Genomic DNA, 203,540 nt, shown 5'->3' on the forward strand with positions numbered 1-203,540 from the left:
ACTCATAATACTTACTATCTTACAGCCCATATAAGATTACTTCTTTTTAACTCTTTTAGATTACTTATGTGAGATGGTCTTACCATAGATGAACAATTGGACGATAAATTGATAAAATAAAATTGGCTTACAGTCTCAGAAATGATGCTTAGCATTGTAAAAACTGGTCAAGTGTGAATAAGAATCGATCACCAAGCGTTCCGTACCAATTTTAGTATTACTAATAGATAGTAGAACTTATAAAAGGTGAGTGGAAGTCAATCGTGGCGCGGGAGTACAAACGTATGTGATAACCATTTTTCAAGGCCATTCTTGACAGATGGATTACATAGTGATATTCTAAGGGTACCGTTTTTCCTTTTGAGGTACGGAATCCTAAAAATAGCATTATACCTATTTGATAATTAAAAGTTTCACATTTCATTATTATCAATATATTGCTTAACTTTCGATAAAGCGATATGAATTTATTAAATATTAGCAGCATATCACATGATGATTGTCAGTTGTGTTAACATAGTTTATCGTAATGGAAGTAACTAGGTATTTATTGGTAGTGTTTTCATTATTGTTAGCGGTGACAAGAATAGAAAATGCAAGGATATTAGCATATTTTCCTACACCGTCTGTAAGTCATCAAGTTGTGTTTCGTCCACTCACACAAGCTTTAGCCAAACGTGGACATGAGGTCATCTCCGTCACCACAGATCCATTTTTTCCACCAGGAAAAGCACCTGCTAATCTCACAGAAATTGATGTTCATGATATTTCCTATAATATGTGGGGAGATTTATTAAAGTTTTATAAAAACGGAGATCGAGAAGATGTTATAATTCAAATAACGTCAACTCTCAAGACTTTGGCAAACATTTTTGATCAACAAATTGAATCACCTCAGGTGAAAAATATATTGAAAAATAAAGATAAAAAATATTTTGATCTATTAATTCTTGAGGCGTGGAGTCGTCCCCTTATAGGACTAGGTAATATATTTGATGCTCCTGTCATACTAATCAGTTCATTTGGGGCAGTTCCAATGCAATATAATTTATTTGGAGCACCTATGCATCCGTTGCTATATCCTACTCCTGGAAGACAAAGATCATATAATTTAACTTTAGTCGAGAAGGGAATTGAATTTTTTAAACATATGGCATTCGAATATTTAGTGAGCACAATAGAGGACCATGATTTAAATATTGTTAATAAACATTTCGGTGTCTCAAATTTCAAAAGTCTAAATAGCAGAATTAAAATGATGTTTTTAAATGAGCATCCTATGTGGGCTGATAATCATCCAGTTCCACCAAGTATTATTTACATTGGTGGTATTCATCAAACGGAAAGCAAGCAGCTCCCACAGGTATGAAATGTTATACCATTAATAGAACAAGAGTACATACAGGTGAGCCAAATACTAAGCATTTCTCTTACCAATTTTACTTATGCTTGTTGCTTTTGAACTAGGAAAACAAAAAACGATTGACCAACAAGTCATTGATGCACGTACTTTTAATTTCCTTGTTATTTTTTTTAAATGTAAAATAGATTTTTTTATTAATATAAACATATTTTTGATTATTCTCTGTAATATAGAACATCAAATAAACAATAACTTATTAGACTATGATTTGTTCGTTGTAGGTTTTATGGATACAATTTTTTTACTATATAATGAATACATTTCATTTAAGGACCTCAAGGCTTATTTGGATTCTTCAATACATGGTGTTATATACGTAAGTTTTGGTACAAATGTGTTACCTTCTCTCCTACCTCCGGAAAAGATTGAAATGATGGCAAGTGTATTTTCTAAACTGCCTTATAACATTTTGTGGAAATGGGACCAAGATGTGCTTCCAGGACAATCAGATAATATCAAAATATCAAAATGGTTCCCACAACCTGATCTTCTTAGTAAGTATAAGCAAGTCTTTTGATATAAACAAATTCTGTTGCTTAATTTCAATGATTAAGAAAATTTCTTAGTTCTAGTTAGCTCATAAATCTTAGAAGGTGGCTTATTTACTATCTATATAAAAATCCTATGTGGTAAAATGAACGGATTTTATTCGGGGCTACCCCCAGGAAATGAAAGATAAGAAGCATACTTTGAACTCTACGATTAATTTTGATTATCTCTGTAGATTAAAATAAGCTTATTGATTGTGTCTGGAAAAAGTATTATTTGGGTATGTATGTATATACAATTAAACGGAATTTAGGTCTATAGCTAGCATAGGTAAGTTAAAGTAAAAAGCAAACATAGTAAAAAATTGAGTTTATTCATTTAAAATACTAGTGATATTTGTCTTTTTTCTCAATCTCTAAATGATAATAACTAAAAATTCTTTTGGCCCCAAACATTAGCATTAGAAGTATTAGCTTCTGTTCTGCTTCACAAACAAAAAAATAATTATAATAATGATTATATTTTACTTTTAGAACACCCAAATATAAAATTATTCATAACCCAGGGCGGTCTTCAATCAACTGATGAAACTATAGATGCTGCGGTACCTGTCATAGGTATACCGATGATAGCAGACCAATGGTACAATGTTGAAAAATATGTTATTTATAAAATTGGACACCTGCATGATATTACTACTTTGACAGCTGATAAATTGGAAGAATCTATCAAAACAGTAATTGGAGATAAAAGGTAATTATCTATTAGCTTATTATTTAGATAAAAAGATCCTTTAAAAAAATCGAAAATGCACTCCTCCTTTCTTTCCTCCTCCCACTCCATCCTTTTTTTATTTTTTTCAAATTTGAAGTGTTATTCCACACTTAGGAATGAAAAATACTTTTCAGAAAACATAAAAAATAATTAATTTAACTAAGACATACGTACGTATGGCTTAGTTGGTCAGAGCGCTTGGATGGCTTCCAACGAGGCACAGGTTCAAATCCTGCTACGTTCAAATATTGTGTTCATGTTTTCTAAAAAGTAATACTCCAATTTTCTTGTCTTATGAATAATCTATTTAAAGACGTACTGATATTATATTTTGTATTTACTCTACGTTTCGTTTATATTTACAGCTACAAGGAAAACATTTTAAAGCTAAGAACTCTTATGAGAGAGTATCCAATTAAACCTCTTGACAACGCCGTCTGGTGGACGGAACACGTAATAAAGTATGGGGGAAGTCATCTCCAATCACCCGCAGCCGATATGCCCTGGACGGAATACTATGAAGTCAAACTTATAACAATTGTTTTGACTATCTTAACGGGCATTTTAGCTGCTTTATTAATAATTGTTAAAAAGATAATTTCTATAATATCTAAGCGTTTTATAATAAGTGCTAAATTAAAAATTTATTAAGATATTTAAGGCTTATTAACTTAGCTTCACGTTGTCTCCATAGCCAGAGTCAACCAGAGATAAAGGATCACAAAGCGCCACGGACTCTGTGAACTTCTTCCGCCTCGTCCACTGTCATAAACATCTTCATAACTGCCTTCCAGGGGATCATGGTCTTTTAGGTGACCATGATTCTGGATACTATGTTTTTGAAGGTTAACCGAGGTCTGCCCATGACTCTCTTACCGCTCATTTTTCCTTTATAAATCTTTTTAGCAATGCTGCAGTCACTCATTCATTCAGCTTGCTCAAACCAACTGACCACGTTCTTCTTCATTCTCACTATGACATCCTAGCTAGTACCTGTCATTCTGTGTGAATATCCTCATAGATTTAACGAAAAAACAACAAGGTTTTAATTGTTTTTACTTTAGATTTAAAATAATAATATATAATAATTTTAAGTGCGTTGACAAAAATTATATATTAAAACACGAAAGTAATTTAGTGTATTAAAATAAATAATTCAGTAGTATAAGCGGGCGAAGCCGCGGGTCGCTAGTATTATTATTTAATAATGATATTATATAACAATACTGCATTTTATATTATCAAATCAAATATTTGCAAGACTGTAGCTATAGTAACATATTTAAAAGATAAGTACTCCAAATATAATTGGCGCATTATCGCCTGATGCAATTAAATCAAAATTATCATGATGATATGATGAAAAGTTAATTATATATTATCAGCTTTAGAATTATGACGTTGAAATTGTAAACATATTTTTTTATATCTATACTAATATAGTAAAGCGGAAGAGTTGTTTGTTTGTTCGGAATTACCCTGTGAATTTTGATTCTCTTTATGGTGTCGAAACACACGTTTTTTGTGATGTATAGAATAGAAGATGCAGAAAAGAGAGTTTTGGCAATACATTTTATTATATACATTTTTTTTTACAAAAAAAGATCTAAAATAATAAAATCAAAAATATTATATAATATCTATAAGTACATAGATTATTATTATTATACAAATTATTTTTATAGATCTCAGTACAATATTAGCTATGATTATTTCATCTCATTACTCAAATTTCTGTTCTTTCACAGAAGTTCTACAAGTACATTAAGGTTACTTGATTATATAAGAAGACTAGCGGCCCGCTCGCGGTTTCACCCGCGTGAACTATGTTATTATTAATTTCTGTCTCCATGGCTACGTCCTAGTGACATCTATGCAAGATTTGAGTCTCCTATCATTTGTAGTAACGAAGTTTCTTACAAACTTTCGACCCCAAAAACAACCCCTTAGAAGTCGAATATTGCAAATTCCCGTCTTAGCGAGCACCTATGTCCTATAAATAACTCCTATGCAAAATTTGAGATTTCTAGCACATGTAGATTCTGAGATTTCGTGATGAGTGAGTGACCTTTCGATTTTATATATATAGATAATGATGTGGGTATGTGCGTAGGTGTCTTTTCAATAATAATGATTATCGGAAACATATTTTCCATTAGGGCGGAATTGTTTAATTTTTGTGGTCTACATAAGACACATTGTGGCGTAGTGGTTATCGCGTCTGCAAATTTGTTGTGAATTCGATTCCCATTCAGATTTTTTTTCTCGAATCAAAGGATAGGTCGAGTAAGTATTAAACAGATTAGTTCGAATAAAAATATACGTTCTAAATCTTAATAGCCAAAATGTGTTGATTGTGTAACAGTTTCTCATTTTCTACGTAATTTACCATTATATTTACTGAGGTACTATCTATTAGGTGACAGAACTCATCGTCACATTAATAGGATCTGGAGTGGGTATCGAATCCACAACCAATCAGGCGCTGCAAAAAAATGTAAAAATTCAAATAAACGTAAATTCGATACAATATTACGGTACAATACTATGGCACCGATGTCATTGCCTAAACGACAATAAGTCATATTGAATAGACGATTTCTGTAAATGGCTTTGTAAAGGCTTCGAAGGGAAAGTGGAGAAATTGGGTCTTCTATTTATATTTTCATTTAGGAAAGGCCATTTGGACGCAGTGAGAATACATTTTTATTTATATTTTAATAATAGTGTATATCATGTTCTTTTTATGTAAAACTAGCGGCCCGCCCGCGGCTTCGCCTGCGTGAACTACATTATTAATTTCTGTTTCCATGAGTACATACGTCCTATAAGTGACGTCCATGCAAAATTTGAGACTCCTAGCATTTGTAGTAACGAAGTTTCATACAAACTTTCCACCCCAAAAACAACCCCTTAGAAGTCGAATATTGCAAATTCCCGTCTTAGCGAGCACCTACGGCCTATAAATAACTCCTATGCAAAATTTGAGATTCGTTGCACATGTAGTTTCTGAGATTTCGTGATGAGTGAGTGACCTTTCGATTTTATATATATAGATAGATAAGATAAACGAGCGTACTCATCCGTACGGTAAATGGTACCCCTCATGGTAAATAATCACCGCCAACAACCTCGTGTAACACTAGACGAGCTACAGGTTCGTTTAAAATGGGGATAGATTTTTTGAAGGTATTCAGGTCGTACCGACCCGGAAACACTACCGCAGGTAGTACAATTCCACAGTTGAATTTTTTTTATTGATAATGAATAAATAAAAAATAAAGCATTATAATTCATTCTACTTTTTGCCTCGATAGAGTAATTGTGTATTAAATGTCTAAATTAAATATCACAGTGCAGCCATATTTAACAATTCACTATTAACATAAATAAAACGAAGAAAGAAACAAAATGGTACTGGGATTAAACAGATGTTGTTAGATTTATTTAAATAGACTGCATTGGCGTAATTACGAACGGATTATTCAAGGGGTCGTATCGTGTTTATAATGTTATGAAAAACAAACAACACCGCGCTTTGCCTCGTTACCAGAGCAAAGAAATAAAAACTCAACACCAGAGCGAAGAAACTATAATAGCCTAAAATTTACTAATAAATATAGTATTATTAATTAATTAATTAATATATATTAGTGATGTTGTATTTGTACATACAAAATCACGCCAAAAATATGAGGTATCAAGCTGAAATTAAGCTTGAATTTGTCCGTCTGTCTTCGTTACGGACTTGTTTCACGAATAATATTCAATTCACAAGAACCAAACCATAGCGCGATTCAGAACTGTACAACGCCATCTAGTTTTGTAGACGGAAACTTTGTATTATGTGTCAAAAGCGAATACTTTTCATAACTTAATTGTTTTGCAGCATTTTTGTCAATAAACACACATATTACTAGCTTATGGATATTTTATATTAATTAAATTTCAAACTGCACCTGGTTAAATCTCAAGAATTACAAACAATTTTCTAAAATTAGTAATAATTAACTAGAAGGGCTAAACTCGGGAGAATGAAGTCTTATTTTTGAAATATTATTATATTCTAACTTTCTTGCCTGGTAACGAGGCAAAGCGCGGCGTTGAGCTCCGCCATTCATCATGCTATGATATATTATGCAAATTTGTAATTATTTGTTTCTATGATATACCTATAGTTTTCCATTTTATTGAACTTTCCAAATTTCATGACTGTAGGTCAATAGAAAATACATTTTCTTCATCAATTAAAGCTTAAGATTATTAATACAATTATACTTAAGATTGTACGAAGAAAACAACTATTGTATTGCGGTATGCTTATTACCGACGTCAGTATTCTCAAAGTAGCTAAGGCAATTGTGCATACGGCGTTTTTTTCATGATTTACTTATTTACATTATTTACGTTGTTGGAAATGTATTTTATTGTATACGTGATGGTTATGAGTTCGATTCTCATTCAGAGAAATGTTTATTTAAATTATTTCCGCTTTTTTAATGAGCCTGCTTTGTTAATGAGCGTTCTGTTTTAGCAATTTATAAGCGTAAGTTTTCATTTACGCTTAAACATACTTGTTTTTTTTATAATTAAGGATTAAGGAAGATTTTGTAAAAAAACCCAAACCTTATAGAATCACTTTATTGTCTGTCTGTATCGAGTAAAAATCCAGGTGTACGTCACGTTCTTTGAAGCACAAAAAACAGAAGATTTTTCTATCTACCATACTATATGTGAAAAAATTGTATCGCCATGCATTTTAAAGAAGCTCTGTGTAAAAAGAGCCTAACACTCAAGTCGGTTTTCATTTTAACCCAATTACGAATGTCCGTCTTCATTTCTACGAATAAGCCAAGCACAATTGGATTGAGGGCAATATGCCTTTAGGTACTTACAATTGAACAAAAAAGATATATTAATTTCTTTTCTTTCTGTAATATTTTTGATTGATAAAATGCCTTTTTTTTTTTTTTTTTTCAAACAGTTCAAGACGTCCCATTGCGCCATAAGGACCACAATAAATATGATTATTGTATATCATAATTACATTGTTTTCTACTTAAAAAACAAATAATTGTTGGAATTATTAATAATTCATTATAATTAGAAGAGTTAACAAATGAGGTCAACCGTGCCACTAAAATAAAAACCATATTAGAGTGCCATTATAAACTAACAATGTGGTTTTTTGCAAATACTGTAATATATCCCTTTAAATGAGTATTAAATAAGTAAATCTCCTCGCAGAATTAAATAATACAATGAAAAAAAAATACAAACCAAAAAATTTTTTCTTTTATCGCCTTTGTGAAGATAAAGAAAAGATTTCTTTTACACTTGCTCTCATTCACTGGTAAAGCTCTAAATTTAAACATTTTCAAGGATTTAACTGAAGTTGAATTTAAATGAATGTAACACTTTAATTACCCAAAATGTATATATTATAGTGTTTTTCATCTATTTTATTTTTGCAAACCTTTTTAAGTTTTTGCATTCTACATATAAAATAAACTATTTAAGTAGAACATTTTATTTAAAAAATAACAAAGGGAACCTAGCGTTAAGAAGGCTCATGCAGAAAAAACCTTGAACCTGTATTTTTTACTATGCTTTACACTAGTATATATAGAATATTAATTCTGATGATTAAGGAATATAATATGTAAAATAAATCTCTTTAGTTAGACATTGCCTCTGCCTATACAGCTATTACCTAAGGTAATTTTGCGGACATTTATCGATATTTTTGGGTCAATGGCAGTTATGTAATTAAAAGAGGTATCACGTTTCTAGTTTGGGTCCATACGTATCCAAAAGTTTGATTTAATTATATTATTAAGATTTTGCGATTTTGTCCCTAATTGTATTCACTTACAAATTATTTTACCTTGTACTTTGATATAAATTTTAAAGTAATTTAATTTGATTTTATTACAATGCGGAAAAGGACTATATATGTTTTGTTTTTATTAGGATAATGACTTTCACAGGCTTGGTGCCTTATAATGTATTTGCGTGTGTCAGCCTATCGAGCAAAGCCTTCATGGTAGTACTACGTTCGGAGATCACAGCTTTTAGGCTATGTTCATATTTTTCCTATGGCGATAGCATCACATTTGTCGTCGAAATAGTAGAGACAGGTGTTAATGGGTCTGGTTACTGCTTCGGCGACTGAGGCACAATCCTCGTGAACACAGATCCTCTGGTACGGACAATGATGACGTCTAAATAAGATTGCCTTTGCTCCTTATGGATGATCATGGTACGCGCCCGCTATTCTTTGACATCCATCAGGAGTCTTTGTTTCTCTTGTGTATGGACCAAGTATAGGGTAGCTCTTCGTCTTTCGGTATTTGCGGGCCAGTGAGTGACTGGTCGAGCCATCGTGAAGTAAAAAAAAAAAACGTCTAAACTGTTGATGTGTCTTAATTTTTTTTTATTTTTTTTAGATTTTACCAAAAAAAATGTTTTTTACAAACAAAATAAATAACCAAATTATAGACACGCATACAGACATTAATCTATGTGACAACATCGCACACGCCTCATTCACGAAATCGAGTCGTAGGTAATTCCGGTGAAATTAAACGTTGCTTAGGTTTTTTATAGAGATTTGCTAATTGGGTAAAATAGAACGAGAGATATCTGTTTCTCGTTCTGGTATGTTTTTTGAGAATGAAAGTAGCAGATCGGCAACGTTTAGAAGAAAATCATCAAATGAAAATAATAACTCCTACTTCTAAGCAACTGAACTGTAACTCTTGATTATTTTTTTAGTTTTAAAACATTTAACCCTATTGCTGGTTCCGTGAAACGAGCGCAGTCGCGTCCACCCTGTATTTCATATATATTAATATAGTATGTCAGCAGCTGTTGTGATGCCCGAAATGAAGCGTCGCAATAAACACGACATTTTAAAGGTTCTAGAAGGATAAGCATGGATAAGCTGCAATGGCGTTTAATAAATGTTATTAATGTGAATATCGCTTTTTATCTGAAATAGTTAACCAATTTTTTTGGAAACGTATTTTTTTATAAATATTATATATTTATTACTATTATATTTTTTTATTGAGATATTTTTGACATATTATAAACTTAAAAACATTTGAACTATATTTTTCGAAGCCGCTTTTATATACCACCCCGATATCAATCAAATCAGCTTTTTCGGGTCCACTGCTGAACATAGGCCTCTCCCAAGGTGCGCCAAAGCTCCCGATCCTCCGCTTTCCGCATCCAGTCGAAGCCAGCAACCTTCTTCAGGTCGTCACCCCGATATAAAATACCAAAATTACCATACATATAATATACCAAAATTATATATGTTAAGTACGGATTTGTACGATAGGAATAAACACGACAAAAAAAAATCACATGCATCTTAATAAATAACAAATGAAGAAGATTTTCCTTTCAACAGAATGATGTACGAAAGAGATTTGCTAACTCAAAGTGACTGTCAAAGTGTATTACCTCCCTATTCGTGTCTTCTTCGCAAAGGTAGAACTTTCCTATACGAAGCACTGTAAATAGAAACAATTTGAACAACTACGGTTTTCTGAATTAATATTTAGTTGAGATTTTCAATAAAAGTAGTTTGTTTTGTGTTAGAGCTAATGGGGTATTTCAAACAAGGCTATAATAAAATAGTTTACTAAACATATATTTTATAAAATAGTTTATAAAATAAAATAGTTTAGTAACTAAACTATTTTATTATAGCCTTGTTTGAAAAGCCTTGCGTGTTAAATGTTATATTAATTTAGTAAATACTAAAATAATATAAATGTATTCTGTACATTAATAAATACGTAAAATAAAAAACTTTTTACCCCTTTTTACGAAAATTGTAATGCACTATGGAGTTTCGCACAGTTTTAGTTTAGTTAGAGTGTCAATATTATTTGGCTATAATATAAAAAAAACTGTGTCTCTAGTATTTATGTATAAATAAATAATAAAAAACGTCGAGAACACAATGTAAGACATTAGGTTCCCTCTGCCTTCCCAGTGATGTAAAAAAAAAAAATTCATCATTTGCCTCCATCCAAACATAATATCGATTGTATATTACTTGTTACATAGGAAACTGGTTAAAAGTTTAATTTCCACCGGGATCCCAGTATCACGCTGAGTGAAGGATGACAGCTCTGCGATGAGTAATACAACTTTGCAATTAGTTTTATACTGACGTTATTGACAAATATCGCAACAGTTCATTAGACATGTTTGCTTACAAAATGGTTTATTTATCGATAAAATTAATTTGAATATAATGTCTTAAATAAATATTATCTATATATATAAAAGGACTTGTCCTCACTGACTGAGGTAAGACGCACGCACAGCCGTAACCGCTGTTGGTAGAAACGTGGAATTTGGACAGATGTTTACTTTCGTAATCTGGACATCCACTAAGAAGGGATTTCGAAAAATTTTAACCCTAAAGGGGTGAAATAGGGGTTGAAAGTTTGTATGGAAAAAAAATTAAATCGGCACCGATTTTCATAAAATTTTAAATTTAGATTTTTAAAAGTATTTAATTGAACACGTGTTTCATCGTTTTCTAGAACTCTCCCCCTAAGGGTGCATATAAGGGGTTGAAAGTTTGTATAGATTTTTTTTTAAATCAGCACCAATTTTTATAAAATTTGAAATTCAGACTCTTAAAAGTATTTAATTGAACATGTGTTTCATGGTTTTCTAGAATTCACCCCCTAAGGGTGCAAATAAGAGGTTGAAAGTTTGTATGAAAAATCTTTAAATCTCCACCGATTTTTATAAAATTAGAAATTTAGACTCTTAAAAATATTTAATTGAATATGTGTTTCATGGTTTTCTAGAATTCACCCCCTAAGGATGCAAATAAGGGGTTGAAAGTTTGTATGGAAAAATCTTCAAATCGCCACCGATTTTTATAAAATTAGAAATTTACACTCTTAAAAATATTTCATTGAATACATGTTTCATGGTTTATTAGAATTCACCCCTAAATAAGCTAGCGAAGCTGCGCGCGTCCGCTAGTTTAGTATATAATGTCAGATATTAAATGAACCAAGACACTGTTTTCCAATCATTATTTACCTCAGTAAATCCCAGTTAATTTAGGTTTCATATTGAAGTCACTATAGCTAGACGTCTAAACAATTCGCTAATGATATCATTATAGCACTAAACGTGAGTTTTGTAATTATTCAGGCTTATCATGTCGACGATGCATGAAATCCGCATTAGGTCCAGTTTTAAAGCATTGTTGTGTTTCGAATAATTCATACAGTAAGCATGTTTGTATTTAAGTGAATGTTTTAACTATTTTGTTTGTGTTATGGGGTAATCATTTTTATAATTTCTACCCACCAGGGAACGGGGACGGTCTCTGCTTTTGGGGATGAGACGATGTTCCTTTATTTGTATTTGTGGAAACTAATGTTACCATTTATCTCTAAAAACACTTTTTATTTGGAATCGAGGGCTGCCATCAATATTTAAGATTTCAACATAAATAATAAATAAATAAGGCATGAGGAGAAACTGTAAAACCGACTGGTTGTGGGTTCAATACCCACACGAGGAGATGAAATATTTATTTTAATTTATATTTATATTTCTTCGCTCTGGTGTCGAGGCAAAGCGTGGTGTTGAGTTCTGCGACTCAACACGCATTGCCTCAAGAAATTGGCAGAAAGTAAGGAGTAGAGTGTCATAACACTAGGCTTACCCTTCTGTGTAGGGGATACAGCGTGAAGCTGATAATCATAGCATTAAAATATTTCCAAATTGTACACGTTACTGTGAATCTACAAAACTAGTTCATTTAATGGCAGTCCCGGACGAGTTTTCTTGCGTTTCTTATTAAGTTCATTGGAAGTTGAATAAAGAGTTGAATATATTTTCGAGAATCAAATAGACAGTCAGACGCTGGCCCACTGCGCCACAACGCCGCTATCTTTTTTCGGTAAAAAATCTTATAATTCACAATCAGTCGATTATTTTACAGATATTTTAACACAGTCAATTCACCTTAAAAAATTGTAAAAGACCGAAGAAGCACAAGAGAAAAAGAAATTAAAATAATCCTTATATTCTTGCTGGTAGGGTGAAATTCCCTAACATTACTTACCTGTATTTATTACGGTCGCCCTTTGAGGGTCAGACGGTGATTTTATACAAAAATAGTAAATAACGACCCCTTGTTCCGGCCGTTTGAACAAGATTGTGGCAATTTGTTTTATAACAAAGAACTAAAGTTACGATTTAAATGCCTTAAATGTTTATACACTGTATATTTCTTTGTGGATACTCTATTCCTTTTCCCGACTGCTAAGAGAATGAGAATGAGAATGTATAGTAATTCTTCGGACCTATAAGTAATTCTTCAACCAATAATTTGTTTTAACAGAAACCCCGCATAATTTAAAGGAGTCCTGAGTGTTAACCCTAATAAACTATTGGGCTTGTTTTTTTCTTTTTACTTTCATTCAGTTGGGGTTTTTTTTAAATATTTTTTATTGTTTGCGATGTATTACTATTTTTTTATTTCTTCACTTTTATATATCGGTATCTCGTTTGCTAGTATTGTCCTTTGGTTTCTTTCTGTTAAGATGGTTTTTTTTAACTGTTTATTTGTATAAAATTTCTCCAATTTCCAGTTCTTTAAATAGCTTAATAGCTTTTTCCAGTAGACAGAGGAAATCAAATGTTAAGACACTCCGTTCCCCACTTCCCGTCGAACTTTCAAGACAAGCCTATTAAGTGGTAGAACTCAAGGCCACACTTCATGTACCAGAGCGTGGAAATGAAAATAAATTGAAATAATCATCTCCCCAAGAAGGGAAGCAACTCACAACTGTCGCGTTTATTTCGCACTGCGCCACTATAGCTAATTAGAGCAATCATTATAACAAAATTTAATGTATAATGTAACATGAAGCTGCTATTAGTCACAGAAAAATAATTTTGGATTTGAGCTCTGAAATATAATTACCATTCACATAATATGTATTTATATTGTTAAATTTTATTTGTAACAAAATTGCCTTAAACAATTTGGATGTTTACATAGGCCCAAATTAAACAGCTCTGGAATGATGTATAATTACTTATTTGAGTAATATTTATAGTCGAGGATTCACCTCCCTAACATTTATTTATATAAATCATTAAAGCTATAGAAACGTAAAATAGAACATAATTTTTCAGTTTTAAGTAAAAAGGAAAGAGAAGGAAAAGTAAAACTTTTAATAAAACAAAATTGTGAATGAGATATACGTTTATTATTAACAATTTCACTCTTATTTTCTCATATCATACATAATATGTATTAAGAACTTGACAAAGGTATAAGTAAATATTATACAAGTGATACGCGTTACAACGAACAAAATGCTTAAGACGTAAATTAATAATATGAGGAAATTAATTTTTGTTCTTAACTTTGTATTATCTTTTTAAGGTAATTAATTTCGGTTATAATTATTTTTGGTTTTAATTAATAAAAAATATATTGATGTGATATAAAAGACCAAGTACGAGTGCCTTACATTCTCGTATTAAAATTTTAATACGAGATAATAACATACAAAAAAAAATTATTTTAGAAATTTATCTTTTTGTATCTTTGTCTTTTCCTTTTGTGTTTGTTTGAAACAAGACCAGAAATAATTCTATATTAATACTTTTAAATCATGATTATCATGAGCCTAAGAAAGAGAAATTTATGAAATTAATTAACTTTTTTTGAATAATTCATAATGGATTTAAAAAAATTTACTAATTTCATTGTAATTTCTTAATAACCTAGACTCAAAAAATGAAGTACTTGTTAATTTAATGTTCATGCTGTTAAAAATTTCATCAAGCAGAAAGTAAACTCAAAACCAGCTAATACAACTAAGTATGAAGTATGAAATTAGTAAGAAACATTATAATGTGAAAACCTTTTATTTTAAACCTGTCATCGCTACTTGGCCTTTTAAGAAATAGTGCGGTGTTAAACTCTGCAAATCAACAAGCTTAATCTATTAATAGAAAAAAAATTATGGAAAACGTATTGGTATTTTACTATATTCTCTCTGCTTATTTTTCCAGACATGGAGAGATGTATTTAATGAATATAGATCTCAATACAACAATGTCAGAGGATAATTATTATCTAATGATAGTCTTTACGGTGTCATAATGATTATATACAACATTTCATCATTAGTAAAAGTTAAAACATTACGTGTTATATTATATAATACAAGTTATTTATATTTAACGCTATTTACAATACGTAGACTATAAGTTACAGATTTATTATTTATACAATCATAATATTTTAGGTACTAAAAACAGAACGACTAAAGAATAAAATAACATATATATTAAATTGATATTCAGCATTAAAATTTTCACATACATAATTTTTATTTCACAAGTCCAGGACTTGCACTATCGAATTAAGGTATTTATTATATAATCAACAAACGATGTCAACGCGACGGCATGCTAAGGGGATTTAATTATTTGTATTTGCCTGATCTAGCAAAACAAAGGACGATATTAGGTTTCGTCAATCAACACGTATAGTTTCCAATTCAAATTTGAAGGAGTGTCTAAACACTTGCGTCTGCCTGCCTATCTTGTTATAGAAGGGATACAGCGTGACCTGAAAAAGAAATTTATCTAATCTTTCTTGCCTTTTCACTCACAATCATACAAGTCTGACAAAACTTAATAATGGTTTATTAAAAATTGTAGTCTCTATTTGTTAACATTATCATCCAAAGCTTATTTCACCAGTTTGTGCTCGAAAAAATTAGGTCGTGAAACTTCCTTTTGGAACATTTTATATTTTTATGAAAATAAAATTATACTTTTGGAAAATTGTAAAGCGCCTTTATAAGCTTCAGAAGCTTTGAGAATCAAATTTGACACCGTTACTCAAAGAACTCAATTTAGTTGTACTGAAGTTAAGGCTAAGCTAGATATAAAATATTTTTAGTTATGAGAATGTAATAATAGTGTAATAAATGCAATGTAAAAAATAATGAGGTCGTCGTGATGAAGAAGCACAAGGGTGTGACTGTAACGTGACAGTTGCGGGTTCGATCCCCACTCAATGGGATTCAACACACAATGCCTCAATGCCACAGAAAGTGGAAATATGGTATCTCTAAATTCTGAAATTACGCAATTAAGCAATAAAACAGACAAAAAAATTAACTTAATAACTAATTAATGAAAAATATTTTTAATATATGAAAAAATATATCTTTCTAAATTAAATTTACACAAAAAATATCTGTATAATATACATCTACTGCTTTTAAACTGTTATACCTGTGATGATTATTAAATAAATTTGATAAATGTATGTGATGCTAATAAAATAAAACGTTAACTATACTAATTTAAAAAAAAACGCCATTTTTATAAATCTTCTAATAAATATATAAATACTTTAGTATACCAAGTCCAAAAAAAAGCTATAGTTCTGTAGGCAAGAAACAGAACTCATCAAGACGACAGCGCACGTACCTTTTAAATTGTAATACAGATACATTCGTGTCAAGCATAGCAATTTAGATAAAATGAAGGATTTTGCGTGTTTTGTTTAAACTTTGCAAAAAAACTTTAAATTTGGCAACAATATTTATTTATTTATATACTAGACAAAAAAATTAAAATCCCGTTTTCTGTTGGAATTTGAAAAATTTTTTCTTCATCCCCTACATTCTCACATGTTCATATTTTTACGCCCAGCAGTTTCTAAGTCAGTCTCTAACAGGGTAGTTTTATAAATTATATAGGTGTCGATAATAAATTTACAATTTGTTAATTCTTTAATGTTTAATTTTTTTTTTATTGAAAATAGTTTCCTAAAAAAATATATTATAATTAAGGTAAGAGAAAAACTTTATTTGACAAGTGGAGGGCTGAATATATTTTATTTAATCGTCAATTATTATGATTAGTAACCAAAGCTTGAAATATATAAAAAACAATATTATACTACTTTAGTATACACTACTGAAAAAAAAATTCCAACATAATTTTGAATTTTTCTGTATGCTCATCAAAAGCTTTTAAAAGCTTAATTAGTTGTTTTATATGATTTTACAACTGCATTTGATTTTTGGACTTCAAAAAGCAATAAATGTTCATGACACACAACTTTTGATAGCGCTTACATGAGAAATATTCTCATTTTAGGGTTGTCACTTTGTTTTTTTTAACATGTACTACAATTATTTTTTAACTAAATAAATATTCACCACCTAAATATTATGATCATATAATTATGTATGTACAAATTACAATATTACTATTTTACAAGATATATTCAGAATTGCAAACAGTAAACTCATTTAGAGTTTGGCAACCCTAGCTGATCCTAGAAGATCCCTTCTAAACGATATTTAGTTTTCTTTGAAAAGTAGAGTTTGGAAAAACAAAAAGAAATAACAACGAACTTTATCTTAGTTGCTAAGTTTAGATTACAGAGCTTACACATACTCTTTTGTTAGTGGAAATTTTGTAGATATTTATTTAGGTCGACGTATATATAATGTATTATGTTAGTCATTGCTATTTTATAACAAAATTGAAACTAAAATTAAAATTTCACCACTCGAACTCATAAGTTTATGTTGAAGAAAGAGTAACGAATCACTATGTTCTCTTTTGTAAGCATTAATTATTAATTTACCATAATAATTGACAACCCTACTATCCTATTATTCATGTAAAACTTCTCTGAGCGATATTTAGTTTTCAATGAAAAGTAGGCTTGAAAACTGAATTAATGTGAACATCCGCATCCAACTTTATCTTTGCTTAGTATGAATTTACTGACATTAAAGCCGATATTGTGTTTTTCATCGGTGCTCTATTTAGTATTGTAGGTTAAGAGAACAGTAGAGTTAAAACACTCCATTCTCCACTTTTTATCTTTTTAGGAGGCATTGTGTGTTAAATTATGAAACTCGACACCTTTAAACGCTCTGCCATTAGCAATATTTTGAAATTAATAGTTATTGCTAATAGTAGGGTCGTACCCAAAACTATTATATATGTTAATATTGATATTTATTCATTAATCTTGATATATAAATATAAAAGACTCCATTAAAATTTCAATATCTTTTACAATATTAAATAGTAACGAAACTTCAGAAATTGCCTCTGGAATTCATTAAATAGTTCTCGGGTGCTTATTAGAATTATCTTTCAGCTTTTCAAAGCTACCTCGAAAGCTTATCCTAAAACTTGCCCGAACTTTAGACTTTGATGATGATATTTGATATCTCAGTTGAACTCAGATAGTATGATTTTAAATATTCATAATATTATTACGTATATATTAGTTAGAGGCTACCGTGACTGTAAGCACGACGTTATGTTTCGTAGGTGGTGTAGAAAACGGAGTGTCTTAACACTAGGTTCCCTTTGTCTACTGTAAATTATATATGTGGGTATACCGTAAAGCTTAATTGTTTGTTTATATTCATATCAAGCTATAAAAATAATATTATTATTTTAACCGACTTCAAAAAAGGTGGTTTTCAATTAAACATATTTCGTCTAAAACGTTCAGTGATTTTTGAAATATGATTATATACACATTTCTAGAAGGGGCTTATTTTATTATATAAATACGTAGTAAAATCATATTTCATGGTTATTTTTTCCTATTTATTTACATCTCTTATGTTACGTCAAATGCATCAATTTCTTAGTACAAGCTCGATGGTAGTCGTAGAAATTCAAAGTTAATCTGGAGTAGAGTGAGTTCGCTCGTAAACAGCTGAAGTCGGACAGCCGGGTTGGCTCTACAAATTTCTATGTCTCTTGAATATAACAAGGGGGAAGCTGTATAAAAACTGCCCTATTTTATGCTCCAACTATGTCACAAAGTAATAGGTTCAAATTCATAACAAATATTAATATGATGACAGGCTTAAAACAGCGGCTTCGCCCGCGTGGTCCGGTGCAAGTACAGTGGGCTACACAAAAATAATTCACATTATGCAATATAGCCTGTAGTCTTCTTTGATATAGTATGGAATATTCAACAGAAAAAAGTTGTTTTTAAATTTGAACCAGTAGTTCCTGTGATTAGTGCGATCAATCAAACAGTTATTTGTGCTTTATATTATTAGTATCGATTCAGCTATGCAATGAACTCATATAATAAAATCGATATCGTAATGAGTACATCTACTGCCACTCTACTTCTTCTCCTTTACCTACGGTGTCGCTAATTCTAATGGACTCTCCTACGAATATAACAAATGGACTCTCCTACGAATATAACAAATGTGTTTGTTCCACTTTTATGCAAAAACAACTGAACAGATCTAGATGAAACTTTACGTTAATATAGCTTATATATCAGAATAACACATAGGCTACAATTTATGTTTTTTTTTTATAATTTAAATATAATGTAGCAAGAAGTTTAAGCTGGCGAAGCCATGTTTGGGTCGGTGGGTTAGTCTATCATAAAAGGACTTTTTAAATTCAAACCAGCTGTGCCTGAGATAAATGCGTTTGACCAAACAACCTTTACATGAATTAACACCGTAACAGTTAGAAATTGTCTTTTCTATAGGAGGTGGCTACAAGTTCGATTCCTACTCTGATAATTAACGTTTTTTTTAATATTTTCATTTGCCTCGCTTAATTGTAATTCTGACAATAAGAATAAAATAGAATCGTTGTTTATTTACAATACATATATTCATTCTTTTTATCTATCACGTACAAAACTTATTTGAAATTCTTATGTATTTTCAAGCAAGATTATCTATTTTATCTTCGTATACAGTTATTTAAACTTAAACATATACAAAAGGACTATTCACTATTCTACTCAACTTCAAAGATGTTTCTTTAAGTGTTACTTATATAGTCCATTTCACACATAAAAAAGAATATAAGAGAACAAACTAAAGGTATTTTTCAGATGTAAAAAGTTCACAATAAATTCCGTTTTTCGAAGCAAATTCATATTCATTATTTTCATTAAAATAGTGTATTCTTGCAAATAAGTAAATTATTTATCATATCAATCATTTAGAGTAACAATGACGTATTTTTTAAATCTTTCCCCTTACATTGACATATTTGAGTTATTTTAAAAAATACCTTTATTAATTTCCAACATATCATTTATCTCAGGATTTTCATATAGTAATGTATATAAACGACATCAACTAACTATTTCGTTTCAACCAAAATAAAGAACTAAATTAAGTCAATATAAAGTTGAGTAAGTTTGCCTTTAATAGTCGTAGTTGCTACCGAGCAGAGTTCATACACTTTGTTTCATTTAAGTTAATGAAGAAGTAAAACAAATGCTCAACGAGATCATAGTTCTGTTAAAGCTTTACGAAGGAGCTTTTTAAAACTTTTTCAGTCTTTTCTTAATGGAGCCAACGTGGCGGAGCAAAATAGTTGTTCCCGAACGGAGGAATGATTATATTTTTTTAGTCTCATGTTCTATCCTGTACAGGACAGGAAGAGAAGACCTGGGAAACTAGAGTAAAGACACTCTATTGAGACATTTCCTGTATCCACTTTCTACTGAATTCTCAAGACATTGCGTGTTTAGTGGCGGAAATGAACGCCGTGCTTTGCCTTATTACCAGAATGAGGAAATACCCCAGGTGGAGATTGAACTCACAAACATTGCGTTTTGCAGTCGCACTAGTGTCCTGGAGTCACGACTGGCCTCTGTATACTATGAAATTAAGTTAAAATTGTTATCAAACTCCGTAGTGTCGTCACGGATAGCATCATGTAATATAATAGATACATATATGGTACCTTCTTCTAAATATCTAAAACTTCCTACTTAGTTCGAAGTAAAGTTGAATCGGTTGATAGTCTCGGTATTCCCAAATAATCTGGGATGAATAGTTTACTCGCGCACATTTGACTGGATAGCTATGAACATTGTTGTTAAGATAGTTCAGGCCTTCGTGTCGCAGGGGCGATTGTAAAGGCAACAGGTTGTGAGTGTAGGTTCCCAGATTCCCGCTACCTACTCTGCTATATGTGGGTTATAGCGTGAAGCCATAAAAAATGTATGAAACAATAATAGCTTTAGGTAAATAGATGAAGCTCTAAAGTACTTTACACGCTAAAAGCCTCAAAATTATGTTGATAGTACTTTAGTCATATTTTTATAGTCTGTTTTTTTATGTTGTAAGTGATAAAGACGAAACTTTTTTAGAAATAGCGAAAGTAATAGTCAAGGATAAGTCTATATGTACTTTTTACTCAACCATAATATGTACTAAAGTAATTGCTAATATTATTACGATAAAGAGTTTGTGCAGTTGAACGTGATAATCTCAGGAACTACTGCTTTTATATTAGATTTTCAATTTATTAAGAAAGACTAAAGGCAACATAACATCGCGCTATGATCAAAATGAGCAGAGAAATAATAAAAAATGCAGCAAGAACGGGAAAGTTGAAGAGCTTCTGTTGCGTGTCGTGTACTATTTGTGATTTCCATTGGGTTACATTACGTTAATTGTTTCGACGTAGCCGCTGTATCGACTGAATCTGTCATGTGACATATATACTCGTATCTCCTAGTTATTTCAATTTAACGCAGGTAAAGCCGGGCAAGAAATACTTCAAAAGTGGATTGAATTTAATAAAATGACCGGGAGAGAACGCAATTTTTTTGATAGTACTACTTAGTTTTCAGTAATGAAATACATTCATCATCTCATTTTTTTTACAATAAAGATTCTATCAGCAATCCGAAACTCAAAAATTTCTTTGACTCAAAAGTTAGTTTTTACTAAACATATTAATAAAAGTACATACTCTTAATAGCATAAATTAAAATTAACATATTATCTACAAAATTTCCACTAAAATATTACAATACAATACAATATATTATAATAATAATACTAAAACGTTACTTTACAATATGACGTTGCAGCGCGATTACAACGCGCCGGCTATATGTCAGCTGACGTAACACGTTAACAAAAACAGCGATGGATGTAACACTGAAGCATCTCCCCGTTGCATCGCAAGTGGATTCTCGCCTGTAACCATTTGAATATTAATAATATGTGAAATCCCTTTCGTGTTCACACCATTGAATATTAATCAATGAATAACAATGTGATTGAATGCTATTATACGAGTGTATTTGGACAAGCAAATGTAGAGTATACTGACAAGACTGACAAGACTGACAAGAGTTGAACTCGTGTCAGTAGTATTCTTTTACACAAAGCAGCTATTTTATTTTAATTTACAAATTTATTTTTTTCATTTTAACGCACTCTTTTTGTAAGACAAAATATCAAGAATGTATAGCTTTCTCGTTTACCAAAATTTTCCATAACCATTAATATTCAATAAATATCTTTAAATATTACATGACAGCATGACTCTCGAAGGTTAAACCTTATATTTTGTTTTTTTTTATTGAGTTAAATATTCCATACCAACCTCTTAATACATGAACAGAGACTGCTGAAGCGGCGACATCTGCCAAAGAGCATGTATAATTTCCAGAGTCGTTTCTATTCGCGTTCGCGATGTAGAGACGAGATAGAGCCCCGTTCGACGTCGCCTCTGTTTTGACACTGTGAAAGAAAAATATATAAAGTTTTTGGAATATAGTTGAGCTAACGCATGACAAGTCTGAGTCTGAGAAGACCCTATCATCAAAAAACAACAACAAATAAAAAAAAATGTGTAACTTTACTCAGATGCCGTTGTGGAGCAGTAAACGCGCGCGTTGTGGGTTTGATTCCCACTCGAGGAAATGAAATATTTATTTATATTTTCATTTTTTCATTCTGATGAGTTCTCCAGAATTCGGCGGAAAGTGGGTGACTTAACACTAGATTCCCTCTGCCTATCCTGCTGCTTGCAGAATACAGCGTGAAGCTGATAAAAATCACTTTACTTTGCTTTCAGTGGTTTGAGATGTCTTTATCATAAATATAAATATTCTATTTACCACTAAGCATCTCAAGTCATCAATTCTAAGGAGGCAACGATGTCGCCATATTGTATCTAATTAGATCGAATAAACAAAAATATTATTTGAAAATGTAAATATCCCTCTCAATGAAAATAGGACCTCGTAATACGAAATAATGGAACATAAATTTACGTAAATATATTTCAACAAACACATAAAATGATTCAACTAAATGTAAAAGAAAGCCACGATAATATCCTTTGTTTCTATTTAGAAAATATTTGTTAAGTTCTATATAAATAGAAACCGCTATCTAAAGTTAACATTTTAAATAATTTATGGACCTGTTTGGAACAGAAAAGGTCATAACTCGGGGACGTTGCCAAGTCACACGGAATGACAGTTCTGAAATTGCGAGTCCAAGAAGCCCTTAATGAAATCAGTGTTTTAATTAAATTCATTCAGCCATAATCATTATCAAACAAAGGCAACCAAATTAACTGTTACAATTTTCTCTCTAATAAATCTTTCCTGTGTACACATATGTACAATTTTACGTATACGCGTTGGTGTAAGAACTTCTTCGTCTCTAAACAAATTTCAAATTCTAAGTTTAACATATAGCGGTTATCATTTTAATTATATTGTTAAGTTTTGTGATAGGAATCTTTTAAATTACAGTTACTATTGTTTCCGTTTATTGGTCCTTCGAGCCGGATAAAGGAAAGTTGATCGAAAATTATAGAGGTTTCTATAAGATTTCGTGATTGCTTTGGGAATTATATTTTCGATGTCTATTTACGAGAAAGTCTTTCAAATCTTAATCAGATATACAATATTGATAGTTATGGGTTCGATTTCCACAATTCAATCAATTATTTTTATTTAATGGTTCTTGTAATAACATAGAGTGCACTGTTGAGTTCCACCATTAAACACAAGATATCTCGAAAATTAGATGGAATGGGGGAAACCGATAGTACTAGGTTCCCTGTACCTATCTAGTCATATTTGCGGAATATAACTTAATGCTAAAATTAATAATAATAATAAAAATGAAACAATAAAAATGTATTTTAAGGGTTAAGAGAAAAGGTGATTACGATAGCTGTTATTAAATACCTCATCCTTCATTTCTATATTTATATTTACCCTATTAATTTTCTGTAATAAAAATGAGCAAAATGAGCAGAAAATAGGCAACGGAGTGTCTTAACACTATTGTGTTTTACCCCTTTGCCTAGCTCGCTGTAAACTGGTTATAACGTAAAACTGAACATATTAAGATTTTGCTATTTCCAAAATATTTATTGTAACAAGAAAAATTCTACGACGCCTTGTAAAGACCGGCGGCCATGACCGAATCGCCTTTTATAATTATTAAATAACATAACAACTGAGACCATTGTTCCAAAAAAAGAGCAGTGACCTCGTCCTATATAAAGTGTTCACGCTAATCAACGTTATTATTTGAAAGGTTCATACATATATAGACGTAGAAATATAGAATAATGTTTATTTATTTAAAAAACGAAACCCTTATGGGATTATTTTGTTCAGTCTGTCCGTTTGTCATGACCATTTATCTTGAGAGATCGCGGGAAGTTATCAACCCCAGGTCTATAGTTCCTTAGAAGAAAAAAAATTAAATTAAATTAAATTAAATCATTAAATTGGTATGGAAGCCTTGACAGGTTGTAGATTAGATTTCCATTCGAAGAAATGGAATATTTAATACTTTTATTACCTTCCTCTGGTACCGAGGCAAAGGGCGACGCTGACTTCCGCCACGCAATATGCAATGTGTCCTGAATTTACCAAAAATTAAGGGAACGGAAGTGTCTTAATGGGAACGAAATGTCTTAATGCTAGGTTCCCTCTGACTACTCTGCTATGTGACGGATACAGTACAAAGCTAAAAAGATAAATATATTTTTATGTTACTTAAAATATCTACAGGCACATTTTCTTTGAAAACTGTAAGTAACTCATTGACCATTTATTCCTTATATTCAAATTTATACTTTATTTAATACAAAATAGCCTAATTTAAAAGCAACCCTCATTTATTTGAAGTGCCGTTACGATTTATAGCAGATCGTACTAATTAAGTTTCAGTGGAACAAAGTGGGAATTATCATTCATTAGATAAGTTTAATTAAATTTTGCTGCTCATTCGAGAAAATAATAAATAATTTACGTTTACAAACTGTACTGCGATCTTGATATAAAATAAAATAAAATATATAATTAATTTAAAGTGTAATCACTTGTAACTGCATTATTGGTTGTGAATAATTAATTTAAAAAATTAAAGTCGGCAAAACTATTGTTATAATAAGTAATAGGTTAATAATGTTTTTTTTTTTTAGTTTCACGTAAGAATTAATTTATAATCACAGTATTGGTTCTTAATCTTCGGTAGGCGACATGTACTTGAATGACGTTTTTCCAATTGCAAGCCTTATTTCACACAGCAGGGTAGATAGAGAGAATCCAGCATTATGACACTATATATTATGCTTTTCATTGCTTTAGAGGTGAAACTTAACAGAATAATTTTAAACATAATCATACTGAGGGCGTTAACTAAGTGAAAAAAGGTAAATAACATTGAGCTTTAAAAATAATAACACAGCGCTTGCTAAGCCAATATTTATGTCTATCCAGCCGTTTTTCTTTGAAATATATTCAATATGAATAATCTAATTACATTATGAATTATTAATGATTGATAACTACATGAAAAAAAGGCCAAATGCGAGTCTGATTGGAACACCAAGGGTTCCGTATCCATTTAAAGATTGTGGATCAAAGGCAAGTAACTTTAACAAAAAATTTCCAAACTTAAGTTTGAGTATCAAATGAGTTGAAATTTTATAATAATATTAGCTTAATATCTCAAATGCAATTTCGAAATAAACAGTCTTGACAGACGGACAACAAAATGATCCTATTCGATCTAATCCTAACGTTTCCGGTTTTTCCTTTTAAGGTAAGGAACCTTAAAAAACGCGATGCCATATAAAGAAATAAACGAATTGAAAGGACAAGACGATCGTTGAACTTGGGCACATTATAAAAATAATTATTTTTAAGCTGCCTTAATGTATGTTCATTTTGAAACGAGGAGGGTCGCAAATTCGATTTTTGTTACTTACGTTTGTCAGACACGTACAAATCTTATTACGTGATGCCCGTCTATTTCGTGCTGATATTTATAAAGAAAGGACTTGTATTGAATTATATTATATGGATTATTTAAATTTGAGGTTGTCACAGCGTCTGTCTGTAATAGGGTTGTAGGTTCAATTCCCAATTGGCAAAATAGTTTATTTTCATTTCATCGCTCTAATAATAAAACAAAGCGCGGCTTTGAGGCCCGCCACTAAATATCATATCTTTTCAAAGTTGAGATTTGCATGAGGAATAGAGTCTTAACACTAGGTTCCCTCTTGAGACACTATTGTTGAGCACTTTGCGAGAGTGGCAGTCGCCTCTAACGCAATCATTGATAATTCAATACAAACTACCACATAATACTTTAAATTCTGGAAGAAAGTGGGGGACGGAATGTTTCAACACTAGGTTCAATAGGTTAGATATATTATTGTTGAAAAATAATCAATACTATACCTTACGCCACCCCTCTTCGTATCGTAATTCAACAATCGCCCGCCGTGCTTCCAGCTGACTTGCCTCGCGGGTTGCGGCACTTCGCTGACCACGCACCGCAACTCGATAATTGAGCCCTCTTTATAGAACTTGTCTTGGAGTGGGCGCCCGCGTTCGTCTATTATTTCAACTTTTGGCACTGTAACAAGTGTTATAAATTATTTTAAAGTAACGAAAAATTATGAAATATGAAAACATAAAATTTAACTTTTTGTATATTTTGAAATATTAAATGGGAACGTTTAATTTTGAAATTTAAATGGGCAGAACCTAACACATTATATTAATCAAATTTGCCTTGACTGAGTTTTGAACCCATACAGATCGAAAAAAAGTCTATTTTTGTGAACATTCGTGTTTGCCTTCATTTGGTGAGAACAATCTTTTATATAACATCGTTGAAATCTAAGAACATAATACTTACAAAGCGACTTTTTTTATATTCATAAACAAGATATATTGTACGCCTCTAATGAAAGGCTTTGCCTAAAATCCATTAATAGATATGTTTTATAATAATACAGGATTAAAACGTTTGTTTCTACGGATTCAAATATATAAAAACATGACTTTTGTATTTATCCAAGGGCCATTTCATTTTTTTTTCTTTTTTCAGCTTACCGCTCTATGCCGCTCACAACAGGGTAGGCAGAGAGAACCTAGTGTTAAGACACTCCGTTCCCCACTTTCCGCCGAATTTTAAAGGTATAGCGTGTTGATTGGCGAAACTCAAAGCCCAACTTTTCAAACTGAAGAAATCAAAATATTAAGAAATAATCATTTATTCCCTCGACTGGGGATCGAACCCACAACCCTCACGTTAGAGTTATACCCTGGTTCCCCTGCAACTTTAAGAATTCGAAAGAAAATATTGTAATAGTCTGTGTTTTAGACATACCTAGAAAAAAATAAAAAAAATATTTTTGTGAGAAAAAATATTTAATAAATTATGACAACTTTATAATTTAAATCAATTAAAATATATCAACATTGAAAACATTTATAATTCATCAAAAGTGAATGGTAGAGGATCAACAGCAATAAAACTATCAACAGAAGCTTATAGCAGAATGATCGTTCAATTTTCAATAACACTAATTGATATGTCAGAAATATATGGAATTGGTTAAAGGTCACGTGACTTTTTCAATTTCAATATGATTTTTGCTATACTTTTTTCGATTTTTGATATATATAATGAATAAATAGGAACTGGATCCCTGGAGAGTGATTATTTTTAATTTATTTTCTTTTCCCTTCTCTGGCAGATGTAGCGCGCCGTTAAGTTCCGCCACTTGACGAAAAGTAGGAGACATGCAGGAAAAAAACGTAAATTAGTTTTTTTTTATATCTTATTATTTATAACTATTTTATTATGGATGGATGGAGTTCATTATTTCATTGTAAGCATATATATTTACAACGACACCAACGTGGAGCTATGGGATTGTCTCTTTTTACAGCAGGCTAAGCTAACGGAATCTATTGTTTAGGCACCTAATTTCTTCCTTAACCTCATCTCCCATTTTTCACCAAATTGTAGAGGTATTGCACGTTGAATAGCTGAACTCAACGCCAGGCTTTACCTCGTGACCATAGTGAGGAAATGAAAATACTTTGCTTTTCCGTTCATTTAGAAGATATTTTATAAGAAATAGTGAATAGAAAACAATTAAACTAACCACTTTGACTTAAAAATTTGAAATCTGACATCTACACGTAGATAGGGAGTTGCAAAACAAATTCCTACGTGAAAATGGAATATTCCAAAGAAAATTATTTGTGTTGACTAGTTCGTATAATATTTCGTGAACTTTCCTTTGCTAGAAGGACAATAAAGAAGAATGAGCATCGCTTTACACTGCATTCGCAGAGCAGTACAAATATTCGCCCATTGAAACATGATTTTCCACTTTCATAACCTTCTTGTTATGAACAAATATCAAATTTTCAGATATATATAAAAGAGATTTTGTAGTGTTACAGTACTGTTAACATTTTATTTTGATTACTTTTAAGAATATTTCAATTCAATATTGGTAGCACAGTCTAATAAAAGTAATTATTATTTAAAATAAAGTCTGGTAATATTAGAAAACAAAATAAAAGTGATAGAATTTTTTATTACCAGTGAGACGATAGTGTAGCTTCGCTCTGTATCCCGTATACTATTGGTAGAGAGACCCTAGTGTTAAAACACACCATTCGTTTATTCTGTCCAAGTTTTGAGATATTGCGTGCTTAGTGATGATATTTGTTTTGGTTGCCAGAGGCAAAAATTGGAAATAATTCATATTTCTAAGTGGAAATCGAACCTGTCCGTCATGCTTACATTTAAATCTTTAATACATATACAAATTTCTAATACAATGCCAATAGTGATATACAGTGTGCTAGTAATCTACACAGGCGAAGCGAGTAACACTCTAAGTCCACTTAATAGCAGTTCCATATTGATATATGTGTTGGAGAGATTACAGGCTGCTGTAATACTATATCCTATATACACTTACATCCTGATATGTATTTTTAAGCTGTTTAGTAAAGAAATTTACATATGATGGTAATGAGTTTGATTCCTATTCGATGTAATCTATATTTTTCGACGACAGCACTTAATGTCATTGAAATAGTCAGTCAGTTACTGTCATCATAGACTAATGAATTAAATGCAAAAAAATCTTTACTTAAAAAAGCTTTCGGTAAAAATAAATTAATTATTTTTTTTTTCATTTCAATTTTAACTATAAACTTATAACATTATTATACACAATTAATATGATCATGAAAGCTTCTCGCGATGATCAATATTTAATTAAATTTAATCTTTAAAAATTTAAATTTTGGAGATTTTACATAATTAAAATAGTACTAGTTTATTTACACAAGTAAATCGCGCGTGCATTCGTTCGCAAACTTAATTTCATCAAATTTTATAAGTTGTACTTCCCGTTAACCTACCCATCGGTGCCCACCAAGGGTTTCGTACTAATTTAAAGTTTAATTCCGACTCGCACTTGGCCGATTTTTTGAAGTAATGTCACAATTAAACATGACAAAAAAAACCATGGTTTTATGTGAGTTTTCAGTGAACGCGAGTAACTAGCAATATAGAGAATAAGCTAAAGCCAAGCTCTCACAAAGCATTCAAAAGCTTTCATGAAAATGGCACAATAGACGCGTTCCAATACACTTCAATAGTATATTACTGGTTTTAAGCCGTGGTCTCGTCTGCGTTGTTTGTTTACGATACTTCTATAGAAATAAGTAAACGATATTAGATAATTTAAATAATTGATCTAAAAATTGTTAAGAAAAAATTTTTACATTACATTGTCCTAATTTAGATTTATCTCAGACCACATTGTACATTTATAATCAAAATATACATTTTTCTTTGATCTGGTAGACAACACGCGGCGTTGAGTTAAGCTACTCAACAGACAACTCCTTGAATTAAAAATTTTCCAAAAATCAATATTAGTTATCCGGCGTTCAGTTCCTCTACTCAACAACAGAGAACGAAGTGCCTTAACACTAAGTTTCCTCTGCTTACACCGCCGTATGCGGGTTACAGCGTCAACTGATTTGACTTCAATATTAGTTATATTTCTTAATAAGAACTACAAAAACACAGACAGAACAAGAACAGAGTGATAAATCACTATCAATAATTTCTTTTATCCGACCAATGGCTGAAAAATAAGCAATAGGCAACATATTTAAGCCCAATTTCAAGCCTTATCTCCACATAAACGTGCAATTGAAGACGACGGCCGGATTATTTGGGGGCAGGGTGACCATAAATTAAAACTAATCCCGGATATCTGGCAAAGTTAAATCTGCTTATCTGTGCAATGTTATAAATTTTACGATAGAATTGTACATTTTGCAATAAGTATTTTTTTAAATATTTATCTAAATTTGTTATACAGTTATTTATTATGAATACAATAATTAATTAAATAACATACAAATAATTATTAATGAATTATATTGATTGTAGGTAAATATTGGCAATAGAAAATATAAATTAGAGTAGAGCTTTGTCTATCGGTGTTAGAGCAGGGTGTTGAAAATATTTTAAATGGAATCACTCCCCCGAATCAGAATCGAACCGACGACCATGGTATTTATATAATCATAATCAGCCTAACTGAACCTACATTTTATTTAAGATAACAAAATACTGGCCCTAATCCACATGAGGGAAAGTCATGCTAAAATTATTCAAATAATAATAACAAAAGCAATAAAAGAAGTGATTTCATATGTTTTACGACCGCAGTCAAACATCTGAAAATAATTGCTGTCATAACTTACCCCACTAGTTAAGGGTTATCTTGGGGAGGGTAATTTTTACGGCCCACTCAATTACCCTCACGTTTTTCTAATATAATAATATCATTACGAAAAAAAAATAATCAGATTCTTTTATATTTTGCCATTTTTATCTTTGTGGAGCTTTTATAATATAATAACTGTGAGCAGGTACCTACTGGATTTTTTAATTTTAGCCTACGACGAAAACAGAGGTTGACATGTCTGTGTTTGTGTGTATGGCTGACTGGTTGTCTGCATCGTAGCTCCCAAATGAATGAATCATTTTTGATTTAGTTTATTCGTTTGAAAGGTGATTTAATGATGATTCAAGAAAATATGTTCAGTTCGCATATCCTCGACACCAGACCGAAGAAATGGAAATAAAAATTTCATTTTCTCAAGTGGGAATCGAACCCACAAACAATCGCGCACGTCTTGCACCACGATTGGTATAATTTTTTAATTAATTATCTATTAAATCCCACCTCGAGGGTCTAAAGCTGAAGATAATAAAATAATATTATGAAAATACCTATAATTTGTCTTTCCGTAAACTCTTTGTGAACGAAAAACAATATTATCGTACTCGAAGCAATACGTCCACAATCCACAAACGTGCAACCAATCCACTTATAAATATTTTAATGGAACATTTATTCCAATGTTAATTTGCAACGATAAATTATATTATAAACGAGGCAAAGCGCGACGTTAAGTTCCACCACTCAACAAGCAATGGCTCGAGAATTCGCCGGAAAGTGGAGAACGGATTATGTATGGGCAGTGTCTTAATGGGTACAGAGTAAGACACTCTGGGTTCACTGTTTCCCTCTGCCTACCCTGCTGTGTGCGGGATACAGCGTGAAGCGGGTTTTTTTTTCGAAATATTAAATAAAGGAACTATCAAAACCAACGCCTATATACGGCTATACATATTACTTGAAATGACCTTTGATAGCTTCCACGCGTGCTTTACCACCAAATACCCGTAATTACGTTGTAAAATATTATTATAGTGTTCCGTACAGCTATTTTGGCACGAGATAATGCCGCGAAACATTGCTATGCTATTAAAAATGTTGGCATTTGCTTGTTTGTGAAAGAAAAAACTTTGTATGTGCGGTATGGTATGCATTTATGATGAAGGCTGCCTGAGACGAATAAATATGATGTAAAGAACTAAAAATGAGATTTTAATTTAAATTTCGTTGTATTATTTTTATTTTCTTTTTTAAATAATTAGAAAAAAAGTGCAGTAGTCATCCAAGCAGGTATGATAAATTTCATAAATGTATGTATGTTTGTTTGTCTATCCACAAAATTCTCGAAAACTAAATGTCGTTTCTAGTTTATTTTTGATGTAAATGAGGTGTGAGACAATATTGGGAATAACTTCATCTAAATTAGTTCAGTAACTTTTGATATATGGATATCTTCAGGACATCATTGGTAGGAATTTGATTTTCGTTTGTAGAAGCCCAATATAGTGAAAATCATGAACGACGTATGAAGACGATATTTTTTTTTAATAAATAAATAAGAATTAATTTATTTAATTGATTCTAAAGAAATTGGAACACATAATAACTGTTCTTATACTATCATATCGTCTAGAATTCTCTATTATGCCATAACGGCGATCAACTATGAACAAATTAGTACTTTTTCTTATCTCATTGCAAACGTCTGAATTCCAATAAATTTCTTTTACAAAGTAAATTGCCGATATTTTCAACACAAGTCAGTCTGCGAGATATTTTTCTTATTTATTTAACGTTTGACGCCCCAGGTTTACTTTCAGCTATCCATCGGAGATTGTGCTTGGAATTTTATCTGGCTCATTGCTCTGAGATCTAGTGACCTTCAATGTAGGAATGCCTCTATAGAAGCCCTTGGCATGTTGCTTTAACTAGAAATTTGAGCGTTTGCCTTAAATAGAATTTGTAGAACGTCTTGATTAGATTAGGTAAAGTACTTTGCTTTATAACGAGTGCCTTTCTTTTGATAATTTTATTCTGTTTATAATCCTTTATAATTTTATTCTTTTTACACCATTCATTGAAAAAAGATATACAGAAGGAAATAAGTATCAAAATGTTCTGTTTCGTGTCCGTTTTCCAATCTTTCCGGAATTCTACACACTGTGTTTTGTGGTGGAACACAATAACGCCCTTTGTCTACCACGGAAAGGAAATGTGCATCTTGGAAACTGTCCACCCGTGGACACTTACATAAAAAAATCTACAAATATATGAATATTAGGTACATTTGCAAAATCAGGAAAAAAGCGGCCAAAAAAAGAATAAAAAAATGAATGGTTTAGCAAAATTTTGTTGAATGGCAGAAACCGAAATAATTGCTTCAATTTTATTTGGAGAGCGCTTAAGGCCAAATTCTGTGTTAGTTTCAATCACATAGTATTTTGCTAATATTCTATTTGACCAATTACGTACGGTGCTGTTAAAAGCTTTCCAAACTAAAGTTAAATAAAATATTTATGTTTATTGTGGCCAGTCGTACGTATACATGTTTAGTTGTTATTTTTTATTTATATTACTGTAAATTGCACAAAGGAAATTGCGCAATTGCTCGAAAATTACGCGGAAAGTGGATAACGGAGTGTTTAAACACTAGATTCCCGCTGCCTTACTTGCTGTATGCAGGATACATGCTATATTCTAAAAAAATATCTTTATACATATTTTTTTATGATATAGCATCACAACGTCACGTTCACGTTAATTATTTTCTAAATAAGAAGCAGCTTTCGTTACTCGTTCCATACGTTCTAGAGTATTAAAATTTCAACTAGCGCCGTTACTACGTGCTAGAAGTATTAACACCAATTTACATAAATTTTCTATGAAAATCCCACAAACTATTTTAACTCTAACAAACTGGAACTTTGATACCCTTCAATTAAGCGTGGCTTAAAATGAGTAAACCTAATAATATGAGGGCAGCAACTTCGTTTTAATATCACGATGACGTAATAGAAACGTATCGTTCTAAAAATATTTATATATATGAAGCATAGTTGTAAATCAGGAGAATTTTAATTCTATTTAAAACATAAATTTCATATTTAATTCATAACGAAACATAGATTTCATATTTAAAACATAAAATGAATATTGATGATGTTTCTTTTCCTGACCATCACCTCCCTCTCCTCTCGTTTCTTGGTGCATATTAACGCCCAGAGCATACCTGCTCATTATATAGATCTTCTCACAACCTTTGACTACGGCTTAGTGGATTCATTCGATACCATCACATTGACAACTACTTATCATCCAAATTATGTATATGAACATGAGAAGCAATTCTACCACTTACCAACAACAGTCAAATGCACTCTCCTCACAAGTGGTGGATGCGTGGATATCTGACACTCATAGAAGCCCTCATCCCGTTCACTCACGTACTGTATGAGCAATCTCCAGTCATTAGGATGCTCAAATGCTAACGAGTATCTTGAGTCTGCGGAATAGGTGTGACGTCCGAAAGAAAGTAGGTGGAGGTCCTCACCGCGGCGTCGGACCCATGATATCTGTAAAGAAAATGGGGGAATGCTGGACATTTAGTGTATTTTAGTTATTAACTTTATTTTCTTTTTTTAACTTTACGCTGTAACCCGCACGCAGCAGGAGAAAATTAATGTTGTGTTGATAATCCATAATCCGATTTTCCGTCAAATTCTGGAGGTATTGCGTATTGAGCGGTGGAACTCTACGCCGAGCGTTTTGTCATGGTATCAGAGCGAGAAATATTAAATATTTGATTTCCTCGAGTGAGAATCGAACCCACAACCTGTCGCGCTTACAATCACATGCTTGCACAACTGGCCTGATTGACCTGAAAAATTGCTATCAAATATAGTAAAATGGATTCCTTTTTTATCTTTTGGGATCTCTCGCTTTAAGTAATATTATGCGTGAGACAGACAAAGAAAGAACTTTATCAATTATACTAATATCTATTTCCTGTAGTATTAAAAATTTCTATTTTATTTAAAGAAATATCAAATCTCAAATCTGGTCTTGTTACTAGTTCTTTGTACGTATTCAAGACACGCGAAAAAAAACAGAAAGACATATGTTACTTACAGTTTTTTCACCTAAATCATGCACTCGACAATGCAAGTATACGCGACTTCCCAGCTGCGCCGTCACATTATTTGTGGAAGCATCATCTTCGAAGAAGGGCAAAGGTTCCGATGTGGTAGTGGATATGACTTCTTCCGTGTCTTCGTATACTTCCGTGAAAACTTCGTGCCAGAATGGTCCGTTTATGACTTTCTTGTCACCGGTTTTGAAATCTGAGTAGAAAATATTTTTATTTTTTATATAGATATACCATTTTACGCTGTATCTCGTATCTAGTTACGTGAGCTGGGGGAACCTAGTGTTAAGAAAATCCTTTGCACCACCTATTTTCAAGTTCTGGTTCAATTGAAATTCAAAGCCATATTTTGATTTTGTTTTCCCGCGCCTTCGAATGGGAATCGAACCCATAACCATCATAATTACGGTCAAACGTAGTATCGACGCCTATTATCTTAAGAAATTATAAAATAATCTAAGGCAGAAATGAAAAAACAATACAAATAGTATTTTAATATAACGCAAACATAAAAGTAACTAAGATTAAACATTTCTGAGCATCGCATTATTTTTCAACTTTGCCATTTGAAGTGTACAGCGCTGAAAGGAGGAATAAGTGGAAACACTCGCGCAATATGGCGAGCTGTGAGACAAACGAATATTAAACAGAAATAAAGAGAACGTTTTAAAATTTGTTAAAGTAACTGAGGAAAGAAAATTTAAAGCAACCCAGTTAAAGTGAAGTGGATGCCTTGTGTAGAACGCAGCAATGCTCGCCTTTGTATCAGTTTACAGAAATAAAACTTCTATTCTACGTTCCTTGTAAATATTGTAAGTTTCATTAGATACGTAAGATAAATTAGCCGTTTGTTTTCTAGCGATGTTGGCTTTCCTATATCTTTAGCGGAAGTTTCCGTTCAAATAAGTTTAGGTATATGCTTCATTTTTCTTCTATGTTTGCTTTGATAATTTATTTTTTGATTTTACTATATAAAGTATAAAAAATTAATCAATGTATCATTCAGTCGCTTCACGCTTTTTCTCGCTTGCAGGATAGACAGAGGGAATCTTTCCGCCTAATATTTGATACACGAGCGGGGAACAAGGGGTTGATGGGGATCGAACCCAAAAATATCATGTTTATACGACTGTTTCACTATCGATTATTTAATTTCTATATATTATTTAGGTACCTGGTATCTGAGGAGCTATGACACATAGTGTTCTAGTAAGCAACGCGCTGAAGACCAGCAGGCCAGCCGGCGTCATTTTGTCAATCGTAAGTCGCCGCCATAGATTTCATCTGGCTAATTTATCTATCCTGTAAAATATGTTTGTATAAGTAAATATTTAGTATATAAAAATTATATATTTTAGAATACACAAAAAAAATATGTATATATTTCTAATTTATTGATACTTGTTACATCCACGGTAGCTTAAAGCTTGATTTTATAATTCAAAACATCAATACACTACAAGGATCGCTAAGGCTATTCTCCTCCACATTGCTCTACAACCAAAATTTTAATCGAATAAGAGAATTTTATGTTCCAAGTAAACTAACAGTGTTCTTTCATAATTGGACATCATTTATCAAACATAAATCCAACTGGTCTGAAGTTCAGTTATTATTGGATTCTTACAGATTTATGGATTCATCGATTTCCTTATGCAGTTGTGAAGGTACTCGTATGTCAAACAAAATGGAATAAGTTTATATACTTGGATTGCTTTGTACTTTTTATTTTCATATATTTTTTATTTTTTATTATAATTTTTTATATTTTTTTAGTATTTTTAGTATCATTTTTTTTATTTTTTTTTATATTTTTTTAGTATCACTCTGTATTTCGTATAGCAAGATATGTAAAGGGAAGGGAAGGAAAGGAAAACTTAGTATTAGGATACTCTTCTAAAATTTCTAGACATTGCTTATTCAGTGGAGGAAGACAATGCCGCGCTTTGTCTTGTTAACATGAGACGATGTCATAAAAAAATAATTACGAACTTATATTTGTAGTTCATGTCATACAAAATCAATGTATATTAAAATCTACAATTCTGAAATCCTGATCTATAAACCTGAAATTGGTACTGAAGCGTCGGTAGACGAGTGCGATTCGCAATTAACCGCCTTTTTGTACTTAATTTACGATATTCAATTATAACATCGATATTCTAACATCGACGCAAAAAAGGTATATTCATCAATAATTAACGTAACGTTCTAGCGAAGCCTGATAATAATGGTTATATGTTATTAAAGTACACTTTTAACAATATCATTTTTGAAACGAGGTCATAGATATTGGAGAATTAGAGCTTAAAACAGCGGATGAATATTTGTATTCTAGAAGTATTATAAATTTCGAAAACGAATGTAGGTTGATTTAATTTAGGCGTAGAGAAATAGAATGGTATATTTAGAAAATAGTATTTGCATATAAACTTCAATTATAATGACTATATGTTCGTGGATGCAGAAAGAAAATTTACTAAAGCATATTCAAATTTTACCCACCAAACGAAAATACTGAAACATCAACAATAAAAAAAAAAACAAACGCCATCATATTTTCCTAACCACTAAGCAAAAAGGACACAAGATTCCATCTCTGTTTATTACATATAGATAAAAAGAGAAAAAAAAACATCATTACATCACCCTCATGCATACATACTTCGGTTGATCGCCTCGTATATTGTGCATGAAAGCTAATTATTTGTAGTATGGGGAGAATAGGGCAAAACAGACGTCCATTTACATGTATACATTTTTACACAGAATATTATGAAATGTATTGGATTTTTTTTAATGTTTTGTTTAGAAATAATGTGCAAAACATTTTCTACGTCAGTTAATCAATAAATAATAAATATAATTTTTATGTCGCTGTTTTGGTGTAAATAGATTTTTTAAAGATCTTCACGTACTTAACTTAAAAAAAATCAATGCTGTTATAATTTACGAGCTTTTCATTTGTGTGAGTTATCACCAAAAGTAGAGCCAAAAAAAACATTTTAAACAAAAATAATATTTAAAAATATTTTAAACATAAATTATTTATCATCTTAAAAAAAAACTAAATAAATAGATCAATTCTTCTACACCCGATATCATAATCTCTCGTCTGTAGTGTTGGTTGTATTAATAAAGAATCGTTTGGTTATACCATCAAGAACAGCATTGTGACTACATTTTTCTTTTTTTTTTCTCTTCTTGGTCTCGTACATTTTTATATTTTTGTACAATGATCGTGCTATGTTTTTCTTTCGCTTTTATTAAATCGAAAAAAAATATTAACATTTTAACACGTGACGTTACTAATAGAACTTGCTTGCGCCTTAAAAATAAAGCAGAAAATAGAGAATGAAACATTTTAACACTGGGTTCCTTCTGCGTAGAGCGTGAAGCTGCGGGTGACAGTGTGAAGCTAAAAAATCTATTCTTTATTATAGAAATAACATGAACAAAAAAACAAATAAATATTCCAAGAGCTCACAGTAAAGCAATAAAAAAACAGAGAACACTCCCAGTGCATATAAAACTTTAAGCTTACAATAAGTAAAAGTGCAACTTTCATTTGTTTCGTCTTTTGTTCATTTAATTACAAAGTTTCACGCGTTTACGCGACCGCCGCAAAGTTGTTATGCAAACCCTATGACAAGTTCCATTTAAATTGAATTGTAAATTCTAGTATGTTATTTTAGTTCTATTAGTTCTAGTCTGCACATTGTTTAATTTTTTTTTGTAGTAAATTTGTAGGTAATTATTATTTTTAATAACTTATTATGTTAGGTTACTTCTATCCCCATTTTATATTTATATAATGTATTGAAAACCAAAGTAATTTTGATAGAAAAGAAAAAAATGCATTTATTGTTTTGTATGAAGAAAATCCGTTGAGATAATTTTTAAAAGCTTTATCCACGAAGGAATACCAAGATGTGTTTACTATCATAATTTATAATATAAACTCTAGAAACGCACCTGCTATCGACACTATGTAATTCTAATATATGTTTTATATGATTGAGTATGAGATTGAGTGTATCATCCGACTTCGCCTGTTTTAGTAAAGAATTAAAAAAGAAGACTATCGTTTTCTTCTTTCATTTTTTACTAAAATTACAATGCGTAGCGTTTCCTTCTACCTACCCTACAGCAGTGTGAAAACCTTCTACTAATATATTATGCTTACTTATTTTACATATTGAACCCTTGAGCTCTCAAGGGCTAGTAAAGGCAGTAACTTAACACCCTATATAACATAAATATAAATATAAAAATTATTAATATTATGGCACGTTTAATATGTTTTATGAGCTACTTCCTGCAATATCGCCTCTCAAACTGTCGAGACTTCGGGGAAAATATACAAAACTGTTAAACCTTTTTTATTTTTTACGACGCCTTCTTAAATTAAGTACAAAAAATGTGACATGGCGCGTGGCGTACAAAAGGGACGTTGCAAATTGGCCGCAAAAAATCTAACGTATGGCCGCCCTAACGTTTTCAGTTAGGCGTACGTTCGCATTATAACACGATTTTTTCTAATGATGCATAAAAATTCTAATAAATAAATCTTTTTATACGCTAGAATCTCAATGGTTTTTAGTATAATATTTATATTTAGTTTAATATTTTTAACAGAGTTGCTTAACATTAAGTTTCCTCTGCCTAGACTATGCTTTGTGCGGGATAAGGCGTGAAGCTATAAAAACATACTAGACAATTTAAGGTAACCTAATATAAAAATCTAAATATTTTTAGAATCAAATCTAAATAAATAAAAGCAACAATCCTTTTTTGAGCTTCACGCTGTATTCTATACATTGCTGTGGTATTAATGGTAAGTTAGGACACTTCCCTTTCCCACTTTCCACTGAATTCTTTAGGCATTGCTTGTTGAATGGCGGAACTCAACGCCGTACTTTGCCTCGTTACTAGAGCGAAGAAATGAAAATATTAAATATTTTACCCCTGAGTGGGAATCAGAACCACCACCGTCACACAGTTGGACGTACCACTGCACCACGTCGATCTCAAGCAACTTAAACAAACAATGGAAACGCACCCAGCCCAACCCACACAACTACGTAATAAAATAATATTTTCCCTACAAAAAGTGTCCTTCTTGGACACCTCCCAAACATCTTGGAAGCTAATGAGCCGGTTATATAGTTAATTGTATTGCCTTGTATTGCCACTGGTACAAACGGTTTGCTTCTAACAGTATATTACTTTGACCCTTCTTTTTAATATTTGGTCTGTAATATTCTTAGACGCTATATTGTTTAAGGAAGACTGTGAGTTCAAATCTAAGTCAGAATCATTTCTATACCTAGATATATAATACCTAAGTGTAATTAATCGATGCCTGTACATGGAAGATATATGAGAAAAACTATTAATTGTTAAAGAGAACGTAGTGTTTAGATTCTCTACTAGAATAGTATCTAATTATATTCTATAGACATAATAAATAATTATTGACAAATTATTACTATTAATATTAAATTAGTTGCATATCTGGTTTCCATGGACATGCTATAGGCTTATGTACTGATGATAGCGTATTATTGACGTTAATGTTAATATTGGAGGATACTCACAGAGCTCATTGTGGCCCAAACGGGCTTAATTTAACTAGTAACCCTATGGCTTTAGATAAGTTCATTATATTTCAACTATTTCATTGATGTTCAGTGGTAAGAAAAGAAGTTTCATTAGTTAAAACATAAATATGGTTTAAAGTTTCACCATTCTATGCGTTTAATATGATAAAATAAATATTTCAATAACGCCCTTCTTTATCAATAATGTTTAAACGTCAATAACCGATCTTGAAGTGAAGATAAAAAAATCCCTGGGAACCTGATATTAAGTCACTCCGTTCCCATTAAGATGCTTCCGTTCTTCCACTTTTCGCCTAATTCTCCTGGCCGATCTGAACGCCGCCTCGTTCTCATTCAGAGAAATGATGTTATTTAAATGCGTTCCATTTCACTGTAGCGTCACTAGACAATGATAAATGTAATGTCTTGAATTCAGCACTGACTAACTAATAACTGATTAAAGACACTATCTTTGTTGATGCCTAAAATCTATAATAAAATATCTACATACGAAGTGAGTAGTCATTTTAATTTCAAAAAGTAATTTAATACTTAGAATACTTTTTCACAAAATATATAAATAAATTAACATGGGATGGTATTTCAACCCGCGCCCCTTGTTAATCTCTCAGTGTTAAGAATAAATAAATACTTTAAAAAAAATACAAAATATAATTTTATCATTCACCTGGGTTCCCAAATAGCAAACGAGCCATAATGAAAAACGATAACGATATAGCCCAATGTAATAAGAGAATAATGGCCAGAGCTTTTGGTAATCTTCCAAAGCTAATAACCGTATCGAATTGAAGCTGTGTTTAGAGGTTTTAAAGTGCAACCATTGTTTTAATTGAACTTGAATTCATTTCTTTTCTTTCCTTATTTTCTTTATTAAAGTTGAAATTATAAGATATCTATATTGTCCATATCTGTACTAATATTATTAAACTGATGAGTTTTGTTTGCTTGAGCGCAACAATCTCAAGAACTAATGGTAACGAACGAACTACGAACTAATTGATACTATTGTCTATAATCTATGGCCAGTTCGAAGCCAATCGTAGCAGAGGGGTACAAATGTGCGACTGTACAGGCGACACAACGATCGGTTATGGGTTCGATTCCCACTCGAGGAAACGCAATTTTAAATATTTTCATTTCCTTCGCTCTACTAGGCAAAGCGCGGCGTTGAGTCCCGCCACTCAACAAGCAAACCCTTCAGAATTTGGCGGATATTGGAGAACGAAAGTGTTTTAGCATTAGGTTCCCAGGTTCCCTTTACCTACCCTGTTAAGCGCGAGATGCTTAAAAATGCATCTAAAGTATCAATAAGTAAAAGCATTATAAAAATATATTAAATATAAAATTTAACTCTAACTAATCATATTCGTGTTAACTGCACAACGAAGGAACCGAGATAGGAGGATAATGTACATATTATAAAGTGTAAACTTATTTAATTTTAACTAACAAAATGAACTATAGTTACATGGCAGTGTATGGACTCAGGTGCAGCTTTAATCTTTTCAGTATCACACTGTGCTTAAGTGTGCTATAAAGTCAACAACAAGAAATAGCTATCATAGTTTTACTCGACTGCGGCGATGCTCAAAAGGAGGATTATGTATTTAGCGCGTATGTATGTATGTCCGTTCCTTTGTTCCCCTTTAATAGTTAAAATAGTGAATCGATTTTTATAAATGATACGTCGTTGGATTTAGATACATGATGCGAGTGTCAATAGATAGGTATATTAATTTGGTTTATGCAATCGGGTTTTTGTTTTGTTAATAGTTCGCTAACAAGGTTAGCAAAGAAAACTTAGTGTTAAGTTGACCTTTGAAATGTAGTTCTTAAAACTGTATTTTTGGTACTTTCAGACATCGTGTGTGTGTTGCGTGCCGGAACTCAACGCCGCGCTTTGTCTCGACACCAGAACGATGAAAAGCAGCTTCACGCTCTATCCCGCATGCAGCAGGGTAGGCACAGGGAACCTAGTGGTAAAACACTCGGTTCCCAAGTAATAAAAATATAAATTACATAAATATTTCATTTCCTCAAGTAGGGATCGAACCCCAAACCAGTCGGGTGTACAGTCACACGACCACGACTGGTCTTAATATTTTTATAATGAAGTTAAATCACTTTTTAACCATTGTAAATTATTTTCATTAACTTAATGCCTGTTAATTGAAATAAATGGTTTTTATTTCATCAGTAACGAAGTCGATGTCTGTTTTATATGAAAATATTCTATTATCTCAAAGCTTTACAATAAATTGAATAATAAATTTAAGAAAATATTTTGAAACAGACATAGGCTCTCTATTTGATTTTTTTTAATCTGGAGAGGTAGAGCCGTTTATGTTTTAGTATAATATAGGTAATTAATGCAATTAATTTTAATTTCACATCATACATGTATTTATTAATATTAATATTATTTGTTCGAAGCAGCAAAATATATTATCAAAATAATTATTTGTTCAAAAATGATAGCTCTATTTTAAGGTACTCTACCTTATCTTCAAAAATCAATTTTTACCTTAGTTTTAATACACTCACTTCCCCAAATTCCGCTCAATTTTCAAGGTATTGCGATCTGCAATTTTTCATTATCATTATTAAAATCTAATTTAATAGGTTTGTTTAAGATTTTTTTTCGGTTCCATCGCTAACAGCAATGAATTGGGGCGTTTCCGATTTATTACGGACTTTACTCCGTTATTTATTGTTCTAAAATTTATTTTTATTGCTTTTTTGTGGTATTTTGTTGAATTATTTTCATGGCTTCAGCTTCAATCTAAAAAATTAAAGTTAAATATTTATAAATGTAGTGTTACGAACTGACGCCAAAGGCGATGCAGGGGATCGAACCTACAACCGTCGCGTTACAGGCACACCCTTGTGCCGCTGCGTCAGGACGGCCTCTGAGTATGAGTATGAGAGAATATCTTATAGATAACATGAAGTGATGTGAACTGCACTATGCTTGAAGCATCTGAAAAATATAATTTCAAATTGCTACCCACTATAGCAGACGTAATAAAGAATATACTACATCTGGTGCAGGTGTTTCTGTTGAAAAACACAGGACAACAGCTAGCAGTAAATAAAATCTTCGCTTATGTACTCTGTGACATTGAGAAAATTTGGATTTAAGCTTCTATATTTAAAAATATGAAGGTTTTTAAGTGTATCCGATATCCATAAAGTAAGAGTTTCATAAGAGAATTTCATCATTTTGACGATTTTTTCATGTACCATCGTATAAATGTTAATATTATAACATCATGCACTTACATTAAAAGCAATGAAGTATTTGTAATTCAATGAGCATTTCTATTACTGAATTGAAAGAAATAATGAATTCAAAATAGATTACAATGAAATAAAAAAAAAACAATTACTGTGCAGTATTTTTAAGTTTATATACCTACTCCATAAGTGACAAATATATTTTATGCTATGCACATGAGGAGCATATTAAGAATGTTTTCTTAGCAAAGCTGTCTTAAGCTACTTAAGCGCTAAGCTAAAGCTGCGAGCTTAATTTATAGCGGAAAGCTAGCTTGGGTTTATGGCAACGAAGATTTTAACTACAGATTATGTAAATGTAATAATAATGTATTAAATAGATAGATTGTGCTGTGATATAATATAAAAAAACCGGCCAAATACGAATCGGAATCGAAAAAGAATGGTTCCGTACCATTATCTATAGAAAAAAATGTATTTATTGTATGGGAATCCTCTTAAATATTAATTTTATTTTGTTTTTTAGTATACATTGTTATAGCGGCAACAGAAATTTTTAATCTGTAAAAATTTCAACTCCATTATACAATTCACGAGATAGAGCGTGGTGACAGACGGACGGACGGACAACGGAGTGTTACTAGAAATAACGTCCCATTTTACCCTTATAAATATTATTATTGCGGATTCAATTCCCAGTTGGAGGAAGAACTATGTTTAAATTATTTTTATTTTCCTGCCATGTAAAAATGAACATTGAAAAATTATTCTTTGAAATAAAAAATACTAACTGTACTTGGAGAACCTCCCGGGTTCAGATTTTATTTATTATCACGCACAGCTTTACTTCGCTGCAATATCATAATAAGTCTAAATGTTATTTTGAATATTATTCTATTCTAATTATTTTTAAGCCCAAGACCGGGATGGTTGGCGCTTGATGAGGGAGGCCTAGGTTCAGCAGTGGACGGCGATAGGCTGATGAAAAAAAAAATTTTAGTTTCCTGCCATGGCAGACAATTTTTATTTGACAGTATTTTCATTTCTTCGCTCTGGTGTCGAGGCAAAGCGTTGAGCTCCGCCACTCAACACGTAATACCTCCAGAATTCGGCGGAAAGTAGGGAGCGAAACAGTTCCCAGGTTCCCTCTGCCTACCCTGCTATATACGAGATGCAGTGTGAAGTTAAAAATAAAAACTTGTATACGAGTATATTCCCCATAGCCAATTCTCATGCGTCTCGCATAAGAATTTCCGTTATTTCGTACAAAACCATGTAAAACGTTCATGTGTCCGCATACTGCCGCAATGCGTAGCTTCGACTGTACCAAAGCCAAATACATTATTCGTTATCTGTCCCTCGAGTTACATTCGCTGACTTCTTTAATAACACTTATTAACTAAGTAATTTCTACACGTGGTTATATTATATTAGGGTTGGACGAATTTAGATGCAAAGTAGGCATCTGTAACGGAAGGACTGTACAAGTGACCTTTTAGGCTTGACGTTCACGATTTCGCACGTAAGGTAGGAAGAGGGAACCTTTCGAGACTTTACGAGTTGAGTGGTTGAACTCAACGCAGTGCTTTGCCTTATAAATAAAGAAAATGGAATTAATAATTAATTTTCCTGAGTGGGAATCGATCCCATGACCGCCGCGGCTTACAGTCTAACGCCACTATGCCAAGACGGACTCAACAAAGTGAGTTTAATAATTAGGTTTATATTAAGAGTGGTAGGAAAAAATATATTTTATAAGCATCAAAACGATGTGCTCTTTAATTTGTCTAACCACCTGCCTTCATCATGTAAATATGTATTTATTTTTGCTTCTGGTAGATAAATATTCACATTTGAAATGCTAACAAATTATGTACGGGAATTTGATGACTAAAAGTATGAATTTGGAGTAAAAATCCAATAATATAATAAAATATAAAAAATATCGTTATACCTATACTAATAATATAACAAAACGAAAGAGTTTGTAAAATTTTATTATTCATAATTAATCATGTTAATTATGTGTATTTACCATGTATAATCTATATATATAAAATCGAAAGGTCACTCACTCATCACGAAATCTCAGAAACTACAAGTGCTAGGAATCTCAAATTTTGTATAGGCGTTACTTATGGTAGGTGCTCGCTAAGACGGGAATTTGCAATATTCGATTTTTAAGGGGTTGTTTTTAGGGTCGAAAGTTTGTATGAAACTTCGTTACTATAGATGCTAGGAGTCTCAATTTGGCATAGACGTCACTAAGACGTAGTCATGGAGACAGAAATTAATAATAACATAGTTCACGCGGGTGAAACCGCGAGCGGGCCGCTAGTTAATTATATAATTATTTTTTATTTGCATCTTATGTAAGGTGCATATTGTTACAATGGGGTTACAATACGACCTATGAATTGATAGAATCGTTATTGTATTATTTTTTATGATGCCAAATGATGTGAGGCATATTACAAGATCGAAATTTATGTTACAAGAGCCGGGAAAATTAAATTTATTCCCCTTTTGTAGGAATCGAACCCACAATCATCGCATTAATCAATCAGACAGAGTAATTTTACTCTGTTCCCATACTGTTTATATACATATATTCACATATATGGAGAAACGTTGATTATCCTCATACAGAGTTTCTGAAGTAATATATTAGGTGAGATTAATCAAGCTAATGTGCATTAACGATAACACATTTATTAGATTACGGCGACCAAATTACTTCATATGAAATGGATGGAAAACGTGGCGAAAAATTACAAATATATTTGTATACAGCTGTACAGTAGTAGAGTTTTTAAAATCTTTATCGGCTTAACGCGATGGTCGTGGATTCGATAACAAGTTGAGCTACAATAATAGTCATTTTCAATCTAGATTGATAGAGCAAGTTAGTGAGTAATGTAAGCGCGTATCCTTTTTTTTTAGTTTCACGTTTTTCCCCACAAATAGGAAGGTAGGCAGTGCACTTAACGTTAAAACATTCTGTTTTCCACATTGTTTATTTCTGTTGTGGTCGTATCATGCACATAGGGTAGGCAGTGGGAACCTGGGAATCTAAAGTTAAGCCGCCCCTCCACTTACTATGTCAAACCACACATGTCAAAAACCGTATATCCATTTGGATATAGGGATATACTGAAATGGAGTGGGTAAGAAATTGGCACGCATATACACATGCATACAAAATCTACAAAACATTATACTTATTCAATACAAATTATTAAAAAAACAATCATTTTTTGATATGGGGATAGATCTGAATTAAAGAAAAAATAGATGTGAGAATAGACGCATTTTAATGAAGCACCTATCATCTGCGCCATCACGGTATGAAATTAGAAGTTAGAACATAACATTACCTTAGCTTAAGCATTCTCTTATACATAAAGTTTATTGTTAAGTAACCGTAACTACTACACTTCTACAACAATAGCGAGCAGAAACGTTGTTTTAATTATTCCCCTTCATAGGAATATACTATGTGTTGCTTTTGTTTATATACAGGTAGTTGAAAAGTCTTAGTTCAACGGTACGAATAGCTTCCCGATGTATTCCGCACATGGCAAGTCAGGCAGAGAGAAACTAGAAACCTAGTGTTGAGACACTCAGATTTTTCACCGAATTCTAAAGGCATTGCGAATTGAGTGGCGGAACTCAAAGCTGCACTTGCCTCGACACCGGAACAAAGAAATGGAAATATCTGAACCCATAATCTTTAAGTTTCCAGTCATACGCTCTGCTACTGTGTCACGATGGTATCAAAAGCTCATCTGCTTTAGAGGTATTATATTCTCTTGTGAACTTATTTATTATAGTATATATACTGCCTTTGCCAACCCATGCATTCTCATGCATCTTTTGTTTCCAACTTCATTAGTGTTCTAACAACAGTGTATAATAGTCCGGTATTATACAAGTCTATGTTCCTTTAATGTGTATACTACTTATTTTTGGGTACCCCAAAAGAAAAAACGGAACTCTTAGAGAAAAACTTTGTTGTCATTTCCTTTTTATGACTGGTTCTTTTTATGCTTCGTTTTTGATGCTAATAATTGCCTGACGCCGAGTTAGAGCGGAAGGCAGTGAAAGGAGAGTCTAGATAACAACTTCTTTGTGTGGTCTCTGTTTTTTATGGAGAAAATTCCCCTAAATAGGGTTTAAATCTACAACTATTCCTTTTAATCTATTACATAACGGTTCTACAATACCATTATTGTTAAAATTTTAAAATAAAACCCACTTTCGTCGCTGTTATTGTAGAATTTAAAGATAGATTTCTCACAAGTTGCAAAAACCATTTTCTATAGAAACTTAAACTAATAAAACATGTCATTAATTATATGAAAATGTATGTAAATAAAATAAACCTTACGTTAAAATGTAAATACTCGAGGATAGGACTTAAAACAACTCGGCGGGTGTGAAATTAAGGCGCTCGTTCTGAAGGAAACGTGAAAAGCTCGCTATCAAAGTGAATAGAGCATTCGCTGAGCAAAAGCAAAGTTCAGACGGGCACGTAAAATTATACGTATACAATTGTCATGCCAAGTAAATACTGGTATTTTATCTTGAATTCTTATGTAAATGTTCTTAGAAAAGTTTAGTATTTGAATAAAAATATGTAGTCTCTTTCTTCTTTCTAGTCAATAAATAAGATTATTAATTTATTCCTCGATTAGTGACAGAATTTGAAAATTATTATGCTAATTTACGAAAATTATTCCACTTTTTACGGAAAAACACAAGGCCGCCACCCACCAGCCCATATAACACCAGTGCCCACTATGCCATTTTGATTTAAACCTAGAGATATATGAAAAATATTTTTAAAAAATACACAACAAACAAAAAATATATATATCTATATAATTTTATTCGTTAGATATCTTATGTAAATTGTAGTAACGACGAAATAAATTGGCCTTGTTTATATTGAAATGTGTTTAAATTTATACGATATTAAAATCACAAACAAATTATTTTGAGATTTTATAGGAATATCACGATTTTTTCTATACTTCAAGGAACTGTAGATCTGAATATTTATATGAATATAAATAATCTTGACAGACGTGCCTGTACGTCTGTCAAGATTAGACAGACAATAAGACACTAAATAAAATGACTATTAAGGTTCCGTTTTTTCCTTTTGAGTGACGGAACCTTAAAAATAAGAAAAAAAACAAATATCAAAGTAAACATAATATTAACGTTTACAATATTAGCAAGATAGCTGTAATTTATATTGTAATTATCGCTTAGTTCGCTAATAACTAAATTGTTGATTGCTTTCGGTTATCCAGAATCCACTTAGCTGAACAAAGTCTAGAACTATAATGAAAGCAAGTAAATTAAGTTAGTTATTTAGTTTAGTATAAACACTTGTTATGGTTATATTAAAACTATATTTCAGTAATATATATTTTTTTATTTTATGCTGTACCTTAAAAGCTTAAAAGCGCGGTGTTGGGTTCCGCCATTTAACTCGGTAAATTTAGCGGACTGTGGTGGAATGGAAGTATTTTAATAGAGCACCTTTAGGGAACCTTCCCCCTGACTGCCGTATAATGTATGGAATATAACGTGAAGATAAAAAATATATAAATTATATGAAATTTATATTATTTAACCTAACAATAAAAGAAACCTCACTAAATATTGGCTTTGGCAATACAAGTTGACAAAACAGTTTAAGTTACTCTCTTGAATGAGAAAAGGAAATAATTCACAGCAAGGTCGAGGTTAAGGTTTATGCATTCCCATTTTATAGTCACTTTGGTTAAATGACAACAATACTGCGGGAATCGTTTATAGCGCTTTTAAATCTTAAGGGTATAATAAGGTCTATATATAAATGGAAAATATCGATTGAAATCATCATTTTATACCTAAGAGAGAAAGGGCAGTGGTTGTGAATTCGATTTCTAGAGGAAAGAATATTGAATTCGATATATTTTCGTATTATGTGCTTAATTATGTATATGTAGATTACTGTGCGCCAAAAATCTTTTTTCTTTTTTTATTAATTATAGTGGAAATATTCTGGACTGGATTATATAACAAGGGAAATTTTTTGTATTTTTCATTTGAAAATTTCGTTACGATTACGTCAGTATAAAAACCAATATACGAATATATTATTGTAGGAATTTGAATGATATACTATTATTATATAATATACAATTTAACTAATAATATTGTTTTTACCTCTCTAAGTATTAACAGTATTATTAATGTTTAAGTTGTAGAAATATTATATAGATATAGATGTAAGAAACACTGATCTAGAGACACGTACCAAACAGCCAACTTTTCAAAAGCAAACACGAGAAAAATAAAAATTCACATTGTGTTCCCCAAATATATTGTGTGAAAGCTCGATCTTGGAATAAATTTAGGGAACTCAAATAAATAAGTAAGTATAATAGTAGTAGTACTTATAATGCAATTTTTAAGTATTTTTTTTACTGTAGATAAGATAACAAAAAATCTCCATTAATTAATGTAACGAGAAATAACAGTAACAGTAACAAAAAATCTCCATTAATGAATGTAACAAAAAATAACAGTAACGGTAACAAAAACAACGGTAACAAAAAATCAACCATTAATTAATTGTTATACTGTTCGTATCGTTTGGCGCTCCGTTTTCTCTGACTATCCCGCAGGGATAAAGCGTGAAGCTATGTATGTATGTATAATCTGTTTACATAATCCACAAGCAATACTAACACACTAAATCCGTAGTGGCGCACAAGCGTCCGACTTTAAACTGTGCAACGATTGTGGGTTTGATTCCCGCTCAGGAGAATAAAAATTAAATATTTTATATATTCGTTACTAGAATGAAGCGAAACGAGACGTTGAATTCCGCCACTCAACACGCAGTGCCTCGACAATTCGGCAAAAACTGAAACTAAAATGTCCTAATGAGAGCAGAGAGTTTTAACCCAAGGTTCCTTAGACTTCGTCTGCTGCTTCTATGTGCGGGATAGAGCGTGAAGCTATATAAAAATAAAACACTTAGAAATAGTAAACTTAAGTAAAAACCAAACAAATATCATCCAATATATATATGAATATGACATACAACCCAGCAGCAATAACGACGTGTCACTAACGCTAACACCAGACCACATTAATTTTTCACAAACATGACGGAAGATGACATTCAATTATACCTTTGGACAAATAGATGTTATTATTTTTCCATCGTATAAAATAATTTAATATTTATTGAAATATGGTTATTGATGACTTATTTGTATAACCTTATTGGATCTATCGTGGGATAACGTCATGGGTTCGATTCTCACGCGAGGAATTGATATATTTAATATTATTTTCATTTTTCCGCTCTGATAAAACAAATTGCGGTGTTAACTTCCGATACTCAATACGCAATGTATCGAATCTACGCGGAAAGGAAAGAACGGAGTGTCTTGACATTACATTTTCTCTTCCCTCCATTCGTTTTCTCATATTTTGGTGTGATTTAAAATATCACTTACACATAACAAATGAGCTAATATATTATGCGAATCGAATGAGAAAAATGTGAATGGCATATATTTCACGTCCACGAGTGCTCCAATTTTTTGCTCCATGGAAACTGATTGATGGATTATAAATCTCTTGTTGACAGATTTTCGTTGGCTCTTACTGAATAAAAATATTTTCAAAACGTTCACGTGGTTCAAATATATTGTTTTTCTGCTATTGTTATTTTGTAGTATCTTTTTATTAATATTACCATGTAGGAATTTATATTTTTTAAATTTGACGCTTTATCTAAAGCGTCTCTATATTTATATTTCTACATTACCCCTTTTACATCGTCCACTATCTTCAACCTCTTAACACGTTCCTCCGGGAGGAGCAGGGAGATCTGGTAACAAAATTACTATAGCCTTGGACTTGAGTTCCTTCACTCAACAGGCTATGTCTCTGTAATTCGTCGGGAAGCCTGAAAAGAAGTTTCTTGACACCAAGGTCCCCCTGTCATGTTTTATGCGATATACGGTGTGAAAATTTTGTTTTTTTTTTCAAACTTAAGAATTATTTAGATTTTGGTAGTAAGTCTTGGGAATCAGTGTGAAACATTTAAATGCAAATGTAATTTTTTCAACTCCTGTTTCATTTCTTTTTTAAAATCGAATTTTCGTCTATGTTAAAAGTATATACTATACTTTATATGTATGTATATTTGTTTGTAATCTCAACTTGTATATCGAAATTAAATTCAATCATTATTGTATTAGTCCCAGCATGGGTTGAAATTATTTTGATTTCCAACTAAACGGCCGTTAGTTACTGCTAAATTATGCATGAAATCCCAAATTTATCCTGTAATATTAGCCGAATGCAATATCAGAGTAACGAAGTACAATATTATTTCAATAGTAACATACCAATAGGATCTAAATATTTGTATACGTTTAAATTTACACAGTCACTCTACCGTCTGGCTGTAAGCGCGACGGTTGTAAGTTTAATTCCCAAAGGAGGGAGTAAATTAGGGCCCAGTTAAAAATAACTATAATAAATAAAAAAATATCTAAAAGAGCAAAGAAATTCCACTCACAGAATAAATTTTAACTCAGTACCAAGTTGGAATAGCAAAGTTATCCTAGATCTCAAAACTTTATCAACTTTTAGCTTTAAGAAAGAAGATTAAATCTTGATTACTATCGGACGTGTTACGTCTATAGATCAAAGAAAGTTTCTTACAAGCTATCGTATGTTTAATTTAAATCCTTAAACATATTAAGTGTGAAAGATTTATTTATACAAAACTACAAAGAATATTATATAATATAGAATATCTGTAATATTGTAAGAGCTGTGATTTTTATTTTATTTTCTTCCCATTGTCGTGTCGTACTCGAGACCAATGAAAATATTTAAATTATTATATTGTATTAGATTTTTTTGACCCAAAACTTGGCGTATCTGACTATTTTCTTATCTTATATCTATTTATGAGGCGATATAGATTATCGACTCTAAAACTGAACTTACAAAAACATAACAAATAAGGTGATCAAAAATAAAAATTTGCGTCAGGAAATAAATATAACAAATAATAAATAAATAATTATTTTTTGTCGTTGATCGAAACGATTAATTTTAATAATATTTGTTACATTTTTTGTTGTGACGTCTACGTGACCAATGAGAAACTGTGTGTAATTATATAATATATGTATTAATTTGTGTGTATGTAATGTATGCATTAATTTGTATGTGTTTGTGAGCTCAGTTTTAGTACTCTGAAACTGAGCTCACAAACACATACAAATTACTACACTACATACAATAGTCTACTGACTATCCATAATTTTCTTAGATTCTCATTTTTCTAAGAAACTAAGTTCTTTTAAGTATATTAAGGCAAATTACATTACTAAAATTTTGCTAAATAAACGATAAGCGAACTTAATTATATAATAATTATACTTTTAAAAACTTCTCATAATATTATAGTAAAAGTAAATTATAAACGTTGACTGACTTTAATGGACAGTTTATACGATTTCGTAGAAAATGTTCTAAATAAATTTATCAAAGAACATAACATTTGGGTCACGACGACCCTCTGTCTGGAACTATCCTCCTACGTCCAAGTACAGGATTTGGAAATTTTGTTACTAAGTTAATTTATATTTACCGTAAATATAAATTTATACAATAGTTATATATGTATAGAAGGGATGCTCTAATTTCAGCAAGTGTTGGTTTAAATTGAAACAATATATTGGTGCTGGATAGTCTACTTATCAAGAGAGACTTCATTATAGATTTTTTTCAGCTTCATGCAGTATCGCATGAACAGGAAACCTAGTCCTAGGACACTCTGTTCTCCACTTGCCATCGATTAGGAGAGTTGCATGATGAGAGGCGGAATTCAATCCCGTGCTATGCCTCGTTACCACAAAGAGAAAATTAAAATAATATTGTTTCATTCCCTCGAGTAGGAATCCAACCCACATCCGTCAAGTCTACAATCACACGCTTATGCTATTTAGCTGTGACGACCTCTGAGATGGTTAAATCTCTCTAAATTATTTTCGTTTCTCTTTTTTGTGGTATGAGAGAGCGGTAGATTCCGCAATTCTTCATATGCGGAATACACCGGATATAGAGATATTGCATGGGAAGTAAATGAAAATAATTTGAGTGTTATCATTTCCCATGTGGACATTGAACCCCCAACCAGTTGACTAGTACAAACGTAGAGGCCATCGCAGTGTGACACAAATTGTGACTGTAAACGCGACGGTTGTGGGTTCGATTCCCACTCGGGGGAATGAATTATTTCATATTTTAATTTAGTTGCTCTGCTCTGGTAATGAGGTTAAGAGCAGCGTTGCATTTCGTCAGTGAACACGCTAGAATACAGAATTCGGCCAAAAATGAGGAACGGAACGGGTGTTTTAATGGGAACAATAAGTTTTTTCTTTGTGAACCTAAAAAATAATTGTTTTCTAAACAGTAAAATTACATTGAAATTTATTTTTAATCTATTCAATATAAAGCGGAAGAGATGACATGAAACTGTATTTTATCCTTTTATACGATGACAGCTTGGTTACCAAGCTGTCATCGTATAAAAGGTTAAAACGATATACCTCTACTATTTGTAACATATAACGAAATTGAATTTCGTGATAAATTATAATAATACTTCCTTTAAAATGATAGAAATAAATATAGGTATTTAAAATTTAAACCTCCAATGGTGTTTTGCAAACGCTTTTAGTACATATAAAAACAGTGAATTTAATTTTTTTAAAGGAAAACCATTGTACAAAAATATTATTTTACCTTTTGAATAAAAGCTTGTTTATAAAAAGTATTTTTGATAAATATTTAATTTTAATTTAAAATAAAATTGAAAGAAATATGAATACCCAGCACTTCAGACAAATTACGTATCTATAGGTTGTATACAGTTGTTTCATTACTTAGTGACTTTGAGGCCAGTCGTAGCCTAAGAGCACAAGCATGCGATTGTAAACCTGACAGAATGTGGGTTCGATTCCTACTCGAACCAAGCATCATCACGCCAATTCAAATGGTACGGTAAAAAATTAATGACTACATTTACAAGAGGAGAATATTAAAATGTCTCGCATATATTTTATTCCTTTACCAAGGAAAACTCTTCATAATGTTTCTGAAATATACGCAACATATTGTTATATCGGCGGAGTTAGGTACAATTATATCACAAAAAAAAATCATTGTCGAAAAGAGCAGTTCACTTGCATATTTTATAGCAAAGTAGGCAAAGAGAATCTAGTGTTAAGACAGTCCTCTGTATTCCTTGCCTCAATTCTGTCAGTTGGGATCGAATCCATAAATACCTCGCTTACAGTCAGATTTTATTCCAGCGCACCACGATGACATGAAACTAAGTTTATTTTTTGCTTCACGCTATATTCCGCATACAACAGGGTAGGCAGAGGGAACCTGAGAACCTATTGTTAAGACACTCCGTTCCCCTTCAGACACTGCTGTTTCCGCCTTTCAATTTGAGGAAATTAGATATTTAAAGAGTAAAACATCAAATTAGTTTCGCACTGTACCCCTCACACAGCATGGTAGGCAGAGGGAACCTAGTGTTTAGACACTCAGTTCTCCACTTTCCGCCAAATATCGGAGGTATTGAGTGTTGAGTGACGGAACTTAACGCCGCGCTTTTGCCTCGACACCAGAGCGATGAAATGAAAATAGAAATGTAAATAAATATTCGACCGCCACAACTCGAGTGGGGATCGAACCCACAATCAGTCGTGTTTACAGGCACACTTTGTGCCCCTGCACTAGTGGCCTTAAATATTTAATTTCCTAGAGTGCGTTTTGTGGGAATCGAACCTACAACATATCGCTGTTGTAATCACACGACAGGCCTAACTAAGTTATTAAACTAAAATAAAATAATTAAAGAGCAACTCACCTTTCGTAGGAAATCTTTTTTCAATTTTAATCTGTAAAAAAATATTTTCCAACTTTAGTACGTTATTAGCAAGCGTAGAGCTAAGTACAACATTAGTGTAATTGTTAATTAGAGAATTAAGCCAGTTATATAAATGCAAGAAACGATTATTATATCGCAATTGGCAGTTCTATTTTTTACTATATCTTTCTGTGTATTCGCCTCTTATTCGCTTCGCTCACAATATTTATGTTTAGCTTCACGCTGTATCCTGAATGTAACAGGGTATACAGATGAGACAGTGTCAAAACACTGCGTTTAGTTTTTGAGACATTTCTGTTGAGTGGCAGAACTCAACGCCAAGCTTTATTTTGTTACCAAGGCAAGGGAATGTAAATAATTAATTAAACTGAAAATCGAATTCACAGCCGTCGTCTTTAAAGTAAGACGTTTAAAAATAAAAACAATAATTTTAAAATCTGTTATTAGCATATGAGTATTAAAAAAAAAACAATATCTTTCCCCCTAAACAGTGTATCTACGAAATGACGATGTGGATATCTCAGTCCCGAGGGTATATGAAAGTATAGAAGCTTTTAAAACTGGAATTATAATAGATATATGTGTGCACCTACAGATATGAATCTTTGCCAAGAGCTAAATGTACATTTCATTTAGAAATATCAAATTATGATTGGCGCACAGTGACAGCTTACGACTGTAGATGTGATGGTCATGAGTTCGATTCTCACTTGAGGAAGTAAACCGCTCCACTTTCCATTCGAATACTAGATATTGTGTGTTGAGTGACGGAGCTTAACGCCAACCATTAGATATGTAAGAGTATTTGTTAACACTAAATAATCATACTACAGTAATATTACATTATATTTATTTTCACAGTTCAAAGGCTAAAAGGGAAAATGTAATTCCACGTCACTTCAACTTTTATACTCATGACTTTGTTGCCCACTGACCTTCAAGGCTTCATTATAGAAAATTGATTTTACGAAAAATTATTTTATTTGAGATCAAATAACAATAATAATTAGAAAAAAAATCCTAAAAATGGGAAGCGAAATGTCTTGAATCTATATAAAGCCTACCCTGTCACGACCAGAATACACTGAATCTAAAAAAATTAAATATATTAGCTGACAGAATTCAACACCGCGCTTTATCTTGTTACCAGAGCGAGGAAAATGAAACTAATTCATTCTCCCGAGTAGGAATCGAACCCACAACCCCCACGTTTACAGTGACACGATGCCGCTATGCCACAACGAATGCCCTCATAAATAAAAATAATATAAATTACTAAAAATAAAGAGCAAGCCAAGAAGAAAACACACAAGTGCCAAGAATTATATCTAAACTATACTATGTCACACTAATTACGCTTGCGACAGTTCAAATGAAAAATAATTTAAAAGTTACGCTCTTTTGCCGTAAAACAATTAAAAGGAGATTCGCATTTTTCACTATATAGCACAGTCGTCACAGGGAACTTAGATGGGAATCGGACTCATGCGCGAGGTTTCATATCATTATTATAAAAAAAATATATTATTCTGTTTTTTAGTATTTGTTAACATAAGTGCATCATCTATGAAAATTTCAACTGTGTAACTATTACGTTTCATGAGATAGGGCCTGATGACAAACGGACAGACAGACAACAGACTCTCATTAATGTCGTCCCATTTTACCCTTTCGGTATGTAACCCTAAGAAGTAATGGTATTTATAGGGACAAACCATAGTCATTATATATGCACAGAAAATTAACTAATTTCTAGAACTACAACAAAATAACATATAAATAAATAATTTGCACATATATCATATTTATAAGAAATATTTAAAAGAAAAAAATATTGTATAACGAACTAGAACAAGTTTTTTGTAAAAACTTTTGAATGTCCATTGAATAAAGTTTTTACTTTGTGCTTTGTATAGAAACGTAATAGCAAAGTTGAACTTAATCCACATAATGTGATAATAACAGTAACGGAATGTATTCTTTCAGGTCTCTTTATATACTAATTTGTATTTTATTCTAAGTAAATATATATACTAGTGCTCCGCTCGTGGCTTCGCCCATATGGACTACAAGTTTTATAATTATGCTGCATATGGCAAGGTAGGCGTAGGGAACCTGAAGTTAGAAGACTTCGTTCCATACGCACCAACCAACTTTCGAAAATGTTATGCGGCGTCAACGTCACCTTTTCTGTTTTTTTACCAGAGCGAACGTTACTTCTACGGTGTTCAGTTCCGCCACTGAACACGCATTACCTCCAGAATTCGGCGGAGAATGGGGAACGGAGTATCTTAACACTAGGTTCCCACTGCTTACCCTGTTATGTGCGGGATACAGCGTGAAGCTGACATGACATGCAAACGCTACTTTTTGTCTTTTTACCAGAACGAAGAAATGAAAAATAGCTCAGTCAATTAAAAGTTTTTAATTGCTTATAGAATAAAATCATATTTCTATAAAAAAGTAAAACATTATTATCAAGTTTTTTTCGTTTTTATATGCAACATTTACAAAGAATACTTTATCAACTATGAGACATATAATTACGCCCATATGTTCTGAATTACCCAACCTTTGTAACGTACAGAACTCCGATGCTATAAATTTAAAAGCAAATTTTACTTATTTTCGTTATTTGGATACAATCTTCATAAAAATCCTGTTATAAGCCAAAATAAGGAAATTTATGAACAGATAAAAAGTAATGTTTACTTCATTTTTTTATTCTTATTTCAATATGAAAGTTTATTTAATACGTTAAAGGAGTAAAATTTTATGATCAGAAATATTTTTTTGGGCATCAATATGAGAGGCCCTCGTGGCCCAGGGGCATATTGCCATGAACACTTAAAATGTGACATTGTGTCATATGCAGGAAAAGCAGTAATTAAAAATTAGTCTACATATATGATGAATATATATATTTTCTTTAAATACGTTTACTTATAAGTTCCCACTGAGAGTTCATTAATAAAATTTCATAAAAATATGACGAAATTCAATACAAATTTAGTTCACCTCCTTATGAAATTGCTAAATAAACAGCATACATGTTAGATTTCTAAAGTAAGTTAGTATTCATTAAATTATTTCGCACACACTGCCTTATTCAACTTAGACGACACAATTTACAATTTGAATAGTGTTAATTCATGCATTAAGTTTCTAATGGAGTTTCTAATTGAGATCTTTTTAATAGTATGAAACGATCAAACTAGGTTCGATTTCTGTTCATATCAATCCTTATCAGGTTCACGCTTAGTGTTAAAATATTCCGTTTCCCACAATATTTTCCGCACGATCTGTACAATGGTTTAATATATATTGTCAAAATACATTAAAACTAAACTCTCCCAGCTTTTTCCGCCGATTGTGGAAGATAAGTTGTAATAAAAATTAAAAAACTCTAAAGAAAACGTACAAGAAGACGAAATTTTATTACAGACAGAATATAATAAATTTTAGTACGAAAGAACTTTTTAGTAAGAATAATAATTTCATATTCATTCCTACAGAAACCGATAAGAGAACAAAAGTCAATCAACTATTACACAAGTTGTTCAATGTTTTCAACTAAAGCACCTGGATCCTTGCGCCCACAATGGACTCGTTAACGGATAGTTCGAATCGTTACTCCCGCCATTTAACTAACTGTTTTCAGTGAATTTTCAGTAAGTTATCAAACATAACGGTTATAATTTTAATATTTGGAAGAAATTCAAGTTTGTATTTATGACCTATATTTATTTTCAGCTTAACTATATCATGATAAGGAAGGACAAACTAATAGCAATATACTCTGCTTTCAGCTTTCCAGATGAAGCGGCGAAACTCAACCCTCCTAGAGTGGAATAATAAAAATAATTAACTCTCCTTTATGGGGAACGATCTCATAAACATCTCGTTTACAATTCATTTGACTATTAAAATCGAAATATAAAAAGGTTTCACTTTTTTACACTATTACATATTAAAATACAAGTGATCCACCAAACCACGGATTCGCCCGTGTGGACTATTGATTTCCCATTTTGGCCAAAATTCCGCTACAGTAACTTTTTTTAGAATGAAAAGGTTTTCTTTAAAAAATGTTAACATTAAAAACAGAAATTAGGTTATCCCCACATGAAATTCTTATAAAATTTTAATTTGAACACGTTATTCGAACATGTTGTACGAGTCCGGATGAATTACCATTTTGAGCATAGATTCTTGCAAGTTGGCACCAAATGTTTTTCTCTTTTTAGTTGGCAGCGACCCAGTTGGGATGTTTAACAACGGGTATAATTCCTACAACGTGTAATAAATTTAATATAATATTTTGATATTAAATAAAAGGCTAGAAAATTATGGCGTTGAAAAAGTAACTCGCTGTACCTACATAGAAGCAATTCCGTTCCAATACAGAATGACCGAGAGACAGACAAACTAAGCGGCGTAGACACTAAAATATATCATGTAGGTTCCTTGGAGAGTGTATGGGAGCAGTAAAATTCCTCGATATTCGTACAGGAACAGGAGAAAACGAAATATTATATTGTACATGCTAAAATTCACACAAAAGAACAAATTAAAAATCCAAAATAAAATTTAAACTCCAGGTTTTATATACCCAATCAGTATTAAAGTAAGAAACACACACAAAATGTGAAGACAAAAGAATTAAAGATTTTTTTATAGATTATTGCACTTGTATTTCTTTTTTTCTTGTCTTAATATTTATCTAAAATAAATTAATATTTATCTATGGAAAAAATATAAATTAATATTTATCTATGGAACAAACTTAAACATAAACAATTCCTTTGAAAGCGAAACTACAGTGAACAAAAGATATTATTATTTAGCCAGAATCCAATTTCGTCAGATCCATATCACTGACGTATCCTATATCCCTCTCATTATAATTACATGTAAACTAAATTTCGAGATTGTAAATTGTCTAGGCTCAAAGTAAATCAAAGGAAGTCGTCAAGTACTGTATATTATACACTCAACTGCTTTATATTAAATTAAATGAGACCGTCACGGCACAGCGGCACAAGGGTGTAACGCGATGGTTGTGGGTACGATCCCTAATCGAGAAATTAAAAAAATAATTGATCCTGCTCTGGTCTCAAGGTCAAGAGCGGCATTGAGTTCCGCTATTCAACGACAGTGGAGTGGAAAGTGGGAAACGGAGTGTCTTAACACTAGGTTCCCTCTGCCTACCCTCCGGTGTGCGGGATACAGCGTGAAGCTAACTTGGTCAACTGCTTTATATATATTTTTTATCTTTATCCTTACACATATTATGGTCACCAATTCAAGGTTTTTTTACATGAATTAACAGATAACAAACTAGTCCTATAAGGGTTTAATTTTTTAAGGTACGGAACCCTAAAAAGGTAAAAATTAAATCATTTTTACCTACCCACTGATACCTAAGCTAGATATATATAAAAAAACCCCATACCTAATAAGCCTTGAAACCAATTTAAAATATACCTGGATTTACAAACACATATTAAATTAAAGGTGGAAATAAATTTCTATGATCATTCAATACCTTTTTTTCCCTAGCAATTAATTTTCAGAACAGATAGGCTATCAATAAGCTCGATACGTTCCCAGCCTCGACCGTCGGTACTAAATTAACAAGTTCGCTAAAAAATGTTCGCGCCATACTGACAAAGGGTGCGTTAATAAAAGTTAAATATAGCTCACACTTGAAATGGCCTTTGTTTTGTTAAGTTTATTAGTTTGTTTGTAGAATATATTAGTCTGTATTACAGCTACGATTATAATAAACTAGTTCAGTTTAGTACAGACAAACTCTTCCGCTTTATTATCTATATATATATAAAAGGACTTGTCCTCACTGACTGAGGTAAAACGCACGCACAGCCGTAACTGTTGATGGTAGAAACGTGAAATTTGCACAGATTTGTTTACTTTCGTAATCTGGACATCCACTAAGAAGGGATTTTGAAAAATTTTAACCCTCAAGGGGTAAACTAGGGGTTGAAAGTTTGTAAAAATTAAATCGGCACCGATTCTTATAAAATTTGAAATTTAGACTCTTAAAAATATTTCACTGAACACGTGTTTCATGGTTTATTAGAATTTACCCCTAAATACGCAAGCGAAGCTGCGCGCGTCCGCTAGTATTAGTATGAATTGAAAATATAACCAAAGAATGCCCTTAAAAGAATTGAACTCACACTCATCTACATATATACATTAGACAGACATTTTATGAGCTACTTAAATTATGTAAAGTATGTGAATATCGACGATTTTCTTTGGAACACCTGCAAAAATACACTACACTCGAGATATAAGAGTCGGAGTGAGAAATATAAAGATGTCTTTAATGTACTGAAGTTTTACAATTTAAATATTAAAATATGTAAATCGATTCTAAAAGAATTTATATTGTAAAAATTATGATTTTTTTTTGGTAGCTGATGGTTCAAGATATCGTGACAAAACATTAAGTGGCGGATTTCAACGCCGCGTTTTAATACAGTAACGCTACGGTTGTGGGTTCGATCCTTGAGAAAATAACATATTTATTTACATTCATATTTTCATTCCTTCGTTCTGGTGTCGAGAGCGGAGAGGCTTCCCTTCCTTCCTTCCCTCTGCCTATCCTGCTGTGTGCGGGATACAGCGTAAAGCTGATATATATTATGTGTGACATATTGAACGTTCCAAGTCTTCGAAATGCTTCTAACCAGTGCACTGGGTTACATTAAAACGATTAAAGTGATGTAATTATAGCACATAGCCTCGATACATGGATTATCTAATCTAACACAAGAGGAATTATTGAATTCTAATCGGTGGTTCCTAAGCTTAGTGCGTTCAACCAAACAAATTTATCAGGTTTACAATATAAGTAGGGACATGAAAATTATTAATTTCCCGTATATCAGCAAATTATTAATTTCCCGAGCAGGGATTGAACTCATCACTGTCGCACTGTTCCTCTATAGCCTGATAACTTTTCACTGGAGAGTTTTCTCACTAGTGTCAGTTAAGGTTTGTTCTCTCTCTAAACTCAGTCTGTCAGTTAAAATATTCCTATATGAGAAACAATGAGAGCTTGCGTACTATTATTCTGGCCAATTTCCTATACAAAATTATGAGATCATACCGAAAACGAACTGTGACCGGACTAAAGGAGAATCCTCTCTAAATCTTATATAGAAAAATATTTATAATAAACTTTTAACGGCATTTAAGCATTACAAGCTACTTTTATATACAGAAACGTTTTAAATTTTAAAACAGAGTACAATTTGTTTAAGAAATGTTTATCAGAATAATCAGAATAATTACAGAACAAAATTCATTAAAATACTAAGTAATAAAATAAGTTACTTTATTACTATAACTTACTTTATACACTAAGATATTTCAGACCATCGACTCGTAGTTTGACTGTAATCGCGGTAGTTGTGGGTTCAATTAATGTCTCCTCTCTGTTAATGTCTTGTTAGAGCGTCGAGTTCCGCCACTCAACACGCGATGTCTCAATTTCAGGAGTAACGTAGAGTATATAATGTCTTGACACTAGTCTACCCTGCTATCTGGGGTAAAGCGCTAAGCTATCCAACTAAGGCATTTCAAAACATTCTAATAAGAATATTCTGAATATTAAATAGTTTCGCATTTTCAAGATTATTATTATATTTAGCTAAGCTATGTGAAACCTCTCATTGGAATTACTGGCATCGCTTTTTACGTAACATAATATTATGGCTTAATTTATGTAAGATATTTTTTTTATTTCAAACTATATAGCAAGAGTTTTGAAATTGTAGAGTGCGATTTCTTTTTTTTAGTTTCAACCTGTAACTCGCATATGGCAGTGCTGGCAGAGCGAATCTGGGAACCTGTTGTTAAGGCACTCCGTTCCGTACTTTTCGCCGAATTCTCAAAGCATTGCGTGTTGAGTGATGGAATTTAATGCCACGCTTTGCCTTGTTGTTTTTACCAATTCCTCCAGAATTCAGCGAAAAGTGGGCAACGGAATGTTTAATACATTAGGTTAGCTCTGCCTCTGCATCTGGTTAGCTCTGCTGTGTGCGGGATACATTGTGAAGCTGATTTTTTTTTATGTACGAGTAGATTCTGGCTTGCATAAGATTATTATTAAAAACATGATTCATGGCCCATGTGGAACTCTTACTTTGTAGTGGAAAATATAAACGAAAAACTTAGATGTATTTGAGCACGTATGTAGTTGCTGCTATTACGAAATACCAGTCGATATGTTCTTTTTATACATCACGTTATAGCTGTATTAGAAGCTATCACGGCAAAATGGGGCAATTTCTGGCTGTATATACGATCTCCACTCTATATTTATATTTCTGTTCTACTAAGATTGATTGATCAGCTCAAGATTGAGCTCAGAGGCGTGCCATTGGAGACGCCTATGTCCTGCAGTGGACGAGGAGAGGCTGATGATGATGATGATGAAGATAAAAATAATACTGATGTTGCATTGTGACATTTAAGTGGCGGAAAGTCGACAACAAAATGCTTTCACTATGTCCGCATTAAAATATATAAACTACTAGCGGCCCGCTCGCGGTTTCACCCACGTGAAGTAGGTATGTTATTATTAATTTCTGTCTCCATGACTACGTCCTACTGACGTCTATGCAAAATTTGGGACTCCTAGCATTTGTAGTAACGACGTTTCATACAAACTTTCGACCCCAAAAACAACCCCTTAGAAATCGAATATTGCAAATTCCCGTCTTAGCGAGCACCTACGTCCTATAACTAACTCCAATGCAAAATTTCAGATTCCTAGCACATGTAGTTTCTGAGATTTCGTGATGAGTGAGTGACCTTTCGATTTTATATATATATAGATAGATATGCAAGTATCAGAGTTCAAACTCTAAAAACTCTATCTCTTCATAAGTGACCTCCATCTGGAGGACCCTCTGGTCCTGATACTTTTTAATATTTTATTTGTTCATCTGTTTGTTTCTGCACGCTAATGTCAAAAATTGCATAACCGATAAAACTTTAATAACCGATTAAAATTTACTTTTCACTATTGTTTCAATCACTACGTAAATAAAAAAGTTATATCAATATAAAGCATTTGGTTCGTAATCGCCTGATACTTAATTTTTTTATGTATTATTTTTTAATATAGTCTCTTTAAAATGATAATATTTTAGAAGCCTATTAGAAGAGTTGAAATGAATTCGCTTAGTTCTAGAGAAGCAATTATAATATAAACAACTCTTTGTTGTGTATTTTAGATTTGCTGGGAATGTAAACCTATTATAATTAAAAGAAGTCTGTTCTAAATATTACCCGATCATTTCCCTTTCGCAGTGGAATTCAGGTTATAGAGTTAAGCAAGGTAATTTGTTTTAAACATCAGCAATTTACTTATTACCATCTCGACGTTAGGTCCTAAATGTCGCCTGATGATGTCTCTGTTTTTTTTTTATTTGAAATAAAATAAACATCGAATACAAAATATCTTTTGCACGAAGTTTCGTAGTTTATTCAAGCGAAGCACTCGATGTAAAACTACTATGTAGAATAAATAGTTGAAGAATAAAAGAATATTAAAGTTAAAATAAACTATATTTTAAACGGCAAAGAAAGGGCTCTAAAGTCAATGGTGCAAACGCTTAAGAATGAACTCCAGACAGTGGCAGTGTGTGTTTTTATGAAATGTAGCTGCTTAATGGCACTTTGTCTATGTTATAAATGTTACAAGAAAATCGTAAGTTTGTTTATTTTCTAAACTAAATATAAAATATTATAAATTTAATATATTGTTGATATTTTTATATTTTATATTATAGGACATTACGTGTGTGTAAATTTTCTATCTCGAAAAATTGGACTTAAAGTGAAGAAGATTATCTTCACATTAGGTTCCCTCTTCCTGCTATATGCGGGATACAGCGTGACGCTGTTATAAATTATGTTCTTATTTTAGACGCTAAACTTCCTTTCTTTTGATATATTACTACGTTATCTACTTACCAAATTGAGCTCCTAGCTTCCAAGTTAATTTTAAATAGCTTTATTCTTGACGCTCTTAAAGCAACTTTTGTTACTTGTTGTTAAAAAGTATTTTTACATTTTTTTTTTGACTATTTTACGTATAATATCGTATATTGTATAATATCGTAAAACTATGATAAATTATGACAAATATTATTATATAGACAGAAGAAAGAAGGAAGGAAGAAAACAGGAAGATAGTGGGAAACGGTCTCTCTATCTACCATGGTATGAGGTAAAAAGCGCGACAGCCTCACGCTTTGACCCGAATAATTTCATCCCAAATTTTAGTGTCATAAAAAAAATGAGAGACCTGTATAATTATTCCAGTACATTTTTCTCGCATTACCTCTAGAGTAAGTAAATTAACAATTATTGGAAAACAATTTGTATGCGGGCGTCGAAGATGGATATTATAAATGGGTAATTTAGTTCGGCGATGTGTTCACACAGTACCTGAGTTATTGAGTTTTTTTTATATTGTTAAGCTAGAAGTCATCGTCTTGGTAGATAAATATTCTTGATAAGTAAGTAAAAAATTACATTTATAGGTAAAAGGAAATTACAATTAGGTTTATTTTTAATTTTTCACTCCTTCACTCTCCTCCTTTTAGACACAATGCGATGCTATGTTACGCTATAAGAAACATTTTTTAAGTGAACGAAAATTGTACAATGTTATTGAACCAAAATCTGGTTTAAGCTATTCTTTTTTATTTTGATTACAATCGTAATATTACATTTTTACGAGGCTGTAAAATATTTTCAACGGTATCTACTGTTTATACACCAGCCATAAAGGTAGTAAAATAATAAGTAAATTATCACAGACTAGCGACCCGAACACGGCTTAGACTGCTAAGACACTACGTCCCCATTAAGACACTACCGTTCCTTACTCTTCATATTAAACATTTTATTCCCCATAATGGGAATCGAACCCATAACGGTCGTATTTATAGACGTACGCTTATCCTGGCCTCAATTATTCGTTGAAATTTACAATTTATATAGTTTCCAGATTTAGTTGAAACTAGAAAAAAAATACAATCGAATTGATAACCTCCTTTTCTTACAGAAGTCGGTTAAAAATCTGTACAAGCTTACTACTATCAACATAATAAATATATTCTAAAAAATAAGAGAAGTTATTAAGAATTATAAAATATTTTAAACATGAACTTTTTCTTTTTGTGTAAATATTCAAATTTAGCATTCATTTGAATATTTACACAAAAAGAAAAAGTTCAGGGCAGGAAGTTCAATCTTTTTCCCGGTTCGGTCCAAAGATATCAACAAAGGTTATAGTAGCCCACTTTTATAGTACACTTAAAGTATACGAGTGTATTCAGATGCTCTTCAAACTAACGATATCTAAAAATATTTCAAAGGAACTTGTAAGAGGCTTAAGAAGAAAGAAATGACTAGTAGCTGGAAGACCTAATTATGAAGGTTTTTTAAATATGATTAATAAAGACAAAAGATAAAGGCATAGCGTGTAACTGTAAACGGCTATGAGTTCAATGCCTGCTTGCGGAAATAAATTATCTTCATTTCAGCGCAGCGTTAAGTTCCGCCACCCAACAATCTCAATAATGTATTGAAAATTAGACGATGCATGGAAAACGAAGTATCTGCTATAAGCGGGAATATAACATTTCATGGTTACCTTCACGTTCAAAAATAAGACTTAAAATTCTGAACCCAGCTCCTGGATCCATACCACCACCGCTTATACATTCTGTTGAGTTAATCGTTATAATGTTATTAATTTGGTACAAGTCACAAGTTAATTATTTTCGGCCGCCCAGTAAATACCAGTTGGTAATTACAATGCAAATTGAGCCTGTCACATGTTTCGCTGACAGAGTTCCAGAGTACTGTTATGTTTATAAGTCCGAAAATAATTGCTAATAACGCAGACAGTTTCACATAAATTTCCTTTATCTTATTATATTTTTAACCAACTTCCAAAAATAAGGTTAGGAGTTTGACATGTTTCGATATATCTATATATATAAAAGGACTTGTCCTCACTGACTGAGGTAAGACGCACGCACAGCCGTAACTGCTGATGGTAGAAACGTGAAATTTGGGCAAAAGTTTACTTTCGTAATCTGGACATCCACTAAGAAGGGATTTTGAAAAATTTTAACATTAAAGGGGTGAAATAGGGGTTCAAAGTTTGTATGGAAAAAAAAATAAATCGGCACTGACTTTTATAAAATTTGAAATTTAGATTTTTAAAAGTATTTAATTGAACACGTGTTTCATCGTTTTCTAGAATTCTCCCCCTAAGGGTGCAAATAAGGGGTTGAAAGTTTGTACCGATTTTTTTTAAATCGTCACCAATTCTTATAAAATTTGAAATTTAGACTCTTAAACGTATATAATTAAACACATGTTTCATGGTTTTCTAGAATTCACCCCCTAAGGGTGCAAATAAGGGGTTGAAAGTTTGTATGGAAAAATCTTTAAGTCGCCACCGATTTTTATAAAATTTGAAATTTAGACTCTTAAAAATATTTCATTGAACACATGTTTCATGGGTTATTAGAATTCACCCTAAAATACGCAAGCGAAGCTGCGCGCGTCCGCTAGTATTCTATATTTTTGGAACTGTAGTAGTTTATTTTAACTAAATGCTTGGATGCGTGTAAAATTTTGAAAAATAAATCATATGGAAATGATCTTTTTTGATTAAAAGATCGTTTACTCTAACTTCTGCAATTTTTAGATATGTGTACCTATTCAGCTATTCACTAATCTCTGTAGGGAGATTTATGAAATATGCAAGCACCTAAGTAATAAAATGTAAATATTACATATTTATTCGTATTTATAAAAATATTGAAGCTCGGCGGAATATGGGCAACGGAGTGTTTTAACATTAGATTCCCTCTGCCTACTATGTTGTGAACGGGATACCTACAGCGTGACGCTAAAAAAAAATTTAATTAAAATTATTTGCATTGGTTTTAGCTTCACCTGTATTCTTTGTAGGATACTGTACAGACTATAGTAGGATAAGTAGAAGGAATATAGAGTTAAGACATCCACCCCCCGATGCGCCGAAACCAACCCACTGACGTGCTTTGTCTTGTTACCGAAGCGAGAAAACAGAAAAAAATATTCTCCCGACTGAGAATCGAACCTACAACAGTCACGTTTACAGTTTGACTGCACCACAACGGCCCCTAACCACCTACTCAATTAATACCTGTATAATTTTAACAAAAATAAGAATTCACGATTTTATTATTAAAATTAATTCTTTATCTTTACACACTAGGAGGAAACATTAAAAAAAAAACAAAAAAAAATATTATGACGAAAAACATAAATTTACATTTACATTATGCAGACGAAGATTTAGGGATGATGAGAAAATTTGCATCTCAGGCCGGCGGCGAGAACCAGTTAGTTACCAAGCTTACTATGTTTTAGTGACAAGAAAAGTAGGTATCCTCTAGGTATCTCTACTTTATATAATAAAAAGAATGATGCGGAGCTTTCTTCAGTACCTACTTCCGGTAATAAGTACAAATGTTTTTACTGTGCGTTTTATATAGAATGAAAAATGGAAAATTACATTTCTTCCTGTTCCCGTTGGAATTGTAAGAACTTTCTATTACCTTTAGTACGTCTGTGCGTTGTCTGTCTGTTTCTCAGTGACGAATAAATTTTATATAAAATATACAGATATTGTAGAGCTTCTTCAGTGTGCCAAATAACTACGAATAGTTTCGTTATGCATTTTTCATAATATAATATCCTATAATATAAAGGATATGAAAATTATGGTTTAAAATATATATGTATATAGATTATATAAATAACAGACTTTTAAATTGTATTTACGGTTTTGTCTAGACAAAATTTAAACAAAATATGCTTAAATATATTATTTTCCAATAGGAGTTTGAACCTACAGCCATGGTGTTTACATCAGAAAGTACTCAACTGTCGTAATAACAAAAATTACACCCACAAAACCGAACTAACAAAAAAAACAACTAGAAAAGAGTTGATAATATACAAACCGCTGCTATATTTATTTTCGTATCGTGGCTAAGAGCACTCCCGATTAAATCACCTGTCAAACAAAAGAAACTAAATCAACATAGGTCCATCCATTTGGGAGCTACAATGCCACAGACAGACATACACACAAAAACAGATACGTACGACATAACCACCCTTTGTTTGTGTTAGAGATTAAAAATCAAACCACTATCAACGACATAAGCTGGTTAGTTATACAGTATGTTACATAATTCCGTTTCATTAGCACAGTAGATTACGCAATGTTGCCATCACTATGAGATTTAAATTTTAAAATCTTTTACACATTGTAATTTACACTGAAAGTTAGCTTTGAAATTAAAACGGTTTTAGTTATTTATATTTTACGTTACGCTCTGAGTTACCTGGTTGTTGATTCTAATTCTGATTACGGGTTGATATTAATAAAGAGCAGCATGTAGGACGTAGTAGTGCAGTAGTAACCTCAGGTTTGACTGTCATACAAAAAATTTTACGGTTACTAACAAAAAAATTGCCCCGAAAAATCTAAAAAATAATATATCTGTTGAAAGGTAAAGTGCAGCCAAGAAAAAAATATATCTAGATAGGCTAACGCAAGAGCCCGGCGTTGAGTTTCACCAATCAACACACAATTCCTCGAAAAATTCGGCGGCAATTGGGGAACGGAGTGTCTGAACACTAGGTTCTGCTAAAGCTGATTTTTATTTTAAGACTAAACTCAAGTACCACTAAGCTATTGAACTATAACAAGCACGTGCAAGCGTAGCATAAATCTATTGTAAGTTACAATTCCGTCGCAGATTCCACTTAAGTATGAGACTCGAAGTTTCATATAAGTTTCCACGTCGCTTAGAAGTTTAATGAGAACAAATCCTTCCTATATGCCTTCTTGGTTATATAACATACATATTTGTATAAGGTTCATTAAATACATATATAGCGTTTTACTGCAATCGTGATGGATGTGGGTTCGAGCCCCATTTGGGGGAATGTTTATATTATATTATTTATTTTCAGCTCATGGCTATGGTGACGTTGAGTTCTGCCACTCGACAAGCAATGCGCACTCAGAAATTAAATGACAAGTGAGGAGCGGAGTATTTCAACACTAAAAATAGATTTAGATATTAGTTTAAATTAAATAAACTTCACATTGTATTCCGCAGCTAACAAGGTAGACAAAGAAATCTGGGAGCTTAGTGTTGAGACACTTCCTTTCGAAAAAGCTAAAAAAGTATCTTAAATGTAGTGGCTGTGTTATCTTTCTTTTCCGGTAATCTGTTGGGTGGCAAGGAGATGAAATCCCAACTGCCCCAGTATGACATTACATTAAGCTACGTCATATGGGATCAAATCAATCATACGACAAAGTAGTTTTTATAGAGGTTTTTAAAGAAGAATCTGCAGCAAAAAAATTATATAGAAAGTGTTCTTTATATTTTTTTTTATTTTGACATTTTTTCCACGTTTAAACACTCTCTGCTTTATCGCTTATCGTCTGAGCGTGCACGAATCAATATTTTTTTTTGTTAAGACACTTCGTTCCCCATTAAGACACTTCTGTTCCCCACTTTCCGTAGAATTCTTCCGCATTTCGTGTTGAGTGTCGAAAAACAACGCACTTTGCCTCGTTACCAGAGCAAGGAAATGAAACTATTAAATATTTTATTCCCTCAAACGCGAGTCGAATCCACAATCATTGCGTTTAAGCGCTTGTGCCACTACGCCACGACGGCCTCTATTGTACATAATTATTATTAAACTTCGCATTACACTACTTCTACAGTACCGGACTGACATTTCTTTCATTATAGATAACAAGACCGCGCTTAATTATATGATGATAGTAAAAAATAATGAGAATTTCCAAGAATTGCCCTCAGAACATTCTCATGCAGATCATATCATAGTAATTTTATTCGTTGCCAAGTTGGTTTGTCTTAATACAAACATTTACATTCCGAGACGTATATTAAGTAAGATGTACGATATTAATGAAAAAAATATTTGGACTTCCTTGAAAAATTTTCGTTCCTTCCTTCCTTCCTTGAAAATTTGTTAATAAAAGGATGAATAATATCTAAATTACATATTTTTTTGGAGAATCTGACTGTAAACATAATGGTTGTGGGTTCGTTCCTACCTTGGAGAACTTTTTACGTTTTCCTATTCTGGCAAGCGGCGTTGAGTCCGCCACTTTCAGGTAGTCTTGAATTCAGGCGGAATATGGATAACGGAGTGTCTGAACACTGAGTTTTCTCGGCCTGCTCTACTATAAGAGTAAAGTTGAAAAAAAAACTTACTCAATTAAAGTGATTGTCACGGTACTTTAATTATGAAATCCAATTATTATCCTTAAAAAATACTTGTAATCTAAGAAATCTTCATCGTGAAAATAATACTGAAAAATATAAGAAAAATAGATCTAATATTTTCCAAAATTTCATATCTTTTTCATTACAAGTTGAAGCTTGCCGCAAACTAACCTTAGTTATGATAAAATAATTTTCGCCATATTCATTTTATATGGGCACGTACGTTCTTTATCGCTTCGTTTGTACGCTCATAAGTCTGCAAAATTTATAAAGGATCCTTTTATTAAATAACTGATATTATTGACTATTACTTATATTTTTTTTCTTGGTCGTATAGCATTTTTTTTTTGAGTCCAATAACACTTTTGTAAGTTTTTTTTTTAATTTTATTCCTTGTTGACTTAACTTAAACTTAGCTAGAAACAACTGTGAAATTTTAGCACAATCTCTAAGAAAAGTGCGTGAAGACAAAAAAAAACAAATGTTTTCTATAAGGTGAGGCTTCATAAGCTACTTTGTTCACTGCCCCAGACGGTCGGTGAGATAAGAAATGTAAGCCCTTTTCATCGCTGAATCTAACCGACTCTGAATTTCACTGATAAGAGAGAACAAAAAATATTTTGAGTTGCACTGTAATTTATACTAAAATAAAGAATTATTTTCTTTAAATATTTAAAATATTGTCTTAATACTGAGAAATTAAGAAATATTAAACATATGTTTACTCAGGAAGAAAATAATAAAAAATAAGAAAATTCCTATAAAATTTGCGCAAACATCTAAAGCTGACTTCAGGACGGTCTCGACTTGTCGACAGTACTATACATAAATATAGTAGCTAAATAAATAATAATACAGGTGAAAATAAGAAAAAACTGCGTAAAAAATATATATAAAAAGTTTATACAGAAATAAAAAATCTATTTTTGTACTTCTATAAAACAGTGTTAAGTATTAACGCGACCGACTTCACTTTCGCAGCATAGTAAAAAGGTCACAACGAGACGCGAATAACTTATAGCTAACTACTTCCATTCTGTAGAATAGATAAGACTCGCCAAGATACTCCTTTTTATCTTTTTTTTAAGTTTTTTAGGTTTTTTTTTCTAGGTCAATTTTGAAAGATGTACTGTTTTTGCTAAAGAGTGATTTAAATAGTGATTTTTTTACTTAAATTTAACATAGGTACTAAAGCTTCTCTTCGAACAATTAAAGATGAAGTTAGATTAGTGTCAAATCCTTCCGTTCTTGGCTTATATTTTGGCAGTATGATATTTCATAAATAAACTATTGTACTAAATTACTTTGTAAATATTCAAATAAAGACCCAAATCTCATTTTAACGACAAAGGTCAAAGGCTTTCATACAAACAGTAAACATTTAAATATTATCAATTACATTATTCCAACAACAAGCCAAGCCAAGGGGAAGCTGTTAATTAATTTAAGAGAATCAACTGAGTCACGCTTAAAAGCATTAAATAATATTTAAGTCGATGATTAAATTTGTTGATTCCCTTATAACACAGTATAAATGTTATATTAAATACAATGGCTTAAGGTTCAAATATAATCACAATTATAATCTATGTTATTAGTAGTTCAAATAAGATAACCTATAATCTATAATTAACCTATTTTAGGTTCTGTGTGCTGTCAATTGTTTTTCTTACACGCTTACAGATTTATTTATTGTAAGCTCATTATTAGGATGGCGTCGAATTCCGCTACTCAACACGCAATGCCTCCAGAATCCGGTGGAAGGTGGGGGGCGGAAATGTCTTGATGGGAACGGAGTGTCTTAACACTAGGTTCCCAGGTTCCATCTGCCTACTCTGCTATGTGCGGCATACAACTTGAAGCTAAAAAAAAACAATTATTTCCCCTTTAGTTCTTTTATTATTAACAAATTAACAAAAGTGGCTATAGTAATGGAAGAAATAAAATGTTATTGATTACATACAAAAAAGCAAAGCTAAGTAGCTGTTGATTAACCAAATCAGGGACAGAATAGCGTTCCCGGAGTAAATTCAAGCACTTAGCACTTGCAAATTATGTAAATACCCCTCGCCACTTCTGGAAAGACAGATTTAATTTATTTATTAGCGCTTGTAATTCAAACTAGGGACTCTAAGTTGACTAATCCAAAGATACACAAATTGCTTGGGAATATTTTCAGTTCTATAGAAAAATATATTTTTGAATAACTTTTAGTGAGAAAATTGTGTGACACATTACTTTACATACCGGTACATTACAACGAAACGATTAGGTATTACTGTTGAAAAGGCGAAGATCCACACTCAAATATTTTTTACATTTTTAAAGTGTTATTCCACACTTAGGAAATAAAAATACTTCTTTTAAACCAAAGCGCTCTGATCGTATGGCCTCTCATCCATGAGGCACACCCATGCTGAAATCCCTCTACCTTCAATATTCTTATTCGTTTCTAAAAAAATTATGCAAAGTCCATCCAAAATCCAATCCATAGTCCTATTTTAGTCTGTTATATTTTCACTCCTGACCATGGCCAGGTTACTCAGAAATGGATCCGGGCTGAAGCATCGCAGTATATAATAGTATTTTCTAAGAGCCCTACATGTTGATCCAAAAGTGCTTGCAAAAGTCTATTTGAATAGAGTATTGAATTTGAATTTCTTAGACCTGTGTCCCACAAGCATTCCAAAGGACCGGAATCTTTTGAACCAGAGAATTCTTTAAGAGAAACATAATAATGAAAATACATTTTTGATCTACAACTTAAGGTTTTCTAAGTTTACAATAGAAGTTTCTTTATTAGCTTCCAACTTGGTGGAGGTTGGAAGTATATAAAAAGTGCGGCGAAATTCGTAAGCCCAAAGTACTTAAACAAACTCTTTCTACCTAACTTGTAGATAGAATTTTGAACTCAAATAAAGTAAATAAAGTCTTTATTTCGAATCTTTGTGTTTACTTAAATATTTTTGGACGTTTCTTCCCTTAACCTTTTGCCAAAGTTTTACACTGATACCTATTTGAATTGAGTTTAAAAAAATAAGATAAGAAAGGTTACAGAAAAAAATGCTTACTTAGAAGTTTAAATGTGAACGTCATGGCGCTGACTTCTAAGACTGTGGTTTCGATTATCACTCGAGGGAATGAAATATTTCATATTTACACCTGGCTCTGGTAACGAGGCAAAGCGTAACGTTGATCTCTGCCATTCAAAATGTAATGTCTAATGAGGAACAGAGTGTCTTAACACTAGGTTCCCAGGTTCCCTCTGTCTATCCTGCTGTGTGCGTGATACAGAGTTGTTTTAGATGTGGTACTTGATTTTTTTACATTTTTTTTAAGTTTTTTATAAGTATCCGTCATATATAAGTTAGGAAATTAGTGCTATGAGGGATGCAGCGTGAAACTGAAATATATATATGAACATTATAATACCTACTACAAAAAATATTTTTAAGTACATATACATACAGGCATAATTATTATTAGGCACAAAAAAAATATAATAGGTACCTATTTTCCATTAACCTTGTTTTAGCGACCCTAATTAATTATATTAATCACAATCATTAAAGATCTAACGTCATATCATAATAAAGCCTAGGTCGCTCCCAGGTATAGCAATTACGGCTGGCTTAGACTATTAAATATGGGGGCGACTATAGAAGAATATCGTAAAAAATTTTAGGACCTTTTACGTTACACCTTTATAATGATAATGTTAATAAAAAAAAACATGAAATAAGTTGTAACTTTTTAAATAATGTTAACAATTATACGTTTTTACAAGCTTTTGTTTAACTCTCCATGTTAGTATGTATTAGTGTTATGTTAGTATGTGAAATACCATACCATACCATATATTACCATAGCGAGGAATTATTGAATACTAGCGGACGCGCGCAGCTTCGCTTGCGTAATTAGGGGTGAATTCTAATAAACCACGAAGCATGTGTTCAATGAAATATTTTTAAGAGTCTAAATTTCAAATTTTATAAAAATCGGTGCCGATTTAATTTTTTTTCCATACAAACTTTCAACCCCTATTTCACCCATTTAGGGTTTAAATTTTTAAAAATCCCTTCTTAGTGGATGTCCAGATTACGAAAGTAAATATCTGTCCAAATTTCACGTTTCTACGCACAGCGGTTACGGCTGTGCGTGCGTCTTACCTCAGTCAGTGAGGACAAGTCCTTTTATATATATACTAGTGGGCCCGGACGCGGCTACGCCCGCGAAAATATAAGCCTAAATAATTAAAATAAGTTAAAAAATAATAATAAGTGGATATTTATTTTCAAAAAAATATCTGAGTAACCGAAATGAACAAACAAAAGAAGTAAAAGTAACTAAAGGAAATTCTTAATATTAGAAAAAGTACCTAATATTAGTTTGCTGTGCGCGCGTACTAAACATTTTTCTATATTAAATAATTATTAATTTTTGCGAACAATATTAAATAAAATCCCAAATGATTAAAATTACGATATTTTAAGTGTATAACATCGGTATAGATAACCGAACTGAGATAAATTAATTATAAGCAGCAAATAATTACATAAAAAATAATAGTAATTCGAAAATTTATAAAAATTTACAAAATTATCAAAGTCATCTGCACGTTCGCGTTGGTCATACTATACCACTCGTAGGCTAGGTCATTTGGAATCAGTGACTTCTTAGTTATTTATTAGAATCAAGATCAAGATGAAATGCTAAAAGTGACTATTATATTTATTTTCATAAGGATGAATATCAAATTATAGAAATCATCTAATTTTTGTTAATGTATACAAACTTATATTATATGTATTAAGCAAACTCACTTTGGGTGACGTTTTCTTAAAACAACAAACTTTGCAAGCCGTTGCTTAGCAACGCGTAGCGACGATTGTTATTAACATGGCGGAATAAATTGCATGTCAAATTAATTATTTTAATATATTGGTATATATCGAAAATATTACAAATATGAAAAAAAAAGTATCCTATGTTCATCCCGAGACCCTCAAGTATCTCTATATGAGTATTTTATCACAATTAAATTAGCGGTTTGGCCCTGATTGCGTAAAAGACAGACAGACAGACAGACAGACAGACAGAGTTACTTTCGAATTTATTATATAGGTATGGATAGATATGATTCCCCCAGAGCAGGAATCGATTGCACAACCAATGCGATTACACTCTCACGCTTGTACCCCTGCGCCACGATTGTGTCATCTTTAAGTTTCTTCTTCAAATCCCAACCTCCGCATGGATTAACTTCCGCTTTACTTTTTAAGTAAGACTTAGACAGACAAATTTACTTAAGTAATATTTTTAATTAATATTATTACTTAAGTAAATAAAGGCGAAAAAAAAAGAAAATAATATATACTTAGATATTTCTATATAAGTAAATCCAACTGAGAAACATCAATATTAAATAAACACGTTCCTGTAGTGAATAGTATCATGATTTCCAATCATATTCAATTTGCAGACAAATTCTTTGTGCTCTATTAACAATATATACAAAATTTGGAATATCTATTGATAATATATATAAAGGTTGTTTCTATCAGGGTATATATACATTTTTTTAGCTTCACGCTATGCCCTTTGCGCTGTATAGAGTAATTCTAACTGCAGGTGAGTTTTATTATATAGCCTATAATGTATAGGCTTGCTCGATAAATTGATTATTCAACACAAAAATAATTCTTCAATTCCAACTATTAGTTCCTGAGATAAGCGCATTCAACCAAAGAAATTCATCAGCTTTATAATATTAATAATGATATAGATAGCAAGTACAATTAAGATAATTCACAGTATTAAATTATGTTTCCATATAATATCATGTGGGCGGAAGGAGGATAATAGTCATTTATCTCAAGGTTTCCGGAAGAATAGCGCTTAACGATAGACAAAAGAACTTGTGATGCCTTTGTTATACCTAGTTTAGAATTTTACATAGTGTTAAATAAACTAATTTTCAATTTATATACATTTTTATCTTACAAAATACTGAATGTATTTTAATGCGATTTTCACCGATAGATACACTTTTTTTCAAGAGGAATGTTATAGACCTTCGTCGCATGTGGAAAATCGTTATATTTATAGTAATTTTGAATAATCATTAAATAGTTTATAGGTCTTAAACAAACAAACGAGTGTGTAAAGAATGAAACTCGTTAAGCTCGACCCTTGTAAGCTTAAGCTAAAACCAACCAAATGACATTAATTAGGGAGTAGGGGGGTTTGAAAAATATTGTGGTCATTGTGTTACGGTTGAATAGTATTTAGACAATAAAAATATTAAAAATACTAGAAAGAATATTAATAGTAAACTTTTTTCCACTTTTGTATTGGAAGTTTAAGTGCACACACACTTAAAATTATCTCTATTTCTAAAAAATATTTCTTATTCTCATATATATTTTTTCTGCCGTGAGGTAGTTTTTAACAATTTTAAAGTGTTAATTCCTGGTTCTTGGAAACCATCCGAGCGCTCTGAACCCTAACCCATACGTTCTCATCAAGCTACGTCGAAATTCTTATACGCTTGTTAAATTATTTATTTTAACTCTAGATGTATCATATACATTTTCTAATATTTCTAGACAAACCAAATCACTTAAAAAATAATTTATCTAATTGCTATAACACCTGTTATAATAAAGTTTTCCATTTAACAAGTAGAATAGGATCGAGATTATCCTACTGTGAACTCAAACGGCCTTGGCCATTGTTCGCAGGCCGCAGCACAGCGGAGTCAACACAATGCATATATTGTTTTAAACTATTCAGTGTTCTTAATAAGGGAGCACGAAGCGAATTACCGCTATGTATTTTGTTTACGCTGGTGGGATTTAAATAGTGAAAAAGGGGTAGAAGCGACTTTTTTTTCGAACTTGAGCTTAATGTTGATAGCCCTTCTGGCTTTTATAGTGACACCGGGTGGGTAGAGAAGAGGGTACTCTATCCTCGAAAATAGAAATATGTCCTAGAGCGACTTATGTATCCATCAATTGAAGTAAAAGAATTTATCACTTTCTATGGCGGAAGGATCCCTTTCTAAATTTAAAACGAGGCAATGTCTTATTTACTTGAAAATATAAAGTTGGTCCAAACTCAAAAAATATTGTATTAACAATATTTTTTTTTGGGTTCTCACTGTATACAACGGTAAGCACATGGAACATAGAGTTAGAACTCATCGTTCCGCACGCTCGAGTTGGAATCGAACCAATAGTCGGTGCGTTGTGCCACGATACCACGAGGACCTCTTCTTAGAAAATCCTTTTCTATGTAATATATATGTTATAGATCAAGGTTATCCTGTCATGTTTTCTTATATTTTATTATCTAGTTCGCTGGCCACGTGCCACTGATCTAAATCAGTTGCTGGAGATTGAAAGATTTTATATTAACTCATTATAAGTGTGGCCAGACGACCTAATATAAGGTTTAGTCTAGATTCTCTATATATACTTGTTGTTGCCCATTTTTTTCTTCTTTCGGGAAATCCTGTCTTAGTACTCCCCTGCATTCTCGTTTACAAGCACACGCACATACCCAAGGAGGACATACAAAAGGATTTGAAATCGCACCTCAAGAATGATGTTTAAGCTAGGTTGATTCCCAAAAGAATTATATTTAACTATCGTTTCAAAAGTAATAATAAGTTTAATTTCTTGCTTGAAACATAAACACCCAATAATCACTTAATTTATACTGAAATAGCATATTTTATTTGGAAGTTTTCATTAGACCTCTCCCCCTCGTAAAGTTAACTTTATGACTTATATTAATCTATAGCTTAATTTTCAGAGTGCTTTACGTTTTAGAGCGTAGTGTCACTGGGTTATAGTGTTTTAACACTGTCTGTCGTTTTGTGTAATAAAAAATAGTGAGTTAGAATAATTTTAAAATAGTATTAGTTAGGTTTCTGTTTTTGTTAATATAAAAAACCCGTCGAGTCGGAGTCACTAAGGGTGCCAAGTCAGGATTGTAGGTCAACGGGAAGTACAACTTACGAAAATTGACAAACGTATGTATGTAATAGTTTTTTTCCTGTAATATAAATATAAATTTTGCAGGTTTTTTTTTTATTTTCCTCTATTTATACTGCACTTTCTTTCTTTTTGCCAAATTTCATAAATGTAAATCTACGGGAAACTTCTATAGGTTTCGATTACATGGCGAATAAAGGTGAAAAATTTAAGTTTGCGGGAGTGTGCATTCATTTTGTATGAAATGAAATAAAATAATAAGTTTTGTAATGGTATTTTCTACGAAATATCTATAAATGTTCACTTTTTGGATTTTTTCCTTTATTTGTATTGTAACTTGTCACTACGTCCCAAATTCCCTCACTGTAGATCCCCGGGAAGTACTCAAGTACTCTACGAGTAAGTATAATATATCTCTATAAGTCGATGGTCGTCGGTTCGATTCACATTCAGGGCTCATAAATGTTGATATTAAAATTATTTACATTCTCCACGCTTTGATAGATAAATAGCGGCGTTGAAATTCATTACTCAACACATAAACTAGACGGAAAGTGGAGAACGAAGTGTGTTAACGCTAGATTTCCTCGCCATTATATACGTAAAAACGGGTAAAAGTGTAAAACGTGCAAAAAATACGGGATAATCACATTGCTACAGTTAAAAAGTTAAAACTCTTATTAAAGTAAAGTTAATTATTTAATCGTTAGCATTCGAGGCCGCCCCTTATCTTTGTTTAATTGCGCCCTTTCCCGTGGGGTGGATTAACTTCAGATTATATATATAATAAAATTCTACGAAAAATAATTATGGGTTTCACAATATTGTTATATATTAGCACTCGTGTAGGATTGTTGGGATGCTTCTTATTAAAATCTTTCATTTAATCTTCAACAGCAAAGAGGTGGAATTATGAAATTTTCATTGTTATTTAAGAGAAATTTAACACAGAATTGTATTAAGTTATAGACACTCATTGATATATGGGAATCGAACCTGCGGCTTTTGCCGTCAAAATGACAACTTAATAAGATAAAACTTCCGTCCAACTACGACTAAGTCAAAAGGAGTTTGGATTTCACATTAAGCCAAGTGGGATAAATAGCACTTAACCTACATTGTGAGGAGTTCAGACGTGTGGAATTTTAATTTGAAGGCTATCTTTTATAATATATGAATTATATATTAACATTTTGAGGTCGTCGGCATTGGGTCTGACTGTCACTCTCACAGTCAGTTTTTGGTCAGTCAGTCAGTCAGTCAGGACTGGAGGAAATTAATTATTTTCATTTGCTCGCTCTGGTAATAAGACAATACGCGGCGTTGAGTTCTGTCACTTTGGAGGCCGAAGTGTTTTAACACTAGCTTCCCTCTGCCTACCCTGCTGCAAATGCATCAAGCAAAAGGCAATCACATTTACATCCAGAAACTTTCATAGCATTTTTATCTATTAAATATAATCAGTAACCAAGTACCTTATCTATACTCAAATAGACTATAGATAGTACTAATAGTACTACAATTATAAAGATGTAGAATGTGTTATTAAATTGAATGTGTTATGATTCCCACTCGAGGATGTGAAGTATTTAATATTTTCATTTCTTCGCGCTTGTTTCAAAGCAAAACGCGGCGTTTAGTTCCGCCACTCAACACGCAATGCGAAAAATTAAGCACAAAGTGTGTCAACACCAGGTTCCCTCTACCTACCCTGCTGTGAGCAGGATACAGCGTAACGCAAAAAAGCCTAGAGCATAATAGAAAGAATAACATACATGTATAATTTTCCACTTAAAAATATAAACAACCAGCATAAAATACACGAAGCAAGACTAAACCTGAATAATAGCTAGCTCCAGCTAATTAATTCGAACAGCTAAAGTAAATTAGCCGGTCTGCTTTCAGCTTACGAAATAGGTTGTAAGGAGATATGGGATAATGTTAGATAAGAACAGAATTATGATACTTGACGACATTTTCTTAGGAGGTTTTTAGAGTTTATATCAGTTTTAATGGTAATTAGTTTCATTATTTTAATTTTTTACCAGATATTTAAATTTCTGTTTTTTTGTTTTTGTGCGCGCTGAAGCAAAAGGGTGCGAATAATAAACGCAACCGACCAAATCGACTAGAATTCGGCGGAAGAAATTGAAGTGTCTTAATGGGAACGGAGTTTCTAAACACTTCAGGTTTCCAGGTTCCCTCTGCCTATCTTGCTATGTGCTTGCTACAGTGCTCCACGCTAACTCCACGTTAAAACAATAAGATTGAAAAAAATAGCTTTTTTCAATCAATCTTATTATCTATATATATAAAAGGACTTGTCCTCACTGACTGAGGTAAGACGCACGCACAGCCGTAACCGCTGTGCGTAGAAACGTGAAATTTGGACAAAAGTTTACTTTCGTAATCTGGACATCCACTAAGAAGGAATTTTGAAAAATTTTTACCCTAAAAGGGTGAAATAGGGGTTCAAAGTTTGTATGGAAAAAAATTTAAATCGGCACCGATTTTTATAAAATTTGAAATTTAGATTTTTAAAAGTATTTAATTGAATACGTGTTTCATCGTTTTCTAGAATTCTCCTCCTAAGGGCGCAAATAAGGGGTTGAAAATTTGTATAGGTTATTTTTAAATCGTCACCAATTTTTATAAAATTTGAAATTCAGACTCTTAAACGTATATAATTAAACACATGTTTCATGGTTTTCTAGAATTCACCCCCTAAGGGTGCAAATAAGGGGTTGAAAGTTTGTATGGAATAATCTTTAAATCGCCACCGATTTTTATAAAATTAGACTCTTAAAAATATTTCATTGTACACATGTTTCTTGGTTTATTAGAATTCACCCCTAATTACGCAAGCGAAGCTGCGCGCGACCGCTAGTATTATATATTATCTTATAACTGTGCTTGGGGAACTGTGTCCTTCACTAGGTTCCGTGCTGTATGTAGGATTCATTCATTATTTTTAACAATAATTATGATTTTTTGCAAAAAAAAACAACCGACTTCTTCAATTTCGACTGGATCCCATAATCAGAACCTAACCAAACTTTCATCAAACAACGCTTGAAGTGTGTTCTTTAAAATAATCATCGAAATCGGTTGGCAGGATAATGAGTTATTCGATAAAAAAAATACAAATATACATATTAATTTAAAATTTAAAACCTTTAATAAACTAAAATACAATTAGCGTGAAACAACTCTGAAAATGAACTTTATAATTAGTTGTCTATTATTTGTAATGGAAAAGTTTTGTTCTAAGCTTAAATCAGCATATTGATGTCTTTGGTAAAGTTCATAAAAGTATTAAAATTCAAAGAAATGTTTATCCAATATTCTAAAACTTATAATTTGATAAGTAATTTTCTTTTTAAAATATTTCTAATAAATAATATTCGATATTTACCTCTATATTAATTTTAATGGTGAGTTCGTAGAAAGCGCGTTAGAACGTTTATAATTTAGCCCCATCTAAAATTATATTATGACTTTAAATCCAATATATAATTTTAAATTAAAATATACTTCTTTTTAAGATCCCTTTATAGGATAACTTTGAAGGCTTACCTTTCGTATTCAAGACATGTTGTCTCACACGTCTTGTTGAGTTCCGGAACTTAACGCCGCGGTTTAACATTCTTTCTTATACCCAAAATACACAAAATTCAACGAAATCAGCTTAATTCGCATGGTAGATTACCATAACCGAAGTATAATTGGTGTCAATTCTCATATAAGACACGGTTCGACTAAAAGCTATGTTAAAGCGTAAAATATCCCCTGGAATCACGCCAGCGCCACGCGAATATAGTAAATTCGGAGTTTTGGCGCAGTTCGTCGAAAATTTATGTACCAAATCATGATAACTTAATGGTCTATCATTCTTGCTCGGTATGTTTAACAGCGGTCGGCGGAGAGTTTTTAAGGAGTTTTGTATTATTTTTTTAGTGAGTCTATTTTCTATTTTTTTTTTTATAATTTGTTTAAATTAAAATCTAGTTTTCGTTTTTATAATGAAGTTATTTCGGTTGTTTTCAAAAGTGCTTTAATCATTGTATATGTATAAGTTGGTTTATATTACATAAGTCGGTTTATTTTAATTGAGTAATCTAATACGATAATATACAAAGATAATTAATGTTTTTTATCATAAAGAAATATTAAATTTCATCAGATAAAAGAAATATTAGAGTTCACTATTTTCAGTGTTCCGTATCTGAAAAAAATTAATGGAACTATTATAGGATAGGACACTTTCTTGTCCGTCTGTCTGTATGCTTGTCCGTGTATCAAGACCATTTTTCTTAAGATTGTATAGAGATATCAAAGCGAATCAAAACCTATAACGTAATTTGCCAAGCAGTGTAAATTTCCAGTACAAATAAAGGGGAAATCCGAAAAAATTAAAAATGTAACAAAGAGAAATTCTCATCACAAATTTATATCCATAGTGTCCGTACCCACCTACGTAGGGTATTTATTACCCATTTACTTACTTAATTTTGTCAGTGTATTAAAGTCACGTTCCCGTTTTGACTTACAATTATTATGAAATTGGTACAAAGTTCAGTCGGCCCGTGCAATTGATCATGAGAACTGACATATATGACGTAGATGACAATAAAATCCAAATTTCTGCTCAATAGGAAGATGAGAAGAAGAAGAAGAGATGTTATACATACATACATACTAACACGGCAAGTCAAATAAAAGCTTGCAAAAACATTCAAATATATGCAAGAATAATAAATAATAATCTTTTGTTATAAATGCCAAACATACATCGCTTCTATGACACATAATAGTCTTGTATTAAATATGCATTTCAGTACTACAAGTTCTTTGACTAAATGAAATGAAACACTTCGTTCTACGTTTCTTACTATCAAATCGATGTGAACTTATTATCGATTACTATTGGAACCAGTCCTGGCGCAGGGCTATTAGCATAGGTTATGGGTTCGATTCCCACTCGAGGAAGTTAAATATTTAATATTTGCATTTCTTCGCTCTGGTAACGTGACCTCCAGAATTCGGCAGAAAGTGGGCAATAGAAATGTAAAGGCAGAAAAAACTATTGTAGTTTTCTTTGTTGTTTTCGTTTTGATTGTGAAGCTAAATTAGCAATAACTATGTAATAAATACGTTATTCCATTAAATATGCAATTTTTTTTCAACTTTGTTAAAATTCCCCTTACTCAGTACGTCTCGAAAAAGGGGGAAATGGAGTATCTTAACACTACTAAGATTTATGCGACTAATATGAAAGTTTAAATTATTTTACATAGCAGCAGTTGAAAAGATAAAAACCACAGGTTTTTTTGAAGGCCCAATTTAAATTACTTTTATATGCAAACACACTGTGGTTTTCTAATTTACGTCTAATTGCATTTTACTTTCCAACAAAAAGTGTAAGTTGCATTGTAAAACATTTCTCATTTATTTTTTTTAGGTATTAAAAAAGAAGAAATGAGGCCAGTTGTGGTCAGTTGAGGCCAGGGGCACATACGTGTGACTGTAAACGCGACAGGTTGCGGGTTCGAGTTCCACTCGAGGAACAAAATTTTAATATTTTCCTTTCCTCGTTCTGGTAAGGCAAGGCAAAAAAAAGCAAATTTTAGATTGGAGTGGCAGAACGCACCGCCGCGCTTGTCTTCTTACCAGAGAAAGGAAATGAAAATATTTCATCCCCCGAATGAGAACCCGCAACCGTCTTGCTTACAGACATATACTATTCGCTTCACTACGACGGCTACATATTTAAATTATTTACTTTATATATGAAAAGTAAATAAAAAGAAAATAATCATTAAAAAATTCTATTAAATCGCAACCTTAGAATTAATTTATTAATAAAACAAGTAATTTAGCTCTAACATTTCAATAAATGTTTAGTTAACACCACAGCGGAGCACGCCGTCGGGGAAATTAATTAGAATCTTGCATCGCTTAAGCGTGTTTAGTCACGCCGTGCTATTAGTTTGACTTTTTTTTATTATAATTGCACATAAATAAGTTTTAAGGTTTTTTTAAATATAATTAAAAGCTATAAGTCTATCGTGGCGCAGTGGTACGTCGTCTGAATGTTAACGGTATGGTGGTGGGTTCAAGTTTAACATAGGGAAATTATTATTTTTTAGCTCTCCTCGCTCTGAAAAAGCGGCGTTGAATTCTGCCACTAAATACGTAATATTTTAAATTCAGACAGAAAATCAACAGGAAGTTATAAAAGTCTTTATAAATGTTAGCCAACTTAAGTTTGCGGGCGTACGCACTCATTTTGTATGATATAAACGAAAGTTATAAGTTTGTAATAGTTTTTATCTGTATGTTTTAATTTCCTTTTTTCCTACTTTTTTCTTTCTTTGTACTGAAAGTTCTCACTTCTTGCCACATTTTATAATTGTAGGTCTACGGGAAATATCCTATAAAGGTTTTTTATTACGCGGCGAAAAAAACTTGACCTAAGTTTGGGGACGTATGTACACATTTTGTATAAAACTTTAAATATATGCTTGTAACAATTCATGCCAAATTCTCTAAAACGAGGAATTTAAAATAATTAATCCTCCCGAATGAGAATCGAAACCACAACCTTCGCAACCGTCAGACTCTTTCCCACTGCGCTAGGTCAACCTTACCACATATTTATAGCATTAAATAAAACACTACAAATTTCTATAGAAATTTATAGCGGAACTAAAACCCACGGTTTTTCTTTAACAGACTAAGTTCTCTAATTAATTAAGTTCTATATTCATACACAGATGCTTAAAAAGTTTAATATTCCAAGATTAATTTAAAAAAAAAAGATTAATCGTCGCTTTATATGAAATTTCTGTAGTTGTAGATATATAATTTCTACTAATTAGTAATGAAATAAGAAAAAAATAAATGATCTAACGTATTTAAATATGAAAAACATCTTTATAAAATAAATTATATGAACTTTAATAATTTATATTAGTGCGGCTTTGAATTACAAAATTCAACACGCAGTACCGAATATGTGAGGAAAACGCATCAAAAACTAGGCTTATTTTTTTTTTTTTTCTTTTTTTAGGACTTCGTACCTCTAAAGGCCTATGGGCCATAGCACGCACAAGAAAAGATAAGCATCTAGTCTAGTCTAGCTATCAAAAATTAATCATTTATGTCATACTAGCGGACGCGCGCAGCTTCGCTTGCGTATTTAGGGGTGAATTCTAATAACCCATGAAACATGTGTTCGATTAAATATTTTTAAGAATCTAAATTTCAAATTTTATAATAATCGGTGGCGATTTAAAGATTTTTCCATACAAACTTTCAACCCCTTATTTGCATCCTTAGGGGGTGAATTCTAGAAAACCATGAACACATGTTCAATTAAATATTTTTAAGAGTCTAAATATCAAATTTTATAAAAATCGGTGGCGATTTAAGAATTTTTCCATACAAACTTTCAACCCTTAATTTGCACCCTTAGGGGGAGAATTCTAGAAAACGATGAAACACGTGTTCAATTAAATACTTTTAAAAATCTAAATTTCAAATTTTATAAAAATCGGTGCCGATTTAATTTTTTTTCCATACAAACTATCAACCCCTATTTTACCCCTTTAGGGTTAAAATTTTTCGAAATCCCTTCTTAGTGGATGTCCAAATTACGAAAGTAAACATCTGTCCAAATTTCACGTTTCTACGCACAGCGGTTACGGCTGTGCGTGCGTCTTACCTCAGTCAGTGAGGACAAGTCCTTTTATATATATAGATAATAAAAAAATACAAGCAACATATATTTATTAAAAAAATATATAAATAATATATTACTTGGTAGAGGAGTTACTATAAACTTTTTTTACTAATTCACGGTCTGTCGTATAAACTTGTTAGAGACTATGGTCTCATAAAGTAAGCCACGATCGTAAAAGTTCAGCTTATTACAAAAGTTCTTCATTTAAAAAAGTGGTTAATCTACGAAGCTCTAACACTGATTCAAAATTAAAATGTAGAAAAATATGTTACATTTATTAAATAAATAAAAAAAATAAGATGAAGAATTTGCTCAGATGGTTTGGGCATGTCGACTGGCAAAAAAGATTTATGAAGCAATAGGGAATAGTAAGTGGGAAACCCTACTTGGCCTTCGAAAGCGAGATCAGGGTCAAATATACAATGAGAAACTTGATAACTTTGGCAAGGTGGACGTATTGAAACATAGTATCCCATCATAATAGGGTAGACACAAGGTACCTAGGAGTTTACTATTAAGACAAGACACTCCGTCCTACAGTTTCCACTGAATTCTTATATCATTGAGCAACAGAACGTTTGTACCACTGCGCTACGATGTGGCAGGGTAAAACAAAAATAATTTAGTGTCAAGACACTCCGTTCTCAACTTCTCACCCCATTTCTAGATATTACGTATACCCAACCTTACGTGTTATGTGGTGGAAATAAGCTAATACTTGTTGCCCTGATTAGAAATCAAACCCACAACCCTCGCGTCTATATTCACACGCTTGTGCCACTGCGCCTCGAAGGCCTTGACGGAGTTTAATTAATGTTTATAGTATTAACTTTAGATTTTATATTGTATAAAAACTCGAAAGAGAATAAATTATTTAATAGTTTCAATACCTCATCAGGCAACAAGACAAAAATGCAACGCAAAGTTCAACTACGCAAGGTCTACGAAATTATTAGAATATATATTTTTTGCTTCACTCTATAGCGTGAAAATAATACAATATAAAATTTCCTCATTGGCCCAAAACTAAGACCTAATATTTTATTATTATACTATTTAAGTACTAAAATGAACACCGAGAAACACTATGCCGAAGTAAATAAGGAAAGGCTGTAAGACAAGTCATAATTCTAAGAAAACAGGAAAATGTCGAAAATTCTTACAACAATTGAAATATTCATTTCGTTAAAACATCTTCTTTCATTCTCGTTTGACAATATGACCAAATAATATTGGCAGAGTTATTATAACATTTTTTCCATTTTTTATTTTTGAGCTGACTAATGTATTAATGCTTTCACGATGTATCCCACGTATAACAGGGTAAACGGAGGGAACCTAGTGTTAAGATAGGTTCCTTCCTCCCTTTCCGCTCAAATTTCGAGATTGCGTGTTGAGTAGCGGAACTCAACCGACTTCCCGGAATGGGAATCAAATCCACAAACATTTCGTTGCTGATGTGCTACGACGGCCTCACTATGTTAATTTATTTTATATTAATAAAGCGATCTCAGTTCAAAAAGATCTCAATCGGTTATACAATTAAAAGGTAATAGTTCTGTCTTCCAAATAATAAATTAATATTTACATACAAAATATATATTTGAAATTAAGTAAAAATGTTAAAAATTGTAATTTTGAATTCAAGAACCCCTTATAAAATAAGCACTCTAGCTAATTAAGCTATACGTTCACAACTCACTACGTCGAAACTCGAAATCTACACGATTGTTATAACTTTTTTGTTAGCACTTCCAATTTTCCCAATCCAAAAATTATTACGAAAAATAATATTTGGTGAAAGAAGAGGGTATCAACTATTTTAAAATATTATTTTCATTATTAGTTATAGTTATAGTTCAGTCCTCCTGTTGGAAAAAGCGCGGAGTTAGGTTACGCTACTCAACGTGACTGAAACGGTATCTTATACGTATATCTTAATATACGAAAAAGTATAGTAGCAAGTAAAAAGGAAAATAATTAAATTGTCTATAAATAGGTAAGCATCTATAGAAAAAGAAATAATAAAAACACTAGAATATACTAGTATGTACCTACTGATACGTAATACTACTGAAACGTAATTATTTTGTTATTTTTTACGTACATAGCAGTGTAGGTAGAGGGAACCTGGGAATTTAGTAAGACACTTCCATTTCCTACTTTTCGCCGCATTCTTGAGGGATTACGTGTTGAGTAGCAGAAATTAATGCAGCGCTTTGCCTCACACAAAGGAAATTAAAAAACAATAAAAAAATCATAAAGAAGAACTTATAACGAATTATTTGTTTAACAACTAATTCTAAATTTATGCTCATTTAAAATACAAGATCCGTAATAAAATCAAAGACAATTTCAACCCTTTTCCCTAACGATTCCTTCAAAGGGCTACCACAAAATAAAATAATGAAAAGAAAAATTTATGAAGGGGAACTTTATAATCAAGAGTCAATAAGTCCATTTTAACTTAACCTTATAAATAATTAATTCGTTACTTTACCAGCGTATTAACACTTTAAATTGAAATTCGCTTCTTTAGAGACGCTTCGTCGAAAAATTAAGTAGAAATTTCTCAAAGGAGTTCTAAAGACCAATTTATCGAAAGGATCTTGGTAGCTGAAAGAGAGCTGAGTGAAAATTTTATTTGTATTAGATAAGTATTTATCTATATACATATAAAAAATAAAAGATAGTAAATGGATAAATGAAACTAATATACTTACAACGTTGAAGTAGGTTAGGAATGTAGGGCACTGAAAAAGATTTTTCGAAAATTCTTAATTCTATTCGGGTATGTGTACAGGGAGTCAGCGTCTGCACTGAGTTTGATACCAGTTCTGGAGAAGGAATTATCGTGAATTTCTGGCTCTGGTAAAGTGGTTCTAAGATCTGATTACCATCACTCAACAAGCAAACTCTGAAACTTGGGTGAAAATCGAAGAATTTAGTCTAAATTCACCAGGTTATCCTTGCAACCATACTATAGGCGCTAAAATATTTGACCCAGTATAGAAATTAGCATCATCCATATTAAAGTTGAACATTTTAATAAGCAACGTACACATAGCATCAGAGAATTTTAACACTACTTAAATATAATGTGAACGAGCGCCAGTATACAGATTTCGTGCTGAGTAAATTAGTTAACACATAATATGACGGCATCAAGTTTTACTACCTCTTTGCGAGGGAAATTGTACTCAATGGCCTAATTAACGCTGTCACCCTGAAAGCTGTGATGACGAAGAGTTGGACTGGAATTAGTTTTAATATTATCTTTATATATACGGGTAGAAACTAGAATATATATACGGGTATATCTGTTTGTACGTAAATAATATATTTTTATGAAGTACGAAACTTTGCTGATTTTTATCTATTTTTTAGCTTCACTATGCATCCCACATTTAGCAGGATGGGTAGAGGGAATGTAGTGCTTAGACTTTCCTTCCAATTTAAGACATTCTGTGTTGAGTCACCAGAACTCACCGCCGCACTATGTCTGATCTGAGTTCATTCTACCCTGCACATTTCATTACTTTTTATATGTTAGTAAAGAGCTGAGAGAATGCGTGAAGCTAAAGATGATAATGATTTATTTGAATTTAAAAACAAAGGAGTAAAAATACTTTTTCTTCTAGTTCTATTTTACAGAAACAAAGAAAGATAATAAAATACTCACCTGAGGATAACACCGCAGTAATATCTGGAAATCCAATCTGAAACAAAAAACAATCTAATAAAATAATAAATCTTCGTGCTTGTTGGTCATTAATAATATTTTATAAGAAACATTTCTTAGTTCTTTGGTTTATTTTCTGAAAAAGTTTCCTACTAAGTACAAAAACACAGATTCACGCTTTTCCCGCATAGCAAGAGGCAGAAGGAACCTAGTGTTAAGACACTCTAACCCCAGAAATAGCAGAAAGGGTTTTGCCATTTCTTGAGGTATTGAGTGTTAATTCCGCCATTCATCACGCAATGTCCCGAATTTGATTATAGAGTGGAGGACAGAGTGTTTGAACACTGGTTATCTCTGCGTACTCTGTTATTCAGAATAATCTAAAAGTGAAACTGAAAAAAAATATCAATTCTTTGTTGACACTTAATTGATCAGTATGAGATGGCGCCTCAAAAATTACTCTTAATACTTTTTCTTATTTTATTTTACTGTTATTATTTTTTATTTTTATTTTATTTGGAACATCAAATACATACGCCCCAATTGTAGTCTAATTTTTAAATGTTCCCAATTAACTTTTTGGCAAAGAATCTATACGCAACCCCATTTCCTCTTGCCAGTGAATGTTCATAAATCTACGAACGTTAAGAAAAATATAATAAAACAATATATATACGAAATTTATATGTACTTGTACCTGATAAAAATAAATAAATGATTTAATGTAAGACAAGTGTATATCTAAAATTTTATGAACGTGATACAAATTGCTATACATATTTATGAAATAACTAGTCGTGATCCACATGTTTGCCTGGATTTTGAAGATGTAAATTGAATTTTCATTTTTGTTCCCTCACTTATTTCTCCTCTGTGTACTCCCATATGCTTCCTAACGTGTTTTTTAACTTCACGCTGTATCTCGCACATAGCAGGTTAAGCAGAGGGGACCTGGAAATATAGTTTGAGATACTCTGTTCCCATTAAGATACTTCTGTTCCCACTTTCCGCCGAATTCTCAAAGCATTGCGTGTTAAGTGGCGGAATCAGTAATCGAATCCATAATCCTCGAAAAATTAAAAAAATATAAATATAACATTTTATTACCAAGAAAAAAATGTATAGAAGATAAATACAAATATTACAAAATTAAAATTATGGAAAAAGGTCTATCTCAGCTAATATCCATTACTAAGTGAAACTATTATCTAGACGAAATATTTTAGAGGATTCAAATATGTCTTCGCGTGACAATAAATGCCAGCGCGACCGACTTCCTATTATATAAGAAGCGGATCTGCTCCAGTTTTCAGTCAATATAATATACTATGCTATACTTATACAGGAAAATTAAGAAAAAATAAGAACTTGTCAGTTTTAATCACATTTATATTTATTTATTGCTTATATAAATATATATATACATAGGTATGTCTGTCTGGGATTTTAAAATGTCCATATAAATAGTTTTTTCACACGATACTAAGACATAAACAAAAATTTTTATTAATATTTGTGTGTCTGTTTGTCTTTCTGTTTCTTCATGCTAATCTCTAAACTATAACATTTGTGTATTGCACATACATGTAAATTTTCTTCACTACATTTTTTAATCAATTAGCATTGTGTTTTTACTGTTCAAAAGAGCGTTTTAGTGTGAAAATAAATTTTGTTAATATGTAAAGGAAAGGATAAATATTATGCACAGGAAACTGCTATAAGCGTAATAATTTCAATATTTTTATAGGTAATTAATACGCGGCCGTCTTGGCACAGCGACTGTAACGCGACAGTTGTGGATTTGATCCCCACTCGAGGGAATGAATTATTATTTATTATTATTTTCATTTCTTTTCATCAACTCGCTCTGTCACCAAGGCAAAAGCCCGGCGGTGAGTTCCGCCACTCAACACGCAATGTCTTGAAAAATTGTTTCGAAATTAAAAACTTTTAAGTAAATTCTAAATATTGTATAAAGTATCCATAACACAGCAATACTAAACAAAATCACAATTCTAAATATATTACGTAATCTTAATACTAAAAATAACTCAAGAATACTCAAAAAAATATGAAAAATATATAAATATAATATTGTCGTTGAAACATTTTTATGGTGTCGCGCCGTGAAATAGACACAATTGAAAATTCTGAACAAAATGTATTCGAGTCTGTCATGACACTGAATAATGAGCTTACGTTGAAAGGCAGTAGTAAACTGGAAACTTGAAGTATAGGAATATAATATGCTGCCTTCTCTGTATTTTATTTATATATATTATTGGATAGTTGTATAGAAAAATATAAAGAAATGTTTATTTTTTCCATTCACGTTTTCAGACATTGCACGTAGAGTGGTGAAACTCAACGCCACATATAACAGAATTAACAAATGAAAATAACTAGTTAGTCCAAAATGGAATCGAACCAATAACCATCGCGTTCACAATCAAACACTTATCCACTGCCCCTATTTAACTTACTATAAAATATAAATTTACTTAAAAATCTAAAGTGAAAAGAGAATTTACTATCTGTTTATTTTCTTTAACAGCATTAAATAAATGAATCCCACATATTTTAATCGTATACGTAAATGTAAAATATTATATTTATTTTCATTAATATTTTGGATATGTACATGACTTTTACATTTAAAATTGTTAAAATCGTAAGCGATATATATGTAGCGGGGAATGCTCAATTAAACACGTTACTATTATAGCTGTCAATTTTCAAGCGTTTTTTATGGTCGATCAGAACTTTTTCAACTAAAGTTATTGCATTGAAAAAGCAAAATTTGAAAATAAATGGATGAATTTTTTCAATGCACTATCGACATGAAAAAAAAGATTAAAAGTATTATAAAAGTATACAGAAGCGAAAGGAAAATAGTTGTGGTCATAAAATAAATTGAACTCTGTTACTCGTATGTAGAATAGATATTGGTTAGAAAATAATATTATATTTGACAAAGGAAATATAGTGATAGGATATTCCGCTCTCAATTTTACCCGAGTTTTTAAAATTGCATGTTGAATGTCGGAATTGAACGCCACGGTTTGTCTATCAAGGTGGGGAAATGAAAATTAATTAAATATAATAATTACCCCAAGTGGGGATGGAATCCTCAGCCATCACGTTTACAGCCCGACGACATCCCTACTACTTTTTTATCTTTTCACAGAAATCCAAGTTTCTGCACACAGCAGGGTAGGCTGAAAGGACCTGGGAACCTAGTGTTGAGACATGCCTTTCCCATTAAGTCATCCGACCCCACTTTTCGCCGCATTCTGAAGGCATTGCGTGTTGAATGGCGGAACTCAACACCGGCCTTCACCTCCTTACCAGAGCGAGGAAACGAAAATATTAAAGCTATTTATTTTCTGGAGCGGAATCAAACCCATAACCTGTCGCCTTAACCGCCACGACAAGCCCCAATCATTTTAATTGAAACATATATTCAATATTTTAATATTAAATTATTTTTTTCTATACAAATAACACAGTACTAGCTTACAATTTACATGCAATCAACTCACCTTGTATTTTTTGTCAGCACGTATTCCACGCGTCGAAACAAAGGAAAAGCTTCATCTCACAAACGGGAACAACAATATGATTTATTCTTTCAACCTTGTTTTCTCGAATGGGACATGTATGTATGTACTAAACGACATAAATTCTATGTAATAAATTGTTATTACTTTTATGTTTTATTGATAGTGATGAGTAATTGTGTGCCATTTTTTGTTGGGAAACGGGTCGAGGTTCAATTCTGATGAGATTTTTATAAATAAAAGTGTTTAAAATTGCTTGAAACTGTCTTTCTAGTTTAAATCTTTTGTGCTGAAGCCAGTCAATATTTAATATTTATTTTAAATCTATAGATAAAACGTTATTTATACATCTTGTAATAGCGCAATAGGATACCGTATTACTATAAACTTTAACATTTTATATTTATTTTCCTTTCTTCGTTCCGGTAGACAAAGCGCGGATTTGAGTTTCGCCATTCAACACACAATGTCTTGAAAGTGGTTCTAAAACGAAGAACGGAGTGTCTTAACAATAGATTTCCTTTGCTTACCCTGCTTTACGGGAAAAAATGTATAAAGAAAAATTAAATTTGACTTCATTTCTATAACTTAAAAAACTACACTAAATGTCATACAAAAAAAATGTATTACTTAAAATTTATGGACATATGTATTAAGCGATATAAGACCCATTTCAACCCACTCCACTTTCTCTCTCTCCTCTCTTTTGAAACAGTTCCAATATATTAGCAATCATAGTTTTAATGCAAATTTTTAATTAAAATGCCTAACACAAAATACAGTAATAACTTTTTTCTTTTGTCCTATATAGATCCTCTGTGTAGTATTTTTTGAAACTGAATAAGTTAACGCCTTTGTACCGCGGCCAGAACGTGTCTCATAAAGCACGATGTTTGTAAGTTTATATTTCACTCTCGAGAATACATAGTACGTATAGAAGGTACATATATATATATAGTCCAAATCTTCGTAGACACATTGTACATGTAATATGATATTTTACATCTAAATACTAAATACCCTTTTTCGAGACGTTGCGTGTGGAGTAACAGAAGCCCACGCCACGCTTCATCGTGTTACCAGAGAGAAGAAATGAAAGTAATAAATTCCCTTATTTTTTTTTATTATTTAAGAATTCAACCCATAGCCTACGCATTTACAGTCGCCATGACGAACTCAAAAATAGTTATTAACGAATTATAATTCAAATAATAAAAATCAATTACCAAAATATATTTTTAGATAATTTAAACGAAATTTACACTATCTTCCACCCACAAATACCAAACAGCTTACAAAAATAATATAATACCACATACCAACAATTGTAATATTCTTTATGAAAAACTGTATATGTCATTTCATTCAGATTCTTTTAACCTTTTTCCTCCCGTGGGCCAAAATCCATTTCCTCCAGAGGTCCCACAGTACTTGGAACGTTTGAAAGAGAATACGTTCCTTGTCCTAGTTTTTAATCTACTATCACATTATTCAAGTCGGTTTGACAGTGAAAAATACTTCTTTAGTCGATTCTTATTCGATTAAAATGAAGTTAAAGAACGATATATTGAGAAATCGATATAAATGGAAAGTTAAAATTGTACGTGAGTGGTCCAGATGTTGATGCTGTCGGGGATCAACGGCACAGCAATTGACTTAAACACCACGGTTGTGAGTTTGATTCCCACTTAGGGAATGAATAATTATTTTCGTTTCTTCTCTGTCTCTCTGATGCTGATCTTAAATTTAATTTTTCATCATGGTATACTATCTCTGAAATGAACGGAAAATGGCGAATGATTTTTAATGTATTAAGTAGATTCCCTCTGTCTACCCTAGAACATACGACCTGCAGTTTTGTGTATTTCTTCGATGGGGATTCGAACACTGAAGAATACCACCGGTGGTACCGACATTGCCTTTTAGTATAAAAGAAATTTATATATAAGTATTTATAATATATAAAACATTACTCTTGGACTTACGCAAGAATTCGAATATTACAATATTCACATAAAATATCCATTTACCTTTAAGTTAAATTTGAACTTCTTAAAGAATCACGAAAAACTATTCAATACGGCTTAAATCTATCAATTTCAATGTTTCTCCAATATATCAAAACTAGAACTTCAAGTAGTTCCTAGATCTAAAGTTAGTAAAGATTTGAAGATGAATTCCGAAGAAAATATACTTATTGGCTTTCGTTCTTTGCTGAGCTAAGGATTTCATTGCATACTTTTTATATGACACTTCCTTTATAAATATAAACACTGAAAAGAAATGAACAGTACATTATCTTAGCATATAATTTTTCTTTTTGATTTATACCTCTCCTACTGATGACAGAGTAGCAGAACTTAGTGTTAAGAAACTCCTTTCTCGTAGGAAACCTAGTGTCTTAACACTCAACACACTCGGTCTGTTTACCGTGCTACTAAAACTAAAAATAATATTTTCGTCCTAAAAGAATATTTCCGATTCAACCTCAAGATATTGTACATAAAGTGGCACTAAAATAGTTTAAATAGCACCTTTTCCCTAATTCAGAATCGAACCCAACCTACGTGTAGTTAGACGCATCACAATGACAAAATTACTTATTATTACTTTTTATTACAAAAAATATTATATATCTAAGACGAGAAATGTGAAGGACTCTTATACATAGGATCCATACGCCTATTGACAAAGCAAACAAAGATAACAAAAGACAGCTTACTTCAATTCCACTTTTATTGGGCAGAAATATAAAATGAAATGAATTCAAACTAAGTCTGGGAACCTAGGGAAGTATTAGAATTCAAAGTAGTTTTAAATTGATGCCACAATAAGATGAATCTAGTATATCGATCCTTTATTCCCTTTCAACGTTTCAGCATTTTCACTATTCAAGAATCGCGTTGAGATTTTATTTGGATTTGCACTTCCTTTGGTCTAGTTTAAATAGAACCTTTGATCTCAGTTTTAGATGACTTTTGTTAGTTGATTAAGATGTCGATTAGTTTTTTGTATATCTATATAATATTATTTTCTTACAAAAATGCTGCTCTAATTATCGATATAAACTATAATTATGCCAAATTTGTTTTCAATAAAAGTTAGATAAAAAAAACAGCTTCACATTGTATCTCGCACACAGCAGGGTAGGCAGAGGGAACCTAGTGCTGAGACACTTCTGCCACCCACTTTCTGCCAAATTCTGGAGCCATTGTTTTGCCTCGACATCAGAGCGAAGAAATTAAAATATAAATAAATAGTAATTCATTCTTCCGATTGGGGATCGACACTCGCCACAACTGTCACAAAATTGCATATAGTGAAAAATACTTTTTTTGGCGTTAAAATTCTTATATCACAAATAATTAAAAATTAAATCTATATTTTTAAAAATAAAACACTATTTATATTATAATTAAGCCCGAATACAAGATTACCGAGTTGTATACGTTTTAATTTGAAAGCAATTGATTATAAAAATATTAAAACGTTCATATTTAATTATATAAATTTTCAATTATTAAGCTTAACATTTAAAATATTTTACAGCAGTTTTTTTAAAATATACAATCAAGCACACATGCGTGCGACTGTAAACTCGACGGTTATGGGTTCGATTCCCACTTATAGAATTGAATTACTTATTATCGTCACTGGTAACGCACAAGCAAAACGCGGCGTTGAATTCCGCCACTCAACACGCAATGCCTCAAGAATTCTACAGAAAGTGGGAAACGTAGAGATAGACCTGATTATTTTTTATATCCAATTGTCTTGGATTTAATTCAAGGCATCATTCGACTTCTGGCTAAAAGCGTTGAAAAGAGTGTCTACACACTATCTCACTCTTTCCGCCCTGTAATAGGCACAATACCCAGTAAAGCTAAAAAAAATAACCATTCAATCTACCACTTCTGATACATGATCTATTTATTGCTCCATTTTATAGAGAAATTTTATCCTCCATTTAACCCAACAAAATAGCACTTATACTATAAATATATATTATCATAATGTTATAAGAGTATGTTATCTCGAATGAATATGAACTTACTCTCTTTAACGTTTCTCATGTATACTTCTCTCTGTATCAAGCATCAGTTCTTTGGACATCGTGGCGAAGAGCATAAGTTCAGTCGAGGGAATGAAATATTTGGTCTTTTCATGTCTTGGATCTAGTAACAACGCGGAAATAACACTCGGCGGAAAGTGGGAAATGGAAGTGTTTTGAATGAGAACGCAGTGTTTTAACACTAGATTCCCTCTGCCTATCCTGCTTTTAAGCGGGATACAGCGTGAAGCTTATATAATAGGTCAAATCTTATATAAAGGCACCAAATCGCGAATCGCTTTCCGCACTAATAGCTCTTTGATCATACCAAGTTATCGTCTTATCGGATTTAGAATGAGGAGTGGGATGTCTTGTGACTTAGTAAGGACATGTCTCATATATACGATGGTTATAGATTTGAATTCTATTCTGAGTAGACTTACTTGACTGACAGAAAATACACAGCTGGAAGTACTGTTCATAAAGATCTGAATTTTAACATTCCTTGTATTGTTTTATAGAGAAATTTGGGGGAACAATAATGGATGTATTCCTGTTCAATTATTTACTAACTTTATTTTTATATATTTTTTTATGGTAGACAGATGGAAACTAGTGTTAAGACACTCTATTCCTCATTTTTTGCCGAATTCTGGAGGCATTGTTTGTTGAGTTACGGAAGCCGCGCTTTGTCTTGACAACAGAGCGAAAATGGAAATATTTCATTCCTTCCAATGGGAATCGAATCCACAATCCGTCGCATTTTGGGCCACTGCGCCACGACTGGCCTCACTAACTACTACTAAATTTATAGTCTTAAATAACACAAACGCAATAATATAATACGCTACACAAACATTGTTTGTCAGCGCTCGCATTACAATATAATAGTAATGACTTTCAGCTAACGTTCTCGCTACAGAGAATTTCCACTGTCGACATATTTTACAATAAATGTTCTGTTAAACATGAAGCTTTTTATGTTTTAATTTACTTACTTCATATATATACAATAGTCAAGTCAAAGTCAAAGTCAAAATATCTTTATTCCATAAAAATGCTTAACATTTACTTGGACATGTCATAAAATAGAAAAAAAATGCAAATTAAAAATAACCAAAAAAAAATGTGCAATTTTGACTTGAAAAAAGCCCGTTCAAATGGTTAAGCTCATGAGAAGATACAAGATACAGGCAAAGAAACTCATGGCCACTCTTTTTAAATGCCAACATTTGTTACAAATTACAATTAACAATTTTAACTTAGAAATAGAGCAACTCATTTCCAAACATCTTTATCGCGAACATAATCTTTAACAGAGTAATATGCTTTTTGGCAGAGCCTGTGCTTTACCACTTTTTTAAATTTGTTCAGTGATAAATTAACCACGTCGTTTGGAAGTTTGTTATAGAAGTGTATACTTTGACCTACGAATGAGTGAGACACTTTATGGAGCCTAGAGAAGGGCACAGCAAGCTTATTTTTATTTCTTAAATTATGTTGATGGAGGTCACTGTTTTTATTAAATTTATTAATATTTTTATGCACATATACTAAGTTGTCGTAAATATTACCTATATAAATGGAGGAACGGAGTGTCTTAACACTACGTTCCCTCTGCCTGCCCTGCTGTGTGCGGGGTACAGCGTGAAGCTAATAAAAAATATTATAAAGCTGATCATTGTTTTAATTAGATGGAGGGAATTTAGTGTTAAGACACTCAACGAAGACGTGTAAGCCAGAGGTAACCTGGAATTCTAGTGTCAAAACACTCCATTCTCATTAAAACACTTCCGTTCCCTACTTTCTGCTGAATTCTGGAGGCATTGTGTGTTGAGTAAGAAAACTCAGCGCCACACTTTGCCTCATTACCAGAATTAGGAAAAGAAAATATTAAAAAATCCATTTTCTGGAGCATGAATCGAACCTTACACTGGTAAGCCAGAACCGTTTACGCTGGTAAGCTTCTGCCCCTGCCCCAGGCCTGGCCTCGTCAAATCAAAATTATTTCGTCAATCAACATTGAGATAGAAGTGAGGAAGAGATTGACACAACACGTGTGCAAACAGGAAGTTAATACGGATCATTAATTACACATACATGGGCGCTAATGGAGCGTCACATCCTTTTCCTTTTTAAGACGTAATCAACGAGCTGTGGATTGGAAATGTGTGGAATTATTTGTGCTTACTATTTGTTGGAATTGGATTACTAGTGGGCATTGTGGGTTCGATTCTTATTTAGGGCAAAAAATTATCTACTACTTAGATTGTGTCTATCTATTTTTTATATATCGGTTATTCGTGTTTTAATAGACAAACTCGTTTTTTGGATTTGTTATTTTCATTAGTTGATTAATATAAAACTCATCGGAGTTGATTGTTAATTAAATTCCTTTAATGCATAGATAAGAATTGAATGAAAATATAATATTATTACGTATTAATGAAACTTTAATGAAATCCTTATAATAGGAAGTCAGGCAAATGAAACCTAGTATTATTATACAACGTTCCCCACGCACCACCCAATTTACGAGACATTGCGTGTTGGAACGCAAGGCCATGCTTTATCTTGATACTAGAGCTAGTAATTTAAAATTATTAATTCCCCTGGGAGGAAATCAAACCCACAACCATTACGCTTACATATTTTATATATTAAATATCGTAATATAAGTCTGTTTTAATTTTCGGTCTAAATTGTGTATTTTTTATTTATACCTTTACTCTTAATAAGTTTATATATAACAAGGTTATAAAAAGTAAACGATTTGAAACAAAATATATTCCTAAAAAGTAAAATGTACGCTGTTTCATATTTTTTTAAGAATAATTGGATTTCATGGCTTATCTTAGGGTTGTGATAAACAAAAGATTCATTTATTTTGTTAAGCGAAGTGTCAAGATGAAGGTCACCTTCGTAATTTATCATCAGTATCGTGTTTTAGGCCAAGTCACTAATATTACCGCTCCAAGTAAATAAACACATGGAAGGGAAAACTATACTTAAAAAATCAAATGAGCCAAAAATAAGTTTAAAAAAATCTTAGAAACACAATAGGTTTGTGGTTTCTTTTATATGAAAAAATATGATTTCTTTTATATGAGAAAAGAGGAAATCACTGTGGTGTTTCACTGTTCAATAGAATTGAACTTCCGAAATTTATTTTGTTATCATTAATTACTGCGAGCGAAGCAGGAGACAGGTGATAGAAGACTGGCGAACTAAGAAAACAAGCGACCGTTACATATCTATTTTTTTTAATCAATAATAATTATTGTCGTTTTAAAATTAAGAATGGAATTAGTACTATTTGCTTGGAGGAAAAAATAATATTATAATCCCTAAGGTCTTGTTAAGCGAAAGATGGGCGGAATAGGGGGTCTCTCACACCAAATTTACCGCTACTATATACGGAAAACAGCGTTTAATCTCTAGCAATTAAATGTTAATATATTTTTTTACAGTTTCTATCACAACCGAAAATATATGTAAATATTGTTATTAATATAGAAACATTCATTTACCTCAACTCGTGCTTAACCAATTTTTTCACGTTTGTAAAGTAGATAATAAATAAAAGCGATCGTCTAAACGTAGCCTTCCGTTACAAAATCAAATTACGCATCAGTTTCTACTGGATATACGAAAACTCTATTTATATTCATTGCATGGTGTGTAGGTTATTTATGGGGTTGGTAGAAAATAAAGACCTTATATTTCGTAATACATATATATATACCAATATTCCTGGTAAATTGTCTTTATGTGGCAACGCGTGCTATAAACTTGTACTGCCAACTCGTGAAAGTCGTGTTTTTGGTTTGTAATTTGTAATACTATCAATTTTGTTTATTTAGTACGTATTTTAAAGATTTTGTGAGTATTTGTACATTTTCTTTTTATGTTTAAGAATTTATTTATTTTTCTTTGCGTTCCGTTTATTATCACAATGATTATCTTTCAGTATTAGGATAGAGAGAACGTAGTGTTAAGACATTTAATTTTTCAGTTTCTATCTAAATTCGGGTCATTGGGTGTTAGTGGTTATGTCCCGTTGAGTGGTAACCTAATACCGCAGTTAATACTACAAACATTTATTTGTTTTGAAATTGAACTGATGGTGGCTACAAATAAACACATCTGGCTGTGAGCGTGATGGTCTTGGATTCGATTTCCACTCGCGGAAATGAATTACTTTTTATTTCCCCTATTTGGTAACAAATCAAAATGCAGTATTAAGTTTCATCACTCGCGACGCAAAGTCTCGAAAATTGGGCGGTGCCTTGTGAATAGAATCTCTTACCACTAGGTTTCCTAATCCCTATGTCTACCTTGCTATATGTGGAATGCAGTGACCTTTAGAAAAAGAAACAAATTTAATCATACTGATTAAATTTCCCTAAATTATTTGACAAAGTTTTTATTTAATATTTTTTTTTGCGTCACACTGTATCTCACACAGCTGGGAAGTTAGGGGGAACCTAGTGCTAAGACACTCTGTCCCTCATTTTCTACCGAATTCTGAAGGCATTTCTTAATGTGGTATTGCGAGTGGCAAAACTGAAAATATTAAATATTTCCTCGAATAGGAATCGAACTCACAACCTGACGCACATGTCACACTTTACGCTACGATTACGTACGTAATAACAGTAATACCAACAATTTTCCGCTCAATACGCACCGCTTCTCTCTTTATTGACATTCTGATTGATATCAATATTCTTTTCTACGTAAAGCTACCCTCTTTTTACATAAAAATCTTGGCAGTACCTATTATATAACACAGCGCACATGGGCGTATCTAGTGATATTTCCTTTAGCTTTGCACGGATAGGTATTATGTTCGTGTAAATGTTTTGTTAGTAAAATTTCTAGGGTGGGCACCAGACTGTCCTGGAGTCGGCACCAGACCAACTGGCGTTGGCAGGGACCACCCGGCTCCCCTCATCCTACGCCCATGACAGTGCAGTTCTAATTTATGTATTTAAAGTCAAAATGAAAAGCAAACTGGATTAGATACCATTTATGAGAAAATTTGTAAAAACTAACTCAATATATATTTTTTTACTTTCACGCTATATCCCGCATATATACAGGCATAAGGAACCTAGGCACCTAGTGTTAAGACCGTTCCCATTGACACTTTCGTTCCCCACTCTCCGTCAAATTCTTGAGGCATTGCGTAGTAATTGGCGAAACCAGAGCAAAGAAATTAAAATATTTAATATTTCAATGGGAATCAAACCGACAACCGTCGTGTTTATAATATCACGATTACGTCCCTGCCCTACGACGGCCTTGTAACTAAAACTCGTAAAACCTAAATTCCTGCATATATTAAAATGTTACTTTAATATATGTACGAAGTATATTTTAACATATATGTATATATATGTGGTTAACTTTTTCCTGTTACATTTCTTAACAAAGGAGGTCTGTTGAGAAATATTAAACGAAGTTACAAGGAATGCCAACCCTCATCAGAATGATATATTTATATTGTGAGTAGTTTTGGTTAGCGGCTTTACACGTAAACGAAATTTCATTAAGCCGACAATCTCTTCATATTAAACTTTATATTAAAAAGGTAGGAATTGTATGAACCAAATTCTCTGGAACTGTCTAAAATGTATCTCGCATATATCTATATATCTCGCATAATAGTGTAGTGTCAACATACTGTTCTACGTTTATCGCGTGTACAAGAAATTGTGTGTTGAGTAGCGACACTCAACGCCGCGCATTGTCTTGTCTGAGTAGAGACATGAAAATAATTCCCTTCCCAGATTGGGGATTGAACCCACGACCATTGTTTCAACACTCAGATGCTATGTATGTATTCCGCACGTAGCAGAGTAGGCAATCCGTTACCCACTTTCTGCCGAATTTTGGAGGCCTTGCGTGTTGAGTTGCGGAACTCTACGCGCCCCCTTTGCCTCGATACCAGAGCGAAGAATTGAAAATATAAATTTGAAATAAACATTTAATTTCCTCGAGTGGGGATCGAACCCACAACCAGTCGGTTTACAATCACACTTTGTGCCCCTGCACCACAACTGGCCTCATTTACATGTTTATTTTGACTTATTCATAATTATAAACACTTCAATTAAACCTCTTCTCCGTACATTTAAATGAAATTACCAAAAGTTTAACCAGTTAAAACTAACTAACCATTTTGTATGTTTTTCTCATCTAACTTAACTAAGTTGCACAGAGTAGCTACACATACTCGTAGGAAGCGAATACCACGAATCCAGTCAAAGTGACAGAGTACGCTAACTTGCACAGACACTTGCGTCTATCGAAGTTTGTATCGATTGCTTTAAATGTATGGTGGAAGTAGGATATGGGTCGGCTATATGCACTTAGTTCTAACTTTAAATTGATTGAATTAACATAGATTGCTATGCAGGCAAAGAAAATCTTGTGTTGTGACACTTCACTCGCCACTCTCCGCTGAATTTTCGAGACACTACTTTTTTCAAAACAAATTCTCATCTCATCTATAGGTATTTCCTTGATTTTTTTAAGTTCCCGCTCGAATGGGACTCCACAACCTGTCGCGTAAAATTATATTTAAACAGTTTGTTATTAAAATATTTCATGAAAATCAGTATTTAAAATTTAAAATTATGTAAAACTTTGATCCTAAAAGCTAGTTAGAAGAACTAGGTCAGTGATAAGCAAATTAAAACTTTTGCAAGCATTTCTAAAGATAATATCTTAAAATTTTGTAACAAAGGTCTTAAGTTTTAGACGCAAAAAGTACTAAACAAATTCTTGATGACAAAATTAACTTTTGCGAAACCATTAATTGAAACTTGGATATGATAGTACTTAGTGATATTAAATTTATTTTGGTTTATTATTTTTTCATCACACTAGGGTAGGCAGAGGGAATATAGTGTTAAGAAACAGCTTTTCCCATTTTCCGCCGAAAAATTCCGCGGAAAGTGGGGAACGGAGTGTCTTAATGTCAAGACATTAAGACACTGTATCAAGATACAGTGAAGCTAAATTTATTTTAACTACTCGTTTGTTTTAACTACTAGTTTTCTTACTATTAACTAATTCAGTTATTTTGCTATTTCTATAACTATCGTTATTTATAATACGTTAGAAATTTTGAACATATAATAGCTTAATTTCAAGCCATTTGCGAGTTTTACTTAAAATATTTTAGATATTGTATGAATCTATTGTATGAATTTTGAATATGTATATAAATATTTTAAAAATGTAATGTAGGTTCATCTACTATTGACATTTGTTAGTTAACACTTAAGAAAATAATATTTATATCGAAAATTATATTAATATCTTACTCCCAAAATACAAGAAAAAAGAAAGAAATCATATGGAAACCACGTTTTTGTAGCCATCATGGATTGTCATACAACGCCACACTGAACACAGAGTAGAAACTGATATTTCCATTCATCGAAGTGAATATCGCCGGACTGGTAGTGGCAACCTTTCAATCAGAGTTTGTCAGATACAAACAAAATTCAAACGATTTGGGACTTTTTTCAATAGCATCGAGTATTTCTTAATAACTACAATCTGTATCCCGTATATAGCAAGGTAGGCAAAGAACCTAGTTGCGTGTTCAGTTGCGGAACTCTACGCCGCGCTTTGTCTCGTTACCAAAGCGAGGAAAATAAATAATTCATTATAAAAGTGTGGAAATGACCTTTAAAAATATTAAAATAAATGTGTGTTAACATTATTAGTAATGTAATTAAATAAAATGATCTAACTGTAAGCGCAATGGTTGTGAATTCGACTCCCTCTATTCCCACCAGGAGGTTATGTTTATTACCTCGCTCTTAATAATGGGTTCCTTTTCCTTACCTTACTATATTCAGGAGAAACTGTTTTTTAATATTTTTTTTATAATGCGAATATAGAGATCTTAATTTTAATAAAATGATGCAAGTTTTTCATTGCAAGCCATATATAAATTAGGCAAAATTAGGCATATATAAATTTCATATAAAATTTTCAACAAACTTAAATAATAATTAAATCCATTCTGGCGTCATTCAGTAGTTTTCCTAACGGATCCAAAATAGTTGAACAAAACTAATGTAACCAAAAGTTCTAAAAGCTTTCATTTACATTAAAGCTTTAGCTAAATGGGACTTAACAAAGGTGATCCTATAATTAATTTCAATATTAGTGTAGTACCAAACTTTTTCAGGATATTAAGCTGACTATTATTTTCGAAGTTTTGGTAAGTTTTTTTTCGTCTTGCAAAATACATGTTGAATTGAGATGTTTTTTTTTTAGTTCATAAGTTATTCTAAATAATTAGTAAGAAGTAGAAAATAATTCAAAATGTCAAATCCTAAATAAGACAAAATATACTTTCAGATTTCTCCAAAAAAAAATGATTACTTCCTGTTTTCCAAACGATCAACTCGCTGTCAACCTAGAAAATCGCAATTAAAAACTTGTGATCATAATTAAGCTTCAAAATCAAATTATTCTACCTTAAAAAGTTGACTGAAGCTGAAACAAATTTACTCGAACCAGCCTTCACTAAAACCCGCGTATAGACCGTAAAAGGGACTTTTAAAGTATTGACAAGTTTCGCTGACGGATTTCGGTGAAAATTTTAATTAAATATCGTCTCTAAGCTCCACTAACTTTCTGCCTCTTCACAGAGAACCGAACTTGGAAAGTTAACACTATTTTTAGAATTGTTTCAACTTTTTAGAGTATTATAATTAAATTCTAGTATTTCAACTTATTAGAGTAGAATAATAATTAAAGTTGAGTATTTCTTACTTTGATTTTAATGTGACTGAGTAATTAGTATTTTATAGATAAATTACTTGTAATTATAAATTCTAAAGGAATAATCATGTTTTGTGATGAAAATTGTTACATAGAAAAATATATGATTAAAGTTTAGAAAAATATAATCAGCTCTGATCACCTTCACTTTAGTTTAGATGAATACCGCCTTTATTATTACTAAATCAAAGAAATAGTTTAGATTTCTTTAAATTCTTCTTTTCTGGTCTGGTCGAGGCAAGGCGCGGCGTTTACAGCCTTCACGCAAGCTCAAGCCAGAATTCGACAGAAAATGGGGAATGGAGTGTATTAACACTAGGTTCCCTATGCCTACCCTCATCTTTGTGGGCACAAAAACACACGGAATCGATAATCGATTCCAATAAATCCATCTACATAGTTCCGACATGTAAAAAGACCAATATCAATGGAAAATCTAAACCAGTATGAACCGAATAATACTGACCGTGGCTTAACTCGACTCAAAATAGTATTGGGGCTTACAAAATCTTTACTTTATATGGCTATGGCTCTATTCGTTTCCCTGCAATTGTTTGATTGGATACGATTGAGAGATTGATGGTGGCTTTGTGGGCTTAAATTTCGCTGTGGAAGTTATTTATATTTATAGAGGAGATGTTCCTTCATTCTGTTAAAAAAATTAAAAGCGAATAAAAATATTATAATTAATAAATAATTGAGGCTGTCGTGGCTCAGGGCCACTGTAATCAGAGGAAATCTATATATATAAAATCGAAAGGTCACTCATTCATCACGAAATCTCAGAAACTACATGTGCTGAACTACAGGAATCTCTAATTTTGCATAGGAGTTACTTATAGGACGTAGGTGCTTGCGAAGACGGGAATTTGTAATATTCGACTTCTAAGGAGTTGTTTTTGGGGATGAAAGTTTGTATGAAACTTCGTTACTACAAATGCTAGAAGTCTCAAAATTTGAATGGACCTAGGAACTAACGGAGACAGAAATTAATAATAACGTAGTTTACGCAGGCGAAGCCGCGGACGGGCCGCTAGTAATTAATAATTTCATTTCATAGCTCCATTAACAAGGCAAAGGCCGGCGTTGAGTTCCGCCATTCAACACGCAACACCTCGAGAGTGTCAAGACACTCTCGAGGTGTTGCGTGTTGATCAGGACCTGTCAAGACAGGTCCTGATCTAACCTGCTAAGTATGCAAAATAAAACACGAAACTAAAAAAATACCTCACTCATACAATATGGCAGTAACCACGAACAGAGGAAACCTAGTGTTAAGACACTCCATTCCCTACTTTCCGTAGAATTCCGCTGAATTTGCCTCGACACCAGAGCAAAGAAATGAAAATATAAATTCAAATAAACTCATATTTTTACTTATTATAACAAACAAATAAATAAATAAATATTTTATCGAATTGAATAATTAATTTTCATTAAATAAATATAAACACATTAATATTTATTGAATACGCTATAGAAATTGATAGCTGGTAGGCTATTTACCAATATTAAGTATTTTATTGTGAATAAATATTTAATGATGCTATCGTTGCCTACGGACAGTGCCCAAATGCAAAAAAGTACATGCACAGGTTGCGGGATCGATGCTTGCTCAGATTAGTGATCATATTAATTCTAATTTTTACTTTTTGGTTGCATTTCTTAAGGTGGTTAAAATTGGTATATTAATTTAATATTATTTGTAAAAAAGCGATTAGGTTTGAGTCGGACTCGCCCATTAAGGCTTCCGTATCAGTTTCAGGATTGTAGGTCAACAAGAAGTGCAACTTATAAAAGTTAACACACTTAAGTTAGCTGGCAAATGCACTCATTTTGTATGAAATATTTATTTTCTATTAAATATCTACAATTTTTTACTTTTAGGATTCCGTTACTTTTATTTTAAGTGCTCACTTCATGGCAAATTAGATCTCCGAGATCTGTAGATCTACGCGAATTACCTATCCTATAGATTTTAATTACGAGGCTAATTTCATTTTTTTTTTCATACAAAATGCAGCAATATCGATGCTTAAATCTTGACCTTTTTCTGTGGGAATCCAACCCACATCCTGTCTCATTTACAGTTACATGCACCAAGACGAGCCTCATAAATACAAAATAGTTCAATAAAAACCATCTAGTCAAACAAAAAGACTAAAACATCAATTTATTTAGTTTCAATTTAAATAGAAAATGAACCTTCTAAATAAGTCGTATAAGTAAGTTTATCCGGAATAGTGTCTGTAAAAGCGGTCGGAATTGTAAATAATGTTCTAATTAAAATACAACTGAACGAAATGTTTCACCTAAACCGCATTTATACGAGATGCTATTTGAAATCACTTTATACGTATTCTCAATAGAGTGCCAGATTTTAGGAATGAAAATAAATCTGTTTTTTACCGGGTGGGCACAGGGAACCTACTATTAAGACAGTCTGTTGCCCATCCCCTGAATTTTCGAGACATTGTGTGTTGAATGGCGGAACTCAACTTCACAGGGATGAGGGCGAAGAAAAGAAAATAAATGAAATATAATTAAAAATAATAAAATAATATTAACATTTTATTTTCATATTCATCATGCTTTATTCTACATACTAGCGACCCCCTTGCGGCTTCGCCCGCTTTTACTACTGGATTATTCATATAAAGTACCTATGTTTGCAAAGCACTTAAGATAATGTGAAAATTAATTAAACCCTAATGCAACCCGCATTTTCGTAGTTTCAATAAGGATTTTCCATTTGTTTTATACAGCAGGGATTTTTTAGTAGGTACAGTAATTTTAAATCTGTGCTACTAATCTTTTCAAGTACTTATTAAAATATATTTAAATTACTATTTTTAGATAGTTAAATGATATTAAATAATACATTCAACTCGAATTATCCAATATATTAATTATTATATCCAATATAATTAGTGCAAACGCATCTAAATCTTCGTTGCTATAAGGGCAGGCGGGTTTTTTTTTTCGAGCTTGTGGTTAATGCTGAAGAGGGTATTCTGTCCCTGATGAAAAGCAAGCACTACGTGGCTGCCTGTAACGAAAATTAAATAGAATGCATCGGCCGGGAATTGAACCCGGGCTGCCCGCGTGGCAGGCGAGCATTCTACCACTGAACCACCGATGCGTGTAAGGCAGGCGAGCGCGGCGGACTCGCTTGTATAAGCATAACGTCGCGAGGCGCGTTTCGCAGCAAGGATTTTTTGATATTGTAACAACTTCTAAAGTACTTATTAAAATGAAAAACAGAAAAGACAGTTTTGATCTACATTAAATGACCAACGTAACTAATATACTTATTTATATGCTGAGAGTAAGGGATAAGTGAAACTTGACTCGATGCAGTTGATGTGTCAACGGCGGGATGTGTCAACAATTAAATGCGTTTTTCTTTAAAACTATTCGCAATTTCGAAATAGTGTGAAAAGTAAATTTTATCTTCGTTTAACGTAGAAAATTAATAAAGTATTTTAAAGGATAAGGATTAATACCATTATGGAAAAATATCCCTCACTATAAAAAATATATTGAAATTACTATTTTTAGACAGAAATATGATCACTACACGTTATCCTTAAAAGATAAAAATATGCTCTCGCGGACTTTTTTGTAGATCTTTTTAAGAGAAACAATACTCCAGTACATTATTTTCATGTTGTAGTTACCATTAAAGCAGCGCATGCGCGAAAGTGTCTCAACGGGTAGGACTTTAGACACATTTATCGTATTTATGTTAATTTACATAAGAATGTACAAATAATAAAGTATATATAAACCTTCCCTGAGAAATACTCGACCTAATAGTGAAAACCGCATAAAAATCCGTTGGGTGGTTTAGAAGAAGAAGAGTTAGAAAGTTCAGACAGACACGAAAAGCGACTTTGTTTTATAAGATACTAGCGACCCCCTTGCGGCTTCGCCCGCTTTTACTACTGGATTATTCATATAATGTATGTTTGCAAAGCACTTAAGATAATGTAAAAATTAATTAAACCCTAATGCAACCCGCATTTTCGTAGTTTCAATAAGGATTTTCCAATTGTTTTACACAGCAAGGATTTTTTAGTAGGTACCGGAATTTTAAATCTGTGCTACTAATCTTTTCAAGTACTTATTAAAATATATTTAAATGACTATTTTTAAATAGTTAAATGACTATTTTTAAACGGAAGAAATTATAAACAAAAACCTACCTACTAATGACTACTACAAAAAATATGAAACCTAATATGTATATCGCGCTGAAATAATACATTCAACTCCAATTATCCAATACGTGCAAACACATCTAAATCTTCGTTGCTATAGAGACAGGCGGGTTTTTTTTTTTCGAGCTTGTGGTTAATGCTGAAGAGGGTATTCTGTCCCTGATGGACAGCAAGCACCACGTGGCTGCCTGTGAGGAAAATTAAATAGAATGCATCGGCCAGGAATCGAACCCGGGCCGGGCATTCTACCACTGAACCACCGATGTGTGTAAGGCAGGCGGGCGCAGCGGACGCATGGCGAGTGGCGAGCCGTTTCGCAGCAAGGATTTTTTGATATTGTAACAACTTCTAAAGTACTTATTAAAATGAAAAAACAGTACACATTAAATGGCCAACGTAACTAATATATTTATTTATATGCTGAGAGTAAGGGATAAGTGAAACTTGAGTAACATACAGCTGATGTGTCAACGGCGGGATGTGTCAACAATTAAATGCGTTTTTCTCTAAAACTATTCGCAATTTCGAAATGGTGTTAAAAGCAAATTTTATCTTCGTTTAACGTAGAAAATTAATAAAGTATTTTAAAGGATAAGGATTAATACCATTATGGGAAAATATGACTCACAATAAAAAATATATTGAAATTATTATTTTTAGACAGAAAAATGATCCCTACACGTTATTCTTAAAAAAAACGAATATGCTCTCGCGGACTTTTTTGTAGATCTTATTAAGAGGAACAATACTCCAGTACATTTTTTTCATGTAGTACTTACCATTAAAGCAGCGCATGCGCGAAAGTGTCTCAACGGGTAGGACTTTATACACATTTGTCGTATTTATGTTAATTTACATAACAATGTACAAATAATAAACTATATATAAACCTTCCCTGAGAAATATTCGAGCTAATGGTGAAAACCGCATCAAAATCCGTTGGGTGGTTTAGAAGAAGAAGAGTTAGAAAGTTCAGACAGACACGAAAAGCGACTTTGTTTTATAAGATATAGGATAGGATAGGATAGGATAGGATAGGATAGGATAGGATGACATGGTAAGCAGAGAAATTCTAGTGTCAAAACGTTCCGTTCTCCGCTTTAATCTTAATCGAGACATTGTAGGTTTACAGGCGGAGCTCAACGCCGCTTATAATTTATATAGAAACTTTTTATTAAATTAAAAAAAATTACAAGCTTACACCGTTTTCGATATCGATAAGTATTGGTTACTAGCTCGTCTATAATCGTTAAGGCTAATAGGAATGTAAAAAGTTCATGCAAATGACACATTTCAGTGGTAACTGCAAATCTTAAACGTTTTCTTTTTACTATTTATTTCTCAAAGTTTTATATTTCTCACGTTTTTCTTAAATATGTTTTATTTTTTTTAGCTTCACGCTATATCCCGCCCATAGCAGGGTAGGCAGACAGAACATGAGAACCTTAAGACACTTCGTTCCCATTAAGACACTTCCAACTTGAAGTTTTAAAATAATGAAAATTCATTCTCCATTATTTAATTTCACTTCGAGAAAATGTACATTTTTAAAAATGTCCTTTCAAGAAACACTTAAGTTCACCACCACAAGTATTTCTCATTCTACTAATAAAACAAACGTAACTAAGGACTCTAATCTAAAAAGAATTTTAAATGAAATGTAAATATACATAGGAAGTTAGCTATAGTTACTTACCTCTATATGTGTGTATTCCCAAAGAAAGTAATTTATTAGCCGTTTATTTGCACGATACGATAGCAACGTTACGTGTCTTAACGAGCCTGTGAATATTGTAGAAGGCAGAATAAACAAAATTTCCCCCTAATAAGAATCTCTGCTATTTATTTTAAAAATATAATATATATGTATGTTGCAAGACTCGCTTTTCATATGAAATATAAGATGCCACTTTTTATTTTTGTTCACAAATATCGGGATAGGCAGAGGGAACCTGGGAACCTACTATTAAGAAAGCCTGCTCCCATTAATACACTTCCGTTTTCCACTGAAGCATTGAGTGTTTAGTGGCGGAACTCTACGCCGTGCTTTGCCTCGTTATCAGACGAAGGACATAAAAACATTAAATATTTTACTTCCTCGAATGGGAATCGAACCCGCAACCTGTTGAGCTATAGCCCTATTAAACCGTTAATTATTTCATAAGAACTCAAAGGTATTTGTGCTACGCAGAAATCGAACCTACTATGTATAAGAAAGTATGCAGTAAGCATTCACTTTTACACCAATGGAATAAAAGACAATGAAAAACTACTTTACTTAATAAAACTAATGATATTTAAACGAGTCGAATAAGCAAATGGAGAAATCTAAAGAAAACGTTGACTTAAGAAGACATTAATATTAATTAGAAATGTAATAATGATAAAATATATTCATACAATTACACAAATGTACTGGAAAATATTCACCAGAGACTAGTTTAATTTACTTAACAAACAAAGGTAGGTACCGAGATATTTTAAAATATTTTTAATAATGACTTATGGCCGTCGCGCGTCGTCGTTACAGCTTCTGATTGCAACCGCGACGGTAGTGGGTTCAATTCCCACTCAAAAGAACGAATTATTTTTAATTTCACGTTCGGGGAACAAGATATAGTGGCATGGCGCGGCGTTGATTTCTACTAAACGTCTCTAAAATTCGGCGCTGCGTGGAGAACGGAGTGTCTGAACACTACGTTCCCGTTACCTACGCTCCTACATGCGGGATATAGTGTAAAGCTGTAAAAAGATACTAGCAAATCGCTGTATTTAACAAAATTTATTGCCTATATATAACTCTTAGTTGATCCTATGGTCCGATCGTCGATTCAAACGTCAAAGGCATGACTCACAATTGTAATGTATCGGTACAGCTTGCATTTTTGCATTTTATATGTTTAGTATTTTTTATAGTAGATAGATAAAATTTAATTATTTATTATAATTAATTAATTAATTTCTATACTTTTATACATAGCTATTTAAGTAATAAAAAATGTAATATTTAGTAATAAATAAAAAAATGGTTCCGGGCACGAATTTTTTAGAGATTGTTAATTTCATTTACTTCTTTTAAATGAACGTAATCTTTGTATGTAACGTTTTTACATACAAAACTTTTAGACTTGTTTTCCTTATATGTTAGTATTTTTATTTCTTCGCACTGGTAACAAGACTAAGCGCGGCGTTGAGTTGATGCGGAAAACAAAATCAGGCTGCTTAATTTATTTACTTAGCCCTATTAAATTCCCCCATTTCTCGAGTATAATTTTCCTAGTATTTAAAAAGAATTAAGCGACTCCGTTCTCCACTCTCTGACTATTAGTTGAGTTGGTTGGATAGCATTTCCATTACTTCGCTATATCTTACATGAACCTTTTCCCCGAGCTAGGATCTAATTCACAACTGTCATACATACAATCAGACACTTTCCCACAGTGCCATTGTGGGCATAAACTTACCTGTATAAAGTTCGTTATATACCAATACTATCTAAAATTACTTGTATATACAAGTAATAAGTTACTTGTATTTACTTGTATGTACAAGTAACTTTATATAGTAAAGTTTATTTCTAATTCCGTCGCCGACCGTAGCAGGCTGTGACCGCAAGTCAAGTTGTCCAAGGATATTATTTCCAACAGTATAACTTCTTATCGCTACTAATTTGCTATGATATTGTTATCTGTGGCTTTTAATTAAAAATATAGATAGATATAAGAAAAATATAATGGTAGAAAATGTTGTTTAAAATGACAATCAATTATAAGGCTTAGAATTGTTGTGAACAAAGATATAGGTAGAAGGTTCGACTCCCACCCGAGAAAATTAAATACCGCTACTCTGTTGAGTTGTCAATAATTTGACGGAAAATGAAGAACGGAGTGTCTTAACACTAGGTTCCCTCCGCCTTCCCTGATGGGTGCATGACACAGCGTGCTAAAGCTAAAAAAGAAAGAAAAAGATACTTTCTAAATCATACTTTTGTTTATCATTGAAACGTCCCTTACCAAGTGATAACGTAAGCAGTAAACAGACGTTACGCCGACTTTATCACGAAGATAAAGCTGGATTACTTACAGAAGGCAATTTATAGGGTATCTTATTTGTTTTTACATACAAAACTTTTAGGCTTTCTACTAATTTTATTTGTGTGTGTATAATGAAATGAATAAGACTTCGTATTATATAATATAAATGATAAGATAAGATATAGGCCAGACCTGGTACACGTTGTGGATTGTAGGTTCAATTCTTACTCGACGCAATTATATATTCAATATTTTGATTTCCACAGTCTGGTAACGAGGTACATCGCCGCATAGAAGTGCCTACTCCTGGGATACAGCGTGAAGCAAAATAAAAGATTCACTAAGACAACAAATCAATTTTATGAAATCCGAAACTAATTTATTTATTTCGTACACAAAAAAAATCATTTTTCTTCATAACATTAGAAAAATCACACAATTTTTCATACTTTTCCAAATAGAGATGGCTGGTACTAAAATATCTAGAAGTTTACGTTCTAAGAACCTTTTATTGCTGTCTCCGCATTAATCGGAACGTGAAATGTATCGTAAAAATATTACAAAATATATTTTATACTTGTTTTTAGTGCTCTATAAAAAGTGTAAATTGAATAGCTTGAAGCGACGTTATATTATTTTTCATAAATATGTACGCACATAAAATTTGTTTTGTTTTGTTTTCGAATAATAAGAGATTTATTGAAATTTGTAATGTTTAGATAGTTTTGGAAATTTTTTTTTGCATGACGCTGTATAAGATACATAGAAGGGTAGGCAGACGGAACCTGGGGACCTACTGTTAAGACAGTCTGTTTACCAACCTGGTGGGGAAGAAATTAAAATATTTCATTCCCGTAACCGTTGTGTTTACAGTCAGACTCTTGTGCCCTTGAGTTCCATATCTTGCCTTGATATGTAACGCTCCAAATTATTCAATTTTAATAGTGTAACTTAATAGAAGAACAGAGTGAATTAATCTATACCTATATTATTAATAATTCGAAAGTAACTCTGTCTGTCTGTCTGTCTGTCTTTTACGCAATCAGGGCCAAACCGCTAATTTAATTGTGATAAAATACTCATATAGAGATACTTGAGGGTCTCGGGATCAACAAAGGATACTTTTTTTCTCATATTTGTAATATTTTCGACATATACCAATATATTAAAATACTTATTAATTTGACATGCAAATTATTCCGCCGTGTTAATAACAACCGTCGCTATCCGCCGTTGCTAAGCAACGATTTGCAAAGTTTGTTGTTAGAAAACGTCACCCAAAATGAGCTTGCTTAACGCCTCTCTCTATTGAAAAGTGAAAATAATTTCATAAATATATTTAATAAATATTCGTATAGTACAAGCGGGCGTAGCCGCGTTCGGGTCCACTAGTATTACTATATTTTCGTGAAATGCGGGAAAAAATATGAAACTAAGAAATGTGCTGAATTCTAAAGACTCGATATTATTATAAAAAAAAAAAACCAACTTGATGTTATTATAAAGACTCGATATGATTAAATTTAAGGCCAAACATCGCTTATTCGTATTTTTTTAACCTAAAAAAATATGAAAATATTAACGAAAATTAGAACAAATACTTACTTGTTAAATCTCATCAATCAATGTCTAATGCTGATAAACATGTTAGCCTAAAATTGAACCAGCAACCACAAAATTTAAATTATTTATTAATCACAGCACCACTGCCACAAGAGATTGGCAAAAAATCTAAATATACTTGTTAAGATGCTTATTTACATGATCTTTTTTAAGTCCTTATTATCTTTTATTCTTTTGTGAAAGCTTTTCCTCTCGAGAAATATATTATTTGAAATTTTAAAAATGCTCAAAGATATTTGTATAGTCGTAGGATTAAATATTAAGTTGTAATATTACGGAGGACCTCTTGGCGCAGCACCACAGAGTCTGTCTGTAAACGCTATGGTTGTTGAGTGCAATTCCTACTCGAAGTAATGTTTTTTTTTTAAAGAGTACTACTCGAAGTAATGTTTTTTTTCTCGAAAATTCAGAGAAGAATGGGGGTTTCCTCTGCCTAACCTGCGGGATATGCGGGACACAGCGTGAAAAATAATTTTAAATTATACACGTAAAAAACAATTTACTAAGGTACAAATGACATTATGAGTACGCCACGAAAATCTCAACAGATTCAATCGCTTATTGTTTTGTATGAATTATATTTTTATAAATACCCCCATAACGCAATCTATGAAATATCGATGATGGTCTGTATAAAATTGACTCCCTTAACACAACTTGATTAAATTCCAATAGCAAATAAAAACCCAATTTCTCCCCGTTTATTGCGATCCTTTTTATAAATCGGCACATTTTAAAGGGTACCAGGAAAATTATATATAGCCACCCAATTACTGTTCTAATAGTATTTGTTTTTGGGCAAAATTTATGGGGATTTTATCAGTATATCGAAATTATTCTCGATGGTAACGAATTCCTTTCTCGATTGATTTTTTAAGATATCTTTTGTTTTAGTATATCTGTAATACTGTATCTCAAAGTGTGGTAATCGGTTCCATTAATTTCGTTTCTTAGATCCTGTTAAGAAAATTGCGGCGTTGAGTTCCGCCGATTGGTTCTCTAGATGAAATTAAGGTACGTGTGGTAAACCACCACAAGACTAGATGTACATTGTAGATGATAAATATTACTATCACACGCAATGCCAAGTTGGGAACTGAGTGTCTTAACACGAGGTTTCCTCTGCCTACCCTGCTGTGTGCGGGATACAGCGTGGGATATAGGGTAGGCAGAGAGAACCTAGTGTTAAGACAATCCATTCCCCATTTTGAATTCGCCTAATTCTGGGGCAATTGCTTGTTGAGTAGCGGAACTCAACGTCGGGTTTTTGCCTTGGTACCAGAGTGAAATAAAAATATGAATAAATCATAATTTATTCCCCCGAGTGGGAATCGAACCCTCAACCGTCGCGTTATAGTCACTCCCTTATGCTCGTGCGCCAAGACGGCATCTAAATATATGTATGTGCTTACGAAATTTATTGTCAAGGAACACTATAAAGTACCTATATTATGTCACGTTCGTTTCGATGTAACCCACTGTATCTCCGATCAAAGTTACAGGACACTTGGAGGAGGAGAATGAGAAGAATTACAGGAGAATCTGTCACAACTCTTAGCTTCTCTTCTTTCCATTTGACCACAGTGGCGAGGTCGTAGGTAAAAGATGGTATAAAATAAATGTTAAGGATTTTTCAAAAGTAATTTGTTTTTAGATATCGATGGATACCGATATGTAAAATGTCCTACTGTATTGTCGAAATCAATTTTACATTCAAATCATGTTTTCAATTTCCAATTAAGTCAATTTGTATTGGAATATAAAATCCATCAACTTTTATTAAGCTTTTTGTAATAAAAAAATATTACACTTTTATATATTTTTAATACAAATTTTAGGATATTTTGATCTCTTTTTGAAAAAAATCCTATATACCATTCCGTCGGCTTAGAGTGGAAACCTGCTAACAACGAGACATTTTTTTTAAATCTATGAGTAACGTATGTTAAGACAATACATCACATGTCACGTTTCAATCACATCCTTGTGCTCCTGCCCCACAACTGACCTCAGCAGAATTCAGCGGAAGATGGGAAACGGAAATGTCGAAATAGAACTACACGAAATAAAATAAAGGTCGTTACGAATTTTGTATTTTTATTTTACACTATCGAATAGTATAAAAATATACGAGTACATAACGACACAAAACGGATTTTGCAAGTTTACACACTAAGCCAACAATTTAAGGTCTTTGTCTAACGTTTTCTAAGCAGAGAGAAGAACTTAGAGTTAGTGGCAGCGCAATCTATTACGTACTTTTCACTCGAATACGAGACCTTACGAATTGAGTGGCAGATCTCAACGCTGCATTTTGCCTCATCTAAGTGGGGAAATGATTGAATTTCCCCCGATTATCGAACGATTCCACTACCATCTCATTTCCTATGAACCCAGTACCATTTCATTAACTGAGTGTACACCAGGATGTCCACTCAAGGATATTTTGTAAAAGTATGTTCAAATCAAGATTTTTTTGAAGAAAATTTATTATAAATTTACTATTATTAGATTTCTAATCTAGCTTTAACGAAGGAGTTCGACCTACTTCTGATAGGTTCACAATAAGGAATTATATGACAACTTCATAGTAAGACCAAGTCTAACGATAACGTAATTAGGCAGTCAACAGCGCGATCGTAATCCCATTGTAGCCTTTGAGACCGTTAAGTCCAGAACTTCGTTACTTGATGAAAATTTTCTGAGTAGGACAATATTCAAAAAGAGTAATTTTACTTCTTCTCTTTTTATTAAAAAATATGTGTAGAGATATTTTATGTGATGGAATTATTTTGGAAAGAAATATCTGATAAATTATAATAGACTAGATGTCACGCAACACCTAGAGAAGGCTTGGCACAATTTTAAAATTTTAGAATTTTTGCCGATACTCATAAAAAGATCTAAGTTCATCTTTGATTTTCCAAAAATGTAAAAAAAATATTATAAACATTCACATGCATTAATTTGATGGCAAAGAAAAAAATGTCAAACAGTGAATATATAATAATATTCATATGTGAGTAAATAATAGTATTTGTTAAATGTCTAAAAAATTCAGCGAAAAATGGGGAATCCCTATCTCATCACTAAGTTTTCTCCGTCTAACCTACTTTATGCGGGAACAGCGGGAAACTAAAAAAAATCTAATTAGATAAGTTACGTCAGTTAATACCTCCATCGAACTATAAAATAAATATTCCAAAAGCGAAGAACAGAGTGCCTTAACACTAAATTATTTCTGCCTTCTTTTTTGTCACCAAAAAAAAATACCTGTATACCATGAAGCTGTTGCAGTTAAGAATAATTTATCAATGTGATATAAGAAAAGCTCAATGGGAGTTGACGACGTGACGCGATACATGAGTAATGGCCGCGCTCGTGGGTTTTGTTATGGTTATTTATTTGTACAAGAGGAAATGTTTCATGTATAATATAAAGAGATAATGACAAAGGATCTGACTGCAAATGCGACGGGTGTGGGTTCAATACCCATTCGTGGGAATGAACTATTTTAATTTTCTCGCTCTGGTAACCAAAACGCGGCGTTTAGTCCCAAACACACGAGAACTGGATGGAAAGATGGAAAATGGAAAGTGTGGGATGGAGTGTTTTAACACTAGGTTCCCAGGTTCCCTATGCTTACCTTGTTATATGCAAGATACAGCGTGATGCTAAAAAAAACATTTATTTAATAAATAGAGGGTACACACCAGGTTCCCACATTCCCTATGTCTACCCTGCTATATGCGAGAAAAAATCATGTATTTAATAACTAGAGGTTAACTTGCCTATCTATTAAATATATAAAATGCATAATATAAATTTGAGCGTCGAGTGATAATTAGGGAGGCAGGCCACTTTGTTTGTAAAATATAACTCTAGATTCGGATTTTTGAAAATTTCAAACAAAACTTTTCTAGAACAAGAAGACGGAATAAATCTGCAAATTATTATTATCTAGTTATAAATTTGTAACTTTTTAATTGAAAAACTTTTCCTCATCTTACTTTTAAATAAAATGGTGTATTTTTTCACTTTGTCCTAGCTTGCAACTAGCCCATATTAGTAATTCGAATATTAGTTGGTTTTTGTTAATTATTACATTAGTGATTGTTTGTTGTCTTCTAACATGCCTTTGAATGGATTATATGATAGGCAAAAGTAACCTACTTTCAAGACACTACAGTCGCCCACTTTTTGACGTTGATACATTAAGTATTGAGTTGAGGAAGTTAACGCCGCGATTTATCTGCTAAGGAAATATTATATACATTTATAGTGATCATAATATCGGTGCCTAAATCCGAATATATAATAATTGTGATTTCAAATTCGTCCTAGCATTTTTTTTATCTATGGTTAAGTGTTTTTTATGTGGTAGAATATTTTTACCTGTTCCCTTTCATTTATTTATTTCATTCATACTATTACGTTCTATAAACAAAATAAAATTAAAAGACAAAATTTTAACTGCTCATCTCATATTATGTATTTTTTTTATCTTCATGCTTTTCCCACATAACAAAATAATCCGAGTGTAATGTAAAGTAAATTGTATGAACGTTTACTGTTGTGTGAGGGAACTCAACGCCGCGCTTTATTTATAGCAGGATCGGCAGGGGGAACCTGGGAACCTGATATAAGAACACTTTGTTCTCATTACGACACTTCCGTTCCTCATTTTCCGCTGTATTCTGGAGATAATGAGTGGCGGAACTTAACGGAAATGAAAATATTGAATATTTCATTTCCTCGAGGGGAGGGCTTTTTTATTGGAGTGAGGAAATAGAAATTAATTTATATTCAAATGTTAGATACATTCAAATTAAAGTACCTACTATACAAATACATATTTATCTTCATTGACAAATCTTGTTATAATAGAAAATGTTATATCCTATACATAAATCACATTTTTAATTTATATAACGAAGCCGACCTTGTTTTACTTAAAAATACAGTCATTTTCCACTTCATTCGAATAATATATTCATACAATATAATGATGTATGGCACTTACAGTATCTAAAGCAAATGAAAAGTAGAACTGACTTTTGTATAATGAATTCAGAACAGATGAATGGAACGGAATAATTGGGGCCAATGGAATGGTGTCAATACAACGTGTCAAGTATTATCGTCAAAAGATCGAAAAATCATCGTCTATATTTTATTATAAATATCTTTGTTTAATTTCTAGACCTATTTAAATTGGTTTAGAAAATAAATAAAGATATTTACAATAAAATATATTATTATGTTATTTATACGACAATGTTTCGTTACCTAATGATTGACAGTTGATTAAAAAGCCAAAATTCAAATTTAGCATAAACGTAGTATATTACCCGTAGGAATGTCAAGAAATCCTTTCTTAGTACTACAATCTCCTGATTGTAGTACTAAGAAAGCATTTCATGAAATTCTTACGGGAACGGGTGAAAACGGATTTTCTTTACTTTACGTTTTCCTCATGCTTTTTACGTGACCTTCCTTCAGTATCTTTGACACTGTGTTTTTGAAGGTCAACCAGACGAGGTAGGGGACCTCTCTTACCAATCACTTTACCGTCATAAATCTTTTTAGCCGTTTCATCAGTCATTCGTTCGACATGCCCAAAATGAATAAAAAAAATTATATAAAACTGTATTTTCTAAATATGTCTAACAATTTAGCATCACTATCTTTCTCAACGCTCAAATAAACGCTATAAACAAAAGGTCCAATTTGCGGCAACAGCCAGAACAGGCCTGAATAGATTTAATTAAGATTAGGCCACCAATGTTATTTCACTTGTTGCTGTTATTTAAATAGAATCGCGTCATAAAAGAATGCAAGGTAGATGAAATTCTTATTCATATTGTGTTTTTTTTGTTTCTATTAAAGAGGCTTATTTGAGGGGGAATCCTTAATTAGTTTTGTCATTTTTCATATATTTGTTTATATTAAAAATAAATTCAAATTAGCATATTCCTATATTATTCCTATATTATGCAAATTTAAAAAAAAGTGTTGGCGGTACACTACACTTGAAGGAACATCGAACCTACCTTCTGTCTTAAAGACAGTCACTGTCCATCGTTAAAAAAATATGGCAAGTTTGAGAGGACGATGGCCTCATGGATCCCGCCGTTATGACATTCCGCTCCCTAATTTCGGAATTTTGCGGAACTCAACGCCACCCTTTGCCTCAATACCAGAGCGAGGAAATTAAAACATAAATTTATATAAATATTTCATTTCCTCGAGTGGGGAACCCTCAACCAGTGGCGTTTACAGTCACACTTTGTGCCCCTACGCCACTACTGGCCTCCTCTTAATTCTAATATTAGTACCCATAGAGAAATAAGGGGTTTATTAAAAAACCAAATACATTGTAGTTATGTTACGAGAAATTTTGCACTTAAAATATAAGTATAAAACCCACTCTACCATAAATTGCATGAAAGATGTCCCAGATATCTAGAAGTTAAGTATGATAAAACGTCCAATAAAGTCACAAGCAGTTAAGTCAATATACATAGTCTACAATTTTTATGAAGTACGTACAAGGTTTGTATGGAGGCGAAAGCTGATCAAAAGAAAGATTTAATCTTTTTTTTATTTTAGAGATTAAATTGAGCGGAAAGTGGAAAATGGAGTGTCTTGACACTGGGTTCCCCTCTGCCTACCATGCTATATGCAGGATACAGTGTCAAGATATAAAAACTATTCACTCAAACGGGAATCGAACCCACAGCCAACGTGTGTACAATTCACCTTCCAACTGTACTATTGTAGACCACCTTACGACTTGAATATAATCCAGTTTATATGCCTTGATATTAGAGCGCGCTATGAACGGATCAACTTAACTGTGATCTAGATTCACAAGGAAGCTCTAGTTTTATAATTTTTATATTTAAAGAAAATATTGTGTCAGATGGAGGTTCTCCATACTACAACTAATTTTAAAAGAACCTAGATATTTAAAACGCGCGGAGCGCGTGCCAAGTTCTGGGTTTCAGAACTGGCGAGCAGCACCGTGTGTTATTTTACACGAACCATTTGAAGCCACTTTTTACCTATTCGTAACTCAAAAACTATTCCACCTAAAGCTGTCATATTTAGCTCAAATATTTAGACCCCCTACCTGTATACGTGCATTAAATTTCATAAACACAGCTCAAACAGTTATTTAGATAATGACGTCCAAAAATCGTTAATATTTAGGGGGGTGACTGACCTATAGACCTTAATGTTAACCAAGTTCCAGACGACCTAGAATGGTGAAATTTAGCACCCGGTTAAGTAATTGGGCGTATGTCAAGGGAAAAATCCGAAACTAGTATTTTTTTAATATTTTCTTATAATTTTTCAATAAATAGGTTCAATTAGGAACATTTACTTATAGCGCCTGTAGTGAAAGCATAGCAATCAAAGTTCATGATAATTGATTTTTAGGCTTAGCGCCTGACAACAAAATAAGAGCAATGCATTATTTATATATGTTGCTTTAATTTATGTCACACGTTAGTAAATATTTTATTTGTTTTGTAGACTAACTTCACTATTACTTACGTAAGCCATCTAAAACAACACGATGCTTTCAAGTATATTCTAAGATAAGATATGTCTCCATTTGTAGCTAAAAATGACTCTAATTTATGTCCTGAGAAAGCCTGCCATCATGTGGACTTCAAGGGCTTCACTTAAAAATATAAAAATATAATAAATGGATTAACATCTTTCATTATTATTTATTATAATTTAAACAAATGTTATAGTACTTATTATACTAAGAGTATTTGCATAGTCATAGTAGTATTATTACAATATTTAAGTACTAAGTCCTATATAAGATCCTATAAGGGTTCTGTTTTATTGCTTTCGAGGTACAGAATCCGAAAACAGAAAAAAAATACACTAAAAAATAAATATAAAAAAAATAATTATATTGATAGAAATATAAATAAAATTTAATAATAATATACTATCTGTAAGGTCAGTCGTGGCACAGGGGCACAAAGTGTGACTGTAAAACCGACTGGTTGTGAGTTCGATTCCCATTCGAGGAAATGAAATATTTATTTCCTTGAGTTAAACTTATATTTCCATTTCTTCGCTCTGGTGTCGAGGTAAGGCGCGACATTGAGTTCCGCCACTCAATACGCAATGCCTCCAGAAATCGGCGGAAAGTGGGGAACGGAGTGTCTTAACTCTAGGTTTCCTCTGCCTACCCTGGTGTGCGCGAAATACATCATGAAGCTGGAAAAAAAATTATATTTCCACCAAGGCAAAGCGTGGCATTGAGTTCCGCCACTCAACACGCAATGCCTCCAGAATTCTATGGAAAGTGGAGTTACTGAGTGTTTTAACACTAGGTTCTCTCTGTCTACTCTGCTGTGTGCGGGATACTTGGCTAGTTTTCAAATTAATTTACATCGATATAAATGAATGTATTCAAATTCTATTCTATTCAGATTCTATTGTTAATTCATATGCAAAACTAGCCAAGTCAGATATTACACAAAAATAAAGTCTCCAAGTTGTAAGAAGAATGGGCATTTTCAGTTGTTATAAAATATTTTATATTGTTAAAAATAAATTTCAGGACTGACCATTGAACTTGGCATACATTTACATCTCACTTCTTTTATCGCTGAAAGCATACGTTTTATTACAGAACTTGGCTTTCATTTTACATTTATGTTTTTTATGGGATAGGTAATTAAAAAAAATCATTCTTGGGTGATGCGTGGGGAAAGGAGTGTCTCCACACTAGGTTCCCTCTGGTTTCTTGTTATAAGGGGGATGCAGCTAGAAGATACTCATGTCATCGATTATTACTCAAAGGTAAAGTCTTTGATTTTTATTCGATGTAAACTTGCCTCCCATGACTGTGATATAAAGTTGATAAAAAAATACTGCACGGTCATTGTATCGCAAGGGCGTATAAAAATATACCAGATAGTTCATTTTTGTTTTTCTTTATGTATTACCGTACGTTCATATATACACCGAGGCCAGTAATGGCGCAGAGCAAAGTGTGAAACGCGACCGATTATGGGTTCGATCCCCACTCGAGGAAATTAAATATTTATTTAAATATATGTCGGAGTTGGGTGGATTTCCCTCGCACATAGTTTTGAGTACCCGGTCTACTGTGGGCTTCAGTGGATAATGTTGGCATGAGTAAACACAATTTGTGATATTATGAATTAATTACAACACCGTAATCAATACACAAGAAAGCAGCTACCGCTATCCCAGTAGGTAGATACACAACACGAAACGCGGGACAGTTTCAGTGTCGTCTGCACCGGCCGACCGCCAAACACAAAGTGAGTCGATGTCCGTCGACCACACTTCGACTCGCTCCTTCCATACCAATGCATAACACTAAGTCTGTCGAGCGCCAACAGATGGCGCTGGCGTTCCGGAACCACCTCAGTACTACAAATTCCGACACGGCCATCCTGCTAGCACACGTCCTCGTGTGTTGCTTAGCTTAGAAGAAAAAACTACAACAGTACCTCGTACCGCTCGGCCAACCTACATCAGAACCTTACCAACCAACTTCCAGAACCGTACACTAGAATTGTAATAGACGTACACTAGTAATTACACTAGTAATTGTATACCAGAACCTTATACCTGAACTGTATACCTGAACTGTATACCTGAACTGTGTACCTGAACTGTATACCTGAACCTTATACCTGAACCTTATACCTGAACCTTATATCTGAACCTTATATCTGAACCTTATACCTGAACCTTATATCTGAACCTTATATCTGAATAACTTGACCCTCGACACTAGAACAATCCAACACGAATTTGGATCATAATTGTAACTAATCATTACACCAATACCACAGCCATGTACCATCGACATCATCATAACCAAAACTTCACTTTACTTTACTTTACTTCACTTTACTTCAGCAACAAGTTACAACCAAATTAACAGAAACCTCCGAGTAAGGACCTCTAACGCCACGGCTCTCCAGCCGAACAGCAATCACATTGCTCTCTCACATCCCAAAACGCATATCCATCGATTGGATCGCCCGTGTACGTCACCTCTGCGACAACACGCTACGGTCTCTACAGACCACGACCTCAGTACGGTCCAAAACCTCTCAATACGCATATCCACCGCGTGGATAGCCCGTGTATGTCACACCTGCGACAACACGCTACGGTCTCTACAGACCACGACCTCCACCAGAGTTAAACGCACACCGCGCACCCACGGACTCCTTGAGTTGCCCCAAGAGATACCGATTTCTACCGGGCTACGACTACGAAATAACTACTGGTACGGTCGAATACATTACGGCCGATAGAACCATTTACTCGAGTCTCTTCAACTACTTAAGCTTGAACACCATCATTATCATCAACAACATCATAAATTACACATTGATTTCGTCGGGTACATGACTTGCTGGCATTTTCCTAAACCTATCGTGAGCAAATTTGTACGTTACAAGACGTTTACAACCTTAAATGAACCTTTAAATTTTGAATCGAATTTTTACACTTATTAACTTTACAATATTAACAATACGCCAACAGAAAACTTACTTACTTTCGTTTTTGTCATATCAAAACGGGACCTACCATATTCCGCACACTTCGTAATAATGACTGATGCTACTTAACGAATTTCGTCAATGTCAACGACAGACTACTCACTACAACACATCAATGATATAAATCAATGATACATACCAATGATACACATCAAAGATACACACCACAGATACACACCATTGACACACACCAATGATACACATCAATGACACACATCAATGATACACATCAATGATACACATCAATGAAAACGGTATCGCGACTTTACATATTAAATGCTACCGGTTCATCGTATAATTTATCACGAGTTGTACTCTCCTACAGATTCTTGCTACAACCTATTATCACTAGTCTCAAATGCCGTTAACGTGGACTTTAACACACTCCTGACGCGCCTTACCTGCCTTTTAGCACGAGGTAAACCCGCCGCCAAGAGATGCCAACTAATATCTACTAGTGAAACCACCACCAGTGAAACATCTTCCCTGGTCAGCAATGATGCGAGTTCGAGCTCCAAACAAAGCCACAAGTCATGTCGTGAACACTCCAAGAGTCAATGCCTGCCGCATGAAACAAAAGAACACACTTCGCGAACGCGCCTGTCAGAATGAAAATGTACTCTTTCTTATCGTTTCACTGCTGAGCCTACCCACCACGTCTAAACGAACCGTATGACACGGCATCATTACCTTAGGGATCAGATGCAGCCCAGCTTGAACCCTGCCCGAGTTAGATTTCGCGACCCTACAAGCAACGCAGTCATCCACAAATCCTCCAGCACACCATGACCGGAAACCAGCAAATGTCAAAATGCTGTTCAATAGTCCCCTCAGCCTCGAGACGAACAACAGGTTCAAAACTGACGGAAATAGGAAGCTAATCCGACGAACTGCCACAACTTATTCACTGTCTCCGGAGGCGATAGAGACCTGACTAGCCTCCACTTCAAACCCCAAGTACACCACCCTCGTCGTAAAGAAGCAACATTTCACTATGTTCAAAGAGAAACCAGCCCCTGTCACAGCTTACAACACTGCATTAAGTCCTCCCATACTGGACCGCTAAATCAGTTGAGACAATGAAAATGTCCTCAAAATACACCACCACGCAATCGCGAACCAAATCACGCGATCACAATTGTCCTCTGAAAAACCAAAATTGAATTCTTCAGACCAAAAGGCACAGTCAAGAATTCAAACTGCCCTTCAGCTGTTATGAAATCAGTACTGTCTATAGAATTTTCGTTTACTGTGATCAAATGAAAACCGCTTGCGCTATAGAGTTTCAAAAAATAATTAGCACCCTGAAAACGTGAAGTTTGATCAGTAATCAATGGAAGCGGATAACTATCCGGGATGGTATTATTGTTAAACTCACTATAGTCAATATAGATACGATCTGAACCGTCATACTTCTTTACTAAGAAAGCTGGACTTTCAAAAGGAGAACAGCTCGACCTAATGATATTCACGTGTAACCGTTCGCAGACATCCTATATGGACGCCGCTGTACAGGGCAATTTGGATCGATTAATCTTACTTTAAGTTCTCCGGTATTTACTCGAGTCGTTGGAGAACCAGCTATGAAAAATTCTAAATATCGACCCAAGGTTTCTATAAGTTTAGATTTGTCACTACCAGTAATATCAGCTGAGATGTCAGTCCGTTAAAGTCAACTCACTCACACTATCGTTATTCACTAAATTTACACAGAGATTCCCGTCAAACAAAATGTCAGTCACAGTTATCTTTACAGTAAAACCCTGATTTATAATCTCGCGACAACAATATCTCAAGAGGGCAATCGTTAATACTACACAACACAGAATTTGTTCGGTACTGTATACTCGCGTTTGACCAATACCGGTCATAGTAACAACATTACTAAACCATCGACCACTAAATTTAACAGAAAAACTTTTAACGAGAATTCAGCACCAGAATCGTAAACGAAACAAATTAATTCACCTTTGTCCTGTACCCTACCCTTTGGAGGTTGGACACTGCATACGTCCACACGCCGCTTCGTCCACACACCGCTCACTGCGCGCTGCGCCGTCCCCGCTGCCATCGCTTGGCCCGCCGCCGCCTTCGCTCGTACACTAGATGGCGATATGACCCGGTTTGCCACGCAGAAGCACACTAAAGGTCTCGCTGCCAGCTGCTACACCGCTTGATTCGACGTTGAAGTTACAGGTGTTCGTCACGTCGCATCGATAGGCTTGCTTCTGCATTCCACTTGCTTATGGCCAGTTTTCCCGCAGTGAAACACTTCAATGTTATAACAAACTAGAGTTGACCGCTACTCGATTTTTGTGAAAAGCACAAAGTCAGGATCATAAGTGGGTAACCACATATACCTCCCTGAATTAGCCTCGGTGTATACAAGGCTTCGAACATGGCACGCCAGTGGTTATCTCCATTGTTCTCTGTGCCAACACCGATCGCACTTCTGATGTCGGAGTTGGGTGGATTTCCCTCGCACATAGTTTTGAGTACCCGGTCTACTGTGGGCTTCCGTGGATAATGTTGGCATGAGTAAACACAATTTGTGATATTATGAATTAATTACAACACCGTAATCAATACACAAGAAAGCAGCTACCGCTATCCCAGTAGGTAGATACACAACACGGAACGCGGGACAGTTTCAGTGTCGTCTGCACCGGCCGACCGCCAAACACAAAGTGAGTCGATGTCCGTCGACCACACTTCGACTCGCTCCTTCCATACCAATGCATAACACTAAGTCTGTCGACATTTATATATGGTTATCCATAGTAGAAAGTGCAATGTCAGACCTTTACTTTAAATATTCTGTATCTATTAACTTGTTATGGCAACACTGTACCTACTTTGATTTAACTAATGGCAGCACTGCTTGTAACTTTAGTTTAAGTAGTGGTTTTAATATGGCAATCGTAAGCAACGTCACGTTCCAATTATTATATTGTATAAAGTTTGTTGTAACTCACTTGTTTTAACACAAGGTTTTCTATACTTTTAAAAAAATGAATGAAATTCAATTGAATTTCATTTTGTATGTAAAATTTGTATAACATATGTATAAAGTAAACATAATTACTCATTCACAATTTACAAATTAAAGTGCCTTTAATTATTGTGTAAAATTAAATTGGTTATAACATACTCTTTTAATTTATTCAAATAAAATTTAGTGCTTAGGGAAAATTGATAAATTGTTTTAGTATGTCTATTTATCCTGTTATGCACTTAATTAATCGCAATGTAAATCTTTTGGGATTATTTTTATTTTGCTCGTAAAATTGTCGAATTTAAAAAAATATATTTATATAGATTAAAAATAAACTTTATTAATGTTATACGCCCGAATCCTGGCCTATTTAAGATATTCATTATATAAATTTGGCGGTTTTTGCATAATTGAATAATACACAACGATAAACACAAACTGCCGTTAATAACATTAACTAGTTCTCGATAACACTAACACATTGATAATATTTGTTTTTGTTTTAGAAGTGTTAATTTGTATTCCCATTACAATTAATTATAATAATAATGAAAACTATGTGTACTTAATGTATTTGAAAATTAATTTCCAAATAATATTTGCTAAGTTAATATTTATTATTAGTTCTGGGTTTTGTGGCGTTAGATTCCATCTATTCTAGCACGTAATGTTGCAAGTTAAAAAAGAAACTGTGAAAAGCGTTATGTCTCTACAATCTGATTACTAGGGAAAATTAGTTAAGTTAGTGGGAAAACTAGTTTTTTTTTATTTGAGGCCTTTGAAGCCTCTTCAAATTAATTGTAGCACTGGGTGCTTGGTCGCGATTGTCTCGTTTATTATCTAATATATGCAAAAATAAAATGGAGGATGGTCGTGGTTAAATTTATATCTCGCTTTAATTTCGAGGCAAAGCGTGGCGTTTAGTTCCACCACTCAACAAGCAAAGCCTCTAAAATTCGGCGGAAAATGAGAAACGGAGTTTTTTTTTTCGTTATTACTTTTCATACCTAACTCTCCAACCTTAGGTATTCCGTTTTAAAGGTAGCTTTGTGAAATGTAAAATTGTAATTGAAATTATCGAAATGTTCGATTCTCACGTAGTGTGTCGCTTCAGGTTTAATTGAGAACGATTATTATATACAGGGTGAGTCATATTGAACTTTCCGGTTTTGGAAGGACGTTGCACGAAGAAGGGAAGGAGTAGAAGGGTGGGGATGGTGTCGTTAGACGCGCCATGACATGCAGTTTTAGTGTGAGCAATGGCTTGGTCGGGACAACATCGTGCGTTCGTAGTTGAAGAGTTTATTAAAAATGGCGGCTCCGTGATCACAACACAGCGTGCGTTCCGTTTACATTTTGCTATTGGTCGACGTGATCCCATTCCCACTGGACCAACAATCAGAAATTGGGTATCAAATTTTAGAGCAACATCATCAGCATTAAAAACAAGACCACAAGGCCGAATTAGGACGTCAACGTCAGCGGAAAACGTGGATAGAGTGCGGGCTTCAATTCAACAATCCCCTCGGCGTTCTGTTCGGAAACATGCCGCTTCACTAGGATTATCTTTCAGTAGTGTCCGCAGAATACTGCATAGAGACCTTAAATTTCACCCATACAAGATTCAGGTAGTGCAAGAATTAACAGTTAGAGACTTAGACACACGAACAAATTTATGCCGCGACATTCAGCAGATCCCCCGCACTGCTGTTTTGATCTTCAGTGATGAGGCACATTTTCACCTCGCCGGAACTGTCAACAAACAGAATTTTCGATACTGGGCTGAGAATAACCCACGAAACCTACACGAACGACCACTTCACAGCCCTCGAGTGACAGTGTGGTGCGCTATTGCAGAGTTTGGTGTGTGGGGTCCCTATTTTTTTGAAGAAGATGGTCAAGTCGTCACAGTTACCTCTGCTCGGTATTGCGACATGCTTGAAACTTTTCTGAAACCGAAATTGGAGGAATTAACGCAGAATCATGACAACGATAACATCTGGTTCCAACAAGATGGTGCTACAGCCCATACATCCAGGCGTTCAATGGAAATCCTGCGACAAATGTTTCCCGGTCATCTCATTTCTTTGCGAGGTGACGTTGGGTGGCCGCCGAGATCACCTGATTTAACCCCCTGCGATTTCTTTCTCTGGGGTTACCTGAAGGAAAAGGTGTACACGCATCGTCCCCGAACCATCGATGAACTGAAGGCTGCAATCACGGAAGAAATCAATGCTATTCCGCTGAATATGACTCGACGAGTAATGGACAACTTCCGGGAAAGGCTTCAGCAGTGTGTGGTCAATGGAGGTAGACATTTACAGGATATCATTTTTAAAACCAACTAAATTAAAACTGCATGTTATGTGCTTTCAAACAATAAAATAATTTTTACTGCATGTCGCTTTGTTTTTAATACACACCTTATTGAAATCGGAAAGTTCAATATGACTCACCCTGTATATGTTGTTGATTATATATGGCGTGGAATGGAGTCAGGTTAGGCAGTACTAAGGTAAAATAATATATTTTGCACAAGGATGTAGCTGTAAGGCGACGGTTGCGGATTCGATACCAACTTGGGGCAATTAATTCTTATTTATTAGAAATTTCATTTCTTCGCTTTGGCACCAAGGCAAAAGTTCGGCGTTGAGTTCTGGCACTCAACACGCCATGCCTCGAGAAATTCGGTGGAAAGTAGGGAACCGAGCGACTTAACACTAGGTTCCCTCTGCCTACGCTGCTATGCACAGGTTACAGCGTGAAGCTAATTAATATATTTTGGGTGTATAACACTTTGATTAAATAATAGTAATGGTAGAGCTGAGGATCGAGTGTGGTGGCGAGAATTGAGGAAGGCCTATGTCCAGCAGTGGACAAAATATGGCTGTTGATGATGATGAATGGGAGGATTAAAAGTTTAGTGTAACTCGATGGCTTCAATATTTATTTATAGCGTCTGACTGTAAACACGATCACGATACAGCGTGAAAGTGAAAAAAAATATAATAAAACATTTTTCTATTTTGAATGGACAGAGAGCTTTAGTTTTCCATCATGACATTCTCTAAAAATATAATGACATTTTATAGCATTCTAATATATACCGTCATATTATGAAATACCCTTTACTGGTACTCGTAACTTAGCTTCACCATATATCACGCATATATAGTGTAACTCAACGCCGCAGTTTATCTTGTCAACCAGATGAACCAAATGAAAATTAAACTTTCCCTTTGAGTGCTAATCGAATCTACAACCATTATATAGGTACAATGCAAGCTTTATCTAAATCGCTTTAGTGATGAAGAGAGTCATTAAATTAACTTAATAGACAGAAAGATAATAGACTTCCATATATTTGAGTAAATTTTACGACCATCATTAAGAAGAGTACAATTACATTGAAAGGATATCTATTGCACGATCTAAATCAGATCAAGATAATAAATTTTAATTCTTTTTAAATAAAATAAAATAAAATACGCAGCGCAAAGCACCTACTTTAATATGTCCCTGATAAGAACAGATAGCTAGCAACTGGTAGCAATTCATATTTCTATACTAATATTATAAAACTAAATAGTTAGTTTAATTAAACGCGTTAATCTCAGGAACTAAAAGTCCAAATAGAAAAAAAAATGTATTGGATATCCCATTAATCGAGGGAGGCTATAGACGATGTTCATCCCTCTACAATCAATAATAATAGGAGCAAAAGTAAGTATTTTGGACCGAAGACTTACATTACATCCACTCTAATTATAACTTACTTTAATATTTAATTTAAAATCTCCTAATTTCAAATTCCCGATATAAATATATTTACTAGTACATAACCACGATAACGTTACGAAAGCTGTTTAATAATAAACATAAACCTATACCAGCATTATCGATGTACAGAGCGATTAAAATGTTTGCGATGTAAATGTGGAATGATGGATTACACGTCGTACTTGATGTATGGGAATGGAGTTTAGCTAATATACGAGTATCTTACATTTCATTAACTATTTAGATTGTCTCCAGTGTTTGCTTGTTGAAGAATTTTTGGTCTACGACTGGATTATTTTTTTTATTAATTACAAATTTTATATATGCTTCACGCTCGCTGTATCTCACACAGCAGGGTAGGCGGGAACCTAGTGTTAAGGCACCTTGTTCCCCATACTCCATGGAATCGGAGTGGCGGATCTCAACGCCGCCCTTCGCGACACCAGAGCGTAGAAATGAAAATATACAGACTGTAAACGCTACTGGTTATGAGTTCGATCCCCACTCGAGGCAATGAAATATTTATTTAAATTTATATTTCCATTGCAAAATGTGCAAAAAGGTGGAATTCAACGCCGCTTGGTTTACTGGAGCGAGGGAATGACGATATTTTAAATATAATCCTTTCTCCGACTGAAAATCGAACCCACTATAGTTGCCCAACTATGAAAAAAAACCATACTTCATAATTTGAACCCACTAATACTCGTACACTCAGACCAACTAAGCTGTAGTAGCGTCAAGAATAAACATTAATTTTCACAATTTGTACTGCGAAATATATTTAACAGTGTAGGAAGAGAATAAGAAACAGATGCTGAAAATATAAGAGTTAATAAGGATTTATTTGAAAGATGATAAAAAAGATTTATGATGTGGGAGTAACAACGGAAGGATATAGTACGGTCGACGAGTCATGGTCTCTTTGAAGATAACTTTACGAGATTTTGCGCATTGTTCACAGTGCGCAGAAACAAAGTAATGAAAGGTAAGAAAAATCTTAGAATAAAATCTGCTCATCCATCTATGAGCTAATTTTAGGGAGACCACGACTCCTGAACAGTATTTTACCTCAAGTGACCTTTCATAATATATAATGTACACTTTGTTAGAGTGATGTGATGTGATGTCAGGCATGAGGCTATGTAGGAAGATGATTTTAGAAAGAAAACGATAACCAGAAAAAAAAACAAAAGTTTGGATCAGACGTGTATTTGGTTAGCCGTCGCCTTGTGCAAATATTATTTAAAAATATAAAAACAGTTGAATTAGTGTCGACGTAAAGACAATCTTATGCAATTGTCGTAGTGACTTGTTTTGTATAAACACTGCCTGCTGACCTAACACGTGAGTACAACTCAAGCAATCTATCCATCACTCTTGCGCATGTGCCATAATATAGAAGATAGAAAATGATAGATGCTCTGAGCGACCAAAGATCATGTTATAGTTGACGGAAAGCTCACTTGTACGTAATCGCCGCGACCCACCAGTTTAGGTTGAGCTCCCTTCACTTTTGCTGTGGAAGCGCACGCGTCTGTGGTTGTTCGGCCAGTTGACCTTGACCGCTGCGTTGTACTTCAATAAGGATGCCTGTCGATCGCACTCCGCCGCCGTCGCCACCACAACAACAAATTGCGCTGCCTGCGCGCTTGGCACAGCGTCAACGTAGCGACTCGGAACCAAGTTTAGGTGACATCCAGCCTAACGTGGAATCAGTAAATATCGCGGTGCGAACAAAACGAAAACGCTCGGAGGACGGATGTAATATTAAATTGTCGGAATTTATGATGGAAATTAAGCAAATTTTATTTGATTTTAAAACTGAACAGGAGATTAAATTTATTAAAATTCATGAGTCTATTGCAGAGATAAAAAAACAAAACTCCGATATAAGTGCATCGGTTGATTATGTATCGAAGTCTTATGACTCGTTACTGGAGCAAATAAATCAATTAAAATTGGAGCGTGCCGAGAACCTGGATTATATCCATGCACTTGAGGATAAATTGGAGAAAACGGAGCGTCATGCCAGGTCTTCCTGTGTGGAGATTCGTAACCTGCCTCCGACAAAGCAGGAATCAAAGAGTCGGCTACTAGATACAGTTATTATGACCGGTAAATGCTTGGACCTCCATATTCAGCCGCATGAAGTGCGTGATGTCTTTCGCATACACTCTAAGGAAGCTGAAAACAAACCTATTATAGTCGACTTCACTACTGTTCTTATGAAAGAAAAATTTATTTACAAATATAAACAATATGCTAAAAATTCAAGACTGACCACTGAACACCTGAAAATAAGTGGACCTAGTAAGCCGATTTTTATTTCCGAAAATTTATCACCTAAAATGAAACGACTATTCTATCTATGTCGTGATTTTTCGAGAGTATACAATTATAAATATTGCTGGGTGACGAACGGCAAAATATACCTGCGAAAGGTAGAAGGTGCTCCATCTTATTTAATAAAAAATGATACTGACCTGTCTAACTTAAAAGTGCCAAAGTGACTAAGTTTAGTTATAATATACTTTCCAAATAAATATCGACAACATTTTGCCTGTATGTTGTGCCATTACTATATTATCAAGTGTGTCGCTACTAGTTTTAAGATAATTGTCTTTGTGCCATTTATAATAATTGTAAACACTTTAATACAGCATGCATTACGAATATATCTACTCTTAACACTACACGCTACCTACTCAACACACATAAATCAAAATCTTAACACTGAAATGCAACCCTATTTTATATACAATTCTGCTAGACAACTCCTCTTCTGGATGTGTAAGAAAAATAAACTTAATGTTTTAAAATTGTTCCCCCTAAACAATATCTCTGGTTATTTGCTGAATTCTCATAATGAATGACTTAGACCTCGTAAATGATATTGAACAAATAAATGTCTCAAAGTCACTTACATGCTCGCCTGAACAGATTATCTCTTTCATAAATATGCCTGGTAGTTCCATGAAAATTATTCATATTAATATTAGAAGTATTAACTGTAACTTTGATAATCTACAAATACTCCTACAAAGAATACAAATCAACTTGGATATAATTATTTTATCTGAGTGTTGGCTGAGTAAATGTCCTAATGTACCTACTCTAGCGGGCTACGTGTCTCATACTTCGGAACATCATAACCAAAACGACGGTGTTGTGGTTTACGTTAGACATGATTTAAAATGTACTGTTGAAACACCTAATTTTGCCGAAGCGAATTGCCTGATAGTCAAATACAATGGCATTTTTGCTCTTCTAGCACTATATCGTTCGCCATCACATAGAAACACTGATAAATTTATGGAATTTTTAGATGATAAATTAACTCTTTTAAAAAACTACCAAAATATTGCTATTATGGGTGACATAAATATTAACATTGCACCCAATAACACTGACCCAAGTTATGATCACTATTTAAACACTATTATGTCGCATGGATTAATGGCCGCCCATAATTTACCAACTAGAAATAACAACTGCCTTGACCATGTTTTTCTAAAAACTAAAAATGATGCTACGACTTTAGTTCTAGACACCTACATTACAGACCATGCTCCTATTGTCTTAAACTTAGCTTAGCTTAAACTAAAAAATATTAGTAAAAAACACTCAATCAAACGATTAGATCATGCAGCTTGTATAAATGAACTTAATAATTTGGACCTTAATCCCATTTCACTTTGTACTGATGGTAATGATGCTACCAATTTACTTGTTAATTCTATCACCAAGGTAATTTCTAATCACACTAGGACGCTAGTCGTCTCCAACAGGAAAAGAATACTAAAGCCATGGATCACCCCAGGCCTCTTGCGCTGCATGCGAAATCGAGACAGACTTTATATTAAATTGAAAAAAGCTCCAGAAAACTTAATCATTAAAACTACTTATCAAAGATATAAAAAATTCTGTAATTGTCTATTGAAAAAAATTAAAAGGGAATATGAACGTAACGAATTTAATCGTCTCAAAAAAAATCCGAAAGCTACGTGGGAATTAATTAAAAAGTTAGGTAATATTAATAGATTAAATTCTTGTCATGACTTAATCTTGTCCTCAACTGACCCCCTCTCCGCCGCTAACTCAATAAATAAATATTTCTCCAATGTTGGAAGAAACCTTGCATCAAAATTTACCTCCTTGCATACATCTTATCAAACAGTACCTAAACCGAATAACATACCTTTGACCTCAACCCTATCTTCAATGGTCCTCCTCTGCACCGACAAGTCCGAGATCAATCGTATTATTCTTAGTCTCAAAAATACGTCCGCTTGCGGGTGGGACGGCATTCCTACTGCAATAATTAAAGGTGCTAGAAATGTACTAGTCCCAATAATTGTACACGTCTTCAATCTTTGCCTAGCTTCTGGCGTATTTCCTGATGTATTTAAAATTGGCCTTGTGCATCCTGTACATAAGGGTGGTGACAGAGACTGTGTAAGTAACTATAGGCCGATTTCGGTCCTTACTTCTCTGTCGAAAATCTTTGAAAAATTGTTGAATTCGAGGCTGTTACGTTACCTCAATCAAAATAAGTTTTTTGCTGAGGATCAATTTGGTTTCCGGAGTGGTAGATCAACTGAGGATGCGGTTTTGGAGCTAACTAATTCTATAGTTCAACGATTTAGCTCTAACTCTAAACCTCTTGCCATCTTTTTAGATCTCTCCAAAGCGTTTGACTCAGTCTCTGTCCCGACCCTTTTACAGAAATTAGAACGCATAGGAATCAGAGGTATTGTGCATGACATGTTTAAAAGTTATTTGGTAGATCGTTACCAATGTGTTAAGATTGGCGATGTCATCAGTGACCTAGAACTGCTAGAATTTGGCGTACCACAAGGTAGTGTACTCGGGCCTACCCTCTTCCTAATTTACCTGAATGACCTTTGTAAAATGAAGCTGACGAATTGCAAAATTATAACTTACGCTGATGACATTGCCCTTCTTATACACGGTGAAACCTGGTCTGAAGCTCAGCATCATGCAGAGATAGCCCTAACTGCTGTTATGGACTGGTTGTCCCAAAATCTCCTAACCTTGAATGTTTCGAAAACTAACTTTATTACATTTGCCCCTAACCCCACATCTCTTCCCACGAACCTCTCCTTGTCAGCACACGCGACTTCTTGCAACCTAAGCACGTGTTCATGTACCCAGATTGCCTATGTGTCGAAAATCAAATACCTTGGTGTTTGGATTGACAACCACCTGTCATGGTCTGAACATATAAAACTTACGACGTCCAGAGTTAGAAAGCTTATGTTCCTCTTTAAAAATCTAAGATCGACCCTTGACTTGCCAACATTGAAAATTATTTATTACGCCCTGGCCCAATCGGTATTATCTTATTGTATAACCGTCTGGGGATGTACTGGAAAAAATAGGCTACTCTCTCTGGAAAGGGCTCAAAGAGGAGTACTTAAGGTACTGTCTTATCGACCGATCCGCTATCAAACAACACAATCAACTACCTTTATTTGTACTGTTTATTTTATTAACCTTGCATGCACTTTAAATAAGATAGTATGGAACTATGTTACTACTTTGTCCTTCTGAGGTGGGCGATAATGGCTGTAACACAGTTCTCACTAATGCAGTCATTATCAATCTTCTTAAATATTGTACTTGTGTTATTTTTAGTTCCAAATAAAGAATTATTAAGAATTATTAAGAATTAAGATTTTGCAGAGAAAATATTTCTGAAAAATAATATAATTTAACAAGATACGGCGTTGTGTTACGCTACTCAACACGCAATCTGGCAATTTGGGCGTTGCTTGTAAAACTGGATGTGTTGCCAGATCAACCAATAAGATAAATAAAAATTTATTCCACTGGGATTTCAGCTCACAGCCATTGTGTGTACTGTAATTTATGATGGCTTCGTAATGTAAAAAGAACATTCAAAATTTTCGTTGTTAAAATTAGAGAGCATTATGCACTTTTGAATCGTTAATTAATATTAACTGTGGAGAGACTGTCGGCACACCGTTTCATTGCAAAGGCGACGGTTGTGGATTCGACTCCCACTCGAAGAAATGAATTATTTACATTTTCCCGCGAGACATTACATCTTGAGTCAGGACACTCAATCCGCAATGTCTTGAACATTGGACAGATAAATTAAGTATCCCAGCACAAGGTTTCCTCTGCCAACTCCACTTTATATACCGTGAAACAAAAAAAACATGATCCGCTTTCAAGAATCTAAAATCGATGCATTAGTCAGTTCAGACATATGTTTCATTCTATATTACTAAAAACAATCATTAACTTTCCATATTAATATCAAAAGCATTTAATTCCACACTTTATAGTCATTATAATATTCCATGAATATTTAATGTCTATATATTCCGAAATATTAATGATACACGTATTGTAGTACAAAATGAAACAATATCTAGACAGTTCACTTCAACTGAATGTTCGTCCCTTTGTTTCTAGATACAATAACGCCTAAACGCCCTATCTGCTAGATTTATAGTTACTTAGGACTTTACACCATTAAATGTTGATAATGATGGTGTTTGGAGCTTGTATGGTGGTTTTTTGTGATATTATAGTGTTGTTTGGATGTATTTGGATATACCCGATTATTTGAAAAAAAAATGTGTAAAAAATCAAATCAAAGGGAACCTAATGTTGAGTAGGTACTCCGTTCCCCACTATTTCTTTAATTTTAAATCCCTATCAACTGTATAACAATATTAATTCTGTCAACTCAACGCTGAACAAGCACTCCTAAATCCAAAAATAAGTACCATTTAACAAAATTATTGTAAAATACACACATTAATATTAATTAATATTTCTTAAGTCTTTAATGTTATTTCTATAAAATAATACAAAAAAATAGTGATAAAAAGTCCATAAAATAATAATCATATCTCAGCATATCTTAACATCGCACGAGTTTACTGCTAACAATCCTAACAAAGGTAAATGGAGTTCTGTCAATTCCACTTACAAAGCGTCTCGAATTCGCGCTAAAATGCGTCTGAAACGTCGACATAATGACGTGTGAGCCTGATGTCGTTATACTTAAATGTGTTGTTTTTAAAAATACCCGCAGAATTTCTCCTTAATGGCTATGGTATGGAATGTAATATTGACGAATTTAATATTTTATTCAGTTATTTTCTCATAGTTTTTCCGTAAATACGCTGAAAGTGTATTTCTATAAAAAAATATCATTATTCTAATAAAATTGTCGCGGCTTCGCCCGCATAAACTAAACTTTTATTCATTTACTAATCCGTTCTAATAATATTATCGTTTTAAAAACAATACATACCTTTATACATTGAAAATCGAAGTTTCAATCAATTTAATAAATAAATATTGTAGCAGTTTTGTCGAACTGAATAATTTAATTTGATACAACTATTTTATTTTTAAACCGATTAATTTAAAACAACCACTAAATGTTAAGGGAAATTTGCTAAAATACAATAGTGAAAACTGCATTAGAACAACTTAAACCAATTAAGCCATATATAAAGGTAACGTGCACAAACACACAGACAAACAGAACAACAAACAAAAACTTTAGAGTGATTATTTCTGGTTCTATTACATTAATAGATTGCCCTAATAATATAAAGACAATTACAATTTTATGATGATGAGAAAGTTCAAATAATAGCTTTTACCAATATTACACTATTGGAAAAATTTACCCTCATATTTTTCAATGTTGCCAGCTTTTAAAAAAATAGGTATTTATAGGAAGTTATTAAAGAAAAGTTCTTGTAAAAAAAACGTATTTTCATATAAAAAAAATAATATTAACACAGTCCAAGATAACCAAGATCGATACAAGTTTCATAGTAAAATAACATAATTGAATCGAATTGTAACAGAACTAGCTACGTATACGATATATACAAGTAATAACGAAACAATATACGCGGCTTAGCTTACCCGAGCGAGCTGCACCGCGACGACCGCAATGAATTTATTGCCTACCTGCGATTTAACTTTAATTATAGATACGGGTTTGGTGCAATTTTGTAACGTAATGGAGTTAATTTTCTAATTGGCATAAATTACAGAGTTCGGAGAGACAAGGCACGGTGTTGAGTTACGCTGATGGCACGCTATGTATCTAATGCTAGAAGGTTTTAAAATAGTTGAAAGAACGTTATTAAGAGAGCCTTAAATAGTCATTCTCTCGGGCGGGATACGAACTTACAATCTTCACTTCATTGTATTTTCACCTTAACTTCTATTTCATTAATCTAAATTATACAAACTTTAAATAAAATTTACAAACAGTATAATAAATTTAAAACCGCAACAAGCAACATAGAATTGATCGTTGTTGGTAATTTTATTTAATTTTACAAACAAATTTCGACCATATTGGTTAGCAAGTACTTGCCAATTACGTGAAAATCCTTATACATGAATATACAGTAAAATAATATTTAAAAAGTTTAATAAATAAATATAAGTTTTATATACAGTAAAAAGTAATGGATTTAATATAAAGAATAGATACACCAGTGTAATCAGAGGAAACCTAATTTTAAAAAATCTCTGATAGAGCGAGAAAATGAAAATAATTAATTCCCCGAACCGAATCGAACCCACTACCGCGTTGACAGTCTTTCAATTTATCTATCTATAAAAATTAACAAAATATATAAAACTTTCATATCAAATTTCAAATTGAATACTCTTGTTATTGGCAAAGTAAGCAATATCTAAAAACACGGTCAACTCCAAGATATCTAAAGAGTGTCAGCGTCCACACAATACTGACTGATGGTGTAACTCTATACTGCTACTCACGTAATGAGGACATAGCGGCAGATAAAAATAGTATGAATATTGAATATACGTTAAGATTCTTTTTCTCTGATTTCTTTGACTCCGATCGCCATTCCTGCCCAATTTTTGAGATATTGCATGTTAAATGGCAACACTTTATACGTAATGCCTCCAGAATTCAGCGAAATATGGGGGAAGGAGTGTCTTAACAATAGGTTCCCTCTGCCTACCCTGCTGTGTGCGAGATACAGCGTGAAATTGACAAGAAAAACTTTGATATTCAGCCAAATCCCGTCATGACCTTAAGATAGATAGATATACCCTTGAATGTGTCCCATTTCTATTACATTTTCATGATACAAGCAAAAATGTTTTATCTATATTCTAATGAAAACATGAATTGGAATAGCAATAGACTAAATCATTTTTAGGGTTCCGTACCTCAAAAGGTAAAAAACGAAACCCATATAGGATCACTTTATTGTCTGTCTCTCCGTCAAGACAGAAATAAATATCATATGTCCAGGTCTACGGTCTCTTAGAGCACAGAAAAATTTATAGATTTTTTATGAAAAAAAACCATTACAAACTTATAATTGTAGGTTATTTCATATTGTGAGTGCATACGTCTATAAATTTAAGTTTGTCAACTTCCATAAGTCGTACTTCTTCGTTGGCTTACATTCCCTAAATTTGTACGGAACCCGCTGTTATGTGAAACTGGCTCGCATTTAATTGTTTTTTTTTGTCTAGGACACAGTATGTCTTATGGGAATCGTCGTAACCTATTCAGAACTTGAAGTGGAATTAACATTTGATATTCTTATATCAAATATAAAAATATATGAACCTCAAATAAATATAAAATAAATAAATATAAATTAAAAAAAAATAGACTTTTTTTTGATAAGTCAATCGGTAGGAAAAGTGATGGTCGTTTCTATTTAAAACTCTCGATACTGACATTTAAAACAGAAAAAAATACTTCAAAGTAGAACCTGCTAAATTATGTATATTATAATATTAAAACATTTATTTCTTTGAAACTAAATATATATAGAAATACCCTTTTTTATCAAAGGTTTCTGTATCTAATCGCGATGACTGTAGGCAGGTTCGTTTAAACATATTTGACTTATCATTTACTTAGGGAATTTTGGTATACTTACATTTTCTTCTTGATAGCTATAAGGATAATAAGATTTTTTTATCATTAATAATTGTATTATTTATATTTTGTGTTTTTAAAATTATACTAAAGCTATGTAATCCGCATAACAGGATAGGTCGAGGGAACCTTTTGTTAAAACACTCTCACTCACACACTTCTACACTTTTCTCCAAATTTTCTTGTTATCAGAGCGAAGATATGAAAATAACTCATTCCCCCAATTGGGAATTGAATCTACAACCGTCGCGTTTACAATCAGTCGCTGAGATGCTGTGCTACGACTGCCTCATAAATAATAAATGAATATTTTTGGAATAAACAACTCCCTTTATTCTAACTATTAATAACTAGCAAAATTCCATATAATATTTTTATAGTAAACTTCAGGCATTGAAGCTCCACTCTATTTAGACAGTACTTACGTAAGCTTGACCTTGGAATGAAAATGCTTGAGAGTACCTAAGCTAGAAACGCTTTCAGTATATTTGATTATAATAGAATCTGTATAACAAATTAAAAAATGTGATATGTGAATAATATGTATATTAATATACAGGGTGTAACGCGATCGATAGATTAACGGTTATCTAAGGTCGGGCGACCTCAGTACTTATCGATTTCACCCCCATGTATGCTTATCAACTTTCAGTGGTTCAACAGATATCTGACAGTTTGTGATATTTTGGAAAAAATCGGATTCTTAAAGAAAATTGACAAATACAACCCGACTGTTGGCTCTGCGTTCGTGGTTTTTTTTCTCGATATAGGTCGACAATTCTGTATTATATAATATTTTCATGCAAATAAAAATTAATAATAGTGCATCGAACAAAAATCTTTTTTAAATAAGCTAAATTTTATAAAAAAACTTTCAAGCGCTGTATTGAAAAAAAATTACTGACGATTTTTTTCCAGAAGTAATTTTGAAAACTACTAGTATATATATGTGTAGAATAACCTCTGAAAGCTTCATAGGCATAATTCAATGACAACATGTTAAAAAATGTACTCCAACCATGAAACAGTGGATGGTGGTTGGATGGATGAAGAGGCAGTGGGAACCTGGGAACCTAGTGCTAAGACACCTCGTTCCCATTAAGACCGGTCGGCTGCCGGTCTCCACTTACCGCTGTCTTCCGGAGGCATTCCGCGTTGATACCCAACGCCGCGCTACCAGCGTGACGTAATAATCAAACTCACAACCGGCGCCTTTACTGGCCGCCACCTAACCCCTGCGCCAAGAGTGGCCTAAATATCCATAATAATATCTTTAAAGTACGTCCGTAACTTTGTATTTAAGGATCAAACATATTTACCAGTACGAAGCAAGAAACCCAAAGCTTATTATATACTTTGTAAGAATTACAAATCTAATATTTCATACGCAAAAGTGATTTTCAACTTTGCTCTCCCACCATGAAATGGCCTAAGTTAAGCTTGAGAACTTAGTAACCTACGAACTTGCTTAATAAACAGAGTGTAACTCACTAATTCTTTTAAATCTCCCTTCGCCCGTATAAAAAGCTCCCTTTTTTCTTTAGAAAACTTTTACATTTTACTTTCATTATACCAAAAGTTCAAAAGTTAGATCACAGTTATCATTGATCGAACCGCCGTTGTCATTAACTAAGAATAACGATATAGAAATTGCATCTGCTGATTTTCTGTACTCGTATCTAATATATTTTTTTATATTTCGTACTATAAATATTGAAATTTAGAGGCCAGTCGTGATGCTGGAGCATATATATTTCCATTTCTTCGCTGTGGTCAACGTCTCTGCTCTGGCCAATGCCTCTAGATTAGGCGGAAAATGGTGAACGGAGTGTTTTAACACTAACTTTCCTCTGTTTATCCTGCTATATCCTGGATACAGCGTGAAGCTGATTTTTTTTTTAATTGAAATAATGATTACGATAAACAGCTAATTTAAACTTATAAAAAATATCTTAAACCATTAAAGAGATTCAATGAAAAATTTTAGATAAACCAATATCGAAAGACCCTGGTGGATCTTCCAACAATACTCACTCTAAGGCCATCGATTAAGTTGAGAGACATTTCTTATCCCAATTTAAAGTTCTTGGACTCTCTCTTTTGAATAAATTTACCGCGAAATTGTTACAGGCGTCGTTGTTATACTTAAGTATTTGGATGATTGTGTGATAATTAACGTGTTTTAATTGTTTAAAGGTATATTTTTAACTGTGATAGTAGCAGATTCGAATTACGCTTTAGATCATTTTATTTATTCCTTATACACATTATACATTGGAATCTAGTACAAAGAGATTTACTTCTTATAAAGAAAGATGACATAATCTTTGGTACACATAGTTGTCTAGTACAATTTTAAAGGCATACGATCGACGGACTCTGACGCTTCGATTATGTCTAACTAAATCAGGGAAAACAAAATTATAAAAAGTCCGTTTTACTACTTGTAAATCGAACCTACTAGCACCGCGTGAAGAAACTAACAAGTGCTCTACGATTTTGGTCAGCCATTTTCCTCTTACTCTATTTGATCTCTCTTTCGATTTGATCTGTATTCGTTTACATGAATCGCGCCACATGTGCAATTTTTCTTTTTTTTTTAAATTCGAATAAAAAAATGCACAGTGTAAGCGTATTGTAGATATACGGGGTATAAATAAATTTTATTTAAATGTTAAAACAGCAATTTTATGATACAAACAAAATGTCTATGTGCACTCGTATTTTTCAAGCGCCCGTATCATTTGTTTTCTGCAGCAACAGAAAATTTATTTAAATTTATTGATTACCCGTTTGCCGCTTCGCCCGCTTAAACTGCACAATTATTTATTTTCTCATCTGAATTAATTTTGTTTCTAACATTATAATTTTAAAAATAATTAACTATCCATACTTCTTTATCACTTAGTTGTCCATCTGTTAAGAGCATTTATCTCGAGATCGTGTGTAAGTATCAATATGAAAATCAATATAAAATGAAGCAAAGAAAAGAAAATCAATTAACAAGCTTCTAAGTCAGCGTAATTTAAATATACAAGATTAATAGATATTTATACACAGTTTTTGCTGCATTTTGTATGAAATTCACCGCATAATTAAAACCTATTTAGAAATATTTTAAAGAAAAATCATTACAAACTTATAATTATTTAATTAATTTCATACAAAATGAGTGCATACTCTCATTTTACCGGTTTTTTATTATGTTATGTAATAGGTACGTATGCACTCATTCACCATTCTGGCAAGACAAAGTTATCTTCTGAAATATATATTAATGAAGAACAGAGTAATATTGCTGTACATTCTTTTTGCTGTGAAAGGTAAGGAGAACTAAATAATACTAAAAAGGTAAATTATAGTAGCAGCTAGTTCCCCAAAAATAAGAACAAAAATTGTATTTATTTAATGTGTAGTTAAATTTTGCATCAAGTTCAGAAATCTTACGTAAAACAGTACTTTAGATTAAATTGCGAGAGAACTAAATATCCAAGCAACGTCCATTCAGAACTTAGATATAACAGTTTATGATAAGTTGCAAATGTCCACCAGAACTGCCCCACTACGTATCTAGCTGGCAGATAAATACTCACAAATGAATTCAAATAAGCGTCCGAGTTTCCATTATTGTTCAAATTTCAGTTCCAATGGCAGTGGAGCGCTTTTACGATTATCACCAGTTCGATTTTCAGTTAAATTTAAGTACTTATCGACTGTGGCTAAGTTTTATTCATAGATTTAATACTTTATCTCTTATAAAATATAACCAACTTGGAGTAATAGGAGGTTATCAATTCGATTTGTTTATTTTTAACTAAAATGTTAAGGCAAGCTATTAAAATTATGGTGATTCGAATTTATAAATATGTCAAATTTAATATCAGTAAAAATAATGATTAATAAAGGTGGCCCGTACGCTCGTTTCTCTTGTCTTTTTCCATAAAAAATATAATAATAAATTTTTAATTTTGGGAAAAACTATTAATAGGTTACATTGTAATTTGTCGGTCATTAAAATATGGAGAATTAGGTCATGTCTTACTAAATTCTAACAATCTTACCTGCAAATTGGGGTAAATATGTGAAGACAGGAAAGGTATACCAGCAATGTGCATATTGTATTCAAAACACCCTCGGGTTCATTCATTCCTTACAAACTAGGGCATATAAGAAAAAAATATATTTAAAAAGCTTTACCCCAGTATAACAAAGAAAAAAATATTTTTTAACGTTTCTTCATATAACACAACCTATGTTGGATAAAATACAATATTCTATGTTATAAATTATATATTATTTAAATATTGTAATATAATTACAGTAATATTGTTATAGCAAGAACACGTTGTCATCGGTCAGCGCATCGGCACAGCTTCTTCGATTCCCACTCGCGGATATGAGCAATTTTCTTTTCTTTACAAAGAGCGGCGTTGATATCCACCACTCTCTGCCTACCGTGCTATTTGCGGGATATATAGCGTGAATGAAAAAAAAAAATTTTAATAATAATCATTTATAATTATAATATTTTTATCATTACCTAAATATAAGATTCTATATTTTACTAATATATTACTGTTTCAGGAAACTGAATTATTAAATATTTCTATATCTTGGCTCTGGTAGATGCCAAGACTAAACGCGCCGTTGAGTTTCGCCACCCAATATGCAAAGTCTCAAATCTTCGGTACGGACGGATTGACTTACAGTAGCTGCTATTATTATTTCGATACCCTTTATTATTATCTTTTATATGTTTTTGTAGATATCGTAATTCCAATTTTTCTCTTTATTGTATGTTTATTAAAAGGAACTTGAAGCATCAGTTATTTACTTATATTCTTTTCTGTATTATCTGTATTTTTATTAAATAAAAACAGAATAAAGTATATTCTATTCTATCTTTTTATTTCTCAAGAGCTCTACACGAAATACTAGAACAATTTACAAATTCCCCCTCACATTATACAAAATTTTCTAGTGTTTTGGCAAACAAAGAAGTTTAAACTACTGTCTGATTTAACAAGTTCACATAACGAGCCATTCACTGGAGTCAAGCTACGACACGAGTGGAGTACACTTGGATGGGTGATCTATTAGTGGCAGAACGAGTGAGACTTTTTCCATTTGGAAACTTTTGAAAACACTGGGCTATTCAGTTCTATCGTTTTTCGTAATTTGTAAGTTTTCTGATTTCATTTTTAATTTAATTGGATATTAAAATGACCTCTATGTAGGATAATAAAATTAATGTAAATATAAATGACATGAGAATCTTAACTAGAGTAAACTTGAGGCAGTCTAGTGGCACAAATATGCGACTGTAAACGTGATGGTTGTAGGTTCGATTCTCACTCGAGGGTAAAAAATATTTATTATTTTATTCCTTCGTACAGGTAAGCAGGTAAAGCGCGGTGGCAAGTGGAGAACGGAAGTGTCTGAATAGGGAACGGAGTATCTTAACATTAGGTTCCTAATTCTCCTCTACCTACCCTGCTATGTGCAAAAACAGAGTAAGCAAGGAGAACCTAGTGTTAAAACATTCCGTTGTCCGCCCGCAGAATGCGAAAAATACATATACAAAGATATAAATAAATAATTATGATTTTCAATTTACGCATTTCAAATAAAACTATGAGCACAATTTGACAAAAAAAACCTCATTTATTCATCAAAGCAAATAACTTGAAATTAAAAGTAAATTCAAGTACTAAAAAGAAATTCCAAGAAAAACCAACTAAAATATGGAGCTCTCTTTATAAAACCTTAATACAAAATAAACACTATTTCAAAGAAATATATAATTTTAATATGTTTACTTATTTACTTATGTATTTCAATTCAATTAGTAAAACGTCTGAAATGTTTAATAGCACCTTTATTTGGTTACCCTATCATTATAGAGTTATATAATATACGAGTAGAGGACGATTTGAATATTTTATTAAAGTCTATAGTAATTAATATTAACGCCATAACATTATACGACTGATATATGATAACTCAATATTTACGTTAAAATAATTGTACGTTTATTAAAAAGATACTAAACTCTTTAGTTTTGTAATTTTAGTAGAAATTAGATCGAAAGTAGAGAAAGGAGTGTCTTTGCACTTCTCTTCACCTACCTACAAGCGTGTAGCTTAGCTTTATTATAGTAATAGTATGGCAACACTATCGATAAATAATTAAATTTTCTTTGTCGCTTAGGAAAATAGCCCAGTCCTTTGTGTATTAAAACAAACATCTCTGATTGACGTCCATACAAATGGCTGGCGGCGATGTTTGAATTATACCATAGAAATAGAAACGTTCGAGTTACATGTACTTATTTGAACATGATTGTATTAATTGTCTGATATTTTATATTATTCAAAAGGAAAATATTAAAAAGTCGTATAAATTGTCATGTTTCCTCTTGATGATAAGATGTTTTAACACTAACTTGGTCATATTGGCCAGTCAGTAAAATTTCAGTACAGTCGTGGCGTAGGGGCACAAAGTGTGACTGTAAACGCTACTGGTTGTGGGTTCGATCCTCATTCAAGAAAATTATTTAAGTTTATATTTCCATTTCCTCGCCCTGGTGTCGAGGCAAAGCGCGGTGTTGCTACAAACAATGCCTCCAGAATTTGGCGGAAGGTGGGAAGAACGGAGTTTCTTAACACTAGGTTCTTTATTTCAAAAAAGTTACACATTATTTTTTTAAGAAATGTTTTTTTTTGCTCTAACGTGAACTGGGACTTTTTATAATATACAAATTACAGACTGGGATCTGATACGACAGTCACCAACTAGGCACGTGTTGTTTTTTTAGTGAACAGAAAATGAAGGACAAAGTGACGCAAGACGTCATACGAGACGAGACGTCCTTATCATACATCAATAATGTAATCATTAAATTATATTTTTAAAAAAGCTTTTACTAAATTGACGGATAATATCTTAGAAACTGAGCTGCACCCACTAGAGATCCAGCACTTGTGAAAGCAGATACATAATTTAGGTGATATTACCAGAATCTGAATAGTGGAACTCTGCAGAGTTTACTACCCACTTGAGTATAACGTGTTTTTATAACTATATAACTTTCTTATAATTAATTTTCAGACTGACATAATTTAGTCGTCGTCCTATAAAATATACTGTAAAGACGTAACTGCCTCCTTCATTTTCAATTTAGTATAAATGAATCCAAATCTTAGCTTCTGGATGTAATTACTACATTATGAGATAAAAATTCATTGTCATATCCGTACTAAGTATTTATTATATATTTGACACATATAATTAAAATAAAATTTTAAATTTAAATTGAAAAAAAATAATCATAATTATTAATATTTTATTTTCTGTATAATATAAGTTAAGTTGAGTAATGTTACGCTTTGCAAAATATATAATAATAGTCTTTAGTTTAATATGACGTCATTAATATGTACATATTTAAAAATACTAATTATTATTTATTATACTAGAAGTAAAAACTCTTAAAAAATATAAAGTTAAAATTACCTTTTAAATTGCTTCATAACTCTTATTTTAATATACTCGTATTGTTCACAATTATTTAACTTTAATAATTCCCTATTTATTTAAAAAAAAATTATAAATCATATAATAAATTAAAACATGATTTTATTACTATATATTATTATTAAACTGTTATTTATAACAAATTAATAACTAATTACTATCTCACTAAAAAGTTTTCCCAAACAAACATCTCTAAGAATGTATTAAAACCAAAATTGTAAATTAAATCCATAATATAATACTTACAGTGATCACCTAGAGTCGCCCAAATCACAAACACTTAGAACACTTTGTTTAACACTTCATAATCACTTTCACTTCGCGCAACTATCGTGTAATTTAAGATATTCTCGTAGCGGACTACGTAGCGCTACGGGCGTAGAGCTACGACTGAGCGCGAGTTTCCGTGTCGCCCTCTAACGGACTTTTTGATAATTTAGACTTCATTTACAGTGTTGAATGGAAATGTGTTGTTTAAATTTATAAATCATTTATTTTTTATATAAAAAAAAATACGAGTATGTAACAATTAATCATATAAAAAACGCACTGCAATTAAATGTTGTACGCAGCAATGTAGGCAGAGGTAACCTAGTGTTGAGACACTCCGTTACTCACCTCGGAAAGTGGACCTCTACGCTGTGCTTTGCCTCGACACCAGAGCGAAGAAATAAAAAAATACATTTTAAATAAATATTTAATTTTATCAAGTGGGGAACGAACCCACCACGAGTGGTGTTTAAAGTCACAAAATTGTGCACCTGCGCCATGACTGGCCTGGATAATAATATATCGACAGTTATGAATATATTTTATCTCACAATTTATAGTCATATTTTACCTGATATCTTTATATAGCTTCAATATTTGGGTTTTTTGTTTCACCTTTTTTAATTTCTAAAATTTCTGTTCATCAATTTTAAACCACAAATTAATATATTATAAATAAGATACTTATTATAACAATTCCCAAATTGAACCCATAACTATTCTCATGTGCCTATTTCAAATCAAAAAAACATTTTTCAAGCTATATTTAAGTTTCAAATGTAAATAAATTTAATATATTGTATTTGTGTTTGTAGAACTACAAATTTATGCCAGAATTCGTAAAAAGCTCCCCTGAATGCTAATAAGCCGACGTTATATTCCCTTGGCTGTGTTAAAAGAAATTTACACTGTGGCTAGCATCGCTGCGTCCGCTGCGTCATTTCGGTGTTGTTGCCAAGATAGTAATATACATAATATTATATTTTGTAAATATATATTTGTATATGTAATTTAATGATACCACCGTAGTGCTGTTCGAGTGTCTATTATGTAGGTTAAAAATGGAATAACTATTTACGTATAAAAGCTTTAATTTGGCGGTTCTCAACGCCGTAAATGTGTGTCTCTTTATTAGCTAAATGGAATCTTATTAAATTTGACGCCAACTACTAGGACAGCATCAGACTGAAAAAGTGATTGTTGTGGGGTCGATTCCTACACAAAAGGAATAACTTATATTCATTTCCTAGCGACGTTGAGTTACACCACTGAAAAAATATCTCAAATACAATATGAATAAAGCTAAGTAGAGAATGGAGAGTTTTCACACTAAGTTTTTCTGCCTCCAACAACACACGGAATAAAGCGTGAAACAAAAACATAAAAATAATTGGCCATAATAAGACTACTCAATGTAAAAAACAGAAATCAAACGTTATCGCAGTCATTTGTTTGAAATAAATAATACATTTCAAGTAACATACGGACGTTTGATCGACTCGAGAGTATGCAATAAACCAAGAAGATGTCGATACATTGAAGAGTATTTGTATCAATAAGCCAGCTCGTGCCAATCTCACGGGAATACTTTCTTGTTATTTTTGTATTTAAACTAACTTTAATTGATGGGTTTGCCTGTTGAATTTTTATCTGTCATTTTTTTTTTCTTAAATTTATTTAGTTAAATATATGCTAACCAATTATTAGCATAATACAGTATTATAAGTAAAAAGTTATTTTATCATACAATAATCATTATGTCTCGATTTCGGGTGAAAAATTAAGAACGGGCACGCAACGTCAAGTTCTCAATTTCTCAGTACATATCCTGCCTTATTGAACGAAAACATATTTCTTTAGAAACCTACTGCCAACGCCATCTTGTTGTATATTACTGCATCTACAATATTAGAAAATAAGTTCGTATTCTTTATGTATTATTTTACTTTTAGCTTTATTTATTTAATCACGATAATAGTAGATTCGACTCGAAGGAATGTTTTTTATTTTTTTTTTCATTTTCACGCTGTAGCAGGGTAGAGAAGAACCTAGAGTTAAGACACACCATTCCCCACTTTCCGCAAAATTTTCGAGACATTGTATGTTGAGTGGAGGAACTCAACGCCATGCTTTGTCTGCGAGAAAATAAAAATAATTCAAAGTGTATAAATCGAACCCGTACTCTCATTTACAGAGTTTACTGCTGTGCCACGACAGCCTTAAATATTTTTATTTCAAAATTAACGTTAAGAAAACATGCGGCGTTCAAGTCCATTGTCCACGACAGAATATCTAGAGTCGGTAGATCAATTTAGTACTAGAATTTCCTTGATTAAATTATGATAAAAAATATTTCAATTTATTCAAATATATATACGATATGGACCAATCCAAATTGATTGTTTTTTCAACCAAAAGCTCTTTGGCCGCGATAAAAGTTATTATGACAGTCATAATATTTACCGTACCTACGAATATGTGTCAAATAAATATATATGGATACTCGCGTTATAGCATCTATTGACTTTTCATTTAAATACAGCATTTACATTTTTTGAGGCCAGGGGTGCAAGAGTCCGACTATAAAAGCAACAGTTGTGGGTTCGATTCTCACTCGGGGGAAAGAAATATTTAATATTTTCATTTCTTTGTTCTTGTAACGATGCAAAGTGCGACCTTGGGTTCCGTTACTCAACATAGAATGCCTCCAGAATTCGTTGGAAAGTGGGGAACCGAAGTGTCTTAATGGAATTAGAGTAATTCAGACACTAGGTTTCCTTTTGCCTATCCTACCATGTACGGCATATAACTTGAAGGTAAAAGAAATACGTATTGATTTTTAACGCATTTTATGAAGTAGGTAAAATGTAATATAAATTTCTTTTCCGATTGTTTCCATTTTAAAATGCTTAGATCTTTTAAATTGCGTAGCAAATTTTAATGCGGTTTTCACTAATCAATAGAGTGGTTTCAGAGTAAGGTCTACAAATGCATGTATAAATAGCATATTATATTAAGCAAACATTGTTAATGTAATGAAATGAAAACCTTGCCCGACAAAGAAAAATAATGATATAGTCATCATATTTGTATACTTGTATAGTCCACGTGGACGAAGCCACGAGTGGAAGACTAGTATATTAAACTTACTTTTACCGGCAGCTTAGCGTCCGTAGTCTTATGGAAATAGTTAGGAGTTGGGTATGACACATGACACATTCTAAGGACCAAGGTAACTCGGACCACAAACATCAAGGGTTACATCGAAACGATTAACGTGATTTCCTGTGAACCTTTCTCTTTATATATTTTTCTAGTTTGGGCTAGTAAGTAGTTCCTGAGATTAGCGCGTTCAGGCAAAGAAACTTTTCAACTTTATTATATTAGTTGTTGATGTTAGTACGAACCTCGAATATACACTTATTGTATTTAAAACAAAACATTATATTTATACTAAAAGAGTAATCAATTTATTCTTTCATCGAAATCATTAAACGACTAATAAAATTGTAAATATTTGAAAATTATGATTTCAATATTGAAAGTTATTTGCTTTATTAAATCTCATATGAAGTTGAAATTTAATAGTTCTATCGATCTCTCTGATATTGCTTTTACATACAAAATGGATATTGGAGGGACGAGATCATCGTGGTGCAGGAGCACAAGTGCGCGACTTAACGCTGCGTATGTGGTTTCGATTCCCACTAGGGGAAATGACAGACTTTATTTCATTTCCTCGTTCTGATATTGACTCAAAACGTGGCGTTAAGATCCACCACTCACCACGCAATGAAAACAAGGTGAAAAGTCGGGAACGGAAATATATTTTTAATGGGAACGGTATGACTAAGCATTAGGTTTTCAATCCCGCACACAGAAGGGTAGGCAAAGGAAAGCTATTCCAATTCATTGTGGGAACAGGATCAGTCAGCCTAGGCCCTGCGTTACAAGATGTACGTGTAACGATGGCACACTTACTCTCCTGCCCGAAATGTCCATTCACCTGCTCACATGACGATCTGATGGAGGCAACAGATGCCGCGGTTGACGTGGCTAAATATGATATGAATTCTCCAAGCATTGACACGAAGAAGAAGAAGAAAAGAAAGCTTAAGACACTTCGTTTCCCATTTTCCGTCGAATTTCGGAGACATTGCGTGTTGTGTGGCGGTAATCAACGCCGCGCTTTGCCTCGACACCAGAGAGAGAAAAAAACATCATAGCCTAGCACAGAGTCTTTCACACTTACACTATCTGTGTACACTCACAAAAATACAAAGCTTAGCTTACGAAAAACTTGTTTACATTTATTTAAGAAATACTAAGAATAGACGCCTTTATTATTCTCTAAACGAGGGTAGAGCGAAGAAAATTTGTTAATCGCTTCACAGCCTCTTATAATGAGACTTAATGTATCTACCTAATTAACATTATACAATAAAGAGGGAAACGCTAAGAGAAAACAAAATGCAATTTTTGTTTTTTTGATTGCAAATTAACATTTAGATGAAGGACTCCATGATTATTGTCGCGTTCAAATGTGTTTAAAAAATATATTTTTTAATTATTAATAGGTATATTTTGTTAGCTTGAAAGAATTAAAGAAAGAACGGAATGCAAGATCAGGATAAATGGTAGAACAAGTGAATGAAGTGATATTTCTGAGAAGTATGTTCAGGAGAATTGTTAACTCTACGATTGTGGGCTGAATTTCCATTCCGAGGAATGAATTCTCTAAAAATCTAGTTGGCGGAAAGTAGGGAACGAAAGTGTCTTAATGGGAATGGACTGTCGACACTAAGTTCCCAGGTTCCCTCTGCCAACCTCCTATAGTGCGTAAAAAAATATTAAATTTAGTGACACACATAACAACTGCGCCACTAAAACCTTAAGTCAGAATCAAATAACAAAAGCCATAAGAAAATCCAAATATCCAAGCATATGCCAATATTATCATAGACTCGATATTTTTACAGAACTTGAATTTCTCTGACAACTCCCTACTACGATATTCGTAGAACGCTATGCATCGATTCACTATATATATTAAAACAAACATAAAAAAACTGAATTGCATCGGATCAAGTACGTTTACTTTATACAGGTGGAAAGAGTGTTTTTTTTTGTAACTTTTTATTCTGATATTTATCAACCGTTTGAAATATTAACTATAGGTATATATTATATATCTATGTTATTATATATCTATCATAGATTTTTTATTTCATATTAATTAAATTTAAAATCTTATCGTAATCATTCCAATACTCAACATGCAATGTCTCAATCAAGACCGAAAAGCGAAGAACGGAGTGTCTTAACACTAGGTTTTCTCTGCCTACTTTAACATATGTAGAGCTAAAATAACACTAGATACATGTCGTCATCTACCTACCATAAAAAGTCTCTTAATGGGGGAAAAGTGAAAGAAAAGAAAAAAATAATAGCTCATTTCTACACACTTTACAAAACACGGAAGATGCATAAAAATCTAGCTAAAAGTAAATATCTTAACACTAGATATCGTATGGCTGCTTTGCAGGAAAAGACGTTTTTATCATAAATATTTATATTTGTTGTAGGTGAATCCCGCTTCTAGTAATTCTAAGACCAGTATAAACACTTTTAAGAAATCGGCCACCGCTCCACAGGCAGACTTGCAGAAATCGCAAGCTACAACTGAAAATATTTACTTTATACTCTTGGGAATCCATTTAAATCTCGATTTAACGTTCTTAAAACCGTTGAATCATGGCGTGTGTATTTTGTACTTAGAATTTTAACTTTTAAATATAGCTCGAGGCCATCGTCGCGCACTGTGACACAGTCTGTTTGTAAACGGGATTGTGAGTTCGATTCCTATTCGTGGCAATCCTCACCCCGGTAAGAAGACAAAGGGCGACGTTGATTGCTGTCGTTTATTAGGCGTATTTCATATTTCGAAAATTGGGCGGATGAGAAACGGAGTGTCTTCGCACTAGGTTCTCTAAAAAATACAAAAGTATACTTTACCAATTTTATTTATTAAATAATAATATACACTTTTCTTATATTTTTCATTAGTTTATAATATAGAACTTGCTTACATTCGTGGAGAACGGAGAAGGGCACCAAAATTTTCTATTTTGAATAACTGTTAATTAATGTCACTGTCACAAATTTCTTCAAAAATATGAGCAGATAAATAATATGTTCAACTGGCACGCTCGGAACGCCAGATTTTTAATTTAGAACGATTTTTAATTTTATCTACATTTTAGTCTTTTTTATATCTATTTTTATTTAGTAACTTTTAAGTTCTTTTTTACTTACTACACCTACATTTTAGTCTAGCCTATAAAAATTAACATTCTAGATACTCCTACTTTCTGATGTCCCCCGTTATGGTAAGGTAAATTGTGGCGTTGAAATCCGCCAATCAAGACGCTATGCCTTGTCCGAGCATCTTAGCAGTAGCTCCACCTACCATGATATACATATGGCGTATTTTGTGAATTTGATGGATATTTGCAATAAATAATTCTCTATTAAAACTTAAAATTAAATTAGAAAATGTATGTAACTGGCTGTGTAGGGACATTCTAACAAAACAAATTACAGAGCTACAAAAGCGATCTCGCATTCTGTTAATTTATTCAATATTGTTTCATCATATCGGATAGTCCCTCCGCGAATATTACGTGAATTTCAAAACGAATTTGTTCAAACTTTTGTGTTTTCAATAAAATTTTAATCTAAAATAATGTTTACAATCTACATCTGACTGAAATGTTAGTCTAGCTAGTATAAGGTGACTTTGACAAAAGTCTAATAGTACCCAAGCGGAATTCGGAGGTTCAATTCTCGTTTAAACCATTTTTATGATTTAAACGCTTGAACAATGAATGACGACTAAAGAAAATGCTCGTAGATTCAAATTTAAAAAATGTAATTTGTACCTAGAGCAAGGCAAACGTTGGCGAGGCGCAGCGGCTGTAAGCGTTATGATTTTGGGTTCGATTCCCATTTTGAACGGAGTGTCTTAACTTTAGGTGCCTTCTTCCTATCCTGCTGTACAGCGTCCAGAGGGATACACCGTGAAGTTAAAAAAATTATACATAAATTAAATACCTATTTACATTTCTTTAAAAACATTTTATATATTTATGCAAATACAAAAACACACGCTTAATTATGTTTAAAATTACATTAGAAAATATTCCTTTAGCCATTTTAAGCGGAATGACCCAAATCATTACTAAGCTTTCGTTTGTACAAATATTGAATAACTTTCCTTATATTTTGGTCGCACTTTTACATTGTGCCCGGCCTTTGTAAACACAAACAGCGGCGAAACGTCAAATGATGTAAGTTTTGACAGATGTCAGTTGTCAGTTGATTCGGGTCAATGGACGAGGAATTTTTATTATGACGACAAATAAAATGGCATAAATTAAGTCGTAGATAGAGGAAGAGGGTACCGTAGTTTTTATTACAATATTTTAAAAGAAAATAATTAAGGCCGTTAGTAAAAATCTTGGGAAAATATGCGACGACATGTACTTAATGATTGTGAGTTCAACTGAGGAACTGGCTTTGTTGGAAATAGCGGTATGTTATACTTATATGTATACTTCTTCCAGATACGCAATATAGTTCGAAAGGTAGAGGATAGACAAGGTGGAGGAGAAGACAATTTTTTGTTTATTTTTAAAAATACTTGAACTACTGTAGGTACTTAGGGAAAATTGATTAATTATTTTAATATGGTTATTTTAGTATCGTAATTTAAATCCTTTGGAACTCTATTTGATTTTGCTCGCGAAAATTGTCGTATGTAATAGAAAATATTTATTTTTTTCATATCTATCTTACCTAGATGGAGTTGGTTTTTACTGCGTAAATCCCGATCCCAAGGGAAATCCGAGATAAAAATTAGTCTACATACTCCTCCATAACTCTCTCTATCTTTCTACGCTAGCTTCTGGTTGAGCTGTTCCAGAGATTAGTCCTGACAAAATTTGTTTGTTTTGGTGTAATGTGTGTAATGCAACATATTTATATGTATAGATCGCTCACTGTGATATATCCTAATTTAAAACGAAATTTTAATATAATAATTTTAAAATTTGTGGGATCAAAAGTCATATATTGAAAATTTTATAAAGGAAGCCAAAAAAGTACCTACCTATCAAATTCAATAGCGGTATGTTTTGTACAAATCCAATGATTTTTTTTATGTTTTTATTTACTTTTATTGCAGCACAGGATATTTGCTGGTATGTTACGTGGAATGCCTTGAAAATGTATAGCGGTAGTCCGAATTTAGAGGCAGGGTTCAAAAAACTAAAACTGCCTTTGAATATTCGTTCTGCCGTTTGGGTAATAATATAACCATATATTTTATAATTATTTTAAGCTTATAAAATAAACCAAAAAAATATAGACTACAATTGTGAGAGAACTAGTATACCAGTAAAGGTATGGATACAAACTACCATTCCATGTATGTGAAATACCGTAACAATAATATAATTAATAATTGATGAGATTTCAATCAAATTAGCGCCCTAGAGGCGGCCTACTTAGCCGTAAATTGGTTAAATTAATTATTTTGCTTGTATTTGCATTAACATTATTCTATTGATTGTGGCCGTCATGGCGCAGCGGCATATGGGTGTGGCTGTAACGCAACGGCTGTAGTTCGAACCCCTCTCGAAGAAATTAATTATTATTTCTTAATATTTAAATTTCTTCACTCTAGCACCAAAGCAAAATCTCGGCGTTGTATTCCGCCATTCAACACACAATACCTTAAAAATTCAGCGGATAGTGGAGAACGGATTGTTTTAACACTAGGTTCCCTCTGCCAACCTACTGTATGTGCCCATCTCGTTATATGCGGTAAAAAATATGATAAAAACGTCTTAATGTGCCTATATATAACACACACATTTGAGTCTACTTTCGTACTACGAATCGCTTAACACATTATAATTTAAGTATTAATTATTTAACGAACTCAAAAAAAAAGAGCCAATGTACAATAAAGCATTAAAAGCAAAAACAGTAGAAACCGCAAGATGTAACTAGTCTCATTCTAAATTTTCACATTGTATAACTGAAAAGTTATTTCGTACTGCCATTCCCACGGTCCCCAGATGGCGATAAAGGGGAAACTATCAAACAAAGCGAAACAAATACGCTTAAAATTATTATTGTTCATTGTTACCGTAAGTATTGCGTTGTCTAATGTTTGTTCAATAGACAAATGAAATGCATTAGAAGTGGACTGTTATAGCCCTTTTAGCCTTTTATTAATATGTCTGTGTCTTAATATATTGTAATTATATTATTATTATTTATTGTTTCTCTGTTCTATTTATTTACGTTTATATTTCCATTTCTTCGCTCTGGTGTCGAGGCAAAGCGCGGCGTTGAGTTCTGCCACTCAACACGCAACGCTTCCAGAATTCGGCAGAAAGTGGGGAACGGAGTGCCTTAACACTAGGTTCCCTCTGCCTACCCTGCTATGTGCAGGATACAGCGCGTTCGCAATAAAATTTTACAATTATGTAAAATTCAATTGACGTGAATTGAAAAGACGTTCAGTGTAGTGTTGAATAATAAAAAGTCTACTTACGGTTAACACTGAAAATATTAAATATCACTTTAAAGTGCATACACTTTGAACACAAATAGTAAGTTACGACACACTTTATACAAAAGTCAACCACAAACATGTATACGAGTCGTATCGTATAGAAAAGAACACGATAAATACATATTTGGAAAGAAATATCTACTAAATAAAACAAAGGAACGCATCGAGTGGCAAGCATCGGCTGTTAGAATTATTATATGCCGTCGATAAGGGGGGTAGGAGTAAATATTACGACTCCCTACCGGTTCAGTCGACAGGAGCGGGCGATTTCATATAAATATAGTAAATACGAATACTTAGGTACTATAAAATGTAGAAATTCTGTTAAATGTATATAATATATATGATTTTACGTAAGTACTTATATACATTATAAATATAATATTGAATTATTGAATATAAATAACACTTTAAATAAACTATAAATATAAATAATAGTTCCCTACCGGAAGCATTTTATAATAAAAATATATAAAATATATGAGCAAAAATTATTATTATTAAAATTATTTCACAATGAATCATGTTCATTTTCTACTTTGAAATGAAAGATGACGGTAGGGATCTTTTGATAATAACAACAGATTATATAGAAAAGGAAAATGGTATGTCAAAAACCATTATGGTATTTTCAGACGTAAGGTACGAATATTAAGCAGATTTTAATTAAAAAACCAGTATACTATGCAGAAAACCTGCATAGTAACCTGCAATTATAAATTACCTGCTTTAGCAGGTAATTTATAATAATGAACAAAACGTATTCCAATGTATAATTAGAAAAAAAAAAATTATATTACTTTTATTTGATCTAAATCTTTTAATCTTTTAATTTGAATTAATATTTAAAAAACCATACATAAATAATTTACAATATGTACAATATTTTACTTCTTAATATTATGATTATTAAAAGTACGACATTAATAATCCTTAACAATAATGTAGCCATATATTAATATTTCGAATGTCAACTTGCAAACGTCAAATAAGCGACAACTAAAGTAGCTCCTGTATGTGATGTATTGCTTTAGTTTCCTTTAAATATAATTCAATTATCAATTTAAAATGTCGGAAGATGGGCTCGAACATGCGTAAAAAGACACAAGTATCATTCGTAATACGTGAAGAAGAAGAAAGGAGGCACAAAAACGGTATTAGCTCGTTACAATTAGATCCTATACAGGGCAGGCTTTACTCGGCCGGTCGAGATGGAATTATTAGGGTTTGGCATACAGGGGGTGGGTCGCAGGATCGATATATACAGAGTATGGAGCACCATACAGATTGGGTGAACGACATAGTTCTTTGCTGCGGCGGAAAGAATCTTATAAGCGCATCGTCTGACACTACAGTAAAAGTATGGAACGCTCCCAAAGGTTTTTGCATGTCGACTTTAAGAACTCACAAGGACTATGTACGAACTTTGGCTTACGCAAAAGATAAAGAACAAGTTGCTAGCGCCGGTCTGGATCGAGCAATATTCTTGTGGGATGTAAATACATTAACTGCTTTAACTGCAAGCAATAACACTGTAACAACTTCGTCATTGGTGGGTAATAAGGAGTCCATATACAGCCTCGCTATGAATCCACCAGGAACTATATTAGTTAGTGGTTCCACTGAGAAAGTTTTACGAGTGTGGGATCCGCGTAACTGTTCGAGGCTCATGAAGCTGAAAGGTCATGCAGACAATGTGAAAGCTTTGGTTGTGAGTCGAGATGGTTCTCAATGCGTATCAGGAAGCTCAGATGGCACTATAAAATTATGGTCGTTATCACAACAGAGATGTGTTTCTACAATTCGTGTCCACTCAGAAGCTGTTTGGGCTCTTTTAGCTACTGAAAACTTCACTCACATTATTTCTGGTGGGCGAGACCGTCTAGTCATTATAACAGAACTGCGTAACCCAGATAACTTTATGATAATTTGTGAAGAATCATCGCCTGTCCTCAAATTATGCTTTACGGCTGACCAGCAAGGTGTATGGGTAGCAACTTCAGATTCAGACATAAGATGTTGGAAATTACCACCAATTAACTCTTTAAATGCAGATTTATATAACCAGAACAATTATAATACTAATAATGTTTATCAAACCCAGCCAATTCACAACATAGTTGGTGGCAGAGCTATAAAACACTATACTGTACTTAATGACAAACGTCACATACTAACAAAAGATACAAATGACAATGTAGTTTTATATGACGTCTTAAAAGCATGCAAATTGGAAGACTTAGGTGAAGTAGACTATGAAGAAGAATTAAAAAAACGCTTCAAAATGGTCTATGTACCAAATTGGTTTAATGTTGATTTAAAGACTGGAATGCTAACTATCCACTTAGGTCAAGATGAAACAGATTGTTTCAGTGCCTGGGTTAGTGCAAAAGAAGCAGGCTTAATAACAGAAAATGATCAAAAAGTTAATTTCGGCGCTTTATTGTTACAAGCGTTGTTAGAACATTGGAATCATCCAAATAGAGTGAATGAGGCAGGTCAAAAAGTCATTGGGAATAATTTCTTTAGTGTTCCGCTACATACACCTTTGATATTTAGCGAAGTTGGAGGGCGTACTTTGTATAGGCTGCAGGTGTGTATTATCATCTATACTTATAATAAAATCATAAGAGGGTGTCTGTACTTGGAAGATATTTAAAAAAAATGTTATTAGAATCTTTATTAACATAATAGAACCTAACACAATGGTTTTTAACATTTTTGTCTGTTTGTCTGTCTCAGAATCGGTTTAACCGATTTAGATTCGGTTTTCGCTATTGGATTCTGGCAAGTTTCCGAAAACAAATAGAGTTTATTTTGTTACATCGGTTCATAAATAAAAAAGTTATGTCAATTTAAAGTTCTTAATTCAACAAAATTTTCATAACTTTAGTTTTCAATTTCTTTATTAATATTTCTATTTCTAGCGGGCATAGCCCCGCACAGGCCCATTAGTATGAAACAAATAATTTTTCATGCTGTAGTGCCACAAATAGCATTTTTATAAGCTGTTAGTCTAAATTGTAAAATGTTACTTCTTTAAATAGATTGCAAGATTCTAATCTTATACTGTATATTTTTTATTTTTATTTTACAGGTAGGAGACGCGGGTGGTGAAACTGAAGGGAACCTTTTATTAGAAACTGTACCTTCGTGGGTTGTCGATGTGGCTATAGAGATGGCTGCACCAAAAATGAACAAACTACCATTCTATTTATTACCTCATTCTACTTGTCAAAGTAAACAAGATCGACAGAAGAAGGTAATATAGAATAGAATATTCTTTATTGCACACTTAGATACACAAAGCTGAGAGCTGAGCGAAGGCCATTATGGCGTAGCGTGTAAAAGCGACGGTTGTGGGCTCGATTCACACTCGGAGGATTGCAATATTTCATATTTTAATTTTCCCACTCTAGTAACTAAGAAAAGCATGCTGTTGAGTTCTGCCACTCACAATATTTTAAAAATTAGACGGAAAGTGGCTAACAAAGTGCCATAATAACAAGCTATCTGCGCTCACCATGCTATATGCGGAATACAACGTGAATCATAAAAAATAAATAAACTGGTTGTCTGTAAAGTTGTTTTACAAAGAATGAATTTTATTAAATTAATTTTTACTTAAATTATTAAATTAATTTTTACTCTCGTTTGCACGCTCGACTCATTGTCACAATGAGTCATGAGTGCAGCTGGTGTTCATCGATTTTATCAAACCAAAAAACAAATAAACTTCTCCATACAAAACAAAATAAAAAAATTATCATGTATTTGAATAACTACTACTACTATCTAGCATATAGTCGATTTTGAATGTTTCAGGACCGTTTAGTAGCGAACGACTTTATACAGTGTCGTAAAGTGGCAGAACATGTCGTCGAGAAAATCGTAGGTAGCGGAGATGTGAATGGGGCCAGCAAAAGCGAGGATAACAACGATGTACCAGAAGAAAGGGTCGAATTGCTGTGTTGCGATCAGGTTTGTGTTGGTTTTTTTATTATTTACACAGTTATTGCAAAGCGTGGCGTTAAGTTCTGTCAATCAATATGCAATGTCTCGTAAATTAGGTGGAAAGTAAACTTTTCTGATGCCATATTAGTTATTATATAATTCTGTAAAAAGTCTTTTTCTATAGCTGAAATATTTCTTTTTTGCCTGTTTAAGAATTAGATTTAGTATGATTGGCATCCGGCCGCCGTAGCGTGATGGGACAGCCCTTGACTGTAGCAGTGGCTGTGGATTCAATACCCACCCCAAAGAATGAATTATTTTCATTTCTTTTCTCTAGTAAGAAGAGACAAAGTGCGGAGATTTTCGCCACTAAATACACAATGTTTTAAAAATTTGGTAAAAGTGGAAAAAGACGCAGGTTAACACTAGAATATGCATATGAATGCAGTTTGAAATTTAAAATAAAGATTTTTATCTTTTTTTTAAAAAAATAAGTAACTTTTCATCCCGTTTTAAATATTATGTTTACACCACATTCTTCTAATATATCATTTAAATTCAAATAATGTTCAAAAAATGAATCATGTGACTTTTTATTATAAATGACATTATTTGATTTTGACTTTTGAACAGGTATTGGACCCTAATATGGACCTGCGTACTGTCAGACATTTCATTTGGAAGTCTACAGTGGAATTCACACTACATTACAGAGTATTGAAACAATGAAAATCGGTTAATATAATAAATTTCAATAAACACTTGAAAAAGTGCTGCTCTATACAGAATATGTTCAAGTGAAGTGTGTTTTTTATCCATGTAATACTTAAAAAAAATTATACTGTGTTTTCGTTTTCTGTGAATTGAATTGAAATTTGGATACATGTCATAAATTCTGTTAATTCAGTAAAAATAGTTTAAAATATTCTGCCAGGTCACAGGTACGATTATTATGATATCTTGAAAAATGTCACAAATTTAATACTAATTCTAAAGATTGACATTTTAAAAAATATATTATTTTCCTTGTGAATTGTATAAAATAATAATTGGTAATAAATAAAACGCCTCATTGCTATTTAAGAAAAATATATCAGTATGTCTATTATATATATTTAAAAAAACTAAATTGATATTAGAATAAAAGTTAGACATTCCTTTAGCCTGTGACTTTCTATTTATTAGAAAAAATGTTTTTTTATCACTTGTGCCTAAATATAATTAATATTTCTTGCCTAAAGTATTTACGCAACGCCAACAATTTTATATAAAATATTTCTTATTATAATTAATTATAATAAAGTATAAAATTTGAATTCGCTTATAAAATTTAACGAAAAACTAAAAAAAGTGATTATTATAAATTAACTAGACAGATATTATATTAAAATTATTTATGTCCTTCAAATTTTAAAAATTCTGTAAGTTTAGTAGTATATTTATATATTTTTTTTGTGGTTTTTTTTTTATTAATAATTATAATAATTACAATTATGTTGGTAATTAATATCATTAAGAATCATTTTTCAGTAAATTTAATCAATCCGGGAATTTCGTAAATAATGTCTTATTTAAGTTTGCCATAAACAAAAAAAAAATAATTTCTAGAAATGTTCATTCAATATTATTATATAACTTATGTGGTTATGATAAGATATTTATACTATTAATAATAATATTTATGTTCAAAATGTAATATTTATATGGCCAACTTCATTACATTAAAAGTTTATATATTTTTTAATTTATGCTATACATATTAAATGTTACAAAATTAAACTACCTACATTTAAATTAAAAATGTTCATTTATTTGTGTTTAGAAATTAAACAGTATAATCAATGTCACATATCATTCTTATTTAATAGATTTATTTTGTTTTATTTATGTTGCATTAAACTTCGTCTATTATTATTTTATTATTAATTGATTTGAACACATAACCATTTACAATTTCACCATTTTATGTAATTTTAGTTCATTTCCTTTATTTTCTACATATAGTTACAACATACGTGGTATATTATTATAAAAAATACTTTTTGAAATGATAACATTTGTACCGCTTTAATATATTTTAATTGACATCTCAGAGTGACACATTATGATTCATAAATGTAGTAGGAACGTAATAATTTGTATTGTATATTGTTAATAGATTTAGGTCTTTTTTGCGAGAGTGCAATTGTAAGAATTCCGAATGCTAAGATTTTCTTATGACTATTAGACCTAAGCTTTGAATAGCGTGGATGTTTAATAAAAAAAAACATTGTTTATATATTGTTTTATTTATTTGTAGAATAATTAAGTATTATTCTACAAATTCTATTAATTTTTTTTTTGGTAAAATTCTATATATAAATACCGTAACATCTTTAGGTAGTGGATATTATTGTAATTTAGTTCATATTTATTAAATTGAAGCAGATTGAATCGGATGGACTACTTACTACCTAGGGTATACGACCCTGGAGGTAATAAGTTATCAAACCACCGGTTATAGAAAGAGTAGGTCTAACTTTTTCTGAAAATGTGAATGATAAATGATTTACATGGCCTACTTCTAGCCTTAGCTACGATAGATTTAGTAAGTGTCTGTGGATTATAGAGAAGTCAGTAATAGTATATAGATTGAGATCCCAGGGGCCACAGACCTGCGTTGTTTTAGCAAAGCGGAAATTTTGTGGATTAATAGTCTAATATGGAGTTAATTATGGTGTATGTATACTCTGTAACTTGAGAGTGGGGACCTTTCAGAGACCTTACGTTAAAGTAGAAACGCTTTTTTTAATGTTTTTAAGAATAATGTATAAAATGTATATTTATTGTTACCAGCCCCTTAACGTGGACCTTTACTCCTGCCAGACGTCCTAAAAGTTGTTTAAAATTAAGACTAATGACGTTAAACTATCATGCTTTAATTTGAAATATATTATTTACGGACTATTACAAGACCCCTTATAAGCTTCCGGACCAATACGATGACTCAATCATCTTCCCAGACAGAGATATACCATTATTTGGCGCTACCTCTGAAAGCCTCCCATATTTATGATTATTTAATTTAACTTTATAACCGAACTGTATTCGGTGACATAAAAGTGCTTTTATTACTTGTCTACTTGACAGCTGACTGTCAATGTCACTTGGCCCAAATGTAACCTCAAAAGTGCAATGATATTATGATATAACTTGAATTTTAAAACAAAATATGAGTGGAAGACTAATAATACGATCCATTATTTATAATTTACCTCGGATACCTACTCTAAATCGAAATATTTTAACGTATAAAAATATTCTTAGTTTTAATAGGACAATTATAAATTTTTGTAATGTTGACATTCGTAACTATAGTACTAAGAAAAAACCTAAAATCATTGAGAAAAAACATTGTAATATCGGAACTATAGGTCACGTAGATCATGGGAAGACTACTCTTACTGCAGCAATAACTAAAGTATTATCAAATGATGGTTCAGCGAAATACGTTCCTTACGATGAAATTGATAAAGCACCGGAAGAAAAGGCTAGAGGTAAACAATAAACATTATTATGTTAATATAAAATTAACTATGAGGTCGTCGTACAGTCTGACTGTTACCGCAACCAATGATTGTCGCGTTACCAAAGCGAATGAGAATGAATTATTCTCATTTTCTTGCTATGGTAACGCGACGTAGAGTCCCAACACTCCCCACATAATGCTTCAAAAATAAGATTACTTAAAATTATAGTATTTCTGAGATTGGTTGGTCTGTGTAATTGCATATGCAATGGTGGGATCTCCAAGTGGGAGTCAAACCCCCACCTATCAAATTTGCAATCTGTAATATATTTCTACTTTTCCACAGGAATAACAATAAATGCAGCGCATGTAGGATACAGTACAAAATTTAGACATTATGCGCACACAGATTGTCCAGGACATGCGGATTACATACGTAACATGATATCTGGAGCCTCCCAAATGGATGCCGCCATTTTAGTTGTAGCAGCCAATGATGGGCCTATGCCTCAAACTAGAGAACATTTGTTGTTGGCTAAACAAGTGGGAATTAAATATGTATTGGTGTATATTAATAAAGTTGATATTGTAGAGCCTGATGTAAGTGAAAGTGTTTAAATTTTCTTGTTTTTTAGCTCTTAAATGTAATTTCTAATTTTTTATAATTTTTTTTGCCTAATGTTGAGTTATATTTTGTAGTTTTTTATTATGACATCTTTTTTACTGACTAGGAATATGGATGTAATTCAAATATATTAATAATCATTTGTTCACTTTTTCCAAACATTTTAATATATTTTTTATTTTTACTATACATACTTTGTTTTGTTTTATTTCAGGTTTTAGAATTAGTAGAAATAGAAATGCGTGAAATGTTATCAGATTTTGGTTTTGATGGTAACAACACTCCTTTAATTACTGGATCTGCATTGAAAGCTTTAAATGAAGACCAATCAGAAATAGGTGAGAATTATTAACTTATATAGTTTTACAGAGGGGTTCCTTCTAGGGGTAGTGTTAAGGTACTCTGTTTCCAATTTTTGAGACATTGCGTGTTGAGTGTCCGAACTCAACGCCAATTTATTTTGTTACCTAAGGATAGATATCAAAATAAGTCATACCCGCGAGTGGGAACCGAACTCACAGCCATCGCGTTTACATTTAAACACTCCATATACTCAAGAAAAGTAGTGTAGAGTTATATAATATTGTAGTGTTAATTCTGTCATTACAGGTGTACCATCAATAAGAAAACTCTTAAACATAATGGACAATTATGTGCCACAGATAATAAGAGATTTGGATTCACCATTTTTGATGCCCATAGATAATGTGTTTACCGTTCCCGGCCGTGGGACAGTGGTTGTGGGTACTATAAAGAGGGGCATAATGAAAAAAAATGATGATGCCGAGCTATTAGGGTTTGGGCAAAATATTAGGACTAGTCTGTCGGATATACAAATTTTTAGAAGTAGCATTTTGGAGGTTTGTTTTTTTTATTATAAATATAACCAGTCGTTCAAAGGGTCAACTGCATACATTTATATCATATTAATTATTATAGTCTAGTTATACAACATTTTTACTATATTTGTAGTTTACATGTTATTCTGATGTGTAAGCTATATTACTGTAGTTACATTTAAAAGGGTTCAGTAGTTTTTGTGGTGAAACAAAATCATGAAATTTCACATACCTATATAAAACTAGTAATAAAGAGAGGATGAATTATTTTCATTTCTGTACTCTGGTGAGACAGCGCCTTTGAGTTCTGCCAACCATTAATTTTTAAATAATGTACTAACACAATCTTACATATTGAGTGATAGAACTCACTTCTTACCAAAGTGATGAATGATTACTGATTACTTTAATGAACACCAATCATTAGTCACACATTGCCGTTGCGCAACAAAGGATTGGATATTGATTTTAGTTTAATACAATTTCAGGCGATAGCAGGAGATAACGTAGGCGTATTACTCAGAGGCTTAAAACTGCGTTCGGTTGAAACGGGAATGTTAGTATGTGCGGCTAAAAGTGTAAATCTAAGCAATCATTATAAAGCGAAAATATATTTCCTATCGCGAAGTGAGGGTGGTAGGAAGAAACCCATAATGTCTAAATATTCCCAGCAAATGTTCAGCGGCACTTGGAATGTTGCGTGCAGGATTGATTTGGGTGAGATTTTGTATGAATAATTTTATTAATGTTTTTTCACGCTGTATCCCGTTCACAGGAGGATATGAAGAGAGAACTTAGTGTACAAAGATTTCGTTCTCCATGCACTGATATTTTTTTTAAATATTGCATGCTGGGACACAACTCAACGCCAAAATGAAAATATTAAATAATTTTTCCCCGAGTGGTAATCGAAGCCACAACCGTCTCGTTTACCTTATCCACAATATAACTAAATGTTTCTATTTATTTCCAGAACCTTCCTTAGAAATGATGATGCCGGGTGATCACGGTGAAGTCTACCTAACTTTATTAGAAAGTATGGTGATGACTGAAGGCCAGCCGTTCACTATACGAGAGAACAATGTGACAGTGGCGACCGGCATTGTTACTGAAACATTGATAAGCGTGGACGTGCCTAATGGGAAGCTGGGACGAGTAGTATTGAAATTAGATTAAAACATTTGTATATTATATATTTATTAAGGAATAAATTGTATAAAACTAATGTTTTTATTACATTATATCTCACTTTTTTTTGTATCCCGCATGTAGCAGGGTAGGCAGAGGGAGCCTAGTTAAGATACTTTGCTTCCCACTTTCCGCGGAATTCTGGCGGCATTCGGATCTTAACGTCGCGCTTTGTCTCGACACCAGAATGAAAAAGTTAAAATAATTTTTCGAAACATACAAATAAAGAAGATATATATAACATTCAATATTATTAAAATACCATATTGGCCGTAACAAAAAAGTAACAAAATACTAAAACGGGATATATAACAACACAACACAAAAAAATAAATAAAACATCAACCATTTTCATTATCATATATTTTTGTCAGAAGGTAATTAATATTGTGCCAAAACATTAACAAAATTATTAGTAAAAAAACATCATGTTTGCATCTAGCATTTACTACGGAGAAATCATACACTACCGTCCGATACAACATTTACAACATTTATTTCACAACATTTCATTACAAGATGGCAACACTATTTATAAAACGTGAACTATTTATTATTAACACCGATACGACTAAAGGAGTATGTTTCTACTGAAACAGTTACAGTGTGAGTAGACGTGCTATATATAATATATAAATAATAGAGTATTTCATTGGCAAGTATAAAATTAACAATAATAAAAAAATAACAACTTGGCAAAGTCAAAAACGAAATTTCATTTTGTATATAATATAATAACAGTTCATTAGTTTCAATTCATTTTATTAAATATAAATTTTAATATCATCTGTCACTTCTATATACGATTATTGCACAGATTAATTAGATTGCATAATAGTCACAGATAATTAATATTATTTAACAGCACATCCAAGTTGTACGATTTAATCTAAGGGCATATTAAGAAGTGACGTTTTACAAACAACAATAACAAAAGTACAAAAAATATATTCACATCTGGCAACATTAAGCACGTCGTACCCACACATTCATATAAACAATTAAAATTTTCGAGGAGAATAAAACGACCATTTATAACCTGCTGCTATCAGTCTGATTCATGCCACTATCTAAAAAACATTAATCACAAATATATTTTGTATACATGGATCTAACACGGAGAAGTCAAAAAACAACTAGTTAACGCCCGCCATTTTATCTCCAAAAGTGAAAGTACCATCAAAATTTGCCTAGCGTAGACGAGTTTACATTGGAATCTCATAAATAGGCAGTTAGTGGACAAATATGGTTTTAACTAAGGCAATTTACGCGAAAAATATAAAAAATATGCCTATATATATTATGTTAGAAAAAACTAAAGGCGAAAGCACAAAATTTGTCAAAAATTCCAAATTTAAAACCATTTTCGAACTAACCGCCAAATTTGTACAAACAGATCCATTTAATATATTTTTTTTTCATCTATTCACTGTGACAGCAGAGCTATACTTAATATTATTCCTTGGTCCATACAGCATACTTGGCATCTTATGAAATATCTGTTCCGTAACAATTTCACTAAACTTATGTTTCACCCCACTCTATCCATATAACACGCCTCGGAGATATAAAAAAAATCGCATAATTAAGTAGGTATTTAAAAAATTTCGAACAACTAAGTATTTTAAAAAAATCGGACTTTATAATATAAAATTAAAATTATTTTAAATAAGAGGCGTGTACTATAGAAGGATTTCATACCACAACACATTCCCATGCGTCTAAACCTTTTACCATGGAATTAAGTTTTAATAAGCTCATAAAATTCGTTATTCACAGATAGACATACATTTTGTAATTATTTTTTAAATATTTAAAAACATCTAAGTTTCACTTCAACGGACAGATCTAACATTTTTTTCGAGGACTAGCAAACATTTGATTAATTTTAGTTTTAAAACAAGCATAGTTAAACAACAAGTCATAACAAAAACAAAAAAAATACTAATTTAAAGAATGTAAGATTAATATACATTAATATCGGGTGTTTTAAAACAGTGGCAGTGTGTCTGCTTACAAGAAAATGCTGGGATATTAAAAGCGATTTGCGTATTCAAAACAGGTTTTAAGTAAATATAAAAGTTGGATTATTGAATACATTTAAAATACTATAAAATGTTGGGTGCTTAATATAACAGAATACATATTAACGTGAGAACTATGTATAACAACCTGACACCGAGAACATAACAATATTGTCCTAACCGTTCGAAGTTCCGGGCGTCAGTTACGATTGTAGCAAAAATTACAAAAATATATCATCTTTGTTATAAGAAAGTCATCGAGACAAGCGTTAAATGAGATTACTCTATATATAAAGTATAAGCAAAAATTCGTACAATTCCAAATAGTCTCCCCAACGTGAGTAACGACACTGAATCTTAAACTTACAAACGTTAAGTTGGGAATTTAGCACCGCGATAATAGAACGTATTATATTAAACATACATATAATAAAATATTCAACGGCGCATCATAAATAGCAACTGAGTAAAAAAACATAATAATCCCTGCTAACAAAATATGAATTAATACTTGTGCACCTTAGTTTCGGATTGATCAGAAGTAAAATGCAAACATTTAATTAGTTCATTGCATATTGCACTCAGATTTCATATACAATCCGTCGCTCCGTACTTCTACAGTAGCTACAATGTAAAAAAAAACTTAATTCATCACTTACAACTATAAAAATATTTAGAAATTCTCACTTACATTTAAGAGGAACTGGCAAAATAAATCCTGTATTTTCCATAACCGACAAATCAATACCAAATTAACCAGACATTGGTCCTCGCGTATCAAAAATTCATAATGCCATTCCTATAAAACTGGACAGAACCCGGCGAGTAGCAAAAATATTCTATGAACGCTAAACAACCGCTGAAAATATATAGAATCCACTAAATACCCAATACAAAAACCTACTGTTACGGTAAAACTTCGTAAAAGCAACGTTCAACTTAACAAACTAAATATAGTAAGATAAAAACATTGGTGGCAGACCTACGTGCGAAGAGCGACTGGCTCGAAACTTATCACTAGACATCGGATTATATTTTGGCAAAAACAATACGTATATCGTTTGGAACTGACATTCACTTACTTAAAACAAAACAACCTCCACATATAAACAGTCATCTATTTAACAAGAGATAATGACGATTCGAAAGCCTGAATTCGAAATTCCACTCTCAAAGTACATTTGGTAATTTCATTTCATTATAACCCGATGCCAACTTATCACAATAATCCTTTTAAGCAGGACTAACCACCGTTATTGTCCACACTCATACCTTCATAAACACTAACATTTGCAACTTATATAGAAACACCTAGCCCCGACCTCGACGTCTTAGTATCAAAAAACAGTGATTAAAACATCTTTATTAGAATAGAGTATTTCTGCACGCGATGCGAATAGACACCGTATGGAGAATTAAGTCTTTACTTTTATATTATGACGTGCAAACATTGATGCCTACATCGAATAGTTAGTGTGTGAGATTATCAATATATGTATTATAATTAAATATATTTGGACTGGGATCCCTTCAATAGGAAACACAACTACAAATATAAAGGCCAACTCTCCATACGAGTCGAACTAACATTTTCATAAGACACGACGATATAACTAGCCATCACCTCACAAACATGTAGTATAAAGGACATAAAATATTATGTTATAAATTTAAGTTAAATAGTATTTAGAGGATCGTTTACGGTTATATTTAAAACACGTAACTATAAGATTCGTACAGTAAGCTTTAGGGCCGTAACCGCCTATCCTATAGATCCTAACTACACAACTAGCATCATTTAAAATAGAATAAAAAACCATCTACCATACATCAACCTTGCAGGAATATCTATCTAAACAGTGAGTTATGAATATTTTTCGCTACTATTTTTTTTTGTTCATGTTTATTTTTTTTACTATAAATATCCATTTCGTAAATTATTATCAAATTCGATAAAGCTCTAAGATTGATCCACATTCACATAAATAAATTCTCCGATGTTTTAAAGAAATGAAGCGATCTGTAAGAAATTCCTTAACATTAATAATATTTACGTGTAGATGTTGAGTGATTACTTATGATAACAACATTATAAGTCCGAGGAAACATCGATATATCGATTTTCTCTATGCAAACGACAATTTCATGTGTTAATAAAATTTTAATTATAATTAAATTCGTGGCATTGTGTTTATAAATCTTTTTGACAAGTGATAAGGGTTAATTTAAGATATATTCTATAATCACCCGTAATCGCTCAAATCCACTTAACGTACAAGTCCATTTTACATTATCTATCCATTCTAAACATAAGATAAATATTCCAGTCTTGCTAAAGGTACGTCTCCTAAGCGATTTCTAACAATGTCTAGCTCGAACATTCTAAGTGTTCCGTGCTTTGTACATTTACAGGATATAGCAAAAAATAAAAATAAGTATATTTTCCTAGCGCATCAACATTAAGGTATCAAGGGGCCCTATAAAACTCTGCAAGAACATTTATCAACATTTATATCTCATATATAGATTATAAAATAGCCATTAAGTAATACAAAATATTCGCTACTGAATTAGTCGCAATTCCACTATCTACGACATCTAGCGTTTATATATCTTAGGTTTTAGTCGTAAATAAACAACGATAAAGTGAATGAACTCTATTAATCGTTTTATATTCAAGAATAATAACTAAACATAATGGCCTTAATGCAAAGCAAAGTCGTCAATGAGCAAAATTCGCCATCTGAGGCTTATAAAAGTTTTTAAAACGTTTTAATTTTAAATACTAATAAAATTCTCTCAAATACAATGAACGTAAATAATTGAGTGTCTACGTGAAAAATATTTTTTAACTACATCAAACTACTTCAAAAATTAACTATCAATATCCAAAGGAACATTTGGCTCAATTATCCTAAACATCGCATTAAAAGCAGACAAACTATTGATATAGGACGAACTTTGTTTTTTTTTTATATTAGGAAATATCAAGAGCTCCTTATTAATTATTAATAATATATAATAAAGTAAGCGTTCTATATGTTAAGTACTGAAACGATTTTGGTTTAGTTTATACTGCACGATTAAGGACTAAGGACAATTTTTTATAATTAGGATATCACACAATACTTACAAAGATATGCTGTTATAAGCGTTGGTCACGTAGAAATTGAGATTTTTTTTATGTATATATATTATACATACATACAATTTAGCATTAATTACTTTATAAATGAACTTAACTGTAAGGACTATCTCATTATAGAATTTAAGAAGAAAAGACGCCTTTTAAAATCGACAAAAACGTTAAATTTTCTTTTTTTTTTCTTTTGATATGACACGGACATTTTAATTTTAAAATTTATTTTAAAAAAATTAAACGAACTTGGCACTTTTTTGCCAAGTATTTTTGAGAAGCAAACTATTTAAATTCAATATTTTCGTCGAAATTAATTTTATTTTGAAACAAAATGCGCCAAAAGCTTATTCTATGCTTTTTTGGACGGAAGGAACATTTTGAGCTGAAAATAATCGGGCAACCGTTCAGACTGGCGCATCGCTTATAATAAAAAAAAACCGAGAAAGATTTTTATACAAAATATATAAGTGTATTAAAAGAAAAATCATTTAAAATTTAAAAAAATAAATTAATTTAGTGTTAAGTAGAGTATTTTGTAAAAAGCGACGCTCCATTTAACGAAAATTTAGGGAAAGCTTTAGAATTTTTTGTGTAATTTCCATAGATAACAAATATTTCCAATCATAGCCACCGTTATACAGAATACATATACAGAATACTACAAATTAAAATCGATTAAAAGATTAAATAATCCATTTTCAATAACTTTTAAAACATTTTAACTGTCTTCAAAAAAAAGTAATAAAAGTGTCACAATTATAAAAGTACGAAATTCATTGAACATTTATAGTATTCAGTATATCCTTATAAAACATGGGAATCAATAATTTTACCTTAAGTAAGTTAGCATTAAGTAAGTCAATTTGTCAAATTATATAAAAAATAAATTAACAACAATGTAAATATCTCGATTTTATTGTAAGCAATATAAATTATAAACGTATTTTATTCCAGCTTCACGCTGTATACCACATATCTGCTATATGCAGGTGGGCAGAGAAAATCTAGAGTTGAGACACTCCTTTCCCAACGCCCCACCCCCAGTTTTCGAGACAGTGGGGAACTCACCACTGCGTTTTGTTTTGTTTTGTTACAAGAGCGAGAAAATTAAAATATTTCATTCTCCGAGAGAGAATAGATTCCGAACGGATTCCGCCATTCAGAGTGAAAACCTAACCCACACTGACGAGTGTGAGAGTGTGTGTTTACTGTCAGATGTCAGATTAATAAATTGTCAACTTTTAAATGTTGTTGAAACGTTTAGGTTTTTGAAAATTTACTATTAAGCTACCAAAGTATATACTTCATTTTTTTTATTAAACATGATCACCAACTTAAGAAAAATCTCTAAATTCGAGATATTAAGTAATACTCGATCAGTATGTCAATTTAAAAAATCATAATAAAATATCTATATATGTATTGCTTACAATATAATCAAAGTGAAATATCAAATTTTACTAATTGACAACAATTTCAACCAAAAGTTAAATTTTAAAGAAGTTGAGGTAAATAGTTTTTCTAATATGGCAACAAAAGAAAGAAAAGACATGAAAAAAGTATAACTAACTATAGTAAAATAACATTTCTAAACTAAATTGTGCTTAATTTCATTTAATCGATTATTTTAAATCTATTAAAATTGTACTAACACGGGATTGCTTTTAGGCAGGGATGTTACGGATGTCCATAACCGTAAAACCGACTTACCGACGATATCGAAATAAAACACAATCAATAATAACTATAACTGAATTCAATATAAAAGTTTCGCATAATTACGGATATGTGTGGGGTTTAAATGAGACACGTTGTAACATGTCTGTGAATTTACTCACACTAGCACTTAGTAACGATAAGTATGAATATGAAAGAAAAAATGTTACTAGATAAAAAAACATCACAAACTGTCAATACCAGTTTTTAAAAAGCTCAATATCCCACCTAATATCCGTAACCAAAGTTATCCGTAACTGCGGATAATCCGAAATAATTTTATATCCGTTATCGAAACCGATACATCCATATCCGTAACATCCCTAGCGTCTGAGTATCGATTAGTAATCGATATATCGATATGGTAGAAATTCCTAACACTAATAATGAATCACATCGAGAACCTTCTATTCGTTGAAACAACTAACTAACATTTAGATATAATTTATATTGTTACGACCTACTTAGGCCATATTCTAATTAAAAACTACATTTAAATCCAACCCCATTTTAAATTCGTTCCGAAATAAATAAAAAAATCGGCAGATTATAAAGAGCTAACTTTGTCAATTAAATATATTTTCTTTGTACATCAGAGGTCATAAAAAATGCATGAAAAATATGTGGTCGTACCATAGACATGAAAATAAAAAACAATCTCTTGATATAATAATAAAATGAAGATACCTATAATTAACTACAATGCAACTATAACTTTGCGGTTAATTCGAAAAGCAAAACACTAACGCGAGCGATGGAAAAGATAATAAAAAAACCACAATTATTGTCATAAGCCATAGAAAAAAAAACGCTATAAACATTTACACTTAACCTAATATGAACTTATGGAAGAAAAGTTTATTTTGGTTTTATTCTGCCATTTGGCGTTTGTGCAAAGACCCGATAAAAAAAGCGTAATTTTAACCAGTAATTAATGCCTATAAATTCCTTTTATGGACAGACGCTGGTCTAAATCATTGCAATATAATTATATTAAAAAATAGTTTATTTTATGAATACACAATATTAATAATAATTATTTATGTTGTCAACGAATTAAAATAATTCAAACATACTATGTAACAATTAGCAGCTGGTAACTTTCGAGTTGTAGGATTGACTCTACTGACATACCTATATCACTTAATGATTCAAAAGTGTATGTAATGGCCTAATTGAATAAAAAATATTTTCATTTTGACAATACAAAATGTCAATCAGTCAATTTAAAAAGTTTAATAAAATAATTTTATCTTTATCATAACGCCACTAAAATTTTTAAAATTATAATATATAAGTATATTGCAACGGATAGACAAGCACTAACTAATCTATCGAGGAACTGACAATCAAATTGTTTGACAACAACTGAAAAAAAGTAGACACAGATTTACAAAATCCGCCATCTTTAAAATTCCATATATAACACAAATTCATAGAGATACCACATTTAAAACGTTAATATTAAATACTACATTTTACTTACTACAATAATAAAAATATATAAATTTCCACGTTGTCAATAAAAAATTGCGAGTTTGAAGTTTACATTTAAAAAAAAAACGTTTATTATAGTTTTGACTGGTGTGAACGATATTATAAATGAAAAATAAGGATAAACAACTCGAGAAATGATGAATTTGTACCTATTTAATTAAATTAAAAATATATTTAATAATATTTGGGCAACTTATCCCAAATTCCCAAGATTGGTAACTTTACCAATCATGGGAATTGAACCTGTAATACAATTAAGATAATTTTTAATTCTCTTAAAAAATAATTTAAATAAGATTTACATTTTTTTAAGACTTACATTCTCAAAAGTGAAATGACACTATAGTATAATTTAAATAAATTAAGTACTGTTCACACCAAGTGATGTAAATATATATAAATACGGACATTAATTTATTACATTACATTACATTACATTCAGCCTGTTATCCTGAGCTTTATATTGAGTTAGTCAGCAATATGGTTATATTATATCTCTGAGCTCAGTGTGCCTGTTGGCAAAGGCCTCCTCTAACATTTTCCAATGCTTTCTGTTCCTAGCAGCCCTTCTCCAATGGGAACCTGCTGTTAATTTTATCTCATCTTGGAAGATGGGAAGATTAATTTATACTACATATATAAAAAGAACCAGCCAAGCAGGATTATTACGGTAATAATGCATACATATTAAATATTCGAGTGTAAATGCATATTTAATTCTAATTAGTTTTTATAAAACGGATTATTTTTGATATGATATATTAGGATTGCAACGCCCCTTTATATGTTTTACATGGAATTAGTTATGCACTAAAGTCGATTTAAGTAATTATTTATTTAATAAAAGTTTGATTATTTTTTTTCTTTTATTATGAGTCATTTATCAGAAATAGCGAGAAATAGAAATATCCATCGCTCAACTTTCTTTTTAATTAAGAAATAATTGATAATCTATAGTTTAATATAACGAGAATAAAAAAAACGTTTATATTTTGTAAATATAAACTACCCTCCATCTGGTATTAGAGATTATTAAATCGAAATCTTAATTATTTTTCTTGCATAACCACATCCAATTATTAATAATATGTAATAATATATTAAAGTTGATTTATTATAACGCGTTAATTTCAGTCAAAAATCATTGAAAGGCTGAGCCTTAGTCGCTTTAGAAGCTGCATAGATAAATGCATTTTAGGTAAAAAAATCGTCAATCAAAAATAGCAGATTTTGTACAAAAAGAAACAATTATATTGTCAAGAAGTAAGAGTAGATAGGCAATTAAAAAAATTATAAACAACAAAATTTCTTTAGTAATACATAAATATAATCACAGTCTTAGTGTTTTTTTTTAGATAAATCTGCCATTTTTTTTCTGTTCCATATAAAATTTCATATTCTATCATTTTAGAGCGAAAACCTATTTAAGTAAATGAATCCCTGTAATTAAGCATAGCATAACATTATAAATGTAATTATTATTCAATTAATAATAATAATCATAAAATTCTTATATATTTTAATATTTATACTAAATAATTTTGTATGAAAAGCTTTCAACTTAAATAAGATGTAACCAATAATATAATTATTATAAATAAATAAATTTATATAAATTAATAAAAAACAAAAGCCACCATGTTTTATTATTAATTGGATAGGATTACAAAAGGATATATGTAATTTATATCAACAGAAAAAAATATTTTGTGATAGATAGTGAATGAAGGCTATAAATGAATAATTTGAAAATACAATCCATATTAAATATGTATTTTTATAATATTATTTCTAACAAGTGTAGATAATAATTAACATCTTATGAGAACATAATAAGCCAATTACCATATCAATGGTGCGTGGAAGCATTAAACAATTTGTATTCATAAATTATCTTATAATAATAATAATAACATACAAGTGACTTGTGTTTTTAATATAATATGCATTATTATATAGCAGAGTTTTCCCTCCAAAATGATCACTAAGACTGTCCCACCATTTTAGTTCTACGTATATTGCCATTCTTTTCATAATAATGAAGTTAGAAAGAGATAGAAGCGTCTTTCTTTTATTCTAACGAGAACAAAATATCAACATAATTAAATTGCCATATTATATTAATCCTATTTCGTTTCTTTTCTATTTATAAAAAAGAGATAGCAATATAACGACAATAAATTAATCTAATATATTAATGTTATTTCTTTCTTTTTGACTAACAGAAACGGGACATCAATAAAATCACATTAAATTATCATAGAAATTAATGATATCTGTATTCATTTGTAGTAATTAGAAAAGGTCGCATTAGTGTATCAAATATATAATTGCTATCTCTTTCTATTATACTAACGAAAACGGGATATCAATATAATCATATATAATTGTCATATAACCGTATTTTTAGAAATATGAATTATGTTATTTCCTTATAATAATAGGATCTGTATAAGAAAGAGATAAAAACATAAATGCATTGTTTTGGCAAACGCACCGTTTTGCTATCTCTTTTTATTCATTTTATACCTACGAGAAATAGCATTATTTATATTAGAACTTATTAATGGTGGCACAGAGTTCATAATCGATTGATTCATATTAATTTATAGGTCCCGTTGCTAAATAGTGATATGGATGTCTGTGTACAAAGCGACCGTCGTACCTTTGATTCTTTATGTAGAAATCGTGACGATTGTTGAGCTTCCTATAGTTTTGTGGGCGACGTTGATTCTTGTCTGTCTGTTTGTTTTTGTCGATTTCTTGTTTCGTGTCGGTCTTTTGCTGGCTGTCGGTGGTTATTTTGACCTGAAAATAAAAATATAGTATAAAATTAAATATAGTATACATAAAAAAACATAAGATAAGTATAATAAATAATATTTTTTCCTTAATATAGTTAAATAAAATAAAATTAAACATTTGTCTGTCTTTTGACGAGGCAAAGAAAATAAAAAAAGACAAATTATACCTCCTTTTCATTTGCAGTTTTAGATGCCGCATTAGAGCTTTCTTGTGACGCTTGTTTGGGCGAAGTCGATTGTTGTGACAATGGAGGTGATATATCGTTCTGGAAAATGATATGCTTAAAAATATCATAAGACTTATTAATTTAGTAGTAAATATTTATTTTTATTTGTTTGTATTACTTGTACAAATTTGAAGTGTAAAAAGTACGATTTTGAGGTTTGAGGATTTTAACTGTTACTAGCGGCGCATATACTCCTATAATCCTTTTATTATGCTGCCAACAGTTTCAATATAATTTATACATTCAATCATATTTTATAATTCTGAGATAGTGGTGGCATGTGGTTGCTTGAGAGGATGTAATCAGCAGCAACGGCGCCCCCCGTGTGACTCGGGCCTAGGCTTGTGGCCGTAAACAGTGTGCCAAAGCTTATTTGCATTAAATTACCTTGACAATGTAATAACTTTTGCTCGTAAGCTTCAATATCCATGTCAAATAAAAAACGATAAAATAACACCTTGCAAATTTAATTATTTTTGTCACAAAATGCCTTACTGTGACTTATTTATAAATGATTGATATATTGTATCGCGGACTTTATTTTAGACCTAATGAGAATGTTTTTGTAATACAATGTACCAATGTGTATATATCTATTTCCGCAGCGCACGTGGTTATACATTATGATGGCGGTCCTAATCACTGTTATTTCGTTATTTAAGGCTAAGAATTAAACAGTAATGTTATATAGCCTATATCATAATGTCAGTCAGATTTACCTTTATTGTCTAAAACAAAAAAAAAACACCGAGCTCCGGTAAATCCAACCAGTAGTACGTTATCTAGCGTTTAAATAAACAAACTCTTCCGCTTTATTATATTAGTATAGATAAATTAAAGTAAAAAAAAAAGAAACAATGTATTAGAGTTCAGTATAGTATTATAGGTATAGTGTAATTACAATATAATAATGATGAATTTATTCATTTATTTTAATATCTTCATTGTTCTATCAAAATGTACATAATACAGTATTACATACATGGCAGTGGTGCGGCGCGAGCGCTACAGTCAGTGTGAGGTCACACCACATGGCGCAGCGAGCGCGGCGGGCGCTGCTGCACAGCTGCTTTACAGCCGCCGCCAGTTGCAGGATCGCTGCCAAATATTATAATCAGTCTATTAATAATTAATATACAGGGTGGAAGAGGCAGCGCTTCTTTTACTGAAACTGCATATAGGGCTGCATATAAAATATTTCAATCCCAGAGCTAAAAAAATTAATCAACGTACCTCAACAGTTTTGACGTAGGTTTTTTTTTTCATTTCACGATTTTTATCCATACCTGTATTTCGTGTGACGCACACATAAGTGTACGACGTTGCCGCTTTGACAGGTAAGTGTGTGCGTGCCTATGTTATACTTTAAATGGCGAAAAATGGCGTTTTATTTTAAAACGATAATTTTATTATTTATTTTGTTTGAAAAAATAACTTTTTCATTTTTGGGATTTTTTTTTCTGAATTATATTAGGCTTTTATAGAGTAGTTAAAACTGTGGTTTCATTTAAAGTGGTGCTGACAATTCCACCCTGTATAACAGAGATATTTAAATAACTCTTAAGCGGTTTTTTTAGCTTCACGCTACAGCGTTGCTTCTTTGTGCTATGTGCGGGGTACCACTGTGCCACGACAGCCTCAATAAATATATTTATTATAATTTTCGAAATAAAACAAATAGTGATATACTAACGATCGCTCCTGGTGTATCTGCCATTGACGATGGGTGTGTGGGGCGCCAGTTCCCTGCGCCGCGCCGCTTGCACGCCCGCTACTGCGTTCCGCCACGCTAACATTGCACTCTCCACTTCACTGTGGGGTGCTCTGTAAATAATATAGCCTAGTGTTAAGACGCTCCTTTCTCATTAAGACTTCTGTTCCCCACATTCCGCCTAATTTTTGAGGCATTGCGTATTGAGTGGTAGATTTTACGCCGCGTTTTGAATCGTTACTAGAGCGAGGAAATTAAAAAAGTAAATTTTTTTTTTCTCCGACTGGAAATAGAACCCACAAATATAACAGTCACACGCGTGTGCTCCGGCGCTACAAAGACGTATATCATTTATGTAGACATATATTTTTTATTCAAATAATTCAAATTTCTTTTTCTGAATACACTTTGTAATCGTTCTGATCTAGTTATGAAGATTCCGTATTTAATTACCACTTTGAGAAAAAATAATTATTTTAATTTGCCCGTTACCACCACATTAAGAAAAAATATATTACATACATTTCAGCCAAATTCTTTACATCTTCTTTCCACGTTGTAGGGTCAAAGGTAGCAGGATCGATTTCTTTCTCGACATTGTCCTGACCTCTTTTTAATACTGTTATTTTGTTTTCTTCACTTTTGTTTGGTCTTTTGTTTTGTGCTACACAAACACTTGCTCTTAACGTCTCCATTTTCCCCATTAAGGTCAATACCTGTAAATAATATTTAGTTTATTGAATGTTAATATTTGTGATGAAAAAGTGATGATAAGTGAGTTTGATTCTCCCTTGGGGGAATGAGTTATTGTATTGCCCCAGCTCTGGTAACTGGCTGCTCTGAAGTTAGGCCTTCTAAAATTTGCGCATTGTAACATAGCCTTGTACAGAGTGTTTTTGTCAGCACCACTTTAAATGAAACCAAAAAAAAAGTATTATTTTGGAATTTTTGTACAGAGTAGTTAAAATTTTGGTTTCATTTAAAGTGGTGATGACAAAAATACTCAGTATATACGCATCTTAATCCACCTTGGTGACCAGCAACGCACCTGTAGCTCCTCTGATGTCGCACAGGGTCGTGGGCAGCGGTGATTACTTACCATCAGGTGACCCGAACGTCTTGTCTTGTCTTTCCATAACAAAATATGACTAAAATATTAAAAGAAAAAAATATGACCTTAGTGTGCTCCCTCAGCATGTCCACAGTGAGGCGATCGACGCGCGTGGGGCAGGGCGGCAGGCGCGGCACCGGTATGGAGTTGGAGGAGGAAACGGCGCGGCCCGGGTAGGCGAGCGCCAGGCGCGCCTCCGTCCTCTTGCGCTCCCTCTCCAGCTGCCGCCACTGCTCGTAGCACGCGTCAAGGCGCGCGTGCAGTATGCTGGACGATGATATGTTAGTTGTGCGTGGCTCTGATACCCAGTCTTCACCGCTGTGGATAACATTTATAATTAATTATGTAAGTATAAGGAAGTAATGTATAACTATATACTGTAAAACGCCTATAGCTGGGTAGTCAGACGGAGCCTAGTGTTAAGTAACTCGGGGCATTGCGTGTTAGGTGGCGATACTCAACGACGCGCTTTGTCTTGTTAACAATAGGATATGAAATTTTGACTGTGCGTGGAGATCTGAGCTGATCTCTTAAGACAAAATCCCTCTGCCTGCCCTGCTATATGCGGGATACAGCACGAAGCCAAAAAAAATAACACCAAATTAACACAACAAACTCTTACCCCATATTCCTCATAGCGTAGAACGGCGCTAACACCGGCATGTCTAACATCGGGGACGGTAATACCGGCTGTACGTGCTGATTAGGACCTAGAATTGTGCCTAGACCTGCATAAAAAGAAATATTTAAAATAATTAAAATATGTAAAAAATGAAAAATGCTAATATTTCGAAGAAGAAATATATTGGAGGCCCGGGTTTAAACCCCGCTTGGTTCAATTTTTTATAAGTGATACAATAATGATAACAACAGTAAAAGACAGAACAAAAAAGAAAACCATACCTACCAAAATTAATTGCAGGATTCTCGTGTAAAAACGACACATCCACATTTAGTTGATTCGGCGGAGGCCTACTTCTTATGAGCATGCTCATTTGACGAGCGAGCTCCTGTTGCCTCAACAAAGTTTGAGGATTATCTCTTGCCAAGTTCTCAAAATTCCTATCCATACCCATGTTAGGAAAACCTTCTCTACCCTGAACTATTTGTCCAATGTCACGCCTAGGAAAATCCTGGTGGAACCCATTAGTCTTAAATCCCATTGAGGTATTATTCGAAAAATCGTAACTCTGACCCAAATTTCGATCCACCTGTGACATGGCGTCGTTTAAATAAAATTCACAGTTAAACTTATTCGGTGGTTGGAAATTTCGACCGTTTAGGAACATTTTGTTTCTTTCCTCTTGTAATTTTAAGTCATCTTGGTTGAGCATTAAGCCTAGATCTAGAGGCATTTTATAGTCCGCCTGGAGCAAGTCTTCTCTAGGACGTTCGTTAATACTTAGGTGGTTTAAATAAGCAAGTAAATCTGCATCTTGATTCTGTTCTTTAATGAAGCCATTCTCAAATTTATTTGGAAACCTCTGATTAAATGGCGCGTCTAAGTTAGAATTGTAATTTGTGTCTATATTTAGACTATTAGGCCTTGGATAGGGGCTGGGAAAAGCAACAGCATCCGGTAGCGAATTTCTTTGGTTTGGCTCATAATAATTGTAGAACTTATCGTCAAACTTTGGACTTTGAAATTGGGCCCCGCCTATTTCCTGCGCAGCTAATCGCAGTAAGTTAAGCTGTTCTGGAGTAACTGTATCATCACTTATAGGATCTATCGTTAAGAGGGAATTTACGTCGGTATCAGGAAAATTGACATAGCCGTTCACACTAAAGCCATTTGGAGTTTGGAAGTTATAGCCGTTTTCGTTAGTAAAGTTAAATAAATTATTATTGTAGGGAAAGGAAGTAGGCATGAATGAGCTCGAGTCATCGACTTTGGGAAATTGGCTTGTGCTCGGTAAACTTTTCACAGTTTTATCCGGTGGTGGTTCGTAACTGGAAAGAAAATTACATTGTATTTAGCATATTGATTACAAAACACTTAAGATATTTGTGATTCGGAATGAAGCTTAACTTATAGTAGATATATAATAATAACAGGACTTATTAAAATAATGGTATATTTCTGAAGGATTCTTTAAAAATATTCCATTTGGTTTAATTTACATATCAGTTGCGGCAGAGACAATGATAACAAAGCATCAAAATTCTCATTTACAGTAAAACAATGCCGCCGAAGGTGTACAAAATAACGTTTATTATTTATAACCGGAAACGAATACTTATAAATAACTCATATAAGAAATTACGTATTGAAAAACTAACTTAATCAGAATCATAATATTTGTTTGTTTTAACAAAACAAAAACAGATAATTTGCATTATCTCTTTGCAGATTAATAGAAATTAAATAAATTGAATCATACAAATACAACATATGCATATGTATAGAAATAAAAAAAAATATTTAACGTACAAAAGTGCCCTTATCATATTTTCATGCAGGTCATAAATGCAATGTGAACGTTTGTCGCTTTACCGACAGCAATTTGAATGCTTTCAAGTTATTGATTTGTAATGTTGTCGGAACCGTACTATATTTAGCGCTAGCTCAAGGACTGTATGTATACGTTCAAAAACAATATGTATTGTCAATATTCTCTTTCTTGGCAATGTTGAGAAAAAATATTATAATAAATCTAATATAATTCCTAAATTAAAAGCTTTATCAATAACATTATTTCATAAAACATTAATCTACAATATATATGTGGTAACATCACTAGGTATATAAACTCAACGGGAACGTAACTCACTACCCATTGTCCTTAGACGCTATTCTCTCATACAATGCCAACCTAAATCCTATTTTCCTATAGAAAAATGAATGTCAGATTTAATTCAATAAAGGAAGAGCAAAATGGCGAGATTTTGTTATATGAAAATAAACTGCAGCTCGAAATAGGATAGAATAATCAATGCTCGGACAGACGATGGCTTCCTCTCTATTGATTTTTGAGCATCACAAATAAAACATCGTCTGTATATTGCTGTAGACCAATGCCATATGGTGCAAACTTCTATTTACATAATTATTCGAAGGTCTACTTGTATAAGTTTTTTTTTCGGATTTCCACTCAGAGGAATTAATTATTTTCAAATATCTGGTCCGGTAAGACAAAGAGCGACGTTGATTTCCACTACACAGCAGGTGTTGTTAACTACTCGGTCTTAACGCGAAGTTCTCTCTCTCTCTCTCTCACTCTACCATGTTACATGCGGAATAAACGGATAACTAACACAAATGGAAAAATTTTAATTGAAACTTCAGTTATTTCATTCATGACGACTGGGCCTCAAGTTAAGCTAAAAAGAAGTTATTTTCATACTGAACAAAATCTAGTTATGCTCTTTACTAAAACATAATAAACAGCTGTTTGTTAATTCCTCTGTCGGAATTTTAAATGACATAAGATTTGCAACTACATGCATGCATTCTACATGAAAGAAAATAAATAAAGAATAAAAATCAATCACAATTCAGTTACGAATTAAAGTAATCAGTGATTTGACGCAGTGACCTGAAAACATTCTGAAGATGCTTCCATTCATTTTATTCAGCCCAATAACTCCTATATAAGTATTCGTTAAAGAACAACGCAACATAATTTAGACGGGGATTGTTAAAACACTCCCTTCACTCCTCACTACTCAACGCCGCCGGTCATCCCACCAAAGCGAAGAATGAGGAATGGTAATAGGTATGAAATAATGCTTCAAAGTTCGTTACAGTAATGTTTTTACGTATACAAATACACTAGTTATTGTTTCATTAAAAAAAACCAAGGAGTTATGATTTTACAGGCATTTGAAGTTTGCAAAAATTTTAAATGCCGCTAACAGTCCCGCGGTCGGCGGTGACGTCACAGGTCTTGCAACTCGCTAGTCGCCGATGATAGTTAGGAGATCTCGCGCAGTACTTTGTTTGTTTGATACTTACCTGTGCTAAAGTGTTAATCCAATTAATTAAAATGGATGAGGGATTCGAAAAAGGGCAATCGGGTAACCTAGCCGTAATAGATGGATTTATGGTTGCTGATTACTTATCGAATAATAGTGATTTCATCGCCGCAGAAATGCAAGGAGTAAAAATGCGAAGATAAGTTTTGTTGTCTAACTAGTAATATTATGTCGATTTGGGGTAGGGATAGATAATAATATCTTATGTTATTTTATTTGAAATTATTTATTTAAAACTGTAATGTAACCTAACCTAACTAGTTTCATATTGTAGGTAACGCTATTTGCGTTAAAAGTACCAAACCTTTTATTCCAGTTCAAAGTAGTAAGATTGTTTTATAAGTGAAAATAATATAATAATAATATAACTAAATACATGCAGTAAGTTGAGCAGATGTACATTTTCTTTTATGTAGATTTTTAATATTTTTATATATGTATATCTAAATAATATTTTTATTGTGATTATTGTAGATCGGCAAGAGAGAGTTATGGTCATGATGCTATTGCGTAGATTACCAAATGTAGATTACAGCAGAACACCGCGCACGTATTAAACCATATTATTGCAGTTTAGAATGCAATGAAAAGAACCAATAAGTTTATACGGATTGTAAACATACCATGACATTTATAATGGGCTACATCGTCGAAGCGACGAGTCTTCAACAACTGCAACCAAGTCTTCTTTCTCTTGGCATTAATCCCGCCGTATGTTGCCAGGGTCTGCCTTCCTGCTTAACCTACTCCACTTTACACGATCTGTTACGTCCTGAGTGGTTCGACCATTGGTATTCATGTCCTGCATCACGACATCCAAACACCGCATCCTTGGGCGTTCGGAGGTCTAGCTCCAGGGACAGGATAGACATAGGAGGGCACCAGCATCCGACACAGTTCCTAACTGGCGCGCAACGTGGCCATACCATCTTAGGCCACACTCTTGGAGCTTATTCGCTACGTCATGGACCCCAAGACTACCACCTCGAATGAATGTGTTGCGTATGCGGTCAGACCGCGTTACGCCGCCCATTCACCTCAGCATCTTCATTTCCGTGACGTGAAGATCCTCAGCATGCCGAGATAGTACTGGCCAACATTCGTTGCCGTATAAAAGAACCAGTCAGATGATGCTCTTATATATCAGCCCCTTGAGCTTGGGTAGTATTGTGCGGTCGCAGACCACACCAGTAACCTCCTACCATTTGGCCCAGGCAGCGCATAACGGATCCAAGGTACTTGAAACTTTTCCAACTTAACGCCTGGCTCAGGACCTATAAGTACAGTGCTCAAGTCCGGGCTCCCTCAGCCATGGAGGCTGGTCCTGGATGTGAGCAGGTGAATCCCCTACTGTGATCTAAAGGGTTTGGTGCCGCCAACAGCAGTCCTAACCATCGCGAATCGCAAAGCGGTATCGTCGTACATATACCTAATAATCTCAATATAGGCCTCAGGGATCCCTTTGGATCACAATACTTTCTAAATACATTGACGAGGCACATAGATAAAGGCCTTCTGCAAATCTAAAAATTACTAAAAAGGCCGCAAATCTAATGCAGAGCTTTTCTTTTTTTTCCTGTATGCCCCCATCAAAGTTCTGAGTAGTCTCTCCATTAAAGTACTGATTAAGTTTGTGATAACGCTCAAGCCAAGCCAAGTGTTGTTGGAAAAAATTCAAGCCTTCTAGTATCGATACTATAATAAAAATAATCAAAGCTAAAGATTTTGGTACAACACGCCATGAAACCGAGCAAGATAGAACTGTTTTTTTGACAAAGTACTATCAAAACTTCAATATCTCAAAATACAATGCTCGCTATTACATTATGTTTGTGAAAAAAAAGATTTTAAAAATATATCTATATATTATTTATTAAATGAAACTAAATTTGTGGTGGAACGCCAGCTAAAGAAGAGCGCGAACTGCGAGTGAACGAACACGAACTGAGCGAGCGAGTTTTGCAAGACCTGTGACGTCACCCGAGTCGGTTACGGCCCGACGGAATCTCGCGTCGCGCGCTTACTTTAAAGGACAATATCTCAAAAACTAATAGACGTATCAAAATAATTCTTTTTAACACGTATTTTTTGTTTTTACAAGACAATACGATGAGCTAGAATTTAAATTTTGTGATTATTCTCCATTAAATGTGGCATAGGAAAGTAAAACAGCACTACTTTAACACGCGTAGCAGGTAGGCAGAAAGAACCCAGTGTTAAGACTCAGTTTTACATATTCCTCCCAATTTTGGAGGGATTGCATGTTGAAAACCAAATATAATATAATCGTCCTAAATGGACATCGAACCTACGACTATAGCGGTGACGGTCCCAGTGGTAATCTCATAAATTTTTTAACTGTTCAATTTTCACTCTTTGGGCTGAACATAGCTGGAAACTTTACATATCCCAATATAGGAACACTGTAATGCACTATACATATCAATTAAGGTAATAAAATTACTTTAACATACTATCACTAATCGTTCAAGTTATAATATATGGCTATGGTTTAAAAGGTATACCATTAGTGATATTTTTTAGCTTCTGCTGTATCTCGCATATAGCAGTCTAGTCACAGGGAACCTAGTGTTAAAACACTCTGTTCCCTTTTATTGCTCAATTTTCGAAAAGTAGCGTGTTGGGTGTCGGAAGTCATTACCGCGCTTTGTCTTACCGGAGCGAGGATATGAAAATAATTTATTCCCTTGAATGTAAATCGAACTCGCAATCGCCACGACAGCCAAATAGATTGTAACCTCCAAGTATTTATAAATTATTTGTTTTAATTTAAAAACACAAAATAATGGGACTATATATTTAAAGTTTGTTTCCAGTTAGTAAAGATGTTTATCTTATATCGCAACGAATTTTACGAAAATTTATGAAAATGATGATGAAAATGAATTAAAAATTGAATAATTTGAAAAAATCGTCACGTCCTCGAAATTACTTTATTAAACTTCTAGATAGCAAGTTCTAAAGAAAACCAAAAAAGAAATGTTTACTTTGATACTATGGGATATTTACCAGTCTTTTAACATCTACTTTTTAATGTGTTATATTTTAAGTTTCCTTCGTATCTTTAAGTTAACCAACATAGGAGATTAGAAAAGAAGTCATCTCTTCCGACTTCACAAGATGCAGAATATTCATAAGAATAATATAAAGACCAGATAGCATTATAATTTTAAAACAGGGCGAGAAACGCGCTCGAAATTATAGTGAAGTATAGAATCGAGCATAGAGGAAATAAATTTAAAAGAAACTAGTGACAAATCACTCCGGATTCTCTGGTTACAATATAAAACGCGAAAAATATATTAAACTAAAAAATCTTACCCGCTCGCTTCTCCAGGTCCGGTCTCATCGAGGATCTTCGTGATGAGGTCCCGGACCATCGCGTTCTCCTCCATAATACGTTCCGACTTAAACAATAAAAATATCATTAGACACTAGCTTTTCGGTCTGCGTGGACAAATGAAGACAATAGTTCCTGAGATAAGCGCCTTCATCTAAACTAACTTTTTAGCTTTATAATATTAAACTACAGATACCCTTTTCTTTAAGGCCAGATGTGGCGCAGAGGCACAAAGTAGCGTGGCACATGTGTCATGACATGTGGCATAAGCCAAGAGCTGGCTATTTATAAAGTCACAGCCTTTATTTAAATTAGATAAGTTTCTATTAGACTAAACGAAATACTATTTAATTATAAAAGTTCTTAAATTTCACATCTTCATAATTTAAAAGAGTATTAAAAAATAATCTCATTTCAAACATTACTGTCCAATTATCGTTTAGCAATTAGGTTAGTGGACTGCTTATTGTGCATGCCAACATTATCATTTTTTTAGCAGAGTAGAGGGAACCTGGTTATAAGACACTTTGTTACCTACTTCCCGCCTAATTGTCAAGATATTGCTTATTGGATGGCAGAACTCAAAGCTGAGCTTTGTCACATTTTTTTACATATTACCTGTATATTATGCAAATTTTATTATTTTATAGCCTAAGAGCCTGATATAAAACATTAAATAGTTACAAAAATTAGTGAGACTATTATATCCATATAAGATTAGCTCTAATTGATTTAATTGGAGGCTTTTCCAAATTTAACAAATTATACTTGTCCAATGTTCATGATTTTATTGAAATTTTTGTGGTGATTAAAATTTGTGTTATATAACTTTTTATAATATTTTCTAATAGTTATAATAACTAATAGTGTGGATTATACATAGTGCAGCATTTTTTTATTAAAATACTCCATTTTGAAGCTATTATATACATCTATTTCTAACTTCTAAATAATGGTTATATGAAAAAGAATATTTAAAAAAGTATTCCTTAGCATAGGGTATATAGTAAATGAAGTAAGAAATGATATTAAATTTAAAACAAAAATATATAAAAATAAAAACATTTTCCCATATCAAATATTTTATTTATGAAATGGGGTGGAAAATTATGTAAATATAAGTAAAAAGGTACTCTAGTGACCACATATGTATCAAATCAACTCAAACTTCATTATTGCATTTAAAAAATAATCAATATTAATAATTTTACATTTCAAATTTTATAAAAGAAAGTGGAAAGTAAAGAATGTTAGGAAGTTTAAATGACATAAGGAGCATAATAGCCACAGTATTGAAATTATATTTTAATATTGTGTATTTATGCAAATACGTTTCCTGCCATTATTCAAATTAGATCAAAATGTTAAGTTTCTTCAATAATGCATTCATTATTCAATGAACAATTATTAAGTGTAGTTTATACATATTGCATGTGTGATGGTTGTGGGTTTGATACCCACTCAAGCAAAAGTTGAAATTATATTTTTATACTTGCCCACTCAGCACGGTGTTGAGTTCCGTCATTTATCGCACAATGTCTCAGCCTATCTGGCTAAGTCAGAAGCTGCTTTATTATGTTCATATGGCTATTTATTTACCAAAATATATGGGGAAATCAGATGTATAATTTTTTTTTAACACATCTCTCAAAATTAATATAACCCAAAAATATTTAACTCTTTTAAATGTAAACTAATCCCACAAGCTTATATTTATAGTCAGATACTTTACTACTATCAAATATTGCATCAGCTGATCATGTCATACATAAAATATTCTAAGCTTTTATGTATAACAGCTAAGCTAAGTAAGGTATCAACAGCATTAACATATAAAATATAAAAAAATGTATTTTATTTTTTTAACTGTAAGCTTCCAAGCTTTGTACAACATTAAGTATTGTATTGTGATAAGACACTCTGTTTACTATTCTCTATTTGAATTACAGAAATCTTAAGCTTAATGGTGGAGCTCTTTGGTTTACATTATATTGACAGCCTGAAGAAATTAAAACAATTCAACTTTAGCCTTTAAAATGACAAAAATAACCATGACAATCATATCTAATTACAAGAGAAACAGTCCTACTGCACCACAACTGCCTCAAAATAATATGAAATATTTTCATTAATTTAAACTTCATATTTTAATGAACATTATTTATATATATTCATATCATTATAACAAAACTATATACTGTACCGTTTATTGATAAACAATGGTTGCCCAAATTAATTTTGGTCATTACGTTCAACTGACTATATCAAGATATGACCTGCTTTATCAATTCAAATATTCACCATTGTAAACAGTATTTAAAAGTACACCTTTGTATTGATACCTTACTATACACAAAGGTAGTAGGTTCAATCTCCACGTAGGGAATAATTTCTTTTACAGCTTCATGCCATCCCCTGCACATAGCAGGTAGGCACTGAAAACCTGGGAACTTTTTTTTTTATTGCGTGTCGAGTGGCAGAGTTCAACGCCGCACTTTTCCCCAAGCCAAAATTCGAAATAGAACTCATAATCATCACATTTACAGTCAAATGCTTGTGCCTGTAAATGCTGCACCACAGTGGCCTAGTGTTAAGTTGAAGCTTGTGAGATGAGTGATACTAAATTATGGTTTAAGATGATGCAATATATGTGTAGTTAAGTCTATTGTTGTTGTTGACTTCGGCATGAAGGACGTCGCAGTTAATAAAATTGATAGAGAAAGTCTACAGCGCGCACTACGCATATAAATCTTATAATTAAAAGCCATATTGCTAACAATCGCCTAGTTGTTTAAATATTGAATTTTAGATCATAATCACAGCGCCCACGATTATAAACTGTACCTTTTATTACGTCCTCCAACGTGCAAGCATACTACATAATTCTAAAAATATTGTCTGCAGAATTCGTATGTCACCGTTCACCTCGGATAATATATACGTGTTTAACCAAATAGACACAGTAAGAAATATTTTAATTCAAGCACACGTTTATATTATTACTGTTCTATCATTCATACAAGAATACAACAAATATTTATAAGCTTTTCACGGATTATGGGTCAGAATGACATTTACAACACCCATAAGAAAAAACACTTTTCACAACACACACCGACTTACTTACTTGATCAACTTCATTTTCGACTGCTTTGTACGCGTTACTTATGTGACATAAATCACTGAAGGCCATTTAAACTTAAAAATTATATTTTTTACCACAGTAAATAGGAGCTCCGAATACTAAGCCATTTTTCCTTTGACCTACATGTGTATAAATTTTAGTATAGCTACACAAGTTGCAACGGTGTTGCTGTCACGCAAAACAAACAGCTGCGTTATGGATTTATTACGTTTTCAGAGAGAATAGAGAATATATGTATTATTATTTCAATAAAAACTTACATTAAAAGAATTATTATGCATAATTGGTGTTCGCAAAAATATTTTATACTTTCCCGCCAACTTCAATATTTTTTTCATATATTTAAGTTATTTTTTTAGGCAAAAGATAAAATGTTGTTAATGTATAATAACAGAAGAATATTAAATAAAGTTTGCTGTAAATTAATATTATACTGTCTTTTTTACATACTAGTGTAGGAAGTAGAAAAATAAAAATGAAACAAATAAATTGTAATCAGTTCGTTTTATAATTTCTGTAAGATTATATAAATAGCAGCTTCGACAAATTAGGTAATATTACTTTTATTCTTTTATTCTTTCATAAATATTCATCATTTTTAAATCTTGAAGTTAATTAATTTATATAAATTACACGTATACAAAAGTGCTGCCATCTTCCTAATTATTTACGAACAATAAGGTAGAGCATTGCTTCGCTTAAAATATTATGGGATGTCGAAATGAAAATGTAAAATAAAAGCTTCCAGGAGATGGCGTTACACAAAATACATTTTTCTTTGTCAATACTTAGATGCCTCCCCCCTCAAATTGATAATTTCTGGCTTTATGCCCCACATCATGAAAGAACCTAGCATAGACGGATCCTGGGGGAGGCCGGCCTGTCGTAGTCACTTTAAAGAGATGATCATTCATTTGAAGTCAAATTAATGTTTAACTTACGAAAAGAAAATATTGACATTAATTATTTTACTGTGTAGCGCAACACTAGTTACTTTAGCTTATACCTAAAGCTTGTTGAGCTTTAATATTATTTTAACTTAAAAATAAATATGAAAATAATAGGTATGCTACCTAGCAAAAAAAATCACAAAAATTGTCAACGTCCTCTTAAACTGATTTTATTTGTGTAAAGGTTATATAATTTTTCAGTTTTAATTTTTTGTTACTAAAAATTTTGCTATGGGCACCAGAATATTGTTGAGTGGGCATTGCCTGCCAGGTCTCTCTACTTTCTGCACTCAGGAACCTATCCTACTGTTAATATACTACGTATTACACCGTAGCAAATATCTTCTTCCTGTTTTAGAGATTAAATAAATGAATATTATTTTAAATATGTTTCTGTTCCTCAGGTGTCATAAAACTAAGCCAAACCTTTCCCTACATATAGCTTACCTCGGCCTAAGAGTCCGCATCTCATAAGAGTACGCAACACCAGTTGCCGTACCGTGTAAGATAGGTAGGTAGGTAGGTATTTGTTAACCTGTATGTCTCTTAAGAGTGCTACTTATTAGCAAAATTGTAAAAAATAGAGCTAAATTTCTTAGAAATTCTAACCTCAAGGGAGCAATTAAAAATGTCGAGTGGGCCTCAATACAGAGCTGGCTTTTGAGGAACACTTGGCTATAAAGAAAATGTCAAAATCTCGTCCCCATGAAGACCGAGAAACCTTTTAAAATACCCAAAAAAAGGATTTGGAAATGCGCAGCATGTAGGTACTGAAAGTAATACAGACCCCCATAAAACAGTGGACACGATGCCCAAATTGCTCCACATATCTCTCTCCCTCTAGAAATCTAGACTCTCATCCAATAGTAGGTACTAGTATGAATGCCTACACAATTCCCATTTCTGATATTCGTTATTTTACGAGATCAAAGGTTATTTCATTTGCATTGCTATTGGTAGGTAATGTCCTAAGTTATTTATGTGTTATTGATAAAGATAATGTAAAAATCTTAGTAGATACATTTTTTTTACACATACATATAAATATTTATAAAAATATAGAGTTACCCAAATATTTTTTTTATCTTAAAATAAATCAAATAAATACATCATTTTTTTACTTTAACTTATTTTCTATTCCATATAATTATAACATTATGCTCTGCAATTTGCTAGAACTTCGTGAAAGTAACTAAATTAAGACTAGGTCCATATACGCTAGATAATCAATCCATTAAACCATTTTAGGGTGTACAGACAGACACACAGGAACGCTAATGATAGAGAACAGCAACATTAATCGAGTGCACTGTCTGTATGTAATCACATAGCCACCGTCCATCCCTTTGTACGTTTGAAACGTGGGAAATTGTATCAGTGCTCGCTTTGGCTATGTAACGATTGTTCAGTGGGTAAATATGATTGTTCTATAGCAATGTTATATCTCTATGTTATTGTGACGACCATACAGTACTTGCTCAGTGAATTGCTATTAATTTATTGCTTTAGCTCTAAATTGTAGTTGTTTTGTGTTTCTGTTTCTGTTTATGTTTATTTCAAGCGCTAGCTTTGTAAGTTGGTTAAGTAAAAAGTAAATGTTCTTCTCTATTTTTTTTTATTTATGTTAATATTATGTGGGGATGTTGGATGCTGGATATTTCTCTGGCCAATCAGGGGAAGTGGAAATATTTTTCAATTTTGTAAAATGATTTGAGGTATTCGGTAACTATTGAAAATGGTAAGAACTATTATGATTGTATTTGGTGCTAATAAAAGCTAATCTTACAAGCAGCAAATGGCCTGGTGGTCAATCTGTGTATGGGGTTGTTCTATAACTTATTGTTTTATTTATGTTAGTGTCACCAAAGTGTAACGATATAAAATAATTACAATCTTCACAAACAATACCTAGATTAAGTTTTGTATTTTTATGAAAAAAGCTCAAAAACCGCTTTAAGACGTGTCGTTGTTTATAGTTTGGTCTGTTTAAATTATACTTTATAAATTAGGTATATTCCGTTCCGGTCTTCTGGATTAGCTAAGGGTCTCTTGGCGTTCGTACAATAATAGATACAAAATATAGTTACTTAAAAATACAGTTGAGGTAGATAGTAGGTAATTTATATTTTAAGCAATTGTATTAAAGTAAATGATTTCGAAATAGTTTCTAGAAAAGATCTCCCTCCTCCTCTTTATTCCTCCAATTTTGCTGTCAGATTCTCAATTGCAGAATATTTTTTAATGTCCAGTGTTATTTAAATATATTTTTATACCACGAAAGTCAAATAAAATCTCTAAAGGTAAGAACATTTTTTAATAGTTTATATTTTAAGCAATTATATATAATAGAATAAAGTAATGGACTTCCAACTAGATCTCTATTCCCGCCCAAATTGCTGTCAGATTCCGATCTGCCATGACAGTACAAATGTCACCTGGTGCTGACATCTCCGCGGGACGGCACCCCGCGGCGGCCATTATCCAATTTGTATCCACTGGGCCGAGATTAAAATAATTGTTGGTGACGTCTCTATTTAATGTTACTGCGAAATTGTTATAATGTCGACTTCGCAATATTTTATTATGCAATTAGGGGTACCTAATCGACTTTTATATTGATTAGTCAGTTTAATATTTTAATTGGTTATTTTATATTTTTTCATATTTTAAAACATTTAATGTTTTACGCAAGAATTTTCAAAATATATTCAGAATATATTCTAGATTAATGAATGAAGAAGTAACTTCAAAAAACTATGAAGTCTTTGTGGATGTCATCTCATCTGAAAGTCAGCTCACAAAAACAAACCTTCGCCACTGCTGGCACCTTCATATCCAAGGTCGCGATGATGAATTAAACTGCTATCTCACCATGTATTTTGGAGAACTGCTGCAATACAAATAATGTTTTTTTTCAGCTTCGCTCTGTATCCTGCAAGTAGGCAAAGGAAGCCTAGTTAAGTGTTAAGACTCCGCACCCCACTTTCCGGCGAGTTATGGAGGCATTGCGTGTAAAGTGGCGCAATTTAACTCCGCTCTTTGCTTCAACACCAGAGAGAAAAAATGAAAATATTAATAAGTCACAATCAGTAGAAAAAAATATTAATGACAAACACATAATGTTTCTATATATAGGGGAAGGTTCCTATGATTGGACTACATAACATTAAGGTATCATAGTACTAAATTTATTAAAAGCGATACAAGCAACTATTGATTTATTTTTAATCCTTTCTTGATATAAATTCGATACCACTTAGGTATATAAATTTCAGTATAAAGATGAGCAGTTTTGGCAATATACCTAGTGATAAAAATATTTTTAGAATCGTTGCTTTCTTTGGACCACGGTTGCTTTGAATTTACCACTTCGTGGCTACCAATGGACTTAGAAACATTTATACTAAAGGTCCAATAATAGCTTTTTATTCGTGGGAGTAATCACAATTATCTATTTGTTAATACTCTTCAACAAAATATTAATATTACTTAGTAATCTTTTAATATACAGTGGAGTTGAATTTGAGTTATTCGGCTGAAGTTTCTTGGTAGCATTTGCTGTCACAAGTGTAGGGCGACCTTATAAAATTTACTTAGGTAAGTATGTTGCGTTTACAAAATGTAAAAGGCAACTACCCCGCACTATATTTCTATATAGGCATCTATCCTAATCCGAGCTATGTTAATATTTTCACGATGAGATAGCTATCCATAGCCCAATTGTGTTATTTAGGGAGGGTAAATTATATAAAATACTTAGTAATAAATCTATTAGATATGTATTATCGAATTGAAAAGACGAAAACGTAATAATAAATTACATATTTCTAAGTTTCTATAAGTCTAATTTAAGTTTAATATTGTACTTATAAAGTACATATGTATTGTTTTTATAACATATTTATTTAATTTTTATTATACAATAATACCTTTATTAAAAGCAGATAAGTACATTATAATTTACCATAAGAATATATAAAAATACTTTAAAAACCTCTCAAACTTAACAAACGATTTAACAAGCACACGATAAAGAACCTAATCCACAGATAATAACTGAAACTTAACGGAATGCAAAACAAAAGGAAATTCGAATAAAGAAATCAATCGCAATCGAATCAAGAATTCACAGACTATGAGAGCGAGAAAGATGGTCAGATATAAAATGTTATAAGAAAAAACGAGACGACAATAGCGTTAATCCTATTGGCTTATACTAGGCGACGTTTGCCGCGATTGGTCGCCGTGCTTTATTGAACTGTCACTGAAGACCGCGGTTAAGGGGTGAGATGTAATTGGGGGGTAAAGGGAGGCAAGGGGTTGGGGCCCGAAGCATTTGGCGATTGACTTGTGGGTAGTTTTTGGAGTTCCTTTGAGGATTGAAAAGGGATTTTTACAGTTTTATTCTTCTCTATTTTGTTGATAGGGTAAACTATTTTGTATTTTTCTGTTGTTGTTTTTTTTAATTATGGGTATTGATGTAAAGGATTTCACAATCAATGATCATAATTTTCATACAAGATTTTTTGTTGTAGATTTTTTGTTTGCTTCTTTTGGAACCTTTATCTGTTAAAACAATATACCTAGATAATTAGTATCTAGGTAATTACTAAGTATCATATATAATGATTATAAGTGTCTGGTTGCACACCTGATTTTATTATTATATTAATCGACCGACCGATTGAACGACCCATGATTTTATTATTATCTTAATAATTTGTTATCTGTCCAAAGATTTAGGTATTTTATGTTACCTACATCCTAAAATGTCATTACGCAGTACGCACATAAAAATTTATGATTGGTAGAAGGGACACGGGAAATCTGTTGACTTTTCCTCTCTGACTGCGTGATTCGCGAGTGCCACGCCTTCGCGAATGTTCCCTCTTGTCATTGGAGGGAGATCAGATATCAAGTTTTATATAAAATTAGAAACAACGTATTGTATATAATATTTAGTTAAATATTTCTAATTTAAGCTTAGTAACATAAATTAATTATGTGCCCTCATAATATAAAAAAAGAGATATTTTTTCGTACCACAGGTTTGGTACAAATCTTTTTTTTTATTTATATACAGGTTCATCTTGATATCTATCAAACTCGACTTTTTGATATTGACTAACAACGAAATAATAGTAAGCTTATATTCTCTATGTAAAAGCCAACTAAGAAATAATACCAAAACAAAACGAAAACACAGTACAAACAATGTAAATAAAAA

At 32.5% G+C, this 203,540-nt stretch overlaps 6 protein-coding genes across 6 annotated transcripts; 4 read left to right on the forward strand and 2 right to left on the reverse strand.

The window, feature by feature from the left end:
* Positions 1-488: 488 nt before the first annotated feature.
* On the forward strand, positions 489-3,339 carry LOC146535254 (UDP-glucosyltransferase 2-like). The gene is made up of 4 exons (XM_085191208.1): positions 489-1,363; positions 1,695-1,917; positions 2,446-2,665; positions 3,052-3,339. The coding sequence occupies exons 1-4, from the start codon at positions 530-532 to the stop codon at positions 3,335-3,337; spliced, it is 1,563 nt and encodes a 520-aa protein (XP_085047334.1). The 5' UTR covers positions 489-529; the 3' UTR covers positions 3,338-3,339.
* A 17,692-nt stretch (positions 3,340-21,031) lies between these two features.
* LOC146535255 (lachesin-like) lies at positions 21,032-152,995 on the reverse strand. Its single transcript, XM_085191762.1, has 9 exons — positions 152,870-152,995; positions 91,455-91,491; positions 55,608-55,638; positions 35,941-36,068; positions 34,751-34,962; positions 33,981-34,194; positions 26,280-26,457; positions 22,163-22,299; positions 21,032-21,750 (listed from the first exon to the last, which is right to left on the reverse strand). Exons 4-9 carry the CDS (start codon positions 36,014-36,016, stop codon positions 21,668-21,670), a joined length of 900 nt encoding a protein of 299 aa, XP_085047888.1. The 5' UTR covers positions 36,017-36,068; positions 55,608-55,638; positions 91,455-91,491; positions 152,870-152,995; the 3' UTR covers positions 21,032-21,667.
* On the forward strand, positions 136,710-137,633 carry LOC146535256 (uncharacterized). Its single transcript, XM_085191159.1, has one exon. It carries the CDS (start codon positions 136,710-136,712, stop codon positions 137,631-137,633), a length of 924 nt encoding a protein of 307 aa, XP_085047285.1.
* A 10,519-nt stretch (positions 152,996-163,514) lies between the features above and the next one.
* Positions 163,515-168,769, forward strand: LOC146535257 (WD repeat-containing protein 48 homolog). Its single transcript, XM_085190916.1, has 4 exons — positions 163,515-165,132; positions 165,637-165,801; positions 166,365-166,520; positions 167,127-168,769. Exons 1-4 carry the CDS (start codon positions 163,618-163,620, stop codon positions 167,220-167,222), a joined length of 1,932 nt encoding a protein of 643 aa, XP_085047042.1. The 5' UTR covers positions 163,515-163,617; the 3' UTR covers positions 167,223-168,769.
* Positions 168,770-169,624: 855 nt separating this feature from the next.
* On the forward strand, positions 169,625-172,690 carry LOC146535258 (uncharacterized). The gene is made up of 6 exons (XM_085190917.1): positions 169,625-170,029; positions 170,348-170,601; positions 170,841-170,964; positions 171,236-171,486; positions 171,954-172,182; positions 172,439-172,690. The coding sequence occupies exons 1-6, from the start codon at positions 169,705-169,707 to the stop codon at positions 172,639-172,641; spliced, it is 1,386 nt and encodes a 461-aa protein (XP_085047043.1). The 5' UTR covers positions 169,625-169,704; the 3' UTR covers positions 172,642-172,690.
* A 9,977-nt stretch (positions 172,691-182,667) lies between these two features.
* On the reverse strand, positions 182,668-197,525 carry LOC146535259 (uncharacterized). Its single transcript, XM_085191606.1, has 10 exons — positions 197,346-197,525; positions 194,200-194,285; positions 187,790-188,832; positions 187,505-187,610; positions 186,948-187,200; positions 186,294-186,487; positions 185,754-185,884; positions 185,043-185,158; positions 184,001-184,099; positions 182,668-183,837 (listed from the first exon to the last, which is right to left on the reverse strand). The coding sequence occupies exons 1-10, from the start codon at positions 197,409-197,411 to the stop codon at positions 183,631-183,633; spliced, it is 2,301 nt and encodes a 766-aa protein (XP_085047732.1). The 5' UTR covers positions 197,412-197,525; the 3' UTR covers positions 182,668-183,630.
* Between the last annotated feature and the right edge of the window lie 6,015 nt (positions 197,526-203,540).

Source organism: Heliconius melpomene, chromosome 10, assembly GCF_056956725.1.
Source record: "Heliconius melpomene rosina isolate 202511_hmr_F chromosome 10, ASM5695672v1, whole genome shotgun sequence".
In the NCBI taxonomy this organism is placed as follows: domain Eukaryota; kingdom Metazoa; phylum Arthropoda; class Insecta; order Lepidoptera; family Nymphalidae; genus Heliconius; species Heliconius melpomene.

What these genes read in the sequence shown, in the direction of transcription:
- LOC146535254 (XM_085191208.1), top strand. Translation starts at nt 530, where the DNA reads ATGGAAGTAACTAGGTATTTATTGGTAGTGTTTTCATTATTGTTAGCG. An exon ending in AAAGCAAGCAGCTCCCACAG is followed by an intron (nt 1,364 to 1,694) that starts GTATGAAATGTT and finishes ATTTCATTTAAG; the next exon opens with GACCTCAAGGCTTATTTGGA. An exon ending in CCCACAACCTGATCTTCTTA is followed by an intron (nt 1,918 to 2,445) that starts GTAAGTATAAGC and finishes TTTTACTTTTAG; the next exon opens with AACACCCAAATATAAAATTA.
- LOC146535255 (XM_085191762.1), bottom strand. Translation starts at nt 36,016, where the DNA reads ATGACGCCGGCTGGCCTGCTGGTCTTCAGCGCGTTGCTTACTAGAACA. An exon ending in AGTGCATTTGACTGTTGTTG is followed by an intron (nt 26,458 to 33,980) that starts GTAAGTGGTAGA and finishes CACTTGTTACAG; the next exon opens with TGCCAAAAGTTGAAATAATA. An exon ending in ACGAAGAGGGGTGGCGTAAG is followed by an intron (nt 22,300 to 26,279) that starts GTATAGTATTGA and finishes TTTCTTTCACAG; the next exon opens with TGTCAAAACAGAGGCGACGT.
- LOC146535256 (XM_085191159.1), top strand. Translation starts at nt 136,710, where the DNA reads ATGCCTGTCGATCGCACTCCGCCGCCGTCGCCACCACAACAACAAATT.
- LOC146535257 (XM_085190916.1), top strand. Translation starts at nt 163,618, where the DNA reads ATGGGCTCGAACATGCGTAAAAAGACACAAGTATCATTCGTAATACGT. An exon ending in GTACTTTGTATAGGCTGCAG is followed by an intron (nt 165,133 to 165,636) that starts GTGTGTATTATC and finishes TTTATTTTACAG; the next exon opens with GTAGGAGACGCGGGTGGTGA. An exon ending in AATTGCTGTGTTGCGATCAG is followed by an intron (nt 166,521 to 167,126) that starts GTTTGTGTTGGT and finishes ACTTTTGAACAG; the next exon opens with GTATTGGACCCTAATATGGA.
- LOC146535258 (XM_085190917.1), top strand. Translation starts at nt 169,705, where the DNA reads ATGAGTGGAAGACTAATAATACGATCCATTATTTATAATTTACCTCGG. An exon ending in TTGATATTGTAGAGCCTGAT is followed by an intron (nt 170,602 to 170,840) that starts GTAAGTGAAAGT and finishes GTTTTATTTCAG; the next exon opens with GTTTTAGAATTAGTAGAAAT. An exon ending in TGAAGACCAATCAGAAATAG is followed by an intron (nt 170,965 to 171,235) that starts GTGAGAATTATT and finishes CTGTCATTACAG; the next exon opens with GTGTACCATCAATAAGAAAA.
- LOC146535259 (XM_085191606.1), bottom strand. Translation starts at nt 197,411, where the DNA reads ATGGCCTTCAGTGATTTATGTCACATAAGTAACGCGTACAAAGCAGTC. An exon ending in GAATCCTGCAATTAATTTTG is followed by an intron (nt 187,611 to 187,789) that starts GTAGGTATGGTT and finishes CTTTTTATGCAG; the next exon opens with GTCTAGGCACAATTCTAGGT. An exon ending in TGCTGAGGGAGCACACTAAG is followed by an intron (nt 186,488 to 186,947) that starts GTCATATTTTTT and finishes TATTATTTACAG; the next exon opens with GTATTGACCTTAATGGGGAA.